We start from the raw sequence: 238,313 nt of genomic DNA on the forward strand, positions 1-238,313 counted from the left end.
TCCAGGGGAGAGGGGTATTCAGGAACCCAGGGGGGTTGAACTAACACTCCCTGACTATGCAGCAGCAGAGCCTAGTCTTCACTACTGGCGGTGAAGCATGAGAAGAAAAAAGCCCAGAGTGACTCTCAGCTCTGGGACTGAGCAAGCAGGGCTGACAGTGCACGTGCTCTGAATTCAGTGAACAAGGCCTGCTCTACTCTACAGAGTGGGATGACGTAAGACTTAACTAACGACATAAGCATCTACACTGAAATTTCATTCCCGACAATACAACTCACCCATTACACTGACTTAGTAATTCCATCTCCACTAGAGGTGTAGAGTCATCGTTGATGTAGTTAGGTCAATGCAGTGTCAGTGCAGACATTGTGTTGCTTACAATCGACTATTGCTGGCTTTCAGAAGACATCCCACACTGACGGTACAAGCATATTGGTGGGGACATGCACCGCTGACACCAGGAGCAAAGCGGAGACACACAAGCCATGTAATAACTGTGGCGGCTCTATACTGATGTAAGTTAGGTCAACTCAGTTTCAATGTAGACGTGGCTTGACTTACTGTGGGTCTTGTGCAGAATGAAGGGCTTTATCTCTGAGAAATGCAGAAATGTCCCGCACACCAAGATATCATGCTCCAAGCTCCTAACAAGGCCCAGGCCTGCACATGAGAGGAGACAAAGCAGAAGGACCCTTACATCTGGGCAGGGAAACTGCTAGAGAGAGCCTGCTCCTGCAATAGCCATGTTACTTGGAAGAGACTGACAGACATGGACGGGTAACAAAGGTTTCCTGCCTCCTCCCCATGGCTGTGAGGAGCCGCCAGTAGCTATAAAGCACTAGATGTATTCCTAAGCAGTACTGCCGTCCACTGCCCTAAGAGTCAACAGGGCTGGAAAATAAAAGTCCCAGGCTTTTCCCCCATTCTTCAACTGACTTCTTTGTACACAGAAAGTTACCAATACCAGTTACGGGTCCCCTCAGGCAGACCACTGATTTTCACTGGCCCTTTGGTCTCTCCTGTGATCTCAAATGCTCTCCCTGCAGCAATGGGAAGGAAGAAGCCACCTGATTGGAACACAGAGTCAGGATCCAAGCCCTGAGGTATGTGAGGGGGAGGGAGGGAACCAGTACAGAAAGGTCTGTAGCCATCCCCCTGAATGTGGATTAGAACCCAGGATTCCTGAGTCTCAACATTCTTCTACTGTCAGCTGAACGAGGCAGGGATCCTAGGGAGAAGCTAGCATGGGATCATGTCATCATGCACACAAGGAGGCTGAACTAAGTTTGCACAGGCAACCTGAATTCTAGCATATGCAAATTTCAAAGTGCTTGACTCTGCAACCTTAACAAACTCTTAATGTGTGTGTGTGGGGGGGAATTAAATGTATTCTGTTTACAGTAACAGTGCTCTTTTGGTGACAGAATGTCAGTGCATGGAAGAGAGGACCTCATGGACGAATATTATGCTGGGTGCTGGCTCACTGCAATACTGGCATTCCACACCCTAAGTCGGTGTGGGCAAACTACAGCCTGGGGGCCGCATCCAGCCCTTCAGATGTTTTAATCAGCCCCTTGAGCTCTGGTCGGGGAGCAGGATCCGGGGCTGGCCCCACTTCACATGTGCCGTGGCTCCACACAGCTCCCATTAGCCGGCAACCACAGCCAATGGGAGCTGTAGGGGTGGCGCCTGTGGACGGGGCAACGCACAGCACCTCCAGGCTGCGCCTCCGCTTAAGAGCTGCAGGTGGGACATGCCACTGCTTCTAGGACCTGCTTGAGGTAAACACCACCCGAAGCCTGCACCTCTGACCCCTTCCCGTGCCCCAACCCCCTGCCCCAGCCCTGATCCCTGTCCTGCCCTCCGAACCCCTTGGTCCCAGCCTCCTCCTGTACCCCAGAGCCTGCACCTCCAGCTGGAGCCCTCACCCCCCAACCTGCACCCCAACCCCCTGCCATACCCTGAACTCCTCTTTTCTGACCCCACTCCAGAACTCAACCCCCAATTAGATGAGCATTCATGGCCTACCATATAATTTCCATACCCAGATGTGGCCCTCAGGTGGGCCAAAAAGTTTGCCCACCCCTGCCTTAAGTTTACAGAACTCAGCCTGGCAATTGCCTCTCCTGCTGGGCTGGGTATTGGGAATGCCACTCCTGCAACAGCTGGTGACGTGCCGCAATTTACCGCTCTGCTGAGCCTGCTTGGACATCATCAATTATCCTTCTTCAGGCAAATCCCAGTGCTGCTACTCATCAAAGCCTGTAGCGTAAAAAGCACAAAATAAGGCCCAACTTGTAGGCACTGTGCATGTGTCCCCCACACAGCTGGACTAATACACTGCAATTCTGACCTGCAGTGTCCTCTGCAATTCTATTCCTGGGTCTCCACCCACAGCTATACTAGGAGCACCTCAGTTCTGATCTACAGCAAACCTCCATCAGCAGAAGGGCAGAAGAATGGACATGGGGAGGAAGGGTAGTGTAGATTCCAGTCTAATAGGTGATATTGGTGGTAGAATGTATGTGGTGCCCTAACCGGGTAAAGAATGTCAGTGAAGCCAAACGGCAAAAATTAAGATGTCTGTACACTCATGTGAGGAGCCTAGGTAACATAATGGAGGAACAAGAGCTACTGGTGCAGGAAGTGAAACCGGATGTTATAGGGATAACAGAAACATGGTGGAATAGTAGTCATGACTGGAGTACGGGTATTGAAGGCTATGTGCTGTTTAGGAAAGACAGAAATAAAGGCAAAGCTGGTAGAGTAGCATGGTATATCAATGACGAGGTTAACTGTAAAAGAAATAAGAAGTGATGGAATGGATAAAGACAGAGTCTGTCTGGGCAAAAATCACACTGGGAAAGAAAGCTACTAGAGCCTCCCCTGAGATAGTGCTTGGGGTGTGCTAGAGACCGCCGGGATCTGATTTGGATATGGATAGAGACTTCTTTAATATTTTTAATGCAGTAAACACTAATGGGGGATTGTGTGATCATGGGAGACTTTAATTTCCCAGATACAGACTGGAGAACAAGTGCTAGTAATAATAGTAGGGCTCAGATTTTTCTGGATGTGATAGCTGATGGATTTCTTCACCAAGTAGTTGCTAAACCAACAAGAGGGGATACCATTTTAGATTTGGTTTTGGTGAGTAGTGAGGACCTCACAGAAGAAATGGTTGTAGGGGATAACCTTGGTTCGAGTGATCATGAGTTAATTCAGTTCAAACTAGATGGAACGATAAACAAAAATAGATCTGGGACTGGGGTTTTTTATTTTAAAAGGGCTAACTTTAAAGAATTAAGGCAATTAGTTAGGGAAGTGGATTGGACTGAAGAACTTGTGGATCTAAAGGCGGAGGAGGCCTGAAATTACTTCAAGTCAAAGTTGCAGAAACTATCAGAAGCCTGCATCCCAAGAAAGGGTAAAAAAATCATAGGCAGGAGTTGTAGACCAAGCTGGATGAGCAAGCATCTCACAGAGGCGATTAAGAAAAAGCAGATAGCCTACAAGATGGAAGATGGGAAGGATTAGCAAGGAAAGCTATCTTATTGAGGTCAGAACCTGTAGGGATAAAGTGAGAAAGGCCAAAAGTCATGTAGAGTTGGACCTTGCAAAGGGAATTAAAATCAATAGTAAAAGGTTCTATAGCCATATAAATAAGAAGAAAACAAAGAAAGAAGAAGTGGGACCGCTAAACACTGAGGATGGTGTGACGGGTTGGATCACAGAAATTCCCCTGGGAGCTGCCAACCGATGTGCCAAGACTACTTCTATCCCTGTTTTCCCTGCCAGCTTAGAACTCCAGCACCGTCGTGCAGAGCCAGACACTCTTGTCTACTTCAACAAAGACCCAGAGTCTGAATTATCTGCCCCAAAGCTGCAGGTTTACCTGAAAACAGCTCACAGAAGTGTGCTTGTCTTTAGCACCCTGTCATAAACAGATAGTTAAGGGTTAATGTCTCTTTTACCCGTGATGGGTTAAGAAGCTCAGTAAACCTGACCGACACCTGACCAGAGGACCAATGGGGGGACAAGATACTTTCAAATCTTGGTGGAAGGAAGTCTTTTGTTTGTGCTCTTTGTTTTGGGGGTTGTTCGCTCTTGGGACTGAGAGGGACCAGACGTCAATCCAGGCTCTCCAAATCTTTCTGAATCAGTCTCTCATGTTTCAAACTTGTAAGTAACAGCCAGGCAAGGCATGTTAGTCTTATTTTTGTTTTCTCAACTTGTAAATGTTCCTTTTTGCTGAGAGGATTTTACCTTTGTTTGCTGTAACTTTGAACCTAAGGCTAGAGGGGGTTCCTCTGGGCTATATGAATCTGATTACCCTGTAAAGTATTTTCCATCCTAATTTTACAGAGATGATTTTTACTTTTCTTTCTTTAATTAAAAGCTTTCTTTTTAAGAACCTGATTGATTTTTCCTTGTTTTAAGTTCCAAAGGGATTGGATCTGGACTCACCAGGGATTGGTGGGGGGAAAGGAGGGGGGATGGGTAATTTCTCCTTGTTTTAAGATCCAAGGAGTTTGGATCTGTGTTCACCAGGGAATTGGTGAAGTCCCTCAAGGCAACCCAGGGAGGGGAAAATTTTGGGGGGACAGAAAGTGCTCCAGACACTGAAATTCTGGATGGTGGCAGTGTACCAGATCTAAGCTAGTAATTAAGCTTAGACGTGTCCATGCAGGTCCCCACATTTGTACCCTAAAGTTCAGAGTGGGGAAGGAACCTTGACACACCCAGATGCCCAACTCCCAATGGAGTCTAAACCTAAATAAATCCATTTTACCCTGTATAAAGCTTATGCTGTTTGCTCCCCCAGGTATTAATACATACTCTGAGTTAACTAACAAGTAAAAAGTGATTTTATTAAATAAAGAAATTAGGATTTAAGTGGTTCCAAGTAGTAACAGACAGAACAAAGTTACCAAGAAAATAAAATAAAATGCGCATATCTATGTCTAATCAAACTGAATACAGATAAGATCCTCACCAGCTCCAGAATGCTCGCTTTTACAGACTAATCTCCTTTTAGCCTGGGTCCAGCAATCACTCACACCCCCATAGTTACTGTTCTTTGTTTCAGTTTCCTTTAAGTATCCTGGGGTGGTGGAGAGGCTCCTTCTTTAGCCAGCTGAAGACAAAATGAGGGGTCTCCCAAGAGTTTAAATAGACTCTCTCTTGTGGGTGGAGACCCCCTCCTCACCCTGTGTAGAATCCAGTCACAAAATGGAGAGTTGGAATCACATGGGCAAGTCACATGCCCATGCATGACTCAGGACCTGCAGGCAGCAGTCATTACCCACATGCTACCTTGAATGTCCTCAGGTAGACTTCTTATGTGGACTGGAGTCTTCCAAGCTCTTTTGTCTGTTAAATGCTCCTTGACTGAGTACATTCCTTTCCCAAGAAGTGACCAAATGTTCTAACTAAGGCTACTTAGAAATCAAGCAATTATACAGCCAATATTCATAACTCTGAACACACAAATGGTGCCTGCATACAACTAGTAGATAACCAATAGACCATAACCTTTACATAGATATGTTACATGGCATATGTAGCAAAACTCTATTCCAGTTGTATCATATATACATTTATAAGCACTTCCCATAAAGCCTTATGGGATACACTGTCACAGATGGAATGGAGGTTAAGGATAATCTAGGCATGGCCCAATATCTAAACAAATACTCTGCCTCAGTCTTTAATGAGGAGCTTAGGGATAATGGAAGGATGACAAATGGGATAAGGATATGGAGGGTAGATATTACCACATCCAAGGTAGAAGCCAAACTCAAATAGCTCAATGGGACAAAATCAGAGGGCCCAGATAATCTTCATCCAAGAATATTAAAGGAACTGGCACATGAAATTGCAAGCCCATTAGCAAGAATTTTTAATAATCAGTAAACTCAGGAGTTGTACCGTATGATTAGAGAATTGCTAACATAGTTCCTATTTTTAAGAAAGGGGAAAAAGGTGATCCGAGTAACTATAGGCCTGTTAGTTTGACATCTGTAGTATGTAAGGTCTAGGAAAAAAATTTGAAGGAGAAAGTAGTTAAGGACATTGAGGTCAATGGTAATTGGGACAAAGTACAACATGGTTTTACAAAAGGTAGATCGTGCCAAACCAACCTGATCTCCTTCTTTGAGAAGGTAACAGATTTTTAGACAAAGGAAATGCAGTGGATCCAATTTACCTCGATTTCAGTAAGGTATTTGATACAGTTCCACATGGGGAATTATTTGTTAAATTGGAAAAGATGGGGATCAATATGAAAATTGAAAGGTGGATAAGGAACTGGTTAAAGGGAGACTACAATGGGTCGTACTGAAGGGTGAACTGTCAGGCTGGAAGAAGGTTACTAGTGGAATTCCTCAGGGATCAGTTTTGGGACCAATCTTTTTATTACTGAACTTGGCACAAAAAGCAGGAATGTGCTAATAAAGTTTGCAGATGACACAAAGCTGGGAGGTATTGCTAACACAGAGAAGGACCGGGATATCATACAGGAAGATCTGGATGACCTTGTAAAGTGGAGTAATAGTAATAGGATGAAATTTAATAGTGAAAAGTGCAAGGTCATGCATTTAGGGATTAACAACAAGAATTTTGGTTATCAATTGGGAACACATCAGTTGGAAGTAACAGAGGAGAAGAAGGACCTCGGAGTATTGGTTGATCACAGAATGTGTACGTGCTGCCAATGTGATATGGCCGTTAAAAAAGCTAATGCAGTTTTAGGATGCATCAGGTGAGGTATTTCCAGCAAAGATAAGGAGGTGTTAGTACCGTTATACAAGGCACTGCTGAGACCTCATCTGGAATACTGTGTGCAGTTCTGGTCTCCCACGTTTAAGGATGAATTCAAACTGGAACAGATTCAGAGATGGGCTACTAGGATGATCCGAGGAATGGAAAACCTGTCTTATGAAAGGAGACTCAAAGAGCTTGGCTTGTTCAGCCTAACCAAAAGGTTGACGGGGGATATGATTGTTCTTTATAAATATATCAGAGGGATAAATATTAGCGAGGGAGAGGAATTATTTAATCTTAGTACCAATGTGGAGACAAGAACAAATGGATATAAACTGGACACTAGGAAGTTTAGACTTGAAATTAGACGAAGGTTTCTAACCATTAGAGGAGTGAAGTTCTGGAACAGCCTTCCAAGGGGAGTAGTGGGAGCAGAAGACCTATCTGGCTTTAAGACTAAGTTTGATAAGTTTATGGAGGGGATGGTATGATGGGATAATCTAATTTTGGCAATTAATTTGGCAACTGACCTTTGATTATCAGCAGGTAAGTATGCCCAGTGGTCTGGGATGGGATGTTAGATGGGGTGGGATCTGAGTTACTACAGAGAATTCTTTCCTGGGTGCTGGCTGGTGAGTCTTGCCCACATGCTCAGAGTTTAACTGATCACCATATTTGGGGTCGGGAAGGAATTTTCCTCCAGGGCAGATTGGCAGAGGCCCTGGAGGTTTTTCACCTTCCTTTGCAGCATGGGGCACGGGTCACTTGCTGGAGGATTCTCTGCAGCTTGAGGTCTTCGAACCACAATCTGAGGACTTCAATAACTCAGACATAGGTTAGGGGTTTGTTACTGAACTGGACGGGTGAGATTCTGTGGCCTGCATTGTGCAGATCAGACTAGATGATCATAATGGTCCCGTCTGTCCTTAAAGTCTATGAGTCTATAAAAAAAATGGACCCCACTTGAGGCTGGAGAAGAATAAATCGTTCACATTTCCTTTTTAAAAAGTCAACTTTGCATTAAGCAAGACTAAGACCACGTAACAGAAAGTCACAGCTCACACTTCAGGTCAAAGACTGTTGCCCCCGGGCGTCGGGAAGCAATTCCACCCAATGTACAGAATTGCACAGCTAGCCAGCATGGGTTCCTTTCATCCTTCCTTTGAAACATCATGCAGTAGCCAAGGCAGGATGCTGACTGGATGGACCCAAGGTCTGATTCAGTACAGCAACAACTTTGGATTTGAACAGTGCTCATGCTCAGAGCCCCCAGAGCACCTTGATAAAAGTCAAACTAAATTGCTGGACAGGCAAGCTGAACCATTACTCAGTGAATCCAGGAACTGCTGCAAGGTATGTATTGATGGATCTTTCATTTTGTACAGTGCTAAGATATTGTGGTGATGGGTATTTTAGTACACCCTGACTCAACAGCCTTAACTAATAATCCCCTTTCTTCTCCTTCCCACACACAAACTAACAGAAATAAAAGCGGCTTCAACTTGGCCTGGAGGACTGTTAAAACTAGGGGAGAGCACTCGGGTTTATGACAGTGAAGGCCCTGTCCTGCTGAGATTATAGTCTGGGATGAGCAGAAGTTCCACCCACACTGATCTCAAGTGCTGACTGGAGATAGGACCAGACTTCCTAACAGACTGGCTGCTGTCGTAACATATCAACAGTAAAGCCCTGAAGATTGCTAGTGTAGCTATCCCCATCTGCAGCCAGTGGAGACTGCAGGATGCGGGATTCACCTACCTCTACATTTTTAGAGTTACCACGGCAAGGTCTACACCCAGAAGGAAGAGTCACGGCCACAGTTTTTCAGGAATGAAAAAAACCTCTTTTGACCACCACTGGGACCCATCTATTTTCAGCTCCAGGAGAAAAGTGATCACCTTTGTCAGCTCCTAGCTATGACTGCATCCACCTAAATCACTCAGAGCAAAACCAACAAGGGAAAAGGCAGCCACCAACCAGGCGAGATCCTCCAGGCATTAGACAAATGCAGTGTAGAAACATGAGAAACTAAGGAGTTTTCAGACTCACTAACTGTTTACCAGAAACCTCTTTTCCAAGAGCACCAGCCTGGACTGTCTCTGAACACGATTCTCTGCTGACATCTTGTGGTACTAGGCTTAGGAGTCTAACCTGGAAAACCCAATTCTCCTAAACTTTCTTTTTATGTTGTAGGTCTAGGGATCAGCCTCTTTGCATTAAAGAATGGGACTTGACTTTTCAGCTGGAGAGCTCAAAACAATTGATAAAGATACATACACAGCCCCATTTTTATAAAGGGAAACTGAGGCACAGAGAGGGAAACAGAGGACCAGATAGTTTAGTGAGGGGTGGCGGGGTGGGAAGAGAAGCTGTGGAACTACCAACCACATGATTTGACTCAGAGGCCTGGAGAGCTTAACAGGAGAAGGATGAGCTGGGGTTAACCTGCAGAACTACCCCACCACATGATTTGACCCAGGAGTCCAGCAAGGGGCTGAGAGCTGGGTAATCATTTGAACTACATGTTTTGACCCAGGGGCATGGACAATTTAGGAGATGAGAATGGGGAGTGGTTAACCTGTGGAACTACCTGCCACATGATTTGACTCAGGGACCAACTCCCTAGATCTGTTTATGTAGGCCCTACCTAAATACCCTGTTTATATAGCAATGAAAGAAAGAAGGGGCTGTAATACTGGGAGGGTTGTGGCAGTGGAAGGGGTGTATTCAAGGGTGACGCCCAAGAGGGCACTGAGGATTCAGTGGGATGCTGCATCCAGCACTGAGTATTTATCCACAACTCCTATTTATCTGATGAGGAAAAACAACTATTCTAATAAAACTTCTGTGCCATTTCTTGCCTTAAGAGAAAAAAAGTCCACACAGAAAGTCAGCGACAGAATAAGGAAGGAATCAGACACATGACTCTGTTCTGTCCTGCATCCTTAAAAACAGCAGAGAGGAATATTCTTTCAGCGCTAACACCCCAGGCCTGATTCTCGGGAGTGCTGAGCAGCTGCAGTTGCCCTGACTTCAAGCAGAGCCGTGGGGGCACGGCACCCTGAAAGGTCAAACCCCGAGTACCAGCAGGAGTGGCTTTCAGAACAGGTAATTCTGGGAGCCTCCCGACAGAGCGTGGCCCAGCTGCACGACAGCCCTGTAACGCACAAGCTGCTGAACGCTGTGAGACTGGGGGCGGGGCTCACAGTGACCAGAGCAGCCCCCGCCCCGAGTCCTCCCGCACAGCCGGAACGGGCCGGGCCGTGCCCCTCGGCAGCAGCTGATGGCTGGTCACACGCGGACAGGGCGGCAGGTCTCAGCAGCCCCCACGCGCCGGCAGGGGCCGCAGCGCGCTCACACAGCCCCGCTTTGAGACCGGGCCCCGCTGCCCCGCGCGGACACCGCGCAGCAGGCCGGGCTGCTCCCCAGGCCCCGCTCAGGCCGCGCGGAGAGGAGAAGGAGAAAGGCCCGTTCCCAGCCAGGCTGTTACTAAGGGGAAGGCGAGACGGGCCCAACCGCTGCCCCTGAGCAGCTCGCGGACACCGACCGCCTACGGGGGCCGAGCCTCTTTACCCCACTCCCTGCTAGTCACCTGGGGACAGGCACTTCCGGTTCACAGGGATCCTCTTCCGGGTCAGCTTTGAGGAGTAATTCGCCCTAAACGAGCGGGGTCCAAGGACCCCCCGGCGCATGCGCTGACGGCCGCGCGCCGGAGTTTGTGCACGAGCCCTCCCTCCGGCCGGGGGCGGGGGGCAATCTTTCCGGCCCGAGGGCTGCATCGGGGCTGGGAAACTGTGTGGAGGGCGGGGGAGGGAAGGCCGGGCCGGGCCGCACCAAAGAGCCTGGCCCCGCCCCTTTCTGACCCCGCCCACTTCCCGCCCTCAGACTCCTCGATCCCCCCGATCGGCCACCCCGCTCCTTGTCCCCATCCACACCCCGCCCCGACCGCCCCCCCATCCCACACCCCTCCAACCCCCCCACCCCGCTCCCTGTCACCAACCCACACCCGCCCCGACCGCCCCCCCATCCCACACCCCTCCAACCCCCCACCCCGCTCCCTGTCACCAACCCACACCCGCCCCGACAGCCCCCCCAAACCCACACCCCTCCAACCCCCCCACCCCGCTCCCTGTCACCAACCCACACCCGCCCCGACCGCCCCCCCATCCCACACCCCTCCAACCCCCCACCCCGCTCCCTGTCACCAACCCACACCCGCCCCGACCGCCCCCCCATCCCACACCCCTCCAACCCCCCCACCCCGCTCCCTGTCACCAACCCACACCCGCCCCGACCGCCCCCCCATCCCACACCCCTCCAACCCCCCCACCCCGCTCCCTGTCACCAACCCACACCCGCCCCGACAGCCCCCCCAAACCCACACCCCTCCAACCCCCCCACCCCGCTCCCTGTCACCAACCCACACCCGCCCCGACCGCCCCCCCAATCCCACACCCCTCCAACCCCCCACCCCGCTCCCTGTCACCAACCCACACCCGCCCCGACCGCCCCCCCCATCCCACACCCCTCCAACCCCCCCCACCCCGCTCCCTGTCACCAACCCACACCCGCCCCGACCGCCCCCCCATCCCACACCCCTCCAACCCCCCCACCCCGCTCCCTGTCACCAACCCACACCCGCCCCGACAACCCCCCCAAACCCACACCCCTCCAACCCCCCCACCCCGCTCCCTGTCACCAACCCACACCCGCCCCGACAGCCCCCCCAAACCCACACCCCTCCAACCCCCCCACCCCGCTCCCTGTCACCAACCCACACCCGCCCCGACCGCCCCCCCATCCCACACCCCTCCAACCCCCCACCCCGCTCCCTGTCACCAACCCACACCCGCCCCGACCGCCCCCCCATCCCACACCCCTCCACCCCCCCCACCCCGCTCCCTGTCACCAACCCACACCCGCCCCGACCGCCCCCCCATCCCACACCCCTCCAACCCCCCCACCCCGCTCCCTGTCACCAACCCACACCCGCCCCGACAGCCCCCCCAAAACCCACACCCCTCCAACCCCCCACCCCGCTCCCTGTCACCAACCCACACCCGCCCCGACCGCCCCCCCATCCCACACCCCTCCAACCCCCCCCACCCCGCTCCCTGTCACCAACCCACACCCGCCCCGACCGCCCCCCCATCCCACACCCCTCCAACCCCCCCCCCCCGCTCCCTGTCACCAACCCACACCCCGCCCCGACCGCCCCCCAATCCCACACCCATCCAACCCCCCCACCCCGCTCCCTGTCACCAACCCACACCCGCCCCGACCGCCCCCCCATCCCACACCCCTCCAACCCCCCCCACCCCGCTCCCTGTCACCAACCCACACCCGCCCCGACCGCCCCCCAATCCCACACCCCTCCAACCCCCCACCCCGCTCCCTGTCACCAACCCACACCCGCCCCGACCGCCCCCCAATCCCACACCCCTCCAACCCCCCACCCCGCTCCCTGTCACCAACCCACACCCGCCCCGACCGCCCCCCCATCCCACACCCCTCCAACCCCCCCACCCCGCTCCCTGTCACCAACCCACACCCGCCCCGACCGCCCCCCCATCCCACACCCCTCCAACCCCCCCACCCCGCTCCCTGTCACCAACCCCCCACCCCGCTCCCTGTCACCAACCCACACCCGCCCCGACCGCCCCCCCATCCCACACCCCTCCAACCCCCCCACCCCGCTCCTTGTCACCAACCCACACCCGCCCCGACAGCCCCCCCATCCCACACCCCTCCAACCCCCCCCCACCCCGCTCCCTGTCACCAACCCACACCCGCCCCGACAGCCCCCCCATCCCACACCCCTCCAACCCCCCACCCCGCTCCCTGTCACCAACCCACACCCGCCCCGACAGCCCCCCATCCCACACCCCTCCAACCCCCCACACCCGCTCCCTGTCACCAACCCACACCCGCCCCGACCGCCCCCCAATCCCACACCCCTCCAACCCCCCCACCCCGCTCCCTGTCACCAACCCACACCCGCCCCGACCGCCCCCCCCAATCCCACACCCCTCCAACCCCCCACCCCGCTCCCTGTCACCAACCCACACCCGCCCCGACCGCCCCCACATCCCACACCCCTCCAACCCCCCACCCCGCTCCCTGTCACCAACCCACACCCGCCCCGACCGCCCCCCCATCCCACACCCCTCCAACCCCCCCCACCCCGCTCCCTGTCACCAACCCACACCCGCCCCGACCGCCCCCCCATCCCACACCCCTCCAACCCCCCACCCCGCTCCCTGTCACCAACCCACACCCGCCCCGACCGCCCCCCAATCCCACACCCATCCAACCCCCCCACCCCGCTCCCTGTCACCAACCCACACCCGCCCCGACCGCCCCCCCATCCCACACCCCTCCAACCCCCCCACCCCGCTCCCTGTCACCAACCCACACCCGCCCCGACAGCCCCCCCAAACCCACACCCCTCCAACCCCCCCACCCCGCTCCCTGTCACCAACCCACACCCGCCCCGACCGCCCCCCAATCCCACACCCCTCAAACCCCCCACCCCACTCCTTGTCACCAACCCACACCCGCCCCGACCGCCCCCCAATCCCACACCCCTCCAACCCCCACCTCGCTCCCTCTCACCAACCCACACCCACCCGACAGCCCCCCGAATCCCACACCCATCAACCCCCCCACCTCGCTCCCTGTCACCAACCAACACCCGCCCCGACCGCCCCCCCAATCCCACACCCATCCAACCCCCCCACCCCGCTCCCTGTCACCAACCCACACCCGCCCCGACCGCCCCCCCATCCCACACCCCTCCAACCCCCCCACCCCGCTCCTTGTCACCAACCCACACCCGCCCCGACCGCCCCCCCAATCCCACACCCCTCCAACCCCCCCACCCCGCTCCCTCTCACCAACCCACACCCGCCCCGACCGCCCCCCCCATCCCACACCCATCCAACCCCCCCACCCCGCTCCCTGTCACCAACCCACACCCGCCCCGACCGCCCCCCAATCCCACACCCCTCCAACCCCCCACCCCGCTCCCATTCACCAACCCACACCCGCCCCGACCGCCCCCCAATCCCACACCCCTCAAACCCCCCACCCCGCTCCTTGTCACCAACCCACACCCGCCCCGACCGCCCCCCAATCCCACACCCCTCCAACCCCCCACCCCGCTCCCTCTCACCAACCCACACCCACCCGACAGCCCCCCGAATCCCACACCCATCAACCCCCCCACCTCGCTCCCTGTCACCAACCAACACCCGCCCCGACCGCCCCCCCAATCCCACACCCATCCAACCCCCCCACCCCGCTCCGTCACCAACCCACACCCGCCCCGACCGCCCCCCCATCCCACACCCCTCCAACCCCCCACCCCGCTCCCTGTCACCAACCCACACCCGCCCCGACCGCCCCCAATCCCACACCCATCCAACCCCCCCACCCCGCTCCCTGTCACCAACGCACACCCGCCCCGACCGCCCCCCCAATCCCACACCCGTCCAACCCCCCCACCCCGCTCCCTGTCACCAACCCACACCCGCCCCGACCGCCCCCCCATCCCACACCCCTCCAACCCCCCACCCCGCTCCCTGTCACCAACCCACACCCCGCCCCGACCGCCCCCCAATCCCACACCCATCCAACCCCCCCACCCCGCTCCCTGTCACCAACCCACACCCGCCCCGACCGCCCCCCCATCCCACACCCCTCCAACCCCCCACCCCGCTCCCTGTCACCAACCCACACCCGCCCCGACAGCCCCCCCATCCCACACCCCTCCAACCCCCCACCCCGCTCCCTGTCACCAACCCACACCCGCCCCGACCGCCCCCCCATCCCACACCCCTCCAACCCCCCCACCCCGCTCCCTGTCACCAACCCCCCACCCCGCTCCCTGTCACCAACCCACACCCGCCCCGACCGCCCCCCCATCCCACACCCCTCCAACCCCCCCACCCCGCTCCTTGTCACCAACCCACACCCGCCCCGACAGCCCCCCCATCCACACCCCTCCAACCCCCCACCCCGCTCCCTGTCACCAACCCACACCCGCCCCGACAGCCCCCCCATCCCACACCCCTCCAACCCCCCACCCCGCTCCCTGTCACCAACCCACACCCGCCCCGACAGCCCCCCCATCCCACACCCCTCCAACCCCCCACCCCGCTCCCTGTCACCAACCCACACCCGCCCCGACCGCCCCCCAATCCACACCCCTCCAACCCCCCCACCCCGCTCCCTGTCACCAACCCACACCCGCCCCGACACGCGCCCCCCAATCCCACACCCCTCCAACCCCCCCACCCCGCTCCCTGTCACCAACCCACACCCGCCCCGACCGCCCCCCCATCCCACACCCACCAACCCCCCACCCCGCTCCCTGTCACCAACCCACACCCGCCCCGACCGCCCCCCCCATCCCACACCCCTCCAACCCCCCCACCCCGCTCCCTGTCACCAACCCACACCCGCCCCCAACCCCCCCCCCATCCCACACCCCTCCAACCCCCACCCACCCCGCTCCTGTCACCAACCCACACCCGCCCCGACCGCCCCCCCATCCCACACCCCTCCAACCCCCACCCCGCTCCCTGTCACCAACCCACACCCGCCCCGACCGCCCCCCCATCCCCACACCCCTCCAACCCCCCCACCCCTCTCCTGTCACCACCCCCCCACCCGCTCCCTGTCACAACCCACACCCGCCCCGACCGCCCCCCCATCCCCCACCCCTCCAACCCCCCCCCCCGCTCCTTGTCACCAACCCACACCCGCCCCGACACCCCCCCATCCCACACACCTCAACCCCCCACCCCGCTCCCTGTCACCAACCCACACCCGCCCCGACCGCCCCCCATCCCACACCCCTCCAACCCCCCCACCCCGCTCCCTGTCACCAACCCACACCCGCCCCGACAGCCCCCCCATCCCACACCCCTCCAACCCCCCACCCCGCTCCCTGTCACCAACCCACACCCGCCCCGACCGCCCCCCAATCCCACACCCCTCCAACCCCCCCACCCCGCTCCCTGTCACCAACCCACACCCGCCCCGACCGCCCCCCCAATCCCACACCCCTCCAACCCCCCACCCCGCTCCCTGTCACCAACCCACACCCGCCCCGACCGCCCCCCCATCCCACACCCCTCCAACCCCCCACCCCGCTCCCTGTCACCAACCCACACCCGCCCCGACCGCCCCCCATCCCACACCCCTCCAACCCCCCCCACCCCGCTCCCCTGTCACCAACCCACACCCCGCCCCGACCGCCCCCCCATCCCACACCCCTCCAACCCCCCCCCCCCGCTCCCTGTCACCAACCCACACCCGCCCCGACCGCCCCCCCAATCCCACACCCATCCAACCCCCCCACCCCGCTCCCTGTCACCAACCCACACCCGCCCCGACCGCCCCCCCATCCCACACCCCTCCAACCCCCCCACCCCGCTCCCTGTCACCAACCCACACCCGCCCCGACAGCCCCCCCAATCCCACACCCCTCCAACCCCCCCCCCCCGCTCCCTGTCACCAACCCACACCCGCCCCGACCGCCCCCCCATCCCACACCCCTCCAACCCCCCCACCCCGCTCCCTGTCACCAACCCACACCCGCCCCGACCACCCCCCCAATCCCACACCCCTCCAACCCCCCCACCCCGCTCCCTGTCACCAACCCACACCCGCCCCGACCGCCCCCCCATCCCACACCCCTCCAACCCCCCCCCACCGCTCCTTGTCACCAACCCCACACCCCGCCCCGACAGCCCCCCAATCCCACACCCCTCCAACCCCCCCACCCCGCTCCCTGTCACCAACCCACACCCGCCCCGACCGCCCCCCCATCCCACACCCCTCCAACCCCCCCACCCCGCTCCCTGTCACCAACCCACACCCGCCCCGACAGCCCCCCCAATCCCACACCCCTCCAACCCCCCACCCCGCTCCCTGTCACCAACCCACACCCCGCCCCGACCGCCCCCCCAATCCCACACCCCTCCAACCCCCCACCCCGCTCCCTGTCACCAACCCAACACCCCGCCCTACCTCGCCCCCCAATCCCACACCCCTCCAACCCCCCCACGCCCGCTCCTTGTCACCAACCCACACCCCGCCCCGACCGCCCCCCCAATCCCACACCCCTCCAACCCCCCACCCCGCTCCCTGTCACCAACCCACACCCGCCCCGACCGCCCCCCCATCCCACACCCCTCCAACCCCCCACCCCGCTCCCTGTCACCAACCCACACCCTCCCCGACCGCCCCCCCATCCCACACCCATCCAACCCCCCCACCCCGCTCCGTCACCAACCCACACCCGCCCAGACCGGCCCCCCCATCCCACACCCATCCAACCCCCCCACCCCGCTCCCTGTCCACCAACCACACCCGCCCCGAACCGCCCCCCCATCCCACACCCCTCCACCCCCCCACCCCGCTCCCTGTCACCAACCCACACCCCGCCCCGACCGCCCCCCCATCCCACACCCCTCCAACCCCCACCCCGCTCCCTGTCACCAACCCACACCCGCCCCGACCAGCCCCCCAATCCCACACCCCTCCAACCCCCACCCCGCTCCCTTGTCACCAACCCACCACCCGCCCCGACCGCCCCCCCAGCCCACACCCCTCCAACCCCCCCCCCCCCGCTCCCTGTCACCAACCCACACCCGCCCCGACCGCCCCCCCAATCCCACACCCATCCAACCCCCCCCACCCCGCTCCCTGTCACCAACCCACACCCGCCCCGACCGCCCCCCCAATCCCACACCCCTCCAACCCCCCACCCCGCTCCCTGTCACCAACCCACACCCCGCCCCGACCGCCCCCCCCATCCCACACCCCTCCAAACCCCCACCCCGCTCCCTTGTCACGAACCACACCCGCCCCGACCGCCCCCCCATCCCACACCCCTCCAACCCCCCCACCCCGCTCCCTGTCACCAACCCACACCCCGCCCCGACCGCCCCCCCAATCCCACACCCATCCAACCCCCCACCCCGCTCCCTGTCACCAACCCACACCCGCCCCCGACCGCCCCCCACATCCCACACCCCTCCAACCCCCCACCCCGCTCCCGTCACAACCCACACCCGCCCCGACCCGCCCCCCCATCCCACACCCCTCCAAACCCCCCACCCCGCTCCCTGTCACCAACCCACACCCGCCCCGACCGCCCCCCAATCCCACACCCCTCCAACCCCCCCACCCCGCTCCCTGTCACCAACCCACACCCCGCCCCGACCGCCCCCCCATCCCACACCCATCCAACCCCCCCACCCCGCTCCCTGTCACCAACCCACACCCGCCCCGACCGCCCCCCCAATCCCACACCCCTCCAACCCCCCCACCCCGCTCCCTTCACCAACCACACCCCGCCCCGACCGCCCCCCAATCCCACACCCATCCAACCCCCCCACCCCGCTCCCTGTCACCAACCCACACCCGCCCCGACCGCCCCCCCAATCCCACACCCCTCCAACCCCCCCACCCCGCTCCCTCGTCACCAACCCACCCCGCCCCGACCGCCCCCCATCCCACACCCCTCCAAACCCCCCACCCCGCTCCCTTGTCACAACCCCACACCCGCCCCGACCGCCCCCAATCCCACACCCCTCCAACCCCCCACCCCGCTCCCATTCACCACCCCACACAACCACCCGCCCGACCGCCCCCCAATCCCCACCCCTCAACCCCCCACCCCGCTCCTTGTCACCAACCACACCCCGCCCCCGACCGCCCCCCCAATCCCACACCCCTCCAACCCCCACCCCGCTCCTGTCACCAACCCACACCGCCCCGACAGCCCCCCCATCCCACACCCTCCAACCCCCCCACCCCGCTCCCTGTCACCAACCCACACCCGCCCCGACCGCCACCCCCAATCCAACACCCATCCAACCCCCCCACCCCGCTCCCGTCACCAACCCACACCCGCCCGACCGCCCCCCCAAATCCCACACCCCTCCAACCCCCCCACCCCGCTCCCTGTCACCAACCCCACACCCGCCCCGACCGCCCCCCCAATCCCACACCCCTCCAACCCCCCACCCCGCTCCCTTGTCACCAACCCACACCCGCCCCGACCGCCCCCCCCATCCCACACCCTCCCAACCCCCCACCCCCGCTCCCTGTCACCAACCCACACCCGCCCGAGCCGCCCCCCCAATCCCACACCCATCCAACCCCCCCACCCCGCTCCCTGTCACCAACCAACACCCGCCCCCGACAGCCCCCCAATCCCACACCCATCCAACCCCCCACCACCGCTCCCATGTCACCAACCCACACCCCGCCCCGACCCGCCCCCCCCGCCCCCCCAATCCCACACCCTCCAACCCCCCCACCCCGCTCCCTGTCACCACCCACACCCGCCCCGACAGCCCCCCCCATCCCACACCCCTCCAACCCCCCACCCCAGCTCCCTGTCACCAACCCCACACCCCGCCCCGACCGCCCCCCAATCCACCCCCCTCCAACCCCCCCCCCCCGCTCCCTGTCACCAACCCACACCCCGCCCCGACAGCCCCCCCATCCCACACCCCCCCAACCCCCCACCCCGCTCCCTGTCACCAACCCACACCCGCCCCGACCGCCCCCCCCCACCCCCACACCCCCCCCAACCCCCCCACCCCGCTCCCTGTCACCAACCCACACACCCGGCCCCGACCGCCCCCCCATCCCACACCCCTCCAACCCCCCACCCCGCTCCCTGTCACCAACCCACACCCCGCCCCGACCGCCCCCCAATCCCCCCACCCCTCCCCCCCCCCCACCCCGCTCCCTGTCACCAACCCACACCCGCCCCCCCCCCCCCCCATCCCACACCCCTCCAACCCCCCACCCCGCTCCCTGTCACCAACCCACACCCGCCCCGACCGCCCCCCAATCCCACACCCCTCCAAACCCCCCCACCCCGCTCCCTGTCACCAACCCACACCCCGCCCCGACAGCCCCCCGAACCCACACCCCTCCACCCCCCCACCCCGCTCCCTGTCACCAACCCACACCCGCCCCCGACAGCCCCCCCAATCCCACACCCCTCCAACCCCCCACCCCGCTCCCTGTCACCAACCCACACCCGCACCCGACCGCCCCCCCAATCCCACACCCCTCCAACCCCCCCCACCCCGCTCCCTGTCACCAACCCACACCCGCCCCGACCGCCCCCCCAATCCCACACCCCTCCAACCCCCCACCCCGCTCCCTGTCACCAACCCACACCCCGCCCCGACCGCCCCCCCAATCCCACACCCCTCCAACCCCCCACCCCGCTCCCTGTCACCAACCACACCCGCCCCGACCGCCCCCCCATCCCACACCCCTCCAACCCCCCCACCCCGCTCCCTGTCACCAACCCACACCCGCCCCGACCGCCCCCCCAATCCCACACCCCTCCAACCCCCCACCCCGCTCCCTGTCACCAACCCACACCCGCCCCGACCGCCCCCCCATCCCACACCCCTCCAACCCCCACCCCCGCTCCCTGTCACCAACCCACACCCGCCCCGACCGCCCCCCCATCCCACACCCCTCCAACCCCCCACCCCGCTCCCTGTCACCAACCCACACCCGCCCCGACCAGCCCCCCATCCCACACCCCTCCAACCCCCCCACCCCGCTCCCTGTCACCAACCACACCCGCCCCGACCGCCCCCCCATCCCACCCCCCTCCAACCCCCCCACCCCGCTCCCTGTCACCAACCCACACCCGCCCCGACCGGCCCCCCCATCCCACACCCCTCCACCCCCCCACCCCGCTCCCTGTCACCAACCCACACCCGCCCCGACCTGCCCCCCCATCCCACACCCCTCCAACCCCCCACCCCGCTCCCTGTCACCAACCCACACCCGCCCCGACAGCCCCCCAATCCCACACCCCTCCAACCCCCCACCCCGCTCCCTGTCACCAACCCACACCCGCCCCCGACCGCCCCCCCAATCCCACACCCCTCCAACCCCCCCACCCCGCTCCCTGTCACCAACCCACACCCGCCCCGACCGCCCCCCCATCCCACACCCCTCCAACCCCCCACCCCGCTCCCTGTCACCAACCCACACCCGCCCCGACCGCCCCCCCATCCCACACCCCTCCACCCCCCACCCCGCTCCCTGTCTCACCAACCCACACCCCCCCGACAGCCCCCCGATCCCACACCCTCAACCCCCCCAACCTCGCTCCCTGTCACCACCCCACACCCGCCCCGACGCCCCCCAATCCCACACCCATCCAACCCCCCCACCCCGCTCCTGTCACCAACCCACACCCGCCCCGACCGCCCCCCCATCCCACACCCCTCCAACCCCCCCACCCCGCTCCTGTCACCAACCCACACCCGCCCCGACCGCCCCCCCAAACCCACACCCCTCAACCCCCCCACCCCGCTCCCTGTCACCAACCACACCCCGCCCCGACAGCCCCCCCCAATCCCACACCCCTCCAACCCCCCCACCCCGCTCCCTGTCACCAACCCACACCCGCCCCGAGCCGCCCCCCAATCCCACACCCCTCCAACCCCCCCACCCCGCTCCCTGTCACCAACCCACACCCGCCCCGACCGCCCCCCCATCCCACACCCCTCCAACCCCCCACCCCGCTCCTGTCACCAACCCACACCCGCCCCGACCGCCCCCCCAATCCCACACCCTCCAACCCCCCCACCCCGCTCCCTGTCACCAACCCACACCCCGCCCCGACCGCCCCCCCCAATCCCACACCCCTCCAACCCCCCCACCCCGCTCCCTGTCACCAACCCACACCCGCCCCGACCGCCCCCCCCATCCCACACCCCTCCAACCCCCCCACCCGCTCCTTCACCAACCCACACCCCCCCCGACCGCCCCCTTCCAATCCCACACACCCTCCACCCACCCCCCCCGCTCCCTGTCACCAACCACACCACGCCCGGAACCGCCCCCCCCAAATCCACATCCCTCCAACCCCCCCACCCCGCTCCCTGTCACCAACCCACACCCGCCCTGACAGCCCCCCCAATCCCACACCCCTCCAACCCCCCACCCCGCTCCCTGTCACCAACCCACACCCCCCCCCCGCCCCCCGCCCCCCCCCCCCCCCCCCCCCCCCCCCCCCCCCCCCCCCCCTCCCCCCCCCCCCACCCCCCCACCCACCCCCCCCCCCCCCCCCCCCCACCCCCCCCCCCCCCCCCCCCCCCCCCCACCCACCCCGCCCCACCCCCCCCCCCACCCCCCCCCCCCCCCCCCCCCCCACCCCCCCCCCCCCCCCCCCCCCCCCCCCCCCCCCCCCCCCACACCCCCCCCCCCCCCCCCCCCCCCACCCCCCCCCCCCCCCCCCCCCCCCCACCCCCCCCCCCCCCCCACCCCCCCCCCCCCCCCCCCCCCCCCCCACCCCCCCCCCCCCCCCCCCCCCCCCCCCCCCCCCCCCCCACCCCCCCCCCCCCCCCCCCCCCCCCCCCCCCCCCCCCCCCCCCCCCCCCCCCCCCACCCCCCCCCCCCCCCCCCCCCCCCCCCCCCCCCCCCCCCCCCCCCCCCCCCCCCCCCCACCCCCCCCCCCCCCCCCCCCCACCCCCCCCCCCCCCCCCCCCCCCCCCCCCCCCCCCCCCCCCCCCCCCCCCCCCCCCCCCCCACCCCCCCCCCCCCCCCCCCCCCCCCCCCCCCCCCCCCCCCCCCCCCCCCCCCCCCCCCCCCCCCCCCCCCCCCCCCCCCCCCCCCCCCCCCCCCCCCCACCCCCCCCCCCCCCCCCCCCCCCCCCCCCCCCCCCCCCCCCCCCCCCCCCCCCCCCCCCCCCCCCCCCCCCCCCCCACCCCCCCCCCCCCCCCCCCCCCCCCCCCCCCACCCCCCCCCCCCCCCCCCCCCCCCCCCCCCCCCCCCCCCCCCCCCCCCCCCCCCCCCCCCCCCCCCCCCCCCCCCCCCCCCCCCCCCCCCCCCCCCCCCCCCCCCCCCCCCCCCCCCCCCCCCCCCCCCCCCCCCCCCCCCCCCCCACCCCCCCCCCCCCCCCCCCCCCCCCCCCCCCCCCCCCCCCCCCCCCCCCCCCCCCCCCCCCCCCCCCCCCCCCCCCCCCCCCCCCCCCCCCCCCCCCCCCCCCCCCCACCCCCCCCCCCCCCCCCCCCCCCCCCACCCCCCCCCCCCCCCCCCCCCCCCCCCCCCCCCCCCCCCCCCCCCCCCCCCCCCCCCCCCCCCCCCCCCCCCCCCCCCCCCCCCCCCCCACCCCCCCCCCCCCCCCCCCCCCCCCCCCCCCCCCCCCCCCCCCCCCCCCCCCCCCCCCCCCCCCCCCCCCCCCCCCCCCCCCCCCCCCCCCCCCCCCCCCCCCCCCCCCACCCCCCCCCCCCCCCCCCCCCCCCCCCCCCCCCCCCCCCCCCCCCCCCCCCCCCCCCCCCCCCCCCCCCCCCCCCCCCCCCCCCCCCCCCCCCCCCCCCCCCCCCCCCCCCCCCCCCCCCCCCCCCCCCCCCCCCCCCCCCCCCCCCCCCCCCCCCCCCCCCCCCGCCGCCGCAGCCCCCCCATCCCACACCCGATCCAACCCCCCACCCCGCTCCCTGTCACCAACCCACACCCGCCCCGACCGCCCCCCCATCCCACACCCCTCCAACCCCCCCACCCCGCTCCCTGTCACCAACCCACACCCCGCCCCGACCGCCCCCCATCCCACACCCATCCAACCCCCCACCCCGCTCCCTGTCACAACCCACACCCGCCCACGACCGCCCCGCCCCCCATCCCACACCCCCACCAACCCCCCCACCCCGCTCCTGTCACCAACCCACACCCGCCCCCGACAGCCCCCCATCCCACACCCCTCCAACCGCCCCACCCCGCTCCGTCACCAACCCACACCCGCCCCGACCGCCCCCCCATCCCACACCCCTCCAACCCCCCCACCCCCGCTCCCTGTCACCAACCCACACCCCGCCCCGAACCGCCCCCCCATATCCCACACCCCTCCAACCCCCCACCCCGCTCCCTGTCACCAACCCACACCCGCCCCGACCGCCCCCCCAATCCCACACCCCTCCAACCCCCCACCCCGCTCCCTGTCACCAACCCACACCCGCCCCGACCGCCCCCCCAATCCCACACCCCTCCAACCCCCCCACCCCGCTCCCTGTCACCAACCACACCCGCCCCGACAGCCCCCCAATCCCACACCCCTCCAACCCCCCACCCCGCTCCTGTCACCAACCACACCCGCCCCGACAGCCCCCCCATCCCACACCCCTCCAACCCCCCACCCCGCTCCCTGTCACCAACCCACACCCGCCCCGACCGCCCCCATCCCACACCCCTCCCACCCCCCCACCCCGCTCCCTGTCACCAACCCACACCCGCCCCGACCGCCCCCCCATCCCACACCCCTCCAACCCCCCACCCCGCTCCCTGTCACCAACCCACACCCCGCCCCCAGCCCCCCAAACCCACACCCCTCCAACCCCCCCACCCCGCTCCCTGTCACCAACCCACACCCCGCCCCGACCGCCCCCCAATCCCACACCCCATCCAACCCCCCACCCCGCTCCCTGTCACCAACCCACACCCCGCCCCGACCTGCCCCCCCATCCCACACCCCTCCAACCCCCCCACCCCGCTCTCCCTGTCACCAACCCACACCCCGCCCCGACCGCCCCCCAATCCCACACCCCTCCAACCCCCCCACCCCGCTCCCTGTCACCAAACCCACACCCGCCCCGACCGCCCCCCCATCCCACACCCATCCAACCCCCCACCCCGCTCCCTCTCACCAACCCACACCCGCCTCCGACCGCCCCCCCAATCCCACAACCCCTCAACCCCCCCACCCCGCTCCATGTCACCAACCGACACCCGCCCCGACCGCCCCCCCAATCCCACCACCCATCCAACCCCCCCACCCCGCTCCCTGTCACCAACCCAGCACCCGCCCCGACCGCCCCCCATTCCCACACCCCTCCAACCCCCCCACCCCGCTCCTTGTCACCAACCCACAACCCCGCCCCGACCGCCCCCCCAATCCCACACCCCTCCAACCCCCCCCACCCCGCTCCCTGTCACCAACCCACACCCGCCCCCGACCGCCCCCCCCATCCCACACCCATCCACCCCCCCCCCCCCCGCTCCCTGTCACCAACCCACACCCGCCCCGACCGCCCCCCCACTCCCACACCCCTCCAACCCCCCCCACCCCGCTCCCTGTCACCAACCCCACACCCGCCCCCGACCGCCCCCCCAATCCCACACCCCTCCAACCCCCCACCCCGCTCCCTGTCACCAACCCACACCCACCCGACCGCCCCCCAATCCCACACCCCTCCAACCCCCCCACCCCGCTCCCTGTCACCAACCCACACCCGCCCCGACCGCCCCCCCCAATCCCACACCCATCCAACCCCCCCACACCCCGCTCCGTGTCACCAACCCACACCCGCCCCGACCAGCCCCCCAATCCCACACCCCTCCAACCCCCCCACCCCGCTCCCTGTCACCACCCACACCCGCCCCGACCGCCCCCCATCCCACACCCATCCAACCCCCCCCACCCCGCTCCTTGTCACCAACCCACACCCGCCCCGACCGCCCCCCAATCCCACACCCCCCCAACCCCCCCACCTCCGCTCCCTGCTCACCAACCCACACACCGCCCCACCGACAGCCCCCCCCAAATCCCACACCCATCCAACCCCCCCCCCCCGCTCCCTGTCACCAACCCACACCCGCCCCGACCGCCCCCCCAATCCCACACCCCTCCAACCCCCCCACCCCGCTCCCTGTCACCAACCCACACCCGCCCCGACCAGCCCCCCCATCCCACACCCCTCCAACCCCCCACCCCGCTCCCTTGTCACCAACCCACACCCGCCCCGACCGCCCCCCCAATCCCACACCCCTCCAACCCCCCCACCCCGCTCCCTGTCACCAACCCACACCCGCCCCTACCGCCCCCAAATCCCACACCCCTCCCACCCCCCCCCCCCGCTCCCTGTCACCACCCACACCCCCCGCCCCGACCGCCCCCCAATCCCACACCCTCCAACCCCCCCACCCCGCTCCCTGTCACCAACCCACAACCCGCCCCGACCGCCCCCCCAATCCCACACCCATCCAACCCCCCACCCCGCTCCCTGTCACCAACCCACACCCGCCCCGACCCGCCCCCCCATCCCACACCCCTCCAACCCCCCACACCCGCTCCCTGTCACCAACCCACACCCGCCCCGACCGCCCCCCCATCCCACACCCCTCCAACCCCCCACCGCCGCTCCCTGTCACCAACCCACACCCGCCCCGACCGCCCCCCAATCCCACACCCCTCAAACCCCCCCACCCCGCTCCTTGTCACCAACCCACACCCGCCCCGACCGCCCCCAATCCCACACCCCTCCAACCCCCCACCCCGCTCCCTTGTCACCACCCACACCCCCACCGACAGCCCCCCAATCCCACACCCCTCAACCCCCCACCCCGCTCCCTGTCACCAACCCACACCCGCCCCGACCGCCCCCCCAATCCCACACCCATCCAAACCCCCCCACCCCTCTCCCTGTCACCACCCACACCCGCCCCGACCGGCCCCCCATCCCACACCCCTCCAAACCCCCACCACCGCCCCGCTCCCTGTCACCAACCCACCACCCGCCCCGACCAGCCCCCCAATCCCACACCCCTCCAACACCCCCCACCTCGCTCCCTGTCACCACCCCAGACACCCGCCCCGACAGCCCCCCCATCCCACACCCCTCCAACCCCCCAACCCGCTCCTGTCACCAACCCACACCCGCCCCGCCGCCCCCCGAATCCCACACCCCTCCAACCCCCCCACCCCGCTCACTGTCACCAACCCACACCCCGCCCGACCGCCCCCCGCAATCCCACACCCCTCCAACCCCCCACACCCGCTCCCTGTCACCACCCACACCCCGCCCCGACCGCTCCCCCATTCCACACCCCTCCAACCCCCCACCCCGCTCCTGTCAACCAACCCACACCCGCCCCGACCGCCCCCCCATCCCACACCCCTCCAACCCCCCCCCCCCGCTCCCTGTCACCAACCCACACCCGCCCCTACGCCCCCCCAATCCCACACCCGTCCAACCCCCCACCCCGCTCCCTGTCACCAACCCACACCCGCCCCGACCGCCCCCCATCCCACACCCTCCAACCCCCCCACCCCGCTCCCTGTCACCAACCCACACCCGCCCCGACCGCCCCCCCATCCCACACCCCTCCAACCCCCCCCCCCGCTCCTGTCACCAACCCACACCCGCCCCCGCCCCCCCCCCCAATCCCACACCCCTCCAACCCCCCCACCCCGCTCCCTGTCACCAACCCACACCCGCCCCGACAGCCCCCCCAATCCCACACCCCTCCAACCCCCCCACCCCGCTCCCTGTCACCACCCACACACCCGCCCCGACCGCCCCCACCATCCCACACCCCTCCAACCCCCCACCCCGCTCCCTGTCACCAACCCACACCCGCCCCGACCGCCCCCCCATCCCACACCCACTCCAACCCCCCTACCCCGCTCCTGTCACCAACCCACACCCCGCCCCGACTGCCCCCCCAATCCCACACCCCTCCAACCCCCCACCCCGCTCCCTGTCACCAACCCACACCCGCCCCGACAGCCCCCCCATCCCACACCCCTCCAACCCCCCACCCCGCTCCCTGTCACCAACCCACAACCCGCCCCGACAGCACCCCCAATCCCACACCCCTCCAACCCCCCCACCCCGCTCCCTGTCACCAACCCACACCCGCCCCGACCGCCCCCCAATCCCACACCCCTCCAACCCCCCCACCCCCGCTCCCTGTCACCAACCCACACCCGCCCGACCAGCCCCCCCAATCCCACACCCCTCCAACCCCCCCACCCGCTCCCTGTCACCAACCCACACCCCGCCCCGACAGCCCCCCAAATCCCAACACCCCTCCAACCCCCCCACCCCGCTCCCTGTCACCAACCCACACCCGCCCCGACCGCCCCCCAATCCCACACCCCTCCAACCCCCCCACCCCGCTCCCTGTCACCAACCCACACCCGCCCCGACCGCCCCCCCAATCCCACACCCCTCCAACCCCCCCCACCTGGCTCCCTGTCACCAACCCACACCCGCCCCGACAGCCCCCCGAATCCCACACCCTCCAACCCCCCACCCCGCTCCCTTGTCCACCAACCCACACCCGCCCCGACCGCCCCCCCCAATCCCACACCCCTCCAACCCCCCCCCCCCCCGCTCCTTGTGCACCATCTACACCCCGCCCCGACCGCCCCCCCATCCCACACCCCATCCAACCCCCCCACCCCGCTCCCTGTCACCAACCCACACCCGCCCCGACCGCCCCCCCCATCCCACACCCATCCAACCCCCCACCCCGCTCCCTGTCACCAACCCACACCCCGCCCCGACCGCCCCCCATCCCACACCCATCCAACCCCCCCACCCCGCTCCCTGTCACCAACCCACACCCGCCCCGACCGCCCCCCCATCCCACACCCCTCCAACCCCCCCACCCCGCTCCCTTGTCACCAACCCACACCCGCCCCGACAGCCCCCCCCAAACCCACAACCCCCCCAACCCCCCCCACCCCGCTCCCTGTCACCAACCCACACCCGCCCCGACCGCCCCCCCAATCCCACACCCCTCCAACCCCCCACCCCGCTCCCTGTCACCAACCCACACCCGCCCCGACCGCCCCCCCATCCCACACCCCTCCAACCCCCCCACCCCGCTCCTTGTCCCATCCACACCCCGCCCCGACCAGCCCCCCCCGATCTCACACCCCTCCAACCCCCCCACCCCCGCTCCTTGTCCCCATCTACACCCCGCCCCGATACCGCCCCCCCATCCCACACCCATCCAACCCCCCACCCCGCTCCTTGTCACCAACCCACACCCCCGCCCCGACCGCCCCCCCATCCCACACCCCTCCAACCCCCCCACACCCGCTCCCTGTCACCAACCCACACCCGCCCCGACCGCCCCCCACTCCCACACCCCTCCAACCCCCCCACCCCGCCCCCTGTCACCAACCCACACCCGCCCCCGACCGCCCCCCCCCAATCCCACACCCCTCCAACCCCCCCACCCCGCTCCTTGTCCCCATCTACACCCCGCCCCGACCGCCCCCCCCATCCCACACCCATCCAACCCCCCACCCCGCTCCCTGTCACCAACCCACACCCGCCCCGACCGCCCCCCCCATCCCACACCCATCCAACCCCCCCACCCCGCTCCTTGTCCCCATCCACACCCCGCCCCGACAGCCCCCCGATCCCACACCCCTCCAACCCCCCCACCCCGCTCCCTGTCCACCAACCCACACCCCGCCCCGACCGCCCCCCCCAATCCCACACCCCTCCAACCCCCCCACCCCGCTCCTTGTCACCAACCCACACCCGCCCTGATAGCCCCCCCCAATCCCACACCCCTCCAACCCCCCCACCCCGCTCCTTTCTCCAACCCACACCCGCCCCACAGCCCCCCCAAACCCACACCCCTCCAACCCCCCACCCCGCTCCCTGTCACCAACCCACACCCGCCCCGACCGCCCCCCCCATCCCACACCCCTCCAACCCCCCCCACCCCGCTCCTTGTCCCCATCTACACCTCACCCTGACAGCCCCCCAAACCCACACCCCTCCAACCCCCCCACCCCGCTCCCTCTCACCAACCCACACCCGCCCGACCGCCCCCCCAAACCCACACCCCACCAACCCCCCCACCCCGCTCCTTGTCCCCATCCACAGCCCGCCCCGACCGCCCCCCCATCCCACACCCCTCCAACCCCCCCACCCCGCTCCCTCTCACCAACCCACACCCGCCCCACAGCCCCCCCAAACCCACACCCCTCCAACCCCCCCACCACGTTCCCTCTCACCAACCCACACCCGCCCTGACATCCCCCCCAAACCCACACCCCTCCAACCCCCCCCCACCCCGCTCCCTCTCACCAACCCACACCCGCCCTGACAGCCCCCCCCAAACCCACACCCCCCCAACCCCCCCCCCCCGCTCCCTCTCACCAACCCACACCCCCCCTGACAGCCCCCCCAAACCCACACCCCTCCAACCCCCCCACCCCGCTCCCTCTCACCAACCCACACCCGCCCCACAGCCCCCCCCAAACCCACACCCCTCCAACCCCCCCACCCCGCTCCCCTCTCACCAACCCACACCCTGTCCCTGACAGCCCCCCCAAACCCATACCCCTCCAACCCCCCCACCCCGCTCCCTCTCACCAACCCACACCCGCCCCGACCGCCCCCCCCATCCCACACCCCTCCAACCCCCCCACCCCGCTCCCTCTCACCAACCCACACCCGCCCCGACCGCCCCCCCAATCCCACACCCCTCCAACCCCCCCACCCCACTCCCTGTCACCAACCCACACCCGCCCTGACAGCCCCCCCATCCCACACCCCGTCCAAACCCCCACCCTGCTCCTTGTCCTCATCCACACCCCGCCCCGACAGCCCCCCCAATCCCACACCCCTCCAACCCCCCACCCCGCTCCCTCTCACCAACCCACACCCGCCCTGACAGCCCCCCCCATCCCACACCCCTCCAACCCCCCACCCTGCTCCTTGTCCTCATCCACACCCCGCCCCGACAGCCCCCCGAATCCCACACCCCTCCAACCCCCCCACCCCGCTCCCTTCTCACCAACCCACACCCCGCCCCGACCGCCCCCCCCTCCCACACCCCTCCACCCCCCCACCCCGCTCCTTGTCCCCATCTACACCTCACCTGACAGCCCCCCCAATCCCACACCCCTCCAACCCCCCCCCCCCCGCTCCTTGTCACCAACCCACACCCCGCCCCGACAGCCCCCCCAATCCCACACCCATCCAACCCCCCACCCCGCTCCCTGTCACCAACCCACACCCGCCCCGACCGCCCCCCCCAAACCCACACCCCTCCAACCCCCCCCCCCCCGCTCCTTGTCACCAACCCACACCCGCCCCGACAGCCCCCCCAATCCCACACCCCTCCAACCCCCCCCCCCCCGCTCCCTGTCACCAACCCACACCCCGCCCCGACCGCCCCCCCATCCCACACCCCTCCAACCCCCCACCCCGCTCCTTGTCCCCATCTACACCTCACCCTGACAGCCCCCCCAATCCCACACCCCCTCCAACCCCCCCACCCCGCTCCTTGTCACCAACCCACACCCCGCCCCGACAGCCCCCCCAATCCCACACCCATCCAACCCCCCACCCCGCTCCCTGTCACCAACCCACACCCGCCCCGACCGCCCCCCAAACCCACACCCCTCCAACCCCCCCCACCCCGCTCCTTGTCACCAACCCACACCCGCCCCGACAGCCCCCCCAATCCCACACCCCCTCCAACCCCCCCCCCCCCCGCTCCCTCTCACCAACCCACACCCGCCCCGACCGCCCCCCCCCATCCCACACCCCCTCCAACCCCCCACCCCGCTCCTTGTCCCCATCTACACCTCACCCTGACAGCCCCCCCCAATCCCACACCCCCTCCAACCCCCCCACCCCGCTCCTTTGTCACCAACCCACACCCCCGCCCCGACAGCCCCCCAATCCCACACGCATCCAACCCCCCACCCCGCTCCCTGTCACCAACCCACACCCGCCCCGACCGCCCCCCAAAACCCACACCCCTCCAACCCCCCCACCCCGCTCCTTGTCACCAACCCCATACCCGCCCTGATAGCCCCCCCCAATCCCACACCCATCCAACCCCCGCACCCCGCTCCCTGTCACCAACCCACACCGCCCCCGACCCGCCCCCCAAACCCACACCCCTCCAACCCCCCCACCCCGCTCCCTGTCACCAACCCACACCCGCCCTGATAGCCTCCCCAATCCCACACCCATCCAACCCCCCCCAGCCCGCTCCTTGTCACCAACCCACACCCGCCCCGACAGCCCCCCCAATCCCACACCCCTCCAACCCCCCCACCCCGCTCCTTGTCACCAACCCACACCCGCCCCGACCGCCCCCCAAACCCACACCCCTCCAACCCCCCACCCCGCTCCTTGTCCCCATCTACACCTCACCCTGACAGCCCCCCCAATCCCACACCCCTCCAAGCCCCCCCACCCCGCTCCTTGTCACCAACCACCACCCCGCCCCGACAGCCCCCCCAATCCCACACCCATCCAACCCCCCACCCCGCTCCCTGTCACCAACCCACACCCGCCCCGACCGCCCCCCCAAACCCACACCCCTCCAACCCCCCCACCCCGCTCCTTGTCACCAACCCACACCCGCCCTGATAGCCCCCCCAATCCCACACCCCTCCAACCCCCCCCACCCCGCTCCTTGTCACCAACCCACACCCCGCCCCGACAGCCTCCCCAATCCCACACCCCTCCAACCCCCCCCACCCCGCTCCCTCTCACCAACCCACACCCGCCCCGACCGCCCCCCCCATCCCACACCCCTCCAACCCCCCACCCCGCTCCTTGTCCCCATCTACACCTCACCCTGACAGCCCCCCCAATCCCACACCCCTCCAACCCCCCCACCCCGCTCCTTGTCACCAACCCACACCCCGCCCCGACAGCCCCCCCCCAATCCCACACCCATCCAACCCCCCACCCCGCTCCCTGTCACCAACCCCACACCCGCCCCGACCGCCCCCCAAACCCACACCCCTCCAACCCCCCACCCCGCTCCTTGTCACCAACCCCACACCCGCCCTGATAGCCCCCCCAATCCCACACCCATCCAACCCCCCCACCCCGCTCCTTGTCACCAACCACACCCGCCCTGATAGCCCCCCCAATCCCACACCCATCCAACCCCCCCACCCCGCTCCTTGTCACCAACCCACACCCCGCCCCGACAGACCCCCCAATCCCACACCCATCCAACCCCCCCACCCCGCTCCTTGTCCCCATCCACAGCCGCCCCGACCGCCCCCCAATCCCACACCCCTCCAACCCCCCCACCCCGCTCCCTGTCACCAACCCACACCCCGCCCCGACCGCCCCCCAATCCCACACCCATCCAACCCCCCCACCCCGCTCCTTGTCACCAACCCCACACCCCGCCCCCGACAGCCCCCCCAATCCCACACCCCTCCAACCCCCCCACCCCGCTCCCTGTCACCAACCCACACCCGCCCTGACAGCCCCCCCAATCCCACACCCCTCCAACCCCCCCACTCCGCTCCTTGTCCCCATCCACACCCCGCCCCGACCGCCCCCCCAATCCCACACCCCGCTCCTTGTCCCCATCCACACCCCGCCCCGACTGCCCCCCAATCCCACACCCCTCCAACCCCCCCACCCCGCTCCTTGTCCCCATCTACACCTCATCCTGACAGCCCCCCCCAATCCCACACCCCTCCAACCCCCCCACCCCGCTCCTTGTCCCCATCTACACCTCACCCTGACAGCCCCCCCAATCCCACACCCCTCCAACCCCCCCACCCCGCTCCTTGTCCTCATCCACACCCCGCCCCGACAGCCCCCCAATCCCACACCCATCCAACCCCCCCACCCCGCTCCTTGTCACCAACCCACACCCGCCCCGACCGCCCCCCAAACCCACACCCCTCCAACCCCCCCCACCCCGCTCCTTGTCCCCATCCACACCCTGCCCCGACAGCCCCCCCAATCCAACACCCCTCCAACCCCCCCACCCCGCTCCTTGTCCTCATCCACACCCCGCCCCGACAGCCCCCCAATCCCACACCCATCAACCCCCCCATCCCGCTCCTTGTCCCCATCTACACCTCACCCCGACAGCCCCCCAATCCCACACCCCTCCAACCCCCCCCACCCCGCTCCTTGTCCCCATCCACACCCCGCCCCGACCGCCCCCCCCCAATCCCACACCCATCAACCCCCCCCATCCCGCTCCTTGTCCCCATCTACACCTCACCCTGACAGCCCTCCCCAATCCCACACCCATCCAACCCCCCCACCCCGCTCCTTGTCCTCATCCACACCCCGCCCCGACAGCCCCCCAATCCCACACCCATCAACCCCCCCACCCCGCTCCTTGTCCCCATCTACACCTCACCCTGACAGCCCCCCCCAATCCCCCACCCCTCCAACCCCCCCACCCCGCTCGCTCCTTGTCCTCATCCACACCCCGCCCCGACAGCCCCCCAATCCCACACCCATCAACCCCCCCACCCCGCTCCTTGTCCCCATCTACACCTCACCCCGACAGCCCCCCAATCCCACACCCCTCCAACCCCCCACCCCGCTCCCTCTCACCAACCCACACCCGCCCCGACAGCCCCCCCATCCCACACCCCTCCAACGCTCCCACCCCGCTCCTTGTCCCCATCCACACCCTGCCCCGACAGCGCCCCCAATCCCACACCCATCAACCCTCCCACCCCGCTCCTTGTCCCCATCTACCTCGCCCTGACAGCCCCCCGAATCCCACACCCATCCAACCCCCTGACCCCGCTCCTTGTCCTCATCCACACCCCGCCCCGACCGCCCCCCCAAACCCACACCCCTCCAACCCCCCCACCCCGCTCCCTGTCACCAGCCCACACCCCGCCCCACAGCCCCCCCAAACCCACACCCCTCCAACCCCCCCACCCCGCTCCCTGTCACCAACCCACACCCTGCCCCACAGCCCCCCCCAAACCCACACCCCTCCAACCCCCCCACCCCGCTCCTTGTCCCCATCCACACCCCGCCCTGACAGCCCTCCCCAATCCCACACCCCTCCAACCCCCCGACCCCGCTCCTTGTCCCCATCTACACCTCCCCCTGACAGCCCTCCCCAATCCCACACCCATCCAACCCCCCACCCCGCTCCTTGTCCCCATCCACACCCCGCCCCACAGCCCCCCCAAACCCACACCCCTCCAACCCCCCCCACCCCGCTCCTTGTCACCAACCCACACCCTGCCCTGACAGCACCCCCGATCCCACACCCATCCAACCCCCCACCCCGCTCCCTGTCACCAACCCACACCCGCCCCGACCGCCCCCCAATCCCACACCCCTCCAACCCCCCCACCCCGCTCCCTGTCACCAACCCACACCCGCCCCGACAGCCCCCCCGAATCCCACACCCATCCAACCCCCTACCCCGCTCCTTGTCCCCATCCACACCCGCCCCGACAGCCCCCCCGAATCCCACACCCATCCAACCCCCCACCCCGCTCCCTGTCACCAATCCACACCTGCCCCGACAGCCCCCCGAATCCCACACCCATCCAACCCCCCCCACCCCGCTCCTTGTCCCCATCCACACCCGCCCCGACCGCCCCCCCCAATCCCACACCCATCCAACCCCCCACCCCGCTCCCTGTCACCAACCCACACCCTGCCCGACAGCCCCCCCCATCCCACACCCATCCAACCCCCCACCCCGCTCCTTGTCCCCATCCACACCCCACCCTGACAGCCCCCCAACCCCACACCCATCCAACCGCTCCACCCCGCTCCCTGTCACCAACCCACACCCCGCCCCGACCGCCCCCCCCCAATCCCACACCCATCCAACCCCCCCACCCCGCTCCCTGTGACCAACCCACACCCCGCCCCGACCGCCCCGCAATCCCACACCCATTCAACCCCCCCACCCCCCTCCCTGTCACCAACCCACACCCCGCCCCGACAGCCCCAATCCCACACACATCCAACCGCCCACCCCACTCCTTGTCCTTTAACTGCCCTGACCCGACAGCTCCCCCCAATCCCACACCCATCCAATCCACCCACCCGGCTCCTTCTCCCCTAACTGCCCCGACCCGACAGCCCCCCAAATCCCACACCTATCCTACCCCCCCACCCCAATCCTTGTCCCCTAACTGCCCCAACCCCTATCCACACCCCGCCCCGACAGCGCCCCCGAATCCCACTCATCCAACCCCCCTAACCCACTCCTTGTCCTCTATCCACACCCCGCCCCAACAGCCCCCTCATTCCCACACCCATCCAACCCTCCACCCCGCTCCTTGTCCCCTAACTGCCCTGACAGCCCCCCCCAAATCCCACACCTATCCAACCTCCCCACCACGCTCCTTGTCCCCTAACCACATCCCACCCCAACAGCCCTCCCGACTCCCACACCCATCCAACCCCCCCCACCCCGCTCCTTGTCCTCTATCCACACCCCGCCCTGACTCCCCCCCCGGCTCCTTGTCCCTAACTGCCCTGACCCCTATCCACACCCCACCCTGACAGCCACCCCCAATCACGGACCCATACAACGCCCCTACCCTGCTCCTTGTCCCCTAACTCCCCCGACATCCCCTCGAATCCCACACCCATTCAACCCCCCCTCCCCGCTCCTTGTCCCCTAACTGCCTCGACCCCTATCCACACCCAGCCCCGACACCCCGAATCCCACACCTATCCAACCCTCCCTCCCTGCTTTTCCGCTAATTGCCTCGACCCCTATCCACACCCAGCCCCGACACCGCCCTGAATCCCATACCTATCCAACCCCCCCCACCCTGCTCCTTGTCTCGTAACTGCCCCGACCCCTATCCACACTCTGGCCCGACAGCCCCCCCCGAATCCCATACCTATCCAAGCCCCCCACCCCGCTCCTTGTCCCCTAACTGCCCCTACCCCTATCCATACCCTGCCCCGACAGCCCCCCTGAACCCCACACCTATCAAATCCCCCCACCCCGCTCCTTGTCCCTTAACTGCCCTGACTCCATCCACACCCCAGCCCCGACAGCCCGCCCGAGTCCCACACCTATCCAACCCCCCCACCTCGCTCCTTGTCCCTGAACTGCTCCAACCCCTATTCACACCCTGCTCCGACAGCTCCCCCCAAATCCCACACCTATCCAACCCTCCCACCCTGCTCCTTGTCCCCTAACTGCCCCAACCCCTATCCATACCCTGCCCCCGACACTCCCCCGAATCCCACACCTATCCAACCCCTATCCTACCCCGACTGTCCCCCACTACCTCCTGCCCCTTAGCATGACGCTCAGAGTGGTAGGAGCTCACAGCTGTGCGGCGCCAGCCATGCCGCCCACAGCACTGGTGGCACGTTGCGCTGAGGCTGCGAGGGAGAGGAAAGAGCAGTGGAGGCTAGCCTCCCCGGCCGGGAGCTCAGGGGCCAGGCAAGACAGTCCCATGCCCGCCTCTGGCCTAGGGCCAAAAGAAGCAACTCTTCGTTGCCTCGTTAGAAAGTCAGCTAGCAGGGCCTAGAGCCTGCCATGCACATCTGAACCTGGTACAAGGGAGCAGGCCCTGGGCCAGCAGCGAGGACCAGAGGATACAGATATATACACCGAAACAAGACAGTGGGGAAATGAATGTACTAGCTCCCAACTTTAAAAAAAATAATGTCATCTGTACTGAAGATACATGATCAGTTTCCTCCATTCCAAGATTTCCAAGGTCTGATTTCAGACACAAGGTGTTCCAGAGAGGGAGAAACGTGTTCCTACCCGCTCGGTGGGTGCAGAAGGAATCCTGTGCCTCTGTCAAGGCTGGGTCTAGGTATGTCAGACTGGCACAGAAAGCTAAGCATCAGATTCAGGCTGCATACCTGATTTACATGACTGCACAGACAGCGACAGCATCTGCACCAGGAATGCATCAGCTAGGGACCTCATTTGCACAGGAAGCTGATAAGTTTATATGTGAAAATGCATATACAGTTGAGAAGAAAAAAATAAAATCAGGCCTTGAGTGTCTCATCTCTGCACATCTCACAATTTCATAGGAGACACACAACCCCTGCTCCACAAAATTACCCTCCCACCACAGCAGATCCCAGACCACTAGAGGCAGAACCATCATTCCATGGAGACTATGAGCTGATCCAAGACCCAGATAACCAGCAGTCCTTTGTCCAGTCAACAGGGTGTGTCACTGAGAAGGGGTTAAAGTGAATTGTTCCACCCAGTCACCACCACAAAAAATTGCGCCCCTCCCCTCCCCCAAGAGTAATGTGTTTTAAATCTCTAGAAAAGAACAAGTGATTCTAGTGCACTGGGTTGGGGGGGGGGCGGAGAGGCAGGGCTTTTTATACCATCTACAGTTATTGTTCAACTGAGTAGGAAACTAGGAAATGATCCTTGAAACAAAAGGATCAAACTACCTTTTAGTGTGATTAACAGAATTTTATTAGGCCAAGAAATGGCAGTTCAGAAAAAAACATTTAAAAATCTCCCCTGGCTCCTTGGTATTGAAACGTCAGCTCAAAAGCCCATTGTCTATTTGCTCTTCGAAGACTGAGTTAAGCTTGGAACTCCACTCCTGTCTGGAAACTAATTTCACCTTAACTTAGCTAAGAGGATTGTCTTTGTCATGTGACTTGATCTCTTATCCGGTTGTCTTCCTGCCAGGAGGCCCTTGGAAAGACACCCCAAAGGAACTTTCACACATTCCTTTCAGCCTCTTGGAGACGAACCACCAGTCATGTATCCTTGATAGCAGAGGTTGATTTTCCCAGAACAGCATCTATTACCAGCAATGGCTCACAAGAGTTTGGCCACTTCTGCCTGGAGCCACCTGGGAAGCTGTTGGAAGACTGGAAGCATTTGGTAATACTAGTGCAATGCACAGCAAGTAAATCCTGCTTCAGTCCCCGTAGGCATCCTCTGTAGATACTGTGGAGAGAAGCTGACTGACCGTGGTTGAGGAATAAGTATTAGATCCCATACTAGGGATGCTCTCTGCTCTCGCTGACTGTGCTCAGAATGTGCTCTCGAGCAGGCAGTGGCACCCGCAGCCGGTGGGGCACACTTCCTGGGTGCGAAACCATTCCATCATGTGACTGGTGTGTCCTCCATGTCCGCAGGTCAGACAGAAATTGGAGGAGCCTCGCACTGCCACGTGGCAGATGGCACACTGGAAAGTGAAGCCTTTGCAGATGGCGCACTGGGTGCCCCGCACCTCGCTGCGGCAGTGACTGCAGTACACCCCAAACTCTGGCAGTGCGGGAGAGAGAAAAGAAACGGAGAGCAAAACAGTTACGGCAGGCTCGTATAGTCCTGGAGACCACAGTTCTCTATTCATCCCCAGGGCAGGTGCAGCAGAGTCTCCCCCCTCTCCCCCAAGCCCTGCTGATCTGCCTCAGACCTGACCTAGGGAGCCCACTTCCCTGAGTAACAGCAGAGTTCTTCTCACTGGCCTGTTACATTCCTTTACTCCTCTGCTGAGGCTATCCAGTTAGGCTGAGACATCAAAGCATGAGGCGCTGGACTGAGACCCATTAATACAAGCTGTCTGAACAGCATCAGGAGAAGGGAACAGCTTTTAGCCATGACTAACCTGGGCTGGACTGAGGTGCTGTGGAGATGAACTCCTCCAGCTGCCCTTTTCTCTCTCTCTACATTTCTGTAGAGTTTTGTCTTTAGCATCCATCTCCTCCATGAGAAACAAACAGGCACAAGCCAAGCCCAGCATGTCAACGGGAGCAGAGGTGACCTCTAGTGTGTGGCTGCCGTTTACCTGGAGAAGAGCACCACAATCCAGGCTGCTCTGCTCTTCCAGCCCAACAACAAGGTGACGGGGCAATGCAAGCTTCCTCATAGCTGCTACTAATGCTGCTTCCCTGTTCGACATTACACCCACCCAGAAGTGCAGTGTGCCTTCCTCTTGCTAGGCCTGCTGGAGAACTGCAATGGGCAGCCACAGGGCTTGGGGGAATGTCTTGCCTACCCATTTTCTGTCTGGGTTTCCTAAAGCCAGAAACCAGGCTTTTCTGATTCTATCCACTAGACATTGTGAGAACCTCTCAGTCCATGGTCAGTGATTGGGTTGGCTCTCCATACTACCCCAGATGAGGAATAGCCTCCAGCACTGTCAAGAGGCCATCATGACACAGTGGTGAACACACTTCCAGCTGGTAATGTCCCTCTGTCCCACATACAAAGTCACTTGGCCAAGATCTAAAGATCCCATCTCCACTCTGAACTGCCAACAGGGGGCTGAGTACTTACCAAGCAATTTGCTGCCACAGCCAGTCTCTCGATTGGCTGAATGGATACATCTTAGATCATCATATCTGCTGAATATTTATCCCCAAACCCTTCAGGAAGGGGTAGCTGGAAGAGGCAGAATTACACACTCACCGATTCCCTTGTGCGGGTCGGGAGGACAGGAAACGAACTTCAGAACCTCAGCCCGTTTCTCTCGCAGACCCCAGCGATAAAGGATTTCCCCGTAGCATTTCTTGAAGTCATCAAACTGCTGAGTGTTGGCAGGGTCCAGGAGCCTGGAGGAGGGACTCACACAGTCAGTCACTTGATCTGTTCACTCACGACAGCTTGGCTGCGATTCTTAACCCAGCCAGCAGCAATGGCTATGAAGTCACTTCTCAGGTAGCTACAGGAGTAACTTCTTATTTTCGCAGTCTCTCAGACAGTGTTATAATTTTTGAATGACAATGTCGCAGTGAGCCTGAGTGAACCATATCTGTCGTCAGAACTAGGGTGTGTCGGAGGGTCAGGTTCTCTTTCAGAGCCCTCGCTGCAGCTGATTTATTAAAAGATTTCACGGGCAGTCAGCCAATCACTGAGCAGAATTGGTTTGGAGCATTAAGCTTTCAAGGCCACTAACTGAGTGAAAGTTTGAGCTAAGGGCTTGCCAACTCTCCCTTGATTAGCTCTAACGCCACCATGGAATAGCTAGCTAGACAGTCTTCCAGCTGACTGTGAGAACTGCCCAGAAACTGCACAAACAGGAGTTGCTGAGTGCTACCTTTTGTTCTTGTCATGTTGATCTCTCTCGCGCTCCCGGTGATCAGCATACGTCAGGTTTCCGTAGCGGAGGTCATCAGGTGAAGACTCGCACCAGGGGGTGAATGCGTGTTCTGTCTCTTTGCTTGCTGCAAAAGTCAAAAGATGGTTAGTGTGCCCCGAGATGCAGTGATGAGTGGGCTATGAATGGGGCAATGTGATGTGTGAAAGGCTCGGGGGGAGATGTGAAAGTTAGATGGAAGCATGTGAGACTACGCGCTCTCTCCGCCCCCTTCCACCCTTGAATGTTTTAGTATTGTCTTCTACACCAGTAGTTCTCAACCAGGGGTCTGGGGCACCCATGGAGGGCTGTGAGCAAGTTTCAGCGGTTCACCAAGCAGGACCAGTGTTAGACTCACTGGGGCCAGAGCAGAAAGCCGAAGCCCTACTGCATGGGGCTGAAGTCCAGGGCCCTGAGCCCACCACCTGGGGCTGAAGCAGAAGCCTGAACAACTTAGCTTCACGGTGCCCCCTGTGATGTGCGACCCTGGGCAATTGCCCTGCTTGCTATCTCTTAACACCAGCCCTGGCTTTTATATGCAGAAACCCAGTTCTGGTGGCACAGGTGGGCCATGAAGTTTTATAGCATGTTGGGGGGGCCCCTTAGGGGGAAAAAAAAAAAGTCTGAGAACCTCTGCTCTACACCATTACAAACAAACACTCCTACATCGTAGAGAGCCAAGAGCCAACCCCTTCATTTTCCATCAGCCTCTTGAGAGCGTCCCTCCAGCTCCCCAGCAGAGGGGCCATGCAATGACTGCATGGGGAGAAGGCTCTCAGAGAGCAGAAAATCTGGATTCAGAAGGCTGCACTTGGTGTTCTACCCCATATGAAAACACGGAGATTGCTCCACAGGGGAATTGCACAGCTCGGTGCTGGTAGGAAAGTTAGCATCAGTACAGTTCCATTCCCAGGGGCTGGGAGTGCGCTGGTGTCTGGACTTCCACACGTTGGGCTGGGGAAGGGGAGGATTCTTGTTCCTCTGTGAGGATGCTGGTATGAAAAAGGCCTCCTGGGGGAAATATTTCAGAGAAGCGCATGACCCCTGGGTGTAGGGAGAAGAGTGGCACACCAACATTAGTAGGGTTGTCCTTGCTTCTGCTCCCTTCCCTGTTCCAAAGGTAGCTGCAAACGGCACTGAGCGATTACAGGTTTGCTGTTGCTTGGGCCCAATATTGTGCTCAGCCAGGTAGGCCACAGAAACAAACATCATGCAGATGGCAGTACACTGGACCCTGGGGACACAAGACAGCCCTGAATTCCAACTTTTCTGAAAAGTGTTAACTTGGTGGGAAATGCCTGTAGGATCCCAAGTATGTGTGTCACTTGTAAGAGCTGCCACTGCCACTCCAGCCTTCCCGACTGCCACTATTCTAGCTAGGCCATTGCAAAGTAAAGGAGTGAGCACCTCTCCCGCTACTCTGGAGTAGAGAGAAAACAAGAAGTCCCTGGTCAAAGCTCCTCCAGCAAATATCTGAAGTGTCCTAACTGGCAATGGCTGTGGTGCACAGAATGACTGGCCTCAAACTGGACAAGTGCTCTGGCAGCAGTGATCCTACATCACCCCATGTGGCCAGCACAGCAACAAGACAGTGTCACCTGGAGCATCTGCCAAGCCAGGAGAGGAGCAAAATATCACTGGCCACAGCCACCTACTTATCTTGGGACACAAATACCTGGGAAAATAGAAGGGATGGGATGGGCATTTGGAATCAAGTCCTCAAAAGCTGAATGGGGTTTGGGGAAAGCTTGCTCAATTAGATGAAGCAAGCTGCTTCGGTTCCTTGTAGTCCAAGATCAGAGAGACGTTGTCTAGTAACACGGTCATCCTGAGTGGTCTGTCCCACCACTCATCTGCCATGGGGAGAGGGACTGCCATAGACACAGCTGGTTTTGGCTCCGGTGTGACCTCCCGCCCAGCAGGCTGACAGTGAACTGGAGTCCTTGTGCACATCAGGGTGAAGTTTGCAGTGAGATTCATTCCACCAGTGCACAGTTTGACACAACAAGTTTGACAAGTCGGAAGAAACATCAACATTAAACCATTAACAAGGGCAGACAGCACTTGGGGTGATGCTCATTTCCAGCCATGGTACCTGACCCACCAATAAAACCATGGAAATTTGCTCTTTGCTTCTCAGATCCACAACCACTTACAATCCTTTACCAGCATCACCACCACAGATAGCCATTTAATGCCAAGGGTGCTCATGCAAATAAAGTCATTTCCTCTATCTGTCAACTCCCCTGCCTCTCCATACCTATGTTCCAGCCTCCTGTGTTGAGTCCAGGGTCTGACATGCTGGAACAGGAGCCTGAAGATGTAAAGCTGGGCTGTTGGGTGGAAACAAGAGGGAGTTGTGTCACACACGAACCAAAGCTATTCCAGATTTTCAAGAAAAGCAGTTGGAAAGAAATGGCTGTGCATACATATCGGCTGTGGGAGAGCATGTTGGAGGAGCGCTGAGGGAAGGGTCCTGAGGAACTCACGCACCCCTGCAGCCTGGACTGGGCCTCAAACACACTGCAGAGCATGGCCAGGGTCTGAACATCATGGAGCTGACAGTAGTGAGCCAGCCTGAGAGAGGAAGAAAAGGGAGAGAGCAGGAGCTGAGGCAGAGTTCATCAGTCAAAGGGAACACTCACAGCAGGCCAGGGGTTGGGGGACCCTATGGAACTAACTACGCCCTGCTGCTCAGAGGATGTGTGGGGTTTGGGGGGACAGACTCTCCTTTTCATTACTTTTCAAATAAATAGATAAAAGAGCTTCCAGCTGGACAGACAATCAAGGCCTAATTCCCAAGAGATGGTTCCTCTCTGCATGGGGGTATCTAATCCCTTACTGCAGGGTGGTTCTTAAGGACCCCATCCACACTGGAAATGCCCAAGGATCCTGGGGTCTGCACAGCTCCAAAGAGCAGTTCTGCAGAAGCAAGGTTAAACTGAGCTGCACAACTCACTGTCTGATCTTTTAGTGAAAATACTCAGACTTCTCAGGCTCCTGGGGCCATTCCCAACCCAGATTCCAACCCCAGCTTAAAGGCCAGAGCAATGGGGATGAGGCCAAAGTTTGATTCCTAGAGAGATTTAGTTGATAGGGAGGGTTGGGGATGGATTTAATATAGAGCAGCCTGCAACACTGGCAGGAGATGGGGCTTTCTGGAAATGGGAGATCCAAAGTGTGCACTCTGCACTCTACAAGCAGGAGAATTAATGGGTGATGAATGCGGGTTTGAGGTGAATTTTATCTATTTTGACATGCAGAGATTGTGCCATGTCCTATGAATACACTGGTACCCAAGACAGAGAACAGACTTGGCCACTGTCAAGAGGCCAGACAAGGTGAATTAGTGGGGATAACTGTTCATGGCAAGGCAGACAGTGAACCAAGATCTCTGCTTATTATACTTTGACTGATGTAGTTATCGCCCACTTCCTTTCTCCCTCCTCCCGTTTGCCTCATCCACCTGTTGTGTCAGGTGATAACAGACTGCAGACTCTTTGGGGCAGAGACTGTCTTCTGACTGTGTGTCTGTACAGTGCCTAGCACAGCATGGCCCTGCTTTCTGACTGGCCACAGGTTTTGCTGCAATACAAACAACAGATGCTTCCTCCCAGCCAAACGTAAGAGCAGCACCACCAAAGGGAGTTCTCTTCACTGTCTTGGTGAAGGGCAGGCATAGGTTGGAGATTGGCACTGGTTAGAGGATGGCTATAGGAATGGACTGTCCCTCTTTCCCATACCTGCCTCACACCAGAGCAGAACTAGGGCAGAGTCCACGTAGCAGGTTTGGCAGAACTGTCAGCAAAGCAACTCAAAGCAGGTTCTAAGCTTTGGAACAGATTAGTATCGGCTATCAACTCTTCCTATCCGAACAGATTCAGATCAATGTCAAGAGGTAGGTAATTTGCTGTGCAAGAGGGCTGAGTGTGAATTAGGCCTTAATGGAGGTAGCTACCAGAAGGCTCTCTGGATGACAGGAAATAATTTGCACTTGGAGCAACCAGCAGGGAATTTGATTGTTAAACTGGCAGCCAAATCAAGACAGTTGGAAGATGGCGAGGAAAATAATCCTGGATAAAAGAGGCAGTTCCCTCTTACATCAGGCCTCCTCCATGTGCTAGTCAAGCCAGATGTCTTGGAGCACCACATACTGTACCATAAACATCACATCAGAGCAGGAGAAGCTAATCTTAGCTTAGCCAAAGGGCAGGTGGTCACTTCATGAGTGCCAGGGGTGCCTCCTATTTGCAATAAACAGATTTGTGGCTTCCCTCTTTTGTCCTATGAACGTGCATCTCATGATAGAGATGGACAGTCTCCCCGCATATTAAAGGTGAGGGCAGTCACACGAAGTGCTAGAGGACTCCACGACCAGAGGCTATGCACTGATTATCCCTAAAGGGCAGGATCTAGCTCAAAGTCGCTGGGCTTAGCAAGCAGCTCCTCTCATCTGAGTCTGAAACAAGACCCTACAACTTTCAGCTATGAACAGCTCTGCTCCAGAGACTACCCCTGCCCCTGCTTTGAGCTTTCAGAGACCTACAGGGACTCCAGGAGCTGACGTCCAAATGGATGTTGAGCCCAGGGTGTCTCCAAATCCGGGTCAGATTTTGGTCCAAGACAGAGATCCGTGGCTACCGTAGCCAGTGACCAGACCTGGACAGGTACAAGAGGAACAGCATGAACGACAACTAGAAACAGAAATTCACCCTGCACTGAGGGCTCCGACCCCGCACTGCAATCACGCATGCAAGGTTCAATAATGGCAGAATTCTCTCTTAACAGGTACAGCTGATGTTCTAGAGGCCCCAGAATCAGCCAAGCCCTGAGGGTTTTGGAGTTGGGCTCTATAATAATGGAGAATCAGTCAGTCATATCAACCAGCTAGCTACCTCTTAGCTGCAGAAAAGCAGTGTCAGCTGTTGGGGAGGGAGCCCCACTGACAGACCAGACCAGACCTGGGATCCATCTAGCGCAGGGGTCGGCAGCCTTTCAGAAGTGCTGTGCCGAGTCTTCGTTTATTCACTCTAATGTAAGGTTTTGCGTGCCAGTGATACATTTTAACGTTTTTAGAAGGTCTCTTTCTATAAGTCTATAATATAGAACTAAACTATTGTAGGTAAAGTAAATAAGGTTTTTTAAATGTTTAAGAAGCTTCAATTACATTAAAATGCAGAGCTCCCCGCACAGGTGGCCAGGACCCGGGCGTTGAGAGTGCCACTGAAAATCAGCTCGCGTGCTGCCTTCGGCACGTGCGCCATAGGTTGCCTACCCCTGATCTAGCGTATTAGCCTGTCTGTAACAGCGGCCAGCACCAAATGCTTCAGTGCAATGTGCAAGAAGCTCCCTAGGGGACAATTATGGAATAAATGGCTGATAGAAGGCATTTCTTCTTAAACCCCCCCCCCCTCATTTCAAGGTTGGCTTATGCCAGGAAGTGGGAGGTTTTCTTTATCAATAAGTGTCTAATCTGATTTTTAAAATCTGATGACACTCTTGACCTCTGTGACACTGTGTCAATGAGTTCCACAGGTGAACTATAACATATAAACACACATGACCTTTGATCAGTTTTTAATTTGCTGCCTTTCAGTTTTATTAAATGCTTCTTGTTCTTTTATTGTGCATGAGGAGCACCTGATTTGCCATCTCTGTACCTACCCCACTCCTTATTCTGTATACCTCTATCACATCCCCTCTGATTTGTCTCCCTTCTAAACTAAACAGTCCCAGACTTTTTCAGTCTCTTTCCACATAGACACCTCTCTAGGACTCAATCACTCTTATCACCAGTCTTTAATCCCTCGCTAGGTTTTCTGCTATATCCTTGTGAGGTGGGGTGACCAGAACTGCACACAGTATTCTAGCTGAGGGTGAACCACTGACTACAGACTGTAACAGAAAAGGAGGAGGGCAGGGAGGGAGGTGTTAGAAAGGCAGTGGCAGCTAAGATACAGGACATGAGAGCTGAGAACATGGGAGAAAACACGGAGTGCAAAGAAACACAGACAGGGAATTTCAGGAATGTGGCAGCACTGTGGGACCTGGAGAGATTGGAAAGGAGGGAAACTGAAGTACAGAAGCAAAGCAGGCCCTGAGCGAAGGAGCAGACCATAGAGGCCAGGGAAAAGCTGGGTAATTCATACAAAGCAGGCTCATAAGGGGACATTGAGAAATTGTCATGCTGCAGCTCGGGGCTCCAGGTCTCAGCTGAGAAGCAAGGCATTTCTGTAAAGTTGCAGTGCAGGTGGAGGAATGAAATGAGAAAGTGGTGTAAACACTGCAGCAATCAGCCGGTAAACCCTTCTAGGAATTAGCCTTTCCTATGACGTGCTATTGATCCTTTTAATATTTACATAAAGTGAATCAGAAAATGTTTGTGGTTTATATTTAAGGAACACCATTTAGGTTTTTAAAACTTTTTTTTAAAAGCTGAAAATTGAAACATTTGTATGAACTTAAAGAGACTCAAATGAAATAATGTAGCTGTTTAAAGATACAACATTTTGCTGCAGGGTTTGCAACACAAACTTCAGATCATCCTGCTAAAGTAGAAGAATCTGAAAATAACAGAGTACAAACAAAATGAAACTGAAACTAATTTGTTTTCACTGCCCCAGTGGAATCCACTGCAATGGAAGCAGCGTGATAGAGAAAAGGAAAATGTCTCAATACTCAAAACAGTATTAGATTGTAAGGTCTTTGGGGCACAGGCTGTCTGCCTTTTGTATTCAGTTCCAGCACAGAACAGCCATAATCATCTCTATTATTATGAGCCCCACAGGTAGAAGAAAGAGAGAGTTCCTCTTGCCAAAATGCTTACAGTGGCTGCAGTGATTTTGATGCATGTCCATTCCAGTCACTAACAAAGTAGCATGCCCTGTGTCTATCTTGGCCTATGAGAAATTCTCAGAGCACGTAGTCATCTCAACTGGTTTGGCAAAGGGTATGAAATGAACCATTTGCTAGCCTGGCCAGGGATTTCTCAATGAGATGTTACAAAGTGTCACTGCTTCTGCCCCAGTTACCAGGGAGGACTTGTCATAACCCTTCCAGATGGTCTCTGGAGTGACTGCTGCACCCCAATGACCCAGCCATGCCCTTGAAATCCAGGATAATGGCATGAGAATGACAAGGCAAGAGTAACGTATTCGCTAAGGCATCCCATTCAGCTGCTGTGCTCTAGATAAAGGGAAAGCCCAATACCTGGACGAGATCCCTACGTCCAACTGCCAAGGCTGAGGAGGCATTCTTCTGGCAGGTCTCTTGAATGTTACTGACGTTCAGACTGAAAAAGAAAGAGAGGGCTTATCTCTTACTGACATGCTATTTACCAAGGGAGGGTTGGTTATGGTTCATACCACTGGACAGAACTCCCTAATCACATTGCAGGGTCAGAGCGATCAGCATTTCCTCCACAGTCATTAAGAGACATCCGACTGCATGCCAGCGAGCTGCCCTAACAGACTGCCCACTCCACAGTGTCCCATTCCAATCCAACAGCAAATAGCAGGATCTGCTCTGACAGTCGTCCTGAGATGGTCCACCACCAAAGAGTTATTACCATGGTGACAACTACTGGTGCAATGTGGAGCTGAGATTTGTTCTTGTACCCAGAAGCTGATAGCCATTTGGGGCTGCCCCATTTACAAATTATCTGTAAAAGCAGCAAAAAGTCCTGTGGCACCTTATAGACTAACCGATGTATTGGAGCATGAGCTTCCATGGGTGAATACCCACTTCGTCGGATGCTCATGCTCCAATACGTCTGTTAGTCTATAAGGTGCCACAGGACTCTTTGCTGCTTTTACAGATCCAGACTAACACAGCTACCCCTCTGATACTTACAAATTATCGTCACCATTCCATCTCCCGGTCAGCTCATTTTATAGCCAGCTGTAGACTTTGAGGGAGAGCCAGGTGTGATCCTGGGTGGGATGACATGCCACCACTGACTAGTCTCCAGCAGCATTGAGAGATTGGTGGGGTGGTATGTGGACCTCACAACTACTTGGCAGATCTCCCACTCACTGGCAGCAACACAGCTCCCCCAAACACCCCCATGATTTTCTCCTTCATCTGCTTCCATTTGGGAAAAAGACTGCATAAGACCTTACAAATAAATGGACCAGAAAGAGAATCTCTTCCCTGCCCCCACTCTTTAAGACCACGTGCGTCTGTGAAACAATTGGCCAATGGCTGGGTTATTTTTACTTCTTTATGATGGATAGAAAAGGCAGGAAAGGGATTTTGTGGTTTTTTCCTTTTTAAAAACACATGACATTCAGGGACTGTCTCGCCTAAAAGGCCCTCTGCTGACGAGAACACCAGCGGAATGACAATATATCACTAGAATGGAAATGAAAGTTGAGCAATTGAAAGAAGAGCTTTCCCATCTGTTTTTTTTTCGTTTGTATTAGAACTTCAATGACTAATTAGCACATTAGAGAAAGGATGTCTTTAATAAAGATTCAGCACCTCCATCCTTTTGATTAAGAGGAAAGCACTCACAATACAGATGCACAGCCCTGAAATTAATACGCGCGCGAGCACACAAAGTTGAAAAAACCTTTTTGAGAGCAAGAAAGAGAAAAAGTGTGTTTGAGTGTATATGCACACATAGATAGATAGAAACTTCCAGGCCTCATCATCCATCGTAACGAAACAAGAAGGGGCAAAAGCCCATTCCAAAACCAACCCTTTGGAATTCTGCTTTAACATGTACCCCTGTGAAAAGGGCCCATGCTCACAATGTTTGTTTCAAATGATGAAGTCCTCCAACAGCCATATATACAATCTTCAGCTGCTAGGGCTGGAGCTGGTGTGTAGACCTACAATCAAATACATTCCCACGTATTTCCTTCACCACGCATCCCTTCCAGAAGTTTTTGGGAAAGAAGCCATCTCTCTTAGGTAGACAGTGACACCACGAGAGTGATGCAAGAAGTGAAGAATGGGGGCTCAGTGGAACAAGATGTTGACTGATTTCGACACTGCAGAGCACAGCAGTGGTATTAAGAGCCGCCTTAGTTTGGGGCTAGAGATAGGCAGGGCCGGCTTCCGGTTTTTTTCCGCCCCAAGCAAAAAGCCAGAGTGTCGCTGCCGAAGCAAACACCGCAGTGCCACTCCTTGAAAAGAGCTGCCCCGAGCACATAGGACGCTGGTGCCCAGAGCCGGCCCTGGAGAAAGGGCTGTGTACTCACATGTACTGGTCCCCTAGTGATTTGTGCACAGGAAGCAGGCAGGAGATATCCTGTATGATGACTTTGCCAGCAGCTTTAATAGGTCGGTTGCTGGCATCTGTCCCCTCACGCTTGCTTTTCCATCTCCTTGATTTCTGCAGAATAGACAGCAACAAGTTACTGAGGGAGGAAGACAGCAGCTGTTATCAGGGCAGGAACAATGCATGAGCATCAGAAGTATTGCAAGCAGCACCTACTCATGCCTTCCAAAGGCTGTGTGTTACCCCCAAAGAACATTAATGACATGCCCAGGAGAACAAGTGTCTCCATCTCTAGGAAGTGAAAGGCAGGCAAATCGGCAAGCTCAAGGGCCAACACACACGCTTGAGAGGGATTTTACAAATTATAGGGGGGAGGCAGTAAAAAGAAATCAATACCCAGCAAGCCAATAATATGCAGAAAGGCTGGCAGAAGGACCAGTAAAATATCTTTAATGGTTCTGGGTCTGGTCCCATGAGCCCACTGCACACAGGACCACCACTGACTTCAACAAGAGCTCTGAGCAGAGGTATGTGGGAGGAGGTCCTGTATTGCTGCTAGCTTCAGACCGGAGTCACAGGGAGAAGTTGACATGATGTTGTCTCTTCCACCTAGTTCTAATGGGTCCTTTGTGTGTCACTGTCTAGGACCAGGATGGGACTGAATTGGATTCCAGTGCCTCCTTGTCTACAGCATTCGCCAACACTTCTGTTTGAGAACAAGAAGAGCTGGCTGCCTGATGGCAACACTCAATCAAAGGAGCCCAGGAATTTCCTACAGCAGTAGGCAGTTGCCACTCTAACCAGCTAATTTCCAGCTGCACCCAAACCACTGCTGTGGGAGGCTGGTGAGGAGACACAGCGAGGAAGCCAAGCATTCCCCCAAATGGCCACAGAGTTTTCACCTTTATGCCAAGATGCATAAAGCTACTTGGGCCACCCACATCAATTATTTTAGATGGCCAGTTTCCTGGCCTCTTCCAGCTCCTCAGCTTGGGGGGGCGGCGAGGGGAGTGAGTGCATGCAGTGGCCCAACCAGATGAAGAGACTGGAGCAATGTCTTGCAGGAGGCACTGGCTGCTACAGAGGGCTAAGGTAAACAAAGAACATTCTGTGATGTTCTCAGATTGTGCCTTTGCTTCCTGGCAAATCCGAGATGGGCAACAGCTCTCTTGGTGAACACAGTGAAATAGCAAGGGTCTGCTGAATGCACATTGACTGCACAGGAACATACTGGGCAGGCTTAACAATTACACACACAGGCACTTGATTTTTAAAGGTCATTTAAAATTAATTCCTCTTTTACTGACTCTGGGCTTTGCCGTGCAGCAGCTGAGGACATCACTAGAACCTGCCACACAGAACCAAGAAGGAATACATGCTCCTTACCTGGTGATATAGCACAGGTGAGACAGAGCCCTCTGTCAGGTAAGTGAAGGAGAGACTTGTTTTAAAAAGGGAGTCTAGGATGGGATTTAAGGTCAGGGTGACACAGGAGCAAATATCCCATTAATTTTCAATGAGGCAGACATGGGTGCTTTTCAAAGCCCCACCCATACTTCTGTAGCCTGCACAGGTATGATCTGATATTCAGAGGCATTGAGCATTTACATCAAAGGGGGCTGTAGGTGCTGCTCAGCACCTCTGAAAATCCAGCTACCAGGGCTCTGCCCTTATGTCCAGCTGTGCAAACCCCCTGAAAATTGGAGCAGAAGTTTTGATATTCAACAGCATCGTGTATTTGTTCCTAAAAGCAACAGAATTAATCTCTGAGTGGGATCATACTGCAGGGTGTGGGCCAGTGTCCTCTCTGATATGCAGGGCTTGCCTTCAGTCTGCTAGTTCCCTGAAACTGATCAATAATATGTTGTGGGCCAGACGCTGCTCTCATTGGAGTCCATGGGAAATGCCCATAGACTTCCCAGAGCAGGCTGGATCTGTTTGGAGGATACCCATAGAAGTATCTATGTTTTACAGCAGGTAGCCGTTAGTGTGTGTATGGGAGAGGGGAAGAAACGGAGAACATGCTTTGTGCTATAGCGTGCTATGTGCAGCGAGAGCGGCAGGTGCACTTTGAAGGGCCAGCATGCTTCCCCACTCTGTGCCCCATGCAGCGTTGGCCAGGAAACTCCTTTCCTTGGTGTCAGAAGGGAGCAGAGTGACATTTGAACTCAGGTTTGCAGGTGCAGGGCCTGTTCTCTGCAGGCGTAGTGCCAACAGAGTACTCTGGAGAGCAGTGTGCCATCTAGTGGCCACCTGTTTACTAGCTGACCCCAGCGGGGGAGAGGATTCCGTGGGCTCCTCAGCACTCACAGGAGGACAATTTTCCCAGACTGAGGTACGTTCCTCTGAAACATACACACACTGTCCTTCTGTCACTGAAAGCCGATTCAAACCCCGCCTACTTCAGGGAGGCATTTTGGAGACTCAGAACATGGACAAAACACAGCATTTTCCACACGTAAACAAGTAACTTTGGGGGGGAGGGGGAGGATGAGGATGGAAGAATGAAATATTCCACGAATGGATCATTTACACTGCTAGGTGTCAGTAGGGCACCAGGCGAAACAATGAAGACAATAACTGATTAGTGGGCCTGGCAATCAAATCTTCCCCCTTCCCTTGGATGAGGGCTGTCTACATACTCGCACTGTTTGGACCCAGGATTGGTCACTGGCCTAGTTCCACTAGTGGTAGGTGGTTACAGAAAAACCCATACACCTTGCCTGCGCTACAGGTTCTGCCAGCGCCACGCCACACCCCGGAGCTGCGCCCGGGAGATCCACACAGCCCCATTTTTTAGAGACTGGTCCAATTAAAAGTCCTGTTTGCTTCAATCAACCAGTGGCAGTAGGACAGAAAGCCAAGGAACCAGCAGGAGATGTCAGCCTTGGCGTGGGCAGCCAAACATGAGCCATATCAACCTTCACCTGTAACAGGGAGGTGAAGACCATGGAGACTGCAGGTCCCAGGTGATGTTTCACCTTGGTCCAAATGATTTCTGGCAAACCACAAGAGTAGCCCTCAGGTGGGCGATGTTTGGACACTTTTGAGGCAGGGTTACCAGAGGCCAGAAGTATCCTGTGTTTGAGTCTGTCGTTCCACAGGGGCTTGGGAAAAAGACACACAAGGTTCCATCTCCCCTTCTGCTCAACTTGTTTTCCGGGGAGAATTTTCCTCTGTGGTTTAAAGACACCCCTCTTTCCACAGAATTCGAGAGGCATAGGAAATGTGCTTCTCCCTGGGGCTCTGCCACAGGTTGATGGCACCCCACCGCCTTCATGACACACCAGCCAGCAATTGGTTGCTCAGGTTTAAAGAGGCTGGGAACATAATGGGTGGCGCTCAACTGTCAATTAATGAGCCTGCCCCCATTGCACTTGAAGCTACAGGTGGAAAATTTGGGTCATTTGTCCTCAACCTTTCTAGCCCTACCTTCATGCAATCTAGAATCCAAGCCAGTGGGAATTGCATCTCCTCAGCTGCTTCAGAGAGCCCGAGAGGAGAGGCAGGAGAGAAAGGAAATAGCCACTGACAGTGAATTGAGGTTCTTCAGCTCCTCTGAGCATCAGGAGGAAGGAACCAATAGCGTTTAGACAGTCATGGGGAGGGGGGTGGCGGTGGGGAACAGCCCTAGGAAATGACCGCACAGCTAGCCCGAAGGCGCCATTTGCTGCAATCTGAGGTGATGATGGCAGTAAATGGGTTCAGTGCAGAAACAGACAGCCCAAGAATAAGCCACTGACTGCTTGTAGCAACTACAATTATCCCTGCATAATCAGCAGAGCGGGTTACAAAATCCTGCATGCTCCTCTTGGAATGGGGATTCTTAGCTACTGAACATTCACGTCTCACCTGGGGATCCTGCTGACACAGGCAGTGTTGCAGGGAGCCCCGTGAAATGCAGGGGCACGTGAACGAGGGAGAGGTTCCAGCATTACATTCGTTTCAATGGAGTGGAGTGATAGAAAGGGAGGAGAACGCAGCGGATGCCAAGGATTAAGTTCACCAAGCTCCAGATCAGGTTCAAGCTGCTTGTGATGAAACCCCCAGTGGGGTGCAGTGTGTTTGTCAAGGCTTTCCTGCTGAAACTCCTTGTATTTTGAACAACAAACCCCAGTGAACTCCAATTACAGGTGTCCGAAACCTGCCTGACTACCACACTGCCAGGTTTTTAGAACAAGCTTCTCCGCAACATTAAGATTTGCTATTTGCAATGTCTGCCTGGTAGCCAGTCCCAGCAGCTTCCAAGGAAGGGGCAAGAAATCCCAAGTGGGCAATTACGGAAGAACCTGTCCATTTGGGGACGATTTCTTCCTGACTCTCATCAGTTAGAGGCTGGTTCCTGCCCTGAAGCAGGAGGTTTTGGTGTGTCTCTCATTAATCGGTGGATAGTCTCATTATCCTAATAAGCTCTCAGACTCTCAGTCTCAATGATCTCTGGTGGCAAAAAAGGCCACATGATAGTTATGTGGTGCATAAAAGTATTTTCTTTTATCAGTTTTATATTTGCTTATGGGGTTTCACTGACTGTCCCCAGCTCTTGGTTATAACACAAAGTAATTCATCTTTTCCATATGGGGCATTGTTTTGTATCCCACCATCATGTCATCTCCTCTCTCAAACTAAACATATATGGAATTCCCCTCATGGCTCTAACTATTTAAGCTGCCTGTCTTCAAAAAACCCTTCAGTTTCTTCTGTATCTTTTTTGAGGCAGGGTGACTGGCACAGAACACAGTTTTCCAGGTGAGGGCAAGCTATTGATTTATACAATCATTACATGACATCGTTCTTGCGCCAATCCTGGTACACAGAGTGGAATCTAGTCTCTGCTATTCCGCTTGGTGAAATTGACTGGTCTGCTCTCTCCTCTCCCTAGGGTGCCCGCGTTTCCTTCCAGCAGCTGCTTTCCACTTGACAGCTTCCCAGGGGAGTTTGTCTCTTGGCATCCAAAGTACATGCCCCAGATACAACCAGGACTTTCTTCTAATTCTAGTGGAGATGACATGTTGGTGAGTAATTTCTCAGATTTCTATGTTGGTGATGAAGTCTTTCCAACCAACACTCAGAATTTTTCTGAGACACTTATTTTCGAAGGTGTCTACTTTTCTGTTTATAATTTTGGTAGACTGATTTCTAGAATGCCTTAATAGTATGGGTAGCATTATTCTTTTCGCATCCAGCCATTGTGACTGCTGCATATTGAGCAGAGGTTTCCATTGCATTGTCCTCAGTGACGCCCATCTCTGCTTCCTGAGCGATTATATTTCACTCTGCACTCCTCAGTTCAGATGATTCCTTTCAGTAAGCATTACTTTGATTCTCTCATCATGAAATTCCATCCACCTGTTGTTGTGCTGAACAGGCACCGAGCTTGGTTAGGTCCCTCTGTAGTTCCTCACTCAAATTAGGTTCCTCTTCTCCTGTCCTCCACCATTGTTTAGATGAGTTGTCATCCACACAGTTTGACATCTCACTACTCACTCCCTTTTCCAGATCATTGATAAATAAATTGATAAATAAACTGCTCTGAGGATAGAACTTTGGAGCATCTCACTAAAACTTTTGCCATGTTGAAAACTGGCCATTTTTCCCTAGCTAAGGTTTCTGTCTTAGCTGCTGATCCATGGCAAAACTTTATTTCTCACCCTTTCAGAACATTGGCTTACTTAATAGCCTCTTGCCAAGGACTCTGTCAAAGGCTTTTTGAAAGTCCAAATGAATTATGTTTTTCTATTCTCTTTCAGCCACTATTCTGGTGACACATTCATAGAGTTGTGGTAGATTATGGAGGTACAATTTTCCTTTACAAAGGCCATGCTGGTCTGTCGTTATCATATCATGTTCCCCAAGCTGTACCATAATTATAGTTTTAACTAGAGCTCAACCAGGTACCCAGTACTGAAATACGGATTACTGCTCTGTCATTCCCAAAATAATCCCTACTTCTTTTTTAAAGATAGATAGAAAGCTGACCAGATTTCAGGCTCAATGGGTAGTGATCAACGGCTCACTGTCTAGTTGACAGCCGGTATCAAGCGGAATTCCCCACGGGTCGCAGGTTGGTCCTGGGGCCAGTTTTGTTTAATATCTTGATTAATGAACTGGATGATGGGATGAATTGCACCCTCAGCAAATTCGCAGATAACACTAAGCTGGGGGGAGAGGTAGATACACTGGATAGTAGGGATAGGGTCCAGAGGGACCTAGACAAATTGGAGGATTGGGCCAAAAGAAATCTGACGAGGTTCAACAAGGACAAATGCAGAGTCCTGCACTTAGGAAGGAAGAATCCCATGCACTGCTACAGATTGGGGACTGACTGGCTAAGTGGCAGTTCTGCAGAAAAGGACCTGGAGATTACAGTGGAAGAGAAGCTGGACATATGAGTCAGCAGTGTGCCCTTGTTGCCAAGAAGGCCAGCGGCATATTGGTCTGCATTAGTGGAACTGTTGCCAGCAGACTGAGGGAAGTGATTATTCCTCTCTATTCGGCACTGGTGAGGCCACACCTGGAGTACTGTGTCCAGTTTTCCCCACCCCCACTACAGAAAGGATGTGGACAAATTGGAGAGAGTCCAGCGGAGGGCAACAAAAATGATTAGGGGACTGGGGCACATGGCTTCTGAGGAGAGGCTGAGAGAACTGGGCTTATTTAGTCTGCAGAAGAGTGAGGGGGGATTTGATAGCAGCCTTCAACTACCTGAAGGGGGGTTCCAAAGAGGATGGAAATCGGCTGTTCTCAGTGGTGGCAGATGACAGAACAAGGAGCAGTGGTCTCAAGTTGCAGTAGGGGAGGTTTAGGTTGGCTATTAGGAAACACTGTTTCACTAGGAGGGTGGTGAAGCACTGGAATGGGTTCCCTAGGGAGGTGGTGGATTCTCCATCTTTAGAGGTTTTTAAGGCCTGGCTTGACAAAGCCCTGGCTGGGATAATTTAGTTGGGGACTTGTCCTGCTTTGAGCAGGAGGTTGCACTAGATGACCTCCTGAGGTCTCTCCCAACCCTAATATTCTATGATTCTATGACCGAAAGGCAGCAAATCTACTGAATTAAAAACCAGCAGCTGATTTTCATGAGATCACAGGTTTTTGTCAGCAGCTTAACCACCTCCTTTTTAAGTGAAATATTTTCCAATATGGTTGGATGATGCTGCGAAGTCCAGGAGACTTGCTGCTCTTTAGCAATTTGTTCCGGCACATCTTTGAAATCTCCATCTGTGACCCCCTGTCCTTATCTAAAAAGAGAAGACTTGGGACAGGCGTGACCCCTCCTCCTCGGTTGTTTTGACTGATTGTCAGGGTCTGTGGAAGACTGATACCAGTGACTGGGATGTGGGCAGTCTGGCCTGGTGATCACTGCAGTTTTCAGGAACCAGAGGCCAATGGGTATGTTGGAGTCAGGTGCTGGAGCTGAAAGCTGGAGGCAGGGTCACACAGGAAACAGGTGCACCAGTGCTCAGTCAGAAACCAAAGAGCCATAGCCGTTGGAGCCAGCGCAGTCAGTCACCAGGGCGACAGGATTCAGGAACTGGAGCAAGGGGCTAGAAATAGGGAGGGTCAAAGTCAGGAACTGGGGACGAGGCCAGAGTCATTGGCAGGGTCTGTAGCAGCAAGCCAGGATCCACTCTGTTGCACAGAACTTCCTGTGTCTCTTGCTAGCTTAAATAGCGTACTCATGAGCTACTCCCATCAGGTCCCTCTGGACAGTAACTTTAGTGGAGGGCTCCCAATTCTCCGGTCAGTAGTAGAGCTGTTAGGTGGTGGTGTGAATCCAGCAGTAGCCTGAGTGCCCGTGAGCCTGGGTTCAAGACTCGCGGATCCTTGCACTGGTGCAAAGAAATCATTTAGCTTTTCTGCAATATCCTTAGCCTCCTTAACTGCTCCCTTTACTTCTTGAAAGTAAAGTACATCCTTTTTTACTATGTTATTAGCCTCTCTGATCTCCCTCAGCAGCCTTTGCATGATCCGAAGGCTGGCTCAGATAAGCCCACTATTATACTCTTACGATTTGGGATCTGTGTCCCTACAGATGCTACTGCCCATTCGGAAGTGTTACCACATTTGAGTCTCTGGACTCTTTTAGGTGTACAGCGCAACTCCCCTACTCCATGACCCCATCTCCCCCTTCCTGGCACTGGGTCTAATAACCTGAACAATAGGCTGTTCCGTTATCCTAGGTCAGGCAGGGAGTGCTTTATTCTTGGGCAGACAGGGTAAGGGAAGGAGAGCATTAGCACAGCGCACAGTACCGGGAAGTCGTTAATTGCTTGTATGGACCAGCGCCGCCGGGCAGAGCGAAGAGACATCTGTGCGTGAAAACGTTACACCCCAGAGGAGAAAGGAAGAAAGGCACCGAGAAAATTAAAAGAAAAAGAAAAGAATAAATAACTTAAATCCAAAAAAGCCCAGACCAAGGGGCATTGTGGCCTGTAGTTTGTTACTCCATGGCATTCCCCAAAGGGCCATTTCAAAACGAAGTCTAAACCGGAAGCATCCCCCCTCCCTTCTGCAAAGTCTGACATTAGCCATAGGCTCTGCAGGGAGGGGGCTGCTGTCTCTCAGCCCGTCACTGGCTCCTTTAGAGGACCTCAGTACTCTCCAGGCATTAATGAGCTAAGCCTCCCACCGAGGTGGAGGAATACTATTGTAGCCAGCACAAAGAGGTGAAGTGAATTGCTCAGGGTCGCACAGCAAGGCAGTGGCGCAGTCGAGGACAGAATCAAGATCTCTTGAGTCCCAGCCCCCTGGTCTAACCACTAGACAATGCTTCCTCTCTAGGGTGCTGGAAGCACAGAGCTAAGCACTAGACTGATCACATGACATTTAACATAGCTGGTGCCTGCCACGGCCCCAGAACCCACAACACTGTGGCAGGCCGCTGGTGTGCTACAGGGAGAGCAGTCATGGGTGGTGAAAGGGCAGCTTTCCTGTGAGCAGCCCACATGAAGATCTCACAAAGGGTTTCCAGCAAGAGAGGACTGACAGGCCTTGACACTAAAGAAGAGGCCATTGCAAACAGAGCCCATGAACTTGTGGCTCAGCTGACTCTATAGCAGGGCCATGCCCAAGCTGAGCAGAGAGCCAGGCTGTTTGCCTTTGGGCTGGAGGTACTAGGCCAGGTGAGGATCTCTCTCGCAGGCTCCTCAGATCCCCAGCTGCTCACATTGCTCCTCCCTTGGATCCTGCAGGAACGTCAGCCATTGGAACCTGGCACAGTGTTTACGGTAAAATCCTCAACACAGGAATCTTACAATGGGCTAAAGATCCCCTTTTACTTTCAGTCAAATGGATGGGCCAATGACAGGAGCTGCAATTAGAGATGCTGAGAAAAGAACGTCAGACCTAGAAGCTCTGCACTGATTTGATTTCACTGACACCCAATTTACTACCATGCCCTTGTGGGAGCTGCCAAATGGTCCGGTTTCTTTGTGGCTGTGTTCTCTTTCCTTTGGGCCAGCAAGGCTGGGGCGGGCAAGAGGAGGTAACTAGGAGTAACAGTGAAAGACAAATTTAGTCTATCAGAAAAAACTCCCTGGCTGTGAGATGTTATAGGCTGTGCCCTAACCCAGAAAAGGGACCCCCATTTACTACTGAAATGAACCAAAGGACAGGTGAATAGATGGTAAGGAGCAGTCCCGCCCCAGACTCAGGGACTATGGGGGCAGATCGGATCCGATAAGATTTTCCTTTTCCCCAACTCTCAATTTTTCCTTCTTTTTTGCATTTGAGTTGGATCAGCATAATCTTGGTCACGTTCACTGACTCGTGTTATGCAGTCAAAATATGCCTTTATAAAAAAAATATTCAACACAGACTGTTTCCAGAAGCCTTAAGGATGAACTGTATGCTTCCTGAATAAATACAAAACCTTGATTTGGATTCAAAACCACTGAGTACAAATGGGTTGGAGTCAAAAGGGGAGACCTAGCTCATCTGTGCTGTCTGCAATAGCATGCCAAGCCATTTTCAGCCGATAAAGGATAGTCAGAGCTGTCAACCATGGTCTGAGCCTCTGGTACAACCTACCCCTGTGGTCTCATTGCTGGGACATTTCTTCCATCACCATCATCCCCACACAAAGAACTTTAATAGTAAACTGCATTGCCATGAGAGAGTTGTTCATATTCAGCTTTTTGCATGGCTAAGCAGGACAGAGTCATGCTGGGAGGATTCAGAGAAAGGTTTACCAGGAGAAAAGACGGTTACTCACCTTCGTAACTGTTGTTCTTCGAGATGTGTTGCTCATATCCATTCCAGTTAGGTGTGTGCGCACCACGTGCATTGTCATCGGAAGATTTTTACCCAAGCAACACTCGGTGGGTCGGCTGGGTCGCCCCCTGGAGTGGCGCCGTTATGGTGCCGGATATATACCCCTGCTGACCCAACGGCCCTTCAGTTCCTTCTTGCCGGTTACTCCGACAGTGGGGAAGGAGGGCGGGTCTTTTCTTCTTCGAGTGCTTGCTCATATCCATTCCAGTTAAGTGATTCCCAAGCCTTACTTAGGCAGTGGGGTCAGAGTGAGATGTTGCAGAATGCAAAACTGCTGAGCCAAATGCTGCATCCTCTCTGGACTGTTGAACCAATGCATAATGTGAGGCAAAGGTGTGAATCAATGACCAGGTAGCTGCCCGACATATTTCCTGGAGGGGAACATGGGCTAGGAAGGTGGCAGATGAAGCTTGAGCCCGAGTAGAATGGGCGGTGAGGTGGCTAGCCGGAACGTGAGCCAAATCACAGCATGTACAGATGCAGGATGTTACCCAAGATGAAATTCGTTGGGATGACACCAGTGGGCCTTTCATCCAGTCTGCCACAGCTACAAAGAGCTGAGGTGACCTTCGGAAGGGTTTTGTTCTCTCGATATAAAAGGCGAGAGCCCTGCGAACATCTAGGGTGTGCAGCTGTTGTTCCCGATGCGATGCGTGCGGCTTTGGGAAAAAGACTGGGAGGAAGATGTCTTGATTGACATGAAAGGCGGACACCACTTTAGGGAGGAAGGAGGGGTGTGGTCGCAGCTGTACCTTGTCCTTATGGAATACCATATACGGGGGGTCCGCTGTCAAGGCCCAAAGCTCAGATACTCGTCTTGCCCAAGTAATAGCGATGAGGAAGTCTGTCTTCCAGGAAAGGTACAGCAGCGAGCAGGTGGCCAGTGGTTCGAAAGGAGCACCCATAAGCTTGGCTAGCACCAGTTGAGATTCCAGGTAGGGGTCGAGCATCTGACTTGAGGGTACAAACGTTCCTATCCCTTGAGGAACCTTGAAACTATGGGGTGAGAGAAGATTGATCAGCCATTTCCCCCTGGGTGGAAGGCAGAGATGGCTGCCAGATGCACCTTTATGGAAGAGACCACTAGGCCCTGTTCTTTCAGGGACCAGAGGTAGTCCAGGACAGTAGGAACGGACACCTGCCTGGGGACTGTGTTACGCTGAGCACACCAGCAGGAGAAACGCTTCCACTTGGCCAGATATGTCATTTTAGTGGAAGGCTTCCTACTGCCCAAGAGCACCTGTTGGACCGAGGCAGAGCAACGCAACTCAGACTGGCTCAACCATGCAGCAACCATGCTGTGAGTTGAAGAGACTGCAGGTCCGGATGGTGAAGCCTGCCGAACTCCTGTGTTACGAGATCTGGCCAGAGTGGCAGGGGAATCGGGTCTGCTACTGAGAGGTCGAACAACATGGCGTACCAGTGCTTCCTCGGCCATGCTGGAGCAACCAGGATCAGGTGGGCGCTGTCCCTGTGGAGCTTGAGTAAGACTCTGTGGACGAGTGGAAATGGTGGGAAGGCACAGAGTAGGTGCCTCTTCCACAGGATCAGGAATGCATCTGAGAGGGAGCCCGGGGAGCGTCCCTGGAAGGAGCAGAACACGTGGCATTTCCTGTTCTCTCGAGAGGCAAAGAGGTCTATGTGGGGAAACCCCCACTTCTGGAAAACAGAATGGATGACGTCCAGATGAATCGACCACTCGTGACACAGGAAGGATCTGCTGAGGTGATCCACCAGAGTGTTCTGGACTCCTGGGAGAAAAGACGCTACCAAATCGATCGAGTGGGCTATGCAAAAGTCCCAGAGGTGGACGGCTTCTTGACAAAAGAGGGAGGAGCGTGCTCCACCCTGCTTGTTTATGTAAAACATGGTCGTTGTGTTGTCCGTGAACACTGATACACAATGGCCTTGGAGATGGTCTCGAAACACCTGACATGCTAGACGGCCCGCTCTCAGCTCCCACACATTGATGTGCAAGGGCAGCTCTTGAGGTGACCAGAGGCCTTGAGTGCGAAGGCCCTCGAGGTGGGCACCCCAACCCAGAGATGATGTGTCTGTGGTTAGGGCCATTGAGGGTTGCGGTGGGTGGAATGGCATCCCTGCACAGACTAGAGTGGGGTTTAGCCTCCAGGTTAGGGAGCCCAGAACCTTCCGGGGAATAGTGAGCACTGAGTCCAGGCTGTCTCTGTGTGGCTGGTATATTGAAGCAAGCCAGGTTTGAAAGGGACGGAGGTATAGCCTCACGTGCTTGGTCACGAAGGTGCAGGAGGTCATGTGACCTACTAGGCTGAGGCAAGTGCGCACCGACGTTGTCGGGAAGGTTTGAAGACCTCGAATAATTGAAGCCATTCTTGAAAACGCGACTGTGGGAGGCAGGCTCTGGCCAGATTGGAGTCCAGAACCGCTCCTATGAAGTCTATTCTCTGCGTGGGTGTCAGTAGACTTCTCTATGTTGATCATCAGGCCTAGATTCCCGAAGAGGTCTTTGATGATGCGCAGGTGCTGCGACACTTGTAACTGGGAAGTCCCTCGAATGAGCCAATCGTCGAGATATGGGTAGACGTGAAACCGACGACGCCGGAGGGAGGCGGTGACTACAGCCATGCATTTTGTGAACACACGCGGAGCTGTAGAAAGGCCAAACGGAAGTACAGTGAACTGAAAGTGTTGATGGTTGACCACAAAACGGAGGTACCGTCTGTGTGGTGGATAAACTGCGATGTGGAAATACGCGTCCTTCATATCGAGGGCGGCATACCAGTCTCCTGGATCCAGGGACGGGATAATGGTCCCAAGGGTTACCATGCGGAACTTCAGCTTTATCATGAATTTGTTCAGTTCTCGCAGGTCTAGGATCGGTCGTAGACCTCCCTTTGCCTTGGGGGATTAGGAAGTAGCGGGAATAAAATCCCTTACCCCTCATGTCTTTTAGCATCTCCTCTATGGCTCCCATGGCTAGGAGCGACTGGACCTCTTGTAAGAGGAATTGCTCGTGAGAGGGGTCCCTGAAGAGGGACGAGAAGGGAGGGTGGAAAGGTGGGGTTGAAATAAACTGGAAGTATTATTCCAGTTCCATCGTGCGCAGGATCGAACGATTTGAAGTTAGCAGGGAGGAATTGTGAGAGGCGGTTGAAAAATGGAGGAGAAGGATCTGGTAGAGCAACTAGTGGGCCGTCCTCGGGTGTCCCATCAAAAGTTCTGCTTGGGCCTCGCTGGTGGTTTAGGGGGCGCCTGATTTTGACCTCCTTGAGGGCCAGACTGTCTCCGACGATTCCCTCTACCACGCCTTCTGCTAAAGTCCTGACGTGACCTAGGTGGGGCGTTAGAGCGGTGTGGCTGGGGCCGGAAGGTCCTGCGTTGGGTCACTGGCATGTGCATACCCAGAAAACGCATTATAACACGATTGTCCTTCAGACTTTGCAATCTGGAGTCAGTTTTATCTGAGAACAGGCCCTGGCCTTCGAAGGGTAAATCCTGAATAATTTGTTGTAATTCAGGGGGAAGGCCTGATACCTGGAGCCAGGAGATATGCCTCATCGTCACCCCCGACACCAGGGTTCTGGCTGCAGAGTCCGCTGCATCCAGAGAGGCTTGGAGGGAGGTTCTTGCTACCTTTTTACCTTCCTCAAGTAGGGCCGTAAATTCTTGACGGGATTCCTGGGGAAGAAGCTCCGTAAACTTCCCCAAGGACACCCACGTGTTAAAGTTATATCTACTTAGGAGGGCTTCTTGGTTTTCCACCCTAAGTTGGAGGCCCCAGGCCGAGTACGTTCTGCGGCCTAGGAGGTCTATGCGTCTAGCCTCCTTTGACTTAGGAGCTGGGGCTTGCTGGCCATGACACTCCCTCTCATTCACCGACTGCACCACTAAAGAGCAAGGAGGTGGGTGAATGAAGAGATATTCATACCCTTTTGAGGGGACCATATATTTTCTCTCTACTCCCCTTGCTGTAGGTGGAATTGAGGCTGGGGATTGCCAAATGGTATCCGCATTATCCTGTATGGTGCAGATAAATGGAAGAGCCACTCTAGTAGGTGCATCAGCTGATAGGATGTCCACGATCGGGTCCTCTATTGCAGGCACCTCCTCCACCTGTAAGTTCATATTCTGAGCCACTCGTCTCAAAAGGTCTTGATGGACCCTGAGATCAATTGGTGGAGGGCCTGAGGAGGATGTTCCCACCACCGCCTCGTCAGGCGAGGAGGAGGAGGAGGAGGAGAGGCCCGGGACCAGGGGGTCCTGTGGGGGCTCCTGCACTTGAGGAGCATCATCTGTGTCAGGTGGAACCTGGGTGTCTGCAGATGGTGTCGGAGCCTCATCCATGCCTGGGGGGGGGGGGGGGGTGCGGCTTACTGTCATCTCTGGTACCTGGTGTTCTGACAGGGCCGACCATGGAGCCACTGATGGAGCACCTTGGGCCTGGTGGTATGCCTACGGTGTCCAGAAGGACCAGTCATGAGGCCCTTGCTCGTGGCTCAGGCTCTCTGGGAATATATGGCTGGGGACACCAGAGTCACGCTCCTGAGGATAGGATGCGCTACCAGCCTGCGATGACACCGATGTGTGTCTCGATGGCCACGGCAGTGCTGATAGACCCTGGGAGGGCGCCACTGTTCTGGATGCTCAATCCCGGGGCGGTACCGGGGAGCAGTACCGGGAACTATAACGGTACCGCGAGCGAGACTGGGACCTTCTACCGTAGCAGTGCTGGGAGGTCGACTGGGATCTCGAGCCCCTTCATCTGGAGCGACTGCGGGATACACGGTGCCGTGAGTCAGATCGGTACCAGGAGTATCCGGCCGGCAAAAGAGATGTCCAACGGTGCTGAGAGTGCTATCGGTACCGTGATAGAGAGTGGTGCCGGGACTGCGAGCGGCGCCAGGAGCGGGAACGGTGTGATTGAGAGCGTCTGTGAGACTGTGATCTTGAACAACATCTCTCTGTTGGACCAACGGAAGGTGGCCTTACCAGGGTTGGTTTTCCGATGGATTGTATGACCCGCACCGGTGGTGCCGGGGGTTGAGGCCGTGTCAACTCCGACATGGCGATGAGCTCCCTTGCCGTGGAGAAGGTCTCTGGTGTAGAAGGGAGGGCAAGCTTAACCACAGCATGAGCCGGGGCGCTGTCAGGCACAGGACTCAACGGCCCTCATGGGACCGGAATCGACGGTGCCGCGCTTGGTGGAGCCGCAATTGGCGGTACCACAGTCGACGGTTCTGCGGCAGAGGACAGTGCCAGACAAACCGTCTTCGAAGAGCGTGCTTCCTGGGTCTCAGGGACAGGGAGCGGTGCCGAGCAGATGTTGGTGCTGGCAGGGGTCGGTGCCGGGGCTCCTTCTCAGTACTGGAGCGGTCCGGGGCCGAAGGGACGCTCCTTACAGAAGCAGTCTGTTGGGCGCTTGGTACCAACACTGCAGGACTAAGTGCCGACTCCATGAGGAGCTGTTTCAATCGAAAGTCCCGCTCCTTCTTCGTCCTTGGTTTAAACGACTTGCAGATGCGGCACTTATCGGTAAGGTGGGATTCCTCTAGGCTCTTGAGGCAGGAGTCGTGGGGATCCCCTACTGGCATCGGCTTTTGGCACGCCGAGCACGGTTTGAATCCCGGTGCCTTGGGCATGGACCCGTATCGAGGTGGAGGAAAGGGGGCTAATCCCCTATCGCCCCTTAAACTATATACAGTAACTATAAATACAACAACTAATACTAACTAAAACTACAAGAACTCAAACTATACACACAAACAGCAAAGAACTACGAGTACCTAGGGACGTGGAGATCAGCAAAGCCGTGCTCCACAGTTCCAACGACCGTCACGGGCGGTAAGAAGGAACTGAAGGGCTGTTGGGTTGGCAGGGGTATATATTTGGCACCATAACGGCGCCACTCCAGGGGGCGACCCAGCCGACCCACCGAGTGTTGCTAGGGTAAAAATCTTCCGACGAACACGCACACGGCGTGTGCACACCTAATTGGAATCGATATGAGCAAGCACTCGAAGAAGAACTACCCTTCCTTCAGTTGTGGGCACCTCCAACAATCTTCACAAGAGAAGGAGGAAGGACCCAGCAGTGAGAAATTAAATATAGTTGAGACAAGCAGAGAAAGAGAATTAAGATTTCCTTACTCTGCCTCACTCAAAGAACTGTTCTATTGAAGGCACCATTGGATGGTCTCATTTATAGTGCCTCAAAGTAATACTGAGTCTGGCACATGCCCTTGCTGTACGGATCTCGTGGCAGCGTATGGGCAGCAGCACTATTAGGGATGATTCCCCTTGGACTGAGATCTCAGTTTTGGGCTTGTAATGTTCAGATCTGCCAGCCAGGTAGTGTAGATTCTGAAGCTTTGATACCAGCATGTGAGTGCCAAGTAACGAGACCATGGACATCAGAGAAACCAGGCAAATCCATCCACTGTCTTATTATCATGGAGGGGATGCTGTATTTCTCTCATGGAATGGATTTGCGCAAGAAACTGATGGTGTTAGTTCCTGAGCCAGGAAAGAAGGCAGCGCTTTGCACACAAACCCGGAGAGAACTCCCAAACACTGCTTTCTTTTCTTGAAATTACTTAAGTTCCAACCTCACAGAGAAAATCATGAGGCCGGAGCCCGTCCATATCAATGGAGCTGTGCAGTTCTTTGCAGGAACAGGACCTTGATTTGTAAACAATTCAGGGCAGGCCCTGCCTTTTACTATATGTTTACACAGTGCAGGGTACTATGAGTCCTAGAGGCCTTTGGGTACTAGCATTATACCAGTGGTCCCCAACGTGGTGCCTGTGGGTGCCAAGGCGCCCGCCAGGGCATTTATGTGAGCCCGCCTAGTGCCCAGCAGGGGAGAAAAGCTGTGGCCCTGTGCTGACAGGGACAGAGAACTCAGGCTGCAGGCGCGGTGTTCTCTGTTCCCAGCAGGCATGGGGCCTGCCAAGTGCCCAGCAGGGGAGACAAGCTGCGGCCCCATGCCTGCCAGGGACAGAGAACTCCAGGGCTGCAGGCTACGGACGCCGGTGTTCTCTGTCCTCGCGGCTTCTCTCCAGCTTCTCTCTGGATTCATATATTACGTAATATTAAATATGATTTTCACATTGTTTAATGTACAAATACAAAATAAGCCTTGAAAAATTGTTGGCGCCCACCACACTCTTCTGAAAACATGAATGTGTTATTGGCCACAAAAAGGTTGGGGACCACTGCATTATACAAATGAAACAATAGAAAGTTACAACTCTCCGTTGACGCTAACCATATTGCTGAAACCCTGTTGGCTGGTGGGACTTCTACTAGAAACCCAACTTTTCCTGGCTAATAATTGTGAGTCACTTTTTTAGGGATTGAGGGTGGTGGGGAGGGGCAGCACATTAATTCTCAGAGATCCATTTTCAATTTTCATTTGGAGATCTCAGTAGCTTAGCTGCCTCTCCAGGAACATTAGAGTATATTTTCTGTCTGGCAATGTATAGATTTCATTCGTTTGTTGATTCCAGCCATCCCTTTGGTAATGACTGCTATGGATACGGCTGCAGAGGCGTTTGCAGTTTAAACATCTGGTTCTCTTTCTGAAGTATTCATTTTTTTGGCTGAAATTTACCTTGGGTGGTCTCTGCCAGAAGGAGATTTTGTTTTACATTCAAGGTAGATAAAATTGATTTTTTTGAAAACAAAAGCAGTTTTTATTTAAATTGGATTTTTTTATTTTGTTGTTTAAATATGTTTTTCCTTTAAAAAATAAACCTGTTTAAAATGAAATCTGAATTTAACCCAAAATATGTTAAGGCCTAAATGTATCATAATCTCTTAAAATATTTAAATAAAAAATAAATATGCTGAATCCATGAGCCTCTATAAAAAACTCAAAAGGCTGCTTTTCTATATAAAAGAAAGAACCAGGAGAAAGCAACATTCAACTATTGAGGTCAAATTTTATAACTATGGCACAAATCAGCCTAAGTAATTTAGGAGACTGTCTCATTTTCAAGAGACTAGGGGAGGACTAGGAATGTAGGACTAGGACTAGGTCACTTTCACTTAGGCAGATCTAAAAATGTTCCCAGGCTGATCTGAAATAATCAGTTTAATTCACTGACTACCGTTAAACCTTCTGTTTAATAAATCGTTTAGCTGTAAACGTGAAACGTGTTTTAATGGTTATATCTACCAATGAGAAAGCACCTTTCTTCAGAAAATAACCAAAGTACAAAGGGAAAAGTTGATTAAAATCAATTATTTAAATTCAGGCTTTCCACGTGGTAATTTAAATTGATGGTTTAAACGGCCTATTTACATTTGTATTAAAACTAATCAATCCTCCAGAGCAAGGAGTTGACAAGATCCAGATTTTTATTTTTTCTAACCCTAAAAATCTTGGAAATTAAATGATAAAAAAACCCCAAACCATTAATGTAACATGAAGGCTGTGAGATCAAACTCTGAGAAGTCAGGAAATCTCATTCCATGACTCCTCTGACTCACACTGTAAAGTGTCTGTGACTTTTTCACCTGCAGCGACATTGTGCACAGTTCTTACTTTCTTGCCCTGCTCTTAGAGTAGCCTGGACAAAGGAAAGCCTGCAGGGCTGGGAGGGGAGGACACATGAGTCTATCTGTGTTTCACCCAACACAACAACACACACATGCTTGGTCATGTAGGTTTTTTCTGGACATATTAGGGTCGTGTCGCCATCAGTCCATGGGCTGGAGGCAGGTCCCATAAAAATCACACCCAGATGCTTAAGTGCACATTTTTAGACTAGCCTGGCATGTTAGCAAGGTGTGTGTCAGGGACACACACACTGCAGAGGACAGAGAGGGGCAGCTCTTCAAACAGACTCATGTGAAGGCAGGGACAGGCTGGAATGCTAATGATCAGGCAGCACAGCAGTGCTCAGTGAAAGGACGCTTGAGTGGAATATGGGCCGAACTGGGCCCTGCCCTGTGGACTCGACTGGCCCCCCAGCCCCTTCTCCGCAAGCTGGCTGCACAATCTGCAGCCGGTCTGCTTCCAAACCGCACCAAGGAAACATCTCTACACACTTGTGCTCCACACCTTTCACTTCCTCACCCTCATGTCCTGCCCCGACACAAAGTGGCGGGACCTCCTGCCACCTCTGGAGGGTGAGGAACCCCGGTGGGCCAGCCTATACTCTACTCTGGTCCCGAGGCCTGCCGGGGATATCAGTTGGCAGCTCCTTCATGGGGCTGTGAGCACGGGCGTGTATTTGGCGCGGTTTACCCCTACCCCAGGCACCTGCCCCTTCTGCGGCGTGAGGGAGACCCTGGCGCATATTTACTTAGAGTGCGTCAGGTTGCAGCCCCTATACCGGCTCCTCACCAATATACCGTTACGTTTCTGGCTGCACTTTTCCCCTCACCTCCTTCTCTATGCACTTCCTATCCGTGGCGCCACAAAGTCGCGGGACCTCACGGTCAACCTCCTCCTTGCCCTGGCTAAAATGGCCATCTATGCAACCAGGGAGAGGAGGTTGGCAAATGGAGACTCCTGTGACTGTGGGGCTTGTTTCTGATCCTCTGTCCGTTCACACATCCGGGCAGAGTTCCTCTGGGTGGCGTCCACTGGCTCCCTTGACGCCTTCGAGGAGCAGCGGGCACTGTCCGGGGTTCTCTGCTCGGTGTCCCCATCAGGCTCCCTTCTTATGACCCTTTGACCGCACTCCTGTCCCTGTTCTTTTATTAATTGTCCCCCAAACTCAGTTGGGTTTTTGAGGTCCTGTGGATCCTCCCCTTAGGCTGGGGGCAGATCCTTTAGCATTGGGCGGGCTTCCACCCGCCCAGTTCCCAGAAACCCAATAGGTACTCTAAGAGAGCCTACTGGGGGCGATATGGAGGCAGGGCTTTTGATGAGGAGAGGTCCCACTAGAGGCTCCGCCCATGGCTGACCGTTCTGCTGCCTATCAGCTGAGCACAATGCAGACCCAAAGTGGCGATTGCTGGATATTCTGTCCGTGAGGAAATACACATTAAAGCAGGCTGCTGGAAAATCAGTTCTTCTTTTGCTGCCCTGCCAGGACCAGAGGCCAGGGCTCTAACTCTCCATGCCAATGCCGAGGAAAACTCAGGCTCCTAGGCAGCCAATGGCTGGCATCTCTTTGCCCTGCTTTAGGCATTTGGGAAGCCGTCCATTGCTGCAGGAGAAGTGCCATACCTGAGCACTGGCCTTGGGCCATTTACTTTGGAAATCTGGAATTTGAAGGCATTCTATAAATAAGCTTATACGGTTCTTTGAGCTCTTTGTTTCAAGCATGTCAGTTCACCCTGGAACGCTGCAAGGCTGGTTACTCACACAACACCTGCACAACAGGCACCTCTGGGCCTGCCACCAAATTGCTCTTTTAGAACGTCTTGCAGCCTCACTTATTCAGCCCTTCTTCCCGCAATGTAACAGGACACAATGGTGAGAAAATCAGGTCACTATCCCCAAAAGGTTTGCTGAGTCAGGACTAGCCCACTCTGCTAGTGGGTGCTGCACTTAACCTATCCAGGTGGGCCAGGGACATCTTGTCACAGTCTGCATGTACAGCAGCTAGCAAAATGGGCCACCGTTGCCAACTGGGGCGTCTCGGTGCGACCACTGACAACCCATCTAGAAATAGAGGCAGCTCTCCTGGAGTTTCTCAATGAGCCAGTGCCAAAGGCCTGGTTCTTTACTCTGGAGTATGTCAGGGAAAGCAGACACAGGCCAACTGGTTACGGAGATCCTTGCTCTGGAGGCTCTAGAGCAGTCCCTATTTGTTCTGCAGCCTCCACAGACATTGCCAGTAGGAGCTCTGTGTTCAGCAGCACAGGGCGCGCCCTAGTTAGCTGGGCCTACCTACAGCAAGGGAATCAGTCCAACGAACAACAGGTTTAGAGGGAAGCTGAAATAAATGGGCCAGTCAAAACAGAGGAGCAATCAATGGACAGAGAAACAACACAAAGGAGCCAAGCCACCGTGACTTTTTACCGGAGCGGCTCCTGAGGGAATGCAACCCTGGTAGAACGAAGAAGCTCCGTGGACACTAATGTATGTGGTTAAGGGCAGTGATGCTAATGGGCCAGAGAGAAGGAAGGCATGTTGTTACAGGCACTGGGAAAGGTTTTCCCTTACCCTCTCCTTGTAGTAGAAGGAGCTGATGGAGACCTGCTCCTTCTCACTGCGGGTGGGACTCCCACTGTACAAGCGCAGATTGCCTGGGGTCTCCGTACGGATCTTCATGGGCGTGATCAGGCCACTGTGATATGCTGATAAAGCTGACAGAGATCTGCCAAAGAAGAGAACAAGCTTTTCAGTAACTTACCCCTGGCAAACCACCACGAGAGTTCCAGCTCGAGCATGTCCCTAGCCTGGCACCACTGTTATTTCTGGCATGTATTAACATGGGAAAGCTCAGCTGAAGCAAGCGACCAGCATCTCTGAGTTCTTATACTTCCTGAGACCAAGGCACTAGCAACAGGACTTACTGAAAGCCAGTGGCTCAGCAGCTGCTGTCCTCCCGGTCTCTAGCCCTCAGCTCGTCACTGGCAAATCCATTCACTAGTGTAATCTAGGGGGATTTTACAGGCTTTGCTCGAGTGCATGACTTTGTGCTCACCTGGGAGTAGGTTCTGTAGGAGAGACTGCACGGTGCATTGTCATGGGTCTTGTGAAATATACCAGGTAACCTGTGGAGACAGGACATAAAACCCCATTCAGAGCAGATAGGATTTGAACATTTGCAGCCTTTTCCCCTGCCCTAAGGGATAGCTTTCACAGTGATGCCTGTGGATTTAAGGCACACAAATCCCACCAACAGTAATAAGGCATGCAGCAGGATGCCCACAAACCAGCCTAGCCACTCTCCCCTCAGCTCATGCTGGTCTCCAAATGCCATCCAGACAATCTGATTTTTCTCAAGCCAAATCTACTTCCCTGAACCCATCAAAATAAAGAGCCCAGCTATGTCAGAGCTTTTCAACCCATCAGCTCCTCATAGCTAGCTCCAAGGAGAGGAGAGGGAGAAGGCGAAGCCCTGTCCTTGAGCTGTAACTCTGTGCTGTCATTTGTCAAGCACTCGGATACCCCAGTGAGGAGTGTGGTATAAATAACTAGACAGAGAGGAGCTGCTCTCACTGTTCAGACTTGCAGTGTAGGCCCAGCACAAGATGAAGAGAGAGGTGGTACATGTGAATTTCGTGCAAGTCTACGCCCACTTGGTAGTGCCCCCGACAACCTTCTGCAGCCCAGTACACCCTGCCCGCCAGCACGGCACAGCAGGCTTAGCAGATCCAACCTGTCTGCACTAACCTGCTTCACTTTGTCCTGTGAAATGAGTGTGGCTGCGTTACATGGGTTTTATTACCCCTGCCACACAAGATTTTCAAACCAGAATGCAGGCAGGGCCCTGGAGAGTCACTCCTGCATCTGAAGCAACTTTCCACAGTTCCAGAGCCTAAACAGGCCCTAATCTGCTCCTTGAGAAGGTCATTACCTGGCACACACCCTCCTGAGAAGCTGGTTATTAATGATTGTGCCGTCATTTCTCGACGAGGAGCGAGGAGTTACTGGGCAGCAGGAGTTACTAACAGACAGGTTCCCACATGGCATGCTGGGAGCTTACTGCTGGGAACGAAGGTACCAGTGTGCAACGGTTCAACCCGGGGGAGGGGAAGGGCAGTTCTCCCACCAGCCCAGTCACAGGAGCTAGGTGACAAGTGGGTCAGGGAGCCAAAAGGTGCAGCAGTTTGCTGTGGCAAGGAGCCGGGGTGCTATGCCACAGATGGGGCAGGGGAGGCATGCAGATGCCCACCTGCTGCTGGAGAGGGGGTTGTGTTCACGCCCAAGACACAGCCAGAGCCCCCCTATCCCTGATAGGTAGCAGCACCTCCAGTCTAGCAGGTGGCTCTAGATATTTTCAGCTCTTCTTTGTCTCCCAGTTTCACACACCAAAGACTGCCCACAACATGGCCCAAGAGCAGCTGCGAACTAGTGCGATTCCTACAGAACTCTGACAGCCCTGGCACTCTAATCGTGCCCCCTGTCAGCCAGGGGCCAGCGACAAGAGCCTGCCTTTGCTCCAGGGCGAGTGCCCACTGTCCAAGGGGCATCTCCAGCAAGCAGATCAGCTCACTGATCCCTTGGTGGATGGCTCCAAACAACCCATCAGACCAACCTGCACCACAGAACCTGGCTCCAGAGGTCCGTGGAAATGGGATGTTGGAATCCTGGTAGGAGCCGTAGGCATTAGATACTCGGGCAAAGGTGGGCAGTGGTGGTGTTACGGTGTTCGTCAGAGCATAGGGGTTGCTGGAGGTGCTGTCCTCCTGGTTCTGAAACAAAAGTTACCCAAGATCATGCTGCGAGTCTCGGAGGAAAGCTCTCCTCACAGACCTGTGACTCGGCAGCAGCCCAGTGCACCGCGACACAGGCTGGCTCCATGGCAACCTCTTGTCCTGTAAGCCCAAAGAGGTCAAGCACATGGAGTGGTTTCTGCTCTGTGGTGGGTGTGCTCACTGCTTGGACTCCTTCCCCTGCTCAGCTCACGGAGCCTTTGAGGAGTAGTTGACTCACCTTCCTTTGGTTTCATGGCTGCCTTGAGCAAGGAAGTGGAGGTTAAGAGCTCAAAAACCCAATGGTCTCAGAAGCAAGATGACACAGAGGGTTTGGCCTTTAGACTCTGGACTCCTCTGTTATAGCAACATGTAACAGATGGGGGAGCTTGGCTTAGCTACATGTCCCATGCACCATGTTGCCACACAATGCAACACGACCAATGTCTCTTTGAGGGGGACCACCATTGGAACAGCAGGTGTGCTGCAGGTCAGGCCTGAGGGGCACTGGCAGAGCTGGGTGTTGGGGAAGGCAGGAATGGAACCGTGGTAGCTGCATATCAGAGCGCTGTACGTATGAGGTGGAGGCTGAAGCAGGACGGGATAGCAGAGCTGCTGCAGACGAGGACTGATATAATTTGTTCTAGACGGTGGTGTCTGGCCCCAGCCGCATCAGACACCAAGAAGTAAATAAAACCTGAACCTGCTGAAATCCAGGAAGAAACCCCCAAGCTCCCCTGGGGACTAAAACCTGCTCCCAGCACTGCAATGCAGACAAACCAGGGGCTTCAGACAAACGTGCCCTGGCCGAGCCAAGGGGGGCAGTGACGTTCCTAGAGAACATGGGCTCAGCAGAGTGCATGCTTAGCTCAAACCCAACTCACTAGCTTTGTTTAAAGAAAAAATCTGTAGGTTCCTTGAAGAAGGGTGGAAGGATCTTTCAGTCAGAGCCCAGCCTGTACCGCTGACCCCATGTCCTGAAGCCACCAGCCCAAACAAGAGTTAATATTTCAGCTCTCTATAGCTTCTCCTGCATGGCAATTTCCCAGAGCCAGCTCTCCCTCCCCAACCAACACTCCTCTGCCAGGCCTCCAGTGACGCCTATTGGAAAGAGAGTAGCTGTAAGTTCCCCCACAGCTAGACCCCCTCCATACTTCCCTGCAGTGGCCGGTACTGGCACAGGCTGGGAGTACAAAGCCAGGAGATGCCTCAAACTTATGAACTGAGGGAACAAATACTCAGGGTCTGATTTTGAGAACTGCGTACATTCAATCACATGCTCAATTTGCCCTCCTCCCCACCCTCCTTTACCAAACATCTACATAGGCTGAGTCTCAGAGGTCACCAATGGCACACAGGGTGTCTGACAAAGCTGGGAGCTCTGCAAAGGCAGAAGGTGCAGGGAGAGGAGGAAAACAGGAAAAGTGTGCAATCCTTCCTACCACAACGGACTCCAGGTAGGAGACCAGCTGACGCAGGCAAGGCTCCAGGCAGCTCTGATTCCGCTTCACTTTCTGCAGGGAAGTGTCGTTCAAAATCTGGAACAGGCACAAGATGCAGCTTGGGTCATCTTACCCATGACCACACCTCCCCACTAGTTCTTCATCTGCAAAGCAGCTGGGCTTCCAGAGTCCATACTATGAGTCTGGAGGCCTGGAACACCTCCCGGAGCCCTCAATACAGATAAACTGACCCGCACTCTGCTTTGAGAAGGACTGTCATGCTAAGGCACAGCACTGGCTGTTTGATCACTGGAGTCTGTTACTGGCTCTGCCACGGACGTGCCATGTAGCCTTGGCTAAGTCACAGCTATTCTGTGCTTATTTCCCTGTCCATAAAGCAAGGGGGGATATTGCCCCACCGCCCAGTGGTGACAAAGATTACAAAGAAACACTGGCAGCAGAGCACACTGCCATGGGCCAACAGCATCCCTGGTGTACACCCAATGAAGTCAATGAATACACTTGCACCAGGGATGCATCTGGATCACTGTTTTTCCGCTAGGTCCTACGTAAAGTGGTACTTTTATCTAGGACCTGGCCCTCCTCACTTTGTCACAAAGGTCTGGGAGATCTAGGCCAAGGTTGGCATGCTTAAGATCTGCTTCCTCTTGGTACTGGGCTCCCTCTGCTTCTCCTCCTCCTGTCCCAGATTCCAGACAGGACAGTGACCCATGGGAGGCAGACCTCTGCTCCTTACAGCAGCACCAGGGGAGAAAGAATTTCAGCCGCTGGAAACCAAGTGCGGACCCTGCATAAGCAGCCAGCCTTGGAGCAGGGAGAAGACGAGGGATTAGTAGGGGCCCTGCAAAAATTATCCAGAAAACTCAGCTCACCCCTACATTTTAAAAAAGGGCAGCAGGTAAAGAAACCAGCCCCGCTGAGCTTTAGAAGGGCTTAATGAGGAAGCAGCGGCCAAAGTGATCGGTAGCAATATCCCAGCAAAGCCCTGTGATCTCTGGGTAGCTGGGATGGATGGCATTTTTCCGGGCTGTTATTGTAGCAGCAGGGTGTGGAGTGTACCTGTTTGAGAGCGTGGGGCACCCAGGGTGTTCTAGGAAGCCCTCCCATTGGTTTCCTCGGGTCATACACACGCCATGATGAAATCTGACAGCATGTATATTGTGTTGGTGCAAGTTACACACCAGGTGAAAAACGGTCAAAAAAACTCAGCCCAGGAGGCCTAAAACACATCGGCTCCTGAGCAATGATCTGCAAGTCACACTCAGCCCTCAGTGTCCCCTTCCTGGACCTGAGCAGTCGAACATGTCACTGACCCTGGGCTCCACATACCAGATGCAGAGTGCACCCCCACATGCATGCACACATCCCTACCTTCAGCAGCTTTGCCTTCATTGTGGAGCTGATAGTGGTAGTGGGGGCAAACTGGAAGGAGGGTGCAGCATTATTAGGATACTGCACAGGGAACATCACCCGCATCTTGACTCTCTGGTTGCCACAGTGCACAGACACTGTGCAGCTGCGATTCACCGCATCCATCTGCGAACAGAAAAGCAACCACTTCTGATGCAGACCTCCCAGGGCCTTTAGCCATACAGTGGCTGAAATCCGCCACAAGGGGCTGGTCCCTCTTCAGAGGCCCCACCAGGCTGCAGTGCACACTGTGCACAGGGGCTGCGAACACAGAGATAGCAGGAACTCCAGACACAAATGGGGGATTGGCTCAGCACTTTCCAGCTTTGCACCGAGACTGCAGGGAGACGGCCACTCTGCGAAGGAAGCTGCAGGCAGGAATTGGAAGAATCCATTCTCAACATGGCCATCTCAGTCCATCCCATGTCACTGGGCAGCTCCCCATTTAGTGGGTTAACCCTATGCACCCCCTCCGGAGAGCCTGGCCCTTTGGCTCCAAGAGGGCAACAGCAGCACCTGTCAGACAAACCCTGTAACCACCACCTACCAAATCAGCTGCTCCAGAGCTCTCCCCTAAGCCACATAGCTGTCTCTCCTCCTGGCAGGCACCATATACAAAGCTTGCTATGTAAGGATGAGTCCAATCCCTAAGAGGCAGCGTGGCCTAATGCCTAGGGCACTGAGTTGGACTCGGGACACCTGGGCTCTACTCCTGATTCTGCCACTGACCTGAGACCTCAAGCAAGTCACTCTGTGCCTCGGTTTCCCCTCCGGACCTTTGTCTTGTCTATTAAGATAAACTCTTTGGGATGAGGGCTGTCTTTCATTAGATGCACACGTACAGCACCTTGCACAATGGGGCCCTGATTTCTGTTGTAGCCTCCAGGCTCCACTATAATGCAACTAATGATGATGCTGGGCTCTGGGACTCACCCAGTTCAGTGCACCTGGCCTGCTAGGTAGGAGAAAGGGACCCCAAAGCTCTCCCTGGCTGCTTCCAGAGCCACCAACTGGGGGACGGGAGAGGTGGGGCAGAAGGAGCTCCAGGGCTCCCTGCCTCCCTCCTCATTAGGGGCCTCCAATCATAGGTTTTAAACTTGAGCTCAGGCCAGTCCTCGTGCCTCACGCTTACAAAACATCATGAGGGGCAACACTGCCTCCCAGCAAAAGAATGAGCTCCCAGCGCACTTCCAGGGCTTCAGAACCCTGGCCATCCCCAGGGGAATAAGCCATTTGGAATCACCCCACCTGGGACCCAGCCACCGCCCTACCAGAGAACGTCAGCACTGGGGAACTTCTTACAGCGACTTCCTTCCAGGCAGAGATTTCCCCAGTCTGCCACTTAACAGCTACAGCGAGACTGGAGCTGTGGCCTGGGAAATACCTCCCCACCCCGTGCATCTGTGGCCTAGAAATACCTGCACCTCCTATCCCCTGTACCCATGACCTGGGATTATCCTGTCATTGGCCTGGGGAAGGTCCTGCATCCATAGCCCAACGTAAGTGTCGTTTAAAGCAATCAGCCTCGTAGTGCTGGGAGAAGGTCCACAGCACAAGACACTGGACGATCCAGTCCTGCCTGCGTCCTCTGCTGTCAGCAGGAGGAAATTTTCCCTCTACCTCCACATTGACGTTTCGGATCTGCACGTTGATCAGGGAAAACTCCTGCTGCAGTGTCTGTGGCAGGCCCAGCTGGTCTGATTTTCTTCCCACCAGGAGGTCATTCTGGAAGTCTTCCTTTAAAGCTGGCAGGAGAAACGGAAAACAAACAGGCTGAGGAAGGCTGTGAAAGGGAAGCTTCAGGGGACCAGCCAATCTCCCAGTGCACAAGGTGCCCACGGCAACAGGCACATAACACCCATCAAAGAGCATGTGACCATGGGTACCACTCAGCTGTCTGGGAGCTGGGCCCAGCCCCTAAGCCAGATGGACAACACTTTCTGAAGCCAGTGGGAAGAACCGCAGGCTGGATGGGGCCCTGGAGAGCCTATCCTTTGCAAAACATGGCCAGCTGCCCGCTGCTTTCCAGGTGGAGTTTAAGGCTTGGGGTTTTTTTTGTAATCTACAAAGGCCTAACTTGCTTGGGCCCTGCCTACTGAAGAGAGACCCTCCCACACGATATTACTACAGCAGAGGGCAGCAGAACTGTAGCGCCTGGCTCCTAGCATGGGCTCTGCGCTTTGGTATTCACCTCTGCACCTGCTCCAAGAGAGATCAAGTCTGATGGCTTTAGGACACACTGTGAAGTGTGCACATCTAAACGCATACTTCTAGCAGCCAGCTCTACTGCTCACGTGGCCTGTCTGACAGCTAAAGCATGCACATAGGAGGAAGAGTCCTTTCTCCTGAGCTAGGGCCTCCTGCCTCTCCAAGGATGGCATGAGCTTGGCCACCATTCCGAGACAGCCAATCCTCACAGCAGGCAGCCACAGAGAGCAGGCTCTGTCCATTAGAAAGGAGATGGCCTCTTACACCTCAGTCATTCTCTCAGCAGGGTGGGAGGGCTATACGCCCGTAAGCACTCTAGCTAGCTCTTCCTGAAGGCCAGTAATAGCCTTGCAAGGCCAGAAGACATTTAAATGACTGAGGTGACACAATGGGAAACCAGGAATCGTGGGCAAGGCAAAACTCGGTGAGAGTTTCAGAGGCTTTGGCCATATATTAGTGTACCTCTTCCCATGGCCTTTCCTGACCATTATGGTTGTCTGAGTAGTGTTGACTGTACACTTAGTCAGCACCGCATCAAGGGTAGGTACCACATGATGGCCAGCCCTTGATTGTGGAATGACCTTCACAAGATCTCTGCTGGAGGCTATTTTTAGGGCATGAGGCAAGTCCTAGTTAATTCTGCTGGCCTATTCTTGTCCCTGGTATTTTTTTCATCTATTCCCCCTTTCATTTCCCATGCTGAGAACTGCTCCCTTTGTGGGAGGTTTCCGTGAGAATTCTTGGATTAGCCTCTGGACCAGATATTTTTGGCTGTTGTATTTGGCTGGGTGGGTCTCTTAGCTGTTAATTAGTATTTAGTATTTTATTATAGTGCTTAGATGCCTTGCAATAGGGGCCTGAGAAATGGATTCAACAAAGGCCAGTGGCTCTCAAGGAAGAAGGTGATCATTTCCTGAACAGTAGACACTCCTCTAATCCTCTAACACATGACCACTGCGGTTCCCTGGCGTGGGAAGTTTGGAAGGGGAGATGACTTCTCTTCCGCCTCCCAGTTGGACTAGTGTCTAATCCTGAAAAGCCTGCATAGTCATCTGGATTCCTAAGGATCTTGAATTGTCACACAGACTGTGGACATTGTTTTATATTGAGGGAGGAGGGCTTGGGTCTTATTTACAGAGCATTGTTCTCCTCAAGCATCCAAAACACTGTACAAACGTTAACATATGGATTGCTTCGTCCACTGCTGAAATGCAGCTGCATGGGGGTGAACAGCAGCAAGTGTTTATCTGCACGCATCAATGCTTCACAACAGTTTTAGGCTGGAAAGGGCCAAACAGAACAGCCAGGACTCGCATGTTTTTTGTTCCTGTGGCCACAGCATTTATTGCAGAATCTACTCTCTGCTTAAAACAAAAAAAAAAAAAACCAGCCCTCATGGCTGCAAAGGAAACCTTAAAAACTCAAATCAAATGGAAACTGATGCAGCAATTTTGACAGGGTGAACATACCCCACGCCCAGCTGGGTTAACTCTTAGTTGTGGGGAGAGACAAGAGAGCACATAAAAGCGCATGAGCTGCCAGGTCAGGAGGAGAGAGCCATGGCCACGGCTCATTAAGGGTGCTCTAGACTAGGACAAGAGGTGCTGTATTTCATAGAATCATAGAACTGGAAGGGACCTCGAGAGGTCATCTAGTCCAGTCTCTGCACTCAGGGCAGGACTAAATATTATCTAGACCATCCCTGACAGGTGTTTATCCAATCTGCTCTTAAAAATCTCCAGTGATGGAGATTCCACAACCTCCCTAGGCAATTTATTCCAGTGCTTAATGTCCAACCTAAACCTCCCTTGCTTAAATTTAAGCCCATTGCTTCTTGTCCTATCCTCAAAGGTTAAGAAGAACAATTTTTCTCTCTCCTCCTTGTAACAATCTTCTATGTATTTGAAAACTGTTGTTATGTCCCCTCTCAGTCTTCTCTTCTCCAGACTAAACAAACTCAATTTTATCAATCTTCCCTCATAGTTCATGTTTTCTAGATCTTTAATCATTTTTGTTGCTCTTCTCTGGACTCTCTCCAATTTGTTCACATCTTTCCTGAAATGTGGCACCCAGTACTGGACACAATACTCCAGCTGAGGCTTAATCAGTGTGGAGTAGAAAAGAAGAATTACTTCTCGTGTCTTGCTTACAATACTCCTGCTAATAGAATTTGCATGGGTTAAGCTGGCTGAGGTGAGACATGACGACAGGCATTTGTATTTGCCCTTTTGCTAGGTTTCCCAGAAGGGTTTTGGTCTTTGCCAAAAAGGAGAATCAGGTCTGCTGCTTTCGGACCCTGCCATTTTCCCTACCTGCAAGGAAACAGAACCAGTTATTTAATACCCATTGCTGGGGCTCTAGACTGCCTGCCTAGGAGGAGGTGAGCTCCAAAAAGGAGCTACATCTCTCACCTAGGCCCGTGTTGCCCCTAATCTCAACTGCTGCAACCTCCTCCACTCTGGCCTTGACAAACCCTAACTTGCCCTCACTTATATCCTTCAAAACACTGCTGCGCACGTCTTTTCCCTAGCCTATCACTTTGGTCACATCACCCCCTCCTTTAGTGTCCCTCCACTGGCCCCTTCTCTGCTGAAAACACCAATTCCTTGTCTTCACTTGCAGGGCTTGTCATGGTCTAAACCCATCCTAGCTTCACCACTTATATGCCGCTGAGACATTGACGCCTGCCTCAGCTGCTCATTTGTTCCATATGCAGAAAAATGCCCTCTCGTGTTGCCCCGTGGGAATGGGAGACACTCCCAGCAAACATCCACAAGCCACCTCATTCACCTCCTTCAGATACCTTCATAGAATGCCCCTTGGATGGGATACCAATGGCTAGCTAGTCGGTGTGCCGCCACTGCCCATCATGCTGACCAACTTCCTTGAACTCCACATCTGTCTGCATCCACCTGCTGTCTCTGGTCTTACATTTCAACTGTAGGCTCCATGGGGCAGGAACCACCTTTCTAGGTCTGCCTTTGCCCAGGGCCTGGCATGATGGGGCCATGATCCATGCCCAAGACTCTGAGGCGATGCCACCATACAAATCAATGCTACTAACAATAGAGACAAAGAACGAGTTTGCTTTTGGGGGTATTTTTTCCTTTCACGGGTGGACGACTCCTTCTTGCCAGGGTTGTGGCAGCCACCCTCTCACAAAGATAGTTAAGCAGGCATGCGTCTGTCTCTTAGAGCACAAACAACCACCGGCTTAGAGATGACCTCCAAAAGGTTTCCATTTCAAATAGCAAAGAACTTCTCTCACCTTCCTCGTCTGCATGCCCAGAGCTATGATGGGGTTCAGAGTCCTGGGTGTGGAGGGTCTTATCTGGCTCAGGCAGCAGGGCAATCCCATCAATGAGTTCGTCAACCCCGTCCAAGATATCATTAGCGCACAGCTGAAAAGAACAAGCACACCCACGTGCTGCGTCACAGGGATCAAACAAAGGCAGCCCAAAATACATAAGGAACGATACAGCAGCTCATCTCTCCAGGAAGCTTAAATTAGCCAGGTGGGCGTGTGCACAACAGCCACATCTCAAAGACCCTGGCACTGCTTTCCTGCCGGCGCCCTGTGATGAAAGACATGGCTTTTCATCAGACAAGAGTCCTGGCCTTTGTCACCTAGCCTGCTCAACCACATTTCCCCCCGTCACTTGCAAACGTGGCTCTATGTGCATGCCCATGAAGCAAGTAGGGGATAGATTAACGAGTGGTTAGCCAAGTTTTATTCTAAAATAAAGGCGATGTGACTTTTCTAATGCCATCCCATGACAGACTGACCAGTACGAGCTAGAAGATCACGTGCCATGACTTGCTTTGCTTTTTAAAGCCAGTCTTAGGACTTTGCATTTTTGCCATTGTTACTTACACTATGGTCAGGACTAGCAGCCCCAAATGAAGGGCCACAACCCAACTGGGCTGGGCAACGTCCAGACAAATAGCAAACAGACCCAGAGAACTCCCAGCCTGGATTTACAAGACACAGGAGAGGGTGAACAGCCAGATGTGGGGAAGGACACAGTAATGACCGAACAAGCGTGTTGCCATGGCAAACTACCAGACTTACTCACGGGCATCTCCCTGGGATACAAACAACAGGTTTGGACATAGGAGAAAACTAATAGAAATCATGCAAAACTGCCTGCTAATGAGTGACGGGACACAGTGTGATCTGGCTGGAGAAGATGTGTCGAAGAGCCGCTAGCCTCGCAAGTTGGAAAGCAAGAGAGGCCAGCTGGGACCAACGTCCTCGTCAGAGCTTTGCACCTAGTATTCCAAGCCAGAAGAGGGTGCACATAGTCTCAGCCTTGGCTCCATCGGAGGGTTGGGTTCCTGCAGCACTGAGCCATCTGTGCCCAGGTGTGAGGGGGTCTGCAGAGGCAATGTCTGCTGGACAGTTTTAGATTCTGCAGTTAGCTTGAGGTAGTTGGTAAGCCTTCCCACTACTGCTGGACAACACCACTTCACAGTACACCTGCTGTTACAGCAAGACTCAGTCCTGCTGTTCCTGTAAAGCCTTCGTGATTCTATATGTCCAGTGGGAAACCTCCTGGCTAGCAAACATTTGTCTGGAGCACAGTGCAGCCTGCTGTACATTACAGGTCAGAGTTAGGCTCCATCTACACTACACACCCTGGCGGCATGTAGCATACAGATAGCCATACGCTGCAGTGAGAAAGCACACTGCATCCACACTGGTGTACAGTTCCACATGTGAGTGAAAGGCTCCAGCAGTGGGGAAAGGTTTCCTCGCTGCTGGAGTCTTTCCCTGAAGGAGGGAAAGAGCTCTGGCACAGGGGAGCTAACAGAGCCTTTCCCCCGTGCCAGCATCTTTCCCCACAGTGGGGAAGGGCCCCAGGAGAGGCATGCAGCATTCAGACATGTGTAGGCCTCCTAGCACGGGTATAAATAGCAGTGCGGATGGTGAGTAGAGAACCATGTGCGGTATGTACTCAGCCCGGTATGTCTGTACTGGTCTAAGCTGTGTCTCACTGTCTACTCTGCTATCTATACCTGTGCTGGGGGACTGTGTGTGTACACTCCATGTCGCTGAACGAAGGGTGCAGTGTAGACACACCCTGTGGGGGCTGAGCTGAGCTGTGAGTGAGAAGGCTGGATGGTACCTAGAGACCTTGTGCCTGAGCTTGTGCTGTCAGTTGGTAAATTTAGCACTTCAGAATGCTGTCCCCAGTCCAACGCCAAAAGCGCTTTGCATACCCTCTGCAGCTGGGAGTCAACCCGCCACATCCGCAGAGTCTGGTCACGAGACCACGTGACCAGCTGGTAGTCCTTGGAGCCTAAAAGAAGAGAAAATAATTTCTAGCAGTAACAGAAAACAGACTTAACTCTATTTATGATATAAGTGGACTGAACCAAGTAGCTAGATCCAGTAGATAGGACGCTGGAGTGGGAGTCAGAACTCCTGGGTTCTGTTCCTGCCTTTGATATTGTCCAAGGTCACATAGCAAGTCAAATCACTGTGCCACTCTGTGCCTCAGTTTCCCCATCTGTAAAATGGGGATAAGAATGCTGCTGGAGTTACAGAGGAGAAAACTGCAATGCAGGTAAAAATACATTTTGCAGTGAAAGTTTTCACATGGGAAATGAATCCGATCTACTAGGAGGCACTTATTTTTAATGTGTCACACTGCTGTGTAGCTGAAAATGCAAGTAACAACATAAAAGTGAATTGCAAAGCAGGGGAAAAAAAAAAAAAGGTGTTCACCTGTAACATCTCCTTTATGATGTAGAGAGCACAACAGTTTTTCTACATTTGGAATATCAAATCCTGGCTCCCCCTCACTCCCCTCAAGGATTTTGGGAATCTCTGGAGGCCCTGAGGCTGTAATGCTACAGAGGTCCCAGCTCTCAATTGACTGACACACACATACGAGGGATTGCCCTACACAGCATGGATTTCACTTAAACTAGTTTCAAAACAGTTTAGTTAAACTGGTGTAACTTTGTGTGTGGATGCACTTCAATACGTTTAAAACTGGCTTGTGGTGGTTTAGCTTGTGCCTGTAAATTTACCAATGTAATTAAACTGATGAGGCCTCGTTTACACTATGAGTTTAGCTTGAATTTGGCAGTGTTAAATCGAATTAACCCTGCACCTGTCCACACAACGAAGACTTTTACTTCGATATAAAGGGCTCTTAATATTGATATTTGTACTCCTCCCCACGACGAGGGGAGTAGCACTGAAATCGGTATTGCCATTTCGAATTAGGGTTAGTGTGGCCGCAATTCAACGGTATTGGCCTCCAGGAGTGATCCCACAGTGCACCATTGTGACCGCTCTGGACAGCAATCTGGAGTTGGATGCATTGGCCAGGTAGACAAGAAAAGCCCTGCAAACTTTTGAATTTCATTTCCTGTTTGCCCAGCGTGGAGCGCTGATCAGCACAGGTGACCATGCAGTCCCAGAATCAAAAAAGAGCTCCAGCATGGACCATACGGGAGATACTGGATCTGATCTCTGTATGGGGAGAGGAACCTGTTCTATCAGAACTCCGTTCCAAAAGACGAAATGCCAGAACATTTGAAAAAATCTCTAAGGCTATGATGGACAGAGGCCACAACAGGGACTCAACACAGTGCTGTGTGAAACTTAAGGAGCTGAGACAAGCGTACCAGAAAGCCAAAGAATGAAATGGACGCTCACGGAGGGAGGGGCGACTGACGACTGTAGCTATCCCACAGTTCCCACACTCTCCGAAAACCATTTGAATTCTTGGCTGAGCTCCCAAAGCCTGAAGGGTCAAAAACATTGTCGTGGGTGGTTCAGGGTATATGTCATCACACACACACACACACACGAAAGGAAAGGGAAAAAAATTGTTTCTCGCCTTTTTTCAATGTCACCGTATGTCTACTGAATGTTGCTGGCAGACACAGTGCTGCAGCGCTACACAGCAGCATCCCCTTGCCTTGCCTTGCCTTGCGGAGGGCAGACGGTACAGTGGGACTGGTATCCGTCATCGTCGTCCCGTGAGTGCTCCTGGCTGGCCTCGGTGAGGTCGGCTGGGGGCGCCTGGACAAAAATGGGAATGACTCCAGGTCATTCTCTTCTTTAAGCTTTGTCTAATGGAGAGTCAGTCCTGCCTGGAATATCATGGCAGCTGGAGGCTTCTGCCTCAGGCTGCTCTCCCAGTCAGCAGCACCGCGCGGTCGCGCCTATCCCAGCCTACTCCTTGCTACCAGGGCTCACAATCAGATACTTAGATCTCTACATTTTGCTGCAAATAAAAACTTTAAGCTGCCATTTAGAACTGTCCCTCAACATACATATCCTGGGACATTTTGTATTTTACCAGTGCAGAACAGTGGTTCACTCTACTTCATTGTAAGCCAGCCACCCTCCCCTCTCCCCTTTGATCTCTGCGTGCAATAAAGTCAGTGTTTGTTCCTTATTCCTGCATTCTTTATTACTTCATCACCCCGATGGGGGGATAACTGCAGGAGCGGTGCCAGAGTTTCTGGAGCCCTAGGTAGAATTTGAGGGGCGGAATTTTGTGAGCTCCCCATGGGGCGCGCGGGAGCTTTCGATTCCATTCCCATTGCGCTGCCGAAGAAGAACCCTCCGCCAAAATGCCACAGGCGACAGCGGCAGTCATTGAGCTGCTCAATTGCCAGCTGCTGTTTTCCGGGACACGTCGGCAGAAGGTCCTTCTTCGGCAGCGCTACGGGAGAAGAACTGGAAGCTCCCGTGTGCCCCATGGGGAGCGCACAAAATGCCGCCCCCCAAATCCTGGCACCCCAGGCGACTGCCTAGGGTCGCCTAATGGAAGCGCCGGCCCTGGATAACTGCCACGGTAGCCCAGGAGGGGTGGGGGAGGAGGGAAGCAACGGGTGGGGTTGTTGCAGGGGTACCCCCTAGAATGGCATGCAGCTCATCATTTCTGCGGGATGTCTGGGGCTCTGACCCAGAGCGGCCGTTTGCCTCTCTGGTTCTTTAGTAGGCTTGCCGGATATTCTAGGCAGGACTGACTCTTCTTTAGACAAAACCTTAAAGAAGAGAATGACCTGGGGAGTCATTCCCATTTTTGTCCAGGCACCCCTGACCGACCTCACCGAGGCCAGCCAGGAGCACCCATGACAGCAGCAGACGGTACAGTAGTGCTGGTAACCATCTTTGCTAACTTGCAAAAGGCCAGGGGATGCTGCTGTGTAGCGCTGCAGTACTGCGTCTGTCAGCAGCATCCAGTAGACATATGGTGACAGTGAAAAAAGGCTCAACGGGCTCCATGGTTGCTGTGTTATGGTGTCTGCCCGGGCAATCCAGGGAAAAGGGTGCGAAATGATTGTCTGCTGTTGCTTTCATGGAGGGAGGATTGACTGACGACATTTACCCAGAACCACCCGCAACAAATTTTGGGCCCCATCAGGCACTGGGATCTCAACCCAGAATTCCAATGGGTGGGGGAACATGCGGGAACTATGGGATAGCTATCCACAGTGCAACGCTCCGGAAGTCGACACTAGCCTTGGTACATGGATGCACACCGCCAAATTAATGTGCTTAGTGTGTCCGCGTGCACTTGACTTTATACAATCTGTTTCCAAAAATCGATTTCTGTAAAATTGGAATAATCCCGTAGTGTAGACATACCCTGATCAGAAAAGACCAGGTTTAAACCTACATAAGAGCGTCCACGCACTAAGGTCCCCCAATTTAACTAAATCAGTTTAAAAAACACCTTTAGTTAAACCGGGATACCTTTGTCTGCAGCCCCAGCCTCTGTGAGGTTACGAGGGCATGCAGACACAGTAACAAGTCAATAATCAAACATAACACACCACCCTTTGCATAGCTCTTTTCAGTAGATCTTCAGATATGTTACCAAGGAGGTCAGTGTCATTATCCACATTGTACAGAAAGGGAAACCGAGGCACAGAGAGGGAGGTGACTTGTCCAGTAGGCCAGTGGCAGAGCAAAGGATAAGAACCCAGGTTTCCTGAGTCCCAGGCCAGTATTCTAGCCACTAGGCCACACTGCTTACTGGTCAACACACAGGTTCAACGGGAAGAGAACAGCCGAACACCCATCCCTCTGAGCAAAACCAACAGACGAAGTTTCCTAAGTGCCATTACAAAAATTCCATTAAATGATTGAGAGGGGAGCCTGGGGACCTGCTCTGGAGAAGAAATTAGTCCTGGTTAAATCTGTGTAGATAGGTGGTTTGCACCAGTGCTGCCACCTTCATCACTGAGCAGGGCAAACGAAATGGTGTGACAGATATAAAGTCCATGCCCTGCACCCAAAGAGAGCAGTGGTACCATAAGACCCTGGGTGTGAATCAAGGACCAGGGACCTGTGGTTACAGCAAGAGAGGAGTTACAGCAGTGGAGCTGTGCAGGTTAAAGCCCTGTGTGCTCTCTCATTGCTCTGTTTGGTTATCTGACCTTTTTGTGGGGTTTTCTATATTTGAAAATGACTGACTGGAGTCTGAAATTTGGCAGGAGAGTTCCTTTCTCCCGGCTCCACCTCCCTTGGCTGGTGTATTGGGTACGTGGGTACTACTGAAAATGCAGCTTTTATTGCATGTGATGCTCCTGATATTTGTGGACTTGCTTTTTCCGTGCAATAAATGGTGAAGCTTGGAGGGATTCACTCATAGTTTTGATTTTTTTTCCTTCACTTTATGCAACAATCTTATTGTACAATTTATTCTGAAAAATCCATTTAAAAACAGACCGACGGATGGTGGGAAATGAGATAGTCCCTGTTGACCCGCTCTGCACTCACATCGATTGGCTCTGTTAGCCTGGGAATTGTTTGCATGGCCTCACGCAACAGGACACGTACCAATAAACTATGCTCTGTGGGGCCTGGAAAGCAGATAGAGGCTAATTCAAGTAGTGGCAAGAGCAGAAATTGCTTGAGTATGGCAGCCACAAGGCAGACTCCAGCCACCGCCATGCACCAATGGCAGTTGCATGAGATCAGCAGTCACAGTCCTGCACCCACCTTCTTTCTGCTTTCTCCACTGGAACTCCAGCACCACATCGTCGTGTCCCACGAAGGTGTGAACCGGCGTATTCAGGTCAAAGGTGTTCCAAAGGAGAAGGCTGTTCTCTCGCCGCAGCTGGGGAACCATCACGGTCACCAGCCCATTGCTGAAAGGCTGGGGGAGAGAAGCACACCCAGACAGGGGCTGCTCAGCTGTACAACGGTTAGCCTGACAGCTCTCATTTCCCCCATATTGCCCTGATTGTACTTTCCAACACCGTCCCATTCACACTGGCACAAGGGCACGTCCTGGCACTGCCACAGGCTGACTTCAAGGAGGATGTTGGGGCCCAGGAGCCAATCCTACAATGAGGAGCTTTCAAAAGAGGTTACCATGCAAGAGGACTCAACATGCCGTGAAAGGAGAGGGATGCACCGTGCTTGAAAGAGGCATTCACCACAGCTCATTTAAAACCAGCCATTTCCTTCTGCTTCTTACTAACTCCACCTAGCACCAGCGACAGGGATTTTAGCACACCCTCTTCACACACCATTCCTGCTGCTCTTTTCTGTTTGGCTCAGCCTGTAAAATCAACCTGGACGGGTGAGTGTTGCTCTTTGGGTCTCATACACTAGCAGTTATTTGGGGTCCTGACGCTGCAAAGGAGTACTGAATTATAACTAACTATTGCACACACACACCAGGCATGGTACAGGGCCGAAGGGAGGGAGAGGTGATGAAAGGCTCATTCTGGTGTCTGGAGAAGACAGTGAGTACAACCTGATGCTGAATGGCTAGGTGTTAAAGGCTATGTGCAAAAAAACCCCTGTGGCAATGAGTCTCAGAACCCGGGTCAACTGACTTGGGTTTGCGCTACTGGGCTAAGAACAGCAGTGTCAACATTCCCGCTCAGGCTGGAGTCCAAGCTCTGAGACCTCCTCCTTTGCTGGGTTTGAGCCTGGGCTCCAGCCCAAGCGGGAACTTCTACGCAGCTATTTTTAGCCCCCCCACCGTGAGCCCGAGTCAATTAACCTGGGCTCTGTGACTCATGCCGAGGTTTTCATGTTTTGGGTGTAGACATACACAAAGCTGAGGAACACCTTGTGCTTTAAAAGCCTTGGACCTCACGCCACAAAAAGACAGCATGTTAGTGCCTTCTTAGCTACACAAAACTGCGACAGCCCATTAAAATACATGGGCATTGTTAAAAAGCCCTCAGAGACAAGACACAAGTGATAAAATCTCTTAGTAGAAATTGTGAAAGAGGCATGGACAAGCTGCTATAGTGCTGCTCTTAGCACGTTGTCTCCATCTGTGCAAGGTAAGTTAGTGACAGTGCAGAGAGAGGGTATAAGGAACTGCTGAGCCAAAGCTGCAGGGCCTTCTTTAGGTTTTAGACACCAGCTGCAAGCCCCATGTATGTGGGTCTCCGCTACAGTCATCTGGGAAAGAGCCAAGTTTCACATTATTAGGCACCCCCTCCATGAGCCTGGTTCTCATGGAAGATGCTTCTCCCACTCATACTGATAGTGCTGTAACTGAGGTTTGAAAGTCAGATTAATAAAAGCCAATGGCAAAAAACAGTGCTAATGATTCCCAGGGAGGGCCCCTTCAGCAATGCCTCGCTAGGTAATTTCCCTTGGCCGACCCAGGTTCTAGCAAGGCTATGGGACAGAGGGACAGGTGTTCACACTCACCGTGTATCTAGCCTTCCAAACTGGAACCTGGCAGGGGAGTATATTGAGATACTTCCGAGGCTGACGGTAATCCCAGAACTTCAACAGAACAGAAAATAAGCCAGTGAGCTTCGTTCTCAGGAGGGATTTTCTGTGTAACTCAGCTCTGACAAAGCGCCAGACACACGGCAGGTGCTCCACAGTGTCATTCTAGACATCGTTGCACTAATGGAGCTGAGTTGGCCCCAAAGGGGGGGCGCTATCAGCTTCAGACACAGTGACTCGGGGCAACACACGTGCACTGACCCTCACAAGACTTGTCATAACGGGTGATGTCTAATACCAGATCTAGTTCCCACTGAAGTCAATGGACGGATGTCCAGTGATTTCAGTGGCAGCTGGGTCAGGGCCGTAGGATGGCACTGGTACATTCCCTCAGAGAGCCCTGGGCACTTACCCTGACGGAATTGTCCTGGCTGGAAGTGGCCAGGATGTACTCATTGTCTGGATGCCAATCCAGGCCATGGATTTTAGAGAGATGCGCTGCCAAGTACTCCACTGCAGTGCTGGGTTTCTGCAATCAGAGGCTTTTTAGTTCTCATCATGCTAATTCTTAGAAGCAAGAAATCTGGCCCGATCCTGTTGGGTAAAGAAAGCACTTTCCCCCCCACCTCCCCACACACAGTAGAGATCTCCAGCCAGAGAGAAAGATAAACAATGGCTTGTAGGCTACAGAAAAGTTACCGTGAAGTGCAGTGGTAAAGTTCCATAGGAGTCAAATACATCAGTGCACTGGCTAAGGGGGCGCTTTATATTTGTTGTAACTAGTATCCATTAAGAAGCCAAAAGCAAGGTGCTAAGGGGTATGTTTTTAGAGAAAGGGAGGCCAATTATACAGTCCTCCTTCAAATCTCAGACTCCACTGGCACCACGCTCACCTTAAACTGATCATTCAGAGGGATGGAAAACAAAGAAGTAAGGAGAAATAATGTGGGACTGGCATGGCGCCTTGATTCCACATATGGGAACATGCAGAGGCCACTCAAAGGCTAATGGGAACTCACCCGCTTGTCCCAGATACGGACATCCCCATCATGGCTGGTTGCTAAACAGTTGACGTTTTTCTTGTTCCATTTGACCTGGGAGGCTCCAGCTGCAGAAAGAGCAGAGCAGAAAAGGGTCAGTGAACAGCATCTTCAAATAGCTTAAAACTCAGGTGGGCCAACAAGACAGGAAGTGGCTGTGAAATGTAGGGCACACCCACAGCATCTCAGACCACTCATGATCTGCACAGGACATACAATTAAGAGGTGTAGTGGGGCTCTTGCCCTGAGGGGTTTAAAGACAGCCTTGGGAGACGGCTGTTGCAGGGGAAAGCAGCTGCTAGACTGATTGGGGAAGCAGCCGCAGCTTGGCCATGCCCCAGTCAGACCTCAGCTGGTCCTCTATAAGAGGCTGGGAGCCAGGAGCTCATCAGTCTCTCTCTAGCTGTATAGGGAGATGGATCTGGCTGCAAGGACCTGAGCAGAGTAGTTGAGTGGACCAGGGCTGGGGAAAGGCAGAGGAGCTGGGGAGAAGGCCAAACAGGTAGTAGGGCTGCCGTGGACAGCCCATGGCTAGGCAGAGGCAGCAGGTCCAAACTCAACCTTGCCTGTGATGAGTGACTTATACTGCAGTCTGCCCCAGGGAGTGGGGGCTAGTTGGTGACTGGCAGTAGCCTACAACTGAGGCGAGGTGGGGATAAGGGCTCCCTGAGAAGGGGAGATCCCGAGACTGAGGGGTTACTGCCAGGGGGCAGTACCTCAGATAACAGGGCACCGGAGTCCAGGGAGGGATGCGGGGGCCCAGCAGCAGTGGGACACTGGCCTGCAGAGGGCAGTCCAAGGCTGGAGAGCTAATTCCCAGTGACCAGCAGGAGGCACTACAGGGGCGAGTCCCGCACTGTTACAAGAGAAGAGACGTCCCAGGAGTGAGCATGAAAGACTGTGGTGAGACATTTCATGGGAACGCAGCAGCAAAGTTAAAGGACAACTCTCCTTCAGAAAGAGGCTAACCCCGGCTTTGGGGGCTCCATGCATGTGTCTCAAGGAGCTCAGATCCAATGTGCTCCATTTACAAGTCAAAAGATGTTTTTTCGAACCTCCAGCCACTATCAGCTTGTCACAGGGAGCAACTGCCTCTGTGTGGGAGCTACAAGCTTTGCATCTCTTACCACTTTAGCGCCAACCCGCTCCCTCTGCCTGCTCCCTGGTGCCCTGTGATTAACTCGGCCCCCCACTCTCACCCACATCAGTAATGCACTATAGAGATTTTAACATTACTCGCCTATCACTAACATCCAGGACTTTAATCTTGCTGAGGTTGGAGTGAAGGCTGAGCATTTGCGTGTGACCGAGGTGCTAGATGTGTGCGCTGCAAGTGGCTCATTGCTGGAAGTGAAGGGGAGTTCATCATGGAGGTGGGGAGTCCAAGGGTATCTGGGTGTCAGGAGATGAGCTAAGGTTGTGGTGGATGTTCGTGTTGGCCTATCTAGAGAACTATTGGATTGTTAGAGACTGACAGGAAATGCACTTCAGAAGCCTTAACTCTGAGGTAAAATTTGTGTGTGGAATCCTCAGAGAAACCAAGACTCAAAACAAGTTTTGGGGATATACGTTCTCCGCGGTAAGGGCAGGTCAGAGACAATGCATTTTGCTAAGGGGTAGGGACAACGGATGCAGCGTACAGCTCCACTGTGTTTCTCAGCTCCACCAATACTTAGGAACTCAGTCAGCTGCAAAGCCTGCTGCTCAGCAAATGTTCACAAACATAGAGGATGTGTCATCTCTAGGAAGAAAGCTGTTGCAGCAGACGCACACAGTTCTGCTGTGTCAGGGCTCCGGCATACAAAGCCCATGCTTGATGGATGAAAATGGTTTACTCACCTCAAATCATAAGAGACATAAAAAAAATTAAGGGTCAAACAAGATGGTAACTAGACTAAGGAGCAGATCTTTCCTTCTGCAGCCCACCTCCCTGTCCCCATATATAAATATATGGCTCTCTTGAGATCTGCCCAAAGATAAGGGACCACTACTTAAACAGACATTATTTTAGAACATAAGAACAGCCATATTGGGTCAGACCAATGGTCCATCTAGCCCAGTATCTTGTCATTTGACAGTGGCTGGTGCCAGATACTTCAGAGGGGATGAACAGAAGAGGGCAATTATCAAGTGATGCATTCCCTGTTGTCCAGTCCCAGCACCTGGCAGTCAGAGGCTTAGGGACATCCAGAGCCTGACTAACAGCCATTGTTGGACCTATCCTCCACAAACTTACCTACTTCTTTTTAGAATTTAGTTATGCCTTTGACCTTCACAACATCCCCTGGCAACGAGTTCCACAGATTGACTGTGCGTTGTCTGGAGAAGGATTTCCTTGTATTTGTTTAAAACCTGCTGCCTATTCATTTCCTTAGGTGACCCCTGGTTCTTGTTTACCCTTTCACGTAACTCAACATTTCCTTATTTGCTTTCTCCACACCATTCATTACTTTATAGAACTCTATCATATCCCCCCTTAGTCATCTCTTTTCCAGGCTGAACAGTCCCAGCCTTTTTAATCTCTCCTTGTATGGAAGCTGTTCCATACCCCCATCATGTGTATTGTTCTTTTCTGTATCTTTTCCAAGTCTAAAATACCTTTTCTCAGATGGGGCAACCAGAACTGAACACTTATTCAAGGTGTAGATGTACTATGGCTTTATATATGGCATTATGATATTTTCCATCTTACAGTCTTTTCCTTTCCTAATATTCCATTAGCTTTTTTGGCTGCCGCTGCACATTGAGTGGATGTTTTCAGAGAACTGTCCACAATGACTCCAAGATCTCTTTCTTGAGTGGTAACAGCTAATTCAGACTCCATCATTTTGTACTTTGCACAATCTCCCTTCTGCTTCTGGTTCTCAGCTTTTAATAGAAAAATAATGAGCTAGCGTTGACATTGAAGGGTCAGATGTTAATGGAGTTATACAAAGCTACTTGAGGTTCTCTTCTCCCTGATTTAGTTTGAAACTCCTTTCAAAAAGATTAGAAAACAACCCGTCAAACTTCTACCCTCTAGTTTCCAAACAGACACATAAAACAGGAGGCTGCTGTGGGTCAAGAGATCCTCTGCATTTCTGTAGCATTGTGAATTCATGGCCTGTGAGTAAGGTTGTGCTGGTACAGACCCTAAAGGGCCGTTAGCAAGGCTGATTCTCTCTCTCTCTCTCTCACACACACGGAGATTAGTGGGACAGAAGAAACCCATAAGGACACTTTCACGTTTGTTCATCTGTGCTCTACCTTCATTCTAGCGTTGTCCATGTGCAGTAACTCATTCACAGAACCTATTAGGTCTTCCCCTTAAGGATGATGGGTGGAGATTAACATTGTTGGGGTCCCTGACAAGAGCCTGTCCAGCAAAGGGAGTGTTAGCCGATCGTCTTGACGAGAGCGTGATGTGTAACCCAAAGGAGGACACCCATGGCATCCTTTCAGATCCCCAGCTGGTTTAAGATGCTGCAGGGAAGCATGATACTGCATGTTAATGTACCCGGCCCAGAACCCCTCTCTCAGTAACTGGACTGAGGGTGGGAAGTCAGCAGCATTCCAGTGACACCCCTAAGACACACTTTACAGTTTCTCAACTGGTTCAGTCAAGTATAAGAGGACACAGAAAAATTGTGTTAGGAAAGAGGGGCATGGTTTAAAGAGAAGAGACACGTGCGGCAGGGTGAGGAGTAAGGAACAAGGCTCTGTACGTCTGAATCACACAAATGCCACACAGCTTAGACCCCACTTTCAAAGCAGATGTCCTAGCACCACCACATGGTCCTGTACCCAAGGATCTCAAAGAGCTTTCCAACTATTCATTCAGTCTCCCAAGTCCAGCTGGATGGGAGTAAGTGTTATGGGGAGGAGGAGACTGGGATAAAGTCAGTGGAAGAGGCAGGACTAGAACTCAGCTCTCATGCTTTAGCTCCTCCCCTTTTGTCATAGTCAGCCTTGCTACAAGATACAGAGTCCCTAGAAAACCTGCCAGCATGCGACATGCACGTGCCTGGAGCTCTCAGCACAGGAACAAACGAGCACAGCACCATAGCGCCTCCTGCATATGGAGCAGGTGTCTGCTTGAGGCATAATCACAGTCAAGGTGAGAGAGGGCCCAGACCCCTCCCTCTTATCACCCTGGCCCTCTCTGTGCTTTCAACCACTCTGCATAGCTCATTTACCTGCTAAAGCCAGTCCTCCTCTTCATTCCAGCCAGCCAGCTCTACAACGCCCTCCCCTGCCCCCAGCTAGCTGCCACGCTACTCCCTCACTGCACGCCAGCTGCTCCTTCTTCAAGCTGAGTCGCAGCTGCTCAGTGCGTGCAGGCCAATCAGCCAGCATCCTGCCCACTCACTCAATACTGCTCCACCTCAAATCGCTGTGACTCTTGGCCCTAGTGGTGATTCTGGCACTGGAAAATGGCAGCGTGCAACCCAAGGAGGCCTCTCCTCTTCATACACCTCAGTTCTGCTCTAAACAGCATCTCTGAAAAGAGCCTTTGGACCTCCAAGGAACAGTCACTGCCCAGGGTGCTGCTGCGTGGGACAGTCACCTACGCTAGTGTTTTCATGCCTGGGGTCTGAATGCAGAAGAAAACCCGAGTGAGCAGGGGGGATGGAATAGCAGAGGCATATGACAATGCAGGCAGAAGTTATGCCTATATCAGGAACAAGTACTTACCAACTGCAGAGAGTGAGACTGTAGGTTTCCTGGTATCCCTGAAACACAACATTACCAGTATGAGTCCCTCATCTCTCCTGAGATGGGACAACCCCGTCTCCCCTGGGAGGTCCTTTCTAATGGAAAATTGAACTTATTACTGGCTCCTGGATTTTATTTATCTCTGAGGGGTTGTTTTTTTAACCAGGAGGCAGATGTGATACAAACTTGTCTGAGCTCAAAGAAGTCTACTGGAAGGGGGCACCAGCCAGAGAAGGATCATGATTTTAACCTGTGCTTTAACATGTAAAGCATTAAGATTAAACATAATACTTAGTCCTGGCTTGAATGCAGGGGACCAGACTAGATGACCTCTCAAGGTCCCTTCCAGTCCTATGATTCTAAGACTATAGGCAGAACTGGGAGCTTTGTAGCAGAGTCTTTGTGATAGGGTAGCGGGGGAAGAAAAACTATGCTCCCTGGCATGTGGCTATTATGAGAGGTATAAGGACATCTACTGCCATTCTTGTGCGTCACCGGTGGACATTACAAGATTTCCAAAGAAGATTCAGTAGTATACGAAGAAGCTACAGTAAAATTAGACAACTTGCCAACAGTTTATCAAAGCCTTTGATGATCCCAATTCACAGCAAATCACAGCCCCAGAGTAAAGACAACTTATCAGTCTCCAGGCTATAATAATAAAATCAGGAAGAATTAATAAAGCTGGGCAGTCCCGAGGGGCCAGCTATTGAGCTGGTGTAAGTCAGTGCAACACTGTGACAACTTACAGCAGCGGACACTCACACCTTAGGACTTTAACTCCCTCTTAGATGGAACTGGTCAAGAAATGCTCCATTCTAATGAAATACTGTAAATAAAAACAAATTAATTTTTTTTTAAGTTTTCTTTGCAATTTTTCAGGCTGTTGAAAAACTGAAGGTTTTTGACAAAAATAGAGTTTTTTCTTTCCCCACAAGGGGAAAAAAAGGCAGTTTTCTATTAAATAAGTGCTGATGGAAAGATTTTTGGGGAAAAAAAAATCAGTGCCTTTTCCTGTTCAGTATGAGACCATGACATAACTTTATAGAACAGCACAACTGTGCAGATTCTGAATCTGCCAGGGCCATCCCGGGGGTGGGGGGGGGAGGGGAAGGGGGGGAGTGGGGCATTTTGCCCCGGGACCCTGCAAGCTGCTCCAGGTTTTCAGCAGCACTTCAGCGGCAGGCCCTTCACTCGCTCTGGGTCTTTGGCGGCAGGTCCTTCAGTGCAGCGAAAGACTCAGAGTGAGTGAAGGACCCGCCGCTGAATTGCTGCTGAAGCCTCAGAGTGCCGCCCGGTGAGTACAAGTGCCGCAAGTGTGGGGGAGGGGGGAAAAAAAGTCGTGATCGGTGGTGCTTAGGCTGCTCTACCGCTGCCGCTTCATTCAGCGGCGGCAATTCAGCGGCAGGTCCTTCCCTCCGAGAGGGACCCGCCGCTGATTTGCCGCTGAAGACCCAGCCCTGCCCCAGGCTCCCTGAATCCTCTGGGCAGCCCTGGAATCTGCTTGAAGGTCTGGGAGCCATTGAGATCAAGGGAATTGCTTCTGTCTTCTGCAAGCACAGCCGAAAGAGCATGAGAGCACTTTTCCCTCCACGCTGCCAGCCACCGAAAAGAGAAGCCCTGTAATCTTCCCACATCGTAAAAGTGGAGGCTCTGGTTCTTACTTGATATCCCAAACATAGATGTACGTGTCAACAGAACTGGTGACCAGCAGGTCTGGCTCAAACACCGCCCAGTCTAAATCACTGCAAATCCAAAAGCAGAAGAGAACACAATTGTCAGTTACACACATCACAAGGCTGGCATTTCTCTTTTTGGCAGTTCATAAAGCAAACCTCCACACCTTTCCGTAACAACCCACGGCATTTGCATTAAGATTTCCTAAAGGCTTCATGAATAAAAGCAAGACCTACCTTATTCCTTTAAGTAAACAATCCTCCCCACACTCTGCCTTATAGCTACTACTTCTGCCCACAGTCCCACAAAGAGGGGCTATTTTAGCAGCAAACCCCAGATTGCCAGGCATTTCTTAACCCTAGCCCTCCATTTTGCCAGGCGCATCACAGCCCTATGTGTGACACAAACACAGCTCTCAACCAGAGAGGGCTGGCAACTTTCTGAAGGGCTGCAATTAATCTTCACAATCCACATGCAAAAGAGAAATGCTTTCTTCACCCTGTCCCCAACACAGCATGAAAGCACTAGTCCTGTGACAACCCCAGGCCCACCCGCTGGCATCATCAGACTCCAGAGCTTCCCTATGTACTAGTGCAATGTGCAACCAACTTAGCCCTTAAGGACAGCCTGTGCTCTATATCTGGCGTCAGTCCAAGTCGCAGGTGGGATTGAGTTTAATAGCCCCACTGCTGTCTGTTTCCCTGATGGTGGCTGCCGTTCTTTAGGAGAACTGCCATGGGAAAATGTAATGGCACTGAAGCCACCAGAGGCTAATTTGAACCAGATGTGCATGCTGCAGCCATGGAAGGGTGGTCTGTCTTTAAATCAGATGTCTTCTCCCAGTGGGGTGGTGGCAGCACGGGCTAAGGAAGTGGGTAAAAATAGTCTGAATTTTTCCAAGCAAAGGGGCTGTGATAACTATACTTCAATGTACACCAGCTATGAAGCCAGCCCTCTGATTTTCCTTACAGTGCCTCAGAGCGATGCTGGGTTCCTCATTCTCATACCTGATCACACGCGTGTGCCCTTGCAGCGATGTGCCAACTTCCCCGTTACCATCTTTCCATTTATACAGGTCAACTCGCTGGTTGCTCTGAAATTAAATGGATGAAATGAGGCGGTGGAGGCCCACGGAGCAAGACAGGGCTCCAGATCTGTCAGGTTCGGGGTCCCTGCGATTGGAACGGTATGTTACTGGTGACTTTGCAACTAGGGGCTGCTAACAGGGAGTTTCGCAAGGGAGTTCTCCAGATGAAGGGGGAGCAAATACAGCATCTGTGGGGTAAGTGACTGTCTGTAGTGTGCGTTTGTGGGTTACTTGCTGTGTGCTGAGCTTGTGTTTGTTTGGAGGACTGTGTGCTGTGGCTGGCAGTTGGAGGCTGTGAGCTTCAAAGGGAGGTCTGAAAGCTAGAAGCCTCTGGTAATTGGCTGAGCCTTTATCAGTGGGCGGGGCATTCACACAGGCCAGGGCTTTTATACAAGAGACCAGAGGCTACTAACAGGGAGTTTCGCAAGGGAGTTTGGAGGGGGAGTGGGAACAGAGCGGGGTCCCATGCCGGTTCTATCCATTTCCCTTTAGTCCCCTTAAAACCTATAAACCAAACTACATTCAAAACTTCTTGCTTTAAATAACCCTTTCATTAACTAGGAGACAAGGCAGGCAGAAGCCCAGCTGCAGAGTATGGGCTATCCAGTTTATTGCACTGAATGTAGCATGTATGATTACCTGCCCTGTGGGTGAGTGGCATATGTGTGCAATCGGTGCAAGGAGGTCCTGGCCTTCAGAGACCACGCACAGACTTGAGAGGCCAGGGTGGCAGAACTGAAAGAGCTAAGAGAGGCAGAGAGGTATGTTGATGAAGCTTTCTGGGACACTGTAGAATTGTCCCACCTCTGGTAAGACAGCTCCTGCGCTGTTGAGGCGGATGACAGGCCCAGGGAAGCAGAGCAGTCAATGGGAGCAGAGGGAAACCTTCCCATAGTAGGGACCCTCCTTCCAGATGGTGCTGGGATTGCCTCTCGCACTGAGGTTAACTCTCCGGGGGAGGGAACTCCAGTTGCTAGAAAATAAGAACAGCCGTACCAGGTCAGACCAAAGGTCCATCTAGCCCTGTATCTGTCTACCGCCAGTGGCCAATGCCAGGTGCCCCAGAGGGAGTGAACCTAACAGGCAATGATCAAGTGATCTCTCTCCTGCCATCCATATCCATCCTCTGACAAACAGAGGCTAGGGACACCATTCCTTACCCATCCTGGCTAATAGCCATTTATGGACTTAACCACCATGAATTTATCCAGTTCTCTTTTAAACACTGTTATAGTCCAGCCTTCACAACCTCCTCAGGTAAGGAGTTCCATGGGCTGACTGCGCGCTGCGGAAAGAAGAACTTCCTTGTATTTGTTTTAAACCTGCTGCCTATTAATTTCATTTGGTAACCCCTAGTTCTTGTATTATGGGAATAAGTAAATAACTTTTCCTTATCCACTTTCTCCACATCACACTTCTATCAGATCCCCCCTTAGTCTCCTCTTTTCCAAGCTGAAGAGGTCTAGCCTCTTTAATCTTTCCTCATATGGGACCCTCTCGAAACCCCTAATCATTTTAGTTGCTCTTTTCTGAACCTTTTCTAGTGTCAGCATATCTTTTTTGAGGTGAGGAGACCACATCTGTATGCAGTATTCGAGATGTTGGCGTACCATGGATTTATATAAGGGCAATAATATATTCTCAGTCTTATTCTCTAACCCCTTTTTAATGATTCTTAACATCCTGTTTGCTTTTTTGACTGCCTCTGGAAAAGGCAGGTGTTAGTAATGGAAGATTGGATCATTAGAAACGTAGACAGCTGGGTTTGTGATGACCGGGAGAACCGTATGGTGACTTGCCTGCCTGGTGCAAAGGTTGTGGATCTCTCAAGGCATCTAGACAGACTTATGTGTAGTGCTGGGGAGGAGCCAGTGGTCGTGGTACATGTAGGTACCAATAACATTGGAAAGGGTAGGAAAGATGTCCTGGAGGCCAAATTTAGACTGCTAGGGAAGAGACTGAAATCCAGGACCTCTATGGTGGCATTCTCAGAAATGCTCCCAGTTCCACGCGCAGGGCCAGGTAGGCAGGCAGAGCTTCAGAATCTCAGTGCGTGAATGAGACGATGGTATAGAGAGGAGGGGTTTACATTCATTAGGAACTGGGGAAACTTTTGGGATGGGGGGAGCCTATACAGGAGAGATGGGCTCCACCTAAACCAAAGCAGAACCAGACTGCTGGCACTAAACATTAAAAAGGTTGTAGAGCAGTTTTTAAACTAGGAGATGGGGGAAAGCTGACTGCTGCAGAGGAGCATGTGGATCGGACGCAGACTTCTCTTAGGGGAGAGTCTAATGATAGAGAATCTCCAGGTTATAGTCAGGAGCAGAGGACGGAAGAGGATAATGTAAGGGCCGGATCAGATGATAAACAGTCACATAAAAAGGAATCTGACACATCAGAAAAGGGCAGACAAATAAACAGGGACAAGTTTTTAAAGTGCTTGTACACAAATGCTAGAAGTCTAAATAATAAGATGAGTGAACTAGAGTGCCTTGTGATAAAGGAGGATATTGATATAATAGGCATCACAGAAACCTGGTGGATTGAGAGCAATCAATGGGACACAATCATTCCAGGGTACAAAATATATCGGAAGGACAGAACAGGTCGTGCAGGAGTGGGAGTGGCACTACATGTGAAAGAAAATGTAGATTCAAATGAAGTAAAAATCTTAAGTGAATCCACATGTTCCATAGAATCTCTATGGATAGAAATTTCATGCTCGAATAAGAATATAACATTAGGGATCTATTATCGACCACCTGACCAGGACAGTGATAGTGATGATGAAATGCTAAGGGAAATTAGAGAGGCTATCAAAAGTAAGAACTCAATAATAGTGGGGGATTTCAATTATCCCCATGTTGACTGGGAACATTTCACTTCAGGACGAAATGTAGAGATAAAATTTCTCGATACTTTAAATGACTGCTTCTTGGAGCAGCTGGTACGGGAACCCACAAGGGGAGAGGCAACTCTAGATTTAATCCTGAGTGGAGCACAGGAGCTGGTCCAAGAGGTAACTATAACAGGACCGCTTGGAAATAGTGACCATAATACAATAGCATTCAACATCCTTGTGGTGGGAAGAACATCTCAACAGCCCAACACTGTGGCATTTAATTTCAAAAGGGGGAACTATGCACAAATGAGGGGGTTAGTTAAACAGAAGTTAAAAGGTACAGTGACTAAAGTGAAATCCCTGCAAGTTGCATGGGCGCTTTTTAAAGACACCATAATAGAGGCCCAACTTCAATGTATACCCCAAATTAAGAAACACAGTAAAAGAACTAAAAAAGAGCCACCATGGCTTAATAACCATGTAAAAGAAGCAGTGAGAGATAAAAAGACTTCCTTTAAAAAGTGGAAGTCAAATCCTAGTGAGGCAAATAGAAAGGAGCATAAACACTGCCAAATTAAGTGCAAGAGTGTAATAAGAAAAGCCAAAGAGGAGTTTGAAGAATGGCTAGCCAAAAACTCCAAAGGGAATAACAAAATGTTTTTTAAGTACATCAGAAGCAGGAAGCCTGCTAAACAATCAATGGGGCCCCTTGGTGATCAAGATACAAAAGGAGCGCTTAAAGACGATAAAGTCATTGCGGAGAAACTAAATGGATTCTTTGCTTTAGTCTTCCTGGCTGAGGATGTTAGGGAGATTCCCAAACCTGAGCCGTCCTTTGTAAGTGACAAATCTGAGGAACTGTCACAGATTGAGGTGTCACTAGAGGAGGTTTTGGAATTAATTGATAAATTTAACAGTAACAAGTCACCGGGACCGGATGGCATTCACCCAAGAGTTCTGAAAGAATTCAAATGTAAAGTTTTAGAACTATTAACTAAGGTTTGTAACCTGTCCTTTAAATCGGCTTCGGTACCCAATGACTGGAAGTTAGCTAATGTAATGCCAATATTTAAAAAGGGATCTAGAGGTGATCCCGGCAGTTACAGACTGGTAAGTCTAACATCAGTACCGGGCAAATCAGTCGAAACAATAGTTAAGAATAAACTTGTCAGACACACAGAAAAACAAACTGTTGAGCAATAGTCAACATGGTTTCTGTAAAGGGAAATCATGTCTTACTAATCTATTAGAGTTCTTTGAAGGGGTCAACAAACATGTGGACAAGGGGGATCCAGTGGACATAGTGTACTTAGATTTCCAGAAAGCCTTTGACAAGGTCCTTCACCAAAGGCTCTTAAGTAAATTAAGCTGTCATGGGATAAAAGGGAAGGTCCTTTAATGGACTGAGAACTGGTTAAAACACAGGGAACAAAGGGTAGGAATTAATGGTAAATTCTCACAATGGAGAGGGGTAACTAGTGGTGTTCCCCCAGGGTCAGTCCTAGGACCAATCCTATTCAATTTATTCATAAATGATCTGGAGAAAGGGGTAAACAGTGAGGTGGCAAAGTTTGCAGATGATACTAAACAGCTCAAGACAGTTAAGACCAAAGCAGACTGTGAAGAACTTCAAAAAGATCTCACAAAACTAAGCGATTGGGCAACAAAATGGCAAAAGAAATTTAATATGGATAAATGTAAAGTAATGCACACTGGGAAAAATAACCCCAACTATACATACAATATGATGGGGGCTAATTTAGCTACAACGAGTCAGGAAAAAGATCTTGGAGTCATCGTGGATAGTTCTCTGAAGACGTCCACGCAGTGTGCAGAGGCGGTCAAAAAAGCAAACAGGATGTTAGGAATCATTAAAAAGGGGATAGAGAACAAGACTGAGAATATATTATTGCCCTTATATAAATCCATGGTACACCCACATCCTGACAGATTCTGGCAACCTTCCTTTTACTCGCAGACAGAGATAAAACCAGGGCTCAGCTCATCACACCAGGCTCTCCACAGCACCCCCAACTCTTTGGGGGAAATCAAATTAAATGCTATTTCAAAAAGGGCTCATTGCAAGCGTCCTCTGCTTGTTCTTGCATCTAACCGATTACATGGAGCATGCATGGACAAAGGAGTTAACAGAATTGTTAGCTTCAACCTTTCCCAGGAGCTGGATAGTGCAAGTGGATAAGCAGCAGTCCACTGAACATGACCCAAGCTCAACTCTGTCCTGCCCAGTTTTCAGAAGTTTGAGCCATTTAATTATCTTCATTATCTGCTTGTTTTAACAGTACAGACACCTGATGGAAACAATAATGAGTGCAGAGTACAGGCAGCCTATATTTATGCAGCACTATTAATTCCAAAGCTCTGTATTTACAGATGGATAACACTTCCCCATCACTGAAACGCAACCCTACAGCTCTGTGATGGAATGCGGCAGCTGTTTAACAGTGACAGCAATGCTATACGTGGGCTTAGAACAGGGAGACTCCCACAGCCAGCTGAAAGCGTCAGAGGATTTAGGGGAGGTGGAGTACCAGTAACTCAGTGGAATTTGGTCAGGGCACCATGGTTACCACTTCATCTCTTTGTAGGATGTGTCAGCAGGTATCTCAGGACCTCAGTGGCACATGTCAGCCAGGAGGTGGCATCTCTGGCAGTACAGTCCCTAGTTCCAGAGAGCGACAGCTGCACACTCCATGAGTGCTTCCCAACAACCACTCCTCAGGGCAAGTATGAGCAATGGCTTCAGAGGGATCTGTTCACCCCTTCTTGGAGGAATGTTTGACTATCCTGAAGGCAGGGGAATAACAGGGTCCCAGGAACAGAAGGGCATGAACTTTCCCAGGCCAGACTCTAGTCAGAGCCAGGCGCAAGGAGAGAATGTGTGTGTGGATTCCTGTGGGAAGGAGCCAAAAAATAAGAACTGGGATGGATTTCCTCTCTGCCTGCACTATCTGCAGTCAGTTACAGCACGCAAATGAAATGTGAATCGCTCCCAAGTCAGCGGTGGTGTTTCACACCCCCTGCGCACAGCCATAAAGGGCCACCGAAGGTGCAGTTCACTAGAGAGGGCTGACCCGCTATCTCCAAAGAATCTTGAAAACCACTGAAGACTTCAGAAGTGTCTTGAGAACACTACACAGACTTCAAGGGAAAGGACTCTAGCATTCCTGCCTCCAAATTAGATAGAGTAAGTTTTAGCCTGTGGAGAGCCTTCTTCCACACTGCCACTGGAACGTCAGCCAACAAGAAGGGAAAAAGAGGACGGTACTCTGGCCTGGAGATGGGGATGCCGCCACATGAGCCCTAACGCAAACTCCTTCCCTGACCTGCTTCAGCAATGAGGATGCCTATAAACCTATTAGGAAGACACTGAAACACAATGGAATTTGTTTGTAGGCAGGCTTGGTGCAAACTGCAGCTTATTATGGGGGAACAAAAGGATTCTCTGAGTCTTGAGGACGCTGGGTTAGAACTTTAGCACTGCTCTTCTGAAGGCAAGGCTACCTGGAGGGACCCCCTGGTTCACTGGGAGTTAGCAAAGTTCATGCTGCTTAGCTAAGCATTCCCAGGAAGTTGTCTTGCTGCCGGAACCAGCATTGCGAGGACACTGAATTCCTTTTTCAGCCTGCATTTGGCAAGAAGCCTCCTCCTTGGCTTGCAACTAACATTGCTTTTGGGCTGCCAGGTATTATTGCCTATGATCATCAAAGGCTGTCAGTATCAAAAGCAGTAGTGAAGGGCACCTTTTTGTAAGCCATTTAGGAAGAGCCAGTTGCCTGAAGGCACTGATAAGACACCTGTCATTTGTCTCATGGGTCAGAGCAACAAACGTAGAAGGCTTCCTCTGCGTCTCCATTTTTTATTTTAAAACCACCTTTAGTTTCAATGTGAAAGTCACTGCACGACAAAACATGGGAAAACCTTCCAACTACGAGTTTGTTCAGAGAAATAAATAAACAACCCCTGGGCTCTCCAAGGTGGATCATTTAAGACTATGCCAGGAGATGGATGAGGCCAACACAGCCACCATCTTGAGAGCTGAATGGAAAAATGTCTGTTCAGAGCCTGTGACCAATCAACTGGTGTGTCTCTGCAAAGGGGCAGAAGATAAGCTTAGCAGGGGCTCAGCACACTGCCTCTATCACTGCAGGACCTGGTTCGTGCAGACAGTAACGATCAGGGCTGGAAATCGAAGCTAGGGTGCGCGTGGATCTCCATGTCAGCCCTCTTTAGATACAGTTTTACATGTATCTGAGGAAGTGGGTATTCACCCACGAAAGCTCATGCTCCAAAACGTCTGTTAGTCTATAAGGTGCCACAGGATTCTTTGCTAGTTTTACATTACTGCTTTTTAGTCTATGTGCCATCTTATTAACTTCTTTATACCAAAACCATTCATTCCTTACTAACTAGGTCCTTTGCCCATTTGCAAACCCCGACTCTTTTTTCACCCTCCTGTGTTTGTTATGGAGGTGAGCCAATACTGACTGACTTTATTTACAGGCTTGGTCAAGAACCACATCCCATCAGCAATGCTAAGAATAAAATAGAATCATAGAATATAAGGGTTAGAAGGACCTCAGGAGGTATCTAGTCCATCACCCTGCTCAAAGCAAGACCAATCCCCAACTAAATCATCCCAGCCAGGGCTTTGTCAAGCCTGACCTTAAAAACCTCTAAGGAAGGAGATTCCACCACCTCCCTAGGGAACCCATTCCAGTGCTTCACCACCCTCCTAGTGAAAAAGTTTTTCCTAATATCCAACCTAAACCTCCCCCACTGCAACTTGAGACCATTACTCCTTGTTCTGTCATCTGCCACCACTGAGAACAGTCTAGATCCCTCCTCTTTGGAACCCCCTTTCAGGTAGTTGAAAGCAGCTATCAAATCCCCCTTCATTCTTCTCTTCTGCAGGCTAAACAATCCCAGTTCCCTCAGCTTCTCCTCATAAGTCATGTGCTTCAGTCCCCTAATCATTTTTGTTGCCCTCCGCCAGACTCTTCCCAATTTTTCCACATCCTTCCTGTAGTGTGGGGCCCAAAACTGGACACAGTACTCCAGATGAGGCTTCACCAATGTCGAATAGAGGGGAATGATCACATCTCTCGATCTGCTGGCAGTGCCCCTACTTATACAGCCCAAAATGCCATTAGCCTTCTTGGCAACAAGGGCACACTGTCGACTCATATCCAGGTTCTCGTCCACTGTAACCCCTAGGTCCTTTTCTGCAGAACTACTGCCTAGCCATTCAGTCCCTAGTCTGTAGCAGTGCATGGGATTCTTCCGTCCTAAGTGCAGGACTCTGCACTTGTCCTTGTTGAACCTCATCAGGTTTCTTTTGACCCAATTCTCTAATTTGTCTAGGTCCCTCTGTATCCTATTCCTACCCTCCAGTGTATCTACCATTGTCACGGAGTGTGGGGAAGACAAGGCCCTGCACCCCTGGTTTTCTGCGATTCACCATGACTCTCAGCCAGCCAGTAACACAGAATGTTTATTTAGACGACAGGAACACAGTCCAAAACAGGTCTTGCAGATACAGACAACAGGACCCCCTTTAGTTGGGTCCATCTGGGGGCCCCAGGGAGTCCACAGCCCTGTTGGTCGGGGCGTCCCTCTATTTCCCAGCCAGCTCCAAACAAGGGCACACTGTTGACTCATATCCAGCTTCCCGTCCACTGTAACCTCTACAACCTTTTCTGCAGAACTGCTTCCTAGCAATTCGGTCCCTAGTCTGTAACAGTGAATGGGATTCTTCCATCCTCAGTGCAGGACTCTGCACTTGTCCTTGTTGAACCTCATCAGGTTTCTTTTGACCCAATCCTCTAATTTGTCTAGATCCCTCTTTATCCTATCCCTACCCTCCAGCATATCTACCACTCCTCCCAGTTTAGTGTCATCTGCAAACTTTTTGAGAGTGCATTCCATGCCATCCTCCAGATCATTAATGAAGATATTGAACAAAACCAGCCCCAGAACTCACGCTTGGGGGGGGCACTACGCTTGAAACTGGCTGCCAACTAGACATGGAGCAGGGCCGGATGCAGGCACCAGCCCAGCAAGCAGTTGCTTGAGGTGGCCAACTGTGAGAGGTGGCATGTCCAGGTCTTCGGCAGCGGGTCCCTCGGTCTCTCTTGGAGCGAAGCACCACCTGCCAAATTGCTGCCGAAGACTGAAGCAGCGGCGGTAGAGCTGCAGATCACGACTTTTTTTTTTTTTTTGCTGCTTGGGATGGTAAAAACCCTGGAGCCGGCCCTGCATGGAGCCATTGATTACTACCTGCTGAGCCCGACGATCTATCCAGCTTTCTATCCACCTTATAGTCCATTCATCCAGCCAGAATTGATTCCTTGAGGACCTGCTAAATGATTTTTCCAGGGAATGAGGTGAGGCTGACTGGCCTGTAGTTCCCCGGCTCCTCCTCCTTCCCTTTTTTAAAGATGGGCACTACATTAGCCTTTTTCCCGTTATCCGGGACCTCCCCTGTTCGCCATGAGTTTTCAAAGATAATGGCCAATGGCTCTGCAACCACATCCACCAACTCCTTTAGCACCCTCCTTAGAGGTTTTTAAGGTCAGGCTTGACAAAGCCCTGGCTGGGATGATTTAGTTGGGAATTGGTCCTGCTTTGAGCAGGGAGTTGGACTAGATGACCTCCTGAGGTCCCTTCTAACCCTGAGATTCTATGATTCTAAGACTTGTGCTCGTCCAGTTTTTCTAAATAGTCCTGAACCACTTCTTTCCCCACAGAGGGCTGGTCACCTCCTCCCCATGCTGTGCTGCCCAGTGCAGCAGTTTGGGAGCTGATCTTGTTTGTGAAGACAGAGGCAAAAAAAGCATTGAGTACATTAGCTTTTTCCACATCCTCTGTCACTAGGTTGCCTCCCTCATTCAGTAACGGGCCCACACTTTCCTTGACTTTCTTCTTGTTTCTAACATACCTGAAGAAACCCTTCTTGTTACTCTTAACATCTCTTGCTAGCTGCCACTCCAAGTGTGATTTGGCCTTCCTGATTTCACTCCTGCATGCCTGAGCAATATTTTTATACTCCTCCCTGGTCACTAGTCCAATCTTCCACTTCTTGTAAGCTTCTTTTTTGCGTTTAAGATCAGCAAGGATTTCACTGTTAAGCCAAGCTGGTCTCCTGCCGTATTTACTATTCTTGCTACACATCAGGATGTTTTTTTCCTGCAACCTCAATAAGGATTCTTTAAAATGCAGCCAGCTCTCCTGGACTCTTTTGCCCCTCATGTTATTTTCCCAGGGAATCCTGATCATCAGTTCCCTGCAGGAGTCAAAGTCTGCTTTTCTGAAGTCCAGGCTCCGTATTCTGCTGCTCTCCTTTCTTCCTTGTGTCAGGATCCTGAACTCAACCATCTCATGGTCACTGCCTCCCAGGTTCCCATCCACTTTTGCTTCCCCTAGTAATTCTTCCCAGTTTGTGAGCAGCAGATCTAGAAGAGCTCTGCGCCTAGCTGGTTCCTCCAGCACTTGCACTAGGAAATTGTCCCCTACACTTTCCAAAAACTTCCTGGATTGTCTGTGCACCGCTGTATTGCTCTCCCAGCAGATATCAGGGTGATTAAAGTCTCCCATGAGAACCATGGCCTGTGATCTAGTAACTTCTGCTAGTTGCCAGAAGAAAGCCTCGTCCACCTCATCCCCCTGGTCTGGTGGTCTATAGCAGACTCCCACCACCACATCACCGTTGTTGCTCACACTTCTAAACTTAATCCAGAGACACTCAGATTTTTCTGCAGTTTCATACTGGAGCTCTGAGCAGTCATACTCCTCTCTTACATACAATGCAACTCCCCCACCTTTTCTGCCCTGCCTGTCCTTCCTGAACAGTTTATATCCATCCATGACAGTACTCCAGTTATGTGAGCTATCCCACCAAGTCTCTGTTATTTCAATCGCATCAGAGTTCCTTGACCGTGCCAGGACTTCCAGTTCTCCCTGCTTGTTTTCCTGCTTGTGTATAGGCATTTAAGATAACTTGCTGATTGTCCCGCTTTCTCAGTCTGAGACAGGAGTCCTCCCCTCTTGCACTCTAATACAGAGCAAGAAATTTAACACACTTGTAAGTCATGTAACAAAATGGAAGGGTTAGAAAATGCAGAGCCCATCATTCCCTATTGGATAATGATAATTTGTGGGCCTGATCTATTTGAGAAAAGACAAGTAAGAGACATCCAGAATCATCATCCACTGACCAGTAACTGAGAACTACCACCTTGCCAGCAATAAACCAAACATAAGCCCTGATCTTGCAATATGATTTGCACAGCTAGGCATATAGACCCTACTCTTGTGCCTGCATAGAGCCCTGCCAGGGGTGCTGGAACAGAGTGGGGTCAGGAGGCATGGCCCCAACACTTTTAACTTTTCACTGGCATAAAGGTGAGTGATAGGGGTGGGGCTTCAGGGGAAGGGACATCAGGGGGCTGGGCCACAGTTCAGGAGCCAGTGTTCCCCCACCCCACACTACAAGGCTAGTGTGGCTCAGGAGTGGCAGAAGAGGCAAAGGTTCCACTTGTGAGGATCCAACTGCAGAACTAGGGCATTCATGGAGAAGTAAGTGTTTAAAGAGTGAGCTCACCGAAGCTGCAAAGTAGTGTGCATAGCTGTCATGTGGGTTCCACTGCACAGCCCCAATGTCCCATTTGCTCTGACGGGAGATCTTGCGGTGACCTTCGGTCGGCATGTCCAGGTTAACTATGTAGAGGAAACGACGGCTACAAGGCACATACACACAAAGAGCCTGCATTATCACGACTGGCCTGAAACCAAGCTGAGCTAACAATCTGTCTACGATGCAAAAAAAAAGAGAGAAGCATTTGATAAAGCAGAAATAAAAGTTACTCCTGCAAATGCTGAATTCCCTCAATCCCCTTTTGTGAAGTGTGTGAAGTCAAAAGTGTAGAAAGGATCAGATGGGGGACAGTGATAAGTTAGAGAGGATCCAAGGAGAGAGAGAAAATATAAGAGGATAACAGGACTGCTAAAGTTACTTCTACAAAAGGCTGGTGCTGGAATGTCCTGAATTACTTATTACTGACCACACAAGGGTCAGATATATAGTAAGCAGGCAGCTGTTCTGGGTGCTCTGATAGCACTGCCAAGAGGAGGAACAGGAAGACAGCTGGGTTTCCTTTGCAAACCAAGCCTTTTAAAATCATCTCAGGCTACATTCTCAGAAGCATAAGGCTGCTGAGCCTCTCTTACGTGTGGGAGACAGACATGTGCAGGGTTTTCAAAGGGTGCTGGGCATGCTGGCAGACAGAGGCTTGGGAATGGGCTCAACTGTGGGCATGGCGCACACAGCAGATTTTCAAAATTGCAGGGCTGCCCCCTAAGCCATTATAAACCCAGGCAAGCTAGCTATGTTACTGACATGTGCAAATCAAAAGGTGCAAGTGGGAATGGTATCCAGTTAGACCTACACTGGCTGCCCGGTCTGCTGTTCCTGTTCAAATCAGACACTGCTGTGGACAAAGTGGCACTGAGGGGAGTGATTGCAAGGAACAGGCAGGCTTGGGGATGGGAGATGGGTATCTAAGAGACAGGAGCAGTAGAGGGAGGAACGACCATTGAGCACAACCATGGAGTCAGCCAGACAGCTGCAGCCACATCTTTCATTTTGAAAAGAACATGCTAATGGCTGGTAATGTTCCATTAGCACATGGCCATTAGTTATCAGCTCACAGTAATGTGACAGGAGGGAGCAAAGTACATGCATCTCGAGCGGCCACTCAGGAGGCTTCAGAGTCACAGTGCTAAAGGGAGCAGGTGCCTCGAAAGTCTAGTATCTATGGCACCTGCTAACATGCCATGCCAATCCAGAGGGTTTCAACAACCGGAACTGCAGGGCCAGGCATGCATTCTGCAGGGTTATGCCATCACACATCACTAGAGGACCATGATTGTAGCTGCTCCCCATCCTTGTCCTGACCTCCTCTGGGCCTGGTATAACCTAACTAGTCCCTCCATATCTTGGTGACGGTGCTCCAGCACGTAAGCACAGTGGTTTGCACTTTTCAAATACATAATTCATTTGTTGGAGGCCTGATTCTGTGGTGTACACTCAGGGGAATGTCAGAGCCCAAGGGTTGCTCAAACTAGGTTCTAATTTATAAGAGAGACACTTCTACTTTTCTCTCACGTTTCCCTTCAGGATCCAGAGACAGAGAAGGCAAGGGCCAATGTAAATAGGGGTCAGGTGCTCTCAGATCACTCCCTCCAGTTCCTCACACACACCTTGCCACACAAGGAAGTGATACACCAGGGTCCTATACAAAAGGAAATGTGGGGTAGGGAGTGGGGTCAGGGAGATGGGCTTTGAAAAGCTTTGGTAGGATAAATTGAGGCATTAATTTAGTAGCTGACCATACTGCATGGATTTACCTGGAAGAGGAATTGACAGCAAAATAAAGGATCTCCCACCCACTTGCATAATTTAAGAGCCTATGAATCAATTGGGGGGAAGGACAGCTCAGTGGTTTGAGCATTGGCCTGCTAAACCCAGGGTTATGAGTTCAATCCTTGAGGGAGCCATTTAGAGAACTGGGGTAAAAATCTGTCTGGAGATTGGCCCTGCTTTGAGCAGAGGGTTGGACTAGATGACCTCCTGAGGTCCCTTCCAAACTTGATATTCTATGATTCTATGAATTTATGATTCTAAAGAAAACCATGAGTGATCTGTACTTCAAATAGAATTCCAGATGGCCATACTAGTTAAGTGACACTCCAAAGACTCCACTGGTGTCATCAGGAAAGCATTCACTGCAGAAACAGCAGCAGTGTTTGAGTTAACATTTCTGTCTCTTATCTCTCCATCATGTTGGAAACGTGACCCAGAAAGCTCTGAATATAATTCAGTTTCACCCTCCTCCAACATTACATCAGTTTTTCAATCAAGATCACCCTGAAGGCCTCTGATTTGACTTCTGAAAGAGATTTCCACAAATGTCTATTGGAGAGTGTCACACTCACCCAGAGAGCACTGCATGCTGTCCAAGACAATCCACTGACATAGCAGTTGCCTGTCAAAGAGAAAAAACTAAATTACACCCATCAGTTTAAGTTTCTAGTCAAACAAAACTATGTGCAAGATTGAAATCCTGAAGTAAAGCCTGCCCGCTTATCTTCAAGAAGGCCCAAGCTGGTAGGGTAGAAGCAAAGCTTGACTGACATCAGAGATAGAAGAATTATCTTCCCCCACAAATTACAGAATCTGGGATGCGGAGCTGATCTGAAGGTTGAAGGTAGTGTAGGTTGAAGAACAGATATGACAGACACAGCTGCAAGCACTGAGAGTTTACTTCATTTCCCTTAACTCTGCAACCACAGATGAAACCTTTTAATCACTGTTCTATAATGATTATTATTAATGTGGTTCTATTCCTGTTGTGAAGAAGCTTTTAAAAACATCTTAATCCTGCTTTTACTCCAGGGACCTCTTTTACAATCCTGTACATGTGTAAAGTGTGACCACTTCAGTAGGCCAGACATGCACAAATGGAAGATGGCTAAGATATATCAGAGTCTTCTTTATGTTGGACTTTCCTATTGATGGAAACTAAGAGACCCCAAAGTCCCTCCAGGAGATTGAGACAGAAAGATTGGCAGATAAGATTCTGCAGGAAGAGAAAACTAGGCAGGTTTTGAAAAATTGACATCTATGTGCTAACGGTGCGTGGGAAGCTTTATCTGGAAAGCCAAGGGCCTAAGCCATCAATTTACATATAATTTAGATGTAATTAAAAAAACTTCTAGCTCTCATGGTTGCAAAGATAAGCTTCTGAATATGACCTGACTGTAAAGCAATGTAGTGCCATCAGCCTAAGTCTGCAGACAGCTAGATAGCTCCAGTACACCTCTATCCCGATATAACGCGACCCGATGTAAACGGGTTCGCACACAACACGATAAAGCAGTGCTTTCACTGATCAGCGAGTCAGTTGCAGCCGGGGCACTCCACTTCCCGCCGCCAGTGAATGCGGGGAGGTTGAGGAAAGGATGCCCCCTGTACTCCCCTGTGGTGGGAAGTGGAGCGCCGCGGCTGGGAGTTGGTGGAGTGGAGTGGGCTGGAGCCAGGCTGTTCCACTTCCTCCACCGCAGGTGAGTGCAGGGAGGATGGGGAAAGGACGCCCCCTGTACTCACCTGCGGCAGGAAGTGGAGCGCCGCGGCTGGGAACTGGCAGAGTGGAGCTGGCTGGCTGGGCTGCTCCGCTTCCCACTGCAGGTGAGTGTGGGACCTTCCCCGCCCCGCGTCCCCTCCTAGCAACATGGCTGGGGCCGGGCCAAGGAAAGCGGAGTGAGCTGGGGCCGTGTCGCTCTGCTTCCCGCTGCAGGTGAGTGTGGGACCTTCCCCGCCCCCCGTCCACTCCTAGCAACATGGCTGGGGCCGGGGCAAGGAAAGCGGAGTGAGCTGGGGCCGTGTCGCTCTGCTTCCCGCTGCAGGTGAGTGTGGGACCTTCCCCGCCCCCCGTCCACTCCTAGCAACATGGCTGGGGCCGGGGCAAGGAAAGGGAGTGAGCTGGGGCCGTGTCGCTCTGCTTCCCGCTGCAGGTGACTGCGGGGGGCGTCCTTTCCCCAACCTCCCCGCACTCACCGGCAACGAGAAGCTGAGCACTGAGGCTGGGAGATGGCAGAGTGGAGCGGGCTGGGGCCAGGCTGCTCCACTTCCCACCTCTGCTGGTGAGTGCCTGTCAGGGGGCTGGGGGTGTGGATAGGGGGGCTGGGTAGGGGGCAGTCAGGGGACAAGGAGTGGGGAACCAAAGCAAGTTCAATATAACGCAGTCTCACCTATAGTGTGGTAAGATTTTTTGGCTCCGGAGGACCGCATTATCTCGGCGTAGAGGTGTACTTCTACTGCTGATCAGAGCTTTGTTAAGCAGTATCAGCATGAAATTAACAAGACTCTGATCAGCTTCACAGCTACTTACTGGGCAGCAGAAAAAAGAATAAATATATGTCAGTTTTACTCTGTTGCCTGGCTTGCAAAACCTATGAGCAGGGTAATGCTGGCTGCCCTCTCTACATTTTTCTAGTGTTGGTATTGTTCTGTTCTGGCTAGTAGGGGGTTTCATACATTTCTCCAAACCCTGCAGTGAAGAATTTAAAACTACTCCCTTATTTAGGACCCTAGATAGTAAGGGCTAAAGCTACACTCCTGGACTCCAGTTAAGAACTGCAAACAGACTTACTAGTACAAAGTGGGTTATTACATTTACAGCAACGTAGCAAAGGGAAGGAGGATTTGCCATATTTCTGACACACTTCAGGGCAACTATACCTGTATTCCCCTGAGTGGTCTCTCAAGGGCACCCACTCTAAGTTCCCAGCTCCTCAGCCATCACCTCTCTTGGGTAGAGATCTGTATTACTTCCCCTTCTTCTTTAAAGGCTGCACAGTTTTGTGCCTACACTCTGATATTCCCAGCAAGCCAGTCTGCTTAAGACCAGCATCTGTGCTTTCCTTTCTCTCCAGAGGCTATGCCCTGTGGACAGCCTGCAGTTATAAGTTACCACCCAGCTCTTTATAAGCAAGCATCTTTATTCTTCAGGTGAAAGCATTACAGAGAAAACATATTAAAAGACTAAAGGAACCTACTTGCAAGCTAAAAATCTCATCAGAGGTCATCCCCAACTCCAACAAGGGCTCTGGTAGGTGTCTGTCCTTCAAATCTCATAACTGGGTTTTCCCCATGGTTACAGGTTTATAACTGGCACAGATTCAGAATCAAGAACCACCATGAATAGTTTGATCTTGGCCTCATGTAACAGGTAATCAGCAGACAGTGGCCTGCCCCTCAGGACCTAGCTTGCATAATCAGAGGTGAGGAATTTGCATTCACTGCCCCCTAGATCAGGGGTGAGCAAACTACGGCCTGCAACCCGTTTTGAGTCGACCCGCGAGCTGCTCCGCTAGGGCACTGGGTCAGGGGCCGCACTGCACGACTTGGCCCCGCTCCAGCCCAGATGCAGGTTGTAATTAATGCTCCAGCTGGGGTGCAGGGTTGGAGGCCAAACCATGCGGCTCCCGGAAGCCGCAACATAGCCTCGCTTCTGCTCCCACATGCTCCAATGGGAGCTGCAAGGGCAGTGCCTGTGGATGGGGCAGCGTGCAGAGTCGCCTGGCCATGCCTCTGCGTAGGAGGCAGAAAAGGGACATGCTGCTGCTTCCAGGAGCCGCTTGAAGTAAGTGCTGCTCAGAGCCTGTACCCCCTGAACCTCTTCCCATGCCCCAACCCCCTGCCCTGATCCCCCTCCCGCTCTCCAACTCCCTAGATCCGAGCCCGGAGCACCCTCCTGCACCCCAAACTCCTCATACCCAGCCCCACCCCAGAGCCCACACCCACCGCCCAAACCCAATTTTGTGAACTTTCATGGCTCGCCATACAATTTCTTCTATTCTCCAACCTGGCCCTCGGGCCAAAAAGTTTGCCCATTCCTGCCCTAGATACTCCCCAGGAAATCCACTTGACACTTTTGTTACAAAAGCCCATTTTTGTCTGACACATAGTTCAAGATAGTCCTTTGAAAAGTTAGGTCTCACATTTGTCACACCTCCCCTCTCAACCGGTTACATGTAATGCCAACCCACAATATTATACGAACCGTCCATTTAATACAATGGACTCCAAAGATACTTAAACTTAATTAGTAAGGTCTCCCTAGGATATAGCAGGAAATTGCCATCTCTATCACAATAGTTAGAATAGCTACTTTTATGAAAAATGAAGAGGAAAATAGCTGAAGCCATTATTGACCTGAGCACTTTTGGTCTAATGAAGAACTAGTCAACTGTCAGGTATTTAATACGGCTAGAGTGGAGCAACCTTATGCTCTTGGTATTTTTTCCATCTTTCCCAGGAGATGGGAGAAAGCCAATAATTCAAAGCTCAAGTCATCTTATATAAAGGTTTTTAAAATAGGTTTAGTCAGCTGTTTTCCTGTTTCAAAAAGCACTTTGCAATTTCATAACCGTTCATGTAATTAATTGTAATTAATGCTTTATGTATTGGTATACTGCATTTGTAGACAGTGAGTAAGCGTTGTTAGGACAAATGTCAATGCCATAAAACTTAATTCCTGCTGAGAACAGGACGAAGCACCAGGATACAGTCTCACATGCTGGGCAACCATTCTGTCAGTGTCACAAAAGAGGTCACCTGGTAGCAAGATGGCCATTCCAGCATTACAGGCTCAAATCTGGGTGTAAAAATTTCACTATCCAATTCGTTGCAGAGGTTTTGCATGCCAAGAAGTGCTTCTTCAGAACATGACCTTTCAGAATGCAGCTCTGAGCAAAACGAAGACAGATTTCCTCTAGACTAAATTCTCAGGTTACCTGTAATTGCTGCAATTAGCATTAACACTTATTTGGACAGGTATGTTCGAACCACTGGATGTTGGAAAGGAATGCTGAGTCACTAGCACAGGCAGCATCCCCCACCCTCCCAAACATCTACATTAGGTAATTAATTTTGGTTTACTGCTCTTCTACCTTCAGAAACACCTTCTCATACTCCAGAATGCTATCTGCTTTTGGGTGTACCATAACTATTGCTTTCCACTTTGCAGGAAGCAGACAGACTTGGTTTTCCATGGTGGCACTATCTTTAGATTGTAAGCTCTTGGAGGGCAGAGACCAGTTACTTGTTTAGCATAGCTCACTGTCTTGCACACTGACAGCTAATCAGACATAAGCTTATTTTAACCCACCTTTGGGCTGCGCTGACGGCTTGCCAAGAACCTATGGGCCACATCCATTTGGATCAAAGAGCACAGAGTACAACCTCCTTCAGTTTCAGTGAGGAGATGTAACCTGTAGACACTCCAGGTTTTAATCAGCCATTCGGCCTTCTGCTAAGAGATACAGTATTGTAGGCTGGGACCTGGAGTTTCCACAAGTAATGCTTTGGTATTAAACATTAGGTTGGCTGCATTGAGGAGCACTATGGGCTGTAAGTACTGAGTGTTATTTGGCTGGCTGCTCTTTAGCCATCTGTGTAATGTTCATGTTACAGAGGCAGTGTGGATAGAACATGGGTGAGATGCAGGCTGTGAATGGTCTGTAGGGTGAACCCAGAAAATCACTTCACTCCGTGAACCTCGGCTTCTCCAGCTGTAAAATGGGGATAATGATACTGAGGACTGCCTTTGAAAACACTTGGAGATCTACTGCTGAGAAGTGCTTTGTAAGAGCTAGGGAGTATTAGTGTTTTACCGTATGCTGCAATCAGAGCTCTCAATTAGCCTTCTCCACAAAGAACCAAACCCAAACATATGAGTGTGTTCGGTGTTAGTGAAAGGTGCCAGCCTACCAGCCATGGGAACTGAAGTCCTCTACTTCTAGAACAGGCAGTGCCAGTTCCTAAATCCACCAGTGGGCCTTGCAGCTGACCTGCAAGAAACAGCTCTAGGAGAAAGGAAGTAGGTTCAGCCTCCATAGCCTTTTTAATCCTCAGCTTCTCTAGTAAGATTGACAACTATCACGTTGAAATCTAACTGCAAGGAAGAGGACTGAGACACTTGACTCATTTCACATAAACTGTCAAGTGGTAAGATTTGATTTCTCCTGATCTGGACCAGATCTGAACAAGTGAGCTAGAGGTGAACGTCTCCATCTCTTTATCAATTCTCTGGAAGCAATTCTTCACCGTGGCTCATGTTCATTTCTCAAAACTTGATCTCATTAATATTTTGATTAGAGGAAGAGATGGAGGAATGCAAGACATAAAACAGAGAAGGTTGTAGGCTGGATTCATTACAGTGAAAATGTATTAACTCAACACATTTGTTCCTAAAGAAGTAGCGTGACAGATGGTAATTTCCTGCAATATCCTGCACAAACCTGACTGAATTAAGTTGGTCTGTCATTGCGGCCACAGACTGCATGTAATTCCATGGGGGAGAGGCATCACAGTTCTAACAGGAGCTAAGAACAGGAAGGCTGGTTAGACAAATTCACTCCCTCTGTAACACCTCCAGAGCAGTATCCATGGGGAGGCTTGCATATACAGGCTCAAACTGGATTCTCCATAGACCAACAGACAAAGAAAGGACTTCTGGTTAAACAGCCTGAGTTAAAACAGACTCAGGGCCTTCTTTCTGATCCTACAAATGGACAGGACCATCTGTCTAAGTGGGGAAGGGGCAGTCCTTTCTTGAAAAGGGTCACCTTGTTCTGAGCAAAAAGGGTTATGAATTTGTAACCACAGAAATAATCCCTGGTGGGCAGGGCTGGTGCAAGGATGTTTCGTGCCCTAGGTGAAACTTCCACCTTACGCCCTCCCCCGTCCCTGAGCCCCCACCCTGAGGCGCCCCCCAGCGGCAGCTCCCCCGCCCTGAGGCACTCCCCCAGCCCCAGCTCACCCCTGCTCCGCCTCCTCCCCGAACATGCCGTCGCTGCTTCACTTCTCCGCCTCCCAGGCTTGCGGCACCTAAGCTGATTGGCAGCTCACCCCTGCCCTGCCTCTTCTCTGAGCACGCTGTGGCTGCTTCACTTCTCCCGCTTCCCAGGCTTGTGGCGCCAATCAGCTTCGGCACCGCAAGCCTGGGAGGCGGAAGAAGTGAAGCAGCCACAGTGTGCTCGGGGAGGAGGCGGAGCAGGGGGCAGCTGGGGTGGGGAGTTACCCTGCGTGCTGCCTCCCCCCCTTACTTGCTACAGGCGGCCCTCCCCTGCCCCAGCTCCCTCCACCTAAATGCCGGTAGTGACCAGGGCGACCGAAGATCCAGCTGCCGCGGTCGCTGCTGAAGAAAATGGCGCCCCCCAAATCCAAGCGCCCTAGGTGACCGCCTAGGTCACTTAAATGGTTGCACCGGCCCTGCTGGTGGGGTTTAAAGGACTGTTTACTGGCCAGACCCCTTGTTGGAATTGGGGTGCTCTCTGGTATGCTTATTGGCATGTGTAGTATGGGCTCTTTTATTGTGTTAGTATGCTTTCTCTGTAATCCTTTTACCGTAAGAGTAAATGTGCTTGCTTAGAAAGAGCTGTGGGGTAACTTAACTGTGGTAATTACACTGTTTTCTGTCTCTGAGACAAAGAGTAAAGCAGGCCCTGCTTAGGCAGCCTGGCTCTACTGGGGAATTCACAGTGTAGGCTGCCTGGAAATACCCAGCTCAGAAGAGAGAGAGGCACGAGTCTCCACCCAAAAGAGGTGACTGCTGTGGAGCTAGAAGTTAAAAGTGGGAACTCTTGCTGGACCAGAGGGAGAATACAGGTGCAGTGCCTTGAACTGTAACAGACAGAGCTACTGTGTTCAACTGTTGTTGCAATTGCTCATGCTTTTTTTAAGCATGTTTCCTTATTTAGTATATTTTAAAACATCTACATTTGGATGCACTTGTAACAGGGTTTCACTATAAGCAGCAGCTTCCAAAATATAATCTTGCCTTATTGTTTTCTTGAAAAGAGGGCCCCCAATTTTCTTGCAATCAAACCCAACTGAACGACGTAGATTAGAAATAAACCGCCATAGAAAATAATGTAAATGTTGTTTTCCCCAGCAACCCAAGTGGTAACAAAAACAGTAAATTGGCATGTTAGACATGGATCTGTTCCCCAAATGTTTTAAATGGGTCATCGCTATATGAACAAGATATAATTTGCACATCAGATTTTAGATGATTAAACTGGAGAAAAGAAAACTAGAACTCCTGGTATAGTCACTTTAATAAGAGGAATAAATATATGATCAGCATTTGAGCAAAAACAATAAAAAAGTTATTCTCAATTGATTAAGTGTATGCACTGTATGAATTCAGCAAAACATGGGACGCTTAGCACCAAACTTGAGTTTAAAATGCTCCTTTTCTTGGCAATAGAGGTTATGATTTTTAAAAAATATATTGCTTAGCAGGCCCAGAGCTGCTTTGAATGTTCAGATATTTGATAGTCACTACAGTGTCACACAAGGATTTCAAGGAAATGAAGCTAAGAGGATTTCCTACCATGATTATTGCCAGAGATCTTTCTGCTATTTTATTAAAGGAACCTCAAATGCAATAGACAGGCAGGAGAGGAAAGCAGCCAGGTTTCTACATATCAACTTGGTCATTCATTTCCATTCACCATGAATTGCTTTTACAGATTGCAGGCATGCTTAAATCCCCATCACCTTGCAAGGGTTGTTGCTGTGATGGTCACTAACACTGAAACCAGCAGCAACTGTCCAGATTGCCAAAATTCATTTCAGGAGAAAGAAACAGAAAATACTTGGACAGAGTCAGCCACTCACCTGGCAGGTAAGTAAAGGGGATAGGCAGGTGAGTCTAGAGCTAAAAAATAAACCTAGGTTAAGCATGTTGTAAGAAGGGGGAAATGACACTGTGATTTTATGAGTGTAATATACGACCTTATTGAAAGGTGACAGGGCCAGAAAGAGTTAATTACCTCACCGACTGACCTGCCCCGGGGTCAAACTTTAGACACTTGTTAGGAAAATATGTAAATGAATAGAGCTTTGAAATGCAAGTCTGCATTGTTAGAGGTAGAAGGGTAGGTGTATGCTCAGGTCTTGGAATGTAAGCAAACAAGTCTTGTCTATTGCTATAGCTTTGATTCAAAGATCAAAAAAGGAATATTAACATTTAGGAAGACACTTGAGTGAAACAGTATTATTGTCTCTATGTCTCTGTGAAGGTTGTGGTAACCTGTATCTGAACTGTTTAATGGATAAATTACCATGTGCTAATTGCCAGGATGTTTGGGAGACAGAAGATTAAGCTTATTCTCTCAGGTCAAGAGGCTGCTGGAAATGTATAAGTACCCTGGGACAGATCCTATTTCATCTCAGATCTACTTTGGGTTTCAAGAGGGGGAAACCTTAAGCCACAAGGATTGAGATCCCCAGTCACTGACTGGAGTCACCCTGAATATGGACATTGGACTATAACCTATGGACTATTTCTAAAAGGACTTTTGGCGGAGGCCTAAGGCTGGGCACTTTAAGGGAACTGCGGTGTTTGAACTTCTAAGTAACCAGTGAGGTACTACAGAAGCTGGTTTGTGCTGGCTTGGTAAATCTAAGTATTGGAATAAACACCAGCTTCTGGGGTTTGTCTGCAGTTCACCCTAATTTAGTGACCTCAGCTGGCTCCCACAGACAGCACCGTCACAGACACAAATACGTCTTTTCTGGCAGTTTGGAAGAAAACATAAAACCAAGGCCTTGAACACTTATGGTCATAAACGATTCCAGGGCATTTCTAAAACAAAAAATAGGATTAACTCTGGGATCTTGCCCAAATCCTGGATTAAAGAGACACCAACAAATTCAAAAATATATGTTGTAAACAAAGTAACATAGCTAAAAGTACTTGGGGAACACAATTTACTGTTCACCTTTTTATTCAACTTGACTTTAATAAGAACTGGTTTTGAAAAAGTTAAAGGGATAGTCAACTTTAAAAGCAGCGAAGAATCCTGTGGCACCTTATAGACTAACAGACGTTTTGGAGCATGAGCTTTCGTGGGTGAATACCCATTTCGTCAGATGCATGCTCCAAAACGTCTGTTAGTCTATAAGGTGCCACAGGATTCTTTGCTGCTTTTACAGATCCAGACTAATACGGCTACCCCTCTGGAACTTTAAAAGGTTTCTACAACTGAATTAAAAGTAGTTTCTAATAACACACCTGCTACTGAGTATCCCTGCCAATCTAAGCAGTTACATTTTATTTTTTAAATATATTTATCGCTCCCTATTGCTGCTTGAAGGCCACACACAAACAACAGAGGGAAATGACTGTCATTTCAAAGGAAATCCTGAACAAGACTATATAGCAAGTATCAAAAAAGAGAAATCTCTCTCTAATATTTTAATTACAGGCATTTCAGTTGTTAACTGTAACAATAACAGGTAAAAAAATTATTGACAGAAGTATGATTTTATACCTCAGTAAGGGTTTTGTTACTGTCTCATATACAAAGAGAATTATAGACTAGATGAACTTACTACAAGTTGGGTGCATATTATCAATGTTTCACAATCGATCTGAAAGGATATATCAAGTGGGGTCCCACAGGGATCTGTCCTGGGTCCAGTTTTATTCAATATGTTCAATTATAATTTGGACAATGGCATAAAAAGTACACTTATAAAGTTTGTCCACAATACCAAGCTGAGAGGGGTTGCAAGCACTTTGGAGGGCAAGACTGGAATTTAAAATGATCTTGACAAACTGGAAAAATGGTCTGAAATAAATAAGATTAGATTCAATAAGGACACAGACAAAGTACTTCATTTAGGAAGAAATAGTCAATTGCACAAATACAAAATGGGAAATGACTGCCTAGGAAGGAGTATGCTGTGTTGTAGCCATGTTGGTCCGAAGATATTAGAGAGACAAGCTAGATGAGGTAATAGCTTTCATTGGACCAACTTTTGTTGGTGAGAGAGAGCTCTTGAAAAGCCCTGTGTAGTTTGAAAGTTTGCCTCTCTCACAACAGAAGTTGGTCCACTAAAAAAAAAAATTACCTCGCCCATCTTGTCTCTCTAGGAAGCAATATTGCAGAAAAGGAGCTGAATGAGAGTCAACAATGTAACACTACTACAAACAAAGTGATTGTTCTGGGATGTATTAGCAGAAGTGTTGTAAGCAAGACACAAGTAGCAATTACTCCATTCTAGGCAGCCCTGATAAGGGCTCAGCTGGAGTATTGTGTTCAGTTGTGGACACCACACTTCAAGAAAGATGTGGACACATCAGAAAACATCCAGAGGAGAGCTAGAAAAACGTTTAAAGGTCTAGAAACATGACTTAACAAGGAAAGAGTGAAAATCCTGGGTTTGTTAGTTTGGAATAGAGATGACTGAGCAGGGACATGACGACAGCCTTCAACTATATAAAAGGTTGATATAAAGAGGAGGGTGAGAAATTGTTCTCTTTAGCCACTGAGGCTGGAACAAGAAGTAATGGGCTTGAATTGCAGCAAGGGAGATTTAGTTAAACATTAGGAAAAAGTTCTTAACGGTCAGGGTAGTTAAACGTTGGACCAAATTAACTGGAGAGGCTGTGGAATCTCTGTCATTGGACATTTTTAAGAACAGATTGGATAAAACGGTCAGCTATGGTGTTGATTTATTTGGTCCTGCCTCAGTGCAGGGGGCTAGACTTGATGACCTAATGTGGTCCCTTTCCACTTTCGCATTTCTATGAGCTAGGGTACATCTACACCACCAGCCGGATCAGCGGGTAGCGATCCATCTATCGGCGATTGATTTATGGCGTGCAGTGTAGACACGATGAATCAATCCCCGATCACTCTCCTCTCGACTGCTGAACTCCAGCAGTGCGAGAGGCAGAAGCAAAGTTGACGGGGGAGCCGTGGCCATCAATCCAGCGCTGCGAGGACGCAAAGTAATTTTAATTCGATTTAAGATACGCAACTTCAGCTAGGAGAACAGCATAGCTGAAGTCGACGTACCTTAGATCGATTCCCCTGCCCCCAGTGCAGACCGGGCCCTAGTCTACGCTAGGAGCGCTACAAGGGCACTGATGGAGCTGTGCCACTGTAGCACGTCTGGTGAAGATGCTCTAAGCTGACGGGAGAGAGCTCTCCTGCCCTCTTTATTACTCCAGCTTGGCACAAGGGGGTAGCTCCGGCTTTGTCTACACTGGCACTTTTGTCGTTAACACTTGTTGTTGTTCAGGGGTGTGAAAACACCCCCCCCCCCGAACACCAGAAGTTGTAATGACGAAGTGTCAGCGCAGACAGCACTCCAGCGGGGGGAGACACCCCCGGCCCGGCTGGGGGCGGATTTACTTTGTCGCAGGAGAGCTCCCTCCCGGGGTAAGGTGCGAGGGAGCCTATGGACCAGCAGCCCGGCCCACCCGGTGCGGGACACACACAGGCCGGGCGAGCCCAGCCCTGGCGGGGCCCCAGGCAGGGAGGCTGGAGGAGCGGGCCCCTGCCCCCGGAGAGCAGCAGGGAGGTCCCCGCACACACCAGACGGCGAGGGGCGTGGCGCATGCGCTCTCCCCCAGGCTGCGGGGGCTCGTTACCTGCGAGTCCCGGAACTCCACCACCACATTCTCGCTGCTCCAGCGCGCCGCCATCTTGGGCCGCCCCGCGCGACACACCTGAGGGAAGCAGGATTGGAGACGCAACTTCGCACGCACCCGGCGGGAAGCGCAAGGACTGCTGGGAGATGTAGTCCCGGGGCCGCAGGGCGGGGCTGGGAGAAGCGGACGGGCAGCAGGGCGCCTTCCTCCCGGCGTGTGCTGCCTGGGCGCTCATGGGACGGAGCGCTCACGGGATCCCATGACTCCAGGAGCTGGAACTTTAAGAAATAACACCGGCTATTGGGGGCAGGGCTGGTGCAACCATTTAAGTGACCTAGGCAGTCACCTAGGGTGCTACGATTGGGGGGGGGGGTGCCATTTTCTTTGGCAGTGACCGCAGCGGCCGGATCTTCGGCAGCCCCGGTCGCCACCGGCATTTAGGCGGAGGGAGCTGGGGCAGGAAAGCACGGGGAGGGCTGCCTGCAGCAAGGGGGGGGAGGGCGGCATGCAGGGGAACTCTGCCCCAGCTCACCCCTGCCCTGCCTCCTCCTCAAGCATGCAGTGGCTGCTTCACTTCTCCCGCCTCCCAGGCTTGCAATTGGCGCTGCAATCCTGGGAAGCGGGAGAAGTGAAGCAGCGATGGTGTGCTTGGGGTGGAGACGGAGCAGGGGTGAGCTGGGGTGAGGGGGTGCCTCAGGGCAAAGGGTGGGGAGCTGCCACGGGGGGGTGGGGGGGGTCAGGGCAGGGTGGGGAGGGTGCAAGGTGAAAGTTTCCCCTAGGGCGCGAAACATCCTTGCACTGGCCGTGATTGGGGGAGACACACTCAGAGTCCAAGTTGTCCCTCCCCTCTACCTGACTGTGTAATCATCTTCCCCTGGCCCTGTGCTCCCTTGCTAAGCTCATGGAAGGAGCAGCAAGGGAGTTTTCTTTATTTATGTAAACATTTTCCTTTTTAGTTATTATTTTGCCATTGGTTAAGAGGATATTGGCTGATAAGTTAGGCCCTCAATTTAGGTACGGAAAAAATAATTAAAAATATTTACAAAAGCTAGTATTTACAAAATTGCTTTAATGGAATTAAAAATAAAAATAGTTTTGTGTTTGGATTTTAAGATTACCTTACAATGGTCCCAATCCTGCAAACACTTGGGTGCATGCTTCATTTTGCTTAAATTAGTAGTTCCACTAAAATTAAAATAAAACTGCTCACAGCCCTGATCTTGTAAATGTCTATGTGTGTGTGCTTAACTTTACTACCATGAGTATGTCCATTGAGGTTAATGGGATTACTCATACTGTAGAACTTAAGAGTTACAAACACCAGAGTTATGAACTGAGCAGTCAACCACACATCTCATGTGGAACCGGAAGTACATGATCAGGCAGCAGCTCAGACATCAATACCAAAAAACAAATACTGTACAGAACTGTGTTAAACTTGAGTTCAAAAAAATTGTGACAAGGGAAGGAAACTGTTTCTGTGCTTGGTTAATTTAAATCAGGGGTTCTCAAAATGGGGGCTGGGACCCCTCAGGGGGGTCACGAGGTTATTACATGGGGAATTACAAGCTGCCAAACTCCACCCCAAACCCCGCTTTGCCTCCAGCATTTATAATGGTATTAAATATATTTAAAAGTGTTTTTAATTTATAAGGGGAGGGGATTGCATTCAGAGGCTTGCTATGTCAAAGAAGTCACCAGTACAAAACTTTGAGAACCACTGATTTAAATTAATATGGCTAAAAGCAGCATTTGTCTTCTCCAAATAAAGTTTCATAGCTGTTTAAATGTTCAATTGTAAAATTTGAAATAACAAACATAACATTTTGTTCAGAGTTACAAACAGCTTCAATTCCTGAGGTGTTCGTAACTCAGAGATTCTACTGTAACAGTAAAGTTAAGCATATGTTTAAATGTTTGCAGGACTAGGGCCAATGTTTGCAACTGCAATGCTGAAGAAGATTTATGCTAGTATATGAGAACCTGAAAGTTAAACTAACTAGGAAATAAATTTAAATAAAATTGAGTAGTTTATTTTTATAGTGGAAGCCAAGTAAAATGCAAAAACTAAGTAATAAATATAAATAGTTCAAAGTAAATAAGGTTGTAAAAATTATTTGGTGTTAATATTCTAAAATGATCCTACTAATGCTAATTTGGGAATTTTTCAATATAGCCCTGTTGCACTTAAGGAATCTGAGAAAGTTAAAACTATTTCACTCAGTCATACCATATTAAATCACCAAGTCACTGTTTTTTGTTTTTTTTCTGGTTGTGCGTCACATGGCATCGTACTGACAATTGCACAATCAGGGACAAAGGGAGGACACGGTGAAAGTAATTTACAGGACTTACTGGTACTGCTGGAGTCCTGAGGGGGGTATGGCCTCTCAAGATTTAAAGGCCCTGGGGCACCAGCTGTGGCTGGGAGACCTAGGGCCTTTAAATCAACCAGGGCCTCCCAGCTGCAGAGTTCAGGGGCAAATTAAAGGACCCGGGGCTCTGGTTGCTAAGGGGAACCCTGAGCTTTGCAGGGCTGGGGCAGGTATTTAAAGGGCCAAGAGCTCCTGCCCCTGAGGTGAGCTCCAAGCCCTTTAAATCCTGGCCCCAGCCCAGCCACCAGAGCCGTGGCCGGGATTCAAAGGGCTCTGAGCTACCTGCAGAGGGGGGGCACTCTGAGCCCTTTAAATCTCAGCTGTGGGATGGGGTTTAAAGGGCTCTGGGCTGACGGCAGCCGTGGCAGCCCAGAGCCCTTTAAATTTGGCCCCAGCCCGGCCACCCGAGCTGCAGGCGGGCGGGCGTTAAAGGGCTCTGGGCTGCCAGCTGTGGTGGGGAGCTGAGAGCCCTTTAAATCCCTGCAGCGAAAGCCAGTGCAATCTGGCTTACTTTTGTCTCTGGGAGGACATGGCAATAATCTACAAATACTTGAATGGTGTAAGTGACAGGAAGGGAGAGGAATTATTTCAAGGAACATAAGACCTAAGAGCAATAATGGAATGAATTCAAATGGAAACTTTCTGGCTGACTGTCAAGAAAAACTTCTTTACAGTAAAATCTATTTGACTCTCCAGCCGAGAGGGGGAAGTGCACAAGGACAGGACATTTTGAAAATGGTCTGGGTGCATTATTATTATTAATTAAGACCTGACACAGGTAGCTCTGTGTGTGCATGACACAAAATACAGTCTCTGCTCCAAAAATCTGTGACGTTATGCATGTGTATGTGCATAAATGTACTCACACCAACAGTTCTAATGAAGTCAGTGAGCCAGGCCACTCACCAGTAAAGCCATTAATTGGTTTGTGCTTCAGCTTCCCAACTTTCAAATGTAGCAATTAATCTTTGCTTTGTCCCGTTTGAATGTTGTAAGCATTTTGGGACAGAAACTGTCTTGTATTATGTGTCTGTACAGTGCCTAGCACAATGGATCCCTATGTCCGCTAAGGGCTCTAGGCATTACTGTGAAACGAATAATAAACTGAAATCTATGATGCAACCTTAACTATGGTCCCAGGACTGTTCCACCATAACAGCACGCTGTCAGCGCTTCACACATCATTATAATTAGCAGCAGAGGCTTGCGGCTTTTCCATCCTCAACACACAGCGAGGAGTCTATGCTCCCCTTTGCTGGTAGCACTGGTACGGTGATTCGAAGTGTGAGCCCTAGCGGGAGCTTTCAGGTAGTGTCTGGAAGCAGGGGCATTTCCCAGCTGCAGGAGAAGCAGGGCCTCGCCTTCCTGAGAGCGCATTTCTACTCCCCACCTAACTCCTCGGTCCGCCCCCGCCATCTCTCCTGCGCCCGGGGAGCCCAGCTGGCGGTGCGGGCTCTGGCAGTGAAGGGGTTAATGCAGACTGCGGGGGCGGAGCAACCGTGGCGCATGCGTCCTGGCAGCGCCTATTGTCTCCGCTGGCCCCAGCAGCGCGGTGCTGCTGGAGAGAACGGCCCGGGGCGGAGGCGAGCGGGCTGCGAGGCGGGAGGCTCCGCTCCATGGACAAGGTCCCCAGCGGGCCGGAGCCGGACGCAGGCTGAGCCAGCCTCGCTGCGGGCTCGGCGTGGAGAAGCGGGCGCAGATCGTCTCTGCGGGCTGCTAGCCGAGTCCCGGCCCTGCAGCCAGGCGGGCGGGCGGGCGGCCCTTGCCTGCTGTTCCCCCCGGCCCGCAGCCCGGTGGGCGGACCCTCCCTCACTCCCCCCCGCCCCGGCTGTGGATGAGCAGCTGGGGGCCTCTCGGGACCTGGCGGGGGGAACATGCCGGAGGCGCGGGTGAATTTTAATTCCTAGTTTGCCGTCCCCGCCTCCTCCGTTTTCGTCAGCCTCCCTTCCCCCCGCCGAGGGGTGTCTGTAGGGGCTCGGTGCTGAGCGCTCTCGGTCGGGCGGCGGCGGGCCGGCCCATGGGCGGCAAGCAGAGCACCGCGGCCCGCTCGCGGGGGCCCTTCCCGGGGGTCTCCACCGACGACAGCGCCGTGCCCCCGCCCGGGGGGGCGCCCCACTTCGGTCACTACCGGGCCGGCGGCGGCGCCATGGGGCTGCGCAGCCGCTCCGTCAGCTCGGTGGCTGGCATGGGCATGGACCCGAGCGCGGCCGGCGGGGTCCCCTTCGGCCTCTACGCCGCGGCGGCCCGGGCGGCGGGCGACCCCGAGCGGGCGCCGGGCGGCGGCGGCTCGGGCGCAGACTCCACCTACGCCCATGGCAATGGTTACCAGGAGACGGGAGGCGGTCGCCATGGAGACGGGATGCTGTACCTGGGCCCGCGAGCCTCGCTAGCCGACGCGCTGCCCCTGCACATCGCGCCCCGCTGGTTCAGCGCGCACAGCGGTGAGTCCCGTGGCCGGCGGGGAGATGGGGGCGCGGCCGGGCTGGGCTCGGGGATCGGGCTCCCTACGGGCAGGCTCCCGGTCTCCTCCTGCTTCGGCAATGGAACCCGGAAGGGGGGGTATCCAGCTGGCTTTCTGGCTTGTCTAAGGAAACGGGGGGCCCGCTGGAATTCACTGGGGGTCCAAGGGGCACATGGGAGTTACCTGGAAAGGAGCAAATTGCAGCCATGGGAGAGATTGGGCCCCAGGGGCTCTCCCCAAGGTAGATGATGGGTGGCTGGGACCTGTCACCACTGGTTTGCTGGGTTATAGAACAGCACATGGGTCAAAACTGATTCAGGGCAATGGCTGCCCTTTACTTCCCTAGAGTGCCTGGTGTAACAGTTGAGGCTGGCATTAACTCTTGTGTTCTGTCTCCTGGAAGGAGAAAGGGGGAGACTCCCTGGAGAAAGAATATTGATCTGCCTTTTAAAAGCGTCAAGTGGGGGTCTAGCAACTGACAAAAGTGGGCTGAGGCTGGTGTAAACTCACTACAGTTCAAGCCATTGACTTGGAAGGATTGAAATGGGTTTCGGTATTGTATATGAAAGGGAGTTGGTTACAGTCCTTATTGTCCAGATGTCCTCAGAAAAGAGGAAGGAGAGGAGAGGGTCACAAGAACCTCGGAAAACGAGAAGTAGGAATTTCTCATTTATTCTTATAAAAGGCCAGGCAGAGGCCAAAGGGGGTTTCCCATCCAACTATCTGGTATGGTCATGATGCCCTGGACCAAGTGGAGAGAGAGAGAGAAAATGGCTTCTTTGGCCTACTTGACTAGGCTAGGGAGCCAGTTGGGCGCTGCTACAGGAAATATGCTAGGCTGAGTGGAGGGAGGAAGCTCCCTTCCCCGTTCCTGACCTCCACTCTTGAACCATTCTGTTGGCTGGACTGGGTGGAAAGAAACTGGCTCTCCCAGTGGGATTGTCTCTGATCTGGGACCGGGGGAAGAGGTGGGAGTCCTCTCTGCTATGAAGTCATTTCAGGGATGTTGCCTTGTTTCCTGGAATAGTCTGGGACTTCTCTCTCCCTCCGCCCCCTTCCTGAATATTGTAAATGTTCTTGTTATGTGACATGGTTCTGGGAATCTCTGTACATCTTAGGAAAATGCCTCATTTCAAGAGGGGTTTGAGACTAGGGAGCAAAACATAGAGGGGAATTGAGTACAAAGCAAGACTCATAGGACTTGCTTCCCACTCCTTCCAATCCGTAGGGGTTGCTGCAGCCACTCAGATGGATGCTGTCTGGTGTCCTGAGTTAAATCCTAGTTTGCAGAGTGCCAGAAGCACAATTACTGCTGTTTACTGCCTGCCTGATTATCTGGGTTAAGTCAAGTAGCTGGAGTGCAGGATTGGGAGTTAGGACTCCTGGGGTCTGTTCCTAGCTGCCTTGCCATGTGACATTACGCAAGACACATCATCTGTATCTGCCTCAGTTTCCATCTCGATTTTTAAAAAGAAGATACTTCTGTGAGGCATTTTGTGATCTCCTGAAAGCTGCTACAGAAGTTCAAAGTATCATTGTTGCAGTAGAATCTCACTGATTTGCACCTCCCAGCAAAGATTTTTATTGCAGAGGTGGTACTGGAGGCCTTGTATTCCGAAGGCTTCATTATACAGAATATTCTACAGTGGTGTTGATAGCATTCTCTGTATGTGATGACACTAGTTCAGTCAGAGCTCACTACCATTCTCCAAGTATCTTTCTGAGAGACAGAATCTGAACTTCTCCAATGTTTTCTCGCTTTCTAGCTAATTTGAAAAATGGATTTAAAAAAACCTCCTGGATCTCCCAGTTATTAGTGTGAATTAGTGAAAGTTTGTGCTCTTACTTAGACCTTAGTCCATCCTGTGCTTTGCTGCACACTGCGCTTTTGACATCCTTGCCTGTCAACTGCCCTTCTCTCCAAATCTTCCTATTTCGTGTTGAGGTGCTTGATGTCGTTCAGAACTGTTAGTTTTCATGTTACTTGTGGTCGTCTTCTCTTTCTTCTTGCATTTTCTGACTTTCATTCAAGAGCAGTATTTGGTAAGCATTCTTTTTCCATTCTCAGCACGTGTCCCAGCCACTGATGTCGTCTTTTGTAGATTATTTGTGAGAGGGTACCTTGTCCAGTAATTTTTCTGACTTCTTCACTCATCTTCCTATCTCTATATGTTGTTCCCAATATTCTTATCAGAGATTTGTGATGACATGCATCCAGTTTTTGCGTGTCTTTCTTCATAAGTTGCCATGTCTCATTGCTGTATGTTGTGATGGCAATAACAATTGCTTTGTAAACATTCAGTTTTGTCTTGAGGGAGATGTTTTTCAGTCTTCCAAATGCAGCATTTGTCTCCCCACTTCTTCTTCTTCTTTCCTTGGAACTAGTATTGATCTTTGATTATTAGCAGGTAAATACGCCCAGTGGTCTGTGATGGGATGTTAGATGGGATGGGATCTGAGTTACTACAGAGAATTCTTTCCTGAGTGCTGGTTGGTGAGTCTTGCCCACATGCTCGGGGTTTAACTGATAGCCATATTTGGGGTTGGGAAGGAATTTTTCTCCAGGGCAGTTTTTCGCCTTCCTCTGCAGCGTGGGGCACGGGTCACTTGCTGGAAGATTCTCTGCACCTTGAAGTCTTTAAACCACAATTTGAGGACTTCAATAACTCAGACATAGGTTAGGGGTTTGTTACAGGAGTGGGTGGGTGAGATTCTGTGGCCTGCATTGTGCAGGAGGTCAGACTAGATGATCGTTAACAGTCCCTTCCGACCTTAAAGTCTATGAGCCTATATTACCATCTTGGCTGATAGAACTTCCAAGATATGTAAAATTGTCCACCTTCTCTTCATCAGTTTTGATTTGTCACTATCCCTATTAACATGACTTTACATTTCTTTGCATTGTATCTCAAACCTATCTTCTCCATTACTTTTTATTTGACTTGTACGTTTTTTGTAGTCCGTTGGCATCTTCGCTGATGAGTGATGTCGTCAGCAAAGTCTAGATCAAATAGCCTTGAATTGTTCCATTTTAGGCCATATGTATCACTGTCACATTATTGTTACTATTGTGCTTTTACTACTGCCCTCTAAAAATTGCGTATAAAATGCTTTGCTGTCTGTGTGAAACTCTAGGCACTTGGTTTCTCTGGTGTCTGCTTCAGGGTCCTGTAGGATGTTGTGGGTTTGCTCTAAGAAGTGTATTGCACTGTTTGGCCTAAGTCAATAACCCTTCATGTGATGGTGCCCCTGTGCCACTGATAAGAGAAGAAAACGGGAGCGCAAAAAACTAATAATTCTGGAAACTTGTCTGATTTTTTTTCTTTTTTGGTATTCACCTCCCATGTCTTCCGTGTGCAGGCATGTCTGTGGGGAATTTCGTAGAGGAGCCGTTTGAGGGAGGGGGAAGCAAACTGTGTCTACTGTAACCTTTTGTTGTTCATGGGTAGAATGGAGTGTGTGTGTGAGGGGGGTGGAATTCAATACGCTACAATAGATCGTTCTCTGCAGTTCCTCTTCCTCTGTAGTCCCACCGCTACCGGGAGCTAAACCACTCCCTATTAGCCACAGTAAAATGCTGAAACAACAAATTTTTGGTAAATGAAGAGAAGCCTTGATATTGGCTTGGATGACTATACCATTCGTTTGTTAGGGGGACTTGAAAATGAGAACAGGGTGAGTTGCTGATACATCCAGAGGCGGCTTCAGGCCCCAGCACACCAAGGGGCCCCAGAGGTTGGGGCTGCAAGCCACGGGGGGGCGCTCTGCCGGTGCTGCGAGGGCAGCAGGCAGGCTGCCGGTGCTGCGAGGGCAGCAGGCAGGCTGCCGGTGCTGCGAGGGCAGCAGGCAGGCTGCCTCTGACGGCTTGCCTGCGGAGGGGCCGCTGGTCCCGTGGCTTCAGTGGACCTCCTGCAGGCATGCCTGCGGAGGGACCGCTGGTCCCATGGCTTCAGAGTCCACCGAAGCTGTGGAACCAGCAGACCCTCCGCAGGCAAACTGCCGGAGGCAGCCTGCATGCTGTGCTTGGGGCGGCAAAATCCCTAGAGCCGCCCCTGGATACATCAGATTGCATTCGGAGTCCATAAGTTTCGGTCCTAAATGCACTTGGTCCTTTGTTAGAATAGATTTTAATCTCCTTCTGCAAGGAGGAACCTTCAGAGGATGTTCCCTCCTTGCAGAACACAACTGATTGTCTGAGGATCTTATTTATATTGCAGCAGTGTCAAGAGGCATCAAATGAGACCAGTCTCCTTGTGCTGGGCACTCTGCATACTCCTCAGAAGAGACAGGCTATTTTTACTGACCAGCTGCCTCTCTTGTACTGCTATTTCTCAGGTACAGTAACACAGGAACAGTACTACCTCTTAGCCTCTAGATCTTCATAGGAAAGATGTGAAGAGACTGCAGACAGAATGATTCTATAAAACTGCCCTGAGAGTGGGTTGGTTAGCATTTCCTGTCAGATGAGCGCCCTCTCCTTAGGAAAGGAGTCTCCATTGTTTACTTAAATGAATTTTGCTTACTGAGAGGGTTTCCTTGGGGGGAGGTGGGGGTCTAGTTCCCCAGTTAACTGTAGTTGTCCTTTTAACTGAAGCTGTGATTGGAAAGTCATGGTCTTATTTGGTGGTCATGGCTTTTTTTATGCTTCATTTGATTGGAGGCCACAAAGTCTGTGATAACGTGTGGATTTGCTTTTAGGATGTTGCCTTTTCGTAAGATAGAGAGTAGGGGATGATTTGTTTGTTTTTTTGTGGGGGAAAACAGATGGCAGGGAATAACTCCTCTAGGCCTTTTCACAGAAGCCAGTGCTAATATATAATTATGAAGGGCCACAGTAAAATGAGGAGCGTATGGCTGGCTGACATATCTCCAGCCTTGTTTAGGCATGCGTACCTCAATCCATGTCATGCTGACCCCACGCACAGCTTCATCACAGGAGGTTGTGAGAATTGTACAAGATGTAAATACCCTAAATGTACCTGGAAAGTCCACCAGCAGCAGCCTCAGAATTCCCAGTCCTTGAAGGTCTGAAGCTCTTTGAAAAGCCAGATCACTTTATATGATAGTCCTCTGCTGATCTCAGGAGATGCCCAGCCATTTGTATTTTGGTTTGCTGTCTTGTTAGGATTATCATAAGTTTTCTGTCCCATCAGCTCTGATGGGACACACATTATGTGTGGTTAAACTGTTGTCTTAAATATCTTTGGCATTGTAAGCAGTTGAGCCATTTAAACTCATTCTTGCTGTGACAGTCTCCGTCCTGTATTTGCAAAGTGAACCAATGGGTTCTCTGCAGCTTCTCCCACCCCTGCATAGAGGGGCTACAAATGTGCACTATGCACATCTGAGAGTGGGCGTCTGGAGGCGACAAACCAAGATCAGGGTGGTGGCAGGTTTGGTAGAAAGCCCAACATCCAGGAAGCTGCTAATTCTAGTCTTCTTGCAAAGGAACATGTATATGTTTTTGGTTGGCTCTTCAGAAGGCAAGCTGAGAGTCCCAGCTTGTGTGTGTCTGTGTTGGAAGAGCATATCCTCCTTCTAGTCCTGCCCCTAAAAGCTAGAGAGGAGGCATAGGATGATGAGCTGTAGTAGTAGAACTTGGATGTGGTGGGACCTGAGGTCCCAGAGCTTTCTCATAGCTGATGAGTGACCTTATTCCAAGATCTTGGTCTGCATTTGAACCTTCTGACTCAAGACCTGAAACCAGCCCAGTTCCAGAAAGAGAGCTTCCTTCTGACTTGCTGGTCAGCAAGTTGCTGACAAGCCCAGGATGCAGCTGTTTTGGTTGGCTTGTACAGATCTCCAGTACATAAATACAAGCACTCGTCTTCTCCCTCTGCTGGCCCCCTCAGCCTCCACAGCCAAAGTTAGAGAAGAGTGTCTCCAAGTCGGGAGGCAGTCACCAGCAGGAATTCATCTTTATTAGTGAAAATGTACGGTGGCCCAGATACAGCCCCCCAGACATTAGCATGGTTCCCATTACTCTTGCTAGCTATCTGTTGGGGCGTACAGGTCTGATCTCCAACCTGGCCATGGGGACTGTACTTTGGGGTGGGTCAAGACCTTTGATTCTCCCTCTACAACAGCTCTGCCACACCACGAAACCACATCCTAGTGCGTCCTTTCTCCCAGCTCAGCCCTGCTGGCTGGGCTGCACTGCTTTGTCACACTCTTCCTTCCCCCATAGTTCTCTTGTGTGTGGATCAGGGATGGCAGTGTTGCTAGGGTGTCTAACTCGATGCTGAAGTTATGTGCGAAGTTCACAGTGGATTATCTGTGTTGGAGACAGGAATCTTCTCTTTCCAGACTAGCTTACAGCGCTGGGAGTGGCAGGGCAGAGCTAGCTTCCTCTGTGTTGCTGGCCAGTAAGTCTTGCTGCTGCCCTGGAGATGGTCCCTTGGCCTTTTTGCTAAGCCCACTGAGGAGGGCACTAACTTCACATGTGGCTGGATTTGATTTGGTTGGTTCATGTTTATCTCCTAAATTCTATGTGTTCCCTACCTACATACAGAGATTTTCATATTCATCCCACCCCACACACGCTGCAGTCATGCTTACCAGAGATCTGACCAACCCTCTTCCCTGTCCATGAAGTAGATTTATTCCAGGCTTCTTTTGTTTATGTTCCACTGCCTGGAAATGCTGTCAAGGCTTTTCACATATCGCTTATTTATTAATGTGCTGATAGGGTTTGTGTGTCTCATTCATTGCTCTGTGAGTCAGTCAAACACAAGCATCTTCAGTGAGGAGATGAGATTAAATAATAGGAGGAAATACAGTTACATGGGGAACGTGAATTTCATTACTTGAAGAACAGGAGTACTTGGGGCACCATAGAGATTAACAAATTTATTTGAGCATAAGCTTTCGTGGGCTACAGCCCACTTCATCGGATGCATGCAGTGGCCACAAAAGCTTATGCTGAAATAAATGTGTTAGTCTCTAAGGTGCCACAAGTACTCCTGTTCTTTTTGCGGATACAGACTAACACGGCTGCTACTCTGAATACTGGAAGAAAGTGCCTTTTCCCACAGGTCTTGTTTCCTCTGTGCCAAACCAGACAGGCTGTAGAGAGCTCATTTAGTGAATACCTCTGAGATGAGGAACAAATCTCTTGGCACCACAGTAGCCAAGTGGGCTACCACAAGATAGGGCTAATTAACCTGCCATTAACTTGTGGTAGCCTCCAGATGTGTCCAATAAACAACGTTAGTTTTTTTCCCCTTTACTAGAACAAATATGCACCAGTTTTTCTCACTGGATTTGAGCCAACATCTCTGATCAGAGGCTCATGAGTAATGTACTAGAGACTTCAAGCTTAACTCACCTGCTGAAGACCACATGAAAGAGAGGCTAGAGGAACATTGTGAAACAGACAGCCCAAGGGCTGGCTTTCCTTAAAATACTGCAGGCAAGATATCTGCCACTCCACTGGGGTCCGGGGGTTTACTCTTGAGTTACCCGGATATAAGCGTTGTCAGAATTAGGCCCCAACTCCTTTTTCTTATTTCTCAGTGCCCTTGTGAGGTAGGTTAGCAGGATTTAACCCTGTCTAATAGATGCAGGAGCTGCAGATGGAGAGGTGAAATAGGTTGCCAAAATAGCACAGATAATGGCTGAGCTGAGAGTAGAACCCAGGAGCCCTGACTCAAGTTCCCTGCTCTAACTGCTAATATACTCCTCCTCTTTGAAAGAGACTCTTTAAAAGAGAGGAATACCAGTAAGTGCTGGTGCCAATAGAAATTGCCCATTTGCTGCGGGGAGACCGGGTCTGGAAGAGTGCAGCACGTAACAGAAGCAGTGGGTCCCTTCTCTGTTGTCAGACCTGAGTGCAATGGGGAACACAGGAAGCAATACTTTCTTGTACCTTTGCTGTCTTCTCGGGCTGATGTGGCTGCATCATCAAAGAGAAGCCCCAGAATGGGTTGCTACCAGGTGCTTTTGAGGCTTGCACTAACTCCAGTTTTGGAGGGCCACAGTAACTCTGGAAGCTTGCTCACTCCCTGGCATGCTGCTGCTGTGCCTGTGAGCCAGTCAGAGCAGTTTGTGTTTGTCAGACCTCGTGCCTGGGAGTTGCCAGGAGCCTGAGTGAACAGGCCCAGTCTCTGGAATGTGCCTGGAGGAGTTTCATGGGCTGTCTGCTCCTTCCTCCTCTAGAGTCTGTGCTTGGGCTGCCTGGAGTGTGCAGTGCTGTGACCCCATCCCATCCCTTGCCTGTGGCTAGTCTGCTCACACTGTCCCCCTCCAAACTCTTCTGACCAACTGGCTCTCTGAAAAGAGGAATGTCTTGGAGGCTGGAGGGCCAAGCAGGGGTATGGGGAGCAGCTGCAGGAAGTCAGTGGTCATGGTTGCGTGGCTGCTGTAAAAACACACTACCTGATCCTTGTACAGTTGCACACCACTTCCTTTGGACAAAGCAAGAGAGAGCCTGCAGGTTTCCTGTGCTGCTCTGCAGTGTGGGGTGGGAGAGGGCCTAGCAGGCTTCCTGCAGGGTGGGATGTGGGGGGGTGACACTAAAAGGAAACACCAGTCCTCCCCTCCCCTCCCTTGAAACTGGACAGCTTCCCAGTGCTGGTGCCTGCAGTGCAGAGGGCTGGTCCTGTGAGGTGTCGAGCACCCAGATCCTGGCTGAGAGAGAGGGAGTTCAAGATGCTCGTCGTCATCTGAGCCCATAGCTTGTGTCCAAGGCACCAGTGGCAGTGGATGCTCTCAAGAGGAGACTGCTGGGACCTTTGCTTCTTCTGCACTATTTTGAGATAGTAACTGTAATCCAAGAGCTTGGGTGACACCTGTGTAGCCAGCATCCACTGGGCACAGACTGGAAGATGCAGGAGTTCAGGTAGCAGCCACCAGGATCTCTGGATGATCCTGATCAGGAGCCAGTGATTATCTGCTTGTGTTAGTGGCTGTGTAAAGTGCTGCTCACTTTCTCTGGTACAGAAGCCTCCCAGCTGAGATATAAATATATGGAGATACCTATCTCATAGAACTGGAAGGACTCCCTGCCTTCACTAGCAGGGCCAAGTACTGATTTTGCCCCAGATCCCTAATTGGCCCCCTCAAGGATTGAGCTCACAACCCTGGGTTTAGCAGGCCAATGCTCAAACCACAAAGCTATCTGTCCTTCCCGCCCCCCCCCTTAACTAAATCATAGAGTATCAGAGTTGGAAGGGACCTCAGGAGGTCATCTAGTTTAACCCCCTGCTTAAAGCAAGAGCAATCTCCAGACAGATTTTTTTTGCCCCAGATCCCTGAATGGCCCCTTCAGGGTTTGAACTCACAGGTACACAGACTCTTACTGACAGGGCTTGAGCTAGCACACTAAAAATAGCTGTGTGGATGTTGTGGCACCAGTGGCATCTTGGGCTAGTTGCCTGACCATGGATCTACATGCCCAGCTGTGTCTGAGCTCCAGTGCACATGGCTGGCTATACTGTGAGGCTGTCTGCCCAAGCTGAGCAGCTCGCTCGCTTGCAGCTGCAGTGTCCAGGTACCCTGTGTGACTTGATTGTGCAGACACTCCTTGTGACGTGCTTCTGAGGGGAGGCTGGCATATGGGGCTACTCTGAGCAGAGCGTGGTGACTTGTAGGGGATCTGAAAGGAGCTGCAGTGAAAGGGAGGGATTTCCACGTTGGTTAATTAATCCAAAAGGGACCCCAAAGCCTGTTGCAGCTTGCTAAAAACTCTCTTGTCTCACATAGCAGCCAACCCTTTAAATGCTTGCAGAGGTGCCAGTGCTCACCTGTGTGCCAGCAAGAGAGCTTGCAGTGATCTGTCGCCAGGCCCAATCCTAGATGCTACCTTGGTTCCTTCCAGCCGAGCACAGGCAGGCATTGCTGAGTGACTTGCATTGTCCCACCCCCAACACGCTCTTTTGCATCCTGTGTTCAGAGGAGACGTTTGGACAGGAGACCAGGCTTGTGAGCACTGAGCTCAGTATGGAACGTGGAGGCCTGGTACAGAGGCTGATGCGGAGCTCTGAACTGGAGGAGACTGTTTCTGCACTTACCTGCTCCCAAGGTGTCTCCTGGGCCACCTCACTTTGGTTTGCTGCTAGTGACCCAGAAGAATGAGCTATGTTCTGCTCTACTTCATACATCATCACAATTGCTAGGCAAGTTTGCATTCCAGACTCGGACAGCCCTGGTCTCTGCCTTATGATGACATTCTATAGCTACCAGCCTGAGCTAGCCGGGTTGGGAACTGTTTTGAGCATACAGAGACAGGCTTGCTATGGAAGTTGCTGATAGGGAACAAATAGCGAACCCCACAGTGTGATGACTGGGGTTCCTTTTCTGTGTGTCTACTCTGGCAGATAGTCCCACATGGCAGCGTGAATTTCATTATGCCAAGAGACTGGTTCATAAACAGTTTATCTGCCACCTCTAGAGATCATGACTTGTGGTGAGGCCACAATGATATGTCCTCTAAAAGCTCAGAATGATGATGGAAATCTTTACTCTGTTGCAAGGTTAGTACCAGTAGCAGAAAATGCCAAAGTCTGAATTCTGTATTTCCCCCACTCCAGTGACTCTCAACCTTTCCAGACTATTGTACCCCTTTCAGGAGTCTGATTTCAGCCCTGGACCAAAGTCTGAGCCCTGCTGCCTGGGAGGCTGAAGCATGTAATTTAGCTTCTGGGGGCCCCAGTCATTTGCTCTGCTTATAATATATGGAGATATACCTATCTCATAGAGCTGGATGGGACCCCGAAAGGTCATTTAGTCCAGCCCCCTGCCTTCACTAGCAGGACCAAGATCCCTAAGTGCCCCCCTCAAGGATTGAACTCTCAACCCTGGGTTCAGCAGGCCAGTGTTCAAACCACGGAGCGATCCCTCCCCCACAAACACCACCCTCTAACACATGCCCTGCATTTGTGACCCTCTCCAAACCCATCCCATGACCCTGTTGGGGGTTGCAGACTCCAAGTTGTGAAGCACTGATATAGTGTATGGAGAGCAGTATGAACACGTCATTGTCTTATGACATTTTAGTTTGTACTGACTTTGCTAGTGCTTTTTATGAAGCCTGTTGTAAAACTAGGCAAATATCTAGATGAGTTGATGTACCTGGCTGGAAGACCTTGTGTACCGCCCCTGGTTGAGAACTACTACCCCACTCAACACCCATAATTCTTCCTTGTCAGAACTGCGTTGAGTGTGTAACCATAGTTCCATAAGAATATTGGACTTATTTCAATGCTTGTTCTTGAATTTAGTAGGGAATGAAAGAACAGGTGTTGGCACAACCAGGAGAGTAGATGCACATGAAGAATATAATTAAATGCAACTTAACCAGTCTTACCTGGCTTCAGACAGAAAGAGCAAGAGCGTGGTGAGTGAATGGCCAGCTGTTTTCAGAGGCTGTTCAGAGGTGGCCCAGGAGACACCTTGGGAGCATGGCAGAGGGAGAAGTGTGGAAAAGCTTTCGTAGCAGCCGGCTTTGTGTAGCCACTCTGTGCTGGCACTAGCCGCAGATGTGCATGCCCATCTCTCGCTTGCATTCACTCCAGACTGCGGAAGCTGGGAGTACAGTGAAGCTACTGTGCGACACGTGGCATGTTACAAAGAGGTAATGTGGTCCCTTTGTTTCAGCCCTTACAAGTGAGTGGCCTCACACTCCAGCTTTTTCATCGCTCTCTGGAAGCCCTCCAGGGTCTCTTGCTGCCCTGCCATTTGTTTCTGTATCTGGTAACTGCCCTCTCGAGAGGTGTGAAGCTTGAGCTGCTTGTGAATTTTTTTTGAGTCTCCGAACAAGAGTATTGACCCCAGGTGATGGCTGGGGAGTGGAGAAGGGTACGGTGGGGTGAGGTGAGAGCAGCCTATGTCTGAAACTGGATAATTGTTGTTCAGGGCTAAAGGTGTTTAATGAGCTCTGCAGTGGCATTAAGGTTCTGGCACCCCACTGTGGCTGCCTGCTGGTTCTCTCATTCTGTCAGCAGCCACTGACCTGAATTAAAACGAGCCTGCTGGCCTTGTTGGCTCCTTCGCTTGCATGGCTGGCTGGGGTAGATCAGACTTGGGGTTTCGTAGCGTGGAACAGTTTAATAAAGGAGCGTTTCTGGAGGGCCTTCCTTGGGGACTAAATGCCCTTTCTTTCTTTGCCATTTTGGGCGCTTCTCCCCAATTCAGTTTCTAACTGGCTTGATTTTTATGGCATGCCATGGGCCTCAAACAATGGGGAGCCCTTCCCAGCAGTCTGGGACCTATAGGCAAAGGCAGCAGCCTTCTGTTGGGTACAGCTTGAGAGGGATAGGCTGCTTGGCATGTGGGCTAGTGGGGGGCCATCGCTAAGTGCCCTAGTGGATTAACGGCTGTGCCTTTGGTCAGTGGGGAGACTAGTCTTTCCTGCTGTCTAGAAGACACTGGGCCCCTCTCCCAATGCCGCTCTAACCAATGAGGTGCCCATTCTCTGAGCAGAAAAAGCTTGGAGGCAAAATGGGAGTGAATTTGCAGAACTCATAGGGTGGGTGGATGGGTGCAGAAGGGGAGCAGGGCTAGGGCTGGATTGCAGGATGGTGTCCGGTGAGGACTGCAGGATGTTGGTAGAGCTGTGAGGGCTCTGTAGTCTGGGGTGCGATAGCAAAGTTCTTCCTGCCCCAGAGCTCTAAGGCTGTTACTTCGTCCCATTTTCTGCAGTACTGAAATACACCAAATGTTCAAACACAAATGCACTGGCCACACTGAATTGGAACAGGGTAGTGACTCCAGTGGGATCTCTTCTGGCTTGTGGACAATCCAGATGGTGAACCAATGTCCAGGTTGAACAGCTGTTTGTTGGCACCTGCTGTGTTTTGCAAGCTTGTGCTCTTAAGCGTGGCTGCTCTGCAACCTGCTCTCTGATGCCCCGTTTCTGCCTGCAGTCTCATTGATTCCCATATGCTGTTAATAAAGGAGCTAATCGTTGATTTTCCAGTTTGCCGTTATGTGTACAAGAGCCGTGATCGGGGTCAGGGAGGGCTTGCTTTGTACTAGGAGCTTAGGAGGAGAATTTCAGAGACAAATGTAGATGCCTAACTCCCATGGACAGTCAGTGGGAATTAGGCACCTCATGACTTTTGTGCCTGTGAAATTCTGCCCACTTCACATCAGCGTGGGGTGGGAGTCGGTCCTGGTGTGAATGGACAGGAACATCAGCCACATCCCTTACCTCTTGTGTATGGGACGTGTGTACTGGGCTAGCAGTCACTGCCAACTGGGCATTGTTACAGCTTGATGCCAAGACACTTGGATGTGTGGGGTGTTGCTGATATGTCTTTGGCTAGTGGCTCGCAGTCCTGTACCTACCCTTCTCACTCTAGTGGCACTCTGCTGGAGCCACGTGGACTGGGTAATGAGGAGGTCACTTCTGCTTTGTGGGAGGCTGTGCTGTCTGGAGTGCACTGTCAGTGTTGAAATTTCAAAGCATTTTATTTCCTGCTTTTATTCTTGTGGCTCTTGGTATCAAAGACATTTCCATGTCTGTGTGTATCTTGGGCCCTTCTCCTGCACCATAAACAGTAGTAAAGACCTACAGTGAATTTCGCCCTTGGCTTTTGCAATGTCTAGGTGTTTCCCTGTTCGTTGCTTGTGTTACTTGCCATCCCCAAAGCAAGACTGCTTTCAAATCTTTGCACTTCAAATTGAGGATCTGTTAGTGTCAGCAAAGACCATGGGTCAGTCCTGATATAGCACATTCTCTTGGGTATGCCTCTGGGGAGAGAACAAAGGCCCTTGTTAAAGGCTGGAGAAGGGGTTGTCTGTGATTCATGCTGGAGTCTCTCTGTGGGAAGTGATGGAGCTGCATTTCCTCAGAAGTATGCTGCAGAGGAGCTAGCCCAACCTTTCAAACCATTCATCAAAGTGCCTGCACTTCCCTTAGCCAAGGATGGGAAAGAGGCACGAACACCAAACACACAAAGGTGCTCTGGATGCAGAGCCCTTAAATAAATGATGGCTGGTGGGGAGACGAAGTCGGTGCAAATCAGGACTGGCTTTTGGCCACTCCTTTTTAATATTATAGTTGGCACTTGTGTGGGATCAGGTCAGGCTGAGTGCTCTACCCTGCTCTGTAGCTCTTGCCGGAGGCACTTTTTTCCCCCTAGGAAAAACTGAGTTCCCTCCCACCTTCGTTTTTCATTTGTCAGCTGTCCAGTGGCATAATCCCCTTGCTCCTTCGATGAGCATCAGTTCAGCCATGTGTGGCACATCCTCCCAATCTGCTGCCCTGAAGAAGAGGTAATATCCATATTGCTGTGCTATCTGGGCACAGTTTATTTTCTGACTCTAATCTCTCTGCCTCTAAGCTATTGTCCTTTGGTCAGTTTGCAGTGAGTTACAGCTTTTGTCTGTCTTGTTGTGAATAGTTACTGTTCATTTTTTTTTTTTTTTTTTTTTGGCTGTAGGTCACTTTTTTGACTAAATTGTATACTTCCTTCTGTGTGGTGTGTGTTTTTTGTTTTAATATTTTCATGCACAGTGGTATTTGCTAACCTGGGCACCCAAAAAAAAGAAGGTTCAGGTTGCCCATAGATGGTACAGTACAATGGTATCCTAAGCCCAACAAAACAAGCTTGGCAGGGGATCTCTGATCCCTGTTCAGCTTCGGCTGCTTCAGCATGTGATTCCTGGCCCTTTGGTTTGGGCTCTGGTAGCACAGAGAAGATGGCCTAGGAGGAAGCCATGATTGCTGTAGAGCAGGGTTTCTCAAACAGGGGTTGCTGCTTGCATAGGGAAAGCCCCTGGCAGGTCAGGCTAATTTTTTTCTCTGCCCTGGCCACGGATTGCTGCTCCCAATCCCTTGGTCTGCTCCACTTCCAGCACCTCCCATTGGCCCGAAGCAGCAATCTGGAGACAGCTGGACCTGAGGACAGTTCAGGTAAACACACCGACCCGGCCCACCAGGGGCTTTCCCTGCGCAAGCTGCGACCCCTCTTTGAGAAACCCTGCTGTAGAGGGCAAGATGGGAACAGCAGGGCAGGGCTGTATCTGGAAGATTGGTTCTAATAGTGATTCAGCAGGCAGCTAATAAGCCATCTGACCCAAGCAAGGCTTCTTGCTATCAGGTACTGTTTTGTGGTGAGATCTCTGCACTCTGGAATAGTAGCATCTGTGACTGTGTTTATTTTGGGCATAGGCTGGTGCTCTGGGCAGAAGCATTGCAGTGCACTCAGTTTGGGGGAGAGACGGCAAGGGATTTCCATTACAGAGAAGGGCAAAGTGATCCTGGTGACAGATGTGCAAAGTGTTGGTTTAGCTGCTGCAAGTGTTGCTTGGACAATAACAGTAACCGTACCCTACAAGTAAGTATTGTGTTGCTATGTGGCCAACCAGCTGCTGCTGCTTTTTAACCAAGGCAGCATCTCCCTGTCTTCAGACTGGTGATCTGTCATAGGCGGGACCCTGAACAGCTCCTCCGTGCCTGCTTGTGGGGGGAAGCAGCGCTTCATACTCCTGAGGCTTCGATTGCAGTACTGGGTGTCTCCTGAAAACCAGGCTTAGCTAAGCCACCTCCAGCAGCCTTACCCATGCTGAGAGAGCCAGCAGGAAATCAGTTGGCAGTGCTGCTCCAAAGCCAGAGTGTGAATCTGTCCAGCGTGGCTCTATTGGACTGAAGAGGTACAACCACAATACAAATGGTGGAGTGTAGTGGGCAGACTGGGGATTGACAACCCAGGAGAACAGCCATCTGAATGGGGCACCAGCAAGGTGACACGTCTGTGGGGAGTATGTATGTCCCCATCCCACCCCTCCATCGGGTGCTATCCTATCGTATTGCGTTGCTGTTGCACGTGGAAAATATGCTTTCCCTGCATCCGAAAGAATCAGGCTTGTATCTATGGTACTGTGGAAGCACTGGCTGTAGATTGGCACCTCACTGGTATGTCCAACATGACGTTCGTCACTGATGGCCAGGGGACAAGATTTCCTACAAAGCACCTGGTGCTGCTCTTTGAGTGGCCAGAGGCTCCATCTTCCATATATGTAAAATCTGCCTCTTTCCTGAAAGTGAGGCAGAAGGAGCTGGAGTCAGACCTAGCATGCAGGCCAGCTCTGTGCATGCTTCCTCCACTTAGCACTGCGCCTCCAATCCTGATCTGTAGTGCACTTTGCTCCTCCAGTCCTGTGTCTAGCCTTCCCCACTGCCAGTGCACAGCACTCCCTGCTAGTCCAGTGCTGGGCTCCTTGCACAGGCCTGCTGGTGCACCTCAACCCTGCCATGCTTCACTGCCCACTACCCTGGTGTTGGGGCTCGGAACTAACTAAAATATCATTGCAGCTGCATGATGTGGATGGACTTCTTGTTTGAACCCAGTTCCCTAGAGATGAAAAGTCACCGCAGAAGAGCATGGTGCTACTTCAACCCCGTGACATCCCCTGTGTGGTGGGAGGTGAAGGGGGCTTTTCTGACTTATAAAAGTAGTCTTGGAAGAGTGAGCACAACAGTGATAGTCTGGACTATGCAGCTGGTGTGTGTAACATGTGTGCCTTACACGCTTAGCTTCCCTGGGTGCTTCCCTTGCCCTGGCACCCGTAAGGGGCAACCAGCTGAAGTGATATCCACCTTGGGGGAGAAGCCCTCTGCTGCTTGTCATGAACAAATGTGTAGCATTGTTGTGCTGTATTCCTCCCCGGATGGGGTAGATGAAGCCGCTGCTGTATGCTGGTTGGTACAGCACTCTGGGGTGAAAGGTGCATGGAAGCTGTCCCTCTCCCTGCTGTAAATGTAATGGGGGGAAGTGCAATCTGAAAGCAACTGGCTGCTGGCCAATACTTTACTCAAACTGTCTGAGGGTGATCCCAGTTCTGTAGTGTCCTTGACCTCCCTGGGAGGGCTGAATCAAGCAACAGGTTTTGTTTTGCTATGTAGGAGGAGTATGTCCCAAGGCAAGGGAAGTACTTGGCATGGGACTGGGGGAAGACAAGACTGGAAACTACTGCTGCAGTTTTTCCCACCTAAAGCTATTTTTTTAAGGTACCTTTCTGGGGAGACCTGCAGTGTCTGTCAGTTTGGACTTAGACACCCCAATGATCCCTAGAGACAGTCCAGATTAAACCCAGCACAGTTTATATTCTTCTCTGTGAATTCTGGCTTTTTGTAAAGCCCCTTGTCATGGGGTGGCTGGCTCGTTCAGGGCAGGTGGGCTCCTCACAGGTGGACTGGGCCTCAGGTGTGGAAAACAGGTCATGTGACCCAGTCAGGCCCTCTGGGATAAGTAAGGGGGAGGCCTGAGCAGAGAGGGTTTGCTTGCTGATCTCTTGGGCTTGGCTGGGGCTTGTGGCAAGACCCCAGGTAGGAGAGGCCTCGGGGTGTCTGCTTGAGTTATTGCTGGACTTTGAGGGTGGTTTGAACTGTTTTGAACTGTTAATACACTAGATCCCAAGAAGGCCTGTTGGATTTGTGTAGATCTCTTGTGATCTGAGGGGAGATTGAGGCAGGACTCCATAGAGCCACCCCAGGCCTTGACGGGGGCTCAGGGGAAGCACTCATTGACCTATGCCCCTCATCCTGAAGGGTCCCAAGTGCAAAGCTTGCTTGCAACATACAGAAACTAGTTCATCCACCACTGAAGTGGGATCGCCTCCGTAGGGCAGCGGGGTAGCTCTTTGTACCAGTTCAGCCCAGAAAGCGAAGAAAAGTCAATCTCCTCTGCGCCACGGCTGTCAGTACGCAGTAAGGACAATACCGATGTGAGGAGAGCTTTCAGGGCTTATACATCTCTACCCTGTGTGACGAACTGGGAAAGTTCTTAATGTTTTCTCTGAATACTGTGTTGGTGCCTCAGTGTCCCCATGGCAGTTCTTAAGTATCTGGCAGAGCAAAGGGCCAGTGTACCTAAATACCTGACACTCTGTCTCCTAGCAACTGATGGCCTGGGCCCCTCCTCTGCAAAGGTGCCAGCTGAAGGTGTTGGAGACAAAGGGATCAGGTGACCTCCTGGTCCGGGAAAGGGGCTGAGGAGAGAGGAGGGGCTGGGAGGGGTTGTTAGTCTGGAGCTGGCTGGGGTCAAGGGTGGAGGGCAGACCTGGGGGTCTGGCTCACTGCCCCCCAGAATGGACCCAGCCGAGGGGTCCGGTTCTCTGTACCTACAAGCTCTGTTTTAGACCCTGTTCCTGTCATCAAATAAACCTCTGTGTTACTGGCTGGCTGAGAGTCACGTCTGACTGCAAAGTGGGGGTGCAGAACCCGGTGGCTTCCCCAGGACCCCGCTGGGGTGGACTCGCTGTGGGAAGCGCACGGAGGGGCAGAGAATGCTAAATGCTCCAAGGAAAGACCCAGGAGGTGAAGCCGTGTGAGCTTCTTGCCCTAAACAAGTCTGCTCCAAGGGAGAGGAGGCTCCCCAAAGTCCTGCCTGGCTTGGTGGGGAGCAGTTCCAGAGCATCGCCCGGGGACTCCGTGACAACTGGTGGCAGCGGTGGGATGTACTGCACCCCGTGAATGGCACTGCTTGCAGTAAGTGACTGGGGAGCAGTAAAACAAAGGAGGGATAATGAGGACCAGGCGTGCTGAAGGCTCAGAGAGGGACGGTTTCAGGGGGCAGTTAACCTCTGGGAGTGTGTGACCAGCGAGAAGGACTGTTGGAGTAACAGGGTCCCCCTGAGGACTGCAGCCAGCAGTCTCAGGGGCGGAGGAGCTTGCCGCTCGACCCTGGGAGAGAGAAGGATTTTTGCAGTAGCAGGGTTCCCCGGGGGATTGCAGGAGCAGTCCCAGGGGCGGAGGAGTCTGCAGCTCGACCCTGGCAAAGAGGTGGTGATCACGAGAAGGGCTGGCACACCAGGGGTTCTTCCTGGAAACCATGGGGGAGCCAAGAGCACACAGGCCTGTGAGTCCAGAGCCACTTGGGAACGGTGAAGTGATGGCCTATCACCATCTCCTTGAGAAGGACATTGTGATCCTGTGCACAAAGAGAGGGTTACACATGGGGAAATTCACCAAGGCACAGTTAATCGTGCAGTTGGAGGAGAAGGACCGCTCTGAGGAGCAGATTCCTGGCCCAGATGGGGCTACAAGAGGATCTGAGAGCAGCTGGAGCATCAGCCAGGCATCCCCGGGAGTCTGGTCCCCAATCAGACGAGGGTCTTCACGATTGGGTTCCCCATCAGGAGATTGGAGACAGATGGGATGGGAGCAGAGCCCGAGAGAGCGAGAGGACCGTGAGAGAAAGCAAGAGCCCGAGGAACAGCTGCAGGAGAAGCAGCAGCAGCGTGGACTGGTGATGGTGGAGCAGAGAGACATAGGGGGCTGCCCAGGGGTCAGTGGGGAAACATGCCTGCAGGGGCGAGACCCTGGGACAGAGAGAACTGTGGTGGTGCAGCCCCAGATGCTGAGGGACTGTGGGACCTGGGTGAAGTTCCCTGGGGTGAGGCCCCTCGCCCTGCCTATGGCCCAGATCCCTGTGCAGACCCAGAAGGGGTCGGGCTGGCTGGTAGTTGGGGTTCTCCAGGATATCGGCTGGGAGGCCCTGTTGGGGGGTGACTGTCTCCCCATGGGACAGGATCCAGGCCCCGCTCCTGTAACGGCCGAGGGTTTTAATTCAAATCCAGGGAACCAATTGGCTAGGATGGAAATGGTCAGTGAAAATGCAAATGACCTGGCTGGCAGGGGGGAGGGGCTGCAGGGCTCAGGATACCTGCCTACCTGTAACCAGCCCCGTGGGGCTGAGTGGGAGGGAGAGATGCTCCCCACCCCCCTGCACACCAGAGAGGGGGCTCACGCTGGCTCTGATGCTGTGACCAGAGCAGAGAGCTCGCTGCCTGGCCCCACTGGGACAGCAAGGGCAGCGCTGAGCACGGGGGGGAGCTGAGATCCCATCTGAGTGGGGGAACACCCGGGCAGGGCAGGTCAGCTGCCAAACAGGTTTGCCTGGTCCAGACGTGCTGCTGGGAAGTGATTACACAGCAGGGAGGGAGCTACCAGGAACAGGGCTCAGGGGGGCTGCGACCCCAGGCCCAGCCAGCGAGAGGGAGCAGGTCCCACTCCCTGCCCCAGCCGCTGAATCCCAGACCGAGCTGCAGAGGGATCCCTCCTTGAAGAAGCTGCGGGAACTTGCTGGCCACAGCGCTGCAAACCCCCTTGGGGAAGGCTGCAGGGACAGAGTCCTGCAGGAGGAGGGATTCCTGTACTGGGAATGGGCTCCCCAAGGGGAAGTAGAACTGGGGGGAATCGGGCGGCAGCTGGTGGTGCTCCAGGAATCCACAGGGCTCTTCTCATTTGAGCTGCTGGATGGGAGGAGAGTGAGGGGACCCCTGGACCTGAAGAGGGAGGATTGGATGGAGAAGGGGGAAGACCCCCGGGGGGATCTCTTCCCTGAGGTGGGAGCCAATCTCCCCATCAGGTGTTCCCCGTTCAGAGTTACTGGGAAAGCAGCCCAGAACCTGGAGAGAGAGGTCAGGAACATGCTGGCTTTAGATGGGATCCAGCCGTTTTACAGCCCATGGGCCTCACCCATGGGGCTGATCCCCAAGGGAGACAGGATGATCTGGTTTTATGGGGGCTATCAGAAGCTTAAAGCCATCACAGTGTCCAGTGCCGACCCCATGCCTAGGCCTGGGGAGATTCTAGACAAGCAGAGGGCGATGGAGAACTTGGCCCTGGCAGACACTGATAACGTGTGCATGTTTAGCCAGACCTGGGAGGAACAGGTGTCCCAGGTGAAGAGGGGGCTGGGCTGCCTCAAGGAGGTGGGACTGACCTTAAAAGCTGGAAAGTGTAAGGGGGGACGGCAGAGGTGTTGTGTCTGGGCCACAAAGTGGGAAGTGGCTGGCCAAGGCCAAGATGAGGGCTCTTAAGTGCTGGGAGAAGACCCCGTCCCAGTTTGGACCCCAGAGGTATTGGGGTAGCAAAAGGGTTCAAGCCGCATAAACCTTCCCACATGCGGCCTGCGAGTGCCATCAAGCACACCCGACCTAAGGGAGGGCGTGAGACTGTACTGTCCTGGTGTAACTCACACCAAGGAATGGGAGAGATGCTGGGACATCCATGGGAACGTTGGTGGGTTCGAACTTCCCCAGGTCACTGGCAGGAGTGACCTCGCTCAGTTCGGTCTCGAAGGGGGAAGAGATGTGACGAACTGGGAAAGTTCTTAATGTTTTCTCTGAATACTGTGTTGGTGCCTCAGTGTCCCCATGGCAGTTCTTAAGTATCTGGCAGAGCAAAGGGCCAGTGTACCTAAATACCTGACACTCTGTCTCCTAGCAACTGATGGCCTGGGCCCCTCCTCTGCAAAGGTGCCAGCTGAAGGTGTTGGAGACAAAGGGATCAGGTGACCTCCTGGTCCGGGAAAGGGGCTGAGGAGAGAGGAGGGGCTGGGAGGGGTTGTTAGTCTGGAGCTGGCTGGGGTCAAGGGTGGAGGGCAGACCTGGGGGTCTGGCTCACTGCCCCCCAGAATGGACCCAGCCGAGGGGTCCGGTTCTCTGTACCTACAAGCTCTGTTTTAGACCCTGTTCCTGTCATCAAATAAACCTCTGTGTTACTGGCTGGCTGAGAGTCACGTCTGACTGCAAAGTGGGGGTGCAGAACCCGGTGGCTTCCCCAGGACCCCGCTGGGGTGGACTCGCTGTGGGAAGCGCACGGAGGGGCAGAGAATGCTAAATGCTCCAAGGAAAGACCCAGGAGGTGAAGCCGTGTGAGCTTCTTGCCCTAAACAAGTCTGCTCCAAGGGAGAGGAGGCTCCCCAAAGTCCTGCCTGGCTTGGTGGGGAGCAGTTCCAGAGCATCGCCCGGGGACTCCGTGACACCCTGATATAATGCTGTCCTTGGAAGCCAAAAAATCTTACCGTGTTATAAGTGAAACTGCGTTATATCGAACTTGCTTTGATTCGCCGAGTGCGCAGCCCCACCCCCCCAGAGCGCTGCTTTACCGCGTTATATCCAAATTCGTGTTATATTGGAGTAGAGGTGTACTAAATAGCCACAAATGCTGTCAGTCTGTAGGATCTGTATTGTATCGAGTGGCAGTTCACAGGCTGGTGCTTGGACCAAGGCACAGCAATTACAGAGAGACTCGTAAATAACCTTGCTGCAGAGGGTGCCTTTGGGGTGTCTGTGGCACTAGAGCACTGCTTTGTGCTTCCTCTGCTTCTGTGAATGCAAGCCTGGCTGATTTGGCTAGCTCTGAGTCCTCGCTGCGCTCTCTGCCCAGGGTTGGGTTTTTAAAGGAGCACAAAAACTGCCAGGGCCTCAAATTCGAATCTACTCTAAAAGTGCCCCAACTTTCCCACTTTCCTCCTGATCCTGAAACACCCACACAACCCCACTTCCTCCCCCCCCAAAATGCACGCATGGTACGCCTTCCCTCTGCTCTCTCTCTGGAAGTTCCCCCACCCAGCCTGGTGTGTCTACCTGTACCAGTTTAATTGTGGGCCCGGTCACCTTGCTGGTGTCTCCTTGAGCATTCCAGGCAGTTAGATGCTTCTCTCAAATGGTTGCAGGTTTTAAATGCTCAGGCCTGCAGTGCTGCAGGACTCGTGGGTGCAGGCTGCTGCTGGATGATGGTGTGGTCTGCTGCCTTTGAGTTCTCCTGGGACCCATGAGATATTTACGTTACAACAGTGATCTGCATGTTTAAAAAATACAACTGCTCAAGGCTGCTAAGAGGGGGAAGGACTGCTAGGGAGGAGCATCTGATTTTGGGCCTGACAGATGTGGCTGCACACCTCTGGTCTACTGTCAGTCTCTCTGGAACTGTTCAGCAAATCCTAGTCCCCTGAGCATGCTTGCGTGCTGTCTCATCGCTTTGGAGAAGCTTGGTGTTGGCTAACCCTTGAGACAATGGGTGGTGGGCCATTAACTTGCAGTTGGGAGCTGTTGATTCCTTGCTATTCCCATACCTGGCAGTAGCCCTGCCCACAGGATGTGCACTCTGATAACCACGACTTGGTGCTGGAACAAGGAGTGTCTGGTTTGGGACTGGTTGGGTGGGAAACAGCCCAGGGGGTGTCCGGCTCTCTGCTCAGTACCTGCCATCGGATTGGTCTGGGAACAGCGTTTCCTACCTTGGGACTTGTTTTGCGTATTGCAGGCTTGATGCTGGAGTGGTTCACAGCTGTCAGGAGTTGCCATGGCAACTCTAGCCATAGGCCTTTTGCTGCCCACCTGCATGCAGCGTGTGTAGAAGGAGCAGCAGAAACACCTGTCCCGGCCAGCGTGCCCTGTCTGGGGGCGGTAATGTCTATCAATACACCTCCAGGGCAGGGAGGGAGGAGGACTGGCTCATGTCTGTATGGTATTAGTCACTAGTCGTGTGTTGGGTAAAGTGTGACACGTCTGGCTAGCTGGCCTAGCGGTGGGACCGAAGCGCATCATCCAAGAGACAGACCCAGGTGGACAGAAGCCAGTGATGTGGGTCTAGGAACCTGAGGGCATGGTTCCCTGGAATAGCCCGGGGTCGATGCCTGGTGGAGTAATGCTGGGACTGCAAGCTGGGCTTATTCACCGCTCAAAGCGGAGGATTGGTGTAATCTGGAATGGCACTGGGCCAAATAGGTCGAGAGCCTGAGCCTAGTGTGCAAGTGGCTGCTTAGCACGTGTCTTAGGGTGCAGATGGGATGGCCATCGTTCATGTTTGGTTTGAGACTATACGGTTGCTGCTGCTGCTTTGAATTCTTCCAAACAATCTCTCTCCTGGCCTACGGAGCAGATTCGCCAGACTGCTGCAGGGAGAGGGCACCTGTATCCAACAATTGCTGGCTAGAATCCTGAGCTCCGCTCCCTGTGGCCTGTTGTGTGTCTGGTGAACTGTCGCCTTCGTCCTGAGGCATGATTGCCAGATGGTCAGAGATTAAGGAACTGATTCTGCTCCTGTTGATATCAGTGGCAGATCTCTGTGGCTGAATCAACCGTAGCATTGGGCCCTGAATGAGCAGAGAGTGCCAGCAAAGTATTAATTTCCCATGTGTCACTGTTCAGGGCTTGGAGGCAAAAGTGCCCACTGGACCAGGGCAGGGGACTTCTGCATCTGAGGATTGAGGAGGCACCTTCCTTCAGAATGGGCTTTGTCTCAACAGGCAGAGTTGCCCATGTGTCCTGGTGGTGATAGATTCCTGACCCTGATCAAATCTTACCCATTGGAACATTCGCACCGTCTGTCTTCTGGTCAGAGGGTTAACTGCTCACACTGGATTACTGTAACAGTCTGTGAAATAGCTTGGCCTCTAAAACAGGAAGTGTGCACGGTAGTCTTTAAAGGATGGCATAGTGAGAAAAGTGACTCATCTTATGGTTCACTGTGCTGAGATCTCATCTCAATCTCCTCTAGTCCCCTTTGGCCAAGTTTTCAAAGCCGAAATCTTTGTGTTGGTAGAGCACAGCCCTCCAGTACCTGCCAACCCAGCGTGTTCTTCCGCCATCTAACAAGAATCCTGCCATATGAGCTGAGCTGGCGGTTCTGTTGCCTGAGCTAGAATAGGGCCCATTTTGCTCTCCCTTAGCCATGATGGGCTCTACTATAGCTTTTGAACAAGCCAAGATTAAGTATATCACTCCTGCTGAGCCCTGGCCGGCTTCTCCCCTGAGGGCTGGTAGTAAAAAGCAAACTCTCTACCCCCTGGAAGTCCAGTTAAGGTACTAATGGTGAATCTAGCAAATGATCAAAAGTAGTAGTCCTGGTGTCCGTGCAAATGCATTGGGTGCTGGGCTGAGATGCGGGGAGAAGAAAGTACGACAAAGCCAATTCAGACACACCTACTTTGTGTGAAATCTCCCATGCGTGGTGTGTAGGTAAGGAAGGTTCTCCTGCTGGCACTGCAAAGTAAGCAGAGATGACCAGTAAGGTGAGAAGGTGCCAGGTTCCCTACAACTGCCTTGCAATATAGATACAGATGTAACCACCTGGCAGGCAGCTGGTCTCCCTGCTGCCATTCAGCACACCTCTCCCTGTGAGCGCTCTGGGCCTCCTGCCTGCTGGCGGCTTTGACAGCTCTGCAGGGAGAGGGGGAGAATGTCAAGCCAGCATCTCTGAGTGCCGAGGGCCCAGGAAAGAGACATTGGCTCTGCCCCTGCACACTCTCATCCTTGTGTGCTCAGCAGGTGTGACTAAAAAAAGAGAGTTTCAGTGACGTGGTTGTTCGGTGCTGCTCAGCCTTCCCCACTGCCTCCCACACTGACATGTCCACACCGCCCATCATGCCAGGGTTTCATGGCTCCAGCGAGTCCTGAAACTCATCTGTGACTCAGAATAAACTTGAACTCAGCCGTCCCGTGGTGAGACTGTCTGGTATCAATCCAGTCCCTTTCCCATCACCGGCTCCCCCACCGCTTAGCCTTGCTGCTCATCGGGATGATCACATTAGCAGTTGGCTGCTGTGTGCTCCCAATAAGCTTTTATTTTAAAATGCCTGTTTCCCAAGAGCCTCTGGGGGCTTATTAAAGGAGAATCCTAAATGGGACTGAGTGGGAAAACTGTCACTACCCTCCCTGCAGGAAAGCATGCCCTGTTCCCTCAGTTCAAAGTGCTGCAACGTGCCCTGGAGGTTCTGAGCTGGGCTGCATGGGACATGAATTCCAGGGCCAAATCCCACCCACCTGCCTGCCAGCTGCTCCCCAGAGTTCCTGGCTGGGAACTGCTAGCTGTACCTTCCTGACTGCACTGTCACCTCCTTGGTGCATGTGGATTAAAATCCCCAGGATCCAGGCTTTGGGGGAACTTGTAGGTGGCAGATTGCACCCATAAACAGGGGGAGGAGGGAGATGTTCAAAGGCAGAGAGGGCAGTTGGACACCTAGCCAACCTTTGAACAAAGCAGAGAGCCTGTGAGAAGGGAGTCTACAGCAGCACATATTGTACTGCAGAGCTGATAGTTTGGCTCAATCTGCAGTAAGGCAGCTGCCACAAAATATCTAAAGTATATCCAGGCTGTCCTAGAAATCTCTCTCCTGTGACAAGGGGAAGGATGGCCTTGTGGTTAAGGCACAGGACTAGAAGAGGTTTGATTCCTGGCTCTGCTACAGGCTATCTGTGTAACCTTGGGCAAGTTACTTAATCCATCTATGCCTCAACTTCCCTTCCTGTAGCACATGACTACCCTCCCCTTTCTTGTGTGAGGAGTCCATTGTTATACCATGGGGATCAGAAAAGCCTCTGAAGAGAAGTTCTTCGAGTGCTTGCTCATATTGATTCCAATTAGGTGCATGTTCGTTGGAAGATTTTTACTCTAGCAACACTCGGTGGGTTGGCTGGGTCGCCCCCTGAGTGGTGCCGTTATGGCGCCGGATATATACTCCTGCCGACCCAATGGCCCTTCAGTTCCTTCTTACCGCCCGTGTCGGTCGTTGGAACTGTGGAGCGCGGCTTTGCTGATCTCCACGTCCCTAGCTGCTCGTAGTTCTTTGCTGTTTATTGTGTGTATAGTTTGAGTTCTTGTAGTTATAATTAGCATTAGTTAGTTACTGTATATAGTTTAAGGGGGGATCGCGGATTAGCCCCCTTTCCTCCACCCTGGTGCGGGTCCATGCCGAGGCACCGGGATTCAAACCGTGCTCGGCGTGCCAAAAGCCGATGCCAGTTGGGGATCCCCACGACTCCTGCCTCAAGAGCCTAGGGGAATCCCACCTTACCGATAAGTGCCGCATCTGCAGGTCGTTTAAACCAAGGACGAAGAAGGAGCGGGACTTTCAATTGAAACAGCTCCTCATGGAGTCGGCACTTAGTCCTGCAGTGTTGGTACCGAGCGCGCAACAGACTGCTTCTGTAAGGAGCGCCCCTTCGGCCCCGGACCGCTCCAGTACTGAGAAGGAGCCCCGGCACCGACCCCTACCGGCACCGACATCTGCTTGCCACCGCTTCCTGTCCCCAAGGCCCAGGAAGCAACATAGCGCTCCAGCTGCTTCAGCTCCACAGAAGGAGCACTCTTCGAAGATGGTTCGTCCAGCACCATCCTCTGCCTCGGCACCGTCAACTCTGGTACCACTGATTTGCGGCTCCACCAAGCGCGGCACCGTCGATTCCGGTCCCACAAGGGCCGTTGTGTCCAGTGCCTGACAGCTCCCTGGCTCATGCTGTGGTTGAGCTTGCCCTCCCTCCGACACCGGAGACCTTCTCCACGGCAAGGGAGCTCATCGCCAAGTCGGAGTTGACAGGCCTCAACCCCCGGCACCGCCGGTGCGGGTCATACAATCTATTGGAAAACTGACCCTGGTAAGGCCAGCTTCCGTTGGTCCAACAGAGAGATGTCGTTCAAGATCACGGTCTCACAGATTCTCTCGATCATGCCGTTCCTGCTCGCTGTCCCGGCACCGCTCTCCATCACGGTACTGGTCGCACTCGCGGCACCGTTCGACATCTCGTTCGCCGGCCGGATACTCCCGGCACCGATCCGACTCATGGCACCGCCCTCGGCACCGTGTATCCTGCAGTCGCTCCAGACGAAGGGGCTCGAGATCCCGGTCGACCTCCTGGTGCTGCTACGGTAGAAGGTCCCAGTCTCGCTCACGGTACCGTTATAGCTCCCGGTACCGCCCTGGGATTGAGCATCCAGAACAGTGGTGCCCTCCCAGGGTCTATCGGCACCGCCATGGCCATCGAGACACACATCGGTGTCATCGCAGGCTGGTAGCGCATCCTATCCTCAGGAGCATGACTCTGACGTCCTCAGCCATATATTCCCAGAGAGCCCGAGCCATGAGCAAGGGCCTCATGACTGGTCCTTCTGGACACCGTGGGCATACCACCAGGCCCAAGGTGCTCCATCAGTGGCTCCATGGTCGGCCCTGTCAGAACACCGGGTACCAGAGGTGACAGTAAGCTTCCCCCGCTACGGGCACGGATGAGGCTCCGATACCATCTGCAGATACCCAGGTTCCACCTGACATAGATGACGCTCCTCAAGTGCAGGAGCCCCCATAGGACTCCTGGTCTCAGGCCTCTCCTCCTCCTCGCCTGACGAGGCAGTGGCGGGAACATCCTCCTCAGGCCCTCCACCAATTGATCTCAGGGTCCATCAAGACCTTTTGAGACGAGTGGCTCAGAATATGAACTTACAGGTGGAGGAGGTGCCTGAAATAGAAGACCCTGTCATGGACATCCTATCGGCTGATGCACCTACTAGAGTGGCTCTTCCATTTATTCGCACCATACAGGCTAATGCGGATACCATTTGGCAATCCCCAGCCTCAATTCCACCTACAGCAAGGGGAGTAGAGAGAAAATATATGGTCCCCTCAAAGGGGTATGAATATCTCTTCACTCACCCACCTCCTTGCTCTTTAGTGGTGCAATCGGTGAACGAGAGGGAGCGTCATGGCCAGCAAGCCCCAGTTCCTAAGTCAAAGGAGGCTAGACTCATGGACCTCCTCGCCGCAAAATATGTTTGGCCAGGGGACTCCAACTTAGGGTGGCAAACCAAGAAGCCCTCCTAAGTAGATATAACTTTAACACGTGGGTGTCCTTGGGGAAGTTTACGGAGCTTCTTCCCCAGGAATCCTGTCAAGAATTTACGGCCCTACTTGAGGAGGGTAAAAAGGTAGCAAGAACCTCCCTCCAAGCCTCTCTGGATGCAGCGGACTCTGCAGCCAGAACCCTGGTGTCAGGAGTGACAATGAGGCATATCTCCTGGCTCCAGATATCAGGCCTTCCCCCTGAATTACAACAAACTATTCAGGATTTGCCCTTTGAAGGCCAGGGCCTGTTCTCAGAAAAAACTGACCCCAGATTGCAAAGTGTGAAGGACAATCGTGTTATAATGCGTTTTCTGGGTATGCACACGCCAGTGACCCAACGCAGGACCTTCCAGCCCCAGCCACACTGCCCTAACACCTCTCCTAGGCCGCGTCAGGACTGTAGCAGAAGGCGTGGTAGAGGGAATCGTCGGAGACAGTCTGGCCCCCAAGGAGGTCAAAATCAGGCGCTCCCTAAACCACCAGCAGGGCCCAAGCAGAACTTTTGATGGAACGCCTGAGGGCGGCCCACCTGTTGCTCTACTGGATCCTTCTCCCTTTTTCAACCGCTCTCACAGTTCCTCCCTGCCTGGTCCCAGCTAACTTCAGATTGTTGGGTCCTGCACCCAGTGGAACTGGGATACTACCTCCAGTTTGTTTCAACCCTGCCTTCTCCCCCCCGCCCCCTTGTCCCTCTTCAGGGACCCCTCTCACGAGCAATTCCTCTTACAAGAGGCCCAGTCGCTCCTAGCCATGGGAGCCATAGAGGAGGTGCCAAAAGACATGAGGGGCAAGGGGTTTTATTCCCTCTACTTCCTAATTCCCCCCCCCCCCCAAGGCAAAGGGAGGTCTACAACCGATCCTAGACCTGCGAGAACTCAACAACTCCATGATAAAGCTGAAGTTCCGCATGGTACCCCTGGGGACCATTATCCTGTCCCTGGATCCTGGAGACTGGTATGCCCCCCTCGATATGAAGGACGCGTATTTCCACATCGCAATTTACTCACCACACAGACGGTACCTCCGTTTTGTGGTCAACCATCAACACTTTCAGTTCACTGTACTTCTGTTTGGCCTTTCTACAGCTTCACGTGTGTTCACAAAATGCATGGCTATAGTCGCCGTCTCTCTCCAGCGTCGTTGGGTACATGTCTTCCCGTATCTCGACGATTGGCTCATTCGAGGGAATTCCCAGTTACAAGTGTCGCAGCACCTGCGCATTGTCAAAGACCTCTTCGGGAGCCTAGGCCTGATGATCAACACAGATGTCTACTCTGACACCCACGCAGAGAGTAGACTTCATAGGAGCGGTTCTGGACTCCAATCTGGCCAGAGCCTGCTTCCCGCAGTCGCATTTTCAAGCAATGGCTTCAATTATTTGACGTCTTCAAACCTTCCCGACAACGTCAGTATGCACCTGCCTCAGCCTAGTAGGTCACATGGCGTCCTGCACCTTCGTGACCCAGCACGCAAGGCTACGCCTCCGTCCCTTTCAAACCTGGCTTGCTTCAATATGCCAACCACGCAGAGACAGCCTGGGCTCGGTGCTCACTATTCCCCGGAAGGTTCTGGGCTCCCTAACCTGGTGGCTAAACCCCACTCTAGTCTGTGCAGGGATGCCATTCCACCCACCGCAACCCTCGATGGCCCTAACCACGGACGCGTCATCCCTGGTTTGGGGTGCCCACCTCGAGGGCCTTCGCACTCAAGGCCTCTGGTCGCCTCGAGAGCTGACCTTGCACATCAATGTGTGGGAGCTGAGAGCAGTCTGTCTAGCATGCCAGGCGTTTCGAGACCATCTCCAAGGCCGTTGTGTATCAGTGTTCACGGACAACACAACAACCATGTTTTACATAAAGAAGCAGGGCGGAGCACTCTTCTCCATCCTTTGTCAAGAAGCCGTCCACCTCTGGGACTTTTGCATAGCCCACTCAATTGAATTGGTAGAGTCTTTTCTCCCAGGAGTCCAGAACACTCTGGTGGATCACCTCAGCAGATCCTTCCTGTCTCACGAGTGGTCGATTCGTCCGGACGTCATCCATTCTGTTTTCCAGAAGTGGGGGTTTCCCCACATAGACCTCTTTGCCTCTCGAGAGAACAGGAAATGCCACGTGTTCTGCTCCTTCTAGGGATGCTCCTCGGGCTCCCTCTCAGACACATTCCTGATCCTGTGGAAGAGGCACCTACTCTATGCCTTCCCACCGTTTCCGCTTGTCCACAGAGTCTTACTCAGGCTCCGCAGGGACAGCGCCCACTTGATCCTGATTGCTCCAGCGTGGCCGTGGCAGCACTGGTACGCCATGTTGTTCGACCTCTCAGTGGCAGACCCGATTCCCCTGCCACTCTGGCCAGATCTCGTAACACAGGAGTTCGGCGGGCTTCACCATCCGGACCTGCAGTCTCTTCAACTCACAGCATGGTTGCTGCAAGGTTGAGCCAGTCTGAGTTGCGTTGCTCTGCCTCGGTCCAACAGGTGCTCTTGGGCAGTAGGAAGCCTTCCACTAGAATGACATATCTGGCCAAGTGGAAGCGTTTCTCCTGCTGGTGTGCTCAGCGTAACACAGTCCCCAGGCAGGTGTCCGTTCCTACTGTCCTGGACTACCTCTGGTCCCTGAAAGAACAGGGCCTAGCGGTCTCTTCCATAAAGGTGCATCTGGCAGCCATCTCCGCCTTCCACCCAGGGGGAAATGGCTGATCAATCTTCTCTCACCTCATAGTTTCAAGGTTCCTCAAGGGATTGGAACGTTTGTACCCTCAAGTCAGATGCTCGACCCCCTACCTGGGATCTCAGCCTGGTGCTAGCCAAGCTTATGGGTGCTCCTTTCGAACCACTGGCCACCTGCTCGCTGCTGTACCTTTCCTGGAAGACAGACTTCCTCATCGCTATTACTTGGGCAAGACGAGTATCTGAGCTTTGGGCCTTGACAGCGGACCTCCCGTATACGGTATTCCATAAGGACAAGGTACAGCTGCGACCACACCTCTCCTTCCTCCCTAAGGTGGTTTCCACCTTTCATGTCAATCAAGACATCTTCCTCCCAGTCTTTTTCCCAAAGCCGCATGCATCGCATCGGGAACAACAGCTGCACACCCTAGATGTTTGCTGGGCTCTCGCCTTTTATATCGAGAGAACAAAACCCTTCCGAAGGTCACCTCAGCTCTTTGTAGCTGTGGCAGACCGGATGAAAGGCCTACCGGTCTCATCCCAACGAATTTCGTCTTGAGTAACATCCTGCATCCGTACATGCTGTGATTTGGCTCACGTTCCGGCTAGCCACCTCACCGCCCTTTCTACTCGGGCTCAAGCTTCATCTGCCACCTTCCTGGCCCATGTTCCCCTCCAGGAAATATGTCGGGCAGCAACCTGGTCATTGATTCACACCTTTGCCTCACATTACGCATTGGTTCAACGGTCCAGAGAGGATGCAGCATTTGGCTCAGCAGTTTTGCATTCTGCAACATCTCACTCCGACCCCACCGCCTAGGTAAGGCTTGGGAATCACCTAACTGGAATGGATATGAGCAATCACTCGAAGAAGAAAAGACGGTTACTCACCTTTGTAACGGTTGTTCTTCAAGATGTGTTACTCATATCCATTCCAAACCCGCCCTCCTTCCCCACTGTCGGAGTAGCCAGCAAGAAGGAACTGAAGGGCTGTTGGGTCGGCAGGAGTATATATCCGGCGCCATGGCGGCGCCAGTCTAGGAGGCGACCCAGCCGACCCACCGAGTGTTGCTAGGGTAAAAATCTTCTGACGACAATGCACGTGGTGTGCACACACCTAACTGGAATGGATATGAGCAACACATCTCGAAGAACAACAGTTACAAAGGTGAGTAACCGTCCTTTATTAAAGAGGAGTGGCTGCACAAAGAGCTTTACCATTCTGCCCTGCTACAGAGCTAGCATGCCCATGTGTGCGCATGCGAGTACATGTCGTGAGTCTCCCCTCCCCCAGCCCTCTTGATGTTTCTGTTTTTCTCCCCTTAGGAGCAAGCAAAAAAAAAACTAAAATAAACTATAAGCAATAAATAGCAGAGGCCCTTGTGCCTGTGGCGCATGTGATGTCCCGGAAGGGCTGGTTCCTTCTTCTGTCACTTGCTTATCACTTGTTCAGTTTGAATGTTAAAGTTTTAAGGGCAGGGTCCTTTTTGGGGAGGGGAGTTGGCCTGGAAATTGGTTTCAGGGACAGAACTGTTCCGGCCAAGCTCGGTAGAGAGGAGGGCATCCTGGCTGGCGGCGTCTTCTCTCCACAGTCTGCGGGTGGTGGAGTGGCATCATGGCGTTAAATTTAAAGCAAATGATTGTAAAGCTGAGACTCCCCACCCCTCTTTCCACATGTGTTTGTATCCCCACACCACTGAAAGAGTCTTCTTGGTGATTGTTGCAAACCTCACCACCTTGTACTCCAGGTGCAAGCTGCCTTTCATCTTAATGGGCCTTCTTGACTGTAAATACAGAGCAATGTATTGTTAACCCCCCCAAACCCTACCAAACAGGATGCTGCATTTACATGCCTCTTCCTCTGGGGTGAGGAGGAGATAGCAAACATGGGACAGACATTGGTCATGTTGCTTGATTCACTGCTGGATAGCGGATACTGTGGTGATGAGCGTGGGGTAAAAATCGGTGTGGGATAGTAGCAGGGGCTGGTCCCTGGGGCAGTGAGCGGTGCTCATCTGGTAGAGTTCTTGGCACTCGACTAAGTCTTGCCTGGTAACTCTCTGGTTCTTTGAGTAGGATACTAACAGTGCAGTGCAAGATTTTTTCCTGGGTGTCTGGCTGGTGAGTCCTGCCCACATGCTCAGGGTTTAGCTGATTGCTGTATTTGGGGTCAGGAAGGAATTTTCCTCCAGGGCAGATTGGCAGAAGCCCTGGGGGGGTTCGCTTTCCTCTGCAGTGTGGTCACTTGCTGGAAGATTCTCTGCACCTTGAAGTCTTTAAACCAGGATTTGAGAACTTCAATGTCTCAGACACAGGTTTGTTACAGGAGTGGGTGAGTGAGATTCTGTGGCCTGCATTGTGCAAGAGGTCAGACTAGATGATCATAATGGTCCCTTCTGACCTTTAAAGTCTATGATTCTGTGTACGGTGAGCCAAGGTGGCACTGGTGTCAGTGGAGTTGCAACTGTCGTGGTCCAGAGCTAGCTCCAGTTTTGACCCCTCATCTCTTTTGAGCCCACCCTTCCAGGTTTTGGGCCCCTTGCCTTTCCCTGACCTGGGGTTGAATCCCTTAATTCTCCCAGTCTCAGACCAGTCCCTGTGATGTAGTGTCTGGGCACAAACTGTTGGCTTAGCAGACCTGGCTGGGTTTGGCAACCTGCATGTCTTCCCTATGAGAGCTCTGAGCAGCGCCAAGTTAGTGACCCGAACCAGCCTTCTCCAAACAAGGAACACCCAGCTCATATTAACCCTTCTCATCCTTTGATATCTGAGTGCTGCGCAAAGAGGTCGTGACCATGGGAACACAATTCAATCAGCACCGCTTCTGTCTGCGACTTGCTTGGTATGGCCATGTTGTTAGAGTGGAAGATCAGCAAATGAAGAAGTGCATTCACCAAGGGATGTCGCTACCTGGCCGGTGATCATGTGGACACCAAAAGCCTCTCTGGTGCAGGAATATTGCCAATAACTGCCAGGCTGAACGGGCTGCCAGACTGTCATAAGGACCTAGCGAGAGACTGGTCCACATGACACTTGATCTGCAAGTGAGTGACCACCCCTTGGGGTTTGCCTCACTGAGTAGGAACATAACAGAACCAGAGAAAAGGGCTCTTTGCGTCCAAGTCTTCCCAAAGGCGTAGATAGGCCCAGCTTATCCCAGATATCTCAACTTGGGGCGTGGGGTTCAGCCTACTCCCCAGCAGTCTACCTCTCACTCCCCTGTGTTTCAGGGGCTGTGGTTTTTTTCCACCCCAAAGTTTTTCTGTCCTGGATTTCCCCTCTGGTGCTAGGACAGGTTGCTGAACTCAGCATGGTCCGGACGAATGTCAAAGGGAATGAGCTCTGCATTACCCTTTAAGTATTGAGTAAATGAGGTGTGGACTGCTTTCCTGTTTGTGCTGGACTTACCCCATGTAAGACTTACCCCTGTGCAATCGTGTGGCCAGCTACACATGAACAATCACCAGGCTGATGGAGCAGGTAATAGTCACAAAATGTTAGACTGCTTCTCTGTACTTCATAGTGATCTCTTACAGGAGGCCTGGGTATGTGCTCATGCCTCTAGACTAACTGCTCCTTCTGCTCTCCCATGTAAAGATGGGATAAGCTGCAGGGCAAGGCTGGATCCTGCAAGGCGCTGAGCCCTCTGGCCCCAAACCAGCCAGGTGCTTAGGCACCTTGCAGGATAAACCTTCGTGCAGCTGCCTGCATCCCCTTACCGCCGCGGCTCCAGATGTCTCACTGCAAAGCAGGTCTGGCCTCAGTTGCATGTTTCTGAAAGAATCTCACTTCTCCTCTCGCTGAACTCTCTTTCTCCCAAGTGCTGAGGCTTGCAGACGATTTGCTTGCAGGGTAGAGCACTTCTAATCACCTGTCTAGAGGATCCTGCCCACCCCTTGGCCCCTGCTAGAGTGACAGTCCCTCTGCTTTGAAAGGCCAGATGCGACTTCTGTGGGACCATCATCTTGCCCTTGCTTCCTTCAAGGGCTGCTTCACCCTGCTCCTCCAGCATTCACCCTCAGCCAGTGCCTGAGTGACTGGCTTGAGTCTAATTTGGTGCTACCGCTTGCCCAGTCAGACCCCCAACTACCTGACTCTGCTTGTGCTCATGGGCTCCCATTGGGAGGTGAACTGGGGCCCACATGGTGGCATTTATGCACTTGGGCTTCGGCCAGGATGGGAGCCCCCTTGTGCCAACCTGAGTACAGCCCCATGTCCCAAAGAGCTCAGTCTGGACAGGCCAAGTGTGGGAGGGGAGCAGAGGTGTGGTGAGAGGAAGTGACCCTCCCACTCGAAGCAGTCAGGACTGGAATGCAGGAGCTGTGTCCCAGGCACTAGACCCCACGCGGCCTCTGTCATGGTTAGCACAGCTCTGGAGCCGGTTGCTGGGGCTGTAATGCTGGAAGCCACCTGTGTGTTTCTGCTAGTGTCTTTCTTGGTAACTCTCCCTCCTCCTGTCCTGCTTCCTATGCAAAGGCTCCAGCTTGGTTGTGGGGTGTGAATGCACTGTCTCTCACTGGGAGCCTGCTCTTGGAGAGACTGGCACCTATTGGAGCAGCTACCAGAGGAGTTAATGTGGAAGAGCGGTCAGCAGAATGCTCCCTTTCCTTGCTGAATGTCCATGGATTCCCTGCACAGTCAAGTAGGCTGACACGTGGCGAGTGCTATTTGCTACCTCTCTGTGCATGGCTGCCGGCCTTTCAGGTACAACTGGTGATACAGCAGAAGAGGAAGATGCAAAGTTAGGTTAGACGATAATTAAACATAATTGGCTGAGCTCTCCCCCTCCCCCTTGTGGAATTAGGACTCGTGTGACCTGCTTCCCTGCTAGCTGGAGCCAGCTGTACGTTGCTTTCTGCAGCCTGGCTGGCTGTGGTAGTGTGTACCTTGCTGCATCAGGGCAAACCGCTACACCACCGCCCCCATTACATGAGCATTAGGTACACAGCGTGGTGCTGAGAAGGTCGGTCTGGGTGGGGTGTATGTGTGCAGTGTGGCTCTTCTCTGACATCCCTCTTTTGTGTGGGTGACGGGTGCCAGACGGGTTTTTCTGCTGCTTTTTTCGCTTTCATTTGTGGCTTCATTACTTTTTTCTTTTTTTTTTCCCCTACCCCTCACTTCCCCAGTACACTTGGTGCTTTTTTTTCCAAAAAATCTCATAGTTGAAATAGACCAGAAGTTTTTCTGCTAAACAATCCAACTTTGGAAGGAGGGAAGCGGGTTGAGCATCCGGAATGTAGCTGTAAGTGTGAACCGGTATGGTTTCTGCTACACTGGGTATCTCTTAATCCTGTTGAGATGCTGTGCATTCAGTCTGGCTGGCCTCGCTCATCTCGTGTAGCCAATTGGCTCGTCTGAGAAAACAAGCCAGTTTGTCTGGCTCTGTCAGTATAAATGCACCTCAGCTTCCCGTCTGTGGTGGGACTGACTCTTAGGGCTTGTCTACACTACCAAGTTTTGTTGACGAAACTTATGTCGACACCCAAAAGTTTCAAAGGGTTTTCACACTTGCTCCCTCTGTCAACAGATCATGTTCACAATGGGGACACCATCATCGACAGGGTGAGCAATGCACTGTGGGTATGTATCCCACAGTGCAGTGTTGTGGAAAGGAAGAGCTGATTGCTGTACATCTGGGGATTCTCTCCGAGTTCTCCCACAGCCCCCTCCGCTGCTGACAGCAGCATTACGAGTAGCTCTGTGAGCTCTCCATGTGGAGGAATGGCAAAGCAGCACAGCAGTCTGTCCCCCTCCGCCTGCTGCTGTGTTGCTAGTGCCGGGCAGAACAGGAGCAGTCGAATGATTTGCTCTTTGTTTCCCAACCGGAGCAGCACACAGATACTTCCCGGAGCTTTGAAAGGGGAGGGCGCATGCCTGCAGGGTAGCAGAGCTCAAAACACTGAGCAGAGCAATCAGGGCAGGCATTGGGGGTTACTGGCTCTTTGTCGACAATAAAGGGAAGGGAAAAGACAAAAGTCTCTCGTAGGGGTGGAGGTTTTTTGTTGCCAAAAGTGGGTGTTTTTCGCAACAAAAGTCCCATCATAGTGTGTACGCTCTTGCTGTTTTGTCGCCAAAAGGCAGTTTTTGGTGACCAAACTTGGTAGTGTAGACAAGGCCTTAGATCATATATTCATCCTCTCTGGGCACTGGTGCAGCACTAGCGCAGCAGCATGTTTGTGTGCGCATGCCTTAGGGTGAGGATGTAGGAGCGAATTTCAGGTCTCTTGCTCGTTCCGAGATGAAGCGGCAGCCGAGCGTGCCTATTGCACGAGCTAAGACAGAGCCTGTCCCAAACACGTTGCACTAGGGGTTCCCATCGCTGCCCAACAGAGCCTCGCTGCTTTGGTGCTACTATGCTGCTTCCCCGAATAGCTGGCTCCTACCAAGTGCAGTTTGGTATTTTCAGACCTAGCAATACGTTAGCTACTGGAAAACAAACCCCTGAAAGGAGGTGTACAAGGATGCTGAGTACATATTTTTGAAAATGTTTTTAATAAACTCCTCTTCCTTTTCTTCCATTATCCACTCCCCAGACTCAAAACTGCCATCTTCCCTTATTGAATTCCCCTCTTCGTTTGCAAGCGTATGCTGGTATCTGTTATCATAAGGCTGCCACATGACTATTGAATGTGCATATGATATCTTGGTTTTATTTAGAGCGCTGTGAACCATTTAATTCTTGTGGAAATACCACACACAAAGAGTTGGCAGGGCCTCGTCAAACCAATATGTGAACAAAATGGCCACGCTGAGGCCTATACAGAAACTAAAAGTAGGAATGGGGCCCTGAAACAGGCAATGAAAATGACTGGAAGTATTGAAAGACTTTCCACATAAAGCAAGATTTGGACTCTTTTTTGTTTAAAGAGGAGATGGGTAAGAGGGAAGGTGATTGTGTGCACAATAGCGTGTGATACAGAGGTGGCAAATCCCCTCTCATAATACGGAATAAGGGGGTGCTGAAAGGAAACCGTTTTAAAAACGAATAAAAGGAAATATCTTTTTTATTTTTACACAGTATACAACTAGCTTGTGGAACTGCACTTTAGGCTTTGAACAAGTGCGAAATCCACAGTTATGTTAGCTAGGATGGATTGCTGTAAGGGATGGAAACCCAGCCACTTCTGAGCGTTACAGCAGACCTGGTACTGGCAGGGGTTAGCAATAGACTGCTTCTGAGTGCTGGAGCGGCCTGCTGGTCTCGGCAGTGAGTTTCTTGAACCTCCCAGTGAGAGACCTGCTGTCTGACAGTGGGCAGTACTAAATATCACCCTGGATGGGGTGCTGATTTGATCCTATCAGGCAGTTCCTGTGTTCTGCCTGTGCTATGTCACTCTCTCTTTAAACACTGAAAGGCATCTTGCCATAGGTCTTCAGCTGTGGGCTCCACAGTATTTTAATCCTACCTTCCAGACAGTACCTCAAATGGACCAGCTCAGACACAGTATGCTTGCCTTCCCTCTCCTGTGCCCCGAGTGAGGACCACTGCCCTAACGAGGCTGCCTTCAGGCAGTAATGGACTGTTCATTTTCCATGCATTACCAGGGTGGGATGGATAGATCTCTGCTCTGCAGACGTCCTTCCCTCACTCTGCTTCTCCCTACTAGCCTTGCATGGACCCACTGAGCCTTTGGCCTTGTCAGCCAGCTCCCCATTGCTGTGAATGCAGGTTCCATGTGTGCAGTGTAAATCCACCATCTTCCTCCTTTCTCCCACCTGTACCCTGAGCTGTAGAAGTACCCAAATAAACCTCCATGCTGGGAGATTCCCCAGAGGAGGGAAGCATGCTTCCTCTTTGGACATGTGTCCCACCTTCCCTGAAATTTTTAGAAGCAAGGAACTCTGGGTCTGGGATTAGATTCTTCTGGCTGAGTGCACCCTGGGACGCACTGCTGTCCACGTGGGGCAGGGAATGAGAGGAGAGGCACGTTCCCTGGAAATACCTGGAAAGATGGCAGTGAGGAGGTGGGGGTTTCACTCTTGGAGCTTTGCCTCTCTAATGCACCCAGTCTGGGGAATATGGAGAATATGGGGAGTATCTGGAGAATATGGAGAGCCACCTTTGTGTGCAGAGCATGAGCAGTGTTGTGGGTCAGGGCTGTAGGACCCTGAGGCATTTGTGCTTGAGGGAGGGATGTGTGTGGCATGGCTTACAGTTGCAAGTGGCTATGAAAATCCTAGAAATGTGGGGCTGGGAGGTACCTCCAGCCAGGACCAACGTGCGTAAGGCTGCGGAAATCCCCTCCCTTTTTTTAGTTTGCTGACCCTCGTCACTTCCCACCGGGGTAAATGTGCTGTGTAGTACAGCTCTCTGTATAACTTCTCATGAGTGATGTTCCCGAGTATTTGGATTCTAATGTCTAAACTGTATTGTTAAATTTATTCACCTAAATGTGTTGTTGCTGATTATGCACTATATGTATCTTATGACTTTTTTTAAAACAAACTTCGTATTGTGGATAATCTAAGCACTATACCCATATTACAGACACTTTTGTCTTAACCTGTGTAAAAAAAAAAATATATATATATATATATATATTTAACATTAGTTTTAATAAAATTTTTAAATCTATTCCCTGGGGCAGGGGAAGAACTTGCTCCATCCCCCGGCCCATCCGACTTCTCTCCAGCAACAGCAGGATGTCTGAAAGGCAGCGGGGTCCAGGCCAGGCTTTTAATTAAATTAAACATCTTCCTCCCAGACTGATGGACTGGAGCCTGAATTAAAGATCCCCCCTGCATATCAATTATTGGCTTTGATTTTTAAAGCCAGTCTGTCTCTTTCAGCATCCATCCTGCAGCCCCTATACAAGTGGCAACAGTATAAGAGCTTAGGGAGCAAGGTGAGTCTGGTGGTGGGAGGGTGGAAATTGTTACATTTTGACAATGAAATGTGGTTCGGTTTGCCAGATCTGCAGCAGGCCGTCTCCTGCAGGGGGCAGGAGATCCTGTGTCAGGGAGGGGCTGAAATGCCTGCAGGTGTGGCTTCTCTTTGAAATCCTGTCTTTCCTCAGGTAGCTCTAACCCTCTGGCCTCGTCCTCCACTGGTGTCAGTTTAAGTGAAGTCAGGGAGCCTGCAGCTGAGGATCTGGCTTGCTGCTCGCAGCCGCTTTGGGTGAACATGGGTTAGCTTGCTAGCAGGGGCAAGGCTGGAGTAGGTGGCCTTGCAGTTAAAGCTCCAGACTGGGATAGAGGAGGACTCTGGTGCCTGGCTCTGCCACAAGACTCCCTCTGTGCCTTAGTTTCTCCATCTGGACAATGGGGATAATTGGCCTTTGTTTTCAGACTGTGAGCTCTTCGGGCTCTCCATGCAGCACTGGACACAGTGGGGCCCAGTCTTCACTGGGACACCCAGGTGCTTCTGGCACCCAAGTGGTCGGTAGTAATAACTAGCTAGTGACCAGGTGTAAAACAGCTCCAGGAAGGGCAGCTCCATTACCCATGTAATGGACTCTTGGTCCCTGTGACCTTGCACCCCATAATGCTTTTTATAGAAATATGAGTGTAAATACGACAGAACTAGAATATGTTTTATGCTAGAGATGCCGTGTAATGTATCTTTTCAAAGGTTATGATCTACTGAATATATTCATCCGATTTGTATGCATGTATCATTTTTATATCTGAAGTTATGAGCATTGGCTCTGCTCGTATTTCAAGTGTTTGCTGTGGGAAGCACATAAGACGGATTTGGTCAACATAGGCCTTGGCTACACTTGAGAGTTACGGTGCTATTAGTGGCTTTACAGCGCTGTAACTCACTCCCTGGCCACACTGGCAAGGCACATACAGCGCTGTATCTCCCTGGCAACAGCGCTGCTTGTACGCCTCCTCCACAAGAGGAATAAAGAGTATAGCGCTGCTGCAGCGCTGGGATGCCAGTGTAAACAGGGAATAATCTTAGTACTCTGTGTCTGACCTCCGGAAGCTTCCCATAATGCTGTTAAGTGAAGATTACTCTGTTTTGTTGTGAACTCCGGGCTCAGGAGCTGCTTATTAAAAAAAACCAAACACAGCTCCTGTTTGCTGTGAATGAGCAGAGGCAAGCAGGGGGGCTCCCTTTGGAACGCCCACAGCTAGTGTTTGCTTGAGAAGAGGGAGAGGGAGGGGGCTTGAGAAGAGAAGCAGCTTGGCAGGTGGGGGGGGGGGTCTGTTTCGGGAGCGGCTGCTTATCTGGTCTGTGAGGGGGAAAAAAACCAAACAGCTGTTGTTTGCTTTCACTGAGTGAGAGAGGGGTAGGGGAGGGGGTCAGAACTTGCAAGGCAGCTGCTGACACAGTGTGAGCTCCAAAAATCCACTCTCCCCCCCATGCTCCCTGTCACACTCCACTCCACCCCCTTTTTGAAAAGCATGTTGCAGCCACTTGAATGCTGGGATAGCTGCCCATAAGGCACCGCTCCAAATGCCACTGCCAGTGTGGCCACGGCAGTGCGCTGGTAGCTGTCAGTGTGGACAGACTGCAGCGCTTTCCCTACTCAGCTGCACGAAGACAGATTTAACTCCCAGTGCTGTACAGCTGCAAGTGTAGCCATATCCTTAGTGTGGAGGGGTTACTCAAGTAATTGGGAATACTTATCTAACGATGGACTTTGGGAGACGCCAATCCACATCTGAGCTTTCCTGGGAACGTTCAAACTAACATGTAAACAATGGCGTTAGCCTGCAAAAAGCTGAATCATTCATAGACATGTGACTTGCCCAGGTGACTGCAAAACTCCATCTGGTTGAGGGGATTGTACACAGGGAAGAGAGGGATTTCCACACACAAGAGAGATTATATAAGCCCCTGAAAGCCCCTCCATTTTGTCTTCAGCCGACTCGGAAGATAGCCTCTCCACCCCAAACAGATGCCTGACAGAAACTGGAACAAAGGCCACTAACTACGGGGGGTGAGTGATTGCTGGACCCAGACTAGGAAGGAGTCTAGTCAGTAAAAGAAGCTTATTGGAACATCTCTGAGGGGGAGATTTACCTGCATTTAGTTTCCTACTGTATTAGGCTTAGACTTGTGTGTTTTTGTTTTGTTTTGCTTGGCAACTTACTTCATTCTATCTGTTATTACTTGTAGCTACTTAAATCCTACTTTTTGTATTTAATAAAATCACTTTTTGCTTATTAATTGTCCCAGAGTAGGTAATTAATTCCTGGGGGAGCAAACAGCTGTGCATCTCTCTATCAGTGTTATAGAGGGCGAACAATTTCTGAGTTTATCCTGTATAAGCTTTATACAGAGTAAAACAGATTTATTTGGGGTTTGGACTCCATTAGGAGCTGGGTGTCTGGGTGTTGGAAACAGGAGCACTTCAGCTGTTTTCAGTTAAGCCTGCAGCTTTAGAGGGACGTGGTTCTGACCTGGGTCTGTGTTTGTGGCAGGCTAGCATGTCTGGCACAACCAGGCAGTGTTCTGAAGTCCCAAGCTGCCAGGGAAAATGGGCTTAGAGGTAGTCTCAGCACATCAGGTGGCAGTCCCAAGGGGGTTTGTGTGACCCAACCTATCAGTCCCCATTCCTCTTGGGGCTGCCAGGGGGCTCAGGGATAGGTTAGGTGTGAAGGAGGGGTTCTGTGCCAGACCGCAGATTAGTGTGGGCACAGAGAGGGACCTGCTTGTTTCAAAGCCTGTTGCACCATAATAGTATAAAGCATAGGAACGCTGTCAACTGCCGCTGACCTGCGCAAGCTTTGGACGATGCTGGGTTTTGCTAGAAGGATGCAGCAGAGTTCTATGCTGGCAGTAATCCCTTCTGTAAATGCTACCCTCTGCATTGAATTGTTGAGGGGAGAGGTATAGCTCAGTGGTTTGAGCATTGGCCTGTTAAACCCAGGGTTGTGAGTTCAATCCTTGAGGGCGCCACTTAAATTTTTTCCCCAGATCCCTGTCTGGGGATTGGTCCTGCTTTGAGCATGGGGTGGAACTAGATGACCTCCTGAGGTCTCTTCCAACTCTGATATTCTGTGATACTAAGGTGTAATATCCTGCACATGCCAACACAGCAGAGCTGGGTAGAGACATCTTGGAGCAGTAGATTCAGAGACTCCAGCAGCTCTTTTAAGAGCAAGAAATACCCCGCTGAAGCTGTGCATAGCTGAGTTCAGCTCTCCCCTAAACTGCTCTGGCAGAGTCTCTTCTCCCAACAGATTCTGGAGAAGGGCCAGACTCAGGAGGGCAGAGACCCTGTGCACTAACTCTTGGGTTCCAAAAAGGCTTGCACTTAGATTGCCCTTGGCTCCCAGTGGGAGGGCACTGGGAAGCGCTCTTTGCATTGCCCAAGGTATCCAGGAGAGTGGAGGCTGAACAAAGGTGGGCAAATCTGCTTCTTCTTTCCTACCCACAAGGCTGCACGGTGTCCCGGGGATGCTCCTGTATGAGAAGGTCCTGTCTCTGTCATTTGCACTACAGCTCCCTCGAATTACAATCAAATGCAGGTTTCTTTCAGGGGTAGAACTGTCCTGGCTGAAGTGCCCCAAAGTCTGACAGCTGCTCTCCTTGTCACCTCCCTCCCTCACGCTTTGAAGTCTGAGTGGGCAAGAGAAGGACAGAGGCATGGGAAAGAGGAAGGGGTGCACGACTCCCATCTTCTCCCTGTCCCTTTCCTCAGCCTGTGCTGCCATTTACCTCTTTACTGGGCCCTTCTCATGACCGTCTCTGGAGCCTGGGCTGTGGGAGGAGGAATGGTGCAAGCAGTGGAAAAGCCAGTGCTGTGAACTGACTGGCTCTGGGTGGGTTTGCCAAACCTCTAGTATGGCCTGTGCTGGGGTCCCCTTCTCCTGAGCCTGTGATCAAGCCATGCCCAGAGAGTCTCATTGAATGGGGTCAGCCTCCCTACCCTATCTCTCCAGGGCCACAGTTGGCTAAAGGAAGTTACACCCCCTCGGGTCCCCAAGTCCTCCGCTGAGTGTCTTCCCCCTTCCTTAAGGGGAAACTGGAGCCCAGGCAGCCAGACCCCATTGATCTGCTGCTGCCTCTGGAAGATCAGCGCACTTGGCATCCGTAGACAGAAGTGCTTTGCAAAGATTTAAATGCGTCGCTCCCCACAGGTGGGCTGTCCTTCCGGAGTAGAACCCACGCTGCCCAGTCCGCTCTGCTCTCCACTGCGCTTTGATCCTACCATACCCCAAAGCAACCGGGTCTCTGTCATGACCAGGCCACGGCATGAAAGTTCTGGGCTCAGTGGAAAAAGCTGGAAAATTCGGGAGCATTTCTTTGTACCTGACAGAAGAGATTCTGTGCAGCCTAGAATAGCTCCACAGCTGCGAGGGTTAGCGCAGGTTGTGTTAAATGTTCAGCGGCAACGGGTTGTATGGTGTCTGGGGAGGCTTTTGTTCAAGCCAGTGCTAGGTCTCTCACTCTGCTCATCATGCGTATGATGAGGTGGTAGGGACATCTGCTCCAGGAGGTGGTAGGGACACTGTGGATGGGAGAGCAGCCAGCAGGTGCACATGCTTTCGATAGCTGTCACAGCACCCTGTGGACTCCTTTGGATACGTGCCTCTGCTAAAGGAATGATCTCTACAAACAGCAAAAGCAGATTGCTTGTAACTGGTGTTTAGTACTGGTTTAGTTTGCGGGGAGGGGAAGGAGCTGGCTTGGAATCTTAGGAGTAACTTGGCATGGTATCAGAAAGGGGCGAATTGTTAATATACAGCATCTGGTTACACTTTACTAGCAAATGATTCACAGCAGGTGTGAAGCATCTCTGGCTAATACTAGATCCGTCTTCAACTGCTGTTAGAACCATCTGCTGCATCTCTTGGGTCGGCCTTGCCCACTGCTGTGTCTGGCTGCCATTGGCTGTTGTGCTTAGCTCACCTCGCAGGAATGTCTTCACTGCAGAGTTAGCTCCAGGAGAGTAAGCAGCCACACTGCAAAGCCCTGTCCAAATTGCCGCATCCTCTCTGGTGCCACACTCCCACATGTAGTTCACTAGAGCTGCGGGGGCCACGTCCCAGCAGTCAGCTGGACCGTTTGGATTCTCTCCCACAATGTTGCTGGGAAAACTCCTCTGCTCTTGTGGGCACACGGTGGAGGGAGGGGGATAATGGTGGGAAGACATGGGAGGACTATCTGCACTCGAGTGATTTAGCTTACATCCTTGCTGCAAAGTGGACAGGTTCCAGCCTGGGTTGAAAGCATCACCTAACTCAGGAGAGAGGGTTTTGGATGTGGACAGCGGGGAGGCTTGTGGCAACACCTGGATAAGAGCAGTAACAATGTGCCCTGAGAACAACAGCACAGTGTCCTTCAGACATGCATGTGCCAGCTGGGGTATTTGGTGCTTACAGTACAGTTGGCAGTCAGCATTTCTTCTTGGGCTCCACTAAAATGCCTTCTGAAGTGACTTGTTGCTTCTCTTTGTAGGGCTGAGGAGATCCATTCCTGCAGCAGGTCTCTGAAAAGGTGGTCAGGCCAGGCCTGTCATCCCTGACCTTAGGTCTGGTGGCATTTCTACTAGTGCCTGGCAATCTCTTCAGCCGTCATTCTCTTGTATTACTGCAATGTATCCCTCTTTGTTTCGCACTATTGCTCTGCTGTTAGATTAGAGTGAAGTGCCCAGTTCCACTCTGGATTGAGGTTTGCTGCTGCTGCCATTAGTTGGCTCTAAATTAGAGCCTATTACAGTTATGGCAGCTTGTATATTGCTATCCTTGCCTCTCTCCTTTCTCAACATGAGCTTGTTTCTCTGGACCCACGTTGCTGTGGAAGGCACTGAATGAAATGTCCTCTTTAGAGGCTTGAAAAATGAAATGCCTGAGGATTGTCCCCTGCTGTCTGCTGCCATTAATTCAGAGAGTCCAAGGCCAGAAGGGACCATTGTGATCATCTGGTTTGACCTCTTGTATAGCACAGGCCAGAGACCTGGCCCACCATAATGCTTATGGCAGATGTTTTAGAAAAACATCCAGTCTCAATTTAAAAGCCATCCATGATGGAGAATCCACCAATGACCCTTGGTACATTGTTCCTATGGGCAAATACCCACCTTTGTCCGGTCTGAATTTGTCTAGCTGCAACTTCCAGCCATTGGATCATTTTAGACCTTTATCTGCTAGGTTGATCAGCCTATTATATATTTGTTTCCCATGTAGGTATTTTATTGCTCAAGTCACCTCTTAAACTTTTTCATTCAATCAGCTAAATCAGTGGAGCTCCTGGAGTCTCTCACTATACAGCAGGTTTTCAAAACTTTTAATCATTCTAGTGGCTCTTCTCTGGCCTGTCTCCAGTTTATCAACATCCTTCTTGAACTGTGCGCACCAAAACTGGACACAAGTTTCCAGCAGCGGTTGCACCCGCATCAGATACAGAAGTGAAATAGCCTCTCTGCTCCTACTTGAGATTCCTATCCCAACTTTGCATTAGCTGATTGTCCACCACGGCCCCAGATCAGAGTAGCTTCTTCCCAGGATAGAGTCCCCAATCCTGTAACTCTAACTCTCTCTGCTTTCTTGAAGTACATGTTCTGTCTTGAGGAGAAGACCTTGCTGACTCTTGCTAACTGTTTTCTTCTGAGTCATTTCACCAAGGTACATGGTGCCTCATAGTGTGTGTCCCTTTCCCTGCCTTGCTGGCAGCATGAGGCACTAGTAGAGCAGTAGCATCTCTGGTGTGATGGGCAGTAGAATAGAATAAGCTCCATCCTCCACAGTTGAGAGGAAGAAGCCATTCAAAGAGCATCTCTCTGCTCAGCAGGGGGGCTGGGAAATGGTGCTTTGTTCATATAGCCTCCCCCGGTTACATATACGATACAACAGGGACTTCTAAGCACTTGTGGCAAACATGTCAGCCTTCTGTCTTTGGCTCTGATCCTGTTGTGTCTGCTGTCTGGTGCCTCTTTCCACTACAGAATCGGTGTCATATAGGTGACAAGCTGTCAGGTTTCTCTTGTTTGTTCTTTTCTGGGCCTTTCTCTCCATGGGAGCAGATGAGATTTTGCATGTCTTCCTTGTGCAGGCTTGGGTTTGCTGGGTTTTATAAGGCTGGAAATGTTGCTAAAAGTAACTCAGAGCTGCTGGGGAAGGTGGGCTTCGAGAGTATTAAAAGAGGTGATGGTTTGGGGCAATTGCTCAGCTGAGTGCTGGCCAGGTTTCTGAATCAGTTGGGCCGCTGTGTCTGTACTGCTGCTGGTGGAGGGAGTTGAGATTGCAAGCAACTCTTTTGGCTGTGGTTTGTGGGTGGTTTTAACACCCCCCCCCCCCCAAACAAGTCCCTACGCTTACATTGGCTGCACTGGAACTCTGTTAAGGAGGTACAAATTAGGAGGCGAGCTCTTGGGCCGGGTACCATGAAGTAAATAACTACACCAGCAGTTATTTGCGGAACCTTATGGCACAGAGTGGGAGTGTCAGATGCTGAACTCCCTTTTGCACTGTGGTGAATGCATGTCAGAGCTTGTTCTATTCAAACCCTAGTGAATGCACTCCAGACAGCAGCCCTGCCTGGGGAAGGGGTCTGGCACTTCCTTCGAGGACCAGTGTGAAGAGCCCCCACGAAGCTATCCAGAGCCAGCAAGTTGGATTTTGTCTCATTGGCTGGCCCACCTCTATCGACCAGTGGGGCACCCATGAGTGGGGTGAGGGAGAGGGGTTGTTGAAGCATCCCAGTGAAGCATGTGGAAAGAAGAGATACTATTTAATCCTCCAACCTTCCTAAAAATACTCTGAAGGCAGAGCAGAGCGTGCTTGGTGTTTCTAGACCAGGCCACTGGGGAGATGACATCACAGCAAAGTCAAACCTTTCCAAGAGCAGCAAGCCCTTGGATTTTCAATGCCTCTTCCACAAGAGGCCTCCTCCTCCTCCTCAAATTCTGCTTAATCACGAGGAGAGCTCTCTGGCTAGAGGAGCTGCATGCGAACCTCGCAGCCATTCTGATTATTAGCTGGGTGGGGAGGTCAGAACAGAGGGTGCTGTGGGAAATCTGTTAGAGGAACTGGGGACTTGAATTGGTGGGCTCTAAGTAATCTCTCTGTTTGTTTGACTGTTCCAGTCTGGGAGGGATTTGGCCTTTGAAGCCTGACTTCTATTGGAGGTGCTTAGTGGAGGGGCAAGTCACACCCACTGTCCTCACCCTCAGTCACCTCCGGCAGAGGTTTGGTGCTTTTTACAGTAGCTAGCAGTGCTGTGCCAGACTGGGCCCTGGGCAGGCAGTGTTTGCTGGAGGGAGCAATACAGAGAGGCTGCATGAGCCAGTAAAGATCCCTGCCTGCAGCATAGCTGTATAGCCCTCCCAGGCCACTGACCAGCTTGGCTCTCCAGCCTAGGTAATGAGATGGCAGCGTGTTGGGTAAAACACAGGTAAGCATGGACGAGGTGAAGGTGTGGGGCATAGTATAGGTGCTGCCGGGCACCATGACAGTTCTTGGCCTTTTGTTCCAGTTGCTTACCATTTGCATCTCTGTCTTGGCTTGCACCCCATGCTGGGGCTGCCTGGGATCCTGGGGGGGCGGTACAGCAGCAGTAGGAAGGGGAGTAACTCCAGGAATGTCCCTGCAAAATCTATATGGTGCCTGGTTTGGAATTGGCCTCTAGGTACCACTCACCTACTACCGCCATGGCCCTGAATGTCTGAGGCTAGCAGGTGGTAGCAGGGTTGGGGAGGTTTCACTGCACCTTTTCCAGGCAGTTCTGGTGTTGGGTGGGGCCAGAGGCTTATTTCCCCTGCCTGCTGAGGCTGCCCATAAAACCAGTTGTGACTAGTATCTTATCCCTGTGCGTATGGGGCGGGGGCGGGGGGATTCTCAAGGGCCCAGCGTTGTGTGGAGAGCCCCTCCTGTATCTGTCAGAAGTGCTCAAAGCTGTTCCTGTGTTCCGAAGCTGGCCACTGCTATTGGAGTGGGTGCTGGATCTGCAGGCTCAGCATAGCCACCTGGGTGAGTGAGGCTCAGCTGTTTCCCATCTCTAGAACTGCATCCTGCCTGGTTAGGGCTGGGGAACGGGGTGGGGGGCGCTTTACCCTGCTGCGTCTCTGCTGCACCTGTTCTGTGGACAGGTGGCATCAGTCTCCAGGGCAGTCAAGCCAGTGACTTTCACCAGCACTAAAACTGTCACTGTCCCCTGGCAATGGACAGTATGATGCAGAGGGGTGGGTCACACCTGCTCCCTCTGTCCTGGCTGCAGATCAGAGCTGTTGCCTGAACACCACCTACCATGAGTCAGACTGGGCAGAGCAAGTGAGTGGGACGGTGCTGTGACTGGGACAAAGCAGGGACCCCCTCCCCCTTCCCCCCCGCAACAAACAAACAAACAACCCAGTATGCAGGCTCCGGTGTGGGAGTGTCATGCAGAGTGCCCCAGAGCCTGACTTGGTTATCCCTCCCTCTGCGTTGTGAGCCCAAGCTTAGGATTCTTGAGTTTCTCCATGGGGTAGTGAGGTGGCTGAGCTGGCTTGTAGTGGTGTGAGCATTGAGCGGGGGCTATGGAATTCTGGGCCTGTTCTTCTCTATCGGCTCTCGATCCAGGCCCTGCTGTTTGGGGGATGTGCATGGCAGGGGTGTTTAACTTTTATAACACAGGTAGTTGCTCTGTCTTAAGGGCTTGGGGTGTCTGCTAATGGAAGCAGTGTAAATGTCCCTGGTCTAACAGAACTGGCTTTGCCTGCTTGGAAAGGGTTAATGGGTATGGAGGTGAGGGGTAGGAGGGGGACAGTCTGGGCAACCCATGTGCCAGCTGGTACAAAAGCCTTTGCTTCTGTTAGCTTCCACGCTGCATCCCTGGTTATAGGTCATCCTTCTGCTTCATTCTCTCTCCCTGCTCTGGCTGCTCTCTGCATGTCTGCAATGCCTTTCCACAAGGGAGCTTACACCTGGAGCACCAGGAAGCGAAGAGATTTGCCTGAGCTAACACTGCAGACTGGTGGCAGAGCCAGGATTGGAACCCAGGACTCCTGACTCCCGGGCCTGTGCTCAAACCGTCAGGTGACACTTCTTTTCTGATCCATGGCTCGCTGGAGTCCTGCTGTGGCAGCAGCCTGCTTCCCAAAGCCATTGCAATTCCCAAAGCATTTTGGATGCTGCGGCACGTGGAAGGGTTAAGTTGTGCAAGAAGGATGCAGAGTGGGGGACTTGGGGTGAAGAGCAGATGCTCTGGGCTTTTCTGGGCAGCTGATGAATGGAGTGTGTGAGGCCATAGGGGAGCTAGAGGCCTGATGGGGTGAGATAGGTGGGGAGGCCAGTAGCTGGCTCCCATCTTAGGACCTGGGTATGGGAGGGGCATGGGAAAGGAGAAAACTCTTCCAGGGGAGGCAGACATGAGGAGGAAGTGATTTGATTTGCCAGGTGGTAGCTAGAGAAGTAGGTAACCAGACGGCAGGGCCGAGGGCCCCTGAAGGGAAGGAGTTTGACCTCCACCTGCTGTGGGTCCAGTTACTTAGTAGCTGGCATGGTCTGTCTAGTGCCTGTGCTCTGCAGGATGACTGCAGCCCGTGGGCAGGGGGGAGATGCTACTAATGACCAGGGGAGGGATGGAAAGCCTGCTCTCTGAACACAGAGACCCAGCTGCCCGACATCCCTGTGGATTCCTGGCACCCCCCCACAAAGGCTAAACATGTGCACGGGCCAGTCTCCTCCACCCATCCTGGGGCAGTAAGCTGCTGCCAGTTTCCTGTGTGTGCTGTTGTCCACCTCTGGGTGAAGGCAGCCCAGGGGCTGGGGTTGGGGTAGGTCCTGTGATAAAATCAAGGAGGGGCATGCAAGGTAATGTTTGATGCCTAGCAGGAGGCTGGTGGGTGGCCGATTATTGAGCTGACCTGTAAGTAGAACAGCAAGATCTGTGGGAGCTGCCGGTGGGAACTGGGAGACATCCAGCTGTGAGGCTCATTAGACACCTCTGCTGCTGCTTCTATTCAGGGTGTGGAAGCAAAGCCTCCTGTCGTGAGTGCCTGGGGGAGAGCAAGCAGTGCACGCTGGCTGGAGGCATGGTCCGGCCCTAGCAGGAGACAGTGAGGTGGTGGGGGTCCCAGGTCTGCGTGACCCACTCCCGGTGGGCAGAGAGTCCTGCTTGTCTTGTGCCACTGGCTGTGCGGCAAAGGAGGCTGGCAGTGGTCTCCAGCGTGCTGAAGGTCACCTGGAAGGTGTAGGGAGGCCCCTGCTAATCCCTGTTGGGCAGTAATGTGCTGAGCTCCAAGGGCAAGGCATCCTTGGTGAACAGCACAATCAGGCTGGGGGCTAGAGCAGCTGGGAGTGAGGCTGGGGGGCTGGACGTGCCTCCTCCATCAGCCCGGGGGGGGGGGGGGGGACAGCGGTGAAGAGGAGCGGCTCCTCCCTGAGGGGAGGGGCTGGAGCTGTCTGTCCCGGGGTGTCTAAGCCATGTCATTGCAGCTGCCAAGTTTCGGCTGGAGGAGACGGGGCAGCAGGTGGCTCAAGGTGATGGAGCCTGTGACCCCCGGCTCCCCAGTCTGGGGGAAAGGAGGGTGGCTTTCCAGGCCAGTTGGGAGTGCAACAGGCGCACACAGCGTTCATCTGACAGCAGCTGGTCTCTTGGTGACGGGCTGAGCAGAGGTCTGAGGATTGAATGTGCCCTGGAAACCGAATTCCCCAGAGCTGGTCCCATTAGGATGGGGGCACAGCATGCTTCCCGGGGGGGGGGGTGTGGCAGTGTGCATGCTATTGCCCCTCAGTGCCTGCTCTGAATAAAGAGTGCCTCCATCTCCTGGGCTGTTGGGTGGCACCTTTCTTCACTTAGAGCTCCTAGCTCCAGCTCTCTCAGGCTGTGTAGGAGTGTCCCTCTCCTGCCAGAGCCCCCAGCAGCAGCAGCACAGCACCTGGAGAGGGGAGGAGCAGCCAAGGGGAGAATAGCAGGCAGTTCTTAGAACCAGCTGGCTCTTCCTGGCATGTCTCTAGAGGAAGCTAGTAGTAACAGTTGAGGTTACATGAGCATTTCCATTCTAAGTCCCTATCTCCAGTTGCTCACATCCTCTCCCTTTCAGACAGGACAACATCCTGCCTTGGTCTCTGCCCAAAAGTCACCTGTTCTGAAAAGTTGGAACAAAATTGGTGCAGCCACATAGGGGGAGACAACAAAGGATGGTCCAGTGGTTAGGATACCAGCGTGGGACTTGGGAGACCTGTGTTCGTTTCCTTGCTGGGCCACAGATTGCCCAAGTGAACTTGTGCAAGTCATTTAGCCTCTCTGTGCCTTGGTTTTCCCACCCTGCCAGCTGGAGCTGACAGCAGTGCTGTGCCTCCCAGGGGTGTGGCGAGGATAGAGGTTGAGATACTGTGGTGATGGGGACCAGATAAGTACCTCACATGGATGATGCTTTCCGCACAGCAAAAGCATAGCCAGACAGGCTTTACACAGGGCGAGACCTCACCTGGGCACGTGCTGCGACTTGGAAGGGAAATGGTCCGTGCTGAGCGTGTCCCAGAAGCAGCCTTCAAGACGGGTGCTCTGCTGGGCGCAGGGGGCTCTGCACACCTGCCTTCCCTGAGCTCTGTGTGTGGTCTAGGAAGGCCACTCACACATGCAGGGCTACGCTAGTTGTGCAGTCAGGATGGCGTTCAGCACCTCCCTCCCTCTGGCAGCCCTGTTGGGGCATAGCATTCTGCTGTGCCCAGGCAGCTGGGCAGTGGCCATGGGGTTTCTGGCTTGTTGGCTGTGTCATTTGGGTTGGGAAGGAGTGTATGGTTTTCAGCCAGTGTGACTGGCTCAGTTTTACTATGCGCTGTGCACGCTATGTGCCAGGTGAAGCAGTGAACCTGGCCATCTGCCCTTCCGTCCTCCCTTGGTCCAAGAGCAGCGGGGCTCGGCTCGGCTCGGCTCTGCTCTGCATGGAGGGTGAGCTGCTGGGTCCGTTCTGCTCTGGAGATGAGCACTGGGCTGGCTGAGTGGGGAGGGGCACCCACACAGCAGCAGCTGTACCCCACTAGTGATCTGCCTCCCACCAGATTGCCCAAAGTCATCCCATAACCCAAGTGCCCTCAAAGGATCATGGGATATGGTGGGTCACAGTGGGACTCTTTTGGTCAGCATATCGCAGACCAAGCAAATTTTGACAGGCAGTGTTCTGCGCTGTAGGAGTCTGAGCTAGACTCTCTCCTTTGGTGTCCAGACCTTAGGCTAGAAGGAGGCTCCTCCTCCAGTCCCAAGAGAGGTACTTGGTGAGTGGTCGAAATGTCCAGTGAAGCCTGTCATCTCAGCCCATAATTGGGGAACAGGTGTGTCGTGCTAGTCCCATCTCCTCAGTCTTGTGCCTCTGTCTTAGCTGGGCATGCTCTAATCTGCTCTTCATCTCCACCCAGCGTCCTGCGCTCTCCTCTGCTGTGGCAACTTCCTGCCTCCTCCAGGTGTGTGCTGAGGAGTCCGGTGGGCAGCTGGAAATGCCCAGTGAGCAGCACAAAGGGAAACTGGAATGAATCTATCTGAAGCTGGCTATTTCCAGCGTGACTCAGCTGTGTGTGTCTCGGGGAGACAGTCCCTTGGGTTACATGACAGCCCGCTGGGGAATGTCCCGTTTTGTCACCACACCTGGCGCAAGGAGTTAGCATGCTTTGTTCCTCCTCATCCTCACTCAGTCTCTGATCCGGGCTGTCTAGGAATCTCCCCTGAACTTTGGGAGGATTCCCTGCAAGTACCAAAGTAGGGCAGAGGGCTCTTGGATGTAGCTAAACATTAAGCAGCTCCAAGGGGAAGGTGTCACTGGGTTCAGTGAGTTGATCCAGGGGGTAGCTATATTCCAGAAGCAGGCTGCGTTGTCACCCCAGGTAACTGACACAGCCCCAGCAGGTAGAGCAGGGGTGGAAGGAAATCAACTCTGCAGGAATTTTCCCTTCTGGTGAGCTGCCGTTTCATTCTTGGACCAGGCTTGTTCCCTTCTCTGTCTACCAAGAGACTCCATAACTAGGGAATAAAGCCTTGTGAGCTGCCATGACCTAGGAGGTGGTGAAGGCTCCTAAAGAGAAATGATCAAATGCAGTGGATTCAAATGTAGACAGGTGGCCAGGCAAGCTCGAGGGGCAGTGTGAGGAGAGGCTGCTCTAGTGTCTCCAGTGAACAATCAGCACTGGCACCAGCACTGTGTCTCCTCCCAGCCTCTGTACTAGCTTGGCTTGCCCAGCACATGGCTTCTGGCCAGGGCTCCTGCCTCGCTGTTGGCGAAGTTGACTGACTGTATTTTCCCCACTCTTAAGGTGACCTAGTGGCTCATGCACTGTCCTGGAGTTTGGGAGACCCGGCCTTTTCAGCGTGCTGGTATCCACTGCCAATGTCACAGCTCTGACAACCTGAAGCCTTTGGCAAGTCGCTTGCCTAACCTGTGCCTCCATTTCCTGATCTGCTTGTTGAGCTGATGAAAGCACTTTGGGTCTGTGGCTGAAGCCCCACTGAAGTACGCCTGGTGTACTTTCCCTGCACCTTTGGCCTTGTCTCTTCATCCCTGGGTCTGCACTGAGGGAAGCCTGTTCTCTTGCAAACTCCTTGTCCATTCCATTCCTGTTCCTGTGCCAGCCGCACTGGTCAGCTGAGATGGTGGGTGAGGTGGGACGAGCAAGCATGAGAGGCTTGGCACACAGTGCCTCTCTCGGTGTGTGGGGGACCTGAGAGGTGGGGATGTGGCTGAGCACAGCACTGGATCTCACGATTTTCCCCAGCCCCCTGGAGGTAGTGACATGCCTAACGTCACTCATCAGGTCAGTGGCAGAGCCAGGACTAGACCCCAGCTCTCCTGAGTCCCAGCTCTAGCCACTAGGTCATGTCCTGTGCACCACAAGGCGGGTGCCTGGGATTTGGACTTCGCCCCAGCCTTTGGGAGGCCTGGCCCCTCTGGGACGTTCCTTTTCAGTACTCCCCAGTCAGGCTTCTCTCATGTTGTCTGAGCTGCTGCACTGAGCCCAGTGCCTGCTGTTCTGCCGGCAGAGAATCCATGGGGGGCTGGTGGCCCCTGGATGCCTCGCTCCTCCTCTGGGTCAGAAAGCAGCTGCAGGTGGGATGGGGTTTGCGTGGAGGGCAGAGAGGTGGCAAGGCACTCTGCTGCCTCTCTTGTATCCCAGGGGGCCTGATGGGAGTGGGGCGACTTTGGGGCTTACATGGCAGGGCTGAGTGACTGGGGCATAGCCAGCTGCCTCGGTGCTCGTGGTGAGGTGTGGGGAGGAGCTGGGAGCCTGCTGTGGTCTCTATATCTGAGTTTCCAGGGCTGGAGTGAGGAGGGGCAGTCTCATTCCATACAGCTGGGCGGATCCTTCCTCTCTGGGAAGTCTGTTTAAAGCATGGGGGAGGAGGGCACAAGGCAGGCGAATTTTCCATAAGTAGTTGTCAGTGTAATCTGCAGCGTAGCTCGGGCTGGCAGTTTAAACAGACTGGAGATCTCTGGGAGTGTGGAAAATACCCACCATGGCCCAGAGGGCAGGTAGCTGCTCTCTGGGAGTGTGCTTGCTGCCTTGGGGGAGCGTGGGGGAGCTGCCAGAGCACCATACAGTTGGAATGGGCTCAAGGGGATATAGGCATCTGTACTCCTCCTACTTCAGGAAGAGCTCCAGGCAGACAACAGCCAGAGTCAGTCTTGCTGGCAAAGGCTGGGCCTGGCCTGCTTGCCGTGCCTGTGATCCAAGATAGGCCGCTGGAGACCTGAGCCCTGGGGAAGCTTCTGCTGTTTGCCAGTGCAGTAGCCCCGTGTGCCAGTCTGTTTCCTGCTCCAGTAGCCAGCCCTGGGGTTTGGCTCAGCTGGTTGGAATCCCTAACCCAGTGGTCCCCAACCTTTTTGCCTGGCAGGCGCCAGACGAAGGACTGTGGTGGTGGTGAAGCACCCGGTGACGCCTCTCGATGATGCCACTTGTCAGTGGCAAGTGCTGTCATCGAGAGGCGTCGCCGCCGAAATGCCGCAGAAATTCAGCATTTCGGTGGGTGTTCCGCTGGCCAGGACGCGGGCGCCCGTCCATGGGGACCCCTGCCCTAACCCATGGCTGGGAAGCAGAGAGCTGGCATTTGGCCATGACTAGGCCCACACAAAGGCCGGGGAGATGTCTGCCACTGCTGGCACATGATGGGTTCATGTTCCTGCTCTTGGAGTAACAAAACATGTTGCACCTTGCTCTGTGGCCAGGGCCAGGAGCCTGGTAGAATGGGTGCAGGCTGGGTCCCTGGAATCTAACAAAGCTGGCCCCCCCCCCCCCCAGATGTAACTGTCTATCTTGATGCCCCTTCTGCCTCCCCCGGCTCCTGAGAACAGCAGTGTTCTGTTCCTGCTGTTGGGGGTGCCCAGACTCCCCTGGCACAGAGCATCACCCGGCTTAGGAGACGGACCATTCGCTGAGGGCTGTGCCCTCCTGAGCAGAAAGCTTCTGAGCACCCACATCTACAAGGCTCTGCACCACCTAGGATCAGATCCGCAAGTGGACTGGTTTTCCTTGTCTCCCCAACCCCAACAACCATGCAAATGAGTCTGCAACCCCCTTCCCCGTTCCTGGCTCGGCTGGGGGAGGGGCGAGGTGTGGCGTGTGTCGTGTTGCTCTCTAGCTCAGGCTGACCCTGATTTCCTTTCTCAGCTGCAGGAAGGCTCAGGCAGGATGTCATCATGTGGCTTTGCATGTTGCCGTGTATCCTGCATGCCTGTGTTTGTGTGCCCAGGTGTGTAGTGGTGAACAGAGAGCCAGAAGCATTTCCCATCCCCTCTAGCTCTGGTGACCTTCCCACCTGGTGAGAGAGGTTTGGCTGGATGTTCAGGACCCCTTCTCACTGGCCATTTGCAGTCTGGTAACAGGACACTCCCGTGCCCTTGGCCCCTAGTGCTTCTATGACCAGCTCCTCTGCCTCTGGAGCAGGAATATAAATCTCTCTGGCTCCCATGGCTGACTGCCTCCTGCAGGGTTTCTCCTCCCAATGCCCAAGGGAGAGAAGTCCATGTTCCTAGCCCTATTTTATGGATGAGGAAACAGAGGCACTGAGGGATGTGACTCTCCTGAGATCACCCAATGGGCAATGACAGAGTGGGACTAGAGCCTCAGTGGTGTGGTTGCTATCCTGTGGGCCATGTGCTAAGCCATATACGGCATGTTCCTCACCCCCTCCCCTGCTGCCTGCCAGAGACTTGGGTGTGTAGTGGGCGGGCAGGAATTCAGGGTGGCTTTCCAGGGCTTGGTACTGTGTAGAAAGGAGGTGTGTGGGGGATGGGGAAGGGACTGAGGTGTCACCCTAAATGGTCTCTGGCTACCTTATACTGTTCATTCCCCAGAGAGCTTTATCAATGGTTTTGCCCTGTGCCCCAAGGCCCTGCTCTCAGACCCTTCCTGTGACAGGTGCAGGTCACGCACGCTGACCGGTCCAAGTGGACAGACCCGTCCAGGCACCCAGACCTCAGGACATGGTTCTTCCAGCCAAAGCCCTCGACTCGCTGCAGAGGGGCACTGGTGGTTACCCAACTGCTTCCACACATCCAGCCCTGCTAGCACCCCAGCCTGTTGCAAGGACTGTGAGACAGTGGAGGGTTCTCTGCTGGGCAGCGTGGGAGCCCCGCAAGCAGGACAGCATTTGCAGCCTACCCACCCCGGGCAGGACAGCGTTTGCAGCCTACCCACCCCGGGCCTTGCGGAAGCTGTGACCTCTGTGGGTTCTGAACAGACATCCTGCTTTAACAGTTGGTAGTCTCATAGCCTCGGTTTAACCCTCTCCTTTCCTCCACATTCAGCAGTATTGCAAGAGGGAGGGAAAGCTTATCTTTATTGTCAAACCTTTCCCCTTCCCTCCAGTTCTAAAGCCCATTGTTTCCAGCCCTGAATACAGGCCATTCTCCTCCTTGTAATCTGGCTAACTCCCTTCTATTCCTGATTGGGGCAGACGGCCCAGTTGCTCTTGCAATGCCAAGTATTTGTGGAGACAGCTAGGATGCAGTGCTTCTTGTAGTTGTTGGAGGGCTTGTCCATTGCTTGTATAATATGTGGCTGCCTGGCTGCTTCATGCCCTGGGCTCGCTGACTCCGCTCAGGCTGGGGAATTTTCGATGTTGCACTTTCATGAGGTTTTCTCTCTCCTTGCGAAATTGGAAGCCAGGAAAGCCTCAAATGGCATGCTTTGCCTAGCCACTTTCCAGAGCCAACTGATTTGGAGTTTAATACTCTAGCTAAGGTTCACTTCCCCTCTCTTAATCTCTGCCTTATGTGGGTAATCTAAGCACGTTGATGGTAATTGAACATTGTAAATTGTTCTGAACTGTCCCATGGGCTGCTAGCCCCAGAAGTTCAGAGGCCTCAAATTTCTGCCCTGATTGGTATCCTCCATAGCCATCTTGCCAAACAAACCTTGAAGCTTTTTTGATTGACTGAGATTAGCAAAATTATTACAAATTGATGTCAGTGGAAGGAGGAAAATCCACCCCTGCCAGCTGCTGTTTGCTTGGAAGCCTCCTCTGTCAGACATAACTTCCCTACTATGTGTTCCTTGAATGGCTGTAATGTATGTCCATACACATACAGAGTCAAGGTATTTGCAACCTGCACTGCTGAAATGCAGCTGTGTCTGGGGTGGAAGGCTGCAGCATTGCAGTGTAGAACAGAATGAGGAGATGGAGCAGGAAAACCTTTGGCGAAGGACACTAGAGCCATCAAACTGAGTGGAGCTCCACTGATCTACCTCAGGAGGCTGAACTGATAGGTTGGCTGTGGAATCTTTGGTATCAAGCAGCCTTTCATGTCTGGCCCCATAAAGCCAACTCCCAAGCTTGTCTGCTGTAGTCAGCCAGCCCCCAAATGCTCCACCTCACACTGGGAGGTTCCCCCCCCCCCCCCCACAGGCACCGCCTTTCCTGCTGCCCAGGGAGGGAGCAGGCAAGCCCCACGTTTGTCTAAGACAGGGATAAGGGCGGATACCTGCCAGCTCCCCAGTCAGGACAGCCTGACGGAGGATGAGCACTGGTGTCTGTGTGTGTTTGCAGTGTGGCTGGCCAGAGCAGCTTGCCATATTGAGAATGCTAGAATAGACCCACTGCAGTTGCCAGCCAGGCCAGGTCTCTACCTGCAGAACTTCTGCCCACCCAGTCTCCTGCCCTCCAAAGATTCTGCTCTGGGGGAAGTGATGGACAGAGAGGGGTTTGTAACCCCCCAGTTCTGGGTGCTGGCTGCTGCTGCCAGTCGTCTTCAGCATGTCTTGAACTGCTTAGCCCTGGTATGAGCAGCCATGCAGAGGTTCAGGGCAGTAAATGCCAAGTAACCTACTCAGCTATAGCCTCTGGTGCTGTTGAGGCTGGTAGATTGGAGTTGAGATTTCCCCTGGACACCAAAGTTAATGTCCTGGGATCACTAGCCAGGGCATCCTATGGTTGTCTCCTAAAGCACAGCACTGCCACTGTCTCAGCGCCCTCCAGGACATGGTTCAGCACTGACTGGGAGGGAAGAGTGGGTCACTAGTACCGTGGGGAGTGTTTCCATTGCTGTCCCCACAGGCTAGTTTGAGATCTGGCAGCCGAGCCAGAAGGGCTGGGGTTTGCTCTGGTGGTGGTGGGGAATGTATCTGCAGAAGCAGGATGTGTTTGGGAGGAAATCTTCATGGATTCTTGGAGCTTTATCCACGTACCTTGACCCCAGCAAAGCACCATGCAGCCAGGCCAGAAGGACTCTCCCCTCTCTGAGATCGCCTCTTGCCTTTGGTACCCAGAGACTGCATGAGTGGTCAGAGCTCTTCCCTCCCGCATGGGGGTACAGTTGGGCATGCGAGCTGCTCGCAGCTGGGCAGGGAGCCAGCCAGCTTGTGGTGTCCAGCAGAGCTCAGCCAGTGCCAGAACAGCGTGCAGGGCAGGTGCCTGAGCCAAGTGTTCGTTGATTTTTATAAAGCAGGAGCTGAGCCAGGTAACAAACCCTGCTTCAAACAAAGCAGAGGCCGGCCGGTTGTGTGTCCAAGCTGAGTGCCCTGTGCCATCTACACAAGAGTCCTCATCCCACATCCCACTTCTCACTGTCTGGGGGTGGCAAACTTTGCACCTCAAACTACTTCATGGCACTAGCACATCCCTGTCCCAGGCATGCGGAGGGGTCAGTGGGGCCAGGTCATTGAAAACTGGGCTGCATGGAACAGCTTTTTGGGATGAGGAGGACTGGAAAGCAAGCCTTGAGCGGGGGCATGGTTGGGGAGCTCCCTCCATAATAAACAGCCCCTGGCCCACCTCTGTTACGGCCGTCTCACAGCTTGTCCCAGCCAGCACCCCCAGGCCAGTGGCCATGGTCTTGTGGGAGCCTGAGAAAGGAGAACGGTCTGGGGTGTCCTGGGGCTCTGCTAGGGCCAAGGGTTTTATTACCCGAGGAAGTGCCAACCTGGCTTGCACCAGAGCCATATGGGTCAGGCACTATCGTCAGTGAGGGGGCTGCGCATGCAGCAGCTGTCTAGCTGCCTGGGACTCCATGGACATAGCCCCAGAGGTCAGCTTGGGGTGACTCTCCTGCTGCTGAGGAGGAATTGCAGTGGGGATGTTGGGGGGTTGCATGCAAGCAGCTGGAGGCTGAAGTACTGAACCTTGGGTTACCCCAGGTGAGTTGTTTGAATTGACTCACCCATGAGCAGTGATCCTGTTGGCCTGCCCGGAATTGAGGGGTGGGGCGAGACAAAGGCAGATGGAGCTGTTCAGAGCTGGAGGAGGCAGCAGCTTGCACTGACATGTCTCTGGCAGCTCGGGGCTGGTCGTCTAGAATGCCTGAGTGCCTGAAAGTCCCAGCAGGCCTCGCTGAGCTCAGCAGCAGTCAGAACCTGAGCACCAGCTGAACAGCAGGATCCCAAAATAGCCAGCAAGCGGCTGGCACGTCGGTTTTCTTGATCTTCCTCTTTGCTGGCTCCACTGTGTGAAAATAGCCTGTATCTGGGAACTGGCTTCAGGGTGAGATTAACAGAGCTGGGATAACCCAGGAACTCCTGTGCTGGGCTCCCCCAGTCTGATCTGTCTGTCCTTACAGCCCCATGCCACGCATGGCCTGTTGGGTGATTGGGTTCTAGAGCCAGCTCTGCCACTTAACCTTGGGCAGGTCTAGTCCTTTCCTCAGTTTTCCCATCTGCAAAATGAGGCTGCTTCTTGCAGGAGGCTGGTAAGTCTCAGCTCCTGAGACAGAAACCTACATAAACACTGATGATTAAATACCATGTCAGTCTCTTCTCCCACGTGGCCACCATGGCGGATATTTCAGCTAGCAAGCTACGTCTGGCTAAGTTCTTACCCATAGATCACCTTCCAGGCCCTGGAAGGGTCAGTGTAGCTGAAGGAAGCATGGGATGCTGACATACCTTGACCTAGATTTCATACAAATCTAAAGAATTGCCTGGGCATGCCAAGACTGTGCCAGCAGCTGGGGACTTAGGTCAGAACAGCCCCCCTACCTTGCCCTTTCTGGAACTGGAGCTGTTACTGCACAGACTGAGACAGGCATGCCTTATGGGGGCTGGCGTGTCTCATTCCCTCCCCCATGGCCCCTCAGCACTGTCTCACACATGTCGTTCACTAAGCCCTCGTGTGCGTGGGGGTCCAGGGTAAAAACTCCGTGTGCTTCTCTGGCCTCTAGTAGCCTCTGCCTGTCTAGTGTCTGGGGATGTATTTCTTCTCCCGTTACTCGGTTGCCTGGTATGTTGTCTTAGGCCTGGTCCACACTACAGCGTTAAATCGATTTAACACAGTACCCGTCCACACTACAAGGCACTTAAAATCGATTTTAAGGGGTCTTAAAATCGATTTCTGTACTCCTGCTCAACGAGAGGAGTAACCCTAAAATCGATATTACTATATCAATTTAGGGTTAGTGTGGACGGAAATCGAAGTTATTGGTCCCATTCTTTTACTGAGCTACCCAGAGTGCACCGCTCTGGAAATCGATGGTAGCCTGGGACCATGGACGCACACCACTGAAGTAATGTGCCCTAGTGTGGACGCGTAAAATCGATTTTATAAAACCTGTTTTATAAAATCGATTTTATTAATTTCGATTTTACTCTGTAGTGTGGACGTGGCCTTAGTTGCTGCCTGCTGGGTGGCCAGCCCTTTGCCGAGGGGTCTGCGATAGTGCAGGGCTGTGTGAGTGACTGTACGTAAAATACAGGCAAGCAGCTTGTTGGAGTCTGTGGGTTCTATTTAACGTGTGTATGGAGAATGTTGATGAAGCGGGATGTGTCCCATGTGACTTACTGGAGTAAGTCTAAAATAAACCTGCTGGGGTCATGCCCTGGCTTTGAACCTGTGTCATCTGCTCTCTTTTTAGCTCTGTCTCTCACCAGCTTTGCTTTATTCTGCCCCCTCCCTTCTGAAATCTTTTTTTCCTGCCCCTTGAAATAACAGCTGTTTCTGAACGGGCCAGGTGGGTGGCTGCTCCTGCCAAGTGCCCTCAGCATGTCCCAGACGGTGGCATGTTGCAGGGAAAGGGACTAGTGACCTGGCAGTTGGCAAGGGGTTCTCCTGGCAGGACAAAGGAGAAGGCGCCTGGGATCTGTTGCTTGCTTAGAAACACCTGTTGTTTGCTTCAGGCCTGAGTAGCCCAGTATCCTTGAGGCTTTCTCAACAATCTGACAACTTGAAAATTCCCAACAATAAGCCCTTCCCGGCATCCCTCGCACATCAGCCCAGTGCTGCATGGGCAGCTGCAGGGGGCGCTCTTCAGGTTTAATGTGGCCTAAACAAAATGCAAACAGCCTCTAAGGCTGCCATGTCCCCTCTGCTTTCCTGTTGGTGCTGGCTGCGAGAGGAACCACTCCTGGTGCAATCAGAAGGCTGCTTGGTGACCTGGATCTGAAGGGAGTTTGACAATTGCAGTGCCGATCCCAGTGAGCTTCCAAAGTTGACTTGTCCTTCCTGGCACTGTCGGCAACATGATTTGTGAGGTGCACTTTGATCTCTACCCCCTCTTGTGCTCCATGTATATTTAGCGGGGTGTTTGAGGGCTTTCCCTTCACCACATCCCCCGGTTCTTGTCATGCAGACAAATCAGAAGTCCAAAGTGTGACAATGCAGTGGCTATTGGGGTTAGTTCCAAGCAAACCTGTCCAGAGCTCTCCATGCGGCAGAGTCTGTTTCCCTGTGTCCCCCCTCCCAGCTCTGACACCGCAGAGCCTTGCCTGTGTCCCTGTTCCCCATTTCCCCCCTTCCCTCCCTCTTCCTTCTGAGGCCCAAATATACCTGCAGTGCATGCACCCAGCCCTCATGGGAGGGGTAAGGAGTGAGGCTGTGCTGCGGTCCCCCCCCAGCCTCTTTGCCTTCCCAACTGGTTGCTTGACTTTGCCTTGAGATAGGGGTTGAGGCAATCTTGGAGTGCGCTCCAAGTAACACTTTAACCGCTCTCATCTGTTCCTGTTGTATTAACAAACAGCCATATATTCTAGTGGGGCTGCAGCCTCCTCCAGGGACTCCCCTGCCTTCTCGCTGCGCTGCCGCAGTGTCCCTGTGTTCCTGTGTCACCAGGCTGTGATCGATAACACTTCGAGGACAAGGCACAGGATTGCTGGCGGCTGGCTTGTTGAGGGCGGCGGGGGGAAATTGCTTTGCTGCCGTAATCAGCCCCATGGGAGCATGCCTTATGTAGTTCCACTCCCACCCCCACCCCTGTGACATCAGCATGGACAAGCAGCAAAGAGTCCTGTGGCACCTTATAAACTAACAGACATATTGGAGCATGAGCTTCCGTGCATCTGAAGAAGTGGGTATTCACCCACGAAAGCTCATGCTCCAATACGTCTGTTAGTCTATAAGGTGCCGCAGAATTCTTTGCTGCTTTTACAGATCCAAACTAACACAGCTACCCCTCTGATACTTGACAGTACGGACAAGTTATGACTATCAGGCAGTGCAGCGCAGCGGCAGAGTACCAATCGGGGCCCAACCGATGTCCGAGAAGAGCACTACCCTATGGGATTGCCATGCCAGAGAGCCTTTGCACCAAGCTGGGGCTCGTAAGACTTCGGAGGGCTCACAGAAATGCAAGGGATTGTTGCAAAGGGATGAAAGCAGGCAAGCTAAAAACCAAAGTGAATACTGGATCTGACCCAGAACCTGTGGAAATCCATAGAACTTCAATGGGCTCTGGACCTGGCCCTTCGATCCCAAAGGGCTGCCTGGCTGTGGGATCTGCCTCGGCAGGGCGAACACGGTGGGATTTCCTAGGCTTCGGGCCTCTCATGAGCAGTGGCTTCTTTTGACAAGGGAGCTGTGCAGTCCCACTCCTCAGGCACTGGTTTGACTCCAGTCTGCTGTTCTGGAGCATCAGGAGCCAGGGGGCTGGAGGCCGCCTTGTTGGAAAGGAGCTGTTGGGTCCCCCATCACACACCTCTCCAGCATGATGGGTACAGCTGAGTGGAGAGGCCTGGGGTTGGCTGGGCTGTCCCCTAGATGCAGTTCTTGCCAGTCTGAGAGAAGGCACGTTGGCATGTCCGTGTAGGGGAAGGTTGCCCTTCAGTTGCTAGGGCCATCCAAGGACATCACACACCCCTCCAGCATTTTCACCCAAACCAGCAAAATTGCGCTAGCTCCACAGCAGCTCCTAGAATGGTCCGTCTGTGCCTGTTAGTTAAATTCCTTCCCCATAGCACATGTGCCCTCGCTGTCCTCTTTACCCTGCTATTTTAGCTATAACGAATCCCCCAGAGAAGGGGCTACTCTCCCTGTGAGCGTGTGGTTGGGACACCAAGAGCCAAGGCATTGGAATCTCTTTATAGGGCGGGGGTTCATCTCTTTCCTGCCCTTAAGGCAGAGGCTGGAGGGCAGCGAGCCAACCTCCTGCCGTTGTATTCACTGCCTGGCAGGGACGCAAGGGCTGTGGCTCTGGCAGATCAGAAGCAGAAGATCTCATCTGAGCTCTTCCTCTCGCTGTGCCCCTGTTGCTGCTCTTGAATGATCCCTTCAGGTGATCTCAGAGGGGGGCAGAACTGGAGCAGCTGTTAAAATAGCACATCAGGTAGGGGGCTGGGGCTGTGAAACACTTTTTAGCAACTGCCAAGTTCAGCGAGAAATCAGGTCTTTAAAGGGACACGTACCTGTTCTGGGCTTGGTACACTGAAAGCCTGCGAGTAGTGGACATGCATCGCAGGGACAGAGAATGCCCATCTGTCAGCCAGTCGCTGTTAGCTCCTGCATGGAGCTGCCTTGTTCTGATGCTGCTTTTAACAATGCACAGGGTCACTTTGTAGGGCACTGACTGGAATGGACTCAAGGCATTGTCCCTGAGATCTGGCACTCATGCAGCAAACAAAGGATCTTTGCAGAGTTTGTTGGTGCCAGTCGGCCTGGCATGCAGACACCAGTGTGGGCTCCCAGTGGAGGCCTGGACTGGATAGCACCAGCTGCATGCACTGTGATGTACAAGCAGACTAGATATGTACCATCTTCTCTTCCTCTCCCTCCCTGTGATCCGGAGGCCCCGGGGCGACTCTCATGGGTTGCAGGGAGGATGATTTGCAGTCCCAGCTGTTAGCTGGGAATCTTGCCCTGAACCACATATGGAAGAGTCGTCCCTGAGCTATTTCACTTTAAAATGGGAGAAAGGGCTAAAAGGTTCAGGGTGTGCAAGACTGCTCACTGGAACCAGACTCCAGCTTCTGCCATCAACCTCTGCCGATTGCCATAAGGTTCAGGTGGGCCCCATCCTCAGGGGGTGGCCAGCTCAGCCAAGCTGCCTCCATCCAGCTCGCTCTGCCTGGGATGTTCCAAAGCACTTATCAGTCAGTGGGAGACCTCCGCTCTGCCGTAGTGGGAGCAGTTACAGGAAGGTGGCTCCACCTAGGTCTATCAGAGAGCTGGGTCTGATGCTGACCCAGGCTGCTGCTCACCTTGTATGGGGAGGGAGGCTGGGCCAGCCTGCACCCAGAGGGGTGCTGCAGCCTCTCCTGCCGTTCTTGCAGATGTCTCGGTGGCTATGTGGAATCTGGCTTGAGATGGCCGGGAGGGCCATGCACTCCCAGAATCCCTCATGGGCAGGTGGGGGGGCCCCTAATGGGCTGAAGTCACTGCAGGTGCTTACCCCGTGGGGAGTGGGGTGCGCAGAAACAAGGGACATGGAGAATGTGGGTTGTAGGGGACTCCGTGCAGAGGACAGAGATGGAGCGGTGGGGTTGTAGCCTGCTGGAGCTCTTTGTGCTGCTAGCAGAGCTCGCCCAGCTTCGGCAGGGAACCCTGTGCTCCAAGTGGATTTTCCTTGTTTGTCCCCACAAGAAAGCAAGAGACTTTGGCATGCGATAAAGAGGGCACTGAAGGCAGGGCAATGTGTGCCTCGTTGCTAGGTAACTGGGAAAGCATGCCCCTTGGTTGCCTGGCAGACAGGCTGTGTCTGTGGTCCAGATTACTCTTTGTTTGGTCTGGTATTTTCACCCCTCTGAACGCTGGGCTGCTGATCCCTGTTAATGCCTCTTCCAACCGAAGCTTAAACTGCCCTTCCAGGGAAGGGGTGCTTCAGACTCTACCACTTCCATTCAGCCTTTCCTCCTTTTGTGCCTGGGGCCGCCCCCAAGTTCATATCTGAATGGAACAGCGTGGAAATGCTGTTTGGAATTGGGTCACTCTCTCCTGCCCCCAGTGTGCCGTGTAATATGTCCCCACTCTTGGATCAGTGCTCCTGGCCCAGGAATGGGAAGGAACAGCCATCGCTTACAGTCTCTTACATTATGGGAAGTAACAATAACAGTGCCGTTGTGGGCTCGGTATCTGTCCTCTCTCTGTGAATTCCAGTTTGAAATCTTCCCAGTTTATAGCTCATGCTGTTTTGTTCTACATGGCAGCTCCTGCCAACCCCGCTTGGGAACTGAAAATCAAGCTGGGTTCTTTCTGGTTCATCAACAGTAAAGAGTCTGCAATCAGAGCTTGGCTAACTAGTCTGTTGGCAAAGCATGAGCCTGCAGATTCCAGTTCTCTCTCGGGGGGCTCGACTGGCTGGGCAGAGCTAACAGAAGTGGGAAGCAGTAAAAACTTATTTTAGTCACTGAAGTAAGCATCTCTGACTCTGTCCTGAGTGTCTGGGTAAGAAGGTGCCATTATTTCTGATCACTTTCCAGGGGATAACCATAGTTGTAAGGTGTAAGGCAGTTGGTTCTAGCAGGAGGCGCTGTGTATGTTCCCCTGCTGTAGGACCACTAGCACCTCCCCTGCCAGAAGTAGGAAAGAGGCTGCTGTGTGGAGGAGCTGCAGAGTGCCCCTTCCTCTTGTCTTCCTGCTGTCATTTCCTGGCAGAAAACCCCCCTTTGGCAAGACATTCCCCCCAGGGCAGTGGCAGCTCGACAGAGGAAAATGCAGGCAGAGCAAACCAATGGGTAGAGCCGCACTGACATCCTGTGGATCGAGGAGTGCTGGGCCAGGCTTCTCAGGAAAGGGCTCTGGAGAGATCTGTCACCACCTTTTGTGAAGCCCAGCTTGACAGTGCTCTGCACTTGATAGTAAGCACATCTTGTTGCAGCCAGGGACACACTCTCCCAGCAGGGGTGGGCGGGAGAGTTCACATATACCTTCCCTAAGTAAGTCTGGCCCCCAGCCTCCTGTATCAAGAGCTCTGGAAAGGCACTGGTCCCGTGGTATACGTGTTCTTTACTGGTCTGAGTCAGACCATGCGGGAGCAATCAGAACCAGGATGTGTCTCTGTCCCAATTCAGGACCCCCTCCCGGACAGCATGCCCTCTTCACAGCTTGTAAGGAGCCTAATTGAGTGGGAAATCTTTGGGGCCTGATGCAGAAGGCCCAAGTGGGTGCTGGCATGTCCCCCACATCAGACTGCCCAATGTACCCCCTCAAGCTGGTGGAGTTTAGTTATGAATGTTCTCAAAGGATAGGCAGTGACTGCTTCAGCGTCCCCTGATCATAGAGGAGGCAGACCCCTTTCTCTTGCCCTTAGCCATTGGGGTGGAGAAGCTTATTGCTTTAGACACAACCCTTGGAAAGGCCTGGTTGGGGGTGCTAGGATGCCATACAAAGGTGATGGGGCTTCTCTCCTCCACGCTGGGATTTCTTACCCAGCAGGTCACTTTTCCTGCTGGCAGTGATGCGGCTTAGCAAGCCAGCGTCAGACCGTAGCATGAATCATAGATTATCAGGGTTGGAAGGGACCTCAGGAGGTCATCTAATCCAACCCCCTGCTCAAAGCAGGACCAATCCCCAACTAAATCATCCCAGCCAGGGCTTTGTCCAGCCTGACCTTAAAAACTTCTAAGGAAGGAGATTCCACCACCTCCCTAGGTTAACTCATTCCAGTGCTTCACCATTCTCCTAATGAAAAAGTTTTTCCTAATATCCAACCTAAACCTCCCCCACTGCAACTTGAGACCATTACTCCTTGTTCTGTCATCTGCCACCACTGAGCACAGTCTAGATCCATCTTCTTTGGAACCCCCTTTCAGATAGTTGAAAACAGCTATCAAATCCCCCCTCATTCTTCTCTTCTGCAGACTAAACAATCCCAGTTCTTCTTCGAGTGATTGCTCACATCCATTCCAGTTAGGTGTGTGCGCCGCGCGTGCACGTTCGTTGGAAACTTTTTACCCTAGCAACGCCAGTGGGCCGGCAGGTCGCCCCCTGGAGTGGCGCCGCCATGGCGCTCAATATATATCCCTGCCGGCCCACCCGCTCCTCAGTTCCTTCTTACCGCCGTGTCGGTCGTTGGAACTGTGGAGCGCGGCATAGCTGTCCTCCACGTCCCTAGCTCTCCTTGTTATCTCTCGTTATTGTTATAGTTGTTAGTTAGATTGTTAAGTATAGATAGTAGTAATTAAGTGTAAATAGGTTGTAAATAGTTGTTCGCCGGGGGCTTTAGCCCTTCCCGGCACCCGGCACCGGGCTCATGCCTGGTTCGCCGGGCTTCAAGCAGTGTGCGGACTGCAAGAAGCCTATGCCTACCAGCGACCCCCACGACGCGTGCCTGGGGGAATCGCACAGATCGGACAAGTGCCGCATCTGCAAGGCTTTTAAGCCAAGGACAAAAAAGGAGAGAGATCAAAGACTCCGGACTCTCCTTATGGAGGCGGCACTTGACCCGGCGGCTTCGCAGGCCGTGATCTCGGCGCCGGCACTGGATCGCACCGGCACCGAAAAGACTCCCCGGCACCGACCTTCTCCGGCACCGGGGGCAGAACCAAGACCGTCGAAGTCTGCTACTCCGGCCAGGCAGACCCGACTGGAGCGCCCGGCCTCAACATCGGCCGCGGCACCGTCGACTCCGGGCCCGGCGGGTCCGTTGAGTCCGGTGCCGCCAAGCTCCCCCATGAGATCTGGGGTTGAGATATTGGTCCCATCCACGCCGGAGACCTTCGCCTCAGCACGGGACCTCATTGCCTTGACTGAGCCTACTCAGCTGCCACCCCCGGTACCTCCGGTGCGGGTCGCGTCTAGAGGCAAGCCCATGATGTCGGCACCGTCTCGGGACTCGCGCTCGCGGTCCAGGTCCCGACGTCACGGCAGGTCGAGATCTCATCGCCGCTCGCAGTCCCGGCACCGCTCTCCTCGGCGGTACCGGTCGCACTCGCGGCACCGGTCGACCTCAAGGCGGTCGCGGTCGGACTCCAGCCGCCGATACCGGCACCGTGACTCCAGGAGCCAGTCCCGCCGTCACTCGCCGCACCGGTCGACCTCCCGGCACCGAGCTGGTGGCAGGTCCCGGTCCCGGTCGACCTCCCGGCACCGAGCTGGTGGCAGGCCCCGGTCCCGATCCCGGCACCGAAGTGGCGGCCGGTACCGGTCCAGATCCCGGCACCGAGACAGAACCCGGTCCCGGTCCCGATCCCGGCACCGCTATGACTCCCGGTACCGATCCCCGGCACCGAGAAGATCGTCCCTGCCGACCCGCGCAGACCCTTACCAGCCAGGGTTGGCCCCGCCGTGGCCTTCTAGACAGCCGTCGGTCTCCTCACAAACGGACAGCGGGTATGCGCTGGGCACCGACCGGCAGGCGGCGCTCTTTCACGACCCGCCACAACACGACCAAGGCCCGCAGCAGTGGGGGTTTTGGACACCCTGGGCATACCATCAAGCCCAGGGGCCCCAACAGCTTCCTGCTAGGCCTGCGACGGCGGAGCACAGGGTGCCGGAAGCCTCGTTGTCTCGCCCCCCTCCCTCCCCGGATGGGGAGGAAGGGTCCAAGCAGCAAGACTCCGCTCTGGCTCCTGAGACAGAGGCGAGGGCCGAGGGAGACCCCCCATTAGACACTCTCTTGCCGGGGGTCTCCTCATCCTCCTCCCCTGATGAAGCGGTGGCTGGTACCTCCTCCAGTAGCCCCCCCCCCCCGCTGGATCTCAGGGCGCACCAAGACCTCCTCAGGCGAGTAGCTCAGAATCTGAGCCTACAAGCCGAGGAGGTCTCGGAAATAGAGGATCCGATTGTTACCATCCTCTCATCGGATGCTCCCACCAGGGTCGCCCTACCCTTCATAAGGACCATCCAGGCCAACGCCAATACCATCTGGCAGTCACCGGCCTCCATCCCCCCTACGGCGAGGGGCGTCGAGAGGAAGTATATGGCCCCCTCTAAAGGCTATGAGTACCTCCATATACACCCGACACCGTGTTCCCTGGTGGTACAATCGGTAAATGGCAGAGAGCGTCATGGGCAGGAAGCTCCAGCCCCCAAATCCAGGGAGGCCAGGTGAATGGACCTCCTCGGACGTAAAGTATACTCGGCTGGGGCGCTACAGCTCTGGGTTTCGAACCAGCAAGCCCTGCTCAGCAGGTACGCTTTCAACTCCTGGGTGGCAGCAGACAAATTTAAAGAGCTGCTGCCGCAAGACGCCCGCCAGGAATTTGCAGCCATCTTAGATGAGGGCAAGAAGGTTGCACGTACATCTTTGCAGGCTTCTTTGGACGCTGCAGACTCGGCTGCCCGCACCCTCGCGTCGGGGGTTGTAATAACCTTAGTCCCAGATTTGGACCTTAGCGTCCAAGATATGGGGGTTAGCATGAAAACCTCCAAGCTTAGTTACCAGCTTGGACCTGGTACTTGCTGCCACCACCCAAAAAATTAGAGTGTTTTGGGGCACTCTGGTCCCCCTGAAAAACCTTCCCTGGGGACCCCAAGACCCAAATCCCTTGAGTCTCACAACAAAGGGAAATAATCCTTTTTCCCTTCCCCCCTCCAGGTGCTCCTGGAGAGATACACAGACACAAGCTCTGTGAACCCAAACAGAGTGAATCTCCCTCTCTGTTCCCAATCCTGGAAACAAAAAGTACTTTCCTATTCCCCCAGAGGGAATGCAAAAATCAGGCTAGCAATCCAACACACAGATCTCCCCGATTCCTTCCTCCCACCAATTCCCTGGTGAGTACAGACTCAATTTCCCTGAAGTAAAGAAAAACTCCAACAGGTCTTAAAAGAAAGCTTTATATAAAAAGAAAGAAAAAATAAGTACAAATGTTCTCTCTGTATTAAGATGATACAACACAGGGTCAATTGCTTAAAAGAATATTGAATAAACAGCCTTATTCCAAAAGAATACAAATCAAAGCACTCCAGCACTTATATTCATGCAAATACCAAAGAAAAGAAACCATATAACTTACTAGCTGATCTCTTTGTCCTTACACTTAGAAACAGAAGACTAGAAAGTAGAACTACTTCTCCAAAGCTCAGAGAAAGCAGGCAGCCAGAAAAACAAAGACTCAGACACTCAAATCCCTCCACCCAAAGTTGAAAAAATCCGGTTTCCTGATTGGTCCTCTGGTCAGGTGCTTCAGGTGAAAGAGACATTAACCCTTAGCTATCTGTTTATGACAGGGGTAACGATGCGCCGCATCTCCTGGCTGCAGGTCTCTGGCCTTCCTCCGGAGCTCCAACATACCATCCAGGACCTCCCATTCGAAGGCCAGGGACTGTTTTCCGAAAAGACAGACCCCAGACTTAAGAGTCTGAAGGACAATCGGGTCATTATGCGCTCCCTCGGGATGCACACACCGGGAACGCAACGCAGACCCTTCCGGCCACAGCAACAACAGCAGCGCAGGCCATATTCCCAGTTCCGCCAACGGCAGGACCTTAATAGGCGCCGTGGCAGGAATGGAAGGCGCAGGCATTCGGGGAACCAAGGGGGGCAGAACCAAGGCTCCTCTAAGCCCCCGCCTGGACCCAAGCCTTCATTTTGAAGGTGCGCCCGAGGGCGCAGTAACAGTTTCCCCCACGGATCCTTCCCCCCCGTTTTCCAACCGCCTTTCGTTTTTCCTCCCGGCGTGGACCCAAATAACATCGGACCGCTGGGTCTTACGCACGGTGCAGACGGGATACCGCCTGCAGTTTGTATCATTTCCTCCTTCCCGCCCCCCTTCCTCGTCCCTCTTCAGGGACCCCTCTCACGAGCAATTCCTTCGGCAGGAGGTACAGACGCTCCTCAGCAAAGGAGCTATAGAGGCGGTTCCGGAAAACGAGAAAGGCAAGGGGTTTTATTCCCGTTACTTTCTGATCCCCAAGGCCAAGGGAGGCCTCAGGCCTATCCTCGACTTGCGAGAGCTCAACAAGTACCTGGTGAAGTTGAAGTTCCGCATGGTATCCCTGGGGACCATTATCCCATCCCTGGATCCGGGAGACTGGTACGCCGCCCTCGACATGCAGGACGCGTATTTTCACATTGCCATTTGGCCACACCACAGACGTTTCCTTCATTTCGTGGTGGGCCCCCTTCATTACCAGTTTGCAGTCCTCCCATTTGGCCTTTCTACGGCCCCGAGGGTATTTACAAAATGCATGGCAGTTGTTGTGGCACATCTTCGACGCAGTTGTATCCACGTGTTCCCTTACCTAGACGATTGGTTAATTCGGGGCACGTCGGAACGGCAAGTTTGCAGCCATGTCCGCGTGATCACCGGCCTGTTTGCTACTTTGGGCCTCTTGATCAACATGGACAAGTCCACCCTGATCCCCACGCAGAGGGTGGAGTTCATCGGGGCCGTCCTCGACGCCACTGTGGCCAGGGCTCTGCTGCCGTTGCAGAGGTTCCAGGCATTGTCGGCGATCGTTCAACGACTGCGGGCAGCCCCCTTGACATCAGTGCGGACATGTCTAGCCCTGTTAGGCCACATGGCGGCTTGCACCTTTGTGACCGGTTACGCTCGGCTCCGCATGAGGCCCCTCCAGTTGTGGCTCATCGATCATTACCGGCCGGCAAGACAGCCGCTAGACATGCTGGTCACGATCCCCCAAGGGGTGTTAGATTCTCTCGACTGGTGGCTAGACCAGTCCGTGCTATGTGCGGGGCTCCCTTTCCACCCACCTCAGCCCTCGGTGTCCCTGACAACGGATGCCTCAGATTTAGGCTGGGGGGCCCACCTGGGAACCCTGAGAACGCAGGGCCTGTGGTCCCCGAAGGAGGTGGGGTTGCACATCAACATGCGGGAGTTGAGAGCGGTCCGCCTTGCTTGTCATACGTTCTGCCATCAGCTTCAAGGTCGTTGTGTCGCGGTGTTTACCGACAACACGACGACCATGTACTATATCAACAAGCAAGGCGGCACCAGATCCTCTCCCCTGTGTCATGAGGCGATGCGACTCTGGGACTTTTGTGTAGCCCACTCCATTCACCTCACGGCTTCCTTCCTTCCCGGAGTACGGAACACGCTGGCGGATCGCTTGAGCAGATCCTTCCTGTCGCACGAGTGGTCCCTTCGCCCGGACGTCGCCCTCTCCATCTTCCAGAGGTGGAGTTATCCCCGTGTGGACCTCTTCGCGTCCGGGGGGAACAAGAAGTGCCAGGCGTTCTGCTCCTTTCAGGGCAGGGAGCCCGGGTCGATAGCGGATGCCTTCCTTATTCCGTGGTCGACCCATTTGTACTACGCGTTTCCCCCGTTCCCACTGGTCCACAGGGTCCTTCTGAAGGTGCGCAGGGACAGGGCTCGCGTGATCATGGTAGCCCCGGCGTGGCCCAGGCAACATTGGTACCCCATGCTGCTGGACCTGGCCATAGCCGACCCAGTTCCCCTGCCCCTTCACCCGGACCTGATTACCCAGGAGCACGGGACCCTCTGTCACCCGGACCTGCAGTCGCTGCACCTAGCGGCGTGGTTCCTGCGTGGCTGACCGGCTCTGAGCTGTGCTGCTCCACACCGGTGAGGGAGGTGCTTTTGGGCAGCAGGAAGCCTTCCACAAGAGCGACATATTCGGCCAAGTGGAAGCGTTTCTCCTGTTGGTGCGTGGAGAGAAATCTCCGCCCTATGGAAGTTTCGGTGGCCAATATCTTAGACTACGTTTGGTCCCTCAAACAGCAGGGTCTGGCGATATCGTCGTTGCGAGTCCACCTGGCAGCTATCTCCACCTTTCACCCGGGTGCGGATGGTCGCTCTGTTTTTTCTCACCCGACGGTGTCTAGATTCCTTAAGGGACTGGAACGTTTATACCCTAACGTCCGACTCCCTGCTCCAACCTGGGATCTTAACTTGGTGTTGTCTTGGCTCATGGGACCCCCCTTTGAGCCGTTAGCTACTTGCTCCCTGCTTTACCTCTCTTGGAAGACTGCCTTTTTAGTAGCTATCACCTCAGCTAGGCGGGTGTCGGAACTCCGGGCTCTCGTGGTAGACCCCCCGTATACAGTCTTCCACAAAGATAAGGTGCAGCTGAGGCCACACCCTGCCTTTCTCCCCAAGGTAGTCTCGTCCTTCCACATCAGCCAAGAGATATTCCTTCCGGTTTTTTTCCCGAAACCTCACTCCTCAGGCAGGGAGCAGCAGCTCCACTCGCTTGATGTCCGTAGGGCTCTCGCGTTCTACGTGGAGAGGACCAAGCCCTTCCGCAAATCCCCCCAGCTTTTCGTGGCGGTAGCGGACCGCATGAAGGGGCTTCCTATCTCCTCCCAGAGGTTATCCTCATGGGTAACGTCCTGTATCAGGACCTGTTATGACTTGGCCCGTGTCCCTACGGGCCGTGTGACTGCGCATTCTACCAGGGCGCAGGCGTCGTCGCTGGCTTTCCTCGCCCGTGTGCCCATCCAGGAAATCTGTCGGGCAGCGACCTGGTCATCGGTCCACACCTTTGCTTCCCACTACGCCCTGGTCCAGCAGTCAAGAGAGGATGCGGCCTTCGGATCTGCAGTGCTCCATGCCGCGACTTCTCACTCCGACCCCACCGCCTAGGTATGGCTTGGGATTCACCTAACTGGAATGGATGTGAGCAATCACTCGAAGAAGAAAAGACGGTTACTCACCTTTGTAACTGTTGTTCTTCGAGATGTGTTGCTCACATCCATTCCACACCCGCCCTCCTTCCCCACTGTCGGAGTAGCCGGCAAGAAGGAACTGAGGAGCGGGTGGGCCGGCAGGGATATATATTGAGCGCCATGGCGGCGCCACTCCAGGGGGCGACCTGCCGGCCCACTGGAGTTGCTAGGGTAAAAAGTTTCCGACGAACGTGCACGCGCGGCGCGCACACCTACCTGGAATGGATGTGAGCAACACATCTCGAAGAACAACAGTTACAAAGGTGAGTAACCGTCTTTTCCCTCAGCCCCTTCTCAGAAGTCATGTGCTCCAGCCCCCTAATCATTTTTGTTGCCCTCTGCTGGACTCCTTCCGTTTTTTCCACATCCTTGTAGTGTGGGGCCCAAAACTGGACACAGTACTCCAGATGAGGCCTCACTAATGCCGAATAGAGGGGAATGATCACGTCCCTCGGTCTGCTGGCAATGCCCCTACTTATACAGCCCAAAATGCCGTTAGCCTTCTTGGCAACAAGGGCACACTGTTGACTCATATCCAGCTTCTCGTCCACTGTAACCCCTAGGTCCTTTCCTGCAGAACTGCTGCCTAGCCACTCGGTCCCTAGTCTGTAGCAGTGCATGGGATTCTTCCGTCCTAAGTGCAGGACTCTGCCCTTGTCCCTGTTGAATCTCATCAGGTTTCTTTTGGCCCAATCCTCTAATCTGTCTAGGTCCCTCTGTATTTTATCCCTACCCCCCAGCGTATCTACCGTTGTCACGGAGTGTGGGAGAGACAAGGCCCTGCACCCCCGGCTTCCTGCGAGTCACCATGACTCTCAGCCAGCCAGTAACACAGAAGGTTTATTTAGACAACAGGAACACAGTCCAAAACAGGTCTTGCCGATACAGACAATAGGACCCCCTTTAGTTAGGTCCATCTGGGGGCCCCAGGGAGTCCACAGCCCTGTTGCTCGGGGCTCCCCTCTTTATTTCCCAGCCAGCTCCAAACTGAAACTCCCTTCAGCCATCTCCTTTCTGGCTTTCCCCTGGCTCCTCCCCCAGCCTTTGTGTCCTTTGTCCAGTTTCCTAGGCAGAGATGTTACCTGGCCTCCAACCCCCCTCCTGGATTCTCATGTTACATGCTCAGGTATCCTCCCTTCCCCAATGCAGCCAATCCCAGCAAAACTCCCCTGCAATCTTGCCAGGTTAATACTCCCCACTCAGCATTCAGATAACACAGCAAGAACATTCCCACTTCGTCACAACCACTCCTCCCAGTTTAGTGTCATCTGCAAACTTGCTGAGGGTGCAGTCCACGCCGTCCTCCAGATCATTAATGAAGATACTGAACAAAACTGGCCCCAGGACCGACCCTTGGGGCACTCCGCTTGTGTGGACAGTGTGCTCGGGAGACTTGACCTTGTTCCCCAAGGTGTTGATGGATTTCTCCCTTCATATGCTGGCATTATTGCTAGGCCCTTCTCCACCAACTCCCCTGGCTTCCACCTGCTGGGGTCCACAGCCTTTAAAGCTCACCTAGGATATGAACTCTCTGCACCCTAGCTCAGCAAGCCCTTCCTTGTCCAGGAGAAGCCCTGTGTCACGGAGTCACCAGGCAATGCTCTGGAACTGCTCTCCACCAAGCCAGTCAGGACTTTGGGGAGCCTCCTCTCCCTTGGAGCAGACTGTTCAGGGCAAGAAGCTCACACAGCTTCTCTCCTTGGAGCATTCATCATCCTCTGCCCCTCCGTGCGCTTCCCACAGCGAGTCCACCCCAGCGAGGTCCTGGGGAAGCCACAGGGTCCTGCACCCCCACTTTGCAGTCAGACATGACTCTTAGCCAGCCAGTAAAACAGAGGTTTATTCGATAACAGGAACAGGGTCTAAAACAGAGCTTGTAGGTACAGAGAACTGGACCCCTCGGCTGGGTCCATTCTGGGGGGCAGTTAGCCAGACCCCCACATCTGCCCTCAGCCAGGTCCAGACTAACCACCCATTCCAGCCCCTCCTCTCTGCTCAGCTCCTTTCCCGGGCCAGGAGGTCACCTGATCCCTTTGTCTCCAACAGCTTCAGTTGGCACCTTTGCAGGGGAGGGGCCCAGGCCATCAGTTGCTAGGAGACAGAGGGTCAGGCATTTAGGTGCACTGGCCCTTTGCTCTGCCAGATACTTAAGAACTGCCATGGGGACACTGAGGCACCAACACAGTATTCAGAGAAAACATTAAGAACATTCCCAGGTTGTCACACCTTGTCTGCATGGCTGGTTCTGTGTATCTATCACTGCTCCATAGCCGCCTTGCAACTTCCAGGTCATGTCTAAAGCACGTTGGGGGGAATATCGACACTGCAGTTAAAAACCTGTGGCTGGTTTGTGTCGGCTGACTTGGGGTTGCAGGGCTGTTTAATTGCAGGGTAGGGATCCAGGCTTGGCAAGAGGCCAGGCTCTAGGACCCTGCGAGGTGGCAAGGTCCCAGAGCTTAGGCTGCAGCTGGAACCGCTACAGTAAACAGCCCCTTTGCCCAAGCCACACCACCCACAGGGGTCTAATTGCAGTGTAGATATAGCCGGTGCCTGGGGAGGAGGTTACCTCTAATCCATTCCTAGGCAGAAGATTTGCAAGGCAGCCATTGGACAGTGTTTTGTTGCTAAGACTCACCCTCCCAGGAAACGTGGCTCGAGGAGTGTTACAGATCTCTTCCTGGGCTAGGGTGCTGCAGTCCTCCCCCGCTTCCAGCCCCCGGAGGTGGGTTGTTGCATGTGCCTTAGCTTGTGCCATTGTTCCTTAAAAGGGGCTGTTTGTGGTTTCGGTAGGCTTGCGAGTGTTGCTCTGCATCCTGTTTTCATTGTCAGTTGCAGCTTTCGATTTTTTTTTCCCTACAAAGCTGCATATTTCCCAGATTTGGACCTTAGCGTCCAAAATATGGGGGTTAGCATGAAAACCTCCAAGCTTAGGTACCAGCTTGGACCTGGTAAAGCTGCCACCACCCAAAAAATTAGAGTGTTTTGGGGCACTCTGGTCCCCCCAACAACCTTCCCTGGGGACCCCAAGACCCAAATTCCTTGAGTCTCACAACAAAGGGGAATAAACCGTTTCCCCCCCTTCTCCCATCCAGGTGTTCCCTCCCTGGGTTCCTGGAGAGATATACAGAAGCAAGCTCCGTGAATCTAAACAGAGGGACTCCACCCTCCCCGTTTCCAGTCTGGAAACACAAGTACTTCCCTCTTCTCCCAGAGGGTATGCTCTATTTAAAAGGTAGCCCTGGGGCGTTTGGCCCCAGAAATGGGGGGTGTATTAGGGGCCTCTGTGAAGAAGAGTGGATTACTGCAGGCCTTGCTTACACAGGAAGACCTGACCAGCCATGCAGGAATGAGTGTCCAGGCAGGGGTGGGGTGATTCTGGTGTGAGCGGCTTTTCTGGGTTCTGTTTAAGCTCCTTCCTAAGCAGCTCACTTAGGTAAATGGGAAAATGCCACTATTATTCCAAAATAAGTGTCTGTGTGAGGGGCTATGCTGGTAGGACTCTGTTTAAATTCCCACCTTGCTCATTCCGGGCGAACTGCCCTGTGCAGACTGGCTTCCGTGAGACTGTTGATCTCTGAAGACTACCTAGCTCTCAGGTCACCAGCCTGCCCTCTCCCTCATTGTGGAGAGGTCCCCAGTAACTTTCAGTGCACATTTCAAAGTGTCCTGCTGCCTTGCTTGGAGAATCTGAGAACTGGGAGTGGTTGTGGTTTCTGCTGCGGGCTTGGTGTACCGGTCTACAGGGCTGGTAACTAGGACTCCTATGGTTCTAATCCAGGGCTAGCCTTGATTTTTTCACTGCCTCTCAGCAAGCCAGTTCATCTCTCCGTGTCTGTAAATGCACACCTAGCTCTCAGGGAGGCTTGATGAGTTACAGGGGTGAAGGACGGTATGTTGAGCACATCCTTGGTAATACCGATAATCGCAAAACTCTCCTCTGTGGGCCTGTCTGGCTGAGGTCTCACTGCCCTGTCCTGGGATTTCTTTGATTTATGTTGTTGGCAGTCTCCTGATGGGCCCCATGGAAAGCTGCACTAGTGGCCTACGTACATCCCTCGTGTGGCAGCCATGGAGACCCCACAGTGCTGCACGGAGTGCTGGGTCTCCCTTTGCGTTCCCCATGGTGCCAGCGTGAGACTCAACACACGGGCCCCCACCCATTTTATGGCTACTGCAGATTTCCAGGCCTAATGCCAGCTCAGGCAAGTACCCTCTGCCTCCTGCACTGTCCCCTAGAGACAAGATTCTTAGCTTCCTGTGCTGATCAGTGCAGCATTGTGCACTGTTCAACAGCGCTGTGTGACACCCCAGAGATGGCTGCATTTCTGGATGAGTGGTGGATGAGTGATGTGTTTGTTGTAATTCTTTTGGCCTTCTTCATGCTGAAAAGTGCTAAATAACATACATTTTGCATTCCTGTTGAGGTCAGTTTAAATGTACAATCGTTATTCTGGCTCTGTGCACAGCAAGGGTCTGAACTCTCTGTCTAGTTAAATCAGGGGGTATTTGCATATTGAGACTCGCTTTCAAGAGTGAAAATTACCCAGCTAAAGCCATTTGGTAGCAGAGAAAAATCGGATTCATCCTTAGTCAATTTGTATATGTTCCTTCTCTTGCCTCTGTGGGCTATGCAGAAGGCTCTTAACACTGCAGTCAGACCTAATTTAAGGAACTGCCTTCTTAAAGCTATTTATCCTCTCCCTCTCTGCAGGCAGGGAATGTCCTGAAGTGTACGAATATTCTGATACAGATCTGCGTCAGTAGCTTATGAGCGCCGGCTGCATCAGAGAGCTCTCTGCTCCACTGAGCCCAGGGCGGGCAAACCGGTAACTGACTGCGTAGCTCGGCCATGCTGCCTTCTGGAGCTCTGTGCTGGAAGAGGTGGCTGGTTGGTAAAGGGTTGGCCTGGGCAGTACTGAGCGTGACTGCATGGGGGTGGGGGAGAGACAGTTCCAGCCCACCCAGCCTTGGGTTAGCACTTGGTCTTCTAGTGCAGGAGGGCTGGGGTCTGAGGGGGCTGTGAAGGCAAAGTTCTCCATTGCCATCAGTCCCTTGCACTGCTCAACAGCAGTTCACCAGCCCTGGGAGAGCAAAGGTTCTGCCACCCCCTTGCCCTCTAGATAGGAGGGGGGTGAGATTGAGACGGTTTGAGACTAAAAGGCTGGGGGAGGGGCCCCAAGGGCAAGTGAGGATGGAAACCTTTTGGAGCAAGAATAGCTGTTGGGATGTGGCTTTTCCTCCTGGAGGCCTGCACTGGAGGGGGAAGGGAAGCTGCTGTTCCTTGGCCCTCAGTCAGCCTTGACCTTTGATGCAGCCTGGGTGCCTGGTAGTACACAGTGCTGTTGCTCACTGTGGGCTTGTCTACACACAGACTTGTTCCTCGTTAGCTGCAGGTGTGGAGACTTTGCTCTGAAATAAGTGTGTCCACACGTAGAGTTAATCGGGAAGAACTTTGTATAGATGAGCCCTTAGAGCAGAACATCAACACCCTCCCTCTCTCCTTTCCTGGCCCTTGCCCTCTTTCCCATGGTTATGTTCATAGAAATGAATCCAAATCTCTGATGCAGCTGCAGTGCACCAGAGTGGCACGTTGGCATGGCAGCGTGCTCCCAACTGGGGGGTCATTCCAGAAAAATGATGGGGGGATGCAAAGTGGTAAATGACATCTAATGTTCTCTGTGCTGACACACTATATGCAGAGTCTGCGACGGGCTAGGGGGACAAAAAGTGGAGCATATAGACCTATGCCAAGCTGGGAGGTTGAGGACGGACAACTTCTCTTTTTGCCCATTAGCAGATAATGCTCCTGCTTCCGACACTGTGCTGGTCCCCACTCCCAGGAACCGTAGCGTTAGTGCGTGGTGAGCCAGGGTGTGAACTTCTAGTGCATTGGCCTGCCGCGGGCTAAGTGGCTGCATGGACCCTCCGTCTGTGTGCTGAAAGTGTGCTTTGATGTCCTGCTCTTTGAAACGGGAGTACATCGAAGTGCACTAGGGAGCTTTTGGGGCATGGCAGCAGGGTGTGCACAGGCTTTTGGGGTGCGCAGGTGGGCTAGGGCGCCATATGTTCACACACTCGTTTGCAGCATACTAACTTTCCATGTAGATTGTGAGGTAATATCTTTTATTGGACCAACTTCTGCGTGTGAGAGAGACAAGCTTTCGAGGAAAGGGAAGGCTCCTCTGTGTCACAGCTAAATACAAGGCAGGACAGACCCTTTAAGTATAAGGAATTAACACGTTGCAAGAAACACCTTAAAGGAGAGTTATGGGTTACCAGTTGTGCTATTGAGACAAAGCCAGTATCACTGCGAGGTATCATCAAACAATTACAACCCACACTTGACGGTGACCATGTCCTGGAAGAAACCTTTCCCAAACCACCTCTTCTGGCATTCAAACAATCTCACCAAGCTCATCAGAAGCAAGCTCCCCACAGATCACGACACACCAATTAATAGTGGCACCAGATCCTGCTGGAACAACAGATGCAAAACCTGCAGCCACATCTCCCCTGCTGTGATGATCAACACCTCCCACAACCAAGACTGGCTCTAGGCACCAGCCCTCCAAGCATGTGCTAGAGGCTGCACTCCCCCACCCCCTTTTTATTTTTATTTTTTATTTTTTTGCTTGGGGTGGCATTGCCGGGAGCCGGCCCTGGCGCAGCCACTTGCCCTGTCAGCACACGAGCCGGGATCTGCACCCCCTGCCCAGCCTGGCGTTGCCCTGCACAGCCCACTCGGGGGGACGCCGCGCCGCCCTGGGGAGACTCGGAGTGGCAGTGGCAGCGGCAGCAGGACCCCTCCTCCCTCCCCAGCTCCTCACACATTCCGGGAGCCCCTCTGACCCGAGCCTGGGCTGCGGCAGTGGTGAGAGGGGCTCCTAGAGTGTGAGAGGAGCCAGGGAGGGAGGGAGGCGGGGTCCGCTGGAGCTGAGCCCGGGCTGCGGTGGCGGTGAGAAGGGCTCCCAGAGTCAGGGCCGCCTGGGGGGGAGGGGCAAGTGGGGCAATTTTCCCCAGGCCCATGGCCCCGCAGGGGCCCTCACGAGTATGTCGGAGCCTCCCCCTGCCTCAGTCTTCCCCCATCCCCCAGTGTCTCAGCTGGTAAGGGGGCGGGGCTGCGAGCTGCAGCCGAGCGGCGGGAACTCAGGCCCTGCTGGAGACATCACGCTGCTGCAGCGCTGTCCGGGAGGGGGGGTAAGCGGCATGGAAAGGGGCCAGAGCCGGGCACCCCCCAAGCCCGACCCCCAGCTCCGAGCCCAGCCTGTCTGAGCTGGGCACCCCCTGACCCTATCCCCCCCACAGTCCAGACCCCCAGCTCTGAGACCAGCCCCTCTGAGCTGGGCACCCCCCAACCCCACCCACACGCCCAGACCCCCAGCTCCGAGCCCAGCCCCTCTGAGCTGGGCACCCCCTGACCCTATCCCCCCCCACAGCCCAGACCCCCAGCTCTGAGACCAACCCCTCTGAGCCGGACACTCCCTGGCCCGTCCTCACCACAGCCCTGATCCCCAGCTCCAAGCTCAGCCCCTCTGAGCTGGACACCCCTCAACCCCATCTCCCCACATCCTTGAGCCCAGCCCCTGTGAGCTGGGCACTCCCCAACCCAGAGCCCAGCTACCCACCCAGCCGTGGGCAACAGCAGCACCAGCCCCAGGCAGCGACAGCCCATTGGCACCAGCCATCACCCAGCAACAGCCCATTATGTAATTGCAAATGTATACATACCAGTAAAGCATTTAATGTTGTTAAATAATGTATTTAGTGTATTTTCAAATTATTACAAATTAATTTTTGAATGTATTTCACTAGTTATTTTTTACATTTCCAAATACATGTTACTATAGTATTGCAACTTTTTTTTATGGAAGGGGCCCCTGAATTGCTTTTGCCCCAGGCCCCCTCAATCCTCTGGGTGGCCCTGCCCAGTGTGTGAGAGGAGCTGGGGACGGAGAGAAGCGGGGTCCCCTGAAGCCAAGCCCGGGCGGTGGCGAGAGGGGCTCCCTGAGTGTGTGAGGAGGTGAGCGGCTGGCTGGGCTCGTCGATGCTGAGCAGGTAGCCCCGCAGCCGGAGATTCTTGCCTTCCCGCCTGCCAGGGCTGGTCCACGGCACCGTGAGGCTGAAGAGCAGCAGGTTCGGGGGGCTCTCCAGGTCCTCAGCCGCCAGCATGTCGGGGATGAGGGCGGTGAGCACGAACTGATCTATCTTGGCCATCAGCAGTGCTGTGAAGCCCAGGGAGGGGACCCTGTTCTCCGTGCCACCCCGCAGCCGCACCGGCACCTGGAAGTACTCCTGCTCCACGCCATCCAGGAGCTCCACCCACATGGGGACAGAGTCGCAGCTGGGCCAGGGCTCGGCTGCCGTGTGCTGGTAGCGGATCCCACGTTTGGGGGAGAGCCCAGTGTTGGGGTGGCAGGGGGTGTGGGGGGTCCACTGGTGGGCGGGGGGGGGAGCTCAGGGCTGTGGGGGGGGGGGGCAGCCAAAAATTTTTTTTGCTTGGGGCTGCAAAAAACCTAGAGCCGGCCCTGCCCACAACACACCTTTCAGGATCCAGGGGCCCTGTGCATGCCTATCACAGCACATGGTGTACCTCACCCAGTGCATCAACTATATGGGGAAATCGGACAATCACTGTGCGCTCAAATTAAGTCACGCAGAAAAATAAGACAGAAACACCAAAAAACGATTGCTCCATATCTGACTTCAGTCCTCCTCAAAGGAAACCTTACTCTCAGGTTCAGCTTCTGAAGGTGTTGGGATGGCTACACTTGCAGCCGTACAGCGCTGCCGCGGCAGCGCTTTGAAGTGCGAGTGTGGTCGCAGCGCCAGCGCTGGGAGAGAGCTCTCCCCTCCCAAGTGCTGCACGTACTCCACCTCCCCGTGGGGATTAGCTTACAACCGCTGGGAGCCGCACTCACACTGGCTCTTTGCAGCGCTGTAACTTGCTGCGCTCAGGGGGGTGTTTTTCGCACCCCTAAGCGAGAAAGTTGCAGCGCTGTAAAGTGCCAGTGTAGCCAAGACCTGAGAGCTGAAATTCATAATTCTACTGGGTACCAAAAATCATGGTGGTTTTATCTCTCATTACAATGACCTGTAACCCAGTAACTCCTTTATCCTGCAGAGGTGTTAATAGCTCACTTCATTTGGAATGGTCTCTTTCAAGGCACGTTAACTCCTTATGCTTAACAATCTGGTCCGCCTTGTATTTAGATGTGACATTCTGAGTATCTTCCTCAGACTAGAAGGAGAGCTCCAGGGCACTCAAGTTTGTCTCTTTACCAACAGAAGTTGTCCCAGTAAAAGATATTACCTCACCCGCGCCTTGTCTCTTTTATATCCTGGGACCAATGCAGCAACACTGCAGGCAGGTAGATTGTGACAGAGATGGCAATTTCCTGGACAAACCTTAAAAGAATTAAGTTTTAAGTATTTTAGGAGTTCAGTGTGTTCAAAATGCAAATGGTTATGTATTGTAGTGAGACTGTGTAACGTCCCTAGGGGGCAGCCATGACTAATGTAAACTCTGGGAAGTATTCTGAGCCTCAAAAGACTGTTTGAAACAGTGGGGTCAGACAAAAGTGAACTTTGAAAGTTCTGTGGCTTCCCAGGAAAGTTCCCAGGGGGAGGTGTTATGCAGACGTCTGCAAGAACTCAGCCTCTAGAAGCTTTGCCCCAGGGAGTCTACTGCTCACCTGTTACATGAGGACAAGCTCAGAGCCGAAACTGTGAAGTGGTAACTCACAGCATGGCTTGTTCTGAGCAACAGGTGTTAGGAACTTGCAAAGCTTTGCAAGCCACTGGTCCCACTTGGAGTGGGGTTTGGTAGAGTCTCTGATGCTGGGCTGCTTGACCAGGCTACAGCCTTGGGCGATGGAACTGACTGGCAGAGGGAGGGAGGGAGTTACTGTCCCCACACCCCCTGCTGAGCCCCTCTGAAGCAAAAATGGCCTTTGGGCTGAAACCCACAGGCCCTGAACAACCTTCAAAGACTCCTCCATCGCTGCTGACCTAGGATGGACTGGCAGGGCAGCCTGGATGTTGTACAGCATCATATCAACTCTCTAAGCCAGCCAGTTCCTCAGCCCTTTGGATTTGTGCTGGGGCCTACCCAGCAACGGGACCCTCGTCAGCATCTCAGGCCAGCTACAGAGCTACTACTACTGAAGGAGAAATGGCCCCAAGGGGCTGGTATTGGACAGGCTTTCCCATCAAAGTGGGGTCACAGATCTCTCTCTCCTCCCCCTCCCACAGAGACTTCCTGTTTCCGTTTGCTGGGGTTAGCTCTCAGTGCTTGGGAATGCCTGAGTTATTAAACAATGGTTGATGCCACTTAGTGAGAGAGATTCTCCTAGCCAGGATACCTGTGGAGATGGCTTCAGTCTGGACATGGGGGAGAGATCAGGAAGGTGGGGGGATGCGAGGGGAGGGTGAACGGTATGTCGGAAGCGTGACCCGTGGGAGTGTGCTACAGTTTGTCACTAAAGAGGGCAGTGGTGAAATTCGTCGATCCCATGGCCAGGAGGGACCATGGTGATCATGCAGTCTGACCTCCTGCACAGCACAGGTCAGAGACCCGCCCCATCGTAATTCCTAGAGCAGGTCTTCCAGAAACAGCCAGTCTTGATTTTAAAGATTGCCACTGATGGCGAATCCACCTCGACCCTTGCTAAATTGTTTCAGTGGCTAATTACTGTCTGGGTAAACATGTTACACCTTAGTTCCCTTCCTTTGGGTCCGTATCGAGGAATCCAAAGTTGTGATCTCTTCCTGAGCCGTGCTAGGAAAGCCAGGAGATATTTGAGACCATGTTGCATTCTTTGCTTGTTGGGGGTGAGCTTTGGACAGCATGCATCCAAACTAGCATAATCCGAGAAGGTTCCTAAATGAAGGAGAAGGGTGCAGCTTTATGATCCAAAGCACGGAGCCTTGGTCCTCGATCTGCTCCTTTCCCCCAGGAAGGAATGGACTGTGGCTATGAGAAAGGTAGGGAAATGTCACTGGCGTCTCCCAAGCACCTGAGTTCTGTAGTTATGGAAGGGCTCTTGGGATGTGGGGTAGAGGATCCCGGGAAGTGTGTTTGAGGAATTAAGGGATCTCGTGTGTGAGGTGCACTGGGAGGAGGTCTGACACCCCACCAGCCCTGGCTAGGGCCTTTGCTAACGCCTGAGCAGTATTGGCTGTCTGCTCGGAGCAGGCCGGTTACTGCATGCCAGGACCTGCTGTCTGGCAGCAGCAAGCCTGCAGCCCAGCTCCCATATGTAGGGTTGGGGTGCAGGTTGTCTAATCACGGTTCCCTCTGCTTCTTTCCAGGTTTCAAGTGCCCGATTTGCTCCAAATCTGTGGCTTCTGACGAGATGGAAATGCACTTTATCATGTGTCTGAGCAAGCCCCGCCTCTCCTACAACGGTAAGGGCTCCCTTTGCCTGCAGCAGCTGGCTCGCGAGCCTGAGGGAGGGCCAGTAAGCGCCAGAGGGTTCTCTAGGCAGCTCAGCCGAGGCCATGGAGAAAAGCCTCATTGTAGTGAGACGTGCTGCGTCTCTGCAGGAGAGCCCGCTGGCTCACCTCGCTGCTGTGGGGTGAGGGGGCTCAGCTGTTGGGCTTGGAGGGGTCAGCCTGAGTTGCCTTGCTCTGGGGGAGCATGCCCAGACGAATGCTTTCCTGGGCTCTGAGTTAGCCCCACCCCTGGCTTACCCAGGGCTCTTGCTTCTTTCCACCCTCTGGATACAGGAGCTGCCCCTGTCTTGGTTGTGCCCTTGGCCCCATGGGCCTGACTTCCCCCTGCTTTGCTTCCAGCTCAGGGACTTCCTGCCGCACTTGAGTTCTTCAGCTGGGGGTGACGAACCGGCTGTCAGTCCTGTGTGCCCAGGCCTTTCTCCACCCCCTTGGGGGTTGTAACACCCTTCCCCACACAGCCCCCCTCCAGCCCCACTTGGCTCTTCCCAAAGCTGCCCCAGTGGGGTGCGGGGGAGGGAGGGGCAGCCAGCTGGGTCTCACGTGTGGGCTTTGGGGCTGAGGACCAACCCTGTTGGCTTGCACTGTGCAGAGCTTTGCCTTGCCAGGTGGGAGTGGGATGGAGGAGTGTCGGGGAAGAAGACGGGGCAGCTCTAGATGTAGGCTATGCTGGGAGCAGAACCCTGACGTGTAGCGTCTGGGGAGGGCAGGCCATGTGCTTTTCTCCCAAAGCATTTGTGGGGTGTGGGTGCCCACAGGGCACTCTGGGGTCTCTTTGTTTCTCCCAGTGACTTGGTCTCAATGAGGAATTGAACACTGGGGATTGGAACTGGCTGGGTAATCAAGTTAGGCCAATCAAGATGCTGTGTGGTCCAGGTGACCCACTTCCCACCTGTAGGAGGGCATGGTGCCATGCCATGTGGGTGGCATGTGGGTTTGGTCTGTGCAGTGCCCATGAGGGCAGTCTGGGCCTGGCCTGCTCCCAGGCTGTGAGCGCTAAGCACTTGCCCCAAGCCCCTGATTCTGTCCCACGGGCCAGAGGAATTCCTGCATGTCTGGTATTGGGAAGGGCCCATCCCCATAATCCCCGAGTGGGCGGCTGTGCCACAGGAAGTGCTCATGCAGCCTAGCCTGCCCCCTGGATGGGAGCTCCCCCATCTCGTTCCATGGTCCTGTAGGTTGTACTCAAAGGACTTGTTCTCCAACCCCAACCCCGCTTCACCAGGTGCCTCGTTCACATGCCCTTGGCCAGGCAGCTCTGAGAACCTCTGCGTGGGGACCCCTTCTCCTTTGTGCTGCTGGTCCTTCGGTCCACATGGAGCCCCTATCTCCCTGTGTGTCATCCCAGCCATAGAGAGCGCACCGGCTGTGTCTGGGGGGGGTTAGTCATGTGCTCCTGGCATCTGTGTGAATGGCAGGCACAAGAAGACTAGTGGGTGTGGGACCAAAGGACAGTGGATCGGGGTGGGCAGAGTGCAGTGAACGCAGATTGTCTGGTCCCACCCATCCCAATGTGCAGGGGGGTTAGCAGCAGAGAGCTGCCTGCACAGATTCTCCAGTGCAGCAGGTGAACAGGGGCAGTGAGCAGCTGTGGCAGGTGGAGCTAGGTCTGGAGCGTGGAGGGGCTGGGCACGGGTGACAGAGGGGAGAGTCCTGCAGACGGACACAGCACAGCATTTGTGCTGCAGCCTCTGGTGCGATCGGCCTCCCAGCCACCTCTCTGCAGAGACTGGGCAGGGGGGTGATGTTAATACGTGTTCAAGGTGATCTGAGAAGCTGATGCTTTTTCAGTGCAGAAAACTGTTTCAGCTCCCAGCTGAGTCACACAGACTTCATAGCTTCAGACTGTTACCCTGCAGCCCCCGATCCTCCTCTGCTTCCCGGCCAAGGCCACGTTCATGGGGGGTGTTTGCCCTGTGATTTCGGAGTCATGCTCCCCACGCTGGGCTAGGTGTCTGCGTTGTCAGCTAGCCAGGGAGCCGCAGCATGCTGAGCTTGAGGCTCAGCAGGTGGGTCGAGGGACCAGTGGAAATGTGTTTAACGTTCATGTCCCCCTGATAGTCCAATGTGCCACTTCCTGCAGCCCACCTGTAAATCACTGCAGGCCTACAGTAAATCACTATACCAATGAGGAGCTGGGAGCAGCTCTGTCAGTGCTCCGCCGCCTCCTGCTGTCAGGTTCCTTTCCAGCTGCACCTTTGGCCTCTCACCCAGACAGGGGCGGCTCCAGGCCCCAGCACGCCAAGCGTGTGCTTGGGGCAGCAAGCCGCTGGGGGTGCTCTGCCGGTTGCCACGAGGGCGGGAGGCAGGCAGCCTTCGGCAGCTTGCTTGTGGAGGGTCCACTGGTCCCGCAGCTTCGGCGGACCTCCCGCAGGCAAGCCGCCGAAGGCAGCCTGCTTGCCGTGCTTCGGGCGGCAAAATGCCTAGAGCCACCCCTGCACCTGGGGCAGGGGTGCTGGGTGCGGCGCTGAGTATTAGGAGCTAGCGTCAGTCTATGGGTGGGGACGGGGCGAGGCTGTGATCTGGTGGTGTTCCCCTGAGGTTGGCTGGTGCCCTGGCTGCTGTGCTGCCCTTTGCTACTCCCACTTCTGGATCCTGCACAGCTCCTGAATTCCACGTGGCTCCCGACCTGAGACAGGCGCGCTGGTTTCAGCATGTCCCTGCCCTCCTTGTCCTTCACTCTGCTCTCAGTCTACTTAGGGTGCTGGGGTTTTGACACCGCCAGAGCAGCTGTCTGGCTCTGGCTGGGTGTCCTCTCCCTCATGCTGACCTCGGTCACTTCCTTTCTTTATCTCAACTGCTGGCATCCTGGGCTCTGCCTGTGTGCTGCCTCCATTCATGCCCAGCCCTTGCAGGTCTGCCTTCCACTCAGGTCCTGGAGCATCCCCCTTCTTCACAGCACGTTCTGTCCAACCGAGCAATAGGCTCTCCGGCGTGTGCCCCTTTGCAGGAAGTGAGGATACACACTCTGCTGCTTGGCTCGTGCTGCTCCCCCACGGCCCAGCGAGCTGAGAGTCAGACCTGGTTCTGTTCCGATGTCTGCGTACCACCGTGGGTACGTCCGTTCCTGCCCTGCTCTGCATGCCCATGCAGTGGGCACTCTGCCTCACTGTGCAGTGGCGATAGTGGGACTCCTGTCCCTTGGCAAAGCTGTGCTGCTGGTCAGGGTGTCAGGAAGGGGCTCCTGTCCAGGGACAGCCTCCCCCATGGCTGGCACTCAGTAGGGCCTTGAGTCTGGTGTGGGGGGTGGACTTTGCAGACAAGCAGGGCCCTGGCAGGTGTGCACAGAGACAGGTGACCCAGCAGTGCAGCCTGCACACTTCCGGAGACTGGTGTTAGAGCACCCTCACCTGCCAGTGTGGCATGTATCCATGTGAGATCAGGGCCTGCTGCAGAGGCAAGGAGTCTGTTAACAGCAGCTCCCGCTCAGCACTGTCTCTCACCGGCGTGGCGGGCTCCCCAGTCTGGGTCCTCATGGCAGCAGCAGGTAGGGATTCCAGTCCCGCCATGTCCTGTGATGAGCTGGGCTGACCCATGGCAGCAGGTTTTCTGAGGGAGGCTGCTTCCTGTGTGCCAGCTGGCTCAGGTGGAGTGGGCATGGTTATAAGCTGGAGCATTGGCACCGAGAGGGGAGCCAGTGATGAGGCCCTGGAGCAGAGCTCCCACATGGAGAGCTTGGGTACGAGCAAGGGGCTGGGCACTTTATCCCTGCCTGGAGCAGCTCTCCACACACCGCAGCAGTGATTATGTAAACTTCTAGCCACCACCTGGAGCTGTCTGCACTGGCCCCTCCCACTGCTGCCAGCCCGGGGGGATAAAAATCCCATTGTTTTATCAAAATCAAACTTTTAAAATTTGAAATTGACAACCTACATCAAGGCCTACATCTATTATCATTTAAATTTAATATTAAGCGGTACGTGGTTGCTGCCAAGTTTTAAAGCAAGTCAATCCCCTGACCTGCTGGAAATCATCAGCGAAGGACCTGGAACCAGCATTTGCTGAAGTGCTAAACCAGCTTTTGCCAGCAATAGCCTCTTCTGCAAGTGCGGCAGGAATATGTTCCTCATTTCACTTTATTCGACCTGGTCAGTTCAATGGCGAGTTCATTCAAAATGGAAAAAACCAATTGGCAGTTGAAAAAGCAGGAAGGTTTGTTTTCCTCTTCCAATCCACGAATAAAACCTAAGTATGAAAGGATGAGTTCTGCTAGTTCTAAAATCTTGAAGGACCTGGTGACCAGAAACAATCAGTACAATTCCTTAACTACAGATTATCCTGCCTTTGTTTGTAGATCAGTCAGTTTTAAATGCAAGACATATTTTGATAAACTTTCCAAAAAATCTTTCTTATGTAGCCAGCATTTTTAAGGTGGCCGTAGTTGTTTGTTAATAAAACACCACCAGAACCTTAAAACGCTGGTTTTGTGCATTTTTAACTTTGAATTTCTATCCCGATCGCAAATTAAAAAATTAATCTAGTGAATAGGAAACGCATCATTCAACATTTTCTAACACCCTAAATGTAAAAATTAAGAAATGGAATAAATAAATTTTAGGATAAGTTATGTAAGTTGCTTAAATAAATGTAATTATTCCTGGGGGAATTCTGTGCACAGTATTTTAAATTTCTGCAAAACTCTGCATATTATGTCAAAATAGCACAATATAATCACACCACTTTCAATTATTTATTTCAAAGTACCTGTCAGCAAGTATGTCTATAACAATACAGACAAAAAATACATTTGGGAAATGTTTTTTTGACAAGTAGATTCTGTACTAGGCATAATAATACAGAACTCTGATTAATAAGTAATTCACACTACACTACCACACCGTATTTCCTGCACCTCTCAGCCGCAGTGCAAAGGCTTGGGGTGTCGGGTAATGGAGGAGCTGAGGGAGAGGGAAGTAATTGCTGGGAGCGAACCTGGTTGTGAACTTGGAGGAATGTTGTGTATGGGTGGGAAAAGTCTGGAACAGGTGTTTTGAGGGGGGACAGGAAGCGATTGTTAGGGAGCTTCCCTCGTGTAGACCTGGCTGACCCCTAGCCTCACCCTTTCAGGTACATCTGCCCTTGTCCTCATGTGTCCCTCCACCCCCATTCAGACACCGCCTCCCCCTGTCCCTATGTGGCTCTGTACCCTTTCCGCTGTCCCCATATGTCTCTGTGCCCCCACTCAGCCACTCCCCTTTCCCTATGTGGCTCTGCACCCCTCCCCATCACCATATGGCCCTGCACCTCCCTCCCTCTTGTGGCCCTGTGCCTCCACTCCCATTCAGCCCCTGCCCAAGTCCCTCCTCGCCCACTAGCCCTGATGATCCCCCAGCAGCCCCACACTGTCTCCCCATAGCCCATGTCTCCTGACCTGGTGTGACAGGCTGTGTGAAGAAGGCAGGCTCTTTCTCTTCACCAGCTGGCTGGGAGCTGCTGCTTGGTCTGTTGCCACAGCGCCATCTGGTGGGCAAGAGGCAGACCTGCAGCAACATTTTGACAAGCTTTTTTTCCTGCACAAAAAAATAAAAATATTTAAGGCTCATAAATTATGCATGCATGCATGCATGCAATCACACAGAATTCCCCCACGAGTAATTAAATGTGTACAGAGCTAGTGCTACCCTCTGGGTTAGCAAAAAGGAACCTCAAAAGCAGTGTAAAGCATATATCTGGCTGCAGATCCATGTTTCAGCGGTCACCAGTGAATGAGACTCAACCTTTCCTTAGAAAAATAATTTAAAAGTAAAAATCTAAAACAATTAAAATTAATGATTTAAGCCCAGGTTTCCTGCTTGCTGCTTTAAATCATGATTAAAATTGGTGATTTAAATGGCTTTGATTTAAATCTCTCCACCCTGCTGCCAGCCATGGTGGAGAACTCGAGGCAAAATAACGTAGTGCAGAGATTGCTGAAGTGCACAGAATGGTGTGGAATGAGCTGCCTGGAAACCAAGGTGGTAAGGGGCCTGGGGGAATGGATCTGGCCATATTTGTGTCTGAGTAATTAGCCTGCTTCTCAGCTATGATCTTTCTGCTCCTGTAGCTTGTTGGCATAGTGTTGTCCACACACAGTTAATGTGTGTTTGACTCCTCTCCTTGGGGGGGTTTCTCACTGCAGTGCCGTTGGGTTTGTTCAGCTGCCACCGTAAGGATGTTGGAGCAGTTTAGAGTGTGGTGGGTGCTGGAGGAATGGCTGCAGCCCTGGGCTGGGATTTTGGGTGCTCTCACAAGTGTCAGTCCTGTTCTGTACTCACAAGGAGACCTCCGGTGAAGTGGGGCTGGTGAACAAGCAGGGAGCGGGAGCTGAGTGACCCAGCGCCAGAGCATGTTTTTAGGGGCTCGGTACTGCAGGAGGTACCACCTTTCCAATCAACATTGCCCAGTTACCCTGGCCACAGTCCAGCTGGAAACCCCCTGCAGTTTCAGTTACATTTGGTAGTCCTCACTTTCTGTCCAGGAATCAACTGATATGGCTGTGCTCCACCCCAGAGGCGGCTGCAGTGCCATGCTGGGTGAGGTTGTGTGGCACGCTAGGAGTTGGAGGGCATTCTGTGGGCACTGTTTCCCAGAGGAGCCATTGCAATCAACTTGCCTATTTACCTGGGCATCAATATTTTAACTCTTCAGCCAGGTCCTCTTCCACTTGAATGTGCCTGTGTATCCCCGCCCCTACAGGGCACAGTGGCCACCAGACAACCTGCTTGGGTATGGGAAACCTTCCTCTGGGCACACCGCACAGCTGTGAAATCCTAACAGAAACTGGCCCCAGCTGCAACCAGACCTGGAGCGAGCAGCCCCTTGTGTAAAGCTCACAGGGCAGCCAGCGTGCAGAGGGGCCCAGCTGCACTCCACGCTTCCCAAGGCTCATTCAGGAATTTCACAGAAGCCTGCAGTGCCTGGCAGGATGCGCCCAGGTCTCGGGCTGGGCGGAGCCTTGTCCAGCCTGGACTGGCTGTGAGTGCACTCGGCTGGCTGAGCAGGAGGAGGGCGACTGGCAGCAGAGCATCTGCGCCAGAACACACCCATTTCTAGCCAGCCCTCGCTCTGCCATGCAAGCAAACTAGCTGGGCTGTCTCCCTGCTGCCCAGAGACCCAAAACGTGCTGCTATGGGTCCTAGCAGAGGGTGGGTAGGGACCCTCCAGACTGGACTGAGCATGGCTCCTGAAGTCCTAGAGGCCATGTGTGGTTGTTGGCTTGCACCCGTGCTGCAGCACAGGTGGGCCTAGTGCTTTTCCAGGCCCTGTCCCCAGGACCCACACCTGCTCGACATGGCCGGGAGAGCAGGGCCTGCCTTTAATGACCCTTGGCCAACCCTCCCTCTCTGTGGCACTTACATAAAGACACCCACCGAGCTGTCTCCCTGTCATTTGGTCTCGCACAGCCCCCTTCCCCACCGTTCAGAGCCTGACTGGGACCTGGCTCTGCAGCCGGGCAGGGAAATGGGATTTGTAACTATTCCCTTTTAAATCAGAGGTCCCCAGAGCCCAGTGCAGGAACCCCACTGGGGACTTGCCAGCATCCCAAGTCTCTTGCGTAAAGTGCTTAGAGTGCAGCCCTGCCGCTGTGCGAACGAAGAGGTAAACCCCCGGAGCCAGTCCCCCGCACAGCCTCATCCCAGGAACGCCAGGGATTTGCCAACTGGCAGTAGCCCAACTGGTAAGGGCAGGAGGTGATGCAAAGTGTGGTTGCACTGGTACTTGGTTCACACAAGCTGAGTTAAACGCTGGTGTTTTTGCTTCGCTCACCCCTGCTAAGCTGGCATTGCCAAGGTGGGCAGCCTGGAGCCCCGGCTCTGGGCATTGGGCCTGTGCATCTGTTTCATTTTCAGGGCAGTGAACCCTGCTAGTTCAACCGCCCTTCGGCTGTAGTCCTCAGCACAGAGGCCAGGTGGAGCCTGGGGCAGTGGTGCCAGCCCACGCTGCCCTCCCTGGCAGCAGTCGCCTATGCTCTGGTACAGCAGGAGCAGGGCCCCCTTGCCCTGGACTCTGTCCAGCCTATCCCTGAGCTGCCCAGGGAAATGGGGGGTTGGCACAGCTGGGTGAGCTACGGAGGCCTGCTTGCCTGTGGTCTGTACTTGGGGTACGGCCAGGAGGCAGCCGCAGCTCCGCACCTGTCCAGCTGTAGCCAGCACCTGGGAGGGTTGCTTGGAGGAGAAGAGAGTGGCTGTGCTGGTTAGATCGCGGTGAAAGTGAGAAGGGGTGAATGCAGGTTCTGGCATGGCTGTCCAGGCTGGACATGCTGGCAGAGCCGTGGAAGGCGATAGCAAGTTACTAGGCCGGCTAGCTGTGGCGGGCTGGCCTGGGAGCTGTGGGAGGTTCGGGGGTGAGCCGTCACTGGGGCTGAGCAGTGTGTGGCGTGGGGAACCAGCCAGCCATCAGTCACTGAACAAACAGTGCTGTGTCCCGCAGAGGCCAGGGTGATCTCCTCTGGAGTCACTCCCATGGTAGCAGTGGCTGTGGACTGATGCTGGCAGGCTGGTGGGGGATTCATGGGCAGGGCCCAGGCCAGGGGCTGCCCTGCTGTCGTGGTGACCCCCATGGATAGAGATGGGCTCCTGGCACCTAGAGTGTGAGGAGAGGAGCTGGGCAGTGGGTGCCAGGGCGAGGGTGCGCTTGAGAGGAGCGAGATGGCGGGTTAGAAAAGAGGGCCAGAGGTGACAGGAGGCTTGTGCCTGGGGCTGAGAACCAGGGAGTCCTGAGTTCTAATCCTGGCTCGGGCATTTGTATGGCTTTGGGCACCTCACCCAGGGCTCATGGGCACTGCAGCAGGAGCCACGCTGGCAAGGGCGTCTCAGCTCTGTGGTGGCTCAGCTCCCTCAGGCAGGGCCCACCTGATAGCCCAGGTCAGAGCCCTGCAAGGCTTAATGGCATGGAGCTGGCAGTCTCTCTGCTGGGGGGTGGCACTTGCCCATCAGCCAGGATTGGGAAGCTTGGCCCAGTGCTCTGAGTAGAGCAGTCGCTGTGCAGGCACTGGGAGTGTTCCTGATCTTAGCGGGGTAGCAGTGCCAGGCATCTCCGGGGCAGCGGGCAGGCGTATCTCGGGGCAGCTGGCAAGTATGAGCATGGGGCTGGCTGCAGGGAGACTGCTTTGGTGCCAGCCCTGCGCGTTCCTTGCTGGTGCTGCCTCCCAGCTCTGGGGGAGGGAACCTGCCATGGGAAATAGGGGCAGCCTTGCCCCTTCTCAGTGATGGAGTGGGCCACAGCTAGGCAGGCTGTGCTCTGGTTAGCCCCCTGCTAGGACTGGGGTGAAATACCAGGGGAGCACGAGGCTGCTGTCAGGTGCCACTTCCTCCTCCGCACCCTCCCGCCGGTGCCGTGCAATCTGGTCTAGCTGTCTGTGCCAGGACTGTACTGGCACCACACCTTCCCCATCACATGGGAGTCTCTGGCACGCTGTGAGCTGGGGCTGGGTCCCTGGGAGCTGGAAATCAGGTCAGGGGGAGGAGACTGTTTCTGCATCACAAGCTGGGTCCCCTCCTCCCAGGGTGATGGATTAGAGAGCGCTTTCATTGTTGCTGGGCAGCTCCCCGCTCTGGCACATCACCCTGCCTCCCCCCCGGAGCAGCCCCCGCCCCTTGTGGGGCTCTGGGAATCAGCCAAGCAAGCCTGTCCCCTGCTCCTGTTTGCCAGACCTGTTCTAGCAGCCCATGCTTCTGCCTCTTTTCCCTGCAGTGTTCCTGCTCCGAGAGCCGGGGCTGGGACAGCGGGGTTCGTCTGCCCTGCTCTCTGCAGCACCTCCTGCTGAGGTGACACAGCTCTGAGCTCCCTCCCCAGCCCAGCCAGCGTCACTCCCCTGTGCCCGAGTGGGGGTAGCGTTTTCGGATGCTTCCTGCTGGGGTGGCTGGGAAGGGAGGCATTGGGAGCCCCTGCAGCCCTTGTTCTGGCAGCAGTCCCTGCAGTGGCTGGGAGCTGACGGCCAGACACCCTGAACGCTCTGGCAGATAGATGCTTAAATTAAATCCTTCCCTGCGGTGCCTTCTTGGCAGGTGTGGCCTGGAATCCCTCCTGCTAGGGCTAATGCCGGCACGGTGCTGGCGAGGGCCCCCTCTGCAGCGTTGGGCGTGACAGGATTTGCTCTGCCCATGGTGAGCGGAATGGGGACAGAGCCGACACAGCTCTTTGGGTGAGGGTGAGAGATATCGGTGCTGAAATGCAGGGCTGTGCATGGCTCCCGAAGGCAGCAGCAGGCAGGCAGAGCTCTCAGGGCTGGTGTGCAGCCCAGACCCTGGCAAAATGTTTATACCTGCACCCAAAGCCCTCCTCAGGCGCTGCACAGAGCTACTGGCCCCCACCACGATCCGAGAGGGGCTATTCACCCTGGCACTGAGACCACAGAGGCCCTAGCCTGATCGTCTCCTGTGCATCCCCTCTACCCCCCACTGTGTCTCCAGAAACTCCTGTGCAGGGGCGTGGTATGCTCTGGGGTAGGACTGGCTCTGGCTTCCTGAAGCCGGGGCTGGGTTGTCTCTGCAAAGCCCCAGCCCAGGCCGGCAGGTCTGTGCCCTGCACTCAGAGCTGCTGCCCTCAGTCCATGCCCGGGAGCTCCTTGTGTCAGGTCTCGGCAGGCTGCCTGTCCACACTCTGGGAGGCAGGACGGGGACGGGGACAGCAAGGAGACTGCAGTCCCAGGAGAGGGGGCGGCCGGCTTGCTGCCAGCATGCTAACAACGTCATCTGCATGGTCTCCGCCACCCCCGACCACTCCCCACAAGGACATGGAGCTGCCTGCGCTGGCTCATGGGAGCGCGTGAATTCAAGGCTGGTTTTGGCCCTTGTGAGCATGTGGAGCTGATAGCACTGCTTGAGCAGCCTTTGCCATGCTGAGGCTCCCCGCACAGCTGCGCCAGCCTCCTGCCATTCCAGTCCAGCCCATGCTTCCCCCAAGGGAAAAACTGGCCCTTGGCATGGGACTGAGCCACGGTCGCAGAAGCCAACTAGTCTGTGATTCCCACGCTCATCTCCTGAATGACTCGGAGACCCAGTTCTAATGGGCAGAGCCCGCATGGGGGCCCAGCTGATGTGCTCTGGGCATGGAAAAAGCAGCACAAGTTTGGAAGCGGGCTGAAGCAGGCAGTGTCTGGGCTCTCTCTGGCGGTGGTTTTGCCTCATTCGCTGGCGTTTGCCCTGCTGTAGGGCAGGCGCTGTGCCTAGCTAGCAGTTGGATTCCTGCCTCCTGGCCAGATGGGCTGGGGAATTGAGCACAGAGCGGCTGGTGTGCCATCACTAGGCACCTTTGGTCTGTGCCGGGGGGCAGAGCGCAGAGATCCTGTGTTCTTCCTGCTAGGCCTTGGGTGCTGCCGGCACAGTCTCAGGGCCAACAGTTTTGCCCTCTTGTCCAAACACTGGGGGCCTCCTCACCCCCCAGCACACTGTTCTCAGAACCCGGTGCCCAGCCACTGGAGAAAGCAGCCCTTTGGGGGCAGGGGGTGCTCGTTTGTCCTTCACTGTTGTGTCTCAGAGCTAGCCAGGGCCCTGCGCTGGCAATAGACTCTCTTCCCTGCCTGGCGGGTGTCCAGGTGATGCAAGGCAAGGCTCCAAGCAGTACCCCTGCTTGCAGCCGGATTTGCTTCAGAGACCAGGTGTAGCCTTATTCCCCTGGATCAGCCACTGGCCTGCCAAACAGAAGGGCCCTTGGGCAGCAGGGCTGGCAGTTGGGGGTGAAGAAGTGGCTGGTGACCTCAATTTCCTGCTGGGCCCGGCTCTGGCATGACTGCTAAAGCTGGCTGAGGAGCCTTCATGTTGCGGGTGGCTGTGTCTAATGCTCTGTGCAGGTAGGAAGGATGAACTGGGAGCTGGGGAGTCTGTTTATCTACCTTTGTCCTGTGTGGCCTTGGCCAGGGCACTCTGTGCCTCACTTTGCCCTCTGGTGACCCAGGAACAATGATTCATTAGCTTGCAAGGGTGCTTTGAGGTTTTCTTTGTGTCTGCACAGGGCAGTAAAAAGACAGTTACTCAGTAAGCACCCCCAGGGGTGCAGGACTCCCCTGGTGCCCCCAATGATCAGGGCCATGTAGCATTCTGTGGGGATGTGGATCGCCACCTGTTCTGTGCAAGGGGCCCAGGAGCTGCGTGGCCAGTCCAGAGGGGAATAGGATGGGCTGTGGGGAAAGGGAGAGGCTCCTGGCCCTGCAGCCAGCCTGGCTATCGGGCCAGATCCAGTTTGGGGGGCCCTGTCAATTTACTGGGGGGCAGGAGGGCTGTTCACATCCATCCTGGGGTCAGAGCTGCATGGAGATGTGACCGATGCGAACTGTGCATCCAGCATCTGGTTCCCCACCCACTCCATACAGAAGCCTTTGCAGGGCCCTAGCGCCCAGAGTCCCCCGTGCCTGTAGTGATCAGCATGAGGGGTGAGCAGGCAGAGTTGCAGGGTGGCGCGGGGGGCTGGTGCACAGCCTGCAGGAGCTGCTCGCTGGGGATGGCAGTTGCCTGGCGCGCTGTCTGCCTCCTCATTTCTCCTCTTTTGGCCCCTTTTAGATGATGTGCTGACTAAAGACGCGGGCGAGTGCGTGATCTGCCTGGAGGAACTTCTGCAGGGGGACACGATAGCCAGGCTGCCCTGCCTGTGCATTTATCACAAAAGGTACCTGGCCGGGCACGTGTCGCTTCCTGGGGAGCTGAAGGAAGGGGTAGGGCTGGCTCAGTGCTTCCTCTGCAGAACGGCTGCTATTGGGCAAGCCCTCCCACATCCCACTTGCCCAGGGCTTGTGTTTGCAGCCCCGTTTTCCCCTCCACCTCATCTCAGACAGAGCTCTGTTCCCAGCACTGCCACTGACTAACTGGGTGGCCTCAGGTCCTTCCCTTCCCCATGCTATGTGGCCCTTGCTGCCAGTGGTGATGATCCCTGTGCCATGTGTTCATTGCCAGGCTTCGATGGCTGCGAAGTGCTGGGGAGCCCTGGCTGCCCCCCCTGGGAGCTGGGCAGAGTCCCACACTGGCTGCGGGGGGCGGCTGCTGACCCGCACTGTTGGGGAAGGGACCTGGGGGAAATGGATAGGACAGGCGAGTGGGGTCCATTGCATTCCCAGCGGGAATCGATTTCCCTTCCCATACCCCATTGCTCAATGCTGAGCTCCTGGCTACGAAGCAAATGTTCCCACACACATCTGCATAGTGCCCAGCGGTTCCCTGTTTGCTCCTGGCTGCAGCAGTACAGTCAAAGCCTCTCAGAGGACTTCCTGGTTCGCCAGCTAACGCTAGAGGTATCCCCAGGGGATGAGACCACATGAACTCAGCCCCGCAGCCGGACATCCTTCCAGTGGCACGGCGCCCCCTAGCACCATGCTGGACTGTTGGCCGAGCCCTGGGCCCCCTCAGGGAATAGCACCCTTAGTTCTCCCATGAAGCCTCCAGTCTAGGCAGGCCCTGACCGTGCTCAGCTTGTGAGCTCTGCTGGCATTGCGGCACCAGGCAGTGTGTCTGGAAGAGCCCATCAGTGTCTGGCATTTCCCCAGAGTAGAAGAGGACAGGCCAGTAATGCACGGGAGGCTGTGAGCCAGGCCCGGGGGCACCTGTCCTGAGCCTGCTCCAAGGACCCGCCTTCTTGGCGATGGCCAAGCCGCGTGTGTGGTGTACGCATAGCTCACCGTCTGTGCCCACAACGCTGAGACAAAGCAGCAGCGCAAACGAACCCGCCAGCAGTGAGCGAAAGGCTCTGGAACGTGGCCTTTTCGGCAGCCTTCTGTCTATCTGAGCCCCATCACTGGGTTATCTGAGCAATTCCCAGTCTTCAGTGGATCTATCCTCCTGGGGGGCAGGGCAGGCCCCCATTGGGCAGAAAGGGAAACTGAGATGCAGGGTGACTGGGGGACTTTTCCAGACACGTAGGGAGTCTGTGGAGGAGCAGGGAATTGAACCTGCTCTACCGAGTGCCTGGCTAGTGCCCTGACCACAGCCCCGCTCTTCCTCTCCTAACACTGGCCACACTGGGTGCTGAACCAGGACTCCTGGTATGGCCAGAGCAAGCCATACCCCTGGGCCACCTCACAAACCTATAGCAGAGTTTCCTCTACCCCCGTTTTCTACCTCGGGCGCAATGATGCAGGGTGTCCCTCCCACCTGCTCAGCAAGTCTTTCCCTCCTGGCACTCAGCTGGCAGAGCTGGGCTGAGAATTCTGGGCATCTCCTCTAGAGAAGCTGCCGTATGAAGCAGTTTTTGCTGAAGGAGGCACCTAGCAGAGCGAGCTCACTACCTGCTCCGTGGGTACAAAATGACGGTAGTCTCTCTCTCCCCAGCTGTATAGATTCGTGGTTTGAAGTGAACAGATCTTGCCCAGAGCATCCTTCTGATTGACCTGCTGGGCATGCCTGCTGACTTCTCTCTAAGGTGAGGCTCTTTCTAACGTAGGATACCCCACCCTGCCTCTGGGTGTGGAGCCAAAGGTATTCGTAGCCTCTGGATTTCTGCTCTGTTGTGCAGCTTTGTGATGGATAAAGGCAGCTTTGGAGTGATGTATGTCCTATAGGTTTCTTTTACCCTAGTGGTGCCAAGTCTGGATGTTGGAGGATCTCTAGGAGGTCTTGGAGATGGTTAGTAGAAGCTCAGACACCTTCACTGAAGAGGCAGGAGTGGAGGATTTTTTTTAAATTACCTTTCTTCCAAGTGTGTGTGTGTCATTGGAATTGAATAGTAAACCAAGCCCAAAGCAAGTATTCACCTGTCTGAGGATCTCCCCTCCCTGGGGCCAGATGAAAGCAGCGTTAAATCTCTCCCCCAGGGTGGAAGGCTGATCTCTGGTGGAGCTGTAAAGAAAATGCTTTGTTTCGTAGCGACATTGGCAGAGCGCTGAGCCGGTGTGATTTGAAATAACCCGGACATAGTATGAAAAGCAAATTGGGGTCATTTGTTTTTATCAACATTCAAAAGCAAAGTGTTGTCGTTTTAAGTGCAGTTCTGCTGCTCAAAATGACACTAAAAATCGCTGCCTCTTCTTTGTCTCCCTGGGGGCATCTGTCAGAGCTGCTGACTCCTGTGGCTAAGAGACACAGTCTGCTGGCTCTGTGGGGCCAGCTCTGCCCTGGGGGAGGGAATGGGGGCTGTTCCTTTCTGTGCATCAGCACCAGCATTGAGCCCTAGGTTTTAATCAGCTGCACCTGTGCAGAGCCCACTCCTGGTGCATGCGCTGGGGTCCCAGGGCGCAGCATGTGGCCTGCGGAGCCTGCCTTCCAAGAGGGAAAAGAGCTGGCAGGGAGGAAGTTGTTCCTTTGGCTTGTCCAGTGAGCCACTTTGCTAGGGAATGGTTGAGTGAGGACAGCTGGAGCTCTTGGCCCCTGTACCTGGGCTAGCACTTGAATCATCTCCTGTGTCACTTGGGATCCAAGCAGCGCTGCCAGCAGGCAGGGCAGGGTCCACCTAGCTTCACTCTAGCTGGACTGGGAGAAGGGCAAATGAGGCTGGACACGTACAGCGGGAGGTTCCAAAGCTCTGACTAATGCAAGTGAGAGAATGTTCCTCCTGGCTGAGGTGATCCAAGCCAGCTAAGAAATCGGGACTCAGTTTCCCTAGGCAGATTGGAGAATCCCACCTTGTGTTTCAGGGCTTGTCCACACAGCCCAGCAGCAGGGACTACGGGGCCAATTGCAGCACATGCTGAAGTGTTGCGCTGTAACCGCTCCGTGGTGACTCCACTAGGGTGAACTAAACGGCACCAAGATCACGTTCACTAGTCCTGTTTGAAACGGGGCTAGCTTAGCACCAGTTGGGTACCCTTTAGTTCACTTGAGCAGTGTCTACCCAGGGCAGTTACACTTCAGGGCACGCTGCCGCTGGCTGCTGCGATGCGCACTGCGGGGCCGTGTAGATGTAGCCTAAGTCCGACGTTGTCCCTTAATGTCTCCTTGTCCTCCAGGGATCAGAACGCTCAGCGAGTACGAGTTTAACCCTTTCCTGGTCACTGCACGGCTCCCTGCTTGTGGGAGCGTGTCCCTTCTGCAGCACGGGGCACTGGAAGCTAAACATGTGCACGCGCTGTGTGGATGTTGCAATGCACTGGGGGCGGCGGGTCTGTCTGAAGGCCCGTCTGCATGCACTGTGGGCAGGCAGCCATGGGATGCTGTCAGTGCATTCCCCCAGGGAACTGGCCTGGCCAGGTGAGACGGGTGTGGTGACATTGGGTTGTCTCTTTCTACAGGGCACCTTGCTGTACCTGCCATTCATCCTCTCCCCTTCCCACCTGCCCCAGCCAGAGTTTCAGGCTGACTCTTCAACTTCTCAAAAACCAGAAACTTGAATCCACTTGGATGCTGCCAATTTTTTTTTTAATTTAAAGGAAAAATCAATACAGGCGAGCTTGTCCCTGCAAGCAGAGCTGCCTTCTCTCCATACTTTCACCTCTGCCACCACTGACATGGGGGGAGAAGAACCTGCTAAGCAAGGGAGAGGAAGCGGGAGCAGTGAATTGTGACCCTGAAATGAAATTCCGTCATGCTGTTTGGCTTAAGGGCCTTTTCTTCCAGCCGTGAAAGGAAAGCTGACCCGGGACGGAGCTGTCATGGGCCGACTGGAGCCCGCGTTATTTATTCCTGTTGAAACCCAGGTGAATTCCTGTATCCCTAGCGAACGCCTTCGCGCTGGGCGGGGCCTGGCACCGCGAGCCCTGCTCACTTTTGCACTGACTACGGATTTTTTTTTCCCTTTGAGGACACCAAACTGTAATCAGCCGAACATGACAGGAGACGAACGGTCCCCAGCAACGGGGGCAGCTTCTGTTCACCTGCAGAAGGCGTTGTAGGTCTGTCTTTAAAGTGTTTACAAAAAAAACAAAACAATTCAGTGTCGACTGGTGTGTTTGCCTGGTGATGTTTACGGACTGACCGCTCTTGAACTGGGCTATTACCGCTCAGTGACTGAAATAGCCAGATGCCACCCAAAAAGCTTTCATCCTCTCACTGGCCTCCTCCCACTCAGCCTCATGATAGTGGCCAAAAAAGGATTCCTTATTTCTTTTGATGAGTCTCCACTGAACTTTCCCCTCCTTTTGTGTGTGTGTGTATAAAGGGGAGGGGGAAGGTTTCATTATAGTTAAAGGTTCTAAGTCATAAGCATCCTGCAGAGACGCCGGATCCTTTTTATTAGACCCACGTGGATTTTTTTTGTTCCAGACAGAAAAAAGAAAGAGGTCGGATTTTATTAAAGCAATCACACCCACACACCCACCACCACCTGCTGTTGAGGAGAGCAGCACATGGGAGGAGCATTTTAGCCATGGCAAAGTTCCCCAGCGGTGGGCTTGGGCCCTGCCGGAAAGGTTTCTGTATTTATATATTAAAAAAAAAAAAATTAAAATTAAAAAGAAATTGTTCAGAGCTTGGGGGGGAGGGGAGCTTTCTTCATTAGTCTAGGTGTTTTGATATGGTATTAAAATACTGTTCAATAACCTCCTCGCTGCTTTATTTCAGTGGTATTAGCGAAGCAGCCTGGCATGGGAACCGGATGCTGCGTGGGCCCCGGCACCAGGGCATCCTTGTTCAGGGCATTGGATTGGACAGTGCTGGTGAGGGGGTGGGGCTAAGGGCACTAGATCCGCTACTGCTCAGAGAGACACAGCCAAAGGCCAGAACATGCCATCGTGATCCTGTAGTCTGACCTGCAGGCCACAGAACCTCATGTCCTGTGATCGACCCCTAGCCTCTAGCTGAGTCCCTGGAGTCCTCACATGATGGATTAAAGAGGTCAAGTTACAGGGAATCCACCATTTACTCCAGTTCAAACCAGCAAGTGACCCGTGACCCATGGGTCTTGGCCAATCTGCCCCCGGGAAAATTCCTTCCCAGCCCCAACTACAGTAATCAGTTAGACCCTGAGTATGCGGGCAAGACCCACCAGCCAGACACCTAGAAAAGAATTCTCTGTAGTAAGTCAAAGCCTGCCCCATCTAGTGTCCTGTCTGCAGCCATGGAGGATATTCGCTGCTAGCAATCACAGATTGCCTACAATGGCATGAGTCCCATCTCATCACACCATCCCCTCCCTAAATTTATCAAGCTCAGTTGGGTTTTCTGCCCCCACTGCTCCCCTTGGGAGGCTGCTCCAGAACTTCACTCCTCTGATGGTTAGAAACCTTCGTCTAATTTCAAGCTTAAACTTGTTGATGGCCAGTTTCTTTCCATTTGTTCTTGTGCCAGTATTGGCGCTTAACTGAAATAACTCCCCTCCCTCCTTGGTATTTATCCCTGTGATGTATTTGTAGAGAGCCATCATAACGCCCCTCAGCCTTCATTTGGTTAGGCTAAACAAGCCAAGCTCTTTGGCTCTTCTCTCGCAAGGTAGGTTTCCATTTGACTGATCATCCTAGTAGCCCTTCTCTGCTCCTTTTCCAGTTTGAATTCATCTTTCTTAATTATGGGAGCCGAGAAACTGCACACAGTATTCCAGATGAGGTCTCACCATTGCCTGGTATAATATGGTAATACTTCCCTGTCTCTACTGGAAATACCTCATCTGATGCATCCTAGGCTTGACTTAGCCTTTTTCCAGCACATCACATTGATCACAGGATGACTGAGCCATCAACCCATACACCCAGGCCTTTCTCCTCTCACTTCCAACTGATATGTCCTCAGTTTCTTCTTGTTAGTCCCTAAGTGCATGACTTTGCACTATTAAATCTCATCCCATTTCTATTACTCCAGTTTTCAAGGTCCTCCAGTTTGTGTATTATATTCCAATCGTCCTCTGTATTGGCAATGCCTCCCAAATCTGAGTCATCTGCAAATTTTATTAGCACAGTCCCACTTTTTGTGCCAAGGTCACTAATGCAAATATTGACTAATACTGAGCCCAAGGCCAATCCCTGAGGAACTCCATTAGCCTTTCCCCTTTCAGCAGTCCCCCTTTAACCAGTTGTTTATCCAGTTTTTCCATTCTTGTGTTAATCCCTATTTTCTCCAATTTAACTAATTTCCCATGCAGACCTGCATGAAATGCCTTAAGGAAATCCAGGTAGATTTGATCTACTGCATTTCCTTTGTCTCTGAAAATCAGTTCTCTTCTCAGGTTGGTCTGGCACAATCTACCTTTTGTAAAACTATGTTGTATATTATCCTATTCCCGTTGACCTCTGTCCTTAATGGCTCTTTCAGAATGTGTTCTAAGACCTTGCATCCAACGGAGGTCAAACTAATGGACCTGTAGTTTCCCAGATCACTTTTTTTTCTCCTTAACTATGGGTATATTAGCAATCCTCATTCCCACGAGCCACCTGCCACTGCCCCCAAGTCCTCTTGACCCTGGGAAAAACTGAGGCCAAATTTGTGTAGGCATTGGGCCGTATCTAGATTATCTTTAATCTCCAGCCCCTCCTCACTGCTCAGCCCTCCTACTTCTTTTCTTGTTTTTTTTGTATTGATAGGGCTGTGGAACCTGTCACTGTTGGTTTTAATGCCCTTTGCACGGTCGGGCTCTGCTCGGCTTGTGGCAGCTCTCACTTTCCCCTGCACTTTCTGGTGCCCACGAGGCAGCTTTCCTTGCTGATCCCTCCCTCTCAGCCTCTTGGAAGCAACGTTTGCCTGGCTTAGAAGCTGCTGCCCAAGGGGTGCATGCTGCTGGGTGGCATGGTGGGCACCCTCCTGGTTTATGCCCCACTAACACAACAAGATGTTAACAGCTCCCTTGCCCCATGGCTGCTTCTGCCGTCAAGGTTGCATAGGCTCTTTCCCTGGCAGTACTGGTGCAGTGATATTGGTAGGGGGATTCCTGGCTTCTAGAGCAGATCAGAGGGGGGGTATGAAGATAACAGGCCCTTCCCTGCCCCCACTCTGCCTTAAACCAGCTTGCCCAGCAGTCTGTCTGTCCCCACAAGCAGCAGTGCAAAGGGGGGCTCGGTGTTTTGATGACAGTAGAACCTGGAAGTGGGGCACTGTGGTGCTGGGAGCTGCACACTGGATCAGAGCCAGACCTTGCCCCAGCTGTGGCCCCGCTCCTGTCGGTGGCCCTTCAGTGAGACCCATCACCCTCCTCCAGGGCTGGCGCGTGAGCAGAGCAAGGTCTGTCAGCGCTGCTACAGTTCTCCAGACAGTTTTCCCTGGGCCCACAGGGCTGGGCATAGCGCAGGTTGGGGCAGTGGTACCACTCTTGCGGGCAGGCAGGAGGGGAATCATGGGATGGGGGTGCCTCTTTGTAACTTACGTCTGTTAGTCTACAAGGTGCCACAGGACTCTTTGCTCCTCTTTGTAATGGCACCCCCCATCCCATGGCAGCAGCCAGGACTGCCAGGGAGATTGAAGCCCACTCCCTCCGTAGGAACCCTAGAGAACAGGCATGCTCTGAGCAGTGACTGCTAGAAGAGGCCCCTCTGTAATCGACCTGCTCCACCTGGAGTGGAGGCAGAGCTCCTTGAGGTGCTGGGAATGGGATTTACTGCTGTGGTGCTCTGAGCTTGGCCCGCCCATCTGTGGGGGAGGGAGCAGGGGCCTGTCCCCGTGGGGCCGGCCTGGCTGTGGGGGAGGGAGCAGGGGCCTGTCCCCGTGGGGCCGGCCTGGCCGTGGGGGAGGGAGCAGGGGCCTGGCTCCAGGACGAGAGCCACAGGCTGGTCTAACATGGTCACCAGAGTCTCAGGAATAGTTCAGTTGGTGGCTGTTTCTGTTGCTGGTACCTGAGGCAGCGCGAACACGGTGAGGTTCTCAGCTCTCTGGCTTGGCAGTCACAACCCTCTGGGATTGAAAGGCTGAGCCCGAGTGGGAGGGGTGGCCCCGGGGCCATTTGGTTCAGGAAGGCACCTTTCAGAATCAAAGGGCTCAGCCCAGACTGGCCTTGGCCCCACTGCCTGGGCTTCTGTGCAAGCTAAGAGGACGAGGGGTCCTTGCACTGCAGTGTTTGCACTCTAAGGGCCCAGGTCGCCTAGGGCCCCACTCCCCCAGGGGTGTGTATGTGCCAGCCCATAATAGTACTCAGCACGCCAAGGACCATCGGGCTGGGCTCGCCTACACCCCTAGCCAGGGGGCTGCAAGTGCAGCTGCTGGGGGTGCTAATTTAGGGCTGGAATGGGTGCTGGTCGCTGTGGTCACCCGGGGGGGAGCTGGATGCAATTAAAGGCCCTGTAGTCACCAACCAGCACCATGATGCAAGCGCCTACAGCCCCAGGGGGCAGTGGTGGTGGCCCAGGGCTCCTCTCCCCTGTGGATGGGGCAGCGGGCTGAGCAGCAGAGTGCTCTCCCTGCTGCTGTCCCCATGCTATTCGCTGCTCTGCCTGGGCCCCAGCACTGCATCCCTGGTACCTTCTCCTGTGTGGCTTCCAGCCTGGGAGCCTGGTTGAGAGCAGAGGCCAGCTGTGGAGGTGAGTGAAGATCCTGCTGCATGATGCTGGTGCCGTAGCCCTGGGTGGTGCTGCTCTGTGCCAGCTGGAGCCAAGCCTGAGTGCCAGCGGGGTTTACGCCTCCTGGCTGTGGGAAGGCCAGGCTGCATATGAATTCCCATGGGATGGGAGCAAGCCAAGCCTTGCTCTGGGGTGCCCTATGGCTGGCCCTGCGTCCGTGCTGCTGTGCCCGCTGGAGAGAGGGTGCTCCAGGCACTGCAGTGAGTTGGTGCCCACAGGAGCACTCTCGTGCAAAGTGCTTATGCAGGTGGGCAGACGCAGGATGTGCACATGTACAAAGCCTTGTGTGTGCGCACCCACGGCTCACGGGCACCACACATGGCTGCACACATGCACCTTTGCTTACCACAGCTGGGAGCACTTATGAGCCCCCCTGCCCCCTTCCCTCAGCCCATGTCCTTTCCCACATGCACTGGGGGGCCTTTGCTTTGCCTCCTTGCCCCCAACCACGTGAAGGATCGTCCTGGGGGTGAAGGGCCCTGGCCATTTGGCCTTGGGAAGGCGTTGGGGCTCCAGAGGCTCCCTGGCAGGCGCAGGGAGGGGCTACAAGGACAGAGGAACCCACGGGGCTGATCCAAGGCCTCCTTCCCCAGGTTAGGGCTGAGGCCAGATGGGCCCTTTGTTGGGCCAGGCTACTACTCACAGCTGGAGCTCCAGCCGTGCAGGATCAGGAGCTCCAGCTTCCCACTGTGGGGAACTATGGCAGGGCCCCCCACCTTGCAGCATGGCTTTGCTCTGCAGGCCTCCCAAGCCTTGGGGAGCAGGGTAGTGCTGGAGGCTGGGGCAGGCAGGACGGGCTTTAAAGGTGTATTACAAATAATTCCCACATTTGCTACAAGCCGCAGGCTGAACGGGGGGCTTGCCCCTAGGCTGTGCTCCGAGCAGAGCCCTGGGGTGGCCAGGCTGCAGGGGCCCCCATAGACTGGAGAGGGGCCAATTTCCATGCCCAGCAGGCCCCATGAACAGCGTGTTGCACGTGCTCCCCCAGCCCTATGCCTGCCCAGCATGCCCTGCTCCTTGCCCTTGCCTGGCTGGAGCTTTGCACTGGGGGAGCTGGGGTGGGCAGGGCTGAGGTGGTACAGCCCCTGCCATGAGAAGCTGGCACTGCGGCTGCCATGCAGGGCCAGGCTGGACACCAGAGAAGGGCATAAAGATGTGCTGGGCTCCAGGTGCCATCTGCAGCCCTTGCCAGCACCCCGCTGGGCAGCGGGGAGGGTGGCGGTGGGCCCTGGGCACTGCCGGGTTTGGGGACCTGCTTTGCAGAAGGTGAGTTTATTGACTGAGGATTGAAGGGAATACCCTTCCTCCCTTGCAGGGCAGGAGGTCACTCCACCCACAGCGAGCT

The 238,313-nt window shown here is 53.9% G+C and overlaps 2 protein-coding genes across 7 annotated transcripts; one reads left to right on the forward strand and one right to left on the reverse strand.

Annotated features, from left to right (window-relative positions):
- Positions 1-37,737: 37,737 nt before the first annotated feature.
- On the reverse strand, positions 37,738-124,414 carry WDR59 (WD repeat domain 59). 6 transcript variants are annotated; one of them, XM_050922347.1, is made up of 27 exons: positions 124,322-124,414; positions 114,114-114,252; positions 112,299-112,348; positions 109,906-110,021; positions 98,361-98,446; positions 97,341-97,421; positions 95,656-95,693; positions 90,961-91,049; positions 90,354-90,470; positions 89,918-89,995; positions 88,238-88,394; positions 83,482-83,561; positions 81,527-81,659; positions 77,671-77,795; positions 76,012-76,176; positions 74,620-74,715; positions 73,021-73,177; positions 71,464-71,533; positions 70,980-71,133; positions 49,588-49,721; positions 47,591-47,672; positions 44,928-45,040; positions 42,811-42,958; positions 42,642-42,714; positions 40,343-40,469; positions 39,715-39,857; positions 37,738-38,568 (listed from the first exon to the last, which is right to left on the reverse strand). In XM_050922347.1, the coding sequence occupies exons 2-27, from the start codon at positions 114,212-114,214 to the stop codon at positions 38,333-38,335; spliced, it is 2,949 nt and encodes a 982-aa protein (XP_050778304.1). In that variant the 5' UTR covers positions 114,215-114,252; positions 124,322-124,414; the 3' UTR covers positions 37,738-38,332. The 6 variants fall into 6 exon arrangements, with proteins under 6 accessions (XP_050778304.1, XP_050778303.1, XP_050778306.1 ...); XM_050922346.1 differs by lacking the exon at positions 114,114-114,252 and adding an exon at positions 57,857-57,913 and having other exon boundaries at positions 109,906-110,041; positions 124,322-124,408; XM_050922349.1 differs by lacking the exon at positions 124,322-124,414 and adding an exon at positions 57,857-57,913 and having other exon boundaries at positions 109,906-110,041; positions 114,114-114,197.
- A 3,807-nt stretch (positions 124,415-128,221) lies between these two features.
- On the forward strand, positions 128,222-233,995 carry ZNRF1 (zinc and ring finger 1). Its single transcript, XM_050922465.1, has 5 exons — positions 128,222-129,137; positions 215,518-215,613; positions 228,135-228,240; positions 229,893-229,983; positions 231,788-233,995. Exons 1-4 carry the CDS (start codon positions 128,714-128,716, stop codon positions 229,948-229,950), a joined length of 684 nt encoding a protein of 227 aa, XP_050778422.1. The 5' UTR covers positions 128,222-128,713; the 3' UTR covers positions 229,951-229,983; positions 231,788-233,995.
- Positions 233,996-238,313: the final 4,318 nt, after the last annotated feature.

The sequence above is a fragment of the Gopherus flavomarginatus genome, chromosome 14 (assembly GCF_025201925.1).
Source record: "Gopherus flavomarginatus isolate rGopFla2 chromosome 14, rGopFla2.mat.asm, whole genome shotgun sequence".
NCBI lineage: Eukaryota > Metazoa > Chordata > Testudines > Testudinidae > Gopherus > Gopherus flavomarginatus.

Excerpts from the sequence above, each read along its gene's own strand:
- WDR59 (XM_050922346.1), bottom strand. The coding sequence starts at position 124,375 with ATGGCGGCGCGCTGGAGCAGCGAGAATGTGGTGGTGGAGTTCCGGGAC. Across the intron at positions 88,395-89,917 it reads TTTGGAAGGCTAGATACACG|CCTTTCAGCAATGGGCTGGT; the intron begins GTGAGTGTGAAC and ends TCTCTCCCCCAG. Across the intron at positions 40,470-42,641 it reads CACAGGAGGCTGGAACATAG|CAAGCAAAGAGACAGAACAC; the intron begins GTATGGAGAGGC and ends TGACTTTTGCAG.
- ZNRF1 (XM_050922465.1), top strand. The coding sequence starts at position 128,714 with ATGGGCGGCAAGCAGAGCACCGCGGCCCGCTCGCGGGGGCCCTTCCCG. Across the intron at positions 129,138-215,517 it reads CTGGTTCAGCGCGCACAGCG|GTTTCAAGTGCCCGATTTGC; the intron begins GTGAGTCCCGTG and ends GCTTCTTTCCAG. Across the intron at positions 215,614-228,134 it reads GCCCCGCCTCTCCTACAACG|ATGATGTGCTGACTAAAGAC; the intron begins GTAAGGGCTCCC and ends GGCCCCTTTTAG.